At 44.3% G+C, this 240508-nt stretch overlaps 2 protein-coding genes, 1 long non-coding RNA gene and 1 pseudogene across 8 annotated transcripts; 2 read left to right on the forward strand and 2 right to left on the reverse strand.

Annotated features, from left to right (window-relative positions):
• Positions 1-15138: 15138 nt before the first annotated feature.
• Positions 15139-50752, forward strand: ZC3HC1 (zinc finger C3HC-type containing 1). Of its 4 annotated transcripts, none has more exons than XM_021936266.1 (10): positions 15139-15364; positions 17473-17584; positions 25884-26034; positions 27392-27475; positions 41070-41236; positions 43203-43357; positions 44616-44859; positions 45666-45878; positions 46865-47071; positions 50312-50752. In XM_021936266.1, exons 1-10 carry the CDS (start codon positions 15219-15221, stop codon positions 50378-50380), a joined length of 1548 nt encoding a protein of 515 aa, XP_021791958.1. In that variant the 5' UTR covers positions 15139-15218; the 3' UTR covers positions 50381-50752. The 4 variants fall into 4 exon arrangements, with proteins under 4 accessions (XP_021791958.1, XP_021791959.1, XP_003896638.1 ...); XM_021936267.1 differs by having other exon boundaries at positions 44745-44859; XM_003896589.4 differs by having other exon boundaries at positions 41109-41236.
• LOC108585165 lies at positions 32850-33268 on the reverse strand (annotated as a pseudogene).
• Positions 50753-115651: 64899 nt separating the features above from the next.
• LOC103883240 lies at positions 115652-121895 on the reverse strand. Its single transcript, XR_645406.2, has 3 exons — positions 121508-121895; positions 116168-116275; positions 115652-116064 (listed from the first exon to the last, which is right to left on the reverse strand). It is a non-coding gene; the product is annotated as an uncharacterized LOC103883240 (long non-coding RNA).
• Positions 121896-122045: 150 nt separating this feature from the next.
• Positions 122046-240079, forward strand: UBE2H (ubiquitin conjugating enzyme E2 H). 3 transcript variants are annotated; one of them, XM_003896588.4, is made up of 7 exons: positions 122046-122512; positions 188873-188949; positions 190130-190204; positions 210912-210951; positions 212285-212337; positions 231462-231590; positions 235759-240079. In XM_003896588.4, exons 1-7 carry the CDS (start codon positions 122460-122462, stop codon positions 235881-235883), a joined length of 552 nt encoding a protein of 183 aa, XP_003896637.1. In that variant the 5' UTR covers positions 122046-122459; the 3' UTR covers positions 235884-240079. The 3 variants fall into 3 exon arrangements, with proteins under 3 accessions (XP_003896637.1, XP_009202120.1, XP_009202121.1); XM_009203857.2 differs by lacking the exon at positions 188873-188949 and having other exon boundaries at positions 122101-122119; XM_009203856.3 differs by lacking the exons at positions 210912-210951; positions 212285-212337.
• The last annotated feature ends 429 nt before the right edge of the window (positions 240080-240508 follow it).

Below are 240508 nucleotides of genomic sequence, written 5' to 3' on the forward strand. Positions count from 1 at the left end.
GGAAGGAAGGAAGGAAGGAAGGAAGGAAGGAAGGAAGGAAGGAAGGAAGGAAGGAAGGAAGGAAGGGAGGAAACATATAAAGTTATAGTAGTCCCAAGGTTTGGCTCCATAGCTATATGGGTAACTGCTATGATTCTAATGTGTCCCCCACAGTTCATGTGTTGGAAACTTAATCCCCAATGCAACAATCTGGAGAACGAACCTTTGAGAGTGATTAGGACCTGAGGGTTCTGCCCTCATGAATGGATTAATGCTATAATGGCAGGAATGGGTTAGTTATCTCAGGAGTGTGTTCCCAATAAAAGGATAACTTTGGTGCCTCTCTCTCACTCTCCCTCTCTCTCTCCCTTTCTCTCTCTCTTCCTCCTTCCCTCTGCCTTTCCCTTTCACTCTCTCTCACCCAATGTGATGCTTTTTCTGCCATGTTAAGATGCAGCAAGACGGCCCTTTTCAGATGTGGCTCCAGGATCTTGAACTTCTAAGCCTCTAGAACCATGAGCCTAATAAATTTCTGTTCATTATAAATCATCCAGTCTGTCAGTATTCTCTTATAGAAGTACAAAATGGACTAAGACAGTAACTCTACTGTCTTTAAATTTAATCCTAATGTTCAAAATAATGGCCAGGCACGGTGGCTCACACCTGTAATCCCAGCACTTTGGGAGGCCAAGGAGAGCAGATCACCTGAGGTCAGGAGTTTCAGACCAGCCTGACCAACATGGAGAAACCCCCCTCTCTACTTAAAATACAAAATTAGCTGGCGTCATGGTGCATACCTGTAATCCTAGCTACTCAGGAGGCTGAGGCAGGAGAATTGCTTGAACCCAGGAAGCGGAAGTTGCAGTGAGCCAAGATCCCACCATTGCACTCCAGCCTGGGCAACAAGAGTGAGACTTGATATCAAAAAAAAAAAAAAAAAAGTACATCCTTATTTTATAATCTTAAATAAACAGAGGAATATAGAGAAAAAGTGAAACTTTCCATTTCACCCTTCCCCCAATCTTATTCTCCTCTTCAAAAGACTATTAGTAGTTTGATGGCTGGGCTCAGTGGCTCATGCCAGTAATCCTAGCACTTTGGGAGGCTGAGGCGGACAGATGGCTTGAGGTCAGGAGTTCCAGACCAGCCTGGGGAACATAGTGAAATCTAGCCTGTACAAAAATTAGCCAGGCATGGTGGCACATGCCTGTGGTCCCAGCTACTCAGGAGGCAGAGGTAGGAGGATTGCTTGAGCCCAGGAAGTAGAGGCTGCAGTGAGCCGAGATCACACCACTGCACTCCAGCCTGGGTGTCAGAATGAGACCCTGTCTCAAAAAAAAAAAAAAAAAAAAGACTATTAACAATTTGATATAGGCCAGTCGCAGTGGCTCACACCTGTAATCCCACACTTTGGAGGCTGAGGCGGGTGGATCACCTGAGGTCAGGAGTTTGAGACCAGCCTGGCCAACATGATGAAACCCCATCTTTACTAAAAGTACAAACATTAGCTGGGCATGGTGGCAGGCACCTGTAATCCCAGCTACTTGGGAGGCTAAGGCAGGAGAGTCGCTGGAACCCAGGAGGCGGAGGTTGCAGTGAGCTGAGATCGTGCCATTGCACTCCAGCCTGGACGACAAGAGTGAAACTCCATCTCAAAATAAAAAAGAAAAAAACACAGTTTGATATAGTTTTAGTTCTCTTTCTATGTAAACACATACACATTTGTAGACCTATGCAGGTACTCTGTTTTTGCTTATTACATAAATGGGATTGGGGATTGTACAGAATGTATTCAGCAGATAGGTTTTTGTTCTTTTATACAATATGTCTTAGAGAGCTCTATACATTGTTTTTTGTGGGTTTTGTTTTGGTTTGGTTTTTGTTTGTTTTTTGAGACAGGGTTTCATCTTTCACCCAGGCTGGAGTGCACTGATGCAATCTTGGCTCACTGCAGCCTTGACCTCCTGGACTCAAGCCATCCTTTCACCTCAACCTCCCAAGTAGTTGGTCATAGGCATGCATGATCATGCCCAGCCAATTTTGTTTATTTTTTATAGAGATGGAGTTTCACTGTGTTTCATTTTTATGTTTTTTTTTTGTTTTTTTTTGAGACGGAGTCTCACTGTATTGCCCAGGCTGGAGTGCAGTGGCACGATCTTGGCTCACTGCAACCTCCAACTCCCAGGTTCAAGTAATTCTTCTACCTCAGCTTCCTGAGTACCTGGGATTACAGGCGTGTACCACCACACCTGGCTAACTTTTTTTGTACTTTTAGTGGAGACAGGGTTTCACCATGTTGGCTAGGCTGGTCTCAAACTCCTGACCTCAAGTGGGCCGGGCTCGGTGGCTCACGCCTGTCATCCCAACACTTTGGGAGGTCAAGGCAGATGGATCACCTGAGGCCAGAGTTCAAGACCAGCCTGGCCAACATGTTGAAACCCTGTCTCTACTAAAAGTTAAAAAAAAAACCCGGGTATGGTGGTACACACCTGTAATCCCAGCTACTCAGAAGGCTGAGGCAGGAGAATCACTTGAATCTGGGAGGCAGAGGTTGCAGTGAGCCGAGATTGTGCCATTGTACTCCAGCCTGGGTGACAGAGCAAGTCTCTATATCAAATTAATTAATTAATTAATTAATTAATTAATTTTAAAAGTAAATAAATAAAATCTGCAACCATTCTTTTTTCACCATTGGTGAAAACAACTAGTAAAGAGTTCTCAAAAAAAAAAAAAAAAGAGGCCAGCCGCAGTGGATCACGCCTGTAATCCCAACACTTTGAGAGGCCAAGGTGGGTGGATCATGAGGTCAGGAGTTCAAGACTAGCCTGGCCAAGATGGCCAAACCCCTTCTCTACTAAAAATAGAAAAATTAGCTGAGTGCAGTGGCCGGTGCCTGTAATCCCAGCTACTTGGGAGGCTGAGGCAGGAGAATTGCTTGAACCTGGGAGGCAGAGGTTGCAGTGAGCCAAGATTGTGCCACTGCACTCCAGCCTGGGCAACAGAGTGAGACTCTGTCTCAAAAAAAAAAAAAAAAAAAAAAAAAAAAAACTCCTAAGCCCCAAATCAGCACATTGGAAGTTTAAAATGTAAGTTTAAGGCCAGGGGCAGTGGCTCATATCTATAATCTCAGTCCTTTGGGAGGCTGAGGTAGGAGGATCGCTTAAGCCCAGTTCAAGACCAGCCTGGGCAATATAGTGAGACCCCCATTTCTTTTTTATAGCCCGTGCCTGTAGTCCCAGCTACTTGGAAGGAGCAGGTAGGAGGATCCCTTGAGCCCTAGAGCTCCAGGCTGCAGTGAGCTATGATCTCATTGCTGCACTCCAGCCTGGGTGACAGAGCAAGCAAGACTCTGTCTCAAAAATCAATAAATTAAATTTTTTTAAACACAGAAAAAATTAAACAAAAGATGTTAAAATCATTCCAAGACTCCAAATAAATAAAAGCAAAGTTGAAGTTGTCCTCAGCATATTAACAATCTTTCCTTTCAAAAAAAAATTAAGGGTAGGCTTGGGATTTCTCTAAACAGGAAGGATAATTCATCAAGATCTGAGTGATTCTGAGGACATCCCTGTACAGTAGGTTCAAAAAGTTTGACCAGGTGGGGCAGCCCATGCCTGCAATTCCAGCACTTTAGGAGGCGTAGGTGGGCGGGTTGTTTGAAACCAGGAATTTGAGACCAGCCTACACAACAGGTGAAACCCCATCACTATAAAAATAATACAAAAATTAGCCCGGCGTGGTGGTGCCCGCCTGTGGTCCCAGATGCTGCTCTGGAGGCTGAGACAGGAGGATCACCTAAGCTGGGGCAGTTGAGGCTGTAGTGAGCTGTGTTCATGCCACTGCACTCCAGGCTTGGCGCCAGAGTGAGACCTTGTCTCAAAAAGAGGAAAAAGAAGGAGAAGGAGAAGGGGGTGGGGGGAAGAACCAGGCGCGGTGGCTCACGCCTGTAATCTCAGCACTTTGGGAGGCCGAGACGGGTGGATCACTTGAAGTCAGGAGTTCGAGACTAGCCTGGCCAATATGGTGAAACCCTGTCTCTGCTAAAAATAAAAAAATTAGCCAGGCACGGTGGCAGGTGCCTGTAATCCCAGCTACTCAGGAGACTGAGGCATGAGAATCGCTTGAACCTGGGAGGTGGAAGTTGCAGTGAGCTGAGATCGTGCCACTGTCAACAGGGCAAGACTCAGTCTCAAAAAAAAAAAAAAGAAAAAGTTCCACTGAGTTTCATCTCCCCTGAGAGAATTTGTTCATAGGACACTGTTCTGGTTTCTCCATGCAGTTATTGCTCCTTAAATCAGGAGTTCCTGGCTGGGTGAAGTGGTTCACACCTGTAATCCCAGTACTTTGGCAGGCTGAGGCACGAGGATTGCTTGAGGACAAGAGTTCAAGACCTGCCTTTAGCAAGACCCCCGTCTCTACTAAAAATTTTTAAATTATCAGAGTGTATTGGCGCCCCCTTGTGGTCCCAGTACTCAGGGGACTGAAGTGGGAGGATCACTTGAGCCCAGGTCTTTCAAGACTGAGAGACAGAGTAAACCATTGTCTCAAAAAAAAAAAAAAATCAGGGTTTTTTAACCTCTATCAACCTGGCAGAGCCTATGAACACTTTTTCAGAAAAAATGTTTTTAACGCATAAAATAAGACGTGTAGGATTACAAACAAAACCAATTATATTGATATATAGATATTATATATCAAAATAATTAAATTTGTAATATAGTAAATTTTTTTTTGAGACAGGGTCTCACTCTCGTCTAGGTTACAGTGCAGTGGAGCAATCACAGTTTACTGCGGCTGCAACCTCCTAGGCTCAGGTGTTCCTCCCGTCTCAGCCTCCCAAGTAGCTGAGACTACAGGCATGCACCACCACACCTGGCTAAGTTTTGTAATTTTTTTAGAGACAGGGTTTTGTCATGTTGCCCAGGCTGGTCTCAAACTCCTGGGCTCAAGCGATCTGCTCATCTCAGCCTCCCAAAGTGCTGGCATTACAGGAGGGAGCCACTGCACCCAGCTGTGATAATGTAATTAATGTGCCTCTAACACATTACATAACAAGTCAAGGCCAGGTGCAGTGCCTCATGCCTGTTATTACAGCACTTTGGGAGGCCAAGGAAGGTGGATCACCTGAGGTCAGGAGTTCAAGACCAGCCTGGCCAACATGGTGAAACCCTATCTCTACTAAAAATATAAAAATTATCCGGGCACAGGGGCACACTCCTGTAATCCCAGCTACTCAGGAGGCTGAGGCAGGAGAATTGCTTGAACCTGGGAGGCGGAGGTTGCAGTGAGCTGAAATCATGCCATTGCACTCCAGCCTGGGCAACAAGAGCGAAACTCCGTCTCAAAAAATAAATAAATAACAAGTTAAGTGGTAGTCTAATAACTATTATAGGGAATAAATAATATTTCTCTGGGTGCAGTAGCTCATGCCTATAATCTCAGCACTTTGGGAGGCCAAGGCAGGCAGATCACCTAAGGTCGGCAGTTCGAGACCAGGCTGACCAACATCAAGGAACCCTGTCTCTATTAAAAATACAAAATTAACCAGGTGTGGTGGCACATGCCTGTAAGCCCAGCTACTCAGGAGGCTGAGGCAGGAGAATCACCTGAACCCAGGAGGCAGAGATTACAATGAGCTGAGATTGCACCATTGCACTCCAGCGTAGGCAACAAGAGCAAAACTCCATCTAAAAAAAAAAAAAACACCCACAATGTTTCAAAAAAATTGCAATAACTATAATGGGATATGAAAATATCTGGATTTCTATTGGTGACAAACTCACAGTACAGTTAATACCACTGTGGCTTGTTGACTACATTTATCATAGATGGAAATTCCAAATTTCAGTTGGAAGATTATGAAAACAGTGGTACTTTTTTCCTATTTATATTAATCTCCCAGGTGTATTAGTTGGCTAAGGCTGCCATAACAAAATACCACAGTCTACTTAAACAATAGAAATTTATTTTCTTACAATTCCAGAGGCTAGAAGTCCAAAATCAAGACATCAGCCAGATGTCTTGATGTTTGATCTGATGCCTGTCTCCTTGACTTGCTGACAGCCACTGGGATTACAGGTGCGTGCCACCACGCCTGGCTAATTTTTGTATTTTTAGTAAAGCCGGGGTTTCACCATGTTGGTCAGGCTGGTCTGGAACTCCTGACCTCTTGATTCACCTCCGCCTTCCCAAAGTGCTAGGATTACAGGCGTGAGCCACTGCACCTGGACCTGTTTTCTTGTTTTTTTGTTTTTTTTTTTTAAGAGACCAGGTCTTGCTCTGTTACCCAGGCTGGAGTGCAGTGGCATGATCACAGCTCACTACAGCCTCAGCCTCCCGGGCTCAGGTGATCCTCTGACTTCAGCCTCCCAAATAGCTGGGGTTACAGGTGAGCGCCATACCCAGCTAATTTTTTGTAGAGTCACTATGTTGCCTGGACTGGTCTCAAAACTCTGGGGGCTCAAGCAATCCTCCCTCCTCGGTCTTCCAAAGTGCTGGGATTACAGATGTGAGCCACCGCACCCAGCGTGCTAGGTATTTTTTTAACCGCAATTTAAAAAAGAGATAAGGAATGAAAAAAAAAAGGAAAAGGATGCCAGAAGAAGACTGAACCCATTCAGTACTATATATACATCTTTTTTTTTTGAGACGGAGTCTTGCTCTTCACTCTGTCACCCAGGCTGGAGTGCAGTGGTGTGATCTTGGCTCACTGCAAGCTTCGCCTGCCAGATTCACCCTATTCTCCTGTCTCAGCCTCCCAAGTAGCTGGGACTACAGGTGCCCGCCACCACACCCAGCTAATTTTTTGTATTTTTAGTAGAGATGAGGTTTCACCTTGTTAGCCAGGATAGTCTTGATCTCCTGACCTAGTGATCCACCCACCTCGGCCTCCCAAAGTGCTGGGATTACAGGTGTGAGCCACTGCGCCCAGCCCCCATTCAGTAATATTCTATTCTACCAAAAATATTCTATTCAACTTGGCTTCCTTTGGACCCAAAATGTGAAAATGTGAACAGTATTTCAAAGGAATTTTTATGATAATTATCTTATTCTTATCGGTAATGTTCTTGTATTTACCAGATAATAAACTCAGAAGTGGCTGGATGGGGTGGCTCCTGCCTGTAATCCCAGCACTTTAGGAGGTCGAGGTGGGAGAATCACTTGAGGCCAGGAAGACCAGCCTAGGTAACAAAGTAAAACTCCGTATCTATAAAAAAATTTTAAATCAGCCAGGCATCATGGAGTATGCCTCTAGGTCTAACTACTTGAGAGGCTGAGGTGGGAGGATCCCTTGAGCTTAGGAATTTGAGGTTGCAGTGAGCCGAGATCCCTACTGCATTCCAGCCTGGGTGACAGAGTGAGACTCTGTCTCAATAAATAAATAAATAAATAAATAAATAAATTCCTAAAACTCTACAACAAAAAGACAACCCATTTAAAAAATGGCCAAAAAAGCACAAATAGCTATTTCTGCAAAGAAGATATACAAATGACCAATAAACACAGGAGAAGATGTTCAGCATCATTAGTCCTTAGGGAAATGCAAATTGAAACCACAGTGAGATACCACTTCACCCTCACTAGAATGGCTAAAATATAAAAGACAGACAATTATAAGTGTTGGCAAGGATGTGGAGGAAGGGAATCCCTCATACGTTGCTAGTGGGAATGTAAAACGGTGGAGCCATTTTGAAAAACATTTTGACAGTTTCTCTAAATGTTAAATATACAATTACCATATGATCCAGAAATTCTGCTCCTTAGTATATGCCCAACAGAATTGAAAACATATGCCCTTACGAAAACCTCTGTATGAATATTCATGGTAGCATTTTTCATAATAGCCAAAAGTGTAAACAACCCGAAGGTTCATCAATGGATGAATTGAGAAACAACATATGATATGCCTATACAGTGAAATATTGTTCAACCATACAAAGGAAGTATAGTACTAATACATGCTACAACATGGATGAACCGTGAAAACATGATGCTAAGTGAAAGAAGTAAGACACAAAAATCCACATATTGTATGACACCATTTATATTAAACGTCCAGAATAGGCAAATCCATAGTGACTAAAAGTAGATTAGTGGTTGCCAGGGAGGGAGAGGAGGGATGGCAGTAACTGCTAATGGTTACTGGGTTTCTCTTAGGGAGTGATAAAATGTTCTGGAATCAGTGGCAATAATTGCACATATCTGCGAATATACTAAAAACCACTGACTTGTACACTTCAAAGGGTAAATTTTATGTTACGTGAGATCTACATCAATAAAAAGCAGCTCAAAAGAAATGAAATGTTTTGACTCAGCGCAGTGGCTCATGCCTATATTTCCAGCACCTTGGGAGGGTGAGGTGGGCGGATCACTTAAGGTCAGGAGTTCAAGACCTGCCTGGCCAACACGATGAAACTTCGTGTCTGCTAAAAATACAAAAAAATTAGCCAGGCATGATGGCACACACCTGTAATCCCAGCTACTGGGGAGGCTGAGGCCTGAGAATTGCATGAACCCAGGAGGTGGAGGTTGTAGTGAGCTAAGATCATACCACTGCACTCAAGCCTGGGTGACAGCAAGACTCCATCTCAAAAAAGAAAAAAAGAAATGAAAATGTTTAATAAATGTATACTCACTTAAAAACCTGTGTCGCCGGCCAGGTGCGGTGGCTAAAGCCTGTAATCCCAGAACTTTGGGAGGCCGAGACGGGTGGATCACGAGGTCAGGAGATCGAGACCATCCTGGCTAACACGGTGAAACCCCGTCTCTACTAAAAAATAAAAAAAACTAGCCGGGTAAGTTGGGGGGCGCCTGTAATCCCAGCTACTCGGGAGGCTGAGGCAGGAGAATGCGTAAACCCAGGAGGCGGGGCTTGCAGTGAGCTGAGATCCAGCCACTGCACTCCAGCCCGGGGCGACAGAGCAAGACTACGTCTCAAAAAAAAAAAAAAAAAAAAAAAAACCTGTGTCGCCTTGTATATAAATTAAATTTTCACTAAAAATGAAAATTTTGCTTTTTTTTTTTTTTTTTTTTTGAGACAGGGTCTCACTCTGACATTGTCTAGAAATCAGTGAGGCAGTCATGGCTCACTGCAGCCTTGACCTCCAGGGCTCAAGCGATCCTTCTGTGTCAGCCTCCTGAGTAGCTGGGATTACAGGTGCATACCACCAAGTCTGGCTAATTTTTTAATTTTCTGTAGAGACAGCATTTCACCATGTTGCCCAGGCTGGTCTCAAACTCCAGGCCTCAAGCTATCCACCCACCTAGGATTCCAAAGTGCTGGGATTAAAGATGTGAGCACAGAGCCTAGCTAAATTTTGCTAGTTGACACATTTTTCTACTTCATGAAAGAATTATACTCACAAAAATAGTATGTTTGATTTATTCCTAAGAGGAGAGGTCCTATGAAGTCCTAAAAGCTTCTCAGTTTAAATGTTTGTGTGTTCTTTTTTTTTTTTTTTTTTTTTTTGAGACAGAGTCTTGCTCTGTCACCCAGGCTGGAGTGCAGTGGCGTGATCTCAGCTCACTGCAACCTCCGCCTCCCAGTTTCAAGCAATTCTCATGCCTCAGCCTCCCAAGTAGCTGGGATTACAGGTGCATGACACCACGCCCATCTAATTTTTGTATTTTTAGTAGCGGCAAGGTTTGACCATTTTGGCCAGGCTGGTCTCGAACTCCTGACCTCAAGTGATCTGCCCACTTCGGCCTCCCAAAGTGCTGGGATTACAGGCATGGGCCACCACACCTGGCCAAATGTTTGTGTGTTCTCACATTAAAAACCATACATACAGCTGGCCAGGCATGGTGGTTTATGTCTGTAATCCCAACACTTTGGGAGGCCGAGGCAGGCAGATCACGAGGTCAGAGGATCAAGACCATCCTAGCTAACACGGTGAAACCCCATCTCTACTAAAAAATATATATATAAAAAATTAGCCAGGCATGGTGGCAGCCGCCTGTAGTCCCAGCTACTCGGGAGGCCGAGGCAGGAGAATGGGGTGAATCCGGCAGGCAGAGCTTGCAGTGAGCCAAGATCATGCCACTGCACTCCAGCCTGGGCGACAGAGAGAGACTCCGTCTCAAAAACAAACAAACAAAAAAACTCACAAAAAACAAAGAAACATACATATGACTGGGTACAGTGGCTCATACCTATAATCCCAACACTTTGGGAGGCCAAGGCGGGCAGATCACAATGTCAGGGGACAGAGACCATCCTGGCCAACATGATGAAACCCCATCTCTACTAAAAATACAAAAATTAGCTAGGCATGTTGGCATGCACCTGTGGTCCTAGCTACTTGGGAGGCTGAGGCAGGAGAATTGCTTGAACCTGGGAGCAGAGATCGCGCCACTGCACTCTAGCCTGGTGACAGAGCGAGACTCTGTCTCAAAACAAAACAAAAAACCATACATACAGTAAAGACAGTCTGACAGCTGGAGCAATCAGCAGAACTGTCTACTTCCCCAGTATAAACAAAATGGATGAGCAGCTCCTGAGAGGGAGATTAGCATGCAGGAGGTTTTTGGGGAGGACTCTTGGGGTCAGCACCATGGAAAGGATGGGAAGGAAGCTGGTCTGGGCAGGGGGAGAAGCTGGGCTACGATGCAGTCTCAAGGGAGACCCTCCAGGAAACCCTGAGACTGGATGGCCCTTCAGCATTATCCTGAGTTAGGACACACGGCTGGGCCTTTTATAACTGTCTGGATTAGTTACTGGATGCCCTGAGGAAGGGAGTGGAGGTGACCTCAGGAGAAATGGCTTCCTTCAGTGAAGTAGATATTAAAGGAGATGACAGCCAAGGACAGCAGGGCTTCCTGCTGCTGCTATGCCTAGCGGCTGGGGAGATTAGTTCTTTATTCCCGAAAGGATGTGGAATAATGCATCACTAAAATGCTTAGGAAGAAAACTAGCACTTACCAAGAACCTACTACGCACCAAACATTTTCGTATACATTATTTCATTTAGTCTCAAATCCAGAAGTTATTTGACCCTAAGGCCACATGGCTAGTGATGGAAGCAGAATAAGAGACCATCTCTGTCTCCAAAACTCTTTTCTTCACATCACACTGGCCAAGTGACTATCTGAAACTTGGAAATTTTTTATTGATTCCTGTCTTAAAATTGACATCTTCTGGCTGGGCGTGGTGGCTCACACCTGTAATCCCAGCACTTTGGGAGGCCAAGGCGGGCAGATTATGAGATCAAATGATCAAGACCATCCTGATCAACATGGTGAAACCCCGTCTCTACCAAAAATACAAAAATTAGCTGGGCATGGTGGCACGTGCCTGTAGTCCCAGCTAATCGCTTGAACCTGGGAGGCAGAGGTTGCAGTGAGCTGAGATGGCACCACTGCACTCCGGCCTGGCAACAGAGCAAGACTCTGTCTCCAAAAAAAAAAAATTGACATCTTCTGAACATCTACTACATGCCAGATGCTGGAGAATTAAGGGGAAAAAAACTGAAATATCTCACACACACACACACACACACAATATATACATTATACATAATAGATATAAATAAATAAATAAATATGTATACATCAATATACATATAGTTGTCCCTGCATATCCTCAAGGGATTAGTTCAGGACTACTCTTCAATATCAACATCCACAGATGCTCAAGTCCCTTATATAAAATGGTGTAGTATTTGCATATAACCCATACACATCCTTCCATATGTGTATCTATTAAATCATCTCTAGATTACTTACAATACCTAATACAATGTAAATGTTATATAAATAGTTGTTATACTGTATTGTTAAAAAAATAACAAGGAAAAAAGTCTGTACGTGTTCAATACTGATGCAACCATCCATTAAAAAAATATTTTCTAGGCTGGGCATGGTGACTTATGCCTGTAATCTCATCACTTTGGGAGGCTGAGGCGGGCGGATTACAAGGTCAGGAGATCAAGACCATCCTGGCTAACGTGGTGAAACCCCGTCTCTACTAAAAAAACACAAAAAATTAGCCGTGCGTGGTGGTGGGTGCCTGTAGTCCCAGCTACTCTGGAGGCTGAGGCAGGAGAATGGAGTGAACCCGGGAGGTAGAGCTTGCAGTGAGCTGAGATGCACCACTGCACTCCAGCCTGGGTGACAGAGCGAGACTCCATCTAAAAAAAAAAAAAAAAAACGAAAAAAAAAAAAACCCACAGAGCCAAATTTCTTGCTTACTATAAACAGTAAGAGCCGTGCAGGTGAGGCACAGTCTTCAAGCAGACCAGACTACTAATCTTCTATCAGGCTTTGAGAAAGTGAGGAGTTCAGAGATGGGCAAACTTTCAAAGGTGTAAGTGTGTTGGCATCATTTGTAGAAGTGATAACTTGGGTGAAACTATTGTTGAGTGGCTGGTACTCAGAGGAGTGGTTATTGAAGTGAGTCTTTGTGATTGGTTGAATCAAGAAGTTGTCATTGATTGGATTTACAAAAGCACGTTCACTGTGATGAGTAATCATGGGTCAATTGAACTTAAAACTGGCTCTGATTGCTGGTTGTTATCATGGCTAACTGTATAGTCAATATTTTCGTAGGAGTGTGTCATTAGCAGAAAGGAAGTATGGATAAGTGGAAGTGTTGAAGGTGTTTGAGGAGAGAGTTACACAATAGCCATCTATGAAGGCGGGCGCAGTGGCTCACACCTGTAATCCTACCACTTTGGGAGGACGAGGTAGACAGATAACTTAAGGTCAGGAGTTTGAGACTAGCCTGGTGAATGTGGTGAAACCCTGCCTCTACTAAAATTATAAAAATTAGCCAGGCATGACATATATAAAAGTGGCCGGGCATGGCAGCTCATGCCTGTAATCCCAGCACTTTGGGAAGCCAAGATGGGTGGATCACCTGAAGTCAGGAGTTCAAGCCCAGCCTGGCCAACATGGTGAAACCCTGTCTCTACTAAAAATACGACAAATTAGCTGGGCATGGTAGCAGGTGCCTGTAATCCCACCTACTCGGGAGGCTGAGGAAGGAGAATCGCTTGAACCCAGGAGGCAGAGGTTGCAATGAGCCGAGATTGTGCCACTGCACTCCAGCCTGGGCAGCAGAGGGAGACTCTGTCTGAAAAAAAAAAAAAAAGTCATCTATGAAAAGTGGGAAGAGAAGTGGACTAGATAAAGGTAGTATAATTACTGGGAAGAATTAAGGTCCCACTTGAAGTCAAGAATATAAAAAGACAAGAAGTTAGTTTGTCATTTCTCTTTAGCCATATTTAGTTGTATGGGTACAGAAGCAGTAATACAGAACTTACTTCAACTACGATTGAGGTTTTGTCAAGTAAGTACCATTAAGCAAGAGAGGTTCAAGGAAATTCAAAGGGTATGCAAGAACATGTATTTTTTAGCTTATGTATTTTGCTTTTTATTATGATATTGTCAAATATACTTAATAGCAGAAAGAACAATATAATGAACCCCACAATTCTATCATCCAAGTCCAATAGTTTAAAATTTTGCAATCTTTTTTCATCTATTTCTCCACATGGTTTCTTTTCCTGGATAATTTCAAAGCAAATTCCAGACATCATATCAGTTCACCTATAAATACTTCCAGATGCATTTCTAATAAAGAAGGGCTTTTAAGAATCGTAACTACAATGCTATTATTACATATAGTGAAATCAACAATGATTCCTTCATATTAACTAATTCTCAATCCATGTTCCAGTTTTGCAAAGGAATGATGATAACAACCAGTAATGAATTTAAGCCAGCTAAGAAAAGAAGAAACAAGGCTGATGGTGGAGTTAGGAATAGCAGAAAAGTAATTGGATCAATAGGTTGCAGGTCCTGCTGCTGGGAGCATTGATAGAGTCAGGAACCCACAGGTAGGGTGCTCAAAGGATAGGAGGTGATCCCAATTTCCTCTTTGCCCATCGTTTAGTCACATCAGTCTTCCAACCTGGGGGGTTGGAAGATTCTATACGGATTTCTTCCCTTCAATCTCATCCATCTCAGCTCCAGCACCTGATTTTCTCAGGAGAATGTGCCAACTAAATTAGATCCTCCTATTACAACCTTGGTGCATCTTTGGAACACTTGTAATCATAATTTTAAAACTATAAGAAAATTTATTTGACATCTAACTCCACCAAGATCTACAGCTCCTTTGCTCACAACTGTCATTGCCAGTGCCTAGAGACTATCACTGAGAGAGATTTTTTGGTTACAAGGTGGTTATGCTGCGTCCTCAGTACTGGGGAGGTCATAGGTGGATTAGGTCAGAAAGCCCAGCCGGCCAACATGGTGGAAATCCCATCCCCAATAAAAATACAAAAAAAAAAACACATGCAGGGCGATGCTCAAGCCCAGCTACTCTGTGAGGCCGACATAGAGAATTGCTTGAACTCGGGAGGTAGAGGCTGCAGTGTCGGTGATTGAGCCACACTGTGTCTAAGTAACAAGAGTAAACCCTGCCTCAAAAAAAAAAAAAAAAAAGGATAAGCTTTTAACAACATTATTTGTTGAACGAAGGAAGGAGTATCAATAGTGTCAAATGCCACTGACTTCTAAATCCATCCATAACACAGTTTCCAACAAGGATTCTAAATTATTTGCTCTCAAGAGATAGGGACACCATTTCCTCGCTTGTAAAAGATCAAAAGAACTTAGTAGGGTCGTAAGAGTTTTTTTTTTTTTTTTTTAAACGGAGTTTAGCTCTTGTCGCCCAGGCTGGAGTGCAGTGATGATCTCTCGCTCACTGCAACCTCCTACCGGGTTCCAGTGATTCTCCTACCTCAGTCTCCCTAGTAGCTAGGATTACAGGCGCCTGCCAGCACGTCCAACTAATTTTTGCATTTTTGGTAGAGATGGGGTTTCACCATGTTGGCCAGGCTGGTCTCGAACTCCTGACCTCAGGTGATCCGCCCGCCTCGGCCTCCCAAACTGCTGGGATTAGGCATGAGCCACTGTGCCCGGCCGTATTAGTTAGTATTAGTTGAAAACTAAGTTAAGCCCCTCATCCCTGCTGAATTTGGACAGACCGCGTTCTAAAAATCTCTTATCAACCTAAATATGCTAGTTGATAAAGGAAATGATTAATCAAGATTGTCCTAAACACTACAGCCCTCCTTAAGCTCGCTCTAAGGTTCTAAAACGACCAAAAAAGGCGTGGACCATGCGGTTAAACTCTCCCGGTCAGGCTGCCTCAAGAGGCGGATATTAACCTCTCAGGACGGAAGTTCCGGAGCCTTCAAACGCTCGGGGAAGCGACTCGGCAGCGGACCAAGATGGCGGCGCCCAGTGAGGGACAAGCGTTTGCCGTAGGGGTTGAAAAGAATTGGGGTGCAGTTGTTCGCTCCCCAGAAGGGACCCCCCAGAAAATCCGGCAGCTGATAGATGAAGGGATTGCCCCGGAAGAGGGAGGCGTGGACGCGTGAGTTCACGAGTTAGCCCTGGGTCCGGCATTGGAAGATTGGAGAAGGCTTGGGGAGGGGGTGGCGTGTCGCGTGGGGGGGTTCCCCTCGGTCGGCGTCTCGGGCAGTGGGGATGGCTTCTTCTTAGGATCTGAAAGATACTCTGGTTACTATGTTTGATTGGCTTTGATCTTCCCGTCGGGATGTACCGGATTCCCAACCGCAGCCGAAGTTTTGTCATCGGACATTATTTTTGGAAGGAAAAAAAGAGGACCGTTAACTGAATGAGTTCACCTGACTTCTCTTAATTGGGAATTCTTAACCTTTTTTTTGTGCCGTGGACCCCTTTGGTTCTCTGGAGAAGCTTATTAACTCTCGTAATATTTTTAAATGCTTGAAGCAAATTACATAGGATTATAAAGGAAACCAGTTAGATTAGAATGTAGTTATCAAGATAATAAAAGGAAAAAGTTATGCAGTAACATTCTTTTTATTAAAGAGTTCATAATATCTAGTAGTATGTCTTGTCAACCGTAAAAGGTATTTGAAGACGTGCAACCACCGTAATGTGGGAACATTATTTCCATAGATGACAAATTAACGGGTACTAATACTACTATGGTGTTTTTACCTTCATTCATAATTGAAGAAAATGCTAAATCTTGTCATTTAAAGAGAAATAAATGTCATTTTTACCCATCCAAGTTTATGGATGCTGTGAATTTTTTTTCTTGGGGAAAAAAATTTTTTTCCCACACCGCCTTGAGGCTTTCTATGAATCTCTGAGAGTTTTAGAATAAGTTTATTTCTTTTGAGCTATAATCGTTGATGTAATCCTATTTTTATTAAAATATGTTTGTCGCCTGGCGCGGTGGCTCATGCCTGTAATCCCAGCACTTTGAGGAGGCTGAGGCGGGCAGATCACGAGGTCAGGAGATTAAGACCATCCTGGCTAACACGGTGAAACCCCGTCTCTACTAAAAATACAAAAAAATAGCTGGGCGTGGTGGCCCGCCCCCGTAGTCCCAGCTACTCGGGAGGCTGAGGCAGGAGAATTGCTTGAACCCAGGAGGCGGAGGTTGCAGTGAGCCGAGATCGCGCCACTGCACTCCAGCCTGGGCGACCGAGCGAGACTCCGTCTCTGAATGAATGAATGAATGCATGCATGCATGCTTGTCTTTCAGCAATTCCCCGAATTCCCCGAGCACTGTTGAAATGCCTTCCACTGAAAATGAGAGAATTGCTTTGCTGAGTTTTTTTCTCCCTGATTTTTTTTTTTTCATGAAATCTCCTGAAGATCTTTACTTTGATTCGAATTTTCTAATTGGTTCTTTTTTTTTTTTTTTTTTTTTTTTGAAGGAGGGGGTATCAAAGGTTTCTCCTTGTTTGAATTTTTAAATTGTTTTTTCCGCTGTTATGAGTCGAATTTCTGCCAGGCGCAGTGGCTCATGCCTGTAATCCCAGCACTTTGGGAGGCTGAGGCGGGCAGATCACGAAGTCAGGAGTTTGAGACCAGCCTGACCAATATGGTGAAACCCCGTCTGTACTAAAGATACAAAAAATTAGCCGGGCCCACGCCCAGTGGTGCGCAACTACTCGGGAGGCTGAGGCAGGAGAATTGCTTGAACCCAGGAGGCGGAGGTTGCGGTGAGCTGAGATCGTACGTACCATTGCATTCCAGCCTGGGCTACAGAGTGAGACTCCGTCTCACAAAAAAAAAAAAAAAGTCGAATTTCTGAAGAGATTCAAATTGTATAATGCATACCTGAAGTCTTTCTGTTTACTAAAGTTATGCAAAATACTTACGGAGAACAGTGAATGAGTGAGGAGAATAGTTTACTAGGATTAGTGGAGCCCTGTAGAGGTAGAAATTGATTGAAGTTTAGATATGGGTAAACTGTAAAGAGTTTTGAATGCCAGACTGAAGAATTTGGATTTTATTTAGTAAGTATTATAAAACCATTGAAAATAATAACCTGAGGAATGACATGAGTAAAATGATTTTTAGGAAGCTTAAAATCCAGCGTTGGTGTGATTTATGATACAATGTGTAGAAAAGCTAGATAGAAAACATTTAAGCAGAGGGTACTGTGAAAAGTTTACCAACAGTTTTGCCACTTTATATTAGGAAGAACACGTCTGCCACTTCCCAGTCAGTTAATGGATCACCCCAAGCGGAACAACCTTCATTGGAATCTACAAGCAAAGAAGCCTTCTTTAGCAGAGTGGAAACATTTTCTATATCCTTTTTTAGTTCATGTGAATTGCACTTTCTGCCTGCTTCTAGAATTCCTCCAACGTATTACACTACTTACTGTAATGTTTTAAACTTTAGAATCAAACCTTGGTAAGAAGTTATATAGGAAAGTCAGCATCCTAATGTGTTATCACTCAGAGGGACAGTTGAGGTTATCTAACCTTTTCTTTTTACAGAAGAAAAAACTAACAGCCTGAGAAAAGAAGAAATAACAACTAATACTTGTATATAGTATGTTTTTGCGTATATTATCACATTCAATCTTGACCTTAAAGCTACGAAAATAAGCATTATTATTATACTTGTTTTACAGAAGAGGAAACAGTTTGGGGCAGGTTATATGACTTGCCCAAGATGAACCTGTTAGCGAACGGCAGATCCAGGATTATAATCTAATGTTTTTTAGATTATTAGAGACTATACTGCTATAATGTCTCTTTCTAGATTTTCCTTGTATATTAGCTACCTATTGCTGCATAACAAATTGCCCTAAACTTAGTGACCTTAAAACAACAAACATTTTTTATTTCATAATTTCTGTGGATCAGGAATCCAGGCATGGCTTAGCTGAGTCCTCTGACTCAGGGTCTCTCACAGGCTGCAATTAAGGTTGGTCAGGGCACTGTCATTTCAAGGCTTAACTAGGAAAATTGTCTCAAAAGAAAAATAAAAACGCCGGGTGCGGTGGCTCACGCATGTAATCCCAGCACTTTGGGAGGCCAAGGTGGGCGGATCACGAGGTCAGGAGATCGAGACCACTGTGAAACCCCGTCTCTACTAAAAATACAAAAAATTAGCCAGGTGCGGTGGCGGGCACCTGTAGTCCCAGCTACTCAGGAGGCTGAGGCAGGAGAATGGCGTGAACCCAGGAGGCAGAGCTTGCAGTGAGCCGAGATTGCGCCACTGCACTCCAGCCTGGGCGACAGAGCGAGTCTCTGTCTCAACAAAAAAGAAAAGAAAAAAGAAAACAAAATTAGCCAGGTGTGGTGGTGCTCACCTGTAATCTCAGCTACTCGGGAGTCTGAGGCAGGAGAATAGCTTGAACCTAGGAGGCAGAGTTTGCAGTGAGCCGAAATCGTGCCACTGCACTCCAGCCTTGGCAGCAGAGCAAGACTCCATCTCAAAAAAAAAAAAAAAAATAGGAAAGGGTCACTTCCAAACTCAGTCATTGGCACACTGTTGGCAGGATTCATTTACTTGTGTCTGTTGGACGGAGGGCTTCAGTTCTATACTGGCCATTGGCCAGAGATGCCCCTCCCGACTTGGTTCCTTGCTATGTGGGCCTCTCTAAAAGAAAGTTCACAGCTTGGCAGCTGGCTTCCATCAGAGTGAGCAGGCCAAAGAACAAGATACAAGCCAGCCTCATTTTGTAATCTAATCTCAAAAGTGACATCTCATCATTTTTGTCATATTTTATGCATTAGAAGCAAGTCACTAGGCCAGCCCATACTCAAGAGGAGCAGATAACACAAGGGCATGAATACAAGAAGGCAGGGATCATTGGAGCCACCTTAAAAGCTGCTCACATCACCTTGCTTTGAGAGAAGTCTTTAGTAGCTCCACCTGCTTTTTTTCCTGCAAGTTTGCACCCCCACCCCAGTGTGTGTGTGTGTGTGTGTGTCTGTGTGTGTGTGTAGACGGTCTTCCTGTGTTGCCCAGGCTGGTCTCGAACTCCTGGTCTCAAGCAATTAAGCTGCCACAGCCTCCCAGAGGGTTGGGATTACAGGCCTGAACCGCCAAACCTGGCCCTGAATTTCTTTTTTTTTTTTTTTTTTTTTTTGAGAGGGAGTCTCGCTGTGCTCCCAGGCTGGAGTGCAGTGGCGTGATCTCGGCTCACTGCAAGCTCCGCCTCCCGGGTTCACGCCATTCTCCCGCCTCAGCCTCCCAAGTAGCTGAGACTACAGGCGCTCGCCACCACGCTCGGCTAGTTTTTTGTATTTTTAGTAGAGACGGGGTTTCACCATGTTAGCCAGGATAGTCTCGATCTCCTGACCTCGTGATCCACCCGCCTCGGCCTCCCAAAGTGCTGGGATTACAGGCTTGAGCCACCGCGCCCGGCCCTGGCCCTGAATTTCTATCTTATAAACTATTAACAAGGTCTTGACCTAGGAATCAAAAATTAACAAAATTTCAGAATTTAAGACCATGAAGTAAGCCAAATCACACACCTTTTTTTAATCCAGAAACTAATACTGGCTAGGCGTGGTGGCTTACGCCTGTAATCCTAGCACTTTGGGAGGCCAAAGTGGGCAGATCACCTGAGGTCAGGAGTTTGAGAGCAACCTGGCCAATATGGTGAAACCCCGCCTCTACTAAAAACACAAAATTAGGCCGGGCGTGGTGGCTCACGCCTGTAATCCGAGCCCTTTGGGAGGCTGAGGCAGGTGGATCATGAGGTCAAGAGTTTGAGACCAACCTGGCCAACATGGTGAAACCCCGTCTCTACTAAAAATACAAAAATTAGCTGGGCATTGCTTGTAGTCCCCGCTACTCAGGAGGCTGAGGCAGGAGAATTGCTTGAGCCTGGGAGGCGGAGGTTGCAGTGAGCCGAGATAACACCACTGCACTGCAGCCTGAGCAGCAGAGAACACTCTGTCTCAAAAAAAAGTTATACTGGAATATTACCCAAATGAAAAAGTAAGCACATACCAGCTATCACATTGCATGTTTCAGGAAGAGACCTTAAGTGTTATGTCATAAGTTTATTTACAAACATACCTCGTGTGCTATATGCCTGAGATCAAGAATTTGATCCATTGTTTTGTTTCTTTTCTTCCTTCAACTTTTTTTTTTTTGAGACAGAGTTTCATTCTGTCATCTAGGCTGGAGTACAGTGGTGCCATCTCGGCTCACTGCAACCTCCTCCTCCTGAGTTTAAGCAATTCTCCTGCCTTAGCTCCCGAGTAGCTGGGATTACAGGCGTCCACTACCATGCCTAGCTAATTTTTTGTATTTTAGTAGACACGGGGTTTCACTGTGTTGCCCAGGCTGATCTCGAACTTTTAAGCCCAGGCAATCTGCCTGCCTTGGCCTCCCAAAGTGCCAAGATTACAGACATGAGCCACCATGCCCGGCCTTTTTTTCTTCAACTTTTATTTTCAGTTCCGGGGTACATGTGTAGGATGTACAGGTTTGTTACATAGGTAAACGTGTGCCATGGTGGTTTACTCACAGATCAATCCATCACCTAGATATTAAGCCCAGCATCTGTTAGCTATTCTACCTGATGCTTTCCCTCCCCCGACTCCCACCTCCAACAGGCCCCAGTGTATGTCCTTCTCCCCACGTGTTCATGTGTTCTCATCAGTCAGCTCCCAGTTATAAGTGAGAACATGTGTTTGGTTTTCTGTTTCTGTGTCAGTTTGCTGAGGATAATGGCTTCCAGCTCCATCCACGTCCCTGCAAAGGACAAGATCTCATTCCTTTTATGGCTGCATAGTATCAAAGAGATTGTGAGCTCAAACATCCATCTTAAGCAGTTGATGTCTTTTTTTTTTTTTTTTTTTTGGGATGGAGTCTCACTCTGTCACTCAGGCTGGAGCGTACTAGTGCGATCTTGGCTCTCTGCAACCTCTGTGGTTCAAGTGATTCTCCTGCCCCAGCCTCCCAAGTAGCTGGGATATAGGCTCCCACCACCACGCCCAGCTAGTTTTTGTATTTTTAGTTTCACTGTGTTGGCCAGGCTGGTCTCAAACTCCTGAAGTCAGGTGATCCACCCGCCTCGGCTTCCCAAAGTGCTGGGATTACAGGCATGAGCCACTGCGCCTGGCCCAGTTGATGTCTTATAAAGAAAAGTGCAACAAATCAGATCCAAAGTACAAGTCATCATAATTAGTAATTGCCACTTGTTTTCCACTGAAAATGGCAAATTCTTCTCTGGGCTGTCATTTTGGCACCTATAGACCATAGACCTTGTGAAGCTGAGGATACTCTATCCCAACATGGCCAACATGGTACTGACAGGTAGCTCTGTGAAAGGAGCAGAGACTGAAGGCAGAAGAAATGTGGTACCACACCAAGTCCTCCACTTTTCACTACTTTATTCCCTGTGTGCAAGGACAGAAAGACTTGGTAGTTTTTTACATGATTCTTAAAAATTTTTAAATTACAGACTTACAGAAAGGTTGCAGAGGTTACAAAGAACCTTTTTTCCCTGAGCTATTTGAAAGTAAGCCACCAAAGTGATGTCTTACTACTCCCAAATATTTCCTACAAACAAGGACTTTGTCCTATATCACCAGAATGCAACCATCAAAATCAGAAAATTGACATTGATAGGTTACTACCCTCTAATCCTCAGACCCCAGCTTTTTGATCAGTTGTACTAATAACATTCTTTATAGTTGAAAGATCCAGTTGAGAATCACACAGTACATTTAGTTGTCATGTTGCTTTATTCTCCTTTAATCTGGAACGTTTCCTCCGTTTTTTCTTGAATTTCATGATCTTGATACTTTTGAAGATTACAGAACAGTTATGGTATAGAGTGTATGTCAGTGACATTTGTTTGATGTTTCTTTGTGATTAGATTCAGGTTATGCAGGAGTGTCGTGAAGCAGTGCTGCATTCTCATTGCATCCTGTCAGGTGACACATGATTTCTATTTATCGCTTTATGGTGATGATCACTTTGATCACTTGATTAAGGGAGTATCTGGCATTTCTGTTGTAAAATAACTCTTTCCTCCTTTGTAAATAAAAAGTACTTTGTGGGGAGTTTCTTTGAAACTATGTAAATATCCCATTCCTTGTCAAACTTTATGTAATTGATTTATTTGTAGCAATGTAGACTCATGATTTTCTTTGTTATTCAATGGGTTATAATTCATTACTATCATTATATATTTTGATACTCCAGTTGTTCCTTATTTAGTCAGTGACATCGCCCTCAGGTTGGCTTCTGTGGCCTTTTGACATGTCCCATAACCCATGACCTCTTTATTGCTTTCAGGAACAAGTTGTTCTTGGCTTATCTTGTATTTTTCTCGCCCCATCCCTGGAATCAGCCAATTCTACAAGAATCCTTGGCTGTTTTTCAGTGGAGAATGTTATTTAAAAGCTAAGATCTGAACTGGGTGGCACACCTGTAATCCCAGCACTTTGGGAGGCCCAGGCGGGAGAGTTGCTTGAGCCCAGGAGAGACCAGCTTGGACAACATAGCAAGATCCTGTCTCTATATAAATGAATGAATGAATGAATGCCAAGATCTGGGTGCAGGGAGAACTGATAGCTACTGGGATGCCACTGTTGTCAGGCCCTGTCAGAGGAAAAAGCTAGAGAATATATATGTTTATGGACACACACACACACACACACACAGAGACACACATTGACATGTATACACACATCTAAATTTACATCCATTTTTCTCTATATTTTAAAAAACAAGGAGTTCCTGCTGACATCTCCAATTGCAATTGTATATCACAGGATTCATTCTAGTTTTCTCCCTTTTCCCTATTTTTCCCTCCCATATTCAGCACTGTGAAACATAATTTCTGTTATCCTCAATATATTTACTACTTTGATCAATCCCCTATATGCGCTTCACTTAATCTCACATTTCTGCCATGCTGCCATCCTCTCTTGCATGAATCTCTCGTCACCCCATTTAGGCCCTAGCACTCCACACTTGGCTGCCCGCAAGTGAATGCCTGGTACATACCATTTTGGTTCTGACACCCTGGGCTGAGCCACCTCTTCGCAGCCTCCTGGGTCAGACATCTTCCTTGTTCACCATCTAATGGCTTTAAGACTAAATTGCTCAGGAAAGGGAAGGTATTTTAACCATCCTTCTACCATTATTTCTTGCATTAAATCTTGATTTGATACAATATTTAGATCCATTTCCTTTTTGTTCATTGGCTATAAATTGATCACCATTTTGGATATAATGATTATTTAACCATTACTTTTATTCTAGATAATCATGGCTCCTTTAATATTTGTATCTAAATTTTGTTTTCCAGTCTTCATTCTTCCTTTGCTGATGTGGGAATGTTTTTCAAATTCCTATATCCCTTTATAAAAATGTAGAACTTTGCTGCATCTTCTTTCATATTTTATCTTTTTCTTACTGTGCTTTGTAAAATAAGAGCTCTTCAGGTAAAATTTTTTTTTTGAAACAGAATCTTGCTATGTTGCCTAGGCTGGAGTGCAGTGGTGCCATCTCAGCTCACTGCAACCTCCGCCTCCCAAGTTCAAGTGAGTCTCCTGCCTCAGCCTCCCCAATAGCTGGGATTACAGGTACATACTACCACACCCAGCTGATTTTTGTATTTTTAGTAGAGGTGTTGGCCAGGTTGGTCTCAAACTCCTGACCTCAAGTGATCCGCCCATCGCAGCCTCCCAAAGTGCTGGGGCCACCACACCCGGCCCAGGTAGATTATTAAAAACTGAGGCTGGGCGAGGTGGCTCACACTTGTAATCCCAGCACTGTGGAAGGCCAAGGAGGACCAGCCTGGCCAACATGGCAAAACCCCTTCTCTATTAAAATTACAAAAATTAGCAGGGCATGGTGGCGCATGCCTGTAATCCCAGCTACTCAGGAGGCTGAGGCAGGAGAATCGGTTGAAACCAGGAGGCAGAGGTTGCAGTGAGCCGAGATCATGCCATTGCATTCCAGCCTGGGCGACAGAGCAAGACTCCATCTCAAAAAACAAAACAAAACAAACAAACAAAAAACTGAGCATTTAATATTAAGGAGTAATAAATGTTTTAGGATACCTTTCCAAATACATACTTAACAGATGCTTTTAGCTATGTAAAACACATTCTCACACATCCCCATTGATACTAGCAATCAAATTTTGGAGGGATAATTTTATTGCCTTTATTCTTTGGAAAGTAAAAATGGATGGGGTACAGTAGGAGAGCATAGGTGAGTGGCAGAAAATATTTCTGTGTATTTGACTTTGACCATCTCTTATTGTTTAGGCATATCCCAGTACTTTCACTAGTGTCTTTAAGTTCCTAGTATTTCAGATTCAGTGAAAATTAACGATGCTATATTCTACCAGAGAACCAATAATAAACTTTTTTTTTTTTTTTTTTTTTTTTTTTTGAGACAGGGTCTCATTGTGTTGCCCAGGCTAGAGGGCAGTGGTGTGATCGTATCTTACTGTGGCCTTGATCTCCTGGGCTCAAGCCATCCTCCTCCTTCAGCCTCTCAATTAGCTAAGACTACAGGTGTGGACCACCACATCCCACTAATTTTTTTATTTTCCATAGAGATGAGGTGTCGCTGTGTTGCCCAGGCTGATCTTCAACTCCTGAGCTCAAGCGATCCTTCCGTTTCAGCCTCCCAATGTGCTGAGATTATAGGCATGTGCCACTGTGCTTGGACAATAAACATTTTAAACACCTAAAATACATAGTACTTCTTCAAGAATAAGTTAATAACTTTTCCCTCCCACTTATTACTTAAATGACCTTCATCATTCTGTGAAGTATGGGCCTGTGCATTAAAAATAGTTTTTACCACTTTTCTCATTGCCTTTCTCCTTAATGTTTATTCCTATATACATTAAGAATGAGTTGGGCTGGGCGCAGTGGCTCACGCCTGTAATCCCAGTACTTTGGGAGGTCGAGGTGGGTGGATCACGAGGTCACAAGTTCAAGACCAACCTGGCCAAGATGATGAAACCCCGTCTCTACTAAAAATACAAAAATTAGCTGGGCGCAGTGGCAGATGCCTGTAATTCCAGCTACTCGGGAGGCTGAGGCAGGAGAATCGCTTGAACCCAGGAAGTGGAGGTTGCAGTGAGCTGAGACTGTGCCAATTCAATCCAGCCAGAGTGACAGAGCGAGACTCCATCTCAAAAAAAAAAAAAAGAATGAGTTAAGATTGTAATTTATGACTTATTCGTTTTAATATACTTGCAGTGTTCACCTGTGATTCCAGCACTTTGGGAGGCCAAGGTGGGCGGATCACCTGAGGTCAGGAGTTCAAAACCAGCCTGAGGAACATGGTGAAACCCCATCTCTACCAAAAAATACAAAAATTAATTGGGTGTGGTGGCGTGCACTGTGGTCCCAGCTACTTGGGAGGCTGAGGTGGGAGAATTGCTTGAACCTGAGAGGGTGAGGTTGTATTGAGCTGAGATTGTGCCACTGCACTCCAGCCTGGGTGACAGAGTGAGACCTCTTCTCAAAAAAAAAAAAAAGTACATATATATATACACACACACACATACACGTATATATATACGTATACATACACACACACACACACACACACATTTATATATATATTTGCGGTGTCGTTTTTCTTAACATGGATACTCTTTGAAATGGGCAGGTAAGCCCCCCGAGCTGTCTCCACTCGTCTGTGCAAAATATGGCTGGGTCACAGTTGAATGTGATATGCTCAAGTGCTCTAGCTGTCAAGCTTTTCTCTGTGCCAGTTTACAACCAGCTTTTGACTTTGACAGATGTAAGTATAAGGTACAAATTACATTTTTCTCCACACTCAAATATGTACTATTCTGGTTTTCTGGGGTGGGGAAAAGGTCATTTTAGTTTGATCAAAAAATGCATACTTCAATCTTTTTTTTTTAATCTTTTTTTTTTGAGATGGAGTCTTGCTTGTTGCCCAGGCTGAGCGAGATACAATAGTGCAATTACAACTCACTGCAGCCTCAACCTCCTGGGCTCAAGCGATCCTTCCACCTCAGCTCCCAAGTAGCTGGGACTATAGGCGCAGTACCACTACACCTGGCTAATTTCTGTGTTTTTTGTAGAGGTAGGGTTTTACCATGTTGCCCAGGCTAGTCTTGAACTCCTGAGCTCAAGTGATCCGCCCACCTTGGCCTCCTAAAGTGCAGGGATTATAGGGGTAAGCCATAGTGCCTGGCCAGTCTTTTTTTTTTTTTTTTTTTTTTTTTTGAGACGGAGTCCGGCTCTGTCGCCCAGCCAGGAGTGTAGTGGTGCGATCTCAGCTCACTGCAAGCTCCACCTCCTGGGTTCACACCATTCTCCTGCCTCAGCCTCCCGAGTAGCTGGGACTACAGGTGCCTGCTACCATGCCTGGATACTTTTTTGTATTTTTAGTAGAGACGGGGTTTCGCCATGTTAGCCAGGATGGTCTCTATCTCCTGACCTCGTGATCTGCCCACCATGAGCCACCACACCCAGCCTTTTTTTTTTTTAAAACTAAACTAGCTACTGCAGCATGGACTTAACTTAATGTAATCTAGGTAACAGCAGCATGTTTACTTTATTATTCCAAAATGTATACTTCTAGACAAAGAGTGACAAAGGACTTTTATGAAGGATCACACTTTGGAATGTTCTGCTTTGTAAGATACATGGGGGCTGGGCGCGGTGACTCACACCTGTAATCCCAGCACTTTGGGAGGCTGAAGTGGGCGGATCACATGAGGTTGGGAGTTTGAGACCAGCCTGGCCAACGTGGTGAAAACCCATTTCTGCTAAAAATACAAAACACTACTCAGGTGACTGAGGCAGGAGCATTGCTTGAGCCTGGGAGATGGAAGCTGCCATGAGCTGAGATTGCACCACTGCACTCAAGCCTGGGTGACAGAGCAAGACTGTCTCAAAAAAAATAAAAAATAAAAATAAGATACATGGTATCTCCTTTGTTGATCTTTAGGATCTCAATTTAGAACCTGTTTTGTGGAAAATATTAAGATTATGTAGTTGATAATATTTTCACATTTTAAAAATCTCTTATTTGTATTTTTAGTTAAATCTCTGCTCTTAGAGGCCATTCATTGGATTCTGAATCTATATAGTGTTTTCTAAGGTGTTGCTGTTTATGTGGATTTCAGATAAGCAACGATGTGCTGAGCTGAAGAAAGCCTTGTGTACTGCCCATGAGAAGTTCTGTTTCTGGCCAGACAGCCCATCCCCAGGTACTTATTTTTGAGAACTCCTGTTCACCATTTTCCTTCGTCATTGCATGTCTAATATTGTCTATTTGTTGGTGAAAACCTAGTCTTTGAAGTTTCTTTTTCTCCTTTTCTTTTTTTTTTTTTTTTTGAGATGGAGTTTCACTCTTGTTGCCCAAACTGGAGTGCAGTGGTGCGATCTTGGCTCACTGCAAACTCCGCCTCCTGCATTCAAGTGATTCTCCTGCCTCAGCCTCCAGAGTTGCTGGGATTACAGGCGTGCGCCACCATGCTCAGCTGATTTTGTATTTTTAGTAGAGATGGGGTTTCGCCATGTTGGTCACTCTGGTCTCGAACTCTTGACCTCAGATGATCCGTCCATCTTGGCCTCCCAAAGTGCTGGGATTATAGGGGTGATCCACTGCGCCGGCCTCTTTTTCTCCTTTTCTATTTGCATTTTTCCAGAAAAATTTATATTTACTTGTGTTACTACTTACCTTCATTAAGTGCATTTGACATGCTTAAGGCTTTAGACATATGTATGCATTATCCCATTTAATCCTTACCGGGGCCCTGGGAGGTAGATGATTATCAACTCGGTTCTTTTTTTTGTTTTTGTTTTTTGGTTTTTTTTTTTTTTTTTGAGACAGAGCCTCGCTCTTTTGCCCAGGCTGGAGTGAGGTGGCACGATCTCAGCTCACTGCAACCTCCACCTCCCAGGTTCAAGCAATTCTCCTGCCTCAGCCTCCCGAGTAGCTGGGATTACAGGTGTGTGCCACCACACCCTGCTAATTTTAAAATTTTTTTTTTTTTTTGAGACGGAGTCTGGCTGTGTCACCCAGGCTGGAGTGCAGTGGCGCGATCTCGGCTCACTGCAAGCTCCGCCTCCCAGGTTCACGCCATTCTCCTGCCTCAGCCTCCGAGTAGCTGGGACTACAGGCGCCCGCCACCACGCCCGGCTAGTTTTTTGTATTTTTAGTAGAGACGGGGTTTCACCATGTTAGCCAGGATGGTCTCGATCTCCTGACCTCGTGATCCACCCGCCTCGGCCTCCCAAAGTGCTGGGATTACAGGCTTGAGCCACCGCGCCCGGCCTTTAAAAATTTTTTGTAGAGGTGGGGTTTCACCATGTTGGCTAGGCTGGTCTCAAACTCCTGACCTCAAGTGATCTGCCCACCTCGGCCTCCCAAACTGCTGGGATTACAGGCATCAGCCACTGTGTCCGACCACAACCCAGTTCATTTAGGTGAGGAAACTAAGAATCAAAGGTCTTAAAACCAACTAGAAGAAGCTATAACTAAGTTTAATCTGATTTCAAACCCTCTGCTTTTCCCACCACACCAAGAAACGCCATATTCTACCTAGGCCTCCTGTAGAGGGAGTACTAATAGCAATCATGGTGGAAGTTCATTTGCTAAAGAAGACTCACGGGACCCCAAGTGAGAGTGATCACAAATCTGCAGTTTATTACAGTAAAACGGTACACTATCACAACAGCATTGAAGTAAGGGTGTCATCACAGCCACAGGCTGCCTGTCTGGGGAGGCCAGGTCCAACCTCCTATTTCCTGTCTACATAAGGGCCATAAGAGAACATACTCACCCTTGAATCAGAAACTACTGATGTGTGCACAGAACACTTTGGAATAAGCCCAAAATGTAATCTCAACTGGGTTTTTAAAAATATTTTGTTCATCGGCCAGGCACAGTGGCTCCCAACCATAATCCTAACACTGGGAGGCCAAGACAGGAGGATCACTTGAGTTCAGGAGTTTGAGACCAGCCTGAGCAATAAATGCAGTAAGACCTCATTTCTATTAAAAATAAAAATTAAAAAATATTTTGTTAATCATGTAGGCATATTCCTGCTAAGTAAACAGCTTCAAAGCAGAGCCCTCTGGTGGGGAATCTAAGCGCAAGTATAAAAAATTATTTAGACCCATAGTTAAAAAGCAACACTATTCATCTGTATATTTCATGCCTTGACCAGGAATCAGTGCCATATAGGTATATTTTTTATTTCAGTAGGATGGCAGGCTAATTCCAGGGTCACTGATAGCTGGGAATATTCCATGATTTATCACTAAAAGGAAAAAATAGATTGAAAATAACCAGAGATTCCCCTCTACCTTTGATCAGTGAAAGGGTGGTAGAAAAGGGATTATTAAATAAAATTGTTAAAGTGAAGATGATTGTATAATAAGGATTTCCTGCTGTTGAAATCGGTAGGATTTACTAGTTATTTAACTGTATTGTATAACAAAACTTGGTCCTATGAGGATTTGAATCCATCCTTGTCTAGTGTACTCAGTCCAAGTTTGTTTTTGTTTTTTGTTTTCTTTCTTGAGACGGAGTCTTGCTGTGTCACCCAGACTGGAGTGCTGCAATGACTCAGTCTAGGCTCACTCCACTTCCTGGGTTCAAGCAATTCTCCTGCCTCAGTCTCCCGAGTAGCTGGGACTACAGGCACTTGCCACCACACCCGGCTAATTTTTGTATTTTTAGTAGAGATGGGGTTTTACCATGTTGGCCAGGCTGGTCTCGAACTCCTGACCTGAAGCAATCCACTTGCCTTGGCCTCCAACAGTGCTGGGATTACAGGCGTGAGCCCCCATGCCCGGCATCTAAGTTTTTAAGGTCTGCCCGGGGCTCTATTGGTGGTTCCCAACTCTTGTCACTATACATTTTGCTTTCCTGATCTCATTCGTAATTCAGCTACCACCTCGGAGACCTCTAATTCCTATCCAGATCTCTCTTTTGAGCTTGACTCATATTTTCATCTACCTTCTAAACATTTCCACTTAATATTATAGGTACCTGGAACTCAGTGTGTATAAAACTGAACTCTTCCTCTTATACCTAAAACTTTCTCCATCTTGGCAAATAGCACTGACCTCCCATCCAGTTGTCCTAGCCAGAAACCTGAAAGTCACTTTAGATGCTCTTCTCTATCGTCACCCACTTTGACCTATCCATTCTACCTCCTAAATGGATCTTATATATGACCTTTCAATTATACGATCCCTTGGTTTGGTTCTTGAACATTCAAAGGACATTTGTGTAGATAGAAGAACACAATTATTTTCACTTTATGCTTAAATTTATTAAGCAAAACTACTAATTTTGAAGGTAATTTTTTTCTAACATTTACCCATAATTATAAACTAAATTAAATTTCTTTAAACAGTTTATTTTATTTTATTTTATTTTATTTTATTTTATTTTATTTTTTGTTATTTTGAGATGGAGTCTCGCTCTTGTTGCCCAGGTAGAGTGCAGTGGCACAATCTTGGCTCACTGCAACCATCGCTTCCTGGGTTCAAGCAGTTCTCCTGCCTCAGCCTTCCGAGTAGCTGGGATTACAGGTGCCCACCACCACACCTGGCTGATTTTTCCCTCCTGAGTTCAAGCGATTCTCCTGCCTCAACCTCCCAAAGTGTTATTTTTAGTAGTGATGAGGTTTCACCATGTTGGCCAGGTTGTCTTGAACTCCTGACCTCAGGTGATCCACCTGCCTCTGCCTCCCAAAGTGCTGGGGTTACAGGCATGAGCCACTGCACCCGGCCTTACCTTGACTTTTAAAGCCAACTTTGTTCTTTCTCCAGCTTTTCCCTCAGATTGCACATTCATACAGAGTCAACAAGTGCCCCAAAGAAAAACCCCTGAGTTGTGAAAAAAAACAGACATATTTCTCTCCAGAAAAATCAAAGCTAGAATGTTTAGCTGTGAAAATATCTCTCCCACCTAGGCTCAGATCAGATAGCTTCACTGTTGTGGCTCAGAAAGGGGCAGACTCCTTCCTTCCAAATCACCCCGTCACAGAACACCTGTTGCTAAGTAGCAAGCCAGAGGGTTAGACTGGATGCCCCGTAAGAGGAGACTTCGAAGTGTTGAGACCTTCAAGTATAGCCTGTGAAGGAAAATCTTAATCTGTGGGTGACAAAATAAGTGCTTCAGGACCACTTACTCCAAATCTACATTCTGCAATACAGTCCAAGAAAAAAGGCAAAGTGGTAAGGCACGATGGCTCACGCCTGTGATGTCAGCAGTCTGGAAGGCCAAGGCGGGAGGACCACAAGGTCAGGAGTTCAAGACCAGCCTGGCCAATATGGTGAAACCCCGTTTCTACTAAAAATACAAAAAAAAATTAGCCAAGCGTGGTGGCGCATGCCTGTAATCCCAGCTACTCGGGAGGCTGAGGCAGGAGAACTGCTTGAACCCGGGTGGCAGAGGTTGCAGTCAGCCGAGATCCCACCACTGTACTCCAGCCTGGGCAACAGAGTGAGGCTCCGTCTCAAAAAAAAAAAAAAAGAAAAGGAAAAAGGCAAAGTATCTGTCCATCTCAAAGCCCTGGGCCCCATGACACTTAGCACAGTTGTCCCCACCAGATGGAAATGCTTTCCATGGCATTACCTTCTCCCTGTCTCCTGGGTTAGGCACAATGCTCCCAAGGCTCTCTCAGGCATCAACACTCTCACCCTTTCTTTAAGAATTTCAGGCCGGGCGTGGTGGCTCAAGCCTGTAATCCCAGAACTTTGGGAGGCCGAGACGGGTGGATCACGAGGTCAGGAGATCGAGACCATCCTGGCTAACACCATGAAACCCCGTCTCTACTAAAAAATACAAAAAACTAGCTGGGTGATGTGGCGGATGCCTGTAGTCCCAGCTACTCGGGAGGCTGAGGCAGGAGAATGGCGTGAACCCGGGAGGCGGAGCTTGCAGTGAGCTGAGATCCGGCCACTGCACTCCAGCCTGGGCGACAGAGCGAGACTCCGTCTCAAAAAAAAAGAAAAAAAGAATTTCAAACAATGATACTGGTTTAATTGTTCTTTTGGCATCTAGGTAAGAATGTTCTTTCCCTATAATGTTTACTATGTTCTGGTCTAGTTTCAAAAAGCATGAACAGCCATGCATGGTGGCTCATGCCTATAATCCCAACACTCTGGGAGGCGGAGGTAGGAAGGGCCCTTGAGCCCAGGAGTTTGAGACCTGCCTGGGTAACATGGTAAAACCCAGTTGCTAAAACAAAACAAAACAAAAGTATAAACACACTGAAATTAAAACAGAAAATATTAAGAATAAAAGATGATGTAGAGCCAAAAACCCATGAGGCAGTCAACAACGTGACTTAAACACACCCCGCCACCTTATCCTTCCTGGAGATACCCTGAGGAAGCCACAGGTTGCCACTGCAAGGCTGTTCCAAGATTACATGTCATTTTGGCCTAACTGTTATTTGAAACAGCAACCTAATCCAACACCAAGCTGGACCGTTCTCTCTAAAAGAATCCTAACTATCTTCTGCAATGGGATTTCTGTGCAAGTCAGCCCCAAACTCTGGGAAAGTGGTGCTGTGCTGGGGCCGGGGTTCTCCCAAAGAGCCAAGTGTTGTTTGGAGATTAATACTGAAAGGTGCGCTTTCTAAATATCATCAAGAATCTGCTGTAGCTCCTCATCTTCAAACCACCCTTCTAGGCTTGGGATTAGGGCCTTGGACTCCTCAGCAATCTCTAGGCAAAAGTTGGCCAAGCAAGGCCAACCTAAACGTATGAAGCTTTTCCTGGAGCAGTAAGCTATGAACACTGGCAGTGGTCTCTCTGTTTTTGAAATGGGCTGTGTGTAGTTAAATGTTTGCATGGAGACCTTTGAGAGTTTCTGTTCATCCTCTTTACTCTTGTTATATTGCTTTTGATGCTCCAGAAGCATATGAACTTCTGAATTTAGAAGTGTCTCAGCTGTCTCAAACTCTGGGAAGGATGAGCTGTGAGGCGTCCTCCCCTAAACCACCAGCCTGCGGATCACTGTTGCCGGCTGTCATCACTGCCTCGCACACCACCACCTAGACCGCTAGAGGTGGAAGCATGGAGCCCGCAGCCTACATTTTCATACTGTTTAAGCCATTTAGTTACTTATTCTATTTCCTGTCTTCCTTCTCCATCCCTCCTCTTTTTCTCCTCCCTCCTTTTCTTTTTTCCTCTTCTTTCCCCATCCCTGCCAAAGCTTCCTGCATTCCAGCCTGGACAATAGAGTGAGACTCCGTCTCAAACAAACAAACAAAAAAAGCAAATTCAGCTTAGCCCAGGCTGGAGTACAGTGGCACGATCTCAGCTCACTGCAACCTCTACCTCCCAGGTTCAGGTGATCCCCTTGCCTCAGCCCCCCAGTAGCTGGGATTACAGGCATAGGCCACCATCCCCAGCTCATTTTTGTATTTTTAGTATGGACAGGTTTTGTCATGTTGGCTAGGCTGGTCTCAAACTCCTGATCTCAGGTGATCCACCTGCCTCGGCCTCCCAAAGTGCTGGGATTGGCTGGGCGCAGTGGCTCATGCCTGTAATCCTAGCACTAGGGGATGCTGAGGTAGGAGAATCGCTTGAACACTGCACTCCAGCCTAGACGACACAGTGAGACTCCATTTAAAAAAAAAAAAAAAAGTGCTGGTACATTTGGGGAATGCTGAATAGTTTCACAGGGCTCACTGCAACCTCTGCCTCCCAGGTTCAGGTGAGAAACTACGAGATTTTTTGAAGAAGGAAGCCACTTCACTCGGCTGTTTTTTGTTTTTTGTTTTTTGCTTTTTTTTGAGATAGGGTCTCACTCTGTTGCCCAGACTTGAGTGCAGTGGCTCGATCTCAGCTTACCACAACCTCTGCCTCCCCGGCTCAAGCCATTCTCCTGCCTCAGCAGCCCCGAGTACCTGGGATTACAGGTGCACGCCTCTACCGCCTGGCTAAGTTTTGCATTTTTAGTGGAGACAGGGTTTCACCATGTTAGCCAGGCTGGTCTTGAACTCCTGACCTCAAAATATCCACCCTCCTCAACCTCCCAAAGTGCTGGCAAAGTGCTGGGATTACAAGCGTGAGCCACCGCACCTGGCTTCTAGGCTGAATTTGAAAGACCAACAACAGTGGGTAAAAGCAAAAGGCTAAAGGATGGTACATTTGGAGAATGCTGAATAGTTTCACAGGGCTGGCTCACAGTGTCCCCATGGGGAGAATAGAGAAGACTAAAGTGTAGACAGTGGCCAAACCATGATTTTATTAAATGTACGTGATGAGAAGCTATGAGATTTTTTGAAGAAGGAAGAGATGGTATAGATAGCATGAACTAGGGTAGAGTACAAACTGTAAGGGGTAAGTCTCAAGGCAAAGAACTAAACTTAGAAGACATAAAAGGATTTAAAGTAATAACCCCAGCCAGGCATGGAGTCTCACGCCTGTAATCCCAGTGTTTTGCAGGGCTGACGTGGGAGGATCACTTGCGGCCTGGAGTTTGGGACCAGGCTGGGCACCCTGTCTCTACAAAGAAAACAATCTTTAAAATTAGCCAGGTGTGGTGGCATACCCTGTCATCCTAAGCTACTCGTGAGATTGAGGCAGGAGGATCCCTTTAACCCAGGAATTCGAAGTTACAGTGAGCTATAATCGTGTCACTCACTGCCCTCCAGCCTACATGACAGAGCAAGACCCTGTCTCTTAAAAAAAAAAAAAAAAAAGGGAAATGAAAGAAAAACAGGATAGAATAATAATATGCAGCATTAAATTGGGAAAATAAATATAAACTCAAGATGTTAGAAATCTAGCAGTGATAGCTGCATGGATGTGCACATCAAAACTTACCAAACTATATACCTAAATATGTACAATTTATGTCAATTAGACCTCAGTAAGGCTGTTTAAAAAAATATCTTTTACAGTTTTGTTATTAGATGGGGCCCAAATGCAGTAACAGCAGCACTTCTGCCCACACTTCTTTGCATTGTTAGCAACCAGATTTTGGTCCCTCATTTTAGTCTAGTATGATTAAAAGGATCAGGATCTTTGGAGAGTTGCTGATTCCATGTCTTGGGGCAAGGACAATAAATCAACTTGGATCAGAATATCCTGTTGTTGCTAGAAAGCAAGAATGCTTTCAAGAATGCTACAGACAGGCCAGGCGTGGTGGCTCATGCCTGTAATCCCAACACTTTGGGAGGCCGAGGCAGGCAGATCATGAGGTCAGGAGTTTGAGACCATCCTGGCTAACACAGTGAAACCCCATCTCTACTACAAATACAAAAAACTAGCCTGGTGTGGTGGGCACCTGTAGTCCAACCTACTCAGGAGGCTGAGGCAGGAGAATTGCTTGAACCCGGGAGGCAGAGGTTGCAGTGAGCCGAGATCGTGCCACTGCACTCCAGCCTGGGTGACAGAGCAAGACTCCGTCTCGGAAAAAAAAAACGAATGCTACAGACAATGCTAAAAGACTAGAATAGCCAGCCTAAAGGAGATCCACTACCCCACTTATGGATATCTGAAACTCAAATAAGAAAATAATCATTACAATTTAAAATGCAGCCAGGCGTGGTGGCTCATGCCTGTAGTCCCAGCACTTTCGGAGGCTGAAGTGGGCAGATTGCTTGAGTCCAGGAGTTCAAGACCAGCCTGGACAATATAGTAAAAAGAGAGACCCCAATATAATAATATGCTCTGTCATGCAGGCTGGAGGGCAGTGACACAATATAAAAAAAGAGACCCCATCTCTACAAAAAATACAAAAAATTAGCTGGGGATGGTTACGCATACCTGTGGTCCCAGCTACTCAGGAGGGTGAGGTGGCAAGATCGCGTAAGCCTGGGAGGTTAAGGCTGTGGTAAGCCATGATTGCACCACTGCATTGCAGCAAAGGAAAAAGATGGGGTCTCACTCTGTTGCCCAGACTGACCTTGAACTCTTGGGCTCAAGTGATACTTCTGCCTAAGTCTCCAGAGTAGTGGGGCTTACAAGTGCCACCTGGCTAATAATAATTAATTTTTAAAATTGATTTTAGTAAGCAGGAGAGCACTGACATATTTGTAAGTATTATTTCTTCTATCAGGTAGTCCATCCCTCCCTCTCTCCCTCCCTCCCTCCTTCCTCCTTCCCTTCCTTCCCTTCCTTCGCTTCCTTCCCTTCTTTCCCTTCTTTCCCTTCCTTCCCTTCCTTCCCTTCTTTCTTTCCCTTCCCTTCCTTCCATTCCCTCCCTCCCTTCCCTCCCTTGCGTCCCTTTCTCCCTTCCCCCCTTTTCCCCTTCCCCCTTCCCCTCCCTCCCTGCCTCCCTCCCTCCCTCCCTCCCTCCCTTCCTTCCTTCCTTCCTTCTGTTTCTTCTATCAAGTACACGTTTCTCTCTCCTCTCTCTCTCTCCCAGGCTACAGTGCAGTGGCATGATCATAGCTCACTGCAGCCTTAATTCCTGGGCTTAAGCAATCCTCCTGCCTCAGCCTCCTGAATAACTGTGACTACAGGCATATGCCACCACATCCAGCTAATTTTTTTTTTGGTAGAGATGGAGTCTCACTATATTGCCCAGGCTGATCTCAAACTCCTGGCCTCAAGTGATCCTTCTACCTCAGCCTCCCAAAATGTTAGGATTACAGTCATGAACAATTATGCCTGGCCTCAAATATGTGTTTGTCTCAATCCATGTAGGATATCTCCAGTGGGGATGGTGGAGGAAGGGCATCTGAAAATCCTCTATGAGAGCAAAAAGAACACTTGCAAAATTATCAAAATCAACTTTCTTTTTTTTTAGACAGAATTTTGCTCTGTTGCCCAGGCTGGAGTGCAATGGCGTGGTCTCGGCTCACTGCAACCTCCGCCTCCCAGGTTCAAGCACTTCTCCTGCCTCAGCCTCCTGAGTAGCCAGGATTACAGGCGCCTGCCACCATGCCTGGTAAATTTTTGTATTTTGAGTAGAGACAGGGTTTCACCATGTTGGCCAGCCTGGTCTTGAACTGCTGACCTCGTGATCTGCCCACCTCGGCCTCCCAAAGCGTTGGGATTACAGGCGTGAACCACTGTGCCCGGCCTCAAAATCAACTTTCACAGGACGATTGGACAGAGATTTCTTTAAATGCCTAGAACAAATAAGTCCCCCAGCCTTGCCAAGGAGCTCTGTGTGGTAGGGGGAGCACACCTTCAGTAGTCAAGCAGGCAGTCTGCAACTCTGTGTTAGCCTTCACACAAGCAGGACCTCAGCATCAGCCAGAGGTGAGAGCCTAGGGCCTTTTTCAGGTCTTTCCTGGGCATGTGTATAGCTCAGTACTTGCACATGCGCTTCTAGATTCCAAGGAATATGTCAGAGCCTTTCAAGCCTGCCTATGGACATTTCATTTCCCAGCTTTTAAGGTTTTTGGTCAGCTTATTATTTGCTCCAACTCATACTGCTGCCTCAAAGCAACTGTGATGTTAAACAGTTGCCAATGATCATTTTTGAAAACCTGTCTGGGGAAAAGGGTGTTCTCACTGGGACAGTATGATGTTCCAGGCAACTGCCACACAGATCAAATAATGATGGTTCTCTGGAAGGGGGCTTTGGAGGAGCTCCACCTCTTTTCTGTGCTCTCCGGTGACTGCTAAGCTACTGGTTTTCACCATGATTGTGGGGATGTTGGTTTTCTTTTTCTCTCTTTTTTTTTTTGAGATGGAGTTTCGCTCTTGTTGCCCAGGCTGGAGTGCAATGGCGCAGTCTCGGCTCACCAAACCTCTGCCTCTCAGGTTCAAACGATTCTGCCTCAGCCTCCCCAGTAGCTGGGATTACAGGCATGTGCCACCATGCTCGGTTAATTTTGTATTTTTAGTAGAGACAGGGTTTCTCCATGTTGGTCTTACTGGTCTCGAACTCCCAACCTCAGGTGATCCATCCGCCTTGTCCTCCGAAAATGCTGGGATTACAGGCGTGAGTCACTGCGCCCGGCCAGGATGTGCGTTTTCAAGGCTACCACAGACCTGAGCTGGGGAAGGGAAGATGGAAACGACAGTTAAAACATCACAAAATGGGCCGGGTGCAGTGGCTCACACCTGTAATCCCAGCACATTGGGAGGCTGAGGTGGGCGGATCATGAAGTCAAGAGATGGAGACCATTTTGGCCAACGTGGTGAAGCCCCATCTCTAATAAAAATACAAAAAATTAACTGGGCGTGGTGGCAGGCACCTGTAGTCCCAGCTCCTTGGGAGGCTGAGGCAGAAGAGTTGCTTGAACCCGGGAGGCGGAGGTTGCAGTGAGCCGAGATCGCGCCATTACACTCCAGCCTGAGCCACAAGAGTGAAACTCCGTCTCAAAAAAATAAATAAAATAAAAAATAAAAGCCGAGATAGCTTTATGTTTGCTCCTCGCTAAGACAAAAATTAAGAATTCTTATTTTTAAAAAAGTAAGAATTGCCGGGTGTGGTGGCTCACATCTGTAATCCCAGCACTTTGGGAGACGGAGGCAGGCAGATCACATGAAGCCAGGAGTTCGAGACTAGCCTGGCTAACACAGCAAAACGCCATCTCTACTAAAAATACACACACAAAAAATTAGCCGGGCATGGTGGCACATGCCTGTAGTCCCAGCTACTCGGGAGGGTGAGGCATAAGAATCATTTGAACCCAGGAGGTGGAGGTTGCAGTGAGCCAAGATCATGCCCCTGCACTACAGCCTGGGCAATGGAGCAAGACTGTCTCAAAAAATAAAATAATTTTTTAGGATTCCTGCAGGGTTGGTAAATTTATTGGCTCAGACATAGCACTAAGGACCCAGTCCTTGCAAGAAGCATGTCATCTTGTTCTAAAACTAGTTCCTCTCAAGGCAGCAGTTTGAAGAGTCATGTGCAAACACCATCTAGCCTTCACATAGTCACAGAATCCCTCCAGCCCGCTACCTTTCCTGTCTATTGACCACGACTGAATCAAATACCCCTTCCTAAATGGGTCACTGTTAAGGAAAACACTGCTGTTGAGATTGGTAGAGACAAGTCAGGAATTTACCCTATGGGAAAGACAAGACACCAAACAAAACCTTGCTTCTGCTAGCAAGGCAGGAGCAGGAGATAGCTGGGTGAACAGCTAACAGTATCTGCTGTATCCCTATTGTACACTCTTATAATGGTCTCTCTTTACTGTTGTGATAACACTTATCACACTGTAATCACATTGCATGTCTGGCTTCCATATTAGATTATGAGTAACTTAAGGATGTTGAATGTGTGTCTCATCTTTGTAGCCTATGGGGCTGCCTTATAGTGCTGTTGAGCAACTAAATGTTAATTTGAGGCTGAGAAAAGACCAGTGAGTTGAGTGGCTTCCTACTTTTTAGATGATCAGGTTAGGATGACATGTTCTTTCTTCACTTTTCCTATGAAATCTCTTCCAGTATGTGTTTTCATTCTTTATTAAAGCTGATTCAGGGCTGGGTATGGTGAATTATGCCTGTAATCTCAGCACTTTGGGAGGCCGAGGCGGGTGGATCACCTGAGGCCAAGAGTTCAAGATCAGCCTGGCCAACATGGTGAAACCCCGTCTCTATTAAAAATATAAAAATTAGCCACGCATGGTGGCAGGCGCCTGTAACCCATGCTACTCGGGAGACTGAGGCAGGAGAATTGCTTGAACCTGGGAGGCAGAAGTTGCAGTGAGCCAAGATCGCACCATTGCACTCCAGCCTGGGCAACAGCAAAAACGCTGTCTGGGGGCGGGGGGGGGAAAGCTGATTCAGTGTAGTTTCTACTTATCGTTCTAGGCCTACTAGACTGACCTCTTTAAGAAGTAGCTTAGCAAGGCCTTTCTGCACTCATCATTTGCCTTTGTACCAGTATACCAAATATGCAGTAGATGAATTGGGTAATGCCAGAGATAATTATACTATAGTATATAATCAGTTTCCACACTGCTTAGATTTCAGACAGATTCTTTTCCAACTTAGGTATTACCAGTAGAATTCTTAATTGTATACTTTATTTACTCTGGTACCCAGTTAATGCTTCACCTTATAATGTGAGCCTTTTTGTATCTCTTGTGTACACTTTAGGAACATGCCACTTTTTTCATTCTTAGCTCACAGTAAATTATAACTTGGTAGCTGTTATAAAATGATGGTTCTTTAAGCCCTTTCGCCTATTTAAGTCTCCATCTTTACTAACTCTGTTTTGTTTTCTCCTTCTTAAGGTAACAATTTCAAACATACACAGAAGCACACGGAATAGTATAAATAATAAAACCCCATCACTCAACTTCAACAATGATCAACTCATGGCCGATCTTGTTTCTTCTGTATTCCTAACACCTAACACCCTGCCCCTCTGCGTTGTTTTGAAGTTCAGTCCCACATATTATGCCATTTTATCTGTAAATATTTCAAGATATAAAAGATACGGATTCTACTTTTTAAACGTAGTCTCAGTAGTATCATCACAGCCCCATCAAAATGAAAATCAGTAATTTCCTGACACCATCAAATAGCTCATCAATTTTACTGCATTTCCTCAGTCATTTAATACATGTTTATTTATTTTATTTTATTTTATTATTTTTTTTTGAGACAGAGTCTTGCTCTGTTGCCCAGGCTGGAGTGCAGTGGCGCGATCTCAGCCTCATTGCAACCTCCGCCTCCTGGGTTCAAGTGATTCTCCTATCTCAGCCTCCCAAGTAGCTGGGATTACAGGCGTGCACTACCATGCCTGGCTAATTTTTTGTATTTTTAGTAGAGATGGGGGTTTCACCATCTTGGCCAGGGTGGTCTTGAACTCCTGACCTCAGGTGATCCACCTGCCTCAGCCTCCCAAAGTGCTGGGATTACAGGCATGAGCCACCGTGCCCAGCTGTGTTTTTTTTTTTTTTACAGTTTATACCAATACAATCTTCCAGTTTACTTTTTCCACAGACCGATTTGGGATGTTGCCCCTGGATGAGCCTGCTATTCTTGTTAGTGAATTCCTAGATCGTTTTCAAAGCCTTTGTCACTTGGACCTCCAGCTTCCTTCTCTAAGGCCGGAGGACTTGAAAACTATGGTGAGTTTTTCCTGACTAGGCTGCAATGGCTTCCAGTTGTTGCCAGTATTTATACCTGAAGCATTTCTTTTAATGACAAGAAGATGCAATTGCTGTGAAGAGAACTGCTTGTCTATCTCTCAGCTCACCGTTTCAGTCTCCACCAGGAAGGTGACTGTTGAGAGTTCCATTTGAATGTTTAGGTATGGTTTTTTAAATGGCATGGATTCAATTTAACATATACGTATATAAGCAGAGAGTTTATTTGGACCAAGTTTTAGGGCTATAACCTGGAAGCATAGATTCAAGTTTGCTCTGAATATATGCTGCCCATAAATTCTATTTTATCTTGATTTATTACTTAAATTATTATTATTTTGAGACCGAGTCTCTTTCTGTCATCCAGGCTGGAGTGCAATGGTGTAATCTTTGCTCACTGCACCCTCCGCCTCCCAGGTCCAAGCGATTCTCCTGTCTTAGCCTCCTGAGTAGCTGGGATTACAGGTGTCTGCCACCACACCCGGCTAATTTTTGTATTTTCAGTAGAGGTGGGGTTTCACCATGTTGGTCAGGCTGTTCTTGAACTCCTCACTTCAGATGATCCACCCACCTCAGCCTCCCAAAGTGCTGGGATTACAGGCATGAGCCAGCTCACCCAGCCTACTTAAACTATTTAACAGAAAATACTGAAATGTGACTGCATATGGTTTATTGCATATCATTTTTCAAAGAAAGTACAAACTCCTTTCTCCTTGTGAGTAGAAACGTTTAAATGCTGTAGTCAGCCTGGGCACGGTGGCTCATGCCTGTAATCCCAGCACTTTGGGAGGCTGAGGCAGGTGGATCATCTGAGGTCAGGAGTTCGAGCCCAGCCTGGCCAACATGGTGAAACCCAGTCTCTACTAAAAATACAAAAAATTAGCTGGGCATGGTGGTTTGTGCCTGTAGTCCCAGCTACTCAGGAGGCTAAGGCAGGAGAATTGCTTGAACCTGGGAGACAGAGGTTGCAGTGAGCCGAGATCACACTATTGCACTCCAGCCTGGGTAACAAGAGCAAAACTCCGTCTCAGAAATGAAATAAAGTAAACGCTCTAGTCAATCTGTACTTTGAAACTGAATATTTACTGTTCCATTTAATCACCCTATGGGTACTCCATGAAGACAAGCTTTACTGTAGGAAATAGTAGCCTCTTCAAATTAAGAGAGTGGTACGGGTTTTAGCATCAAACTGTTAACTTCCCAAACTCCCCTCCAAGTACTAACCAGGACTGACCCTGCTTAGCTGCTGAGATCAGACGAGATTGGGCACATTCAGGGTGGTATGGCCAGCGACTGAAACTGTTAACCTCTGATGCTTATTATGAATATAACCCTGTCCCAAGCCAAGGCAATTTTTTTTCACCTGGTCATAGTTCCTTATTTTTCTTAGAACAAAAATAAAGTCTAACAAGCTTTGTCGTTCCATCAAAAAGTAAATTTAGAGCCTGGGGCATGGTGATGCACGCCTGTAGTCCCAGCTACTCAGTAGGCTGAGGTGGGAAGATTGCTTGAGCTCAGGAGTTCAAGACCAGCATGGCCAACATAGTGAGACCCTATCTCTAAAATTTTTTTTTCTTTAATGTTTAAGTAAATTTAGCATCAGGCTAAGACATAAGGAGCAATTTGTTTTCACTATTTGGGTTTGAAGTTTGCAGGTTTCAGGGAAAATCTGCAGCTGATAAATTGAAAACAATTTAGTACAAACAAGAGTTTTGGCAGTTCCAGGGAGATTCCGTCTTTCTCAGTCAGCAGATTCAGGGCAATTCAGAAAGCTTCTGTGTGATACTATATCCCTGTCCTGGAAGTATTTGTTCTCTGTGAAGAGAACTGTCTTCATGTTTGTAATTTCCTTCCTGATTTTCCGCTTGTACTATCTAGGTATGTTATAATGTGTAATTTTTCTTTTTATGGTAGTTGAAACGAAGTTTTTTACTTGGCTCCCTTGTAGTGCTTGACAGAAGACAAGCTCAGTCTTCTCCTGCACCTGCTTGAAGATGAACTTGATCACCGAACTGATGAGAGAAAAACTACAATCAAATTAGGCTCAGACATCCAAGTGCACGTCACTGCCTGTATTCTCTCTGTGTGTGGCTGGGCATGTAGGTGAGTCAGCGAATTTTGCCCGGAGACATGAGCCATGACAACAGCATTACAGTTGTATATGTCAGTCACTTATCGCATTTAGGAATCACATGGTGTTTCCCGTGAGAAAAAGAGACAAAGAGAAACTGGGTGGGGGATGGCAGCGAGGAGAATGGATAATAAGAATTAGTAACAAAACCAGAATTGGAATTCAGGAATTCTTGGTGTTCACAACTGAACTTTGTTTATTGTACGGTTGCTTCTCAACTGGGAATTTGTGTTCTATAAACAGTGAACCTCCTTTCTAAAAATAGAAAGAAAATAAGCTCTTTTCTATTTTTAAGAAGGAAAAATAGAAAGGAAGTTCTTTTCTATTTTTAGAAAGGAAGAAAAATCCACTTAATTGATGAAAACTACCATAGGAAACACCAGCTGGAGTCTTCTAGGCCCCCATGTTGCTATTTCCATTCCAGCTGCTCAATTTGGCATAGACTCTCACTATCCTTAATCTACCAAAGAGAGCATATTTAAAGTCAGTTTGGTTCTGACAATAAATAAATCTTGATTTATTTTAAATATGCTCTCTTTGGTAGATTAAGGAATGTTTTTCGTCTAAAGGGAAAAGACTTTAAGAGGGACAAGAGAGGCGGGTACAGTGGCTCACCTGGCCAACATGGTGAAACCGCATCTCTACTAAAAATACAAAAATTAGCCGGGCGTGGTGGCAGGTGCCTGTAATCCCAGCTACTCAGGAGGCTGGGGCAGGAGAATCACTTGAACCCGGGGGGCAGAGGTTGCAGTGAGCCGAGATCGTACCATTGCACTCCAGCCTGGGCAACGAGTAAACTCTATCTCAAAAAAAAAAAAAAAGAAGGACAGGAGAAACCTTTTCGTTGTTGTTGGTGGTCAGGCTGGTCTCAAACTCCCGACCTCAGGACCTCAGGTGATCCACCCATCTTGGCCTCCCAAAGTGCTGGGATTGCAGGCATGAGCCACCGCACCTGGCCGAGAAACTTTTAAAACATGCCTGCAAAACAGTCTTACCATAAAGAGCACACTAAGAACCCTAGGTCTTTCTATGGAAAATACGTGAGAGATGATGAAGTATGAAGCTGGGGTCCTGAGATTGGAGCACAGAGGCTCTGACAGGCCATGGTTCCCTGTCCACTGGACTGTTCCAGAAATTGGATGAGATAAAGCATACTTGCGAGACATTACACTTAGTCATTTGGAAATGTTACACTTTGAGAAAATTCTCTTTTTTTTCATTCCTATCTAGTTCCTCTTTGGAACCCATGCAGCTTTCCCTGATAACATGTTCGCAGTGTATGAGGAAGGTGGGGCTCTGGGGCTTCCAGCAGATTGAATCATCCATGACTGACCTGGATGCATCCTTTGGCCTGACCAGCTCCCCGATCCCAGGCCTTGAGGGGCGACCAGAGCGCTTACCTCTGGTGCCTGAATCTCCTCGGAGGATGATGACGCGGAGCCAGGATGCCACTTTCTCCCCAGGCTCAGAGCAGGTATGCACTTAGCTTGTTTGGGGTGGACTTTTAAACAACATTCTTGGCAAAAGTGTTATTGGTAGGCCGGGCGCGGTGGCTCAAGCCTGTAATCCCAGCACTTTGGGAGGCCGAGACGGGCGGATCACGAGGTCAGGAGATTGAGACCATCCTGGCTAACACGGTGAAACCCCGTCTCTACTAAAAAAATACAAAAAACTAGGCGGGCGCCTGTAGTCCCAGCTACTCTGGAGGCTGAGGCAGCGTAAACCCGGGAGGCGGAGCTTGCAGTGAGCTGAGATCCGGCCACTGCCCTCCAGCCCAGGCGACAGAGCAAGTCTCCGTCTCAAAAAAAAAAAAGTGTTATTGGTAGAAAGTTGGAAAATAATTTAGGTGGATAGGCTTCACTTCCCACTACATTGGTCACAATACCACGTAGTGTTTCTGTTCACTAATGGAGAAGCTAAATTCAGCCACACCCGGTGGCTCACGCCTGTAATCCCAGCACTTTGGGAGACTGAGGCAGGTGGATCACTTGAGGTCAGGAGTTCGAGACCAGCCTGGCCAACATGGTGAAACCCCGTCTCTACCAAAAATACAAAAATTAGCCACGGGTGGTGGTGGGCACCTGTAATCCCAGCTACTTGGGAGGCTGAGGCAGGAGAATCACTTGAACTCAGGAGGCAGAGGTTGTAGTGAGCCAAGATCGCCTCACTGCACTCCAGCCTTGGAAACAAAGCAAGATTCTGTCTCAAAAGGAAGAAGATTAAAGAAAGAAGTATCATTAATATCATTCGTGTACTTCCATTATCTCCCCTTTCCTTCAGGCTGAAAAGAGCCCTGGTCCCATTGTCTCTCGAACTCGGAGCTGGGACTCTTCCAGTCCTGTTGACCGTCCTGAGCCAGAGGCTGCTAGCCCCACCACCAGAACTCGCCCAGTGACCCGAAGCATGGGAACAGGAGACACCCCTGGCATGGAGGTACCATCTAGCCCTCTGCGGAAAGCCAAACGAGCTCGCCTCTGCTCCTCCAGCAGTTCGGTGAGTCCACCGCGCATGTAGCAGTGGCTGAGCAGAAACAGCATGTTGGGCTCTCCCTGGGCAGCACGGAGAAGCAGGCATGAGCCCTTCCATGGTCCAGTGCAAAAAGTAGACCCTGTGAATAAGTTTAAAGTTGGGTGACCAAAGGGGAAAAATGTCAGTCATGTTTTTTGCTCCTTTTTGCTCCTTTGGGGTGGATTCTGGAGAAATAATAGATATTTCAGGCAAATGGAACAGCAGTGTGATACAGGGACAAACCTGATATGGCAGTGGTCCCCAACCTTTTTGGCACCAGGGACCGTTTTCGTGGAAGACCATTTTTCCACAGACCAGGGTTGGGAGGATGGTTTCGGGATGATGTAAGCACATTACATGTATTGTGTACTTTATTTCTATTATTATTATATTGTAATGTATAATGAAATAATTATACAACTCACCATAATATAGAATCACTGGGAACCCTGAGCTTGTTTTCCTGCAACTAGATGATCTCATCTGGGGGTGATGGGAAACAGTGACAGACATCAGGTGTCAGACTCTCATAAGGAGCCCGAAGTCTAGATCCCTCACATGTGCAGTTCACAGTAGGGTTCCTGTTCCTGTGAGAATCTAATGCCACTGCTGATCTGACAGGAGGCAGAGCCCAGGTGGTAATGCAAACAATGGGGAGCGGCTGTAAATTCAGATGAAGCTTTGCTTGCCTGCCTGCTGCTCACCTCCTGCTGTGCGACCTGGTACCTATCCATGGCCTGGGGGTTGGGTATCCCTTATCCCTTGTGATAAAGTGTAGCTTGTTTAACACAAAAGGAGTGAAAAAAAATAAAGAAAGTGCGAGGAAAATGTATAGGCAAAGTTTAAAGGAGAGCATAAACACTCGAAGTATAGGTAGTTGTGAGATTCTGGACTTGATGACTAGTAGCAGTGTCTCCCTGAACTTACCTAGCGTCTACCCATGAATGCTATTTCTTTTTCTCCTTCCTCAGGACACATCTTCCCGAAGCTTCTTTGATCCCACCTCTCAGCATAGAGACTGGTGCCCTTGGGTGAATATCACACTTGGCAAAGAAAGCAGGGAGAATGGTGGAACTGAACCAGATGCCAGCGCCCCAGCAGAGCCAGGCTGGAAAGCAGTGCTGACCATCCTCTTGGCCCACAAACAGTCTAGCCAGCCAGCTGAAACGGACTCCATGGTGAGATAAGCCATTGCCTGTGTGTGGGCAGCACTTGCTGTGTATAGGAGGAGGAGCAGAGGCTGGTCCTGTAATTAGCACCCTGCTTGCCTTCAGCTCCCATACATCAAGTTATTTGGGTTTGTTTGTTTGTTTGTTTTCTGAGATGGAGTTTCATTCTTGTTGCCCAGGCTAGAGTCCAATGGTGCAGTCTCAGCTCACTACAACCTCCGTCTCCTGGGTTCAAGCAATTCTCCTGCCTTAGCTTCCCAAGTAGCTGGGATTACAGGTGCCTGCCACCATGCCTGGCTAATTTTGTATTTTTTAATAGATGGGGTTTCACCATGTTGGCCAGGCTGGTCTCAAACTCCTGACCTCAGGTTATCCACCGGCCTCGGCCTCCCAAAGTGCTGGGATTACAGGCATGAGCCACCATGCCCAGCTTACACGTCAAGTTAGACTCATTCTGCTTTAGTCCTAGGGAATAGGCATAGAACCGGTTCGTCTTTCTGCAGTTTAGCATATGGCATTCCATCAAGTTCTGATAAATTCTTTTGTTCTCCTAAATAAAATGACTCCAAGTAGAAAAGGAGTACAGAAACAGAAATAGATGAATAGGCAGCTGCTCTGGCCTCATGTTGCAGACAGCTGCTTTTTCTTTCAGTTGCTATCACTTGCACTTGGAGCCTGGCCAGTTAACTTAGCTGTTTGGAGCACTGGGCTCTGACACCAAAATGATGGTTTCATTCCACACGCCGGGCACATTACTCTGTTCTACAGCCCAGACTGTGACTCTGCTAGCCATTGCAGCCATGACTGCTGTGGGTTACAAATGTGGGTGACAACTGAGAAGAAAAGTCAAGTGTTTGCTCTGTTTAAAGATTGGAAGTGATAGGCTGGGCAATACAGAATCATGAAAACTGGGTTCTCTCCTTGGCTGGCTCACTCCCAGATTTTCCTTGTAGCTTGTAACAATTTCTGACCTGTATAACTTTCAAGGACAAAGTAAAATAATACTTGTCAGCAGATATTTACCAGCAGCACTCCTAGATTCATGGTTTTCTAGGGTTACAGGATTCCACTGGAGGGAACTATTGTAATGCTAAAAGTCCAACAATGCATGGCGGCGTGGTGACTCATACCTGTAGTCCTAGCACTTTCGGAGGCCAAGGTGAATGGATCACCTGAGGTCAAGAGTTTGAGACCAGCCTGGCCAACATGGTGAAACCCCGTCTCTACTAAAAATATTAAAAAAAAAATGAGCCGGGTGTGGTGGCAGGCACCTGTAATCCCAGCTACTTGGGAGGCTGAAGCTGGAGAATCACTTGAACCCAGGAGGCGGAGGTTGCAGTGAGCCGAGATCGTGCCATTGCACTCCAGCCTGGGCTTCAGAGAGAGACTCTGTCTCAAAAAAAAAATAATAAAAATAAATGTATATTAGTACCCTCAGTAAATATGCAGGTGAAGGTTTTCCAAGTTTTCACAGAAAAAAAAAAATCTGCGTTTCTCTACCTAGATCTTCAGGAACTAGTACATTGGCAGTTTTCAATAAGACTCCTCTCTCTCACTGCCATATGAAAAAGAAAGCCCATGGGGTTTTGTTTTTGTTTTGTAGTGGGAAAAGTTGGCCTCATAATTGGCCCTGGATTCCAGGACTTTTAAAATCTTTTTTTTTCTTTTTTTTGGGTAGTGTCTTTTAACCTTCTGACAGCTGCTGCGACTGGATGCTAGAAAGCTTAATGAGACTGTGTGGTAAAGGATCCTGATGTTTGAAAAAAAAGTATATACCGAGGCCAGGTGCAGTGGCTCATGCCTGTGATCCCAGCACTTTGGGACTCTGAGGCAGGGGGTCACCTGAGGTCAGGAGTTCGAGACCAGCCTGGCCAACATGGCAAAACCCCGTCTCTACTGAAAATACAAAAATTAGGCAGGCCTGTTGGCATGCACCTGTAGTCCCAGCTACTCCAGAGGCTGAGGCAGGAGAATCGGGAGGTGGAGGCTGCAGTGAGCCGAGATCGTGCTACTACACTCCAGCCTGGGCAACAGAGTGAGACTCCCTTTCAAAAAAAACAAAAAGGTGTATACTATTTTTTCAACTCATGTTTCTTTCAACTTTGTCATTCTGTTAACTAAATTTCCCTCAGTCATTAGTAAGAGTTCAAACTTTTTCCTCCAGGAACTTATTGAAACATCCTCAAAGAGGATAGATTTTTTAAAAACTGAAAGTGAAAGTGGGCCGGGTGTGGTGGCTCACGCCTGTAATCCCAGCACTTTGGGAGGCCGAAGCAGGCAGATCACGAGGTCAGGAGATCGAGACTATTCTGGCCAACATGGTGAAATTCCATCTCTACTAAAAATACAAAAATTAGCAGGGCATGGTGGCACATGCCTGTAATCCCAGCTACTCAGGAGGCTGAGGCAGGAGAATCGCTTGAACCAGGGAGTCGGAGGTTGCAGTGAGCCGAGATCGCACCACAGCACTCCAGCCTGGGCGACATTGAACATGTCATATGAGAAACTGGAGGTAACTGTGGATCATCTTGCTAGACATTCTTTGCACTCTCACTGAAGCCCTTTCTGCATGGAACATTTGCTCTTTATTGTGACGCTCAAAGGCAGACAGAACCAAGTGTTCTGATTCACCAAGAGCTTTTGTCTCCTAAGGAATTACTTTGTCTCCCTTTACCACCATTTCTCAGAATCTCAGAGTACTTCATTGGCATAATCAGATGGCAGTGAGATTCTTCCTATTACTAGCACTGCTGGCTAAAACATAAAGCTGTGAAGACCAAGGCCAGAGCTTAAACTCACAGGGATCATTCAACTCTGTTTTTATTACTTGGCCTTGGTTTATACTGTTAACCTCAGCTAGGCATCACATAAGTATAAATGCTTATTCACAAGAAATAATGAACTAGGGCCAATTCAGCATCATGAATGAAAAACCAGTGCAAAACATGTCATGCAGTAACGGCAAGTCAGAAGTGTCATCCACAAGTACAAAGATGAGGACAGACACAGATGCCTGACGGGAGGATACGTGCCGTGTCTTAGAGGCTCAGAGTGTGTTAACAGGAGTCTGACAGTAGAACATCAGCCCCTCGATCTTTAGTCTGACTTTAGGTATACATTATATATAGCATACCACAAAGTGAATTTTTACTCAGTCCTAGACATATCCAGATCATTGGGGGACAAATGATTTATCCTTTGTCTCTATCAAAGAACCTAATCACTAATAATAAGCTTTTCTGCTTACAGAGTCTGTCTGAGAAATCAAGGAAAGTATTCCGAATATTTCGGCAGTGGGAATCTCTATGCTCATCCTGAAGATATTCTAGCCCCTTCCTGAAGAGAGCTGGAACGCGAGTGACTTTTGGAAAAATTAAGGCTGAGTTCCTTTTGGTCAGCTGACGCTAAGTTTTTCCTGTTCTGGGTTAATCATAAGGAGCCCCCTGCCATAGCAAAGGCAGGGAGTGTCAACTGTCTGCATCTGGCTGAGGGAGACCCGTTTCCTTTCAGGGATGTGGACAGGGTAAGGGCAGCAAGCCTGATTCTGTTGAAGGAGTGCGGGGTTAACAGACCAGGAGGAGGACTAAGGACCTGACCACCCATTTCAGCATCTTCAGTGTGGGGTGGTGTTCTGAGGACTCTTCTATCCCAGGAGTATGACAGCGTATATTAATAAAATATTTGCTAAGATTCTCATTGTTGGAGAACTGTTTTCCCCCTTGCCTTGTGGGCCGGAGACAATGTCAGTGGAACATTCAACTTTTGATTTTCAGATTGGCTGCGAAGCCTAAAATTTGTGATTCCAGTCAAGGAGGTATAATCTTTCCTAAACCAAAAAAGCAAGATGATTTTTATTATGCCACCAGGAAATTTCCTGGTATGTTATAGTGAATGGTAAGCTGATAATTTTCTCCTTGCTTTGATAATAACAGAATAAAACAGTGTAATGGGGAGGAAGACACTTCAGAAGAGACCCCTCTCCATGTGCCATTGAATGCATGACTCCCTCAGTTGGGCTTCCCCAAGAATCACTGCTTTTGGGGGATCATCAGTTTTTGTGGTAGAGAAGGTTGACCCTGAACTGCCCACTGATAGAGTAACCATGACCTAGCAAAGGCTAGAAAGTGATTATTCTCTGATATGCCATGTTTTTAGTCACTGAGATTGTTTTATTTTATACTTTTGTACTGAAGTATTTTAAAGAAAATAACAGACATAATATTTTACTCACAGTTTAATCTCTGAAAAATAGAACCTAGGCTAGGTGCGGTAGTTCACGTCTGTAATCTAGCACTTTGGGAGGCCAAGGCGGGTGGATCACTTGAGGTCAGCAGTTCAAGACCAGCCTAGCTAACATGGTGAAACCCCGTCTTACTAAAAATACAAAAATTAGCCGGGCGTGGTGACAGGTGCCTGGAGTCCCAGCTACTGGAGAGGCTGAGGCAGGAGAATCATTTGAACCCAGGAGGTAGAAGCTACAGTGAGCCAAGATCATTCAGTGTACTCCAGCCTGGGTGACAGAGCGAGACTCCGTCTCATTTTATATATATATATATATCTTTTCTCCTACATATTACACCCAACAAAAATTAATAATCCAACCGGGCGTGGTGGCTCACGCCTGTAATCCCAGCACTTTGGGAGGCCAAGGTGGGCAGATCACCTGAGGTCAAGAGTTCAAGATCAGCCTGGCCAACGTGATGAAACCCTGTCTCTACTAAAAATACAAAAATTAGCCAGATGTGGTGGTGCACACCTCTAATCCCAGCTACTTAGAAGGCTGAGGCAGGAGAATCGCTTGAACCCAGGAGGTGGAGGTTACAGTGAGCTATCACACCATTGCACTCCAGCCTGGCCAACAGAGAGAGACTCTGTCTCAAAAAAAATAAAGGGGGCAGATCACCTGGGGTAAGGAGTTCGAGACCAGCCTGACCAAAATGGAGAAACCCCATCTCTACTAAAAATACAAAATTAGCTGGGTGTGTTGGCGCATGCCTATAATCCCAGCTACTCGGTAGGCTAAGGCAGGAGAATCGCTTGAACCTGGGAGGCAGAGGTTGCGGTGAGCCGAGATCGTGTCATTGCACTCCAGCCTGGGCAAAGAGCGAAACTCTGCCTCGAAATAATAATAATAATAATCCCTGAATATCATCTAATACTACCTAGTCTATATTCAAAATTCCTGATTGTTCCAAATACATTGTTTACATCTGAGTTGCCCAAACCAGGACACGATCATGAATTGCGTAACTCGTTTTAATCTAAAGGGCAGTCTTTTCTTTCATGCATGTCAGATTTTAAATTGGTCATTTTTCAATCTTAGCTTTTAAAAGGTAAAATCTCTCCTACACCAATCTTTTATCAATGGACGAAGCTAGGTAGAGGCTGTCTAGGTGGCTTTTCTAGGTGTGTTCTCTTACCTTAGGCCATGGTAAGTGGTTCATTTATTGTTGGTCTCCAGGTCTCTCTTAGGAGACTAGAAAGGAGACCTCAAGTCTCTCCACTACCGTTTTTAATTTATACTCCCCCCAAAAGTATTTACACTTATTTAAAATAGACAAGACTCCACATTTTTTTTTAATCGATATGTATTTTGAAATCATAGGTTGGGAACGGTGGCTTACACTTGTAACCCAGCACTTTGGAAGGCCAAGGGGGGCAGATCATCTGAGATCAGGAGTTCAAGACCAGTCTGGCCAACATGGCAAAACCCCATCTCTACTAAAAATACAAAAATTAGCCGGGTATGGTGGCGTGCACCTGTAATCCCAGCTACTCTGGAGGCAGAGTCAGGAGAATCGCTTGAACCCCGGGGGCAGAGGCTGCAGTGAGCCCGAGATTGCCGCCATTGCACTCCAGCCTCAAAGTCAGAGCAACAGTCCAGGTCAAAAAATAAAAATAAAATAAAATCATAAATGGAAGCAGAGGCCAGGCATGATGCCTCATGCCTATAATCCCAACACTTTGGGAGGCTGAGGCAGGAGGATCACTCAAGTCTAGGAGTTCAAGACCAGCCTGGGCAACAAGGAGAAACCCTGTCTTACGAAAAATAGAAAAAAATTAGTGAGGTATGGTGGCTTTCACCTGTAGTCTCAGCTACTCAGGATGCTGAGCTGGAATGATCTCTCAAGCCTGGAAAGGCAGACTGCAGTGAGCTGAGATCACGCTGCTGCACTCACTCCAGCCTGGGCAACAGAGCGAGACCCTGTCTCAAAATAAAAATAAATTGAAGCAGATTGAGACTGTGTAATTCAAGAAACATTCTCTTTCATGTGTGAGGCACTGTGCTAGCCCTTACAGATGAATGACTACCTAGTTTCTGCCTCTAAGAAGTGTACAGGCCAGGCCAGAAGACACACTGGAATATCAATGTTGCACAGGACAAACTGCTAAATGCTCTAGTCTAGGAGAGGTATCAAAAAGGAAGAAGTTAATGGTCACATATCACTGGGAAGAGCTTTGAGGAAGGTGTAGATTTGAGCTGGTCCTTGGAGATGAGTGGGAGATGTAGGCTCCATGAGAACAGGGACTTTGTCCTGGTTTTAATCTCAGCACTCGAAACAGTGCCTGACACGTGATAGACCCTCAGTTAAAAATATGCACATCCGAGACTGAGGGAGCCGCATGTAGGATATGTTCCAGGAAGAGCAGGTATTCTGCTGTGGCTAGAACTCTGTGTTGAGTAGAAAAGAAAGGAAAAGAAAATGGAAGTTGGGCCAGATTAGAGACTTGTATGTTATACTCAGGAGTCTGGACTTGATTCTATAGGGAAAGAGAAACTCTTAAAGAATATTTGGGGCTGGGCGTGGTGGTTCATGCCTGTAATCCCAGCAAACTAGTCCCAGTTTGAAATATGCTTTCAAACATACTCATTCCAGTTTAATCACGTAATGGGGTGTTCTCAGATGGGACTGAGTGCATGAGCTTCCTTTCCCAAAGCACCTGTTCTCTTCCACACCCCAAGACATCCTTTTAACCCCAGGCCCTATTCATTCGTCTTATGGTTTGTTCCTGTAAAGGTTTTTAGTTTGGCCTTTCTAGGAACCTAGTCTTCCCGATTTGATTCTTTATTTGAATTTTTTTTTTTTTTTTTTTTTTGACACAGAGTCTTGCTCTGTTGCCCAGGCTGGAGTGCAGTGGTGTGATCTTGGCTCACTGCAACCTCTGCCTCCTGGGTTCAAGTGATTCTCCTGCCTCAGCCTCCTGAGTAGCAGGGATTACAGGCGCAAGCCACCATACCCTGCTCATTTTTGTATTTTTAGTAGAGACAGGGTTTCGCCATGTTGGCCAGGCTAGTCTCAAACTCCTGACCTCAAGTGATCTGCCTGTCTCAGCCTCCCAAAGTGCTGGGATTACAGGCGTGAGCCACCGCGCCTTGCCTGAATTTTTTTTTTCCTTTCATTAGAGCCCTTTAAAGAAGATGATTGCCTGAAATTTCATTTTTGCTACTTGACTGTCCACAAAGGTAGCATTATAAGTCGGCATTCTAAGGAATTTTTCCACCTGTGTTAGCCACATTAGGTAGCTTAGGAGGATCCTGTGTGATTTCTGTGTTGTTTCCTGCTGGTAAATAGAACTTCGGCACCTTCCTCCTAACCTCCCAGGCCAGCACCTTCTTTTACAGTGCTTGGTCAGTGATCAGGACAGGTGGCGGCATGTTGAAGAGCCCTTGCCATTCCAGATTATTCATACCCCATTATGACAGTCCCCCCAACCTTCAGATTCTCCTTTCACTAATTTTCTCCACTAAATCCTCTAGGATTCTGTGTTTTAACAAGGTTGCATTCCCCATTCAAGTGGATTTTGTTGTTACCGAGAAGACTGAAGCTCAAAGACATCTAATAACTAGCTGTCATATAGCTAGAATGAGGCAGAGCCACACTGAAATCCATCTTTCCCAGCCTTCTGTTCTTTCCATTACGATACAGCTGGGAACAGCTTCCAAGCACTGTGAGTCTATGATTTTCTTTCCCAAGCTCAAAGTTGAGATCTCCCTGTCACGGTAGAAAGGAATATCTTGCAGCCACTCACGGGATACTAGTGCCCAGAATAGTCTTTCCCCTGGCTCCTTTTTGATTTCAGCCAACTTTAATAGACTTAACAGGTGGAGCATTCTCTTTGGGGCTTTCCTCACTTACACTCTTCTGGTTGTGGGTGCCTGAGAGCCCCTTCTGAATCCCTTCCATCCTATTCCATCTTAGCAACAAAAACAGCTGCACACACAGCTTGACCATCGACAAAAGTACAAACTCAGTTTTCCTTTCTATGTTTAGTTTTATTTCTATTCTAGGTTTTCTTTGGCTTTATCCAGCTGCCATCTTGGTCAGTTGGCCCATGCCCTCAGAAGTGAATGCTGCATTTAAACCCTTTAATTAGAGACCATTCATTCCATCTGTATCCCATACTCTCTTTTTTCTCGTTGCTCCTTGGCTACAGCTGTGGTGGTTATTGTTTTTCTTGCCACAGTGCTTCTCTAGTTGAACTGACTGTTGTGTGGCTGAAGCCAATTAGGAAGAGAGGGAAACAGGAACATACAAAGGCCTCTGTGTAGGACAGGTAGGTCATGGAGATTTGGTCACGTATCCACAGATTATCCAACGAGTCAGATAATTATAATAACATACTCTTCAGCTTTCTGTACTCACTTCTTTCTATTAGCCACCTATTGATATCCCAGTAAGCAGATATGGAGGAAAATTGTTTCCTGTAATGGGTCAGTAACAGCCCTCAAAGGGATGGTAGTAGGAACAGAAAATGTGAAGCCTGGAAGGGAATCAAGATGCACCTCCAAGGCCTGCATAGTTCTCATGCGGAAGCCATGATCACAGAGACAAGAAAATCCTTTTTAGCCTCCGTGTCCATTTCTTGGCCAGTCTTGTCCAACCTAACTAGAACCAATGCAGAAGGAGGAAAGGCACAAAGAATAGCTGGACGGCACAGCGGGTTTTGAGCCAATCAGAAGTGATAGCAAAGCCAGGCACAGTGGCTCACGCCTGTAGTCTCAGCACTCTGGGAGGCCGAGGCAGGCGGATCACTTGCGGTCAGGAATTCAAGACCAGCCTGGCCAACGTGATGAAACCCCATTCCTACTAAAAATACAAAAATTAGCTGGGCATGGTGATGGGTGCCTGGAGTTCCAGCTACTCGGGAAGCTGAAGCAGGAGAATCACTTGAACCCAGGAGGCGGAGGTTCCGGTGAGCCAAGATCGCACCACTGCACTTCAGCCTGGGCGACAGAATGAGGCTGTGTCTCCAAAAAAAAGCGGGGGGGATAGCAAAACCAAGACTGCAGCTGGAGTCTACCTCCTACTGAGATGTGGGGAATCAGTCTTCAGAAGAACCTCTGAAACTTGATTTTACTACTACTGCAAATAGCTATCACTTGTAAGTACAGATTGTTTGCCAAGCACTGGTCTAAGCATTTTATCTTATTTAAGCCTCATAGCAGTCCTATGAGGTAGGTATAATTACTGTTCCATTTTTACAAATGAGGAAACAAAAGCATAAGTTGATTACTTTGTTCAGGATCACACAGCCCAGTAAGTGAGGGCCGGGATTCAAACTCAGTCCATCAGCCTCCAAGGCAGACCCCACGGCCTGCCTCTAACCAAGGACATACATGACGATGTTTAATACCATTGTTACTTGGATTTTTTTTGTTTGTTTTTGTTTTTGTTTTGAGACAGTCTTGCTCTGTTGCCCAGGCTAGAGTGCAATACTGCAATCTCGGCTCACTGCAACCTCTGCCTCCTGGGTTCAAGTGATTCTGCCTCAGCCTCCCTAGTAGCTGGAACTACAGGTACCCACCACCATGCCTGGCTAATTTTTTTTTTTTTTTTTTTGAGACGGAGTCTTGCTCTGTCGCCCAGGCTGGAGTGCAGTGGCACAGTCTTGGCTCACTGCAAGCTTCACCTCCCGGGTTCACGCCACTCTCCTGCCTCAGCCTCCCGTGTAGCTGGGACTACAGGCGCCCACCACCGCACTCGGCTAATTTTTTGTATTTTTAGTAGAGACGGGGTTTCACCTTGTTAGCCAGGATGGTCTCGATCTCTTGACCTCGTGATCCGCCCATCTCGGCCACCCAAAGTGCTGGGATTACAGGCGTGAGCCACCGCGCCCGGCCAATATTTTATTTTTATTTATTTATTATTTATTTGAGACAGGGTCTCACTTTGTCACCTAGGCTGGAGTGCAGTGGCAGGATCTCGGCTCACTGCAACCTCCACCTCCCAGGCTCAAGCGATTCTCCTCCCTCAGCCTTCTGAGTAGCTGGGATTACAGGCATGTGCCACTACCGCCTGGCTAATTTTTGTGTTTTTAGTAGAGATGGGGTTTCACCATGTTGGCCAGGCTGGTCTTGAACTCCTGACCTCAAGGATTCACCCGCCTCGACCTCCCAAAGTGCTGAGATTACAGGGGTGAGCCACCATGCCCAGCCTGAGGCCTTTCTTCTGTAGATCCAGAGAAACTAGATGTCAAGGGAAATGCAATTCATCAGATACTAAGTGATAAGAAAATCTCCCCTCCTAAGGATCATGTCATCTCCCAAGTCTCCAAGAGCTGGGGCAAGACACTGTAGCCGACTTGAGAATCAAGTTCAGGTATGAGGCCAGGTGTGGTGGCTTACGCCTGTAATCCCAGCACTTTGGGAGGCCAACAGAGGCAGATCATTTGAGCCCAGGAGTTCAAGACGAGAGTAGATAACATAGGGAAACCCCGTCTCTACCAAAAAAAAATTAGCCAGGTGTGGTGGTGTCCCAGCTACTCAGGAGGCTGAAGTGGGAGGATCACTTAAGCCTGGGAAGTCAAAGCTGCAGTGAGCTGTGATCACACCAGTGCCCTCCAGCCTGGGCGACAGAGCAAGACCCTGTCTCAGGAAAAAAAACAAGTTCAAGAATGTGACCTCAGTGCCAGGCAGGAATGCTAGCAGTACCCACCAGGACCACTAGATGGCCCCCGTGTTCCACATCTGGCTTACCTCGATGGCATTGCCAACACAAGACATCATCATTCTTACTTTGTCCTTATTTTGTTACAGGGTCTCTCCGCTAACCCCACTTAAGCTCTACCAAGTGCAGTGATGGAAACAGAAAGAGACTGAAAGCATTGAGACAGTCAGCAGAGAGAGAGAGAAATGAAAATGGGTATTTATTGAGGAGACAGAGAAGGAAAAAGTCCTCTAAATTTAAGGTCAGAGTTGGGGCCTTGCATCCAGGAATAGTGGCTCGAGTAGCAAGGATAAGAATCAGATTGAATGAGAAGTCAACCGAAAGGGAAATCCAGGGGACTGTGAGCCATTGGCAGCCACACTGGGACACACGCAGCCCTCCCCAGGTGTCATCCTTTGGCTGATCTCAGCACCCGCACTCAGGGCTGGGCCACCGCAGGACCAACCTGCACAGTTAGGCAAGCCACTAATGAAGCATGATGATACACTCACAGGGGCATGAGTGGTGTCTCATCACAGCCAGGGCGCCGCCCAGACCCACCAGATGACCCTTTTCTTGCGAGGATTCCCAAGTCTGTGACTAATGCTAATTAACCCTGACTCACTGTAGCACTGAGCACACAGAGGTCATTATCTCCACTGGAAGGAGTGGGGAAACTGAGGTGTGGAGTGGGGAAGCAACTTTGCTCCATCAGTGTCACCAGGTCAGGAGTTGATCCCTGCCCTTCTCAAAAGCCCGTGAGGCTGTCCTTGGTAATCAGGAGTAGACACTTCCGGCGGGGCTAAGGGTGGAGGGGATAGGGCCTTTCCCCACTGCTGTTTCCATGTGAGTCAGAGTCACAGAACTGGAAGCAGAGTTGCAGACTACTTGGTCTCATCCCTGAGGAATCTGAAAGCCAGAGTGGGGAGTGAAGGCTAAGATCACACAGCAGGTTGTGGCTGCGCCACGCCTAGAATCCTGAGGCTTCTTGCTGAGTCCCCTTGCACTACAGTCATGACGACAGAGCAGGAAAGAGGGAGTACCCTGTGAGAGTCAGGAGCACCAGCTCACTAGCCAGGAGTGGTGGCACGTGCCTATAGTCCCATTATACTAGGGAGGCTGAAGTGGGAGGATCGCTTGAGCCCAGGAGTTCCAGACTGCAGTGAGCTGTGATTGCACCACTGCACTCCAGTCTGGGTGACAGAGCAAGACACCTTGTTTATAAAAAAGAAAAATAAAGGGGGAAAAAAAAATGCACCAGCTCTAGGTCAGGTAGCTTGGCAGGTAGATCTAGCAGGCTGTAGGTTCGATAGCCTGAGTTCAGATCCTGGATTCACTGGTCACCAGCTGTGTGTTTCTGAGCCTGTGACAACCTCAGCTTCCTCATCTGTAAAATAGGGATAATACTAGCAGCTGTGTCACAGGAATGTTTCGAGAATTCATTGACATATGTGAAGTGCTTAGAGCGGGGCCTGGCACTTGAGAAGTGCTCGGGAAACATTAGCTGTTTGTTTAAGCTGGCTGTTTGTTAAGCCCAGTCACCTCTCTGGCCGCGTGTCTCCAGTTTACCTGGTCTTTTGGAACTCCTGAAGGAAGGGAGCACCAAAACTGTAGGTGTTGGGATCACGAGAAAGACACGTACCAGTATCTCCTCAGCAGATTGTCTGTGGTCTCAGTAGGGCCCTTTCAGCCCAGCGGCCTCCATGCCACCATCAGACAGCACAGATGCTGGTGGATCAGCTCCAAGCCCAGCTTTAGAGGCATCGGGAAGCACCTTGGCAACAAGACATAAACCAAGATAACCACATTCCTGCCAGTCTCCATGGGCCCTGACTCCGGTCCTGGCAAGGTCACCCTCAGGAAGTGGTGGCACAATGATGACAGGAAAGCTAATGACAGGCATCACCGTGCTGGGCTGAGAATGCTGGCTTGTTTGTCCAGCACAGCTTACCTGAGTCACCCATTGTGGAGCCTGCAGCCACCTGGGCCTGGAGTTGGCCAACGGGCTGCTTGGAGGCTGGAACACCTTCTGCAGGCTGGATCTGGCGACGGCCGGCACTTTCTGCCTGTCCCCTCCTCAGAAAGCAGGTCGAGGCAGGTTAGCTCCATAGATCTGGCCCCAAACAGTGAAGAGCCTGGCAGGGCCTGACAACAGTCCAGAGACACAGAGCCCCCTCTGTGGGGAACAGAATGTGAACTGAGGCCTTAGAGTGTTTGGAAAATCAGCTCCATGAATCAGAGATGGACCGGGCAGCAGCTTCCCCTTCTCCTCCATCCCACGCCACACCCGTAGCCACTCTCTGTACCCCACTGGTCCTCAGGGGGCCCTGGGCCCTCTTGCCAAGTCCCAGCACTGCCCAGACCCACGCAGCCGGTCAACAGTGACTGGGCTCAACTCCCACTAACTCAACTGGGGGTTTTCCAAAGTGAAATGAGGAACAAAATAGGTGCTATGTTTCACAGTACCAAGTTTTAAAATACTAATAAAATTAGAAAATACTTTTTCAGGCTGGGCGCAGTGGCTCACGCCTGTAATCCTAGCACTTTGGGAGGCCGGGGTGAGTGGATCACATGAGGCCAAGAGTTTGAGACCAGCCTGGCCAACATAGTGAAACCCCGTTTCTATTAAAAATACAAAAATTAGCCGGCTGTGGTGGTGGGCGCCTGTAATCCCAGGTACTTGGGAGGCTGAGGCAGGAGAATCGCTTGAACCCGGGAGGTGGAGGTTGTAGTGAGCCGAGATTGCGCCACTCTGGCCTGGGCGACAAGGCGAGACTCCGTCTCATAAAAAACACAAAAGAAAATACTTTTTCAAAAGGTATGAAAAACGAGAATGAAAGTCCCCTGCCCCTTCTGGCCCTTGAGGGGCTTTCTACTGGAGGGACCGTTTGTGGCACAGTTGACATGGACACCCAAGAAGGCCAGAAGGGGATGCCTGTGGGTAGGGACAGGAGGCACAGGAAACAGTGTTTTAAGGTAGTGATCCCACAGGCCTAAGAAGGTGGCTGTGTTCCTCCAAGAAGGAGTACTAAAGAGCCGTCATAAAACAGTACTGACCGGGTGCGGTGGCTCACACCTGTAATTCTGGGAGGCCGAGGCAGGTGGATCACTTGAGGTTAGGAGTTCAAGACCAGCCTGGCCAACACAGTGAAACCCCATCTCTACTAAAATTTTAAAAATTAGCTGGGCATGGTGGCATGCACCTGTAATCCCCGCTGCTTGGGAGGCTGAGGCAGGAGAATCGCCTGAACCTGGGAGGCGAAGGTTGCAGTGAGGTGAAATCGCACCGCTGCACTCCAGCCTAAGCAATAGAGCAAGATTCCGTCTCAAAAAAAAAAAAAAAGAAGAAGACTGTCCTAGGGACTTGAGATATGCAAGCTGTGTGTGCTCAGTGCACACCAATGTGGTGACCTGGCGTTGGGGAGCCCAAGCTGGAATAGGGAGCCTGGCTATCTGGGTGCCCCACCCTGGTAACTGACCTTGGGCAAGTCAGTTTCCATTTCAGTCCCTTTATCTTTATATTTGTTTTTTTTGTAGAGACAAGGTCTCACCATGTTGGCCAGGCTGGTCTCAAACTCCTGTGCTCAATGATCCGCCCACCTCACCCTCCCAAAGTGCTGGGATTACAGGCATGAGTCACTGCACCCAGCCTTCAGTCTCTTTATCTGTCCAGTGGGGTAGTAACAAGTATCTAACGTTCGGAACAACATTAAGACGTTCAGAACATGTCAAAGAACCTTTGGAAGACGTTTGAAACTCTCTCTCACACCCCCCACATGAGGTGTAACTTGGTTTGGGCATGGGGGGTGCTCCCCCAGGTGGGAACAGTGGCTGGCACCTGAGTTGAGAACAGGGTAAGAGCAGAAGACAGAGGTAGCATGGAGAGCCAAGGACCACAGAAGAGTGCTGTGAGAATCAGGCTGCCAGGCACCTAGGCTGTGAGTTGGAAGCAAGAGGGCCATCGGGTGGCGACAGGCAGAGGAAGTCCTTTCTCTCAGCTGCTGCCATCTTGCCTTCTGCAATCCTGTGGGCCCAGCTGGCCTGCCACCCGAGGAGCAGGAGGTTTAGGCTCTGGCTGTGCCCCATCGCTGAGCCAGAAGTGAGCAGCAGAGCCTGCAAACTGTGCAGGACGGGTCACCGCATCCTAGGCAAGGGAGACAAGGCTTTGAGAAAGAAGCCTGACGCTTGCCCCCTTGACTGCCGGAGAGGGAATTTAGTGCCACCCACGGTCCCCAGATCTTCACCTATGTCCAAAAGCCAGTCTGTCATGGACAGTCACCATGGTCACCTTATATCAGGTTCTCTGTCTCTGGCTTTGGCTCCTACTAGCTGACCTCGCCTACCTCAAAGTCACTTGAGAGAGCCAAAGCTGCTATGTATCTGGGTGCCCCAAGAAGCTGAGTTCCTTGTCTATGTAGGGATGATAACCCCCTCCCCAAATCAGTGCCCAACCTCATCTGTGCACCCCAAAGCTGCAGTGCACTGTCCAAGTCTCCAAACCAGTTGTGAATAGTCAGGTTAGCTTCCGACTCTCACCCCCAAACCCCAGGGACTGAATGGAGACCGAGGATCTACAGGGGAGGGGACATTTTCCTCATCAGCCATCCTTCCCTCTACCAAGGCTGTCCCTCTGCCCTTTCCCTTGGCTCCTTAAGGCAGTTTTAGCTCCTTGGAGCCAGGACATATCCAACATCCCCATTTCAGAAGAAGCTGTTCCTTTTTGTTTGCTCATCTGCAAGATCGATTTCATTGTGTTTTCCTGAAATGAAGGAACTGGGTGTCCTAAAGGTATACGGAAGCTTTACACAGGGACAGGATTCCGGTGAGAAGTTGGATTTGATGTTCCCGTTGGTCTCATCAAAAATCTTAGGACTCAGCCAGGCGTGGTGGCTCACGCTTGTAATCCCAGCACTTTGGGAGGCCGAGACGGGCAGATCACGAGGTCAAGAGATCGAGACCATCCTGGGTAACAAGGTGAAACCCCGTCTCTACTAAAAATACAAAAAATTAGCTGGGCGGGGTGGCGAGTGCCTGTAGTCCCAGCTACTCAGGAGGCTGAGGCAGGAGAATGGCGTGAACCCAGGAGGCAGAGCTTGCAGTGAGCAGAGATTGCGCCACTGCACTCCAGCCTGGGCGACAGAGTGAGACTCTGTCTCAAAAAAAAAAAAAAAAAAAAACTTAGGACTGAGTTTCTACATGTCACATTACGTAAGAGTAGGAGAAATAAGTAAGACACTCGGCCGGAAGTGGTGGCTAACACCTGTAATCCCAGCACTTTGGGAGGCCAAGGGGGACAGATCACAAGGTCAGGAGATTGAGACCATCCTGGCCAACATGGTGAAACCCCGTCTCTACTAAAAATACAAAAAAATTTAGCTGGGCATTGTGGTATGTGCCTGTAGTCCCAGCTACTCGGGAGGCTGAGGCAGGAGAATCACTTGAACCCAGGAGGTGGAGGTTGCAGTGAGCCAAGATCACACCACTGGACTCCAGCCTGGCAACAGAGTGAGACTCCATCTCAAAACCTATCGGAACTTCTCAACCACTCCTCTCCCTTCCACCATATGACTTTCCCATGATGGCAGCCCTGGCATTCAGCAGGTGCCTGGCACTCAGCAGGTGCCTGGCACAGAGAAGGTGCTCAGGAAATATTTGTTACCTAAATGAACAAATACATGTTTATCACCAATGTAGGAGTTTGTAGGCAGAGCTAACTTTGCCTTGCAACCTTGGCCTGGGGACGAGGGCTTCCATTCTGGTCCCTTGAAGAACCTACTTTGACAGGGGTCTGGAAGACATGACTGGCCTCCTCTTGATAACAAGAAGGCAGACCAGCATAGGCAGTGGAAGGGGAAAGCAGCTGGAGATTGAGAAGAGGAAATTTAGGGCTATGTTTAGGCTAAGAAACAAAGAGCAGGACTGTGTGCCCCAGCAAGCATGTGGCCTGATGATAGCATTAGGAAAATTTTGGGCCAGGTGTGGTGGCTCACACTGGTAATCCCAACACTTTGGGAGGCCAAGGCGGGAGGATCACTTGAATGTAGTTCAAGACCAACCTGAGTAACATAGTGAGGCCCCATCTCTATAAAAAATTTTAAAATTAGCCACTGCACTCCAGTCTGGGTGATAAGAGACCATGTTTCAAAACAAAAAACAAAAAAACCCACATTTTCATATAACATACCCTTCTATAGCTCCTCTCCATCTCATTTGATGTTCTCAACATGGGAGAGCAAAAAGAGAGAACTTACATGGAAACCCTTGGGCTTTTTTTATATCTTGTTTGAGACAGAGTTTCAAAAAAAGATAAAAGCCTTGTCCAAAGACTACAAACTTGTCGCCCAGGCTGGGGTGCAGTGGCGCGATCTTGGCTCACTGCACAACCTCCACCTTCCGAGTTCAAGTGATTCTCCTGCCTCAGCCTCCTGAGTAGCTGGGATTACAGGTGCATACCACCATAACTTGATAATTTTGTTTTTTTGTTTGTTTTTTGAGACAGAGTTTCACTTGTTGCCCAGGCTGGAGTGCAATGGCATGATCTCGGCTCACTGCAACCTCCACCTCCCAGGTTCAAGTGATTCTCTTGCCTCAGCCTCCCTAATAGCTGGGATTACAGGCATATGCCACCACATGTGGCTAATTTTTTGTATTTTTAGTAGAGATGGGGTTTCTCCACATTGGTCAGACTGGTCTCGAACTCCCAACCTCAAGTGATTTGCCTGCCTCAGTCTCCCAAAGTGGTGGGATTACAGGCGTGAGACACCACACCAAGCCTAATTTTGTATTTTTAGTAGAGATGGGATTTCACCATGTTGGTCAGGTCTCGAACTCCTGACCTCAGGTAATCTGCACGCCTCAGCCTCCCAGAGTGCTGGGATTACAGGTATGAGTCACCGCGCCCAGCCCCCTTGGGTTTTTTTAATTATTAAAATAAGGATACCTAACCTTGTTTGGAGCCTTATAATTCACAAAACCTATACACAAGCATTGTCTCATTTGATCCTATGATACCTCTACAGAATTAGGTCAACAGACATTATTCTCAACTTTCTTTTGCAGATGAGAAAATTTTGAACTGCAGAGTCAGTAAACCAAGTAAGGTCTCGAACCCAGGTCTATCCAACTTAGGGCTCTGTACTCTTTCTGCTATAGTTTACCTTTTATTGATTGCATTAACACTATTACAACTCTACAACCAGTGATTAAATAAAAAGGTAGAGGGTTTTGTTTTTCGGGAGACAGGGTCTTACTCTAGTGCTCAGGTTGGACTGCACTGGTGCAATCATAGCTCACTGCAGCCTCAAACTCCTGGGCTCAAGTGATCCTCCTGCTTCAGCCTCCCGGGTAGCTGGGACTTATAGGACCACAAGCACATACCACCACGCCTGGCAGAAAAAGATAGTTTGAAAAGTATCTTGTAAAACATAAGGCTTTGGTCAGGCGTGGAGGCTCACACCTGTAATCCCAGCACTTTGGGAGGCTGAGGCGGGCGATCACCTGAGGTCAGGAGTTTGAGACCAGCCTGGCCAACATGGTGAAACCCCCACCTCTACTAAAAATGCAAAAATTAGCTGGGCGTGGTGGCACGCACCTGTAACCCCAGCTACTCAGGAGGCTGAGGCAGGAGAATCACTTGAACCTGGGAGGCAGAGGTTGCAGTGAGCAGAGATCGTGCCATTGCACTCCAGCCAGGGCGACAGAGCAAGACTCCATCTCAAAAAATAAAGAAATATAAATAAATAAATAAATAAATAAATAAATAAATAAATAATACTAGCCAGGTGTGGTGACAGGTGTCTGTAGTCGCAGCTACTTGGGAGGCTGAGGCAGGAGGATCGCTTGACCCCTGAGATTGAGACTGCAGTGAGCTATGATTGTGCCACTGCACTCCAACCTGGGTGACAGAAAAAAAAATTGTTTACATTGAGATACAGCATACAGTCAAAGCTACTTCTGGTCCATATGGAATCTGTCTAGCAGAGCAGGGACTGTTTGTATGGTGAGCAACCTGCCCAACTGTATGCACGTGGTGAATTATTGGGGGTGAGGTGGGGAGGCAGCATGAGATTTGAAGTCACAGAATCTGAAGCTTAGTTCCAGTTCTGCCTCTATTATTAGCTTTGTTGCGTTAAGCAAGTCATTTTGCCTCCCGGCATCTGTTTCCATGTCTATGCATCTCAGACGTTAATTATACTGTTCCCTTCATCAGAGTATTTTGAGACTTAAGTGAGGTAAGATGCTGGATGAATGCTGTTGTTTTACAGATGAGGAAAGACTTGCCCAAAGTCACGCAGCCAGTGAATGGCAGAGCTAGGACTCATATCCAGCTCTCCTGGCTGGAGGTCAGCTCTCTTTCTACCACGTTTGCATTTCATACATCTAGTTGGTGGTCTACAAACTAACTTTTTGGGGAAGTGTATTATTCTTTTTTCTTTCTTTTTTGAGATGGAGTCTTGCTGTTGTCGCCCAGGCTGACATACAGTGGCATGATCTCGGCTCACTGCAACCTTCGCCGGGGAAGCTTATTATTATTATTATTATTATTTTTTGAGACAGAGTCTCGCTCTGTCACCCAGGCTGCAGTGCAATAGCACTATCTCAGCTCACTGCAATATCTGCCTCACAGGTTCAAGCGATTCTCCTGTCTCAGCCTCCTGAATAGCTGAGATTACAGGCAAGCGCCACTACACTTGGCTAATTTTTATATTTTTAGTAGAGATGGGGTTTTTACCATGCTGGCCAGGCTGGTCTCGAACTCTTGACCTAAGGAGTTCCGCCAGCCTCGGCCCCGCAAAGTGCTGGGATTACAGGCATGAGCCACCGCGCCCAGCCTATTATTCTTAATTGTTTTGTTTTGTTTTTGGTGGGGATGGCTATGAGTTGTGGGTAAGTACTTCAGAGAAGGAGTTACTGGTGATCAGGCATTTCCCTTAGATTTCTAGTATAGCTCATCATCCGTCCAACACCCGTGCTCCTTTCTTCCTTCCCAAAATGACTGGGATAGGCTTGTTTTTGTTGTTTTTGAGACAGAGTCTCGCTCTGTCACGCAGGCTGGAGTGCAATGGCATGATCTTGGCTCACTGCAACCTCTGCCTCGTGGGTTCAGGCGATTCTCCTGTCTCAGCCTCCCAAGTAGCTGGGATTACAGGCGCATGCCGCCACACCTGGCTACTTTTTTGTATTTTAGTAGAGACGGTGTTTCACCTTGTTGCCCAGGCTGGTCTCGAACTCCTGAGCTCAAGTAATCCACCTGTCTCAGCCTCCCAAAGTGCTAGGATTACAGGCATGAGCCACCGTGCCTGGCCAGGGGTTGGCTTGTTTACACACTCCCCTGCATTGACAGGTAAGGGACATTCAGCATCATATCTATTGATATGATACTCATATCTACTGTATTTACCCTATGGGCAGAGGTAAATGTGCAGCCCTCACCTGGCTTCAGGGCTGGAATTTTGCAGAGTGGATATCAAAGGACCTGCATGGTCCTCTTCATTCACCCTTGTTCACCAAAGGGTGACTGGGTGCCAGTTCACAGAGAGGAGGAAGATATGAGAAACAGCATACCTGAGGGAGAGTCAAGTGTTTCAAATGGGGCCGGGTGTGGTGGCTCAGGCCTGTAATCCGAGCATTTTGGGAGGCCAAGCTGGGTGGATCACTTGAGGTCAGGAGTTCGAGATCAGCCTGGCCAACATGGTGAAACCCCATCTCTACTAAAAATGCAAAAATTAGCCAGACATGGTGGCACATACCTGTAATCCCAGCTACTCAGGAGGCTGAGGCAGGATAATTGCTTGAACCCAGGAGGCAGAGGCTGCTCAGTGAACAGAGATCACACCACTGCACTCCAGCCTGGGCAACAGAACGAGACTCTGTCTCAAAAAAAAGTTTCAATTGGATCATAGTTAACTTTGAGATATTCATTAGAAATTCATGGCTGGGCGCGGTGGTTCATGCTTTAATGCTAGCACTTTGGGAGGCCAAGGCGGGTAGATCACCTGAGGATCAGAGTTTGAGACCAGCCTGGCCAACATGGTGAAACCTTGTCTCTACTAAAAATACAAAAATTAGCTGGGCGTGGTGAGGGTGCCTGTAATCCCAGCTACTCAGGAGGCTGAGGCAGGAGAATCACTTGAACCTGGGAGGCAGAAGTTGCAGTGAGCCAAGATCGTGCCACTGCACTTCAGCCTGACTTCGGCAAGACTCCGTCTCAAACAAACAAACAAAAAAAGAAATTCAAGGCAAGATATTAAGAAAGCACTCAATGCCATGGGGTTCATCATTCTGTTATCTTTACTTTTGCATATATTTAAATTTTTCCATAATACAAATTAAAATTTTAAAAAGAAAGCAGTTCAGCATATGAGTGTGCAGCTTCAGGAAGAAGATGCATTAGAGATGGAAACTTGGAGATCTCTGAGTACACTTGTTATTAAAGTCATGGCCTGAGGATGTCACCTACAAGAATTAAGGGGCCAAGCCCAGGGACTCCTGACATTACAGATTCAAAAGACAGACCAGGTAGCCGGGCGCGGTGGCTCACCCCTATAATCCCAGTGCTTTGGGAGGCCGAGGCAAGCGATCACTTGAGGTCAGAAGTTCAATACCAGCCAGGCCAAGATGGCAAAACCCCGTATTTAAAAAAAAAATAAAATAAGTACAAAAGTTAGCCGGGCGTGGTGGCGGGTGGTGCCTGTCATCCCAGCTATTCAGGAGGCTGAGGCAGAAGAATCGCTTGAACACAGGAAGCAGAGGTTGCAGTGAGACAAAATCGCTCCATTATGCTCTAGCCTGGGCAATAGAGTGAAATCCTGTTTTTTTTTTTTAAAAAAGAAGGAGCCCGTGGATAGTTTTTTGGGGTTTTTTTGGGTTTTTTTCTTTTTCAGACGGAGTCTCACTCTTATCCCCCAGGCTGGAATGCAGTGGCCTGATCTCAGTTCACTGCAACCTCTGCCTTCCGAGTTCAAGTGATTCTCCTACCTCAGCTTCCCGAGTAGCTGGGACTACAGGTGCACACCACCACGCCTGGCTAATTTTTTGTATTTTAGTAGAGACGGGGCTTCACCATGTTGGCCAGGCTGGTCTCAAACTCCCGACCTTGTGATCCATCCAGCTCGGCCTCCCAAAGTGCTGGGATTATAGGCGTGAGCCACTGCACCTGGTCAATAGTTTTGAGACTACAGAAATATCCCATCCCTCATCAAACCTCCCTCCCTGATTTAGCTTTCACTGACCATTCTTCCTTCAGTCATTTTTTAGTATGATGGGCTTTTTTTTCTTACTTGTAGCCCAAAGCATAACCAACATATCTGATTAAATGTTTAGAATAAGGCTGGCTGTGGTGGCTCACACCTGTAATCTCAGTACTTTGGATCATGTGAGGTCAGGAGTTCAAGACCAGACTGACCAACATGGTGAAACCCTGCCTCTACTAAAAATACAAAATTAGCCAGGGCCAAGTGCAGTGGCTCACACCTGTAATCTCAGCACTTTGGGAGGCCGAGGCAGGCAGATCACGAGGTCAGGAGTTTGAGACCAACCTGACCAACATGGAGAAACCCCATCTCTACCAAAAATACAAAATTAGCCGGGCATGGTGACGTGTGCCTATAATCCCAGCTACTTGGGAGGCTGAGGCAGGAGAATCGCTTGAACCTGGGAGGCAGAGGTAGTGGTGAGCCAATATTGCACCATTGCACTCCAGCCTGAGCAACAAGAGCGAAACTCCGTCTCACAAAAAAAAAAAAAAAAAGAGCCAGGTGTAGTGGTACATGCCTATAATCCCAGCAACTTGGGAGGCTGAGACAGGAGAACTGCTTAAACCCAAGAGGAGGAGGTTGCAGTGAGCTGAGATTGCGCCACTGTACTCCAGCCTGGGTGACAGAGTGAGACTGTCTCAAGAAAAAAAAAAAAAAAGTTAGCCAGGTATGGTGTTGAACACCCGTATAACCAGCTACTTGGAGGCCGAGGATAGAGGATTGCTTGAGCCCAGGAGAGCAAGGGATGCCATGATTTCTCAGCCACCACTTCAGCCTAGGTGACAGACTGAGATCCTGCTCAAAAAAAAGAGGCCAAGGTGGCTCAAGCCTGTAATCCCAGCACTTTGGGAGGCCGAGACGGGTGGATCACGAGGTCAGGAGATTGAGACCATCCTGGTAAACACGGTGACACCCCGCCTCTACTAAAAATACAAAAAAATTAGCCGGGTGAGGTGGCGGGCGCCTGTAGTCCCAGCTACTCAGGAGGCTGGGAGGCAGAGAATGGCGTGAACCCGGGATGGAGCTTGCAGTGAGCTGGAGATCCCGGGCCACTGCACTCCAGCCTGGGCAACAGAGCGAGACTCTGTCTCAAAAAAAAAAAAAAGAAAGAAAAGTACAGCCTGGTCCTTTCAAGCTAAAAGGAAATGCATTCTAAATGGGACTAGGGAGGAGTCAGCCTTCCATCAGGGTGGCAGAATAAGAGTGCCAATTTCTGTCTAGCTGAAGGCCTGGGACCTTCTGGCAGGTAAGGCCTGAGAGGTTTGGAGGTACAAGTGGGGACTCAGGGTGCCACCCTCTGACGAGCTCTTGTTTTCTTTATAAGAAGATTTCTTCTCACTTTTCTTTGTCATTTTTCTTTGTCTCTCATCTCCACACCTACGTTTCTAACCACCTCCTTGATGTTTCCATCTGGATGCCCTGTTGTCACCTCGAGCTCAGTATGACCAGAAGCTACCTCCTGTTCCTGTCAGTGTTGTTGTTGTTGTTGTTGTTTTGAGACGGAGTCACTCTGTCGCCCAGGCTGGATGGAGTACAGTGATGTGATCTCAGCTCACTGCAATCTCCACCTCCTGCTTTCAAGAATTCTCCTGCCTCAGCCTCGCAAGTAGCTGGGATTACAGGTGCCCACAACCACACCTGGCTAATTTTTGTATTTTTAGTAGAGACGGAGTCTCAGCATGTTGGCCAGGCCGGTTTCGAACTCCTGACCTCAAGTGATCCGCCCGCCTCAGCCTCCTAAAATGCTGGGATTACAGGCATGAACCACTGCCCCCATCTAGTGTGTGTTTTTTTTTTTTCTTTTTTTTTTTTTTGAGACAGAGTCTCACTCTGTTGTCCAGGCTAGAGTGCAGTGGAGCCATCACAGTTCACTGTAGCATCGGTTCACTGCCGCCTCCAAGTTCATGTGATCCTCCCACCTCAGCCTCCTGAGTAGCTGGGACCACAGGCGTGCACCACCACGCCCAGCTAATTTTTGTATTTTTTGTAGGGACAGGGTCTCACTATATTGCCCAGGCTTGTCTCAAACACCTGGGCTCAAGTGATCCTCCCACGTCAGCCTCCCAAAGTGCTGGAATTATAGGCGTGAACCACCGCTCCCAGCCAGGTGTTGTTATAATTATACCAATCACTCAGGCCGGAAATCTCGGAGTCATCTTTGATATTTGATGTCTCCCTCTCCCTCACCTCCAGCCATCAGTCTCCAAACCGGTCGCGTCATCCCTTCTGCATCCCTTCCATCCTCAAGCGTCTCCTTCCCATTTGTCTTGCTCTCCCCGAGACCAGGGCCTCACAGCATCGTGTCCAGACTGCCCTCTGGGACAGCTCTGCCTCCAGGCTTTACCCTGTCTAACCCATCCTGCACACAGTCCTGCCAGATGCATTGCTTCAAAACGCCACTTTTACCAAGCCAATGACAGTCGCAAAATCCTTCAATGACTCCTCATTCCTAGGGAATTGGTGCTTTTCCAGCCTGATTTCAACAACCTGTCCAGCGTGGTGGCTCATGCCCGAAATTCCCGCACTTTGGGAGGCCAAGGTGGGCAGATCACCTGAGGTCAGCAGTTTGGGACCAGCCTGGGCAACACAGCAAAACCCTGTCTCTAGTAAAAAAAAATTACAAAAATTAGCCGGGTCTGGTGGCACACGCCTGTAATCCCAGCTACTCAGGAGGCTGAGACACGAGAATCACTTGAACCCCGGAGGCAGAAGTTGCAGTGAGCTGAGATCGAGCCACTGCACTCCAGCCTGGGCAATAAAGTGAGACTCTGTCTCAAAAAATAAAATAAAAAATAAAAATAAAAACAATCGGCAGGGCACGGTGGCTTACGCCTGTAATCCCAGCACTTTGGGAGGCTGAGGTGTGCAGATTGTGAGGTTGGGAGATGGACACCATTCTGGCCAACATGGTGAAACCACGTCTACTAAAAATACAAAAATTAGCTGGTCGTGGAGGCACGTGCCTGTAATCCCAGCTACTCAGGAGGCTGAGGCAGGAGAATCACTTGAACCCGGGAGGCGGAGGTTGCAATGAGCAGAGATAGCACCACTGCACTCCAGCTTGGCGACAAAGCTTGACACTGTCTCAAAAAAATAAAAGTAAAAAATAAATAATAAAAAACAACCTTTGCCAACCAACTTTAATTCTATGAGAAGAGTCTTCCTCTAGCCAGCTGGTGTACGTATACACTTCCTGAACAAACTGCTTAGCATGCTCACCGTTCCCATGCGTTTCTCCCAGGCTTTGAATGCCCTTCCTTGTGTCTCTCTCCTTATCTCAATTGTATTTACCCTTCAAGACTCAGCGCTAACCCCATCTTCACAACAGCTCACAATTCATTGCTCAGAACTATAGAATTCACTGCCTGTAACATACACATTTATTTCGTGTGTGTGTGTGTGTATACACACATATATATACACATATATATATGTTTTAGGGGTTTTTTGTAGAGATGGGGTCTCGCTATGTTGCCCAGGTTGGTCTCAAACTCCTGGCCTTGCACAAGGCCTCCCGAGTATCCCCGTGTGATGGAATTACAGCCATGAACTGCTGCACCTGACCTTTTTTTTTCTTTCTTTCTTTCTTTCTTTTTGGAGGCAGGGTCTCACTCTGTCACCCAGGCTAAGTGCAGTGGCACAATCATGGCTCACTGCAGCCTCAACCTCCTGGGCTCAAGTGATCCTACCACCTAAGCCTCCTGAGTAGCTGGGACTACAGGCACACACCACCATGTCCTGCCAATTTTTTATCTTTTGTAAACATGGGGCCTCACTATGCTCACTATGTTGCCCAGGCTGGTCTTGATTTCCTGGACCCCAGCCTTGGCCTCCCAAAGAGCTGGGATTACAGGTGTGAGCCACAATACCTAGCCTGTTTCTTTTCTATTTTTCTTGCAAACACCAACTCAAACTAGTACACATATATTTCTTGCTCACGTATCATCTTGCAACATTTCTGTTTTGTTTTTTGTTTTTTTTTTAAGACGGAGTCTTGCTCTGTCCCCCAGGCTGGAGTGCAGTGGCACAATCTCAGCTTACTACAACTCCACCTCCAGGGTTCAAGCAATTCTCCTGCCTCAGCCTCCCGAGTAACCAGGATTACCGGCATGCACCACCAGGCCCAGCTAATTTTTGTATTTTTGTAGAGACAGGGTTTCACCATGTTGGCCAGGCTGGTCTTGAACTCCTGACCTCAGGTGATCCGCCTGCCTTGGCATCCCAAAGTGCTAGGATTAGAAGCGTGAGCCACCACGCCCAGCCATCTCTGCTTTACCATAGTGATAAGAATGCAGGCACTGGAGAATAAAAAGGGAAAAAAGAAGGTGGACTCTGGAATCAGATTCCCTGAGGTCAAATCCCGGCTTTGCCACTTATTCACTGTGTGACCTTGAATAAGTCACCTAATTTCTCTGTGCCTCATCCATAAGATGAGGATACTCATATTATTTACCTTATAGAGTTTAATGTGATGATTAAATGATTTAATACACAAAGTACTTATAAACATACAATTACCATGTGATCCAGCAATTCTGCTTCTATGTACGTACCCAAAAGAAATGAAAGCAGGCTGGGCGCGGTGGCTCATGCCTGTAATCCCAACTCTTTGGAAGGCAGAGGTGGGTGGATCACTTGAGGTCAGGAGTTCGAGAGCAGCCTGGCCAACATGGTGAGACTCCATCTCTACTAAAAATACAAAAAAAATTAGCTGGGCCTGGTGGCACACACCTGTAATCCCAGCTACTAGGAGACTAAGGCAGGAGAATCACTTGAACCTGGGAGGTGGAGGTTGCAGTGAGCCCAGATTGTGCCACTGCACTCCAGCCTGGTCGACAAAGAGAGACACCATCTCAAAAAAAAAAAGGAAAAAGGAAAAAAAATAACTGAAAGCAAAAATTCAAACAGATGTGAATATACCAATAATCACAGCAGCATTATTCACAAAAACCAAAGGTGGGAACAACCCAAATGTCTATCAGCTGATGAATGGATGAACAAAATGAGGTGTGTACCTACAGTGGAATACTATTTAGCCTTGAAAAGGAATGAAATTCTTTTTTTTTTTTTTTTTGAGACGGAGTCTCGCTGTGTCGCCCAGGCTGGAGTGCAGTGGCCGGATCTCAGCTCATTGCAAGCTCCGCCTCCCGGGTTTTTACGCCATTCTCCTGCCTCAGCCTCCCGAGTAGCTGGGACTACAGGCGCCGGCCACCTCGCCCGGCTAGTCTTTTTTGTATTTTTTAGTAGAGACGGGGTTTCACCGTGTTAGCCAGGATGGTCTCGAACTCCTGACCTCGTGATCCGCCCGTCTTGGCCTCCCAAAGGGCTGGGATTACAGGCTTGAGCCACCGCGCCCGGCCGAAAAGGAATGAAATTCTGATGCATGCTATCACACATAAGAAACTTGAACACAGGGCCGGGCGTGTTGGCTCACGCCTATGATCCCAGCACTTTGGGAGGCCAAGGCGGACAGATCACGAGGTCAGGAGATCGAGACCATCCTGGCTAACACGGTGAAACCCTGTCTCTGCTAAAAATACAAAAAATTAGCTGGGTGTGGTGGCGGGCGCGTGTAGTCCCAGCTACTCGGGAGGCTGAGACAGGAGAATGCTGTGAACCCGGGAGGGGGAGCTTGCAGTGAGCCGAGATCACGCCACTGCACTCCAGCCTGGGTGATGAGCAAGACTCCATCTCAAAAAAAAAAAAAAAAGAAACTTGAACACAGTATGCTACATGAGATAAGTCAGATGCAAAGTACAAGTATTGTTTGATTCCACTTATATAAATTCATAGAAACAGAAAGTAGGATAGAGGCAACCAGGGGGTGGGGGAAAGTGGAAATGAGGAATTACAGTTTTAATGGGTATAGAATTTCTGTCTGGAATGGTGAAAAAGTTCTGGATAGTGGTGGTGGTTATACAGCATTACAAATGTACTTAGTGCCACCGAATTATACACTTAAAATGGTTAACTGACATATTTTATGTTACATATATTTCACCAAAGTTTAATAACACCCCCAAAGGTGCTCAGAACAATACCTGGCATATGGTAGGTGTTGTTAGCTATTTTTTATCATCTCTCACATTACCGTTGTTGGCAAAGCTTAACAAATGTCAAAAGAAGGTACCAGTATTCTGGGAGTCGTGTTGATCTGAGGCCATGTCCACACAGATCCAGAAGCATGACATTGTCAGTGGATTTAGAGTTGATCAGCCTCAGGAGGCTCAACTCAAATCAAATTCCCTGGAAACTGATCAACTAGATCTCCAAATGCACGTGCTCTGTTGTCCAAAGCTTCCTTAGAGATGGTCAGAAAGGTGATTAAAGTTAAATATATATATACACACACACACACACACACACACACATATGTGTATATATATCCCTTAAAGAGTATCAGAGGCCAGGGTCAGGGAATTTTAACCCCTGGTAGCATAAGGGACTGATAGCTTAGGGTTTCCTTACCCTCTGCAGACATAGCTTTTGCTGCCAGGCATACACTCAGGGCTCCCTCTCCCTGTGGATCTGCCACTGGGAATACTGACTAGTTTTTGCTCTTCAGTTTCCTTTTTTCCACATTATAAGGAGATTCCCCCACTTCCACATCCTGACAGTACATTCTTTCTTTAGCTAAGTTTCAAAATCAGTAATTCACTATAAGTCCTCTTAGTTCTAGATCTGACTGCACACCTTTCAGTGTTCTTGAGCATTTCCCCAGTCCTTATCAGCAACACACTGACAAACCTATTTCAAGGGGGAATAGCTTTGCATCTGGCTGAATGTGTTCATTTTCATCTCCCTGGGAAGGTAACCATCCGAGTTCTGAGATATGCCACAGGTATCCTCTGTCTACAGTCTTTCTTTTGAGACAGAGTCTCTCTCTGTTGCCCAGGCTGGAATGCAATGGCACAATCTCGTCTCACTGCAACTTCCGCCTCCCGGGTTCAAGCAATTCTCCTGCCTCAGCCTCAATCCTGACTAGCTGGGATTACAGGCATGCGCCACCATGCCCAGCTAATTTTGTATTTTTAGTAGAGACAAGGTTTCCCCATGTTGTTCAGGTTGGTCTTGGTCTCGATCTCCTGACCTCAGGTGATCCACCTGCCTCACTCAGCCTCCCAAAGTGCTGGAATTACAGGCTTGAGCCACTGCACCTGGCTACAATCTTTTTTTTTTTTTTTTTTTTGGAGACGGTATGTTGGTCTGTCACCCAGGCTGGAGTGCAGTGGCGCAGTCTCAGCTCATTGCAACCTCTGCCTCCCAGGTGCAAGCAATTCTCCTGCCTCAGCCTCCGGACTACAGGCGCGCACTACCAAGCCCAGCTAATTTTTGTATTTTTAGTGGAGATGGGGTTTCACCATGTTGGTCAGGTTGGTCCCAAACTCCTGACCTCAGGTGATCCATCTGCCTCAGCCTCTCAAATTGCTGGGATTACAGATGTGAGCCACGGCATCCAGCCTATAGTCTTTCATTACTGGTTTTAGTATCTATTATTACTTAGTGTATCATATTATCCATTCATTCAACAAGTTTTTTGGGTTTTTGTTTTTTTCCTGAGACACGGTCTCTCTTTGTCACCCAGGCTGGAATGCAGTGACGCCATCATGGCTCACTGCAGCCTCAACCTCCTGGCTCAAGTGATCCTCCAATCTTAGCCTCCCAAGTAGCTGGGACTACAGGTGTATGCCACCATGCCCGCCTAATTTTTAAAATGTTTTTAAACATAAATAGGGTTTACTATGTTGCCCAGATAGGTCTCAAACTCCTGGGTTCAAGCAATCCTCCTCCCTCAGCTTCCCAAAATGTTGGGATTACAGGTATGAGCCACTGTGCCTGGCCCATTTCTTAAGTATCTACTCTGGGTCAGCTATTGTGATAGGTGCTGGGGATACAACAGTGGGCAAAATGGATACCAGCCTACCTGGTATACATAGAAAGCATACAACCTAGTGCACAGAAGATGACCATAGGCTGAGGACGGTGGGTCCTGCCTATAATCCCAGCTACTCAAGAGGCTGAGGCCAGAGGATCATCTGAACCCAGGAGTTTGAGGCTACACTGAGCTATGATCATGTCATTGTTCTCCAGCCTGGGTGACAGAGCAAAAAACCCTGTCTCTTAAAGAAGACCATAAGGCAGAGAATTTATTTTCTTGTTTTTTTTTTTTTGAGACGGAGTCTCGCTTTGTTTCAGGCTTGTAGTGCAGCAAACTTGTTCACTGTGTTTCTCCCAATTCTCCTGCCTCACGCCTTTATTCTCCTGCCTCAGCCTCCTGCTAAGCTGGGACTACAGGCACTCCACTCACTACCAAGCACTTTGTATTTTTAGTAGAGACGGAGTTTCACTGTTAGCTAGGGATGTCTCAATCTCCTGACTCCTTGATCCGCCTGCCTCTCGGGCTCTCCCCAGTGCTGGATTACAGGCGTGAGTCACTGGGCCGGCTTTTTCTAGATGGAGTCTTAGCCTGCTGCCCAGGCTGGAGTGCAGGCCCGTCGGGTTCACTGCAACCTCTGGCCTCCTGTCTCGTAAACAATTCCTGCCTCAGTCTTGCAGCTGGGATTACAGGCACCTACCCACCATGCCCAGCCAGTTTTATATTTCTTGTAGAGATGGGGTTTCACCATGCTGGCCAGGGCTGGTCTCAAACTCCTGACCTCAGGTGATCTACCTGCCTCGGCCTCCCAGGCGATTATAGGAGGAGCTATATGCTCTAGCTGAATTCATTCTTTTCTTTCTTTCTTTTTTTTGAGACAGAGTCTCACTCTGTCACCCAGGCTGGAGTGCAGTGGCCGGGATCTCAGCTCACTACAAGCTCTGTCTCCCAGGTTTACGCCATTCTCCCGCCTCTCTCAGCCTTCTGAGTAGCTGGGACTACAGGTGCCCGCCACCTCACCAAGGTTTTTTGTATTTTAGTAGAGACGGGTTTCACCTGTTAGCTGTGGCTGGTCTCGACCTCTGACTCCTCGTGATCCGCCTTCCGCCTCGGCCTCCCAAAGTGCTGGGATTACAGGCTTGAGCCACTGCGGCCCGGCTTTTTAGACGGAGTCTCCGCCTGTCGCCCCAGGCTGAGGCAGTGGCTGACCTCAAGCTCACTGCAAGCTCCACCTCCCTGGCTCACGCTTTCATTCTCCCCCGCTTCAGCCTCTGAGTAGTTGGGACTACAGGGCGTTTCTACTACTCTCGCTAGTTTTTTGTATTTTTAGTAGAGACGGGGTTTCACTCATGTTAGCCAGGATGGTCTCTGATCTCCTGACTCGGATCCACTCCCGCCTCGGCCTCCCAAAGTGCTGGGATTACAGGCTTGAGCCACTTCACAAGGCCTGCCTTTTTTTTTTTTAAGATAGAGTTTTGTTTTTTGCCCAGGCTGGGAGGCAATGGTACAATCTCAGCTCATTGCAATCCTCTGCCTCTCCTGGTTCAAGCACGATTAATATTTTAGATCTGACTGTTTGACCAGATATGGCTCTCTGCCCGTTTCTAGAAATTCATTTTTCAAATAAACAATGACTCTAAATCCGTCCAAAGAGATATCTCCCCCAAAGCTCGCACTTATATGTGACACCGCCGCACACACACCTCTCAAATGTACGGCCTCGCCTGCGCTTGCCTTGCCTTGCAGCTTTCCTCATGGCTGCTTTGAGAGCCTCTGGCACATTCTTTTAAATAACCTCAGTGATGGCAAGGCCTTAAGTCGTTTACAGCAGCTCTGACTCTCAGAAATAGCTAAAAGGCATTCAGAGTTAAGTCTGGCAAATAATTCTCCTGATAAAGCTAGGTAACAACACTGCAGGTAAATAAATATATAAATAAGACTCTCAGGAGACTGATTCTTGTCTTGCTCAAGAAGTGTCTCTGGAAGCAATTCCAAAACTGGAGAGCCAAGAACGCTGGAGGCACAGCAGCATCACAGTTGAGCTTCTGAGGGTGAAAAGGGCAGCAGTTATCTGCCTGTGAAGCTCCACAGCGTGGCAGAGTTGTTTCACTCAACAACCTTCGTGTCCCTTTTATTTACTTATTTTTAAATTTTTAAATTTTTTTTTTTTTTTTTTAGAAAAAGGCCCGCTCTGTCACCCAGGGTGGAGTACAGTGGCACGATCTTGGGTCACTGCAATCTCCACCTCCCGGTTTCAAGCGATTCTCCTGCCTCAGCCTCCCTAGTAGCTGGGACTCCAGGCACCCGCCACCACGCCTGGCTAATTTTTGTATTTTTATTAGAGACAGGGTTTCACCGTGTTAGTCAGGATGGTCTCGACCTCCTGACCTCGTGGTCTGCCCCCGCCTCAGCCTCCCAAAGTGGTGGGATTATAGGCGTAAACCACTTGTACCCAACGTTTCCAGCCCCTTTTGAACTTGAGAGCCTATGACTGTATTTGTGTATTAAAAAACAATCTCAGGCTGAGCACAGTGGCTGACCCCTATAATCCCAGCAGTTTGGGAAGCCGAGGCAGGCAGATCACTTGAGGTCAGGAGTTTCAGACCAGCCTGGCCAACACTGTGAAACTCCATCTCTACTAAGATACAAAAATTAGCCCGGTGTGGTGGCGGGCACCTGTAATCTCACTTACTTGGGAGGCTGAGGCAGGAGAATTGCTTGAACCAGGAAAGTGGAGATTTCAATGAGCCAACATTGCACCACTGCACTCCAGCCTCGTTGACAGAGCGAGATTCCCTCTTGAAAAAAAAAATTATTCCGGAATAAAGCTCACATCCTCCCACAGCCCCAGGAGCTCTGAATCCTGGTACTCACGTCTGCTTAGATTCTTGCCTTCCTTTTGGGAACTTTCACTGTGATCATGTCTCCCCTTGTGCTTTGGTGCCTCATAGTACAAGACTCAGAGGCAGTTCCCTTTCTGGCAGGCAGGCAGCAGCAGGATGTGAGAAGTCAGCTGAGTGAGAGGCAGGGTGGGCACAGGAAACACAGGGCCCTCCGTCTTAAGTTCTCACTTCAGCTGTTTCATGGGGACCATAATCTCATGATTTAAAATAGAGCCCTCCTGGTGGCCAGGGCAAGCTCACAAGGCACACCGCGGCCTGGCTGGCCCGATGTGGCAGTGGGACTGACTTTCACAGCCTGCCTGCCTGCCTGGCTGGCTGCTCTGAAGAGGAGTGGCTTTGTTTTGGGGTCCGGTGCTGGCTGCTGGACGCTGCAGGAGCTGCGAGGAGCAGTGCTGGAGAGAAGGCTGTGGTTCCCTGGAGCACCAACTCCTCAGAGGCCTCTCCATCACTGGGGAGACCTCAGGATCCCCAGCCAGCTGGCTTCTCGCTGACTTGGTTCTAGTTTTAGACACTCTGGTAGGTTGGATGATCTCCAGTCCTGAACATGCTCCCAAGGCACCAGCAGAATTTTCAGCAACTCAGGGATATGTTTGTCTCTTCCCCAGAACTGACCAAAGAGCAGAAAACCAAAAGGTTACAGTAAGGGGCAGAAGGTCAATGTTCAACTGCCTCTCACAAGGGCGGGTCTTGGCCAGAGGTGAATGCTGGCTTTTCATGGATGATCTGGTCCAAACCCAGCCTGCTGTGCCTAAAAAGAGATGTGATCACAGTCCTCCCAAGCCTTCTGCCCCTCCAGGGCCCAGTTCAAGGCCTCTCATAGTCTCACAGCCCTCGGATTATTATCATTATTATTATTTTTTATTTTTTATTTTTTTTAGACGGAGTCTCACTCTGTTGCCCAGGCTGGAATGCAGTGGTGTGATCTTGGCTCACTGCAACCTCCGCCTCCCAGGTTCAAGCAATTCTCCTGCCTCAGCCTCCTGAGTAGCTGGGATTACAGGCACGTGCCACCATGCCTGGCTAATTTTTTGTATTTTTAGTGGAGATGGGGTTTCACCACGCTAGCCAGGCTGGTCTTGAACTCCTGACCTCGTGATCCACCCGCCTCGGCCTCCCAAAATGCTGGGATTACAGGCATGAGCCACCGCACCTGGCCGGATTTTTTTCTTTTTTCTTTTTTTTAAGAGATGGAGGTGGGGGTAGGCCTGGCGCAGTGGCTTACGCCTGTAATCCCAGCACTTTGGGAGGCCAAGGCAGGTGGATTACGAGGTCAGGAGATCGAGACCATCCTGGCTAACACAGTGAAACCCCGTCTCTACTAAAAATACAAAAAATTAGCCAGGCGCGGTGGTGGGCACCTGTAGTCCCAGCTACTCAGGAGGCTGAGGCAGAAGAATGGTGTGAACCCGGGAGGTGGAGCTTGCAGTGAGCCGAGATCACACCACTGTACTCTGCAACCTGGGCAACAAAGCAAAACTCTGACTCAAAAAAAAAAAAAATAAAGAGATGGAGGTGGGGAGTGTAGGGGCACTTGTCTCAATCTCCTGGGCTCAAGTGATCCTCCAGCCTGTCTCCTAAGTAGCTAGGACTATAGATGTGCGCCAACATGCGCAGAGTCTTAGGATTGATCACAGCTGAATGTTTCCCTTTCCAGCCTTCCTCAGACTCCTGCAGCAGGCCCTCAACACGCAAGTGGGCATCAATGTCACCTGGGTGGCTTGTTACAAACAGATGCCTGGGCCCCACTGTAAACTCGTTAAATCAGAGTCCGTGGGGTGGAGCCAGGAGTCTGACTCCTTTAACAAGGCTTAGGGTGATTCTGATTCACACCAAGCTCTGAGAGTCAAAGCCCTAATCAGTCATGTTCTCTTTGATCTTGACTTCCTTGATTGAGACTAGAAACCCCCGAGGCTCAGATCAAAGCCAACATCATTTCTGCCTCTCTAAAAAATAGTTTCTGTTGAAATTATGCAGATACCAGATCTCCAAAATGAAGGAGTTTCTATTTGCCTGGGGATTGGCATTTCCCACACATCAGATTCTGCTTTTTAAATATAAAATGTGGGCCAGGCACTGTGGGTCACGCCTGTAACCTAGTACTTTGGCAGGCCGAGGCCGACGGATCACTTGAGGTCAAGAGTTCGAGACCAGCCTGGCCAACATGGTGAAACCCCGTCTCTACTAAAAATACAAAAAATTAGCTGGGTGTGGTGGCACGTGCCTGTAGCCCCAGCTACTAGGGAGGCTGAAGCATGAGAATCACTTGAACCCAGGAGGCTGAGGGCAGTGAACTGAGATCGCGCCACTACACTCCAGCCTGGGCGACACAGTGAGACTCCATCACAAAAAAAAAAATACATATATATATACACATATATTTATCTATATATATATGGAATGAAGGGTCACTGGCCAGGTGCAGTGGATCATGCCTGTAGTTCCAGCACTTTGGGAGGCTGAGGCAGGTAGATTGCTTGAGCTCAGGGATTCAAGACCAGCCTGGGCAACATGGCAAAACTCTATCTCTACAAAAAAATACATAAACCAGCTGGGTGTGGTGGTAGGTGCCTGTAGTCCTAGCTACTTGGGGGGCTGAGATGGGAGGATCACTTGAGCCTGGGAGTTTGAGGTTGCATCACTGCACTCCAGCCTAGACATCGGAGTGAGGCCCTGTCTCTAAAAAAAAAAAAAAGGCCATTGGCTAATGACTGTAATCCTAGCACTTTGGAAGGCCAAGGTGAGAGGATTGCTTAAGCACAGGAGTTCAAGACCAGCCTGGGCAATATAGCAAGACCCCATCTCTAATTTTTAAAAATTTATTATTATTATTTTTTGAGATGGAATCTCACTCTGTCGCCCAGGCTGGAGTGCAATGGCACAATCTCTGCTCACTGCAACCTCCACCTCAGGGGTTCAAGCGATTCTCCCACCTCAGCCTCCTGAGTAGCTGGGATTATAGGCACCCACCACCACGCCCGGCTAATTTTTGTATTTTTGTAGGGACAAGCTTTCACCATGTTGGCCAGGCTGGTCTCGAGCTCCCAACCTCAGGTGATCCGCCCACCTCAGCCTCCCAAAGTGCTGGGATTACAGGCATGAGCCATCACGCCTGGCCTTTTTTTAGTTTTATTTATTTATTTATTTATTTATTTTTTGAGACGGAGTCTTGCTCTGTCGCCCAGGCTGGAGTGCAGTGGCCAGATCTCAGCTCACTGCAAGCTCCGCCTCCCAGGTTTACGCCATTCTCCTGCCTCAGCCTCCCAAGTAGCTGGGACTACAGGCGCCTGCCACCTCGCCCGGCTAGTTTTTTGTATTTTTTAGTAGAGACGGGGTTTCACCGTGTTCGCCAGGATGGTCTCGATCTCCTGACCTCGTGATCTGCCCGTCTCGGCCTCCCAAAGTGCTGGGATTACAGGCTTGAGCCACCGTGCCCGGCCATTTTTTTTTAGTTTTAAAAGAAAATAAGAAAGAGTAGATTAAGACACAGGTGAAGAGGGAAGACCACGTGAAGACACACAGAGAAGATGCCATCTACAAGCCAAGAAGAGAGGCCTCAGAAGAAGCCAACACGTTGGTCTCAGACTTCTAGCCTCCAGAATCGTGAAAAAATAAATACATGTTGTTTAAGCCATCCAGTCTGTGGTACTCTGTCACGGTAGCAAAACCCATATACCCACCAACAAGAACCCCTGAAGCAGACAGCTCTGGCTTGATTAATTTGGGGACTCAATGGCTTCATTACAGACCCTACCCTTTCACTCTTCTGCTCTGTTGTCTGCCGGCACCCCACGTGGTTGCAGCTGGCTCTTAAATGCACCACACTCAGACAGGATGACACTCCCTGGAAACCAAGAGGGTCTGATTCATGCCATGCATCCCCTTTTCTTTTTTTTTTTTTTATTTTGAGACGGAGTCTTGCTCTGTCGCCCAGGCTGGAGTGCAGTGGTGCAATCTGGGCTCACTGCAAGCTCCACCTCCCGGGTTCACGCCATTCTCCTGCCTCAGCCTCCCCGAGTAGCTGGGACTACAGGCGCCCGAAACCACACCCGGCTAATTTTTTAAAAAATGTTTTATTTTTAGTAGAGACGGGGTTTCACCGTGTTGGCCAGGATGGTCTTGATCTCCTGACCTCGTGATCTGCCCGCCTCGGCCTCCCAAAGTGCTGGGATTACAGGCATGAGCCACCGCGCCTGGCCTATGCATCCCCTTTTCACAAATTACAAAAAAGTATTTCCAGAAGCCCCCAGTAGAGTCAAAATATTGGCCCTAATGTCGTCCCACGCTCAATCCCAAACCAAGCACTGGCAAAGCGGTTGGGAGCACCATAATTGGCTGAGGCTAATTAGGATTTAGTCCCGAGGTGAGTGGGGCTAGGAAGAGTCACCCGAACAAAATCAGAGTTCTCTCCGCGAGGAGGAAGGCCAACGGCTGCTGGGAAGGCCGCCAACAGCATCTGCTCTGAGGTGCTGCAGGAGTAAGACAGGCTGATGTGAGAAAGAGGTTGAAGGACACTGAGCGGGGGTGGGGGAAGGCCTCTCTGAGAATGTGACGTTTCAGCTGATGCCCAATTCAAGGGAAGAAGCCAGCAAGCAAAAATTGAGGATCAAAGCATTCCAGGCAGTAGAACTGCAAAGGTTGGAGCGAGCTGGTGGCATGCCAGCATCAGACAGAAGTGGAGCTGGCAGGGCATGGTGGCTCACGCCATGGTAATCCCACCACTTTGGGAGGCTGAGCTGGATGGATCACCTGAGGTCAGGAGTTCAAGACCAGCCTGTTCAACATGGGGAAACTGCATCTCTACTAAAAATACAAAAATTAGTTGGGTGTGGTGGCAGGTGCCTGTAATCCAAGGTACTCAGAGGCTGAGGCAGAATTGCTTGAACCCTGGAGGCAGAGATTGCAGTGAGCAGAGGTCGTGCCACTGCACTCCAGCCTGGGCGACAGAGAGAGATTATGTCTCAAAAAATGAACGAACGAGAGAGAGAGAGAGACAGAGAGAGAGAGAGGATCTGCTCTATCCCTCCCCTGACAAGACCTTCCCTTCCCCATCCTTGCTCGCCTCTCTCTGCTCTCTGCGCAGTCCCAACCGGAAAAATGGGACTTAATGAAGACTGTTGGTTCCTTCCACGTGCTTGAGCCATCACTAGGGGTGCATAGCAGTCTGGCTGCTGCCCTAAGGATGTCAACAAGAGCAGGAAGCCCTGGACCAACCAGTCAGGCATTCTCTTCCCAGAACGATGGGAAAGCACCAAATGGAAGCCCATGACAGCCTCCACCTGGCAATCCTCATTCAACCCCAAACTCAGGCCCTTAATCCCCCTGTGCAGCCTGTTCCCCAGGTTGTCATGCGGAGGGCGCTAGGTGAAAATCCTATATAAACTGCATGCTTTTTATTTATTTTTTTTTCGACGGAGTTTCGCTCTTGTTGCCCAGACTGGAATATAGTGATGCAATCTCGGCTCACTGCAACCTCTGCCTCCTGGGTTCAGGTGATTCTCCTGCCTCAGCCTCCCGAGCTGGGACTACAGGCATGCACCACCGCACCCAGCTAATTTTGTATTTTCAGTAGAGACAGAATTTCACCATGTTGGTCAGGCTGGTCTCAAACTCCTGACCTGAAGTGATCCACCTACCTTGGCTTCCCAAAGTGCTGGGATTATAGGTGTGAGCCACTGCGCCCGGCTGTAAACTGCACGCTTTTTGCAAGCGGTTCTTCTGTCCAGCCCTTTGACCCTGAACTCTCTTCCATGTATGTAGCCCCCAGTAAAACCCCATGTCTCCTTTGCCGGCTCTGGGTCTCTTCTTTGGCCTCTTGAACCTGGTGCCTTTCCCATGGGAGTCAATAGGGGTTTGACACAACCCCATCACCTCAAACATTTACCATTTCTTCGTTTTGGGTATATTCAAAATCTACTCTTCTAGTTGTTTAAAAATATACAATAGGTATGGGGGGCGCGGTGGCTCACGTCTGTAATCCCAGCACTTTGGGAGGCCAAGGCAGGTGAATCACAAGGTCAGGAGATCGAGACCATCCCAGCTAACATGGTGAAACCGTGTCTCTACTAAAAATACAAAAAAAAAAATTAGCTGGGCAAATTTGTGGTGGTGGTGGTGCCTGTAGTCCCAGCTACTTGGGAGGCTGAGGCAAGAGAATGGAGTGAACCCGGGAGGCGGAGCTTGCAGTGAGCCAAGATGGCACCACTGCCCTCCAACTTGGGCGAGAGTGTGAGACTCCATCTCAAACAAACAAAAAAAAAAAGAAAGCAAAAGAAAATATACAATAGGTCAGGCACGATGGTTCTTGCCTGTACTACCAGAACATTAGTAGGCCAAAGGGAAGATCACTTGAGCCCAGGAGATTAAGGCTGCAGTGAGCCATGATGGCGTTACTACACTGCAGCCTGGGCAACAGAGCAAGACCCTGTCTCAGAAAAAAAAAAAATAAGAAAACATACAATAAATTGGTGTTAGGCCAGGCGCAGTGACTCACACCTGTAATCTCAGCACTTTGGGTGGCCGAGGCGGGTGGATCACCTGAAGTCAGGAGCTCGAGACCAGCCTGGCCAACATGGTGAAACCCCAGCTCTACTAAGAATACAAAAATTAGCTGGGCATTGTGGTAGGCACCTGTCATCCCAACTACTTGGGAGGCTGAGGCAGGAGAATTGTTTGAACCTGGGAGGTGAAGAGTGCAGTGGGCCAATATTGCACCATTGCACTCCAGCCTGGGCAACAAGAGCAAAACTCCGTCTCAAAAAATAAAAAAAAATTGGTGTTAAATACAGTCACCCAACAGTGCTATAGAACACTAGAAGCTATTCCTCCTAACTAGCTGTGCTTTTGTATCTGTTAACAAACCTTGGGCTAACCCTCCTCCCAAACTATTCTACTCTGTACTTCTAGAGAGAATCGACTTTTTCAGTTCCCACAAGTGAGAACATGCAAGATTTATCTTTTTGTGCCTGACTTATTTCACTTAACATCATGTCCTCCAAGCTCATTCATGTTGCCACAAATGGCAGAATTGTCTTTTTTTTTTTTTTTTTTTGAGACGGAGTGTCGCTCTCTCGCCCAGACTGGAGTGCAGTGGTGCAATCTCGGCTCACTGAAAGCTCTGCCTCCCGGTTCATGCTATTCTCCTGCCTCAGCCTCCCGATTAGCTGGGACTACAGGCGCCCGCCAGCACACCTGGCTAATTTTTTGTATTTTTAGTAGAGATGGGGTTTCACCGTGTTAGCCAGGATGGTCTTGATCTCCTAACCTCGTGATCCACCCATCTCGGCCTCCCAAAGTGCTGGGATTATAGGCGTGAGCTACCGCGCACAGCCGAATTGTTTTCTTTTTAATTGCTAAATAGCATTCCATCATGTATATACATAGGCCATATTTTCTTTATCCACTGATGGACACTAAGGTCGATTTTATATCTTGGCTATTGTGAACCATACCACAGTAAACGTGGGGATGCAGATATCTCTTTGACATGCTGATTTCCTTTAGTTTGGATATATAACTGGTAGTGGGATTGCTAGATCATACGGTAGTTCTATTTTGAGAAATCTCCATACTGTTTTCTAGTATGGCTGTACTGATTTACATTCCTACCAATAACATATAAGAGTTCCCCTTTCTCTGCATCCTCACCAGCATTTGTTATTTTTTTTGCCTTTTTGATAATAGCCATTCTAACTAGGACAAAATGGTATCTCAGCCAGGCGCAGTGGCTCTCGCCTGTAATCCCAACACTTCAGGAGGCTGAAGCAGGTGGATCACCTGAGGTCAGGAGTTTGAGACCAGCCTGGCCAACATGGCGAAAATCCATCTCTACTAAAAATACAAAAATTAGCCAGGCGTAGTGGCAGGAGCCTGTAATCCCAGCTACTCCAGAGGCTGAAGCAGAATTTCTTGAACCCGGGAGGTGGAGGTTGCAGTGAGCTTAGATCGTGCCACTGCACTCCAGCCTGGGCGACATAGCAAGACTTCATCTCAAAAAAATAAAAAATAAAAAATAAAAGATATCTCATCGTGGTTTTGATTTGCATTTCCTTAAATATTAGTGATCATGATTTTTTCAAATACCTGTAGGCCATTTGTGTGTCCTCTTTTGAGAGATGTCTATTTAGCTAATTTTCCATTTTCTTTTCTTTTTTAAAAATAGAGACAGGAAGGCTGGGCGCAGTGGCTCACGCATGTAATCCCAACACTTTGGGAGGCCTAGGCAGGTGGATCACCTGAGGTTAGGAGTTCAAAACCAGCCTGACCAACATGGTGAAACCCCATCTCTACTGAATATACAAAATTAGCCAGGTGTGGTGGCACATGCCTGTAATCCCAACTACTCAGGAGGCTGAGGCAGGAAAATCTCTTGAACCCAGGAGGCAGAGGTTGCAGTGAGCCGAGATCGCGCCACTGCACTCCAGCCTGAGCGACAAGAGCAAAACTCTGTCTCAAAACAAACAAACAAAAAATAGAGACGACAGGATCTTGCCACATTGCCCAGGCTAGTCTCAAACTCCTGGGCTCATGTGATCCTCCTGCCTTGGTCTCCTAATGTGCTGAGATTACAGGTGTGAATCACCATGCTCAGCCCTATTCTGGATATTAATCCACTGTTGGATGAGTAGTTTGCAAATATTTTCTCTCATTCTGCAGGTTGTCTCTTTACTCTGTTATTTCCTTTGCTATACAGAAGTTTTTTGTTTTGATATAATCTAATATTTCTATTAAATATATGCATTTATATTTTCATTTTGAAAGTAGTAAAAAAAAATAGAGCAAAAAAGGTAAATTTCACTGATAAACAGGTACAATCACTTCTAAAAAATAACTTTACCTAGTCAACTTGAACATGTTTATATCCTGCAATCCAGCAATTCCAGGCCTAGGTATACATCCAGAGAAACTAATATACACTCGTACCAGATGATGTATATAGGAACAGTCATGATCACATTGTTCCTAGGAGCAAAAAATTGGCAATGATCCAAATTCCATCCAAAACAATACTGGCCAGGCATGGTGACTCATACCTGTAATCCCAGCACTTTGGGAGGCCGAGGCAGACGGATCACCTGAGGTCAGGAGTTCGAAATCAGTCTGACCAACATGGTGAAACCCCATCTCTACTAAAAATAAAAAAATTAGCTGGGCATGTTGGTGCATGCCTGTAGTCCCAGCTACTCGGGAGGCTGAGGTGGGAGAATCGCTTAAACCCAGGAGGCGGAGGTTGCAGTGATCCGAGATTGTGCCACTGCACTCCAGCCTGGGAGACAAAAGCAAAACTCCGTCTCAAAAAAAAAAAAAAAAAAAAGAAAGAAAAAGAAAAATCTCCAAACACAATATGCTCAGCACCTCATCCCACATTTTCCTCTCAAGGCTACTCCTTCTCTACTGTGTCCCCTGTTCGTGTTCACAGCATCCCACCCTCCCACTCACCCAGGCTGGAAGCCTCTTCCCTCTGCCTCACCCCAATCAGTTATCAAGTACCACGGATTCCACCTGGAGAATGTCTTACAAGACTCTTGCCAGCGTGATTCAGATTGTCTTTACCTCTTGCCTGAATCTCATCTGTGATAGCAGCTAACTGACACTTTTTCCTCCAAGCTCCCCTCTGATCTAACCTTTACCCTACTACCAAGCTTGTGATCTTTCTAGATACGGGGTTTGGAGATTTCTAACAGACAGTTTCAAATGTGGACCTAGAGCTCAGGAGAGAAGTCTTTTCCTTCATCCTCTGCTCTACTTTAGTCTCTCAAACATGTTCTGTAAAGACGCTATAACTTTTACTGTTTTCTTAGACAGGATCTCACTCTGTCACCCAGGCTGGAGTGCAGTGGCACCGTCTCAGCTGACAGCAACCTCTACCTCCTAAGCTCAAGTAATCCTCCCACTCAGCCTCCCAAGTAGCTGGGACTATAGGTGCATGCCACCACACCAAGCTAATTTTTGTACGTTTTTTAGAGACAGGGTTTCGCCATGTTGGCCACACTGGTCTCAAACCCCTGGATCAAGTGCTCCACCTGCCTTAGCCTCCCAAAGTGTTGGGATTACAGACGTGAGCCACCGTGCCCCGCCAAGATGCTGTAACCCAATTACCCTCTCAGTGTAACCAGGACTGGCTGCCTTGGTGCCTTCCGGGGTTGTACCCCACTTTAGGCTGATATCTGGACCTAGAACTGTGGTCTCTGCCCAGATGGAATCGTGATCCAGTATCCTTTTTTTTTTTTTTCCTCCAAAATCTACCCCAATATGGCCGGGCACAGTGGCTCATGCCTATTATCCCAGCACATTGGGATGCCCCGAGGCAAGTGGATCACCTGAGGTCAGGAGTTCAAGACCAGCCTGACCAACCTGGTGAAATCCCGTCTCTACTAAGAATACAAAAATTAGCTGGGGATAGTGGCACACGCCTGTGATCCCAGCTACTTGGGAGGCTGACGCAGGAGAATCACTTGAACCAGGGAGGCGGAGGTTGCAGTGAACAGCAACTTAGTCTCAAAAAAAAAAAAATTAGCAGGTGTGGTAACTTACCTGTAGTTCTACCTACTTGGAGGCTGAGGCAAGAGGATCACTTGAGCCCAGGAGTTTGAAGCTGCAGTGAGCCACTGCACTGCAGCCTAGGCAATGAGCAATACCCTGAATCAAAAAATAATAAAAATAAAAATAAATGGCTGGGCACAGTGGCTCAAGCCTATAATCCTAGCACTTTGGGAGGCCGAGGCGGGTGGATCACAAGGTCAGGAGTTCGAGACCAGCCTGACCAACATGGTGAAACTCCGTCTCTACTAAAAATACAAAAATTATCTGGGCGTGGTGGCACATGCCTGTGATCCCAACTACTCGGGAGGCTGAGGCAGAAGAATTGCTGGAACCTGGGAGGCAGAGGTTGCAGTGAGCCGAGATGGCACCATTGCACTTCGGCCTGGGTAACAAGAGTGAAACTCCATCTCAAAAAAAAAAAAACCAGGTGTGATGATGTGCACCTGTAGTTCCAGCTGCTCGGGAGACTGAGGCAGGAGAATAGCTTGAACCCGGGAGGCGGAGGTTACAGTGAACCGAGATGGTGCCATTGCACTCCAGCCTGGGCAACAAGAGCAAGACTCCATTTCAAAAAAAAAAATCTATCCCCATCTTTGAGTCTTTTCTGCTCAATCAATTTGCGGTACTTACTCATATCATCCCAAATTACCTGAGTGACTCTTCTTTCTGTGACCATTTCATTTCCTTCAGTAAGATTCCTGAAACCGAAGTAAGGAGCTCTTCCTTTGCCCAGTAAATCTCTCTCAGCCCTCCAGAGAAAGGAAAATAAAGGAGCAGGTGTAGAAGATAGATGTGGGGGTGGTTGGGACTCTAATTTACACTTCCCCCAGCTGCTCTTGAAACGTGCAGGTGGCTCCTTCTTGCCTCTCAGAAATCCACCACGAAGATGTCTCTCCTTGGGCAGAAGTTCCACCGTGACAGACTTTATTCTCCCACCTCCTCCGCCCCCATGGAATCCTCTCTGTCTCACACACGCACCTGGACCTGAAAGGAGGCTCTAGCAGCTTTTAAATCAGGTTCTCCAGACAAGCTGGGAGACAGAAAGGAGCATTGCTCCACCCTCATGCCAGGCCAGCTGTTTAGTCCTAGGGCATCCGCTGCTCCCGCCTTCGTGCCTCCCTGTGGAAGAGGTATCCTCCTGACCTCCCTCTCCTTCCCTCTCATGCCTTCTCTGAGCTCCTTCCAGGCCAGGCGTGGTGGCTTACACCTGTAATCCCAAAACTTTGGGAGGCCGAGGTGGTAGGATCACTTGGGGCCAGGAGTTCAAGACCAGCCTGGGCAACATAGCAGGACCTTGTCTCTACAAAAAAAAAATTAAAAATTAGCCAGGTGTGGTCCAGGCATGGTGACTCATACCTGTAATCCCAGCACTTTGGGAGGCCAAGGTGGGAGGATCACCTGAGCTCAGGAGTTCAAGAGCAGCCTGGCCAACATGGTGAAACCTCATCTCTACTAAAAATACAAAAATTATCTGGGTGTGGTGGCACATGCCTGTGATCCCAACTACTCGGGAGGCTGAGGCAGGAGAATTGCGTGAACCTTGGAGGCAGAGGTTGCAGTGAGCCAAGATCACACCATTGCACTTCAGCCTGGGTGACAAGAGTAAAACTCCGTCTCAAAAAAAAAAAAAAAAAAAAATTAGCCGGGTGTGATGATGTGTACCTGTAGTCTCAGCTGCTCAGGAGGCTAAGCTGGAAAGATTGCTTAAAGCTGGCTGCAGTGAGCCATGATCACACCACCGTACTTCAGCCTGGGCAATAGAGGGAGACCCTGTCTCAAAACTTAAAATCAAATAAAGAAATAAAGTTCCTTCCATCCTTACAGTTCCATCTTTCTTTCTTTTTTTTTTTTCTTTTTTTCAAGACAGAGTCTTGCTCTGTCACCCAGGCTGGAGTATAGTGGCACGATCTTGGCTCACTGCAACCTTTGCCTCCCAGGTTCAAGTGATTTTCCTACCTCAGCCTCCGGAGTAGCTGGGATTACAGGTGCATGCCCACCACCCTCAGCTAATTTTTGTATTTTCAGTAGAGACAGGGTTTTACCACGTTGGCCAGGCTGGTCTCAAAGTCCTGACCTCAAGTGATGAGCCTACCTCGGCCTCCCAGAGTGCTGGGATTACAGGCGTGAGCCACCACACCCAGCCACAGCTCCATCTCACACAACTGATTCTGAGACTCAAGCTCTTAGATTGAGCATGGGAGGAGAACAAGGTTGCAAGTATTTCCACTTTAACATTTTTGATCCTGTCGCACTCCATTTCAGAGTTTTATGTTATATCTGTATATGTTTCTAAAACCATATATTGACCTGCTTTTGTTTTTCCATTACTTGACTGAAAACTCCTTGAGCACAGGTAATGTTTCTAAATTAAATTAAATTTAAAAATACATTTCTTTTTTTTTCCTTTTTTTTTTTTGAGACGGTGTCTTGCACTGTCGCCCAGGCTGGAGTGCAGCGGCACTATCTCGGCTCGCTGCAAGCTCTGCCTCCCAGGTTCACGCCATTCTCCTGCCTCAGCCTCCCGAGTAGCTGGGACTACAGGCACCTGCCACCACGCCCGGCTATTTTTTGTGTTGTTAGTAGAGACGGGGTTTCACCGTGTTAGCCAGGATGGTCTCGATCTCCTGACCTCGTGATCTGCCCGCCTTGGCCTCCCAAAGTGCTGGGATTACAGGCGTGAGCCACCACACCTGGCCAAAAAATACATTTCAAGAGCTGAGTACATAGTTATCTTAACGGGAATCTTGGCATCAATCGAATGGAGGCCTGGATCATGACCTTGTTCACCCTTGCTGTGTTAGGAGTGGCTTGATGGGGGCAGCCTGAAGTGAAAAGATGTAGGCTCAGTCCCTAATTGACTGTGTCAGTCACAGTATGTGGTGGGCAATTCACTTTCTGTCTCATCTAAAATATTAGGATTGATAACACCTGTTCTGCCTTTTCCACAGGATTCCTATGAAAATTAAATATGGAAACCTTTGTAAAAGTCCCTTGCAGGCCAGGCACGGTGGCTCACGCCTATAATCCCAGCTACTCGGGAGGCTGAGGCAGGAGAATCACTTGAACCCAGGAGGCAGAGGTTGCGGCGAGCTGAGATTGCGCCACTGCTCACCAGCCTAGGTGACAAGAGCGAAACTCTGTCTCAAAAAACAAAACAAAAAGGCCGGGCGCGGTGGCTCAAGCCTGTAATCCCAGCACTTTGGGAGGCCGAGACGGGTGGATCACGAGGTCAGGAGATCGAGACCATCCTGGCTAACCCGGTGAAACCCCGTCTCTACTAAAAAATACAAAAAAACTAGCCGGGCGAGGTGGCGGGCACCTGTAGTCCCAGCTACTCGGGAGGCTGAGGCGGGAGAATGGCGTAAACCCGGGAGGCGGAGCTTGCAGTGAGCTGAGATCCGGCCACTGCACTCCAGCCTGGGCGACAGAGCCAGACTCCGTCTCAAAAAAAAAAAAACAAAAACAAACAAACAAACAAACAAAAACAAAACAAAAAAAACCCTTTGCAAAGTGTGTAAAATCCTGTACAAAGGTGAAATACTATGCTCGTCATCTAGGGCGCCAGCACTGGGAGATGGGGCTTCTACTGTTTCGTATTTGTGTAGGATACCATGGCCCTATGTGACTTAGCTGCCTGACTAGGACCAGAGAGTGTCTCCTTGCCACCACACCCAGCTAATTTTTGTGTTTTTAGTAGAGACGGGGGTGTCACTATGTTTTGTTCTTGTTGCCCAGGCTTGTTGGCCAGACTGGTCTCGAACTCCTGACCTCAAGTGATCTGCCTGCCTAGGCCACACGCAGCCATCGTTGCCTATTTTCTCAGCTTGCTAATGACCCAAAGTAGTACCAGCTTGGCTGGTGTTTGACGAGAGAGAGAGAGAGAGAGAATGAATAGAGAGAAATAATGCGCAGACTTTGGTTTTAGGATTGGGATTTTGCAGGGTGGGTGTCAGAGGACTTGTATGACTGTCAGGGGTTTGGTCTGAGCTCATGGAGAGAGGAGAGAAGGAAGATGAGAGAGGAACATATTTGAGGAGGTGTCTACAGTTTTAATTTGACCACAGTTAAGTTTGAAATATTCATTACAGCCGGGTGCGGTGGCTGACACCTGTAATCCCAGCACTTTGGGAGGCCGAGGCGGGTGGATCACAAGGTCAGGAGATTGAGACCATCCTGGCTAACATGGTGAAACCCTGTCTCTACTAAAAATACAAAAAATTGGCTGGGTGTGGTGGTGGACTCCTGTAGTCCCAGCTACTCGGGAGGCTAAGACAGGAGAGTGGCGTGAACCGAGGAGATGGAGCTTGCAGTGAGCCGAGATGGCGCCACTGCACTCCAGCCTGGGCGAGAGAGCGAAACTCTGTCTCAAAAAAAAAAAAAAAAAACTCATTAGAAATGCATGGGAAAACATCAAAGAAAAGCATCTAGGCTCTCAGGGTTGTTCTGTTCTCTCTACTTTTGCATATATTTGAATTTTTCATAATAAAAGTAGGAAGGAAGGATGAATGGAAGAGAAGGATGTAAGTAAATTAGTAGTTCAGTATATGAGTTGGAAGCTCCAAGGAAGAGGCTGGGTTAGAGATGTCAATTTGGAGATCATCTGAGTACAATTAATTGCTACTAAAGTCACGGGCCTGACAGAAGTCACCAAGGAGAGTCAAGGGACCAAACCCTAGGGAACCTTGATATTAGAAAGTCAGGGCCGGGTGCAGTGGCTCACTCCTGTAATCCCAGCATTTTGGGAGGTTGAGGTGGGTGGATCACTTGAGGTCAGAAGTTTGAGACCAGCCTGACCAACATGGAGAAACCCCATCTCTACTAAAAATACAAAAAATTAGCCGGGCGTGGTGGCACGTGCCTGTGATCCCAGCTACTCGGGAGGCTGAGGCAGGAGAATTTCCTGAACCCGGGAGGCAGAGGTTGCAGTAAGCCGAGATCATACTATTGCACTCCAGCCTGGGCAACGAGAGCAAAACTCTGTCTCAAAAAACAAACAAAAAAAAGTTTAAAAAAAAGAAAGTCAGGAAGAGTTGGGCACGGTGGCTCACACCTGTAATCCTAGCACTCTGGGAGGCCAAGGCGGATGGATCACTTGAGGTCAGGAGTTGGAGACCAGCCTGGCCAACATGGTGAAACCCCATCTCTACTAAAAATACAAAAATCAGTAGGGTACGGTGGTGGGCACCTGTAATCCTAGCTCTTCAGGAGGCTAAGGCAGGAGAATCGCTTGAACCCAGGAGGTGAAGGTTGCAGTGAGCCAAGATCAGGCCACTGCAGTCCAGCCTGGGCAACAGAGCAAGACTCCGTCTCAAAAAAAAAAAAAAAAGTCCCCTGTGTACCACCTATGTATCTCTCCCTTTCCCCTAACCCTAGACAGTCACTGATCTTAAAAATTAAAATTAAAAAAAGAAAAAAGAATATGGAGTGGAAGGTCTCAGAGGTCATGAACTTCCTTACTCTGGGGGAGAGACAGAAGGACTCTCGGCCATCCTCACTGTTGGGTGAGCTGAGGGAAACTCCTCCCTCAGCTGGTTTCTTTCCCAAGTGGCCCCTATGGGGGTTGACCTAGTTCTAGAGTCACATGCAGACTCAAAAACATTTCGAAGATCAAGAGGCACTATTTCTTACAATGTGTCTATTTTCTTGTGTTTTTTGTTTGTTTGCTTGTTTTGTTTTGAGACATAGTCTCGCTCTGTTGCCCAGGCTAGAGTGCAGTGGTGTGAGTGCAGCGCTCACTGCAGCCTCCACCTCCTGGGCTCAAGCAATTCTCTGGCCTCAGCCTCCCCAGTAGCAGGGACTACAGGTGTGCACCACCACGCCCAGCTAATTTTTATTTCTATTTATTTATTTGTTTTTATTCTTTTGAGATGGAGTCTTGCTGTGTTGCCTAGGCTGGAGTGCCGTGGCACAATCTCAGCTCACTGCAACCTCCTCCTCCCTGGTTCAAGTGATTCTCGTGCCTCAGCCTCTTGAATAGCTGGGATTACAGGTATATGCCACCATGCCCAGCTACCTTTTGTATTTTAGTAGAGACAGCATTTCACCATGTTGGCCAGGCTAGTCTTGAACTCCCGACCTCAAGTGATCCGCCTGCCTCAGCCTCTGAAAGTGCTGGGATTACAGGCTTGAGCCACTGCATCTGGCCCTAGCTAATTTTTATATTTTTAACAGAGATAGGGTCTCGCCATGTTGGCCAAGCTGGTCTCAAACTCCTCGGCTCAGGCAATCTGCCCAAAGTGCTGGGAATACTGATGTGAGCCAGTATTTCCTTGCCAGTGTCTGTTTTTAAGAGTAGAGAAATCGGCCGGGCGCGGTGGCTCACGCATGTAATCCCAACACTTTGGGAGGCCGAGGCGGGTGGATCACGAGGTCAGGAGATGGAGACCATCCTGGCTAACACGGTGAAACCCTGTCTCTACTGAAAATTCAAAAATTAGCAGGGTGTGGCGGCATGCGCCTGTAGTCCCAGCTGCTGGGGAGGCTGAGGCAGGAGAATAGCATGAACCCGGGAGGCAGAGCTTGCAGTGAGCCGAGATGGCGCCACTGCACTCCAGCCTGGGCAATAGAGCGAGACTCCATCTCAGAATAATAATAATAATAATAATAACAATAACGTTCTTGGCTTTAATTAGAACCACCTCAAGCCTACTCACCTGGATTGGAGGGAGGCCCAATATCAACTATTCCAAGGATAGGTTCCACTCCCTTGGATCATCACTAACCCTGGGCGCCTAGACAGGATCCCATGGACTCCCAGTCTTTCAGCACTTAGAGGCCCTGGTTGGCTCTCCTGTGGCTGCTCTGCCAGCCAGAGCTGCTGCTTCAAATGCTGGTCGCCCCCATCTCTCTGGCCATGGATGTTCCAGAGGATCCTACAGCCTCCTAGCCCAGCTCCCTGCTCAGAGCATAAGGATTTCTTCCACTTCAGCATCTCTACCCCTCCCCTAGGCCCCAAGGCCTCTACCAACCTAGTTCTTCTTCCCCATCCTTGAGATGCTCCTAGGGTCCGGCTGCTCTCTCATTTCCAACCCCTGAACATCCTACAGCTATCTGAGACGATAAAAGCTAATCTTGCTGGTAGATTACACAAATGACTCCTCACCTCCTATGATCACCTTCTAGAGGAAAAGGTTTCCCAGAAATCAGAATAAAGCCCTGTGTACCACACTGGGAGGGGAAAAATACCTTTCATTCCTCCTAAGGTATCCACAGCAGCAAAAACAAACACGAGCTGATTCTCAGTAGATTATTCTGCTACATATATCAGGTATGCATTTACATCTCATCCTAACAAACAAAAAAGAAATGAAAGAGAGGTTTCACCTGTGCTGTAATTATGCACATTTCAGTCTTCCTGATAGCCTTAGAAATCATTTAAGGGGCCAGGTGCGGTGGCTCATGCCTGTAATCCCAGCACTTTGGGAGGTCGAGGCAGGCAGATCACCTGAAGTCAGGAGTTCAAGACCAGCCTGACTAACACGGTGAAACCCTGTCTCTACTGAAAAACAAAAATTAGCTGGGCATGGTGGGGGGCGCCTATAATTCCAGCTACTCAGGAGGCTGAAGGAGGCAAATTGCTTGAACCCGGGAGGCAGAGGTTGCAGTGAGCCGAGATCACACCACTGCACTCCAACCTGGACGACAGAGTGAGACTCCCTCTAAAAAAAAAAAAAGAAATAATTTAAGGACAGATACTCCATATTACCAATCTCTGTATTCTCAAGGTGGGTGCTTAATAAATATTGGATGAATGAATGAATTGCCTGTCTAATTTGGAACCCTCAGTACAATATTGTATTTACTGGCCACTTTAGGAGGCTTAACTGCCAATGACTCTGGTGTTCTATTACCAACAGAGAGTTGCTGATTGTCAGAGCATGATAGCAGCTCATCCTCCTAGCCATGGGGCAAGTTTGCATCAGGTGAAATGTTTGTACTGGAATTTTCTATCGTATGTGTCCAAATCTCTGCTACTTGTAAAGATCAGTTCCATGATTAGTCAATAGACTTGACGTTCCTGATTCCAGAAAGTTAATAGCCAAAGTGTCAATTATTTAGCAAATGCAGACTTAGCTGAGATTTTTTTTTTTTTTTAAACAGGGTCTTACTCTGTTGCCCAGGTTGGAGCACAGTGGCATGATCACAGCTCACTGCAGCCTCAACCTCCCAGGCTCAAGCAATCCTCCCACCTCAGCCTCCTGAGTAGCACCACCATGTCCAGCTAATTTTTGTATTTTTGGTAAAGATAGGGTTTCACCATGTTTCCCAGGTTGGTCTCAAACCCCTGGGCTCAAGCAGTCCTTCTGCTTCGGCCTCTCAAACTGCTGGAATTACAGCATGAACAACTGTGCCCAACCTGAGAAATTTTACACCCAAGAAGAGCGCTGGAAGAGCATTCATATGATTGGGTAGGTTGGTTGGTTGGTTGGTTTGTTTTGAGATGGAGTCTCACTTTGTCACCCAGGCTGGAGTGCAGTGCTCATCTCGGCTCGCTGCAACGTCTGCCTCTTGGGTTCAAGCAATTCTTCTGCCTCAGCCTCCTGAGTAGCTGAGATTACAGGTGCCCGCCACAATGCTCGGCTAATTTTTGTATTTTTAGTACAGACGGGGTTTCACCATGTTGGCCAGGCTGGTCTCGAACTCCTGACCTCAGGCGATCCACCCACCTCGGCCTCCCACAGTTCTAGGATTCCAGGCATGAGCCACCGCACTAGGGAGGGTAGGTTTTTTGTTTGTTCATTTACTCGTTTGTGTGTGTTGGGGTAGAGGGGTTGTTTTTGTTTTGCTTTGTTTTGTGACTTGCTCCATCAAAACCCTGGCTTCAGGATGTTAAAACTGACCAAATAATAAGCAGCTGAATCAACACTGATCTTGAGACAGAGGTGCCATGAGATGAAATGTTTCCACCTGTGCTGAAAATAAACATTGTTAGCACAACTGAGCACACTGCAACTGGGGTTATTCCATTCCAGGGCACAGGGCCAAGGAGGTCTCCTTAGCACAATCTTCTTTGCCCTTGTGACTCAAGATCTCCTCTTTATCCAGAAAGAGAAGTAGCTTGGAAACACGCTCAGTTATCTCAGTAACAAACAAATTGCTATCCCTCAGTGAGCAAATTTAATTCCAGTGATTTGTGTGTGAGCTCAAGAGACACCAATCAAAACCCCGCAGGGTTTAAGAGAAAGATCTAACAACCAACACTCATTTCTAGAAAACAAGGTGTACCACACAAATTTATAGATTTTTTTTCTCTATTTAATTACTGATCTTGTAAGTAGCTGGAATGCAGTGGGAAGCAAACCCTTGGACTATAATAAAAAATATTCCGGCCAGGCATGGTGGCTCATGCTGTAATCCCAGCACTTTGGAAGGCCGAAGCAGGTGGATCACGAGGTCAGGAGATGGAGACCATCCTGGCTAACACTGTGAAACCCTGTCTCTACTAAAAATACAAAAAATTAGCTGGACATGGTGGCAGGCGCCTGTAGTCCCAGCTACTTGGGAGACTCAGGCAGGAGAATCGCTTGAACCTGGGAGGTGGAGGTTGTAGTGAGCCAAGATTGCACCGCTGCACTCCAGCCTGGGGTACAGAGTGTGACTCTGTCTCAAAAGCAAAAATGAAACAATAGAAAAGCAGGTGAGGCACCCTATCTAAGCACTGATTACATCTTTACTGAGCACTTGACTGTACACTCCAGTGACTCTGCTGGACCTTAGGAATACATCGTAAGAGAGATCTGGTTTTCACACTTGTGGAGCTCCCAGTACCATCAGAGACATTAATCAACCAATTATACAAAGATAACAGTGAACTTTAACATTTGTTTTTTGTTTTTGTTTTTTTTTTCAAGAGACAGGGTCTCAGCTGGGCATGGTGGCAGTGAGCCCGAGATAGTGCTGCTGCACTCCAGCCTGGCAACAGAGCGAGACTCCGTCTCAAAAAAAAAAAAGAGACAGGGTCTCACTCTGTCACCCACGCTGGGTTGCAGTGGTGTGACCATAGCTCACTGCAGCCTCAAACTCCTAAGCTCAAGCCATCCTCCGACCTCAGCCTCCCAAGTATCTGAGACTACAGGTGTGCACCACCACGCCCTGCTAAATTTTTCTTTTTTTTATAGAGACGGGGTTTCGCTATGTTGCCCACGCTGGTCTTGAACTCCTGGGCTCAAGCCATCCTCCCACCTTGGTCTACCAAAGTGCTGGGATTACAGGCATGAGCCACCATGCCCAGCCTAACATTCCACAAATATTCTAGTCTCCTGGCTCTGGCCAGCGCTTTGCCTTGGCCACACATTGATTTTGTGCTCTAGCTGCAGCCAAAGATAGATTTCGCCCTAACACAACATTATGGACACATCAGGGGATTTTTCCTTTCCTCTCTTAATAGCCCAGAAAGACAATCTTTTGCTAATGAACAAAATTAAGCTAATTTTTTTTTAGGTGTGGGTGGGTCAATTATTTATTTCAAAATGTCTTCGGAGGCAGGGCGCGGTGGCTCATGCCTATAATCCCAGCACTTGCAAGGCCGAGGCAAGCAGATCACCTGAGGTCAGGAGTTCGAGACCAGCCTGGCCAACATGGTGAAACTCCATCTCTACTAAAAATACAAAAATTAGACAGGCATGGTGGCATGCACCTGTAGCCCCAGCTTCTTGGGAGACTGAGGCAGGAGGATTGCTTGAACCCGGGAGGTGAAGGTTGCAATGAGCTGAGATCACACCACTGCACTCCAGCCTGGGTGACAGAGTAAGACTCCATCTCAAAAAAAAAAAAAAAAAAAGAAAGAAAGAAAGAAAAGAAAAGAGATGCAAAAAGTTTCCATCAATTGACCAACAGTTAAATACATCATGGTACCTCCATATGATGGAATACTTTGCAACAGCTAAAACAATGATAGGGGTAGGGGCAGGTGCTAATGATATAGTAAGTGAAAAAAGGTGATACAAACATATATATACAACATAATTCAACTATGCTAAAATATGTGAACATAAAAATAAACATATGCCAAATATTAGGGAAGTTTTCTCTGGGAGGTAGGATTATGATTTTTTTTTCTTTTATTTTTCTTTCTTTTTTCCTTTTTTTTTTTTGAGACAGAGTTGTCTCTGTTACCTAGGCTGGAGTGCAGTGGTGCAGTCTTGGCTCACTGCAACCTCCACCATGCAGATTCAAGTGATCCTCATGCCTCGGCCTCCTGGGTACCTGGGATTACAGGCGTGTGCCACCACACCTGGCTAATTTTTGTATTTTTAGTGGAGGCAGGGTTTTGTCATGTTGGCCAAGCTGGTCTCGAACTCCTGACCTCGTGATCTGCCCACCTCGGCCTCCCAAAGTGCTGGGATTACAGGTGTGAGCCACCATGCCCAGCCTTTTTTTCTTTCATTTTTAAGAAACAGGATCTTGCTCTCCTACGCTGGAGTGTCATGAGGTACAATCATAGGTCACTGCAGCCTCGACGTCCTGGACTCAAGTCATTCTTCTGCCTCAGCCTCCTAGTAGCTGGGACCACAGACTTGCACCACCACACCCAGTTAATTGGGAGATGGGATTACAGATAGCTGTTATTTTCTTTTCCTTTTTTTTTTTTTTCTCTTAACTTGTCACTGATGAAGCTCCAAGACTGTTCTTTTCTTTTTCTTTTTGAGATGGAGTCTCGCTCTGTCGCCCAGGCTGGAGTGAAGTGGCGTGATCTAGGCTCACTGCAATCTCCGCCTCCTGGGTTCAGGCCATTCTCCTGCCTCAGCCTCCTCAGCAGCTGGGACTACAGGCACATGCTGCCACACCCGGCTAATTTTTGAATTTTCAGTAGAGACGGGGTTTCACCGTGTTAGCCAGGATGGTCTCCATCTCCTGACCTCGTGATCCACCCGCCTCAGCCTCCCAAAGTGTCGGGATTATAGGCGTGAGCCACCCGTGCCCGGCCTCAAGACGGTTATTTTCTTTACATGTTCCAAGTTTTCCCCACTAGGAACATACTACTTTTTTGTTTTTGAGACGGAGTCTTGTTCTGTTGCCTAGGCTGGAGCACAGTGGCATGATCTCGGGTCACTGCAACCTCCGCCTCCCGGGTTCAAGCAATTCTCCTGCCTCAGCCTCCCAAGTAACTGGAATGACAGGAGTGCACCACCATGCCCAGCTAATTTTTGTAGTTTTAGTAGAGACGGGGTTTCACCACGTGGCCCAGGCTGGTCTCGAACACCTGACCTCAAGTGATCCGTCCACCTTGGCCTCCCAAATTGCTGGGAGCCAGGAACATATTAGTTTTCAAATCAGAAAGGAGGCTGGGCGCAGGAGCTCACGCCTGTAATCCCAGCACTTTGGGTGGATCACCTGAGGTCAGCAGTTCAGGACCAGCCTGACCAACATGGTGAAACCCCGTCTCTACCAAAAATACAAAAATTAACTGGTTGTGGTGGCGGGCACCTGTAATCCCAGCTGCTCAGGAGGCTGAGGTAGGAGAATCGCTTGAACTCAGGAGGCAGAGGTTGCAGTGAGCCGAGATAGCGCCACTGTACTCTAGCGTGGGCAACAGAGTGACACTTCGTTTCAAAAAAAAAAAAAATTTTTTTTAAATTAAATCAGGAAGGATACTAAAAGTGAAAAATAATTTCAGGTCTACAAGCCGCTGTGGTTATTCTATTTGATTCTAAATGTTCCCTCAGTTTTCCTGCCCGTCTTACTCTTTGTTTCCTTTTGAGGAACTAATGGCTTGTAAGGTAGGGGTGAGCAGTTGGATTTGTAAGTGTGGAGAAGCATCCAGGCACCTCTCTGAGAGTTTCCTCCCAAACCTCCCTAGCCTTGGCTGCCCTCCGAGGGAGTGGCCCGCATGCAGGTGAACTTCATACTCTGCAGTGTCCGGGCAGAGGGCCTTCCATTCCATTGGCTTCTGGAGGAAGCCAGCAGCTCTGAGCCCAGTTGCCAGTTGGGGAGGGAAACCGAGACAGGGAACTCACTGCAGAGAGGACTCCAGGGACTCTCTTACACCTTCCCTGCCCTAAAGACAAGCATTTCCCAAAGCTACTGGACCCCTTCTTCTCCCCTTCAGGGTTGGGGAGAGAGATTTGAGAATTGAGGGTAACCCTGGCCAGGCATGGTGGCTCACGCCTGTAATCCCAGCACTTTGGGAGGTCGAGGTGGGAGGATCACGAGGTCAGGAGATAGAGACCATCCTGGCTAATACGGTGAAACTCCATCTCTACTAAAAATACAAAAATTAGCTTTTTTGTGTGTGTGTGAGGAAAAGACAGGAAGCCCATTTTGATGAAGACACCAAACAAATTTTTTTTTTTTTGAGACGGAGTTTCGCTCTTGTCACACAGGCTGGAGTGCAGTGGTGCGATCTCAGCTCACTGCAACCTCTGCCTCCCAGGTTCAAGTCATTCTCCTGCCTCAGCCTCCCGAGTAGGTGGGATTACAGGCACCCGCCACCATGCCCAGCATGGCGTGAATCCGGGAGGTGGAGCTTGCAGTGAGCCAAGATCATGCTACTGCACTCCAGCCTGGATGGCAGAGTGAAACTCCATTTCAAAAAAAAAAAAAAAAAAAAAAAAAAGAATTGAGGATAACCCAGAAGTCAGGAGTTTAACAAGAGAAAATACCAGGCATGACAGACAAGTCCTGGCTAGGTCTTGGCTGGATGGAAGCAGGGAAGCTAACTGGTCATTGCTGGTGGCCGGGACCAGCCTTGTGAGTAACCAAGAGGCCAGGCCAGTGGTTCTGATACCCTGAGTGTTTCGGAAGCTCTCAGATAAAGAATGTGGGCGGTTTACCCCTTCTTTGTGCACTGGTTAAAAATCCCAGGCAAGGAGGTAGCTTAGATAATGTAGCATACACTGAAATTCTTCTGTGCTGAGACACTTATTTCCTGTCTTTATTCAATGCCAGTGAATACCAGAAAGTTTCCTTTTCAGGAGTTCAAACTTCAGGCATCAGAGAGGTGAACAGAGCCGCAAACAAAGGCACACGCACGCGTGTGAATCACACAAGCACTAAAGGCCACCATGGAGGGGAGGAGGGGAAGGTGAGGCCTGGGTGGGGCCTTCTGCAAGAAAACAAGGAATATCTGTTTAGGGGTGGGGGTGGGGAGAGAAGGAAAATAGCCTCAGGGGACCAGAAAGTCAAACACTGACTTTAGGAAAGGCAGTGTCTGCACAGACGTTCCTGAGGCAAGAAGATACAGGTAATGGCCGAGCTCGGTGGCTCACATCTGTAATCCCAGCACTTTGAGAGGCCGAGGCGGGCAGATCACCTAAGGTCAGGAGTTCGAGACCAGCCTGACCAACATGGAGAAACCCCGTCTCTACTAAAAATACAAAAATTAGCCGGGCGTGGTGGTGGGTGCCTGTAATCGCAGCTATCGGGAGGCTGAGGCAGGAGAATGACTTGAACCCGGGAGGCAGAGGTTGCAGTGAGCCGAGATCGCATCGCTGCACTCCAGCCTGTGTGACAAGAGTGAAACTCTGTCTCAAAAAAAAAAAAAAATTTGGTTTGTGTCCACATCAGAATGGGCTTCCTATCTTTTCCTCACAGAATTCAACTTACTCTCCCCCAACCCCAGTCTTAGACAACACTACTGGCTACATGCAGGACAGTCACCCCCTTTCTTCCTGCCAAGGGCTGGTGCTCACCCCTGGGAGTACTGGAGGTTGGAAGAAGGGATAGAGTTATTTTTCTAGTACCATTCCCTCCCAGAGAGGAGAGAAGTTTCTACTCAAGGGTGCAAGGTAGAAAAGCAGGAGGGTTTGTAAAGCTCCTGCCCTCAAGTAAATGCATAGTTTGCCTGTCCTGACGTGGCTTCCTAGAAAACAGAGTTGGAGGCAAAGCCCGAAGGTTAATGTTTCACTGGGGAGGGCTGCAAGCCCAGGGCAGCAAGAGTGAGGAAGAGAGGAAGCTAGGCAGCGGAGGAAGGAAGGAACGTGTTCTCATTATAGATGACAGGTCGTTGTGTTTTCATTCATTTGGGGGCCTCCAAGTGTTAGAAGAATCACATGCGGACAAAGCAGCAGCAGAATGAGCACCTGCGGGCTCCTTGCAGCGTCCTCTCTCTTTTCGGTCAAAGTCCACCCCATGGTGTTAACTCCCCTTCATATGCGGGTTGTGTTACTGGGCCCCTCTCAGCAACTACTGGGGAGCCAGAAGGTCCTGGACTCCAGTTCGGTGCTGGAGCTGCTGCACCTTGGCCCTCACTCCTAGGGGAGGTTGAGGCAGTGGCTGTGTGAGGAAAGAAGCCATGGCAGTGACAGCTGTGCCTGGAGGGCCACAGAAGGATGCAGCCGGCACTGCTCCCGCTACACCGGAAGCACAGCAAGACTGAGAGACCCAGGCAGGACCAAGGCCTGGGAAGGAGTGGGGCTTAGCAAATCTAAGGAGGTATATAAACTGGGTCCAGAACATTGACTTAGGGAAAAACTGTTTGGATTCTAAATTTGATGTTCTGAGCAGCCAGATGTATTGTGACTGCAACTTCTGTAAGCACTGGTATTCATTTAAAAAGCATGTGAATTGAAAGATTTCTTGTGCTCTCTCCTCATGACAAAATGATGCAACTATCTTGTCCTGGTGTGGTGGCTCACACCTGTAATCCCAGCACTTTGGGAGGACGAGGCGGACGGATCACTTGAGGTTGGGAGTTTGCGACCAGCCTGGCCAACATGGTAAAACCCATCTCTACTAAAAACACAAAAATTAGCTGGGTGTGGTGGTGCATGCCTGTAGTCCCAGCTACTTGGGAGGCTGAGGCAGGAGAATGACTTGAACCCAGGAGGCAGAGGTTGCAGTGAGCCAAGATCGCACCATTACACTCCAGCCTGGGCGACAGAGCGAGACCTCGTCTTAAAAGAAAAAAAAGAAAAACAACAACAACAACAAAAAAAACGAAGCAAGTGTCTGCAAGGCCTAGAGACCTTCCAAGTTTGTGCTGGGCTTGAAACTATGCAGAAGGCCTAGATCACTGGCCCAACCACTGTCCAGGTAACCAAAAATATGGTATTGGAACAGCTTCATTTATTATTATTATTTTTTTTTGAGACAGAGTTTCACTCTTATTGCCCAGGCTGGAGTGCAATGGTGCAATCTCGGCTCACTGCAACCTCTGCCTCCCAGGTTCAAGCGATTCTCCTGCCTCAGCCTCCTGATAGCTGGGATTACAGGCACGCACCACCACACCCAGCTAATTGCTAATTTTGTATTTTTCATAGAGACGGGGTTTCTCCATGTTGGTCAGGCTGGTCTCAAACTCCTGACCTCAGGTGATCCACCTGCCTCGGCCTCCCAAAGTGCTGGGATTACAGGCATGAGCCAATGTGCCCGGCCTGGAACAGTATCTTTTTTTTTTTCTCACCCTGTTGCCACGCTGGAGTGCAATGGCGTGATCTCGGTTCACTGCAACCTCTGCCTCCCGAGTTCAAGCGATTCTCCTGCCTCAGCCTCCCAAGTAGCTGGGACTACAGGCACACACCACCACACCCAGCTAATTTTTGCATTTTTAGTAGAGACAGGGTTTCACCATGTTGGTCAGGCTGGTCTCGAACTCCTGACCTCATGATCCACTCGCCTTGGCCTCACAAAGTGCTGGGATTATACGCATGAGCCACCGTGCCTGGCCTAGAACAGCTTCATTTTTAGCCAAACAGAATGTGATAGGAATCAAGCCAAACATCTTACAGTTTGGTAAAAATTATCCTTCACCCCTTCCCCTGCTTGACGATACAGAGCTGTCAGCTGAAGGCACGATGGATCTTTTGCCGTGTGACCTCTGGAGGAAGGCCAAAGGCATTTACAAGCCAAGCAACCAGAGCACCCTGGAGAAACCAAAGAGGCTTTAGAAACAGCAGGAGAAAGTAAGAATGAGAGAAACTGAGGGAGGGAAAGAAATCAGAGTCCTGCTTTCCCACTTTAGCTTTCTTTTCCTTTAGTCAACTAAGCAAATTTATACATCTCACTTTCCCCTAATGCAACCTCCCTTCTCCTCCAGCAAAATTAGCAGAGGAGTCCTGACTTGCATTGTTGGGAATAAGAAAACTTTGGAGGCAGGGTGCGGTGGCTCACTCCTGTAATCCCAGCACTCTGGGAGGCCGAGGTGGGCAGATCACCAGAGGCCAGGAGTTCAAGACCAGCCTGGCCAACATGGTGAAACCCCGTCTCTACCAAAAACACAAAAATTAGGCAGGTGTGGCGGCACACGCCTGTAATCCCAGCTACTAAGGAGGCTGAGGCAGGAGAAACGCTTGAATCCAGGAAGCAGAAGTTGAAGTGAGCTGCGATCACACGAAACAAAACAAAACAAAACAAATTTGGTTAAGTTTTGCCAGACTTAACTTTTTCTTTTTTTTTGAGACAGGGTCTCACTCTGTCACCCAGGCTAGAATATAGTGGCGTGAACATAGCTCACTGAAGCCTCAACCCGCCATGCTCAAGCGATCCTCCCACCTCAGCCTCCTGAGTAGCTGGCACCACAGGCACATGCTACCATGTTCAGCTAATTTAAAGATTCTTTTTGTAGAAATGGGGTCTCCTTGTTGCCCAGGCTGCTCTTGAACTCCTGGGCTCAAGTCATGCTTTTACCTCGGCTTCCCAAAGTCCTGGGACTACAGGCATGAGCTACCATGTCAGGCCATACTTAACCTTTTCTTTTTTTTTTTTTTTGGAGACAGAGTCTCGCTCTGTCACCCATGCCTTAGTGCAGTGCCATGATCTCAGCTCACTGTAATGTTTGCCTCCCAGGTTTAAGCGACTCTCCTGCCTCAGACTCCTGAGTAGCTAGGATCACAGGCGCCACCACCATGCCCGGCTAATTTTTGTATTTTTAGCAGAGACAGGGTTTCACCTTGTTGGCCAGGCTGGTCTCGAACTCCTGACCTCAAGTGATCCACCTGCCTCAGCCTCCCAAAGTGCTGGGATTATAGGCGCCCACCACCATGCCTGGCTAATATTTGTATTTTTGGTAGAGACAGAGTTTAAACATCTCTGTCTCATAACAAAAAATGATGAACATGTGAGGTGATGAGTATGTTAAGTAGCTAGATTTAACCGTTTCATCATGTATACACATATCCAAATATTATGTTATAATATTATACCATACAATACACAATTTTGGCCTGGCGCGGTGGCTCACACCTGTAATCTCAACACTTTGGGAGGCTGAGGCGGGAGGCTGACAGAGCAAGACCCCGTCTCAAAAAAAAAAAACAACACACACACAATTTTTACTTGTCAATTATACCTTAATAAAAAGAAATAGCCAATAGCAGAACCATATATATTATTACCATGTGTGTACATACATGTATACACATATACATACACATAGATACATATAAATACTGAAATTTACTTGTGTTTTAAATAAATATATATTCAAACTTAAAACATCTTAGGCCAGGCGCGGTGGCTCATGTTTGTAATTTCAGCACTTTGGGAGGCTGAGGCCAGCAGATCACCTGAGGTCTGGAGTTCGAGACCAGCCTGACCAACATGGAGAAACCCTGTCTCTACTAAAAACACAAAATTAGCCGGGCATGGTGGCACACGCCTGTAATCCCAGCTACTCCGGAGGCCGAGGCAGGAGAATCGCTTGAACCCAGGGCACAGAGGTTGCAGTGAGCCAAGATTGCGCCATTGCACTCCAGCCTGGCAGCCAGGGCAACAAGAGCAAAACTCTGTCTCAAAAATAAATAGATAAATAGATAGATAGATAGAGATAGATAGATAAAGAGGCTGGGTGTGGTGGCTCACGCCTATAATCCCAGCACTTCGGGAGGCCAAGGCAGGTGGATTACCTGAGGTCAGGAGCTCAAGACCAACCTGGCCAACATGGTGAAACCCTGTCTCTACCAAAAAAATAAAAATTAGATGGGCATGGTACCAGGCATCTGTAATCCCAGCTGTCGGGAGGCTGAGGCAGGAGAATTGCTTGAACCTGGGAGGCAGAGGTTTCAGTGAGCTGAGATTGCACCACTGCACTCCAGCCTGGACGACAACAGTGAAACTCTGTCTCAAAGAAAAAAAAAAAAAAAAGAAAAGAAAAGAAAAAGAAACGTCCCGGTGGCTGCTGGGTGAGGAACAGACTGTAGGGTGAGGGGAGAAGTCACTATGGGCAAACAGCGGGAGCAGAGAGGCCAGTTAGAATGGATCGCACAGAGGATGGTGTCTCACTTTAGGTATGGGACACAGGGAGAAGGGCTCAGGTTTGGCAAATATGTTTGGGGTGGGGGGGTCTTGTGGAATTTGCTGATAGACTGGGTATGGGGATGATAAAGAATAAAACAGTAGGCCGGGTGCGGTGGCTCACACCTGTAATCCCAGCACTTTGGGAAGCCGAGGCAGGTGAATCATGAGGTCAGGAATTCAAGACCAGCCTGGCTAACATGGTGAAACCCTGTCTCTACTAAAAATACAAAAATTAGCCAGGCACAGTGGCAGGCGCCTGTAATCCCAGCTACTCGGGAGGCTGAGGCAGGAGAATTGCTTGAGCCCGGGGTGGGGGGCAGAGGTTGCAGTGAGCCAAGATCACGCCACTGCACTCCAGCCTGGGTGACAGAGCAAGACTCTTTAAAAAAAACAAAACAAAACAAAAAAAACAGTCAAGGGAGACTCCAAGGGCTTAGTCTGGGCAGCTGATTGAATGATGGTGTCATTTGCTGAGAGGGGGAACTCTGGAGAACAGACCATTTCTTTTCAGAGGAACATTAATGTGGTTTAGAATGGCCTAGATCCTGGGCAATGAAATTATCTGTATACTACACCCCCTGTGACATGCAGTTTGCCTATATAACAAACCTGCACCTGTATCTCTGCAACTAAAATGAAAGTTAAAAAAAAAAAAAAAGGAGTGGCCTAGTCGACTTCTGGTCACGAAGGAGGTAAAATTAAGTTTCCCAACACCTACAAATTTCACTGACTGAATTAACAAGGTGGCACGGCAGATTGCAAGTGGCATGTGCTTTGACATTGGGGACTTGGATTTGAATCCTGATGCTTCCATTACTGACTCTGTGACCTTGGGCAGCTTACATGACTTCTTTGAACCGAAGGTTCTTCAGCTGTGCAACAAGCAGAATAACACCTGTCCTGCCAGGTTGTTTGGTTGTAAGTAATGCACCTTGCTACAGTTCCTGGTTCAGAGTAGGTGCTCAGGATGTGAGGTTTCCTGCCACTCTATACAGACCGTTAGGAAGAATTAACTTTGTGAGCTTCCAAGGAGCTGCTTTCAGCTGTTAATTTTGTGTTACCTTTTCAGCTGGTCTTCCTTCTTCATTTCATTCATTCACTATTTGAACACTTACTATGTACCACATACTACTCTAGACATTGGATATATAACAGTGAATTAGACAAAGGTCCCTCTCTTCATGCAGCTTACATCCTGAATTAAATACATTATTTGAGTAAAATACAGTATATGAGATGGTAGTAAGGAAAAACAAAAGAAAAAGGAAGAGGATGTACCGGGATAGAGTTGGTACTGCAATTTAAACTGGGCGCAGTGGTTTGTGCCTATTATTCCAGATACTCAGGAGGGTGAGATGGGAGGATTGCTTGAGCTCAGAAATCTGAGGCCAGCCTGGGCAAAATAGTGAGAACCTGTCTCTAAAAAATAAATAAATGGCCGGGCGCGGTGGCTCACGCCTGTAATCCTAGCACTTTGGGAGGCTAAGGTGGGCGGATCGCCTGAGGTCAGGAGTTCAATACCAGCCTGGCCAACATGGTGAAACCCCGCCTCTACTAAAAACTACAAAAATTAGCCGGGTGTGGTGGCATGAGCCTGTAGTCCCAGCTACTCCGGAGGCTAAGGCAGAAGAATCACTTGAACCCAGGAGGCAGGGGTTGCAGTGAGCGGCAGTCACGTCACTACACTCCAGCCTGGGCGACAGAGCGAGACTCCGTCTCAAAAAAAAAAAAAAAAATTAATAAGTAAATAGGCTGGTCGCAGTGGCTCACGCCTGTAATCCCAGCACTTTGGGAGACCGAGGCGAATGGATCACCTGAGGTCAGGAGTTCATAGACCAGCCTGGCCAACATGGTAAAACCCCGTCTCTACTGAAAATACAAACATTAGCCAGCCATGGTGGCAGGTGCCTGTAATCCCAGCTATTCAGAAGGGTGAGACATGAGAATCACTTGAACCTGGGAGACTGAGGTTGCAGTGAGTCAAGACTGTGCCACTGCACTCCATCCTAGTTGACAATGTGAGACTCTGTCTCAAAAATAAGTAAATAAATAAGTTGGGTGCAGCGGCTCATGTCTCTAATTCCAGCACTTTGGGAGTCTGAGGTAGGAGGATCACCTGAGCCAAGGAGTTCAAGACCAGCCTGGACAATATAGCGAGACCCTATGTCTACCAAAAAATTTTTTAAAAAGTCAGCCAGGTATGGTGGCACACACCTGTAGTCCCAGCTACTTGGGGGCCTGAGGTGGGAGGATCACTTGAGCCTGGGAGGTTGAGACTGGCTGAGGCATAATCACACCACAGCACTCCAGCCTGGACGACAGAGCAAGGCTCTATCTCTAAATAATTAAAAACTAAGGTGCTCAGGGAAGGCTCTACTGAGAAGGTGACATTTCAGCAAAGACCCAAAGGACATTAGGGAGTAGGCCATATGCTTATCTGGGGGAAGAATATTTTTTTTTTTTTTTTGAGACGGAGTCTCGCTCTGTTGCCCAGGCTGGAGTGCAGTGGCGCAATCTCGGCTCACTGCAAGCTCCGCCTCCCGGGTTCACGCCATTCTCCTGCCTCAGCCTCCCGAGTAGCTGGGACTACAGGCGCCCACAACCGCGCCCGGCTAATTTTTTGTATTTTTAGTAGAGACGGGGTTTCACCGTGGTCTCGATCTCCTGACCTTGTGATCCGCCCGCCTCGGCCTCCCAAAGTGCTGGGATTACAGGCGTGAGCCACCGCGCCCGGCCGGGAAGAATATTTTAGGCTGAGAAAGTAGCAAAGTGCAAAGGCTCTGAGGCCGGGGCATGCTTGATGTATCTGAGGAACAGCAAGAAACCCAGTGCAGTGTTTACCACTATTGATTACAGATTTCTCTGTTGCTTCTCCACCCCCACTGCTTCACCTGACTAGTCTTAAAATACATATACATGTGAAGGCCGGGCACGGTGGCTCACGCCTGTAATCCCGGCACTTTGGGAGGCCAAGGTGGGTGGATCACGAGGTCAGGAGATCAAGACTATCCTGGCTAACACAGTGAAACCCCGTCTCCACTAAAAAATACAAAAAAACTAGCCAGGCGTGGTGGTGGGCGCCTGTAGTCCCAGCTACTTAGGAGGCTGAGGCAGGAGAATGGCATGAACCCAGGAGGCGGAACTCGCAGTGAGCCGAGACTGCACCACTGCACTCCAGTCTGGGCGACAGAGCGAGACTCCATCTCAAAAATAATAATAATAATAATAATAAAATAAATAAATATATATACATGTGAAAAAAGAGAAAGAGAAAAAGAAAAAGACCAGTGTGGGTAGAAAGGAGTGAGTGAGAGAATCGGAGAGTGACAGAACTGTACAGAATTGGACAGGACCCTCCTGTAGGGCCTTGAATCCTGTGATGGCTTTGGCTTTTACATGATGTGAACTGGGAAGCGCTTGGAGGGTTTTGAACAGTAGGGAGACAAGATTTGCTTTATAGTCAGGCTCACTGGCTTCTGAGTTGAATACAGGGGTTGATGAAGTGAGGCCAACTGGGAAGTGATTATAGCAATCCATGTAAGAGATGATGGCTTGATAGAGAAGGCGAGGAAAAGATTCTGGATATATTTTGATGGTAGGGCCAACAGGATTTCCTGATAATTGGATGAAGGGGCTAGAGAATGAAAAGGGTCGGGGACTATAATTCAAGGTCCTTGGCCTGAGCAGCTAGAAGAATGTATTAGGTTGAACCAAATGAAATTACCAATATTTGATAGTTCTTAACCTTAAAAGGTAATTTCATATATTTCAACTTGATAGTTGTCATTGACTGAGATGGGGAAAAGTATGTGAGGAAGAGGTGAGGAGGTGGTATCAGAAATTTATTTTTGGACATGAGATGTCGCACAGGCAGCTATGTATATGCCTCTGAGTTCAGGGGTGTCTTAGTCTTTTTTCTGTTGCTATAACAGAAGAACACAGAGCACTCACAACCTAATCACCTCTTAAAAAAGAAAAGAGAGCTGGGTGCAGTGGCTCACATCTGTAATCCCAGCACTCTGGGAGGCTGAGGCAGGTGGATCACCTCAGGTGGGGAGTTTGAGACCAGTCTGACCAACATGGAGAAACCCTGCCTCTACTAAAAATACAAAATTAGCTGGGCGTGGTGGCACATGCCTGTAATCTCAGCTATTCGTGAGGCTGAGGCAGGAGAACTGCTTGAACCCAGGAGGCAGAGGTTTCTGTGAGCTGAGATTGAGATCGTGTCACTGCATTCCAGCCTGGGCAATAAAAGCAAAACTCCGTCTCAAAAAATAAATAAATAGTCACCGGGTGTGGTGGCTCACGCCTGTAATCCCAGCAGTTTGGGAGGCTGGGGCAGGTGGATCCCCTGAGGTCGGGAGTTCAAGATCAGCCTGACCAACATGGGAAAAACCCATCTCTACTAAAAATACAAAATTAGCCGGGTGTGGTGGCACATTGCTGTAATACCAGCTACTTGGGAGGCTGAGGCAGGAGAATCGCTTGAACCCGGGAAGCAGAGGTTGCGGTGAGCCGAGATCGCGCCATTGCACTCCAGCCTGGGCAACAAAAGTGAAATTCTGTCTCAAAAATAAATAAATAAATAAACAAATAATGAAAGAGAAGCCAGGCACGGTGGTTCACGCCTGCAATCCCAGCACTTTGGGAGGCCGAGGTGGGTGCATCACCTGAGGTCAGGAGTTTCAGACCAGCCTGGCCAACATGGTGAAACCTCGTCTCTACTAAAAATACACACAAAAAATTAGCCAAATGTGGTGGCGAATGTCTGTAATCCTAGCTACTCGGGAGGCTGAGGCAGGTGAATCACTTTAACCTGGGAGTTGGAGGTTGCAGTGAGCCGAGATGGTGCCATTGCACTCCAGCTTGGGCAACAAGAGCTAAACTCCCTCTCAAAAAAAAAAAAAAAGAACAAAAGAGGTGAAACCTTTAAGATTCTGGGTGTCTGTCACCCAGGCTAGAGTGCAGTGACTCGCTCGATCATAGCTCGCTGCAGCCTCCAATTCCTGGGCTCAAGTGATCCTCCCACCTCAGCCTACCGAATAGCTGAGACTACTGGCATGCACCACCATGCCTGGCAAATTTTTAAAACATTTTTATAGAGACAAGAGTCTCACTATGTTGCCCAGTCTGGACTCAAACGATCCTTCTGCTTGGCCTCTCAAAGCACTGGGATTACACGCATGAGCCACTGCACCCAGCCAATGTTCCACCTCTAAATATCATCATGTTGGCAAATTTCAACATGAGTTTTAGAGGCGACATTCAAACAATAACATGGGGCAAGGGCCCATGTCAGGAATATACATTAGGGAGTCAAAGTATAGATGGCATTTAAAGCTTTGAGGTTGGGTAAAGTCACTTAGAGTATTACCTGTAGATAAAGAAGAGTAGATAGAGACCTGAGAACTGAGTCTGGGGCTTCCAGCATTTCCAGATCAGTGAGACGAGAAAGCAGTGAAGGAAAGACAGGAGGCTGCAACTGACAACATGCAGGCTCTGAACAGAGGAGCTGGCCCAAATGAGAGCTTTCAATGTAGGTGTGAATAATTTTCAGCCTTGCTTCCTCCTTGAAGCTTGGCATTGGGGAGTGTGTGTGTGTGTGTGTACAGGGGACCGGATAATACTTTATAGATGACTAGCTCATCAGAGGTTGCATCATCTCCTATTTGATCCTATTTGACCTAGGCAAAGGAAGTACAGTTGCTATCATCCTGTTTTATAGATGAGGAAACTGAGGCATAAAGGTTCAGTTACTTGCCCAAGTTATATATCAATCACAGGTAAATCCTAGGCTGGAAGGAGTCTTCTGTCTCTAAGTTCCGTGGGCTAACTGAATCACGCTGCATGCTCCTGAACTCTGACTGCTTCTCTGGGGACAAACTGTTACAAAGTTACATGCAGATAACTTGAAATGGGTTTTAAGCTTTTACTTCCACAGCAGCAAAGAAACTACTGACACGATTACCTTCTAGAAGGGCCTGGACCTGTGATCCCAAACGCCGAGAATGCCGTAGCTCAAAATGAACGACTTTCCCACTGAGAAGCAGCGAAATGGAACTGGGGGGCTTTCTACAGGGATTTTCACACTTGGTGGGGACAGGGATCAATTCACTTTGGTTCCAGAGCTGTTGGAGTTAACAGGTAACTTCAGAGACAGAGCAGCTTCTGGCCTGGGCTCTGCTACTCATTCCACCCAATAACCGGTTTCATCTTACTCCGTCTGAGTGTCTTGCTGAAAGCATTAGATTCTCTCCAAACTTGTTTTCTTGCCCTGGAGAAGCTGCTCCTGAGATCGGAGGCTTCGTGGCTCAAGCTTGGCCCTGCCCTGGGCAGAGATAAACAGGCCCTGAATACATTTCCCAGATTGCAACACTGGTGAGTCAGCCAGGGTCGGACAGCTGTTCCTCACAGGCACCCCCTGGCTGTACCTGATAAGGAAGACCGTCGCTCATTCCAGCGCAGGGTGGCTGTGTGTGCACCACATATAAACAGACACTCCCAGCCGCAGTGTTGTCTTAGAGGAAACGACAGACATTCTGAAAGGCAGAAAACATTGGTGAGCTTAGCAAACTCACCTCTGCTCAAGGAGGGCTCCAGTTTCACAAGCCAAAATAAGTGAAACCAGGGCTGTCATTTGGCTCTGCTTTGGGACTGCTTTTTGAACCTACCTGGTCAAGGGTGGCCTCAGCTCTGGAAAGGAAAAGGAAGGATTAAAGTGGAGGGATGAGGAGGTCAGAAGAGGAGAGGTGGGTTTATGAAGGAACAAATGGCAAAACGCCCAGAGAGAAAAGGTGTCTCATAAAAATGTGAACATACCTTCACTGCAAAGAGAGGGAATCAATGCCACGGCATCTTCAAAAACAGGAAAAAAGGCCAGCACAGTGGCTCATGCCAATAATCCCAACATTTTGGGAGGCAGAGGTGGGAGGATCACTTGCTTAAGCCCAGGAATTTAAGAGCAGTCTGGGCAACACAGTGAGACTCTGTCTCTACAAAAAATTAAAAATAAAATAGCAGCCAGGTGTGGTGGCATAGCACGTGTAGTACCAGCTATGTGTAGAGGCTGGAACAGGAGGATCACTTGAGTCTGGGAGGTTGAGGCTGCAGCGAGCTATGATTGCACTACTGCATTCCAGCCCGGGCAACAGAGCGAGACCTTGTCTCAAAAGAAAAAAAAAAAGAAGAGAGAGGCCGGGTGCGGTGGCTCACGCCTGTAATCCCAGCACTTTGGGAGACTGAGGCAGGCAGATCACCTGATGTCAGGAGTTTGAGAGCAGCCTGGCCAACATGGTGAAACCCTGTCTCTACTAAAAATACAAAAATTAGCCAGGCGTGGTGGTGGCGCACCTCTAATCCCAGCTACTTGGGAGGCTGAGGCTGGAGAATCGCTTGAATCCAGGAGGCGGAGATTGCAGTGAGTGGAGATCATGCCATTGCACTCCAGCCTGGGCGACAACAGCGAACCTTCATCTCAAAAAAAGAAAAAAGAAAAAAAAATCCCCCCCCCAAAATGAACAGACAGATCTTGAGACCAAAAAAATCCAAGAGTGGCTACTCCTTAAATGATTTACATGAGTAAAAAATGGGGCAAATGGAGGATTGATATTAATAATTATATGGTAATACCACCATCACATTATACCTTGTAATCAACACTTCACATTACCTTTATGAAAGCCATTTATAGTTTACAAGGGGTTTTTACATTCATCTTTTCCATTTACTGCATCAACACATTTGAGTGGGTAAGACATTGTGAGCTACATTTTACAGATGAGAAAACTGAGGCTCAAGGAGGATACGTGAAATTAACTGAGATTTAAAAGCTGGGAAGGGGCTGGTTTGTCTTAAGTAACCCGTAGACCTAGATACTTACTAAAGACACAATAACTTGGCTGGGCATAGTGGCTTATGCCTGTAATCCCAGCACTTTGAGAGGCTGAGGCAGGAGGATTATTTGGGGTGAGGAGATCGAGATCAGCCAGGTCAACATGGTGAAACCCCATTTCTACTAAAAATACAAAAATTAGCCAGGCGTGGTGGCGTGTGCCTGTAGTCCCAGCTACTAGGGAGGCTGAGGCAGGAGAATCACTTGAACCCAGGAGGTGAAGGTTGCAGTGAGCCGAGATCGTGCCACTGCACTCCAGCCTGAGTGACAGAGTGAGACTCTGTCTCAAAAATAAATAAATAAAACAAAGACACATTTTTTTTTTTTTTGAGACAGAGTCTTGCTGTGTCATCCAGGGTGGAGTGCTGATCTGCAACCTGCACCTCCCAGGTTCAAGCGATTCTCCCCCCTCAGCCTCCAGAGTAGCTGGATTACAGGAGTGCATCACCATGTCCAGCTAATTTTTGTATTTTTAGTAGAGACAGGGTTTCACCATGTCGGCCAGGCTGGTCTCGAACTCCTGACCTCAGCTGATTTACCCACCTCGGCCTCCCAAAGTGCTGAGATTACAGGCATGAGCCACCATGTCCAGCCAAAAATAACCCTTCTTTTTTTTTTTTTTTTTTTTTTGAGACAGAGTCTTGCTCTGTCGCCCAGGCTAGAGTGCAGTGGGGCGATCTCAGCTCACTGCAAGCTCCACCTCCGGGGTTCACGCCATTCTCCTGCCTCAGCCTCCCGAGTAGCTGGGACTACAGGCGCTTACCACCATGCCCAGCTAATTTTTGTTTTGTATTTTTAGTAGAGATGGGGTTTCACCGTGTTAGGCAGGATGGTCTCTATCTCCTGACCTCATGATCCGCCTGCCTTGGCCTTCCAAAGTACTGGGATTACAGGTGTGAACCACTGCACCAGGCCTAAAAAAAAAAAACCCATCTTTAGGATGATTCCTTTATTAAAAAAATTTTTTTTTGGTAGAGGTAGGGATCTTACTATGTTGCCTAGGCTGGTCTCGAACTCTTGGCTTACAAGAAATCCTCCCATCTTGGCCTCCCAAAGTGCTGGGATTACAGGCATGAGCACAATGCCCAGCCAGATTCTTTTTCAGTGACTGCTCAGAGGGCTAAATCTCCATTGCATTTTTAAGTAGAGCAGCCCACCTTCTTCAGTATCATCTGCAACTAATTTCTCTAAACACCTCTTAGATTATTTTTTGCCTAGTAAGCATTGTTGAAGAGTAAAGCACCAGGGAAAATTTCTAGGCTCTACTCCATGTCCTTGTTTCCGAAGTGTCCCTTCCTTAACCTGTTCTGTCATAACCTAACCTGTTTCTGGACTCCACACTCTGGGTTCCAGAAACAACATCTTTGGGTCCTCTAAGCTTACCACTGTTGCTCTCAGGTTGGGGGAAACTTTGGGGGGCACTCAGACCTTCCCTTATTTGCATAGCACATTATGGGAGCAGTTAACTCACCTGGAATAGTCAGACATGTATTTTCAAAGTGGTGATGCCTGCCGGAATCTTAAAGGCAGTGGTTCTCAAACTTTGGCCTGATCAGAATCATCTGGGGAGCTTGTTAATGACTTGGATGTCCAAGCCCCACCCCAGACCTTCTGAGTCAGAATTCCCAGGGGTGGGGCCTGGACAGTTGTGAGCTTAACAAGCTCCGCAGGTGACTCTGATGAACACCAAAGCTTGAGAACCAGTTTTAGCATTGTCTTAATCAGATGAAAGACAGTGGGGAGTCATTTTAGGAGAGAAGGTAGCAGCAACAGAAGTGCCCAACAGAGAGCCCAAGAGGAGACACAGTCAGGAAGACAAATCTCTGCTCTGTCTTTATCTCCCTTGAACAAAGTGGTCAAATAAAGGAGGTTATAGGAAATCTCTTCGTTCAGGCCGGGTGTGGTGGCTCACGCCTGTAATCTTAGCACTTTGGGATGCCAACGAGGGTGGCTCACCCGAGGTCAGGAGATCGAGACCAGCCTGGCCAACATGGTGAAACCCCGTCTCTACTTAAAATACAAAAATTGGCTGGGTGTAGTGGCGGACGCCTGTAATCCCAGCTACTTGGGAGGCTGAGACAGGAGAATTGCTTGAACCTGGGAGGTAGAGGTTACAGAGAGTTGAGACCACGCCATTGCACTCCAGCCTAGGGGACAAGAGCGAGACTTCGTCTGAAAAAAGAAAAAGAAATCTCTTCGTTCAGACGTGTCCTCCTTCTCTGTGTGGTTTTCTATGTGCAATGAATTTATTTATTTATTTTGAGATGGAGTCTCTGTCACCCAGGCTGGAGTGCAATGGTGTGGTCTTGGCTCACTGCAGCCTCCACCCCCCGAGTTCAAGTGATTCTCCCGCCTCAGCCTCCTAAGTAGCTGAGACTGCAGGCGCATGCCACCACAGCTGGCTAATTTTTGTATTTTTAGTAGAGATGGTGTTTCACTATGCTGGCCAGGCTGGTCTCAAACTCCCGACCTCGTGATCCACCCTGCCTCGGCCTCCCAAAGGGCTGGGATTACAGGCGTGAGCCACCGCAACCGGCCGTGCAATTTATTTTTATTTTTTTTAAGGCTAGTCAAGTGAAGCAGTGGGCGTGTAGAAGGAACAAAGAAATCTGTAACTGGTTGTGATCAATTAGTTTTAAACACCACTGCACCCGGACCAGCAGCAATGTACAATTTGAAAGAACAATGCACTCCTTTCAGAAACAACTAAAATAGCCCACCTTTTTCAGAACATAAAGAGGTTATCAAGGGCTGGGGGGAAGGAGTTATTGCTTAATGTTTGGCATGGTGAACATGTTCTGGAAATGGGTAGTATGATGGTTGCATGACATTGTGAATGTATTTAATCCTATTGAATTATACCTTTAAATATGGTTAAAATGTTAAATTTTATGTTATGTATGTTTTACAATTTAAAAAAGCCTAGGTTTTTTGAGGCATGAAATGATAGCTGCAAAAGATGTTCAATCTTAGCTCATTGCTGCTGCCCCAGGTGTGTGTGCATAGGAGGTTATGTAAGGGAGGCTCAACTCACAACACATGATCTGACAAAGTACAAGTGTATATTCATGGGAACGAGGGAAAAGATAAAACTTTTGAAATGATAGTGAAAATCTGACATAAATATAGGCGATGCCTGGAACACTCTTCACTGGCCCTTTTGCCTGGTTGGCTCCTGGGTTCCATAACACTTCTTTTGGAGGACCTTATAGGGCAGCATCTTTCAAACTTCACTGTGCATAAGAATCACCTGGGGACCTTGTTAAAACTGCAAATTCTCATTCAGTAGATCTGAAGTGAAGCTCTAGCGGCATTTCTAACAAGTTCCCAGGTGATGCTGACACTATAGACCCACAGACTATACTGGGGGGCTGTGTAAATTTAGTCTTCCTATTCCTTTTTTTTTTTTTGGAGACAGAGTCTCACTCTGTCGCCCAGGCTGGACTGCAGTGGCACGATCTCGGCTCACTGTAACCTCTGCCTCCTGGGTTCAAGCGATTCTCCTGCCTCAGCCTTGCGAGTAGTTGGGACTACAGGCGCCCGCCACCACGCCCGGCTAATTTTTGTATTTTTAGTAGAAATGGGGTTTCACCACGTTGGCCAGGCTGGTCTTGAACTCCCGCTCTCAGGTGATCCTCCTGCCTCGGCATCCCAAAGTGCTGGGATTACAGGCGTGAGCCACTGCTCCCGGCTGAATTTAGTCTTTCTTAGTTCACCATTATATCCTCATGTCCAGCAAGGTGATTAGCACATAGGAGGTGCTTAATAAATATTTATTGAATGAATGAAGTATTTAAGATTGGTGTAGGAGGTTCACACACTTTGCGAAGTTGCCTCATGCTCTGTAGAATAAGGATAGTAGTACTAAATTATTTCTGACCTTACCACCTTGCTGTGTAAACTCTAATCTTTGAAATAGTGCCCGTAGACACGTGGATTGTGATGAACCCTGGTATTCAAGCCTGAAGAAGCCTTGCTGTGGTCTACAATCCTTGGAAACAAATTCTCTCCAGCCAAGGAGGGAGCGGAGTGCAAGGAACCTGCTGGTGTGGGAATTTCCAGATTTTGGTGCCAATTTGAGTAATTGCTACCTTGGCCTCCTCCAAATCAAAGAAATTAACAGCTTGTTAAACAGAGTGTGTATGGAGGTTCGTTAACCTAAAATCCACGCATTTAATAATATTGCCATTATTTACTATTATCGTTTAGGATGATGATAACGACACTGGCAGTTGAGCGATGAGGTAGGTGGGGAAGTTGGGGGAGGGGACAGAGGGTGTGAGACAGCCGGAGAAAGAGGAACTACAACTCCCAGAATGCACCGGGAAAGCCCACGCCGCAGCGGCGCCCCACCCATCTCGGCGTCCAGGCCCGCCCCTCCGATGACGTCACCACTGTGACGTCACGGCGCCCAGAGCGAGGCTGGGGTAGGGAGGCCGACTGAGCAGGAGTCGTCCGCTTGTAGTGGAGGCTGCTAGGAGCCGGTCAGAGGGTGAGTGGGAAACAGGCGAGCGAGCCAGAGCAGGCAGGAGGGAGCGTCGCGCGGCGCAGAGGAGCGCCGGGGCCGGGCCGCGGCGGAACCACAGCCAGAGAGGGGCTGCCCGAGCCGGGCGCCGCGGGGTCCCCACCCCCACCCGGCCGGACAGTGCCCGGTGTTCCCCCGTGCGGGGGGCGGCGGCGGCGGCTGACGGGACCGCCGGGACCGCGGGGGTGTTGCCACCTCCACCGAGGAGCCGGCGCGGCCGCGGGCTCCTCAGAGCCGGGGCCCGGGGCCCGTGACAGACGGGCCGAGGAAGGGAGAGAGGCGGCGGCGGGGAGGCGGCGGCGACACCATGTCATCTCCCAGTCCGGGCAAGAGGCGGATGGACACAGACGTGGTCAAGCTGTATCCTTCGTGGAGGGGAATTCGGGATGTGTGTGGGGGGCGGTGTGGGGATGCCCAGGGCACCCCCGAAACCACTGCAAAGGCCCTGGGGCACTCCAGGCCACTGTCCGAGACTCCCCTCCTCCCCCAGTGCCTACGGCGGCTCCTTGGCACCTCCCAGGGGCCGAGAGCCTTTTCAGCTCGCCTTTTTCCCGCAGCACCCCGAAATACGCGTTGCTGCTCGCTCTTCCTGTATCCCCACAGTCCGTGACTTTCCTTCGCGACGTTTGGACTCCCAGACGGCCTTATTTCTTTTTGCAGGACCAGTCGCCTCACTCTCTACCACCGAGCCCATCTTCAGGGTTTCTCTCTCCTGTGTGCTCGCTCTGGATTGAGGGACTCAAGGCAGAAATTCCCGAGAGGGAAGCCTTTCTCCCTTCCTTGAGATGCCCCCATTTCCTCCAACCACAATGCTGCTTGAACTGGGGTCATTCAAGCGACCTCTTTTATCGCTAATTCCTTTCTATATTAGGAAGAGAGTCGCCTGCTCAGGGCCCCCTCTTCTAAGAAAGAGCTCTGTGTGTTTTCAGTCAGTCCCTCCTGTTAAGCTTTCTGGTCCCCGGGAGAACCCTACTGTTTTCCTTTCCACTGACAAAGCCTGTCCCACCCATAGTTGTATGTGATGAAGACCCTTGGGCCCTCCAGCAAGCCACCCTCCATGTTGTGGGTATGACAGCCGGGGAAAGAGGAGCTCCTGGACAAAATAGTCCCTGGACTGGCCACTTGGGCAAAACTTCCTCTGTGAGGGTCAGCTTCTTGGGGGAATACTTGCCCTGATGTCGCCAAGTGACACCCTTTATTTTCTGCCCCCTCCCCCCAACTTTCTGCACTCTGGAGGCTGCAGTGGGAAAGCCATAACTGATAAGAGCCCTTCAGGCAGTGGTTTTGGTTGAAGTCCAGACTGATTATTTAAGGACCAGCTAGAGAAATTCGCGAAGGTTCCTGTGACAAATGGAGAATTTGTTTTTTGAAGGGTAATTTAGAGGGTGGGGGGAGCCCAGAGTTCTGAACAGCTAGTCCTTGGGGAGGGGGGAAAGTGGGGGCTTAGGGAGTGGTAGTGTGGAACACGGTTTAAAAGTCCTGTCTCCTGTTTCTCTCCCTTCTCCCCATCCCCCCACCGTTTCCCCCTGTTGCAGGGTTTTGTTTATGTAACTCAAGTTGTTTGGCTAAATTCTTCAGGTGAATTCCTTTTTTCTTCCTTTTACTTGTTGCTGTTTTTGATTGTTTTACTTCTTTGTAGAGGTCAGTGATTATTGTCAAAAAATTCAGTTAGGGAATTTGCTGAAGTTTTAAAAAAGTAGTTTTTGCATATGGTTTGGCAATGGGGGATGGGAGGGAAGTTGTCTGGGCAAGATATTTTTTAAAAAATAATCTTTTCAGAAATAAGGTGTTTTTCTCCTTGCTCAGGGAAAACTTGGCTAGAAATTAGGAGCAGTAGATAGACTTCTAAGTTTGTGGTTTGGAGTTTAGAATTTTTTGGGGGTGGGAGATTAGAGCGGAGCAACTAATAAAGTATAGCGTACCTAATATATGTTCAGGCACAAGTGAAATCAACTCTTTATGAGCTGTTTGTGGCTGTGATTGTTTTGTAAATGTGTGAATGATACCAGTAATGTTGGCTTTTCATAAGGCTGCAGGAAAACTTGTAACTGACTGTGTGTACATTTTAGACAAAGCAGTTTCAGGTTTTATTTTTGTTTAGAAACTAGGAAATGACATGGTGGCAGAATCTGATTTATTTTTATCTTGAATTGAGAGTTACTGTCACACCTAATGCGAATTTCTACCTAATGTTTAATTGGGATGGAGTGGGGAGATAGAATTCCAGCTGTTTGTGATCATTGTCAGAGTCTCAAATTATGTACATAGACATATTTTTAAAAGATTGAGGATAAAGAGGGGGGCCTAACTTGACCTGATGCCTTTTCCATACAGTGCCTTTTGTTCATTTAGTAGTTGTGGCATCTAGAATGATTACCGCATTTAGGAGTCGGGGTGTGGGGGGTGGAGAGGGAGAGGAAAACAGACAAAGAACAGCAGGGTGTCTTTTTTTTTCTCCCCCTAAGTGGCTTATTTCATAGCTTATTTTTAGTAGAAGATGAAGAAAGGCAAAGATGCATTGGCCTTCTGTTCTTTCCCCACCTTCCTTCCTTTCTGACAAAAGAAAGCAGAGGCGCTTTAAAATTGTAGATCTGAGATAGGAGGATAACAGTTTTAAGATTTAAAAGCCAGAGGTTATCTTTGTTTCGTGTTTATTTTCTGGTATAACGGAGTTTGGAAGTTAAAATGTTTCGGATTTCCTTTTGTGTGTGTTGTGTAGGTGAGAGATTTTGTGTCCTCCTTTCTCTGTTGAATTCACAGATCAGTAGGCCCAAATGGAGCCAACAATTTTTGAGTAAGGTATATTTAGCAGAAAATTTAAGGAAAAATTCCCCAACCCTGTCTACTAAAATGAGTACAATTGTGTGAAAAGGCTGGGGGTTGAGAAAGATGGTGGAGAGGAAGTAGGAAGAAAAGGTCTGAAGGAATGCACTTCTTGCCCCCCAGTGTCCCTTGATGATTTCTTTGGTGTGGGGAGTGATAGCTGGTTTCCTTGCAGTCTCCTGTTTCAGCCCATTTTTGGATGTCTCCTAGCGTAATTATACCACCACAATTTACAGCCTAGCAGGGAACCTATATAGTAGGAAAGTAGCAGTGTGGGGGTAGGGAGAGAAGAGGATGTGTAACTAATTGGCCGCTGCCTTCCACCACCTCGCTTGGTTCTTTTGGAGACACTGTCTCTGGTTGTTGTTTGGAGTCAGTGATATTTCTTTTGTGACGGGTTGGTAGGAGGAGAGCTGACTCCCAAGTTATGCAGGGAGTGAGTGTTTTGCACCAATGCACTTAATAATCTGCTGGGTGATTATGTTCTGAAACTCTGACTCATTCATTGTTTCTCTTCTGATCCTTTGCTCAGGGTTGTGCAAACCTCCCCAGGAGCCTAGAAACTGATTTACATGACTTTTGGATCCTTTAGGAATGTGTCCCAATAAAAAAAACCTTGCAGTTAGCCCAGATCCTATGGAATGGTCTCGAATAGTGCAGCCATTTGTTTGCAAAGTCAGGTAGATTGGTGATCTGTGCTGCCCAGAGCCTGGCAACCTTTGAGGTTTCCACCTCCAACCAGCTGATTATTTAGATTGTCTGAGAGCTGGGGCTCTGGTGACCTTAAAGCGTGATTTGCCCTAAAGGAATATCGGTTTAAGTTCTCCCTGGTGGAGGAACAAACAGCTCAGATTACACGGGTTTCCTTGTTGGTGGGGGTTACTCGTCTCACCCTGTTGCACAGCCCTGGTGATCCTTTCATCTGTGAACCAGTGGCCCCTGCTGAAGGCTAAAGCTGCTTGTTTTGGAAAAGCGTATGCAGGCAAAAGGCCGCAGGCACCGCTCCTCAGCGCTCATTGGCCGCCCTGTTACTACCCGGAAAAGGAGGAGGGGAGGAGCTACCAAACAGCTGATGGAGTGTGTGACAAGAGAGTGTGTTTATATACAAAAGAGGTGGGGGCTGGGGAGGCCCTCTGAGTGGTGTTACAGGAACAAGTGTGTTTTCGAGGGGTAAAAAGAGGAGAGGAAAACCTGACCTGTTAAAGTACAAGAAACGTTTAGAAAAATTAAGGCTAAATCAGAAAAGTAGATCAGATAATAATGGGGACTGGCATATACCATATGTACAATTTTGTAACTTATAATACCAAGAGTTTTCAATGATTCTTCTTTTCAGAGGGAGTACAGTAATAAAGTAGGAAACACCCCTTTATTTATTTTTAATTTTGTAGAGACCGAGGTCTGACTAGGTTGCCAGGCTGGCCTCCCAACTTCTGGCCTCAAATCTTCCTCCTGCCTTGGCCTCCCAGAGTGCTGGAATTACAGGTGTGAGGCCAGTGCACCTGGCCCAGGGCATGCCACTTTAAATGCACTTAACTGACTCATTTACAGGGATTCCAAAGTATGGCAGAAATGTCAGCTTCCCTTAAAGCATCAAGAGTGATAGAAAGGGACAGCGTCTTACACTAAATCCATTAGCAGCCTGAGTTAATTTTACAGAATTGCTGGTGTCTGCTTTAGGGTTTCAGAGGCTTTCTGTAACAAATTCAAAACCTCAGATGTTGCTGAGTGTGATGGCTCACACCTGTAATCCCAGCATTTTGGGAGGCTGAGGCAGGAGGATCATCTAAGTGTAGGAGTTTGAGGGTCCAGTGAGCTAAGATCATGACACTGCACTCATGCCTGGGCAACAGAGCAAGACTCTCTCAATTAAAAAAAAAAGCTGGCACGGTGGCTCATGCCTGCAATCCCAGCACTTTGGGAGGCCAAGGCAGGTAGATCACCTAAGGTCAGGAGTTCAAGACAAGCCTGGCCAACACGGCGAAAAGCTGTATGTACTTGTACCAAAAATATAAAAAATCAGCTAGGCGTGATGGTGCGGACTTGTAGTCCCAGCTCCTTGGGAGGCTGAGTCACGAGAATCGCTTGAACCCGGGAGGCAGAGGTTGTGGTGAGCCGAAATTGCACCACTGCACTCCAACCTGGACAATAGAACAAGACTCTTATCTCAAAAAAAAAAAAAAAGAAAAGAAAAATCCTCATATGTTTGGGTACCTGCTTTGGGTACCTGCTTTGTGCCAGCATGGTGCTGGGAGTTTAGTAGTGAAAAATTCAGCATGGGTGGTCATGGTGCTTATGCAATTAGTTAAAACTTTTTTTAGAGAGGACAGGCTGTGGTTAGGTCATTGGTGTGTGTAGTGCCTTTTTGAGTATCTTGCATTTACTCTTAGAGTGGACTTTTCAAGGAATAGAAAGATGAAAAAGTGAATTTTGTGTGTTAGGATGTATATGGGGATCTGTACACCTGTTTAAAAAATTACAAAACTAAAATATTAAAATATGTAGCCATTTGTCGTTGACTTAACTTTGGTATTTTGCTGTTAATCAGTAGTTATTCTATCCCTAAGTTAGTAGTCTTTGTTACTCTTTAATTTGTGTTCAGAGTGTAGACAATTCCGTAATCTTTTAACTAGTTCCAGTGTCAATTGGGAACCTGTGGTTTGCCTCTTTATTTCCTGTGGCCTCTGTTTTAGCGAGATGATGAGATGTAAGTTGGCACAGCTTTATGGTCTTCAAGCTAAAAGTTAAAGATTTGGCAACTCGCAGTGTTCTGAATTTGTCTTCCCTGCCTAGATTTTGGTGACAAATATAACATACTGATACTTATTTTGGTTAGGCAGGAACCTACATGAGTAAGCATTCACAGCTTCAGAACCTGATTCCTGCAGTGCAGTTCTAGTAAATTACACACAAGCATAAAAATTCAGCTTTTTGGGAAAAAAAGTATTTTGCAGATGTGACCCATAAAAGTCCCTCCTGTATTTGTGTACGTGTGTTAGAACAACCTAGATTTGTTGGTTTTTTTAGTGGTGCAATTTTCTTAGCCCGTTGACCTGCATTTTATAGATATATTTAAAATTTGGTGTTCTTTTCAGCCTTAACAGATTTGATGGTTCCAAGAATCATTGGATTTTTAGGCATGTAATCCAGACCTTACATTACATTATAATGTTTGCAATGTAACAACTTTTTACCTGTAGACCTACAGAGTGTACCTGTTAGTAAAATACTTAGAAGAACTTAGTTGGATTTCAAAAGTAAAAAGATAATTGAGGAAAACATAGGTTACAAGAAGGAAATCTAGTCACCTGTAATCCTACCCTTTAAACAGTAGTTCTCAAACTTTAATAATCACCTGGAGAGTTTGTTAAAACAGGTTACTGCATCCCACTCCTGGAGTTTTCTAATTCATTGGGTCTAGGGTGGGGTCTAAGAAGTTCCCAGATGATGCTCCTGGTCCAGGACCACTGTTTAAGAACTATTGGCCTTAAATGTTAACCTTATGGCTTTTTTCCTATGTCTTTTATTCTCCCCGGGATATATTGTTTTCAACCTGTTGATCGTACTGTATGCGTCTGCCCTGTTTTTGCTTAATATTTTTGCAATTGTTTTTCCCAGTTAAAAATAATGACTAGGGGCCGGGTGCGGTGGCTTATGCCTGTAATCCCAGCACTTTGGGAGGCTGAGGCAGGCAGATCACAAGGTCAGGAGATGGAGACCATCCTGGCTAACATAGTGAAACCCCATCTCTATTAAAAATACAAAAAAAAAAAAAAAAATTAGCCCGGCATGGTATGGTAGGCACCTGTAGTCCCAGCTACTCGGGAGGCTGAGGCAGGAGAATGGAGTGAACGTGGGAGGTAGAGCTTGCAGTGAGCCTACATCACGCCACTGCACTCCAGCCTGGGCCACAGAGCGAGACTCGGTCTCAAAAAAAAAAAAATAATGACTAGGCTGGGCGCAGTAGCTCATGCCTGTACTTCCAGCACTTTGGGAGGCTGAGGCGGGCAGATCACCTGAGGTCGGGAATTTGAGACTAGCCTAACATGGAGAAACCCCGTGTTTACTAAAAAATACAAAATTAGTCGGGCGTGGTGGCACATGCCTCTAATCCCAGCTACTGGGGAGGTTGAGGCAGGAGAATCAATTCGTTTGAACCTGGAAGGCAGAGGCTGCGGTGAGATGAGATCGTGCCATTGCACTCCAGCCTGGGCAACAAGAGCAAAACTCCATCTCAAAAAAAAAAAAAAAGAATGGCTCATGTAATATGCCATCCCATGACTGTGCCATCTATATAATTCTTTGCCATTTTTCTCTGATGAATAAGATTGAAATTAACATCTTTGTGCATAGGCTTTTCTTTGGGTTATTTCTGTTTTCACGAAATGGAATTCTAGATCAAAGAAGGTAAACATTTGAATTAAAATATTTAATTAAAAATCTCAGAGCCCTACACTCAGCAGGCTCTTGTTTTGTTGTGTTGTGTTTTAGTTGGTATCGTTTTGGCACTGAAATAGCCTGGCATAGTGATTAAAGATGAATTCTAATTTCCTCTTTGTTTAAACTTTGATGTTTTTTCTGCTAATGGTGATCCTCAATTTAGGCATACTTTTGTATTCTCAGAGTGCATACTGCAAGTCGGTAGGTTAAATGTATTTATGAGTAGATACATCTGACTAACAGGAGCTGTAGAATTAGTTTTGGCATCTTGGATTCTTTTTCCTTTTGTTTATTGAGGTATAATTGACATACAGTTAACTGTACATATTTAAAGTGATATGTTTAAGTTTTAATGTTATGTATCACCCATGAAGCTTATCCTTATCAAGATAGTAGACATAGTCATCTTCCCCCAAAGTTTCTTGTGCCCTTTGTAATCTTTCCCTCCTTCCCCTCCAACCACTGATCTCATTTCTGTCATTGTAGATTATTTTACATTTTCTAGAATTGTATATATAAGTGGAATCATTTAGTACGTACTCTTTTTGTGTGGGTTCTTTCACTCATTCTGAGATTCACCCATGTTAGTTCATTTTTTTTTTTTAATTGCTGAGTAGTATTCTATTATATGGATATACCACAATTTGTTTATGCATTCACCTCTTATGCTTGGTGGCATTTGGGTTATTTCCAGTTTTGGGCTATTGCAAGTAAAGTTGCTATGAACATTGTGTGGACATACGCTTTTTTTTCTCTTGGCTAAGCTAGATAGATCATGTGGTAGGGTTTGCGTGTGTGTGTGTGTGTGCGCGTGTGCGTGTGTGTTTTGAGATAGGATTTCACTCTATTGCCCAGGATTTCATGGTGTGATCTCAGCTCACTGCAGCGTTGGCCACTTGCCTGGCTAGTTTATTTTTCTTGTAGAGAGGAGGTCTTACTGTTGGCCAGGCTGGTCTCAAATTCCTGGGCTTAAGTGATCCTCTGGCCTCAGCCTCCCAAAGTGCTGGGATTACAGATGTAAGCTGCTGTGCCTAGCCATGTTTAACAGGTAGTTTGAGTTGAATGTTTACTGATGATGATCCATATTTCAACCCCAATAAAATTGTGACAACTGTTGTTTCACTTGAGTGTTTTTTGTTTTTTTTTTTTTGTGTGACGGAGTCTTGTTCTGTCACCCAGGCTGGAGTGCAGTGGCGCGATCTCGGCCCACTGCAAGCTCCGCCTCCTGGGTTCACGCCATTCTCTTGCCTCAGCCTCACGAGTAGCTGGGACTACAGGCACCTGCCACCAAGCCCGGCTAATTTTTTGTATTTTTTTTAGTAGTGACGGAGTTTCACCATGTTAGCCAGGATGGTCTCCATCTTCTGACCTCATGATCCACCTGCCTCAGCCTCCCAAACTTCTGGGATTACAGGCGTGAGCCACAGTGCCTGGCCTCACTTGTGTATTTTTAAGGAATCATGGTAAATTACATGCTCTTAAAGCACTGATTTTTTAAAAATTATTAACCTTATTTTATAGTATATGAATTTTGTTAATTTTTTAATCAGTAAAACGGATTTTATCTTACCACAATGATTGTGATACCTTTCACTTGAATAATGATTTAAACACTTTATCTTCCTTTTTTTATTTTTAAAAACAGAGTCAGTCTCGCTCTATTGCCCAGACTAGAGTGCAGTGACACGATCTCGGCTCTCTGCAACCTCTGCCTCCTGAGTTCCAGCAATTCTCCTGCCTCAGCCTCCTGAGTAGCTGGGATTACAGGGGCCTGCTACCACACCCGGCTAATTTTTATATTTTTCATTAGAGACAGGGTTTTGCCATGTTGCCCAGGTTGGTCTTGAACTCTTGACCTCAGATAATCCACCTGCCTCTGCCTCCCAAAGTGCTGGGATTACAGGTGTGAACCACGACACCTGGCCAATCTGGGTTCTTTTTTTTTTTTTATGGAGTCTGGCTCTGTTGCCCAGGCTAGACTAGAGTGCAGTGGTGCGATTTCAACTCACTGCAACTTCTGCCTCCCGGCGCCTAGCCTAAAGCATTGATTTCCAGCTGAATTTGGTCACAGCTTATTTGGTAGCTGCTCTTCTCTCACCACCCCCATTTGAAATTAGTGAATTAAATTTTTATTGTGAAATATTTTTGTTAGCCTGAGCAACATGGCAAAAGCCTATTTCTACCAAAAAAGATAAAAAATTAACCAGGTGGCCGGGCGCGGTGGCTCAAGCCTGTAATCTCAGCACTTTGGGAGGCCGAGACGGGCGGATCACGAGGTCAGGAGATCGAGACCATCCTGGCTAACACGGTGAAACCCCGTCTCTATTAAGAAATACAAAAAACTAGCCGGGCGAGGTGGCGGGCGCCTGTAGTCCCAGCTACTCGGGAGGCTGAGGCCGGAGAATGGCGTGAACCCGGGAGGCGGAGCTTGCAGTGGGCGGAGACCGGGCCCCGGCACCCCAGCCGGGGCGACAGAGCAAGACTCCGTCCCGTGTTGAAAAAAAAAAAAAAAAATTAACCAGGTATGGTGATATGCACCTGTAATCCCAGCTACTCTGGGGGCTGAGGCAGAAGGATCGCTTGAGCCCAGGAGGCAGAGGTTGTGGTGAGTTGAGATCATGCCACTACACTGTAGCCTGGGTGACAGGACAAGGCTGTCTCAAAAAAAAATGTTTTGTGGCCCTTTGTAATTACACTTTAGGAATCTGACCCAGTGTGGTGGCTCAGGCCTGTAATCCTTGCACCTTGGGAGGCTGAGGTGGGCAGATCACCTGTCAAGAGTTCAAGACCAACCTGGCCAACATGGCGAAACCCCATTTCTAGTAAAAATACAAAAACTAGCTGGGTGTGGTGGTACATGCCTGTAATCCCAGATACTCGGGAGGCTGAGGCAGGACAATTGCTTGAACCTGGGAGGCGGAGGTTGCAGTGACCCGAGATTGTGCAACTGCACTCCAGCCCGGGAGACAGAGCAAGACTCCATCTCAAAAAAACAAAAACCATATTACACTTCAGGATCATAGTCACAAACAACTATTTTATTTTTATATTTGCTTGTAGGACTCTAGCACACTTTTCGTTGATGGTATTCTTCTCTTTGTAAAGTATTGATAAGATTTTTTTTTTAAACATTTCTTTAGCATTTCTAGTGAAGTTTACAGCAGTTGATAAATATTTCTGGAGCACTCTGTTAAAGTCTGAATAATATCTTCAATTTTCACATGGAATAAACTTACATGAAATGAACTAATAGCAGCAACTCAGTGACAGAAGGGGAAACAGACTGTAAGAGTTAGGGTATCCTTTGATATGCTTTCCTGGAATGTGTGTGTGTGTGTGTGAGACGGAGTTTCACTCTTGTTACCCAGGCTGGAGTGCAATGGCATAATCTCGACTCACTGCAACCTCTGCCTCCCAGGTTCAAGTGATTCTCCTGCCTCAGCCTCCTGAGTAGCTGGGATTACATGCATGTGCCACCACGCCTGGCTAATTTTTTATTTTTAATAGAGAGGTGATCCCCCGGCCTCGGCCTCCCAAAGTGTTGAGATTACAGGCGTGAGCCACCGCGCCCAACCTGGAGTTTTTTGAAGATTTATTTATTTTTTTTTTGAGACAGGGTCTCACACTGTCACCTATGCTGGACTGCAGTGGTGTGATCACAGCTCACTGCAGCCTCGAACTTTCGGATTCTGAACTCAATCCTCCTGCTTCAACCTCCCGAGTAGCTGGGACTATAGGCGTGTGTCACCACACCTGGCTTTTTATATTTTTCGTAGAGATGGGGTCGTGCCATGTTGGCCAGGCTGGTCTCCAACTCCTGGGCTCAGGCAATCTGGCTGCCTTGGGCCTCCCAAAGTGCAAGGATTACAGTTGTGAGCCACTGCGCCTGGCCTTAAGTTAATTTTTAATGAAATGGTGCTTAAAATTTTTTTTGGCATCTTAAGAGTTATTTGATAGGTTATTGGACACTGCCATAATAAAATTAGACATTGATTTGTAATAGTTGTTATTACATTCTTTCTGATAAATTATAAACAATTTATCTTATGGATGTTTACATGTGTGTTGCTAAAAAAAAAAAAATTAAATCTGGATTCAGTGGCCCATGCCTGTAATCTTACCACTTTGGGAGGAGTGCTTGAGCTCAGGAGATTGAGGGTGCAGTGGGCCGTGATTATGCCACTGCACTCCAGCCTGGACAACAGAGTGAGACCCTGTCTCAAAAAAATTAATATTACTAACAGCTGGAACTTTTAGTTTGGCTAACAAAGATATGATCTGGCTTGTACCTGTTTTTAGTTTGGAGCAATGATAGTATGTTTGGTGAGTAGACTGTTTTGGTATTCAGACACAGGGATGGTGCCCTGAGCATATAAATTCCAGTGTGTTGGCCAGGCGCAGTGGCTCATGCCTGTAATCCTAGCACTTTGGGAGGCTGAGGCGGGCTGATTGCTTGAGCTCAGGAGTTCGAGACCAGCCTGGGCAACGTGAAACCCTGTCTCTACTAAAATACAAAAAATTAGCTGGGCGTGGTGGTGGGCGCTGTGATCCCAGCTGCTCAGGAGACTGAGGCAGGAGAATTGCTTGAACCTGGGAGGCAGAGGTTGCAGTGAGCTGAGATTGTGCTGTTGTACTTCAGCCTGGGCAACAGAGTGTGACTCCGTCTCAAAAAGGAAAAAAAAAAAGAGATTCCAGTTTGTTATTTTCTAATTGCCGAAGTGTAATTCAAGTGCATTGTAGGAACTTTTGAAAACACAGTAGTCTGTTGAGAGGCTGTTGTTGTATTAGTGGTTCTCAACTGGGTATCACATTTGAGAAGAATTAAGTTTTTGGGGGCCCAGGTACTATGGTTATTGTAATTTCTTCTGTGTACCTCACCAGATGCTTGGGGAAGGTGTCTGGTTGTTTATAGGCTGGTGCTCGTGGGGGTATCTGCCCATGCCCAGTAGAACCCAAATCCTCAAGGGCCCAGGGAAGCCCCACATGGCAGCCATATGCTTATGTGGGAAGAAGGATCCTTTTTGCCTCTCCCTGCTTTGTAGGTATCTAGGATGTTAGGTAGGCAGTGTGAATAGTTGCTGCTGATCTTCTGACCTGTTCCTGCAGAGAAGTCAGGGAGGACTAGGTAGCCCTTGTGGAGGGAGAGGTTTGGCTGGACTTTGCCATTCTCTGGAAGACTTTGTCATTCTCTGGAAGACAGGCATGGTTGGTGGGTCTGTCAGTGGTAGCACTTGGAGGGTCCATGTTTAGGATATCAATTAATTGGGAATGGAATCTTTGTCTTTGATTCAATCTCCTGGTTTCTAACTTTTAAACCATTTTTAGGGAAGCATTGTGTGTGAAGGTAGGAGATACTCCCTAATACAAAATCATGTTGTTAATGTTGTGAATTATGCATTTTCTTTTTAATATTAGGCAAATTTTTTATCATATGTCAAGTTTTTATCATGTACACTTTTCAAGGTTTTTTGGATTATAAAATCTTAGTTGAGATAATATAAATAGCAAACTAGATACGGAGTACATGCCTGGTTTGTGTTACCTCAGAAGCAGTCGTGCTGCCACTTAGCCTAGCAAAAAGTAAATTTAGTTGTTTTGTCCAAAGGGTGCCAGTATAACTTTGGTGATCTGGATTTTGCTTTTCTTTCTTTCTTTCTTTCTTTCTTTTTTTTTTTTTTTTTTCTGTTTTTTTTTGAGGCGGAGTCTTACATTGTCACCCAGGCTAGAAAGCAGTGGCTTGATTTCAGCTCACTGCAGTCTCCGCCTCCCGGGTTCAAGCGATTCTCCTGCCTCAGCCTCCCAAGTAGCTGGGATTGCAGGCACACACCACCACGCCTGGCTAATTTTTTGTATCTTTAGTAGAGACGAGGTTTCACCATGTCGGCCAGACTGGTCTCAAACTCCTGACCTCGTGATCCACCCGCCTTGGCCTCCCAAAGGGCTGAGATTACAGGCCTGAGCCACCGTGCCTGGCCTGGATTTTGCTTTTTAATTTGATGATTATATTGTATAGACAGTTTCTGGAAAGTTGATTAATTTAAAAATTCAAAATTTGGTTGGGCGTTTCCATCGCAGCATTTGTATGTAGAAGGTTGATTGGTTAGAGTCATATCAGTAAGAGATCACCCAAGTGTAATATAGTTGGATATAATGTTTTCATGGTCTTACTGCTGGATGTTTACTACCCTTTTGCTGTTCTTTGAATCTAAACCTGTAAATAAATTAGTGATTCTCCTTGGCAGCAAAGCTTGGAACTGCATAACTCTTTTAATTTTATTCCAAAAGAAACTGGGTAACAAATGCTCAGTTTCGCTGGTTGCAGTGGCTCACTCCTGTAGTCCCAGCTACTGGGATGGCTGAAGCAGGAGGATTGCTTGAGTCCAAGGCTGTAGTGTACAATGATTGCGTCTCCGAATAGCCACTGCATTCTCCCACCTGAGCGCTATAGTGAGACCCTGTCTCTAAAAATAAAAAAACAAAAACAGTCACTTTTATATGGCCTTTGGTTCTTACAGCTATGAATTGTACTTGATCAGATCATTAATTCAAACTAGAGGCAGGGCGTGGTGGCTCTCGCCTGTAATTGCAGCTCTTTGGGAGGCCAAGGCAGATGGATCATCTGAGGTCAGGAGTTCAAGACCAGCCTGGCCAACGTGGTGACGCCCCATCTCTACTGAAAATACAAAAATTAGTTGGGTGTGGTGGCAGATGCCCGTAATCAAAGCTATTTGGGAGGCCGAGGCAGGAGAATTGCTTGAACCCAGGAGGTGGAGGTTGCAGGGTGCCAAGATCGCATCACTGTGCTTCAACCTGGTAATGGACTGAGACTCTATCTCAAAAAAAAAAAAAAAAAAATTCAAACTAGGAGAGCCTACAAGTACATAATCCTGTGAGGGGAATCTCGGACAGTTTGAGTTGGCTTTTTTTTTTTTTGAGATGGCGTTTCGCTCTTGTTGCCCAGGCTGGAGTGCAATGGCATAATCTCGGCTCACCACAACCTCCGCCTCCTGGGTTCAAGCAATTCTCCTGCCTCAGCCTCCCGAGTAGCTGGGATTACAGGCATGCGCCACCATGCCCTGGTAATTTTGTATTTTTAATAGAAACGGAGTTTCTCCATATTGGTCAGGCTGGTCTCAAACTCCCAACCTCAGGTGATCCGCCCACCTCGGCCTCCCAAAGTGCTGTGATTACAGGCTGAGCCACCGTGCCCGGTCGACTTTTTTTTTTTTTTTGAGACAAAGTTTCACTTTTGTTGCCCAGGCTGGAGAGCAATGGTATAATCTCGGCTCACCACAACCTCTGCCTCCCGGGTTCAAGCGGTTCTCCTGCCTCAGCCTCTCCGGTAGCTGGGATTACAGGCATGTGCCACCATGCCCAGCTAATTTTGTATTTTTAGTAGAGACTGGTTTCTCCATGTTGGTCAGGGTGGTCTTGAACTCCTGGCCTCAGGTAATCCACCCGCCTCGGCCTTTCAAAGTGCTGGGATTGCAGGTGTGAGCCACCGCACCCAGCCTTTTTTTTTTTTTTTTTTTTTTTTTTTTTTGATGAGACAGTCTCTCTTTTGCCCACACTGGAGCGTAGTGGTACGATCATGGTTCACTGAAGCCTTGACCTCCTGGGTGCAAAGCAGTCCTCTTGCCTCATCCCCCTGAGTAGCTGGAACTATAGTCACATGCCACTATGCCCAGCTAATTTTTCTATATTTTTGTAGAGACAGGATTTTGCCGTGTTGCCCAGGCTGATCTTGAACTCCTGAGTTCAAGTGATCCTCTTGCCTTGGCCTTCCAAAGTGCTGGGATTACAGGTGTGAACCATTGTGCCTGGCCATGGATTTTTATTACAAATTATATTCAAATAGATGAAAACAGGAGGGAAAAGAATTTTCAGTATGTGGAGTAGTTTTGACAGGAGTTTTAGCCCTTTATCTTGGTGACTGATATTAATGTTGCTCTTAAGTGTACTTAAGCACACTAAAACATTGAACACAACATGCGTTTGATAACACAATTATCAAGGGAACTGAGGATAAAAGCACTCATCTTTGTATCGCAATATGACATTATTAGCATCTGTTAACTTTACAAACCTGACTCATTTAATTGTCCACAGCCACCATCGTGATAATGAATAAAGAGAAAACAAATCGTGTATTTTGTCACTCTATTCATTTTTATCTATAAAGATTTAAAATACCTTTCTTTTGAGTTAGGTTGGTTTTATGGTTGGAAGAAGGAAAGGAGGTAGACCTTTGAATGTCTTGATTGCTGCTCATTTCTCTAGGCAGTGAAGAAAGGTAGCTAAAGTGCTGTCTCTGATTATCAAATGCCATATATGTGAATATACCTGTGTTGTCTGTCGTGCTGTTGTGAACACTCACTTGCTTTCATCTTTTTTATCCATGAGCTCTTGCATTAGAGTAGTTAGTAACCAGTTCTTTCTCTTGGAGTAATTAATGTGACTTTTCCCTTGTTTGAGATTTAGCTAAGAGTTTTATATGTAACATATAAACCATGATACATCGGAAAGACTGTATTTGTGGTTCATAAAGACTGTAATTTCATTTCATTTTCATAAATTGTATGTTTTCAAGTCTATATGTTTGGGTTTTTTTGTTGTTTGTTTGTTTTTTTGATATGGAGCCTCGCACTTGTAGCCCAGGCTGGAGTGCAGTGGCAGAATCTTGGCTCACTGCAACCTCTGCCTCCCCAGTTCAAGCAACTCTCCTGCCTCAGCCTCCCCAGTAGCTGGGATTACAGGCACCTGCCAACGCGCCTGGCTAACTTTTTTTTTTTTTGTATTTTTCAGTAGAGATGGGGTTTCACCATGTTGGCCAGGCTCCAGGTTGGTCTCGAACTCCTGACATCAGGTGACCCACCCGCCTCGGCCTCCCAGAGTGCTGGGATTACAGGCGCCAGCCACCTCGCCTGGCCTGAACTGGATTATTTTAATGGACATATGTATCTTTTTATTTGCTTAATAAGAATTTGGAATTCTATTTTTAATAGAATCAGAAATTAGTTTGTGACTTGTGTGCTTTTAAATTAGGCATATTACTCACTTGAATGAATTGGATAAAACATGATGGTTTTAGTCTGCCATTTCTGGCAGTTTTATTTCTTTTTTTTTTTTTTTTTTTTGGATAGGAAAAAGGGTCCCACTCAGTCCCCCAGGCTGGGGTGCAGTGGCCGGATCTCAGCTCACTGCAAGCTCCGCCTCCCGGGTTTAGACCATTCTCCTGCCTCAGCCTCCTGAGTAGCTGGGACTACAGGCGCCCGCCACCTCGCCCGGCTAGTTTTTTGTATTTTTTAGTAGAGACGGGGTTTCACTGTGTTAGCCAGGATGGTCTCGATCTCCTGACCTCGTGATCCGCCCGTCTCGGCCTCCCAAAGTGCTGGGATTACAGGCTTGAGCCACCGCGCCCGGCCCTCTGGCAGTTTTATTTCTTAAATGTCGTTCTTAAAGTGTTTTGTCAGCTCTGATGAAGTTCTGATGGCATCTTATTATTTAAAGTTAAATTTTAATAGGTATTAGAGTCATAGATTTTAGCATGTTTTTATACTTGGAGAAAACCTGGACTGCAAATACTGGTATTAAAAAGCAATGGTGGCTTTCTGAATATAAGGGCTCTTAGTGTGGAAATTGATAATCATATTCTCTCTAGGCAATAGCATTTGTGGCCTTAAGTAGTAGCTTAAGAAGTATTAATGCTTAACTGTAACGCTTCAGATTAGGAGAGTAAACTCTGGTAACTTTGTTATTATTGATAGAAAAAAGTAGAGGTGAAGGTTGAGAGGATACTACTTTTCAACTGTGATTAACACCAGTTTTACTAGTAGTCATATTTGTTGTGTGAAAAATAGAATTAAAACAACAGCCTAGTAATGTCTGTTAATCCTGCTTATGAATATAAGATTCGTAAAGAAAAATAAAAATGACCTAGTAGGTTTTTAATCAGTGTTCTGGTACCTCTCTGCAACAAAAGATGGCCCTGCATCTTTTCTTAAGGTGTCAGAATTGTATTTACCCTGTTAATTTAAAGAACAACACAAGTCCTGTAAAAGTGCCTGATTTGTGGAAGCTTTTGTCAGGATAGAATGGCAGCATGCTGTTTCCTTTCAAAGTTTTATGTATTTAATTACCTGAATTATATTTTCTTTCTTTTTTCTTTTCTGTTTTTTTTTTTTTTTTTTTGACGGAGTAACTTGCTCTGTCACCCAGGCTGGAGTGCAGTGGCGCGATGTTGGCTGACTATAACTTTCACCTCTTGGATTCAAGTGATTCTCCTACCTCAGCCTCCTGAGTAGCTGGGATTCAGGCACGCACTACCACACCCAGCAAATTTTTGTATTTTTAGTAGATACAGGGTTTCACCATGTTGGTCTGGAACTCCTGACCTCGTGGTCTCTCCACCTCAACCTCCCAAAATGCTGGCATTACAGACGTGAACCACCATGCCCAGCCTTAAATTTATTTTTAAAAGTTATATATGCATTTATATATGTTTATGCTTCTATGTATACCTCTATATGTATGTTTATTTTTACCTTTCATCTCTATTCTGTGGTGCATATATATATACACACACACACATGCGTGCGCGCGCACACGCACACACACACACACACGTATATTTTTTGTAGAAATGGGGTCTTGTCCTGTCCTTGAACTCCTGGCCTCAAGTGATCTGATCTGGCTACGTTGGCCTCCCAAAGTGCTGGGATTACAGGGTGAGCCACCCTGCCTGTTTTTTTAAATTTTTATTTTATGTTTTTTTTTTAAATATATATTTTTGACTTCAGAATTTTCTAAGCAGTTGAAATTACTCCTTTAAATTATTTTTGGTGTATTTTTTTTTGAGACGGAGTCTCACTGTGTCGCCCAGGCTGGAGTGCAGTGGTGCGATCTCGGCTTACTGCAAGCTCCGCCTCCTGGGTTCATGCCATTCTCCTGCCTCAGCTTCCCTGAGTGGCTGGGACCACAGGCGCCCACCACCACACCTGGCTAATTTTTTGTATTTTTAGTAGAGATGGGGTTTCACTGTGTTAGCCAGAATGGTCTCAATCTCCTGACCTCGTGATCCGCCCACCTCGGCCTCCCAAAGTGCTGGGATTACAGGTGTGAGCCACCGCGCCCAGCTGGTGTATGTATTTTTATTTCAGCTCTTTTTTCTTTTTTTTTTTTGAGACAAAGTCTTACTGTTGCCCAGGCTGGAGTGCAGTGGCATGATCTTGGCTCATTGCAGCCTCCGCCTCCCGGGTTCAAGCGATTCTCCTGCCTCAGCCTCCTGAGTAACTTGGATTACAGGTGCCCACCACCATGCCCAACTAATTTTTGCAGTTTTAGTAGAGATGGGGTTTCACCATATTGACTAGGCTGGTCTTGAACTCCTGACCTCAGGTGATCCACCTGCCTTGGCCTCCCAAAGTGCTGGGATTATAGTTGTGAGCCACCACTCCCGGCCTCAGCTCATGTTTTTGTTGTTCTTTTTTGTTTTTAAAGCAAAGTCTGTCTCTGTTGCCTAGGCTGGAGTGCAGTGGTGCTTTCTCGGCTCACTGCAACCTCCACCTCCCAGGCTCAAGCAATCCTCCTGCCTCAGCCTCCTGAGTAGCTAGGACTACAGTCATGTACTACATTTTAATGCCCAGCTAATTTTTGTAATTTTAGTAGAGATGGAATTTCGCCATGTTGCCCAGGGTGGTCTCAAACTCCCGAGCTCAAGTGATCTGCCCACCTTGGCCTCACAAAGTGCTGGGATTACAGGCATGAGTGACTGTGCTCAGCCTGTCATTGCTCAATAATGTACTTTTCATTCTAATACATTTCACGTTTATCAAAACTTGCAGCGTTTTTGCTTTGAGATGTTATGGCCCACTTTTTGTGGATTAAAAATCTGGACCACACAGGTCAGTTGAAGGTTGAAGGTGCTGAGATCAGAGTAAGTCCTTATCACAGTGGATCTGGGGCTGACTATGGTTTCGTAAGCTTTTGTCCCTTATAGCTTTACCTGTGTAGTAGATGCTCAGCAAACCCCTGTTAAATGGATTAGAATGAATTATATACTACTGGGTTTTCACCAAGTCCTTAGGTCATTTTTAGGCTAAACTTTGGCACCTGCAATTGAAGCGCTATGGAAATCTTGCAGGAAAGTGTTGAATCTTCTTCCAGTGATGGGGACTTCAGTTCTTTTCTGTGCAGATGTCATTTGCCTTTTTATGTAGTGTTCATTTTCCCGCATGTAACGTGCATTTGTTTTCTGAAATGGTCCTAAATGCTAATACCTTATGGGTTATTCAATGCCATTTTCATATGATTAAGATTGTTTGATTCCTGGTGTTTAAGATAAAAAATTAAGGTTGTGCACTGAGGAAAGAAACAGCTGAAACTTGCTTTACTTCATTTGTAAAATAGAATACCTTAAACCCATCCAAATTGTGGAGCTTTTTAGTACTCTGTTTTATACGTTGCAAAGTGTGTCAAGTTCCTCCTTACAAATTTAGAAGTTCTAAAAGGGGCTTTCCTTAATATTTGATACTGTCACTTCTTAGTTTGCTCAGGACTTCATTAAGGACCTTTATTTTGTGTTTACCTTTCATCTGTATTCTGTGACAGAAGAGGACTTAAGAACTACTTCAGCAGCTCACACCTTCCATGAAAATAATGTGGCCTTTTCTTAGTTATTCAGAATAATAGGAAAAATACTTAAACCAGACTTTTAAAAATCTCATTTTACAGATGCAAAACCTGAAGTTTAGTGTTATATTTAAATGTGTATACATGTAAGTATAGCTTTTGTTTTTCTTTGTGTGTGGGCATGTGCTTGGTGAAAGAGAAACAGAATTTTACTCTTTAGGTTTTTGGTAAATAACAGAGGTTCCGGCACAGGTGATGTCTGGAGCCCCCTAGGGATCCCCAAGATACTTTCAAGGGGACTGTGAGGTCAGAACTTGTTTCATAGTAATATTCATTCATTATGTGCCTTTTTTGCCTGGCCAACAGTCTTCTGATATAGACATTTCTGACAGGATTTTTGATGTATGATGAAATGATGTCAACATTTGGAAGATCTGTGGAAGTCAGTGAAAACTATTTTCCAAATGGCCAGTACATGACAGAAAAATTATGCCTGGTTAAAAGATCTATTAAAAATGCAAAGTAGGCCAGGTATGGTGCCTCACGCCTGTAATCCCAGCACTTTGGGAGGCCAAGGCGGGCGGATCACGAGGTCAGGAGATTGAGACCATCCTGGCTAACACAGTGAAACCCCGTCTCTACTAAAAATACAAAAAATTAGCTAGGTGTGGTGGCGGGCGCCTGTAGTCCCAGCTACTCAGGAGACTGAGGCAGGGGAATGGTGTGAACCCGGGAGGCAGAGCTTGCAGTGAGCCGAGATCATGCCACTGCACTCCAGCATGGGCGGAGACTCCATCTCCAAAAAAAAAAAAAAAATGCAAAGTGGGCGGGGTGCAGTGGCTCACACTTGTAATCCCAGCACTTTGGGAGGCCGAGGCAGGCAGATCACGTGGTCAGGAGTTCACAGTGAAACCCCGTCTCTACTAAAAGTACAAAAATTAGCTGGGCGTGGTGTTTGGCGCCTGTAATCCCTGTTACTGTGGAAGCTGAGGCAGTCGAATCGCTTAAACCTGGGAGGCGGAGGTTGCAGTGAGCTGAGATTGTGCCACCGCACTCCAGCCTGGGTGACAGAGCTAGACTCCATCTCAAAAAAGTAAAGTAGAACAGTGGATTTTAATATAAGAATATGAAAAGTTCATTGGTACAAATTAAGATTCCACGTTGCAGTTAGCTTTTAGGAGACAACCGCTTGTCTGTCAATTTTGGCATAATATCAACAAAAAATGTCCAGAATTACCTGAAAAGTCTATTAAAGGACTCTTCTCTAATTACATTCAGAATATACTAGATTCAATACAGAAGCACATATGAAAATCCAGCTTTCTTTTCTTAAGCTGCACATTAAAGAGAGTTGCAAAATCATTAAAAGCCGTTATTATATTATTCTTTGTTTTGGAAATTTTTTCATAAAAATGATGTATACATGCATAAGATTTACTTTTAAAGGAATTAATATTTTGTGTCTCTAAAATGGTACATAACACACATAGAAAAGCTCTTTGAGGTCTTCAGTTTTTTTTTTTTCTTTCGCCAAGACAGAGTCTTACTCTGTTGCCCAGGCTGGAGTGCCATGGCGTGATCTCTGCTCACTGCAACCTTCGCCTCCCGGGTTCAGGCAATTCTCCTGCCTCAGCCTCCCCAGTAGCTGGGATTACAGGCGCACACCACCACGCCTGGCTAATTTTTTTTTTTTTTTTGAGACAGGGTTTTGCTCTTGTTGCCTAGGCTGGAGTGCAGTGGCACAATCTCGGCTCACTGCAACCTCTGCCTCCTGGGTTCAGGCGATTCTCCTGCCTCAGCCTCCCAAGTAGCTGGGACTACAGGCATGCACCACCACCCCCAGCTAATTTTTTGTATTTAGTAGAGATTGGGTTTCACCATGTTGGTCAGGCTGGTCTTGAACTCCTGACCTCAGGTGATCCACCTGCCTCAGCCTCCCAAAGTGCTGGGATTACAGGTGTGAGCCACCGTGCCCTGCGTTTTTTAAAAATTTAATTTTTTTTTTTGAGATGGAGTCTCACGCTCTCACCCAGGCTGGAGTGCAGTGGGGCAATCTCGGCTCACTGCAACCCCTGCCTCCTGGCTTTAAGCAATTTTCCTGCCTCAGCCTCCCGAGTAGCTGGGACTACAGGCGCGTGCCACCATGCCTGGCTAAGTTTTTGTATTTTTAGTAGAGATGAGGTTTCACCATGTTGGCCAAGCTGGTCTCGAACTCCTGACCTCGTGATCCGCCCGCCTTGGCCTCCCAACGTACTGGGATTACAGGTGTGAGTCACCACGTCCAGCCGTGGTCTTTAATTTTTAAGAGTATAGGCCGGGTGCGGTGGCTTACGCCTGTAATGCTAACATTTTGGGAGGCCAAGGTGGGCAGGTCACCTGAGGTCATCGGGACTTTGAAACAACTTGAGCAACATGGAGAACCTCGTCTCTACTGAAAATACAAAATTAGCTGGTCATGGTGGCGCATGCCTGTAATCCCAGCTACTCCGGAGGATGAGGCAGGAGAATTACTTGAACCCGGGAGGCAGAGGAGGCAGAGGAGACAGAGGCTGCGGTGAGCCGAGATCACGCCATTACACTGCAGCATGGTCAACAAGAGTAAAACCCCATCTCAAAAAAAAAAAAAAATACGAAGAGTGTAAAGCATGCTGAGACCACAGTGTTTGAGAGCCACTACTCTAGCAAATGTATGTCGGAAGAGAAGTCATATTATGATAAAGTCTAGGATGTGCTTTAATTGTAACCTAGCACAGTTTCTGGTATATCAGGTTTTTTTTTTTTTTTGAGACAGAATCTCTGTTGCCCAGCCTGTAGTACAGCGGTGCAGTCTCGGCTTCCTGTAACCTCCACCTCCTGGGTTCAAGTGATTCTTCTGCCTCAGCCTCTCAAGTAGCTGGGATTACAAGGGGCCAGCCACCACACCTGGCTAATTTTGTTGTTTTAGTAGAGACAGAGTTTCCCCATGTTGGCCAGGCTGGTCTCGAACGCCTGACCTCAAGTGATCTGCCCACCTTGGCCTCCCAAAATGCTGGGATTACAGGTGTCAGCCACTGTGCCTGGCAATGTGTTAATATGATATTTGAACCAGACTGGATTGAATTATTAAGTAAACCGTGTCAATACACGTGTAGCCAAGAAGGAAAATTGGTGGTGTGTGAAGATGTGTATTTTATAGATTCTAAGACCTTTTTTTCCACATCTTAACATCTTTGAAATTGAGATGTCTTAAAATGGTGATAAGTCCATAGTCTAATGGGCAACTTTTTTCTTTCTTGGTGTGTCATAAAATAATGGTGTGTCATAGATGTGATGAAATGTGCTAGTGTCTCTTTGTGTGTGGAGAGGAGAAGGAAACATACTGGATAGCACTTCAATTCTTGAGCTGCAGGATATGGTGTATTAAATGTTACTCTTCTTTTTTTTTTTTTTTGAGACGGAGTTTTGCTCTTGTTGCCCAGGTTGGAGTGCAATGGCGCAATCTTGGCTCACTGCAACCTCTGCCTCCTGGGTTCAAGTGATTCTCCTGCCTCGGCCCCCCAAGTAGCTGGGTTTACCGGCATGTGCCACCACGCCAGCTAATTTTTGTCTTTTTAATAGAGACGGGGTTTCTCCATGTTGGTCAGGCTGGTCTCAAACTCCCGACCTCAGGTGATCCACCTGCCGTTGGCCTCCCAAAGTGCTGGGATTACAGGCGTAAGCCACCACGCCCGGCCCCTGAATGTTACTCTTATCAGGCATTTAATTGACTCTGGGCTCATAGTTGCAATATTCTATTCATAAAGCAATTATCTTTATTTCAAGCCAGAAAACTAGATTTCAATGCTAGAATTCAAGTCTTTAAAATAAAATGTAAAACTCATATTTGTGTATCTTTTTTAATATGCAGAGCCTTTTTTCTGTGTAACCATATTGTTGATTTTCTTATCTTTATATATATATTTTTTTGTTCGTTTTTAATTGACGTATTTATGGCATACAGTGATACTTCTATAGATGTATACAATGTGTAATGATCAAATTGGGCATATCTGTCACCTTATCACTGCTTTGTGTTGGGAACATCCAAAATCCACTCTTCTAGTTATTTGAAAAGACAAAATAGTTTTTATTTATTTATTTTTGAGACAGAGTCTCGCTTTGTTGCCCAGGCTGAAGTGCATTGGTGCGATCTCAGCTTACTGCAACCTCCACCTCCCGAGTTCAAGCAATTCTCCTGCCTCATGCTCCTGAGTAGCTGGGATTACAGGCATGTACCACCACGCCCAGCTAATTTTTGTATTTTTAGTAGAGACAGGGTTTCACCATGTTGGCCAGGCTGGTCTTGAACTCCTGACCTCAAATGATCCACTTGCCCTGGCCTCCCAAAGTGCTGGGATTACAGGCATGAGCCACGGCGCCTGGCCATAAATCATGTTTTTTTTTTTTTTTTTTGAGACAGAGTCTCGCTCTGTTGCCAGGCTGGAGTTTAAGCAATTCTGCCTCAACCTGCCGAGTGGACTACAGGTGTGTGCCACCATGCCCGACTCTTTTTTGTATTTTTAGTAGAGACGGGGTTTTACCGTGTTGGCCAGGATGGTCTTGAACCCCAGACCTCATGATCCGCCTGTCTCAGCCTCCCAAAGTACTGGGATTAAAGGCGTGAGCCACTGTGCCCGGCCAAATTTTATTTATTTTTTAAATTTTGAGATGGTATCTCGCCATGTTGCCCAGGCTGGTTTTAAACTCCTGGGCTCAACTGATCCACCTGCCTTTGGACTCCCAGAGTGCTGGGATTACAGGTGTGAGCCACTGCGCTCAGCTACAATAAATTGTTAATTACAGTCACCTTCCAGTGCACACTAAGACTTATTTCTTTTATCTACCTGTAATTCTGTATTTGTTAACCAATCTCTGGCTACCTCCCCACCAGACTCTAGTAACCACTATTCTGCTCCATTTCTATGGAATTAACTTTTTTAGCTCCCACATGTGAGTGAGAATATGCGGTACATGTCTTTGCGTGCCTGCTTTATTTTATTTAACATAATGTCCCCTAAACTCATTCATGATGCTGCGAGTAAGATGGGGTTTTTTATTTTTTTTATGGCTGAGTAGTACTCATATATAGTGTATTACATACCACATTTTCTTTATCCATTTATTTGTTGTCCACTTTTTTTTTTTTTTTTTTTTTTTGAGACAAGAGTCTCGCTCTGTCACCCAGGCTGGAGTGCAGTGATGCAATCTTGGCTCACTGCAACCTCTGCCTCCTGGGTTCAAGCAATTCTCTGCTTCAGCCTCCCGCGTAGCTGGGATTACAGGCATGTGCCACCACGCCAGGCTAAGTTTTGTATTTTTAGTAGAGACCGGGTTTCATGATCTTGGCCAGGCTGGTCTCGAACTCCAGACCTGAGGTGATCCACCTGCCTCGGCCTCCCAAAGTGCTGGGATTACAGGCGTGAGCCACTGTGCCGGGCCGAGGCCAAGAGTTTCATTACAGCCTAGGCAACAGAGCGAGACCCGTTATCTTAAAAAGAAAAAATCATAGACTTTTTCAGATGTATGACATTTGAAGACGTAAAATACAGTGGAATAACTATAGGCTTCAGTTACAGATTGGATTTGTATCTCTTTGCCTTGGTTTCCTCAACCGAAAAAGGAAGGAAATACTTGTAACTTGTTTTGAGGTTATTTTATATGAAATGTATGTGAATGTATTTAGCATGTGATTGCTTACTGGACAGATCAGTTAGGAATTGTAGTTGGCTGCTAGTAACAGTTCTGGAATAATGTAGTTGTGACAGTAAGTTAGGTAGGCAGGTAAGGGCGGGCTTCATGTCATCAGGGAATCCAGATTGCTGCAGTGTGTATTCACAGCCCTCTTCAGTGCATTACTTATTCTTAAAGGAATCGCTTCTGCAGTCACCTCAGTTTCATGCAGTGGGAGGAAGAAAGGGGTGAGTTGGCAGAAGGCTAAGAGCTAGCTAAAACTATTCCCCTTCTCCAACAACCAGAGGAACTTTTCTGAGTATGCCTCCCTACACATTGCCCTGATCATCTTGGGCGAGAAGTGTCTTGTTGCAAGAAAGGCTGGGAAACAAGGCTGTTTGACTGCCCTTAATAAAATCGGGGTTTTGATAGTAAGAAGGAGATAATAGGTATTGGGTTGGATAATGTACAGTCTTTCACAGCGAATGTTGTTTCACTTTTTTCTTTCATTTACGTATTTGGGAGTATTATTGTATAGGCCTAGCTCCCATGAACTGTCCCACACTGTGGATTTTATTTTTTTCTTGTTTTTTTCCACCTGGAGAGCACCGTGAATTTTTGTTTATGAATATCTTTTTTTCTTTCTTTCTTTTTTTTTTGAGCCTTAATCTCACTCTGTCTCCCAGGCTGGAGTGCAGTGGCGTGATCTTGGATCAGTGCAACCTCTGCTTCGGCCTCCGAGTAGCTGGGATTACAGGTGCCCGCCACCACGCCTGGCTAATTTTTGTATTTTTAGTAGAGCCGGGGTTTCACCATCTTGGCCAGGCTGGTCTTGGAACTCCTGACCTCGTGATCCACCCTCCTCGGCTTCCCAAAGTGCTGGGATTATAGGCGTAAACCACTGTGCCCAGCCGTTTATGATTATTTATGTCTTTTGGGTTCTGCTTTGGTGGGGGACTGGGCTTATGTGATAAAATTACTTACTTGAGCGTTAAAGGAAAACAAAAAGTTTAACTTTTTTTTTTTTTTTTTTTCCATTCATAGTTTAGCTTACCCTCAACCTTTAACTCAGAGGACCTGATTTGGTAGTTTGGCGGTGGTTGAAGGTTGGTAGAGGAGAGGCAGAGTGTTGCTAGGAAAGGAGACTGCCTGGAGGACCGTTCAGGGCTTTCGTCCTTGGCTCTGTGCTACTCGGAGGCCTTGGGGCTTTTGGTTCCTTCTTGGGTTATCTGTGTCCTTATCTATCAAATAAGGAGTTGGTTATAAGTCTTTCCAACTTGAATGTTCTGATTTTATATGTAGACATACATGCAACTCTTATTGTGTGTGTGTGTGTGTGAATGTAAAAGGCCTTCGCAGCCATATGTATACCTGGTATTGCCTTCTAGGGAATACAGAAGTGAAGATAGAGTTATGACATGAAGTTAAAATCTCATTTTGAATCTTAGTCTCTTTGCAGATAAATATGCACAGTAAAACTAGGTAAATTCTGCAATTTATTACCTTCTTGGTATGAATTTTTACTAGGGCTTTTTTAGAAATTCAAAGTAGAAAACCTTTAACATCTTCATTTCGGATTTTAAAATATGGCAGTGAAATATTTCACATTTAGAAACCTGTGTTAATGTTGACTAGGAAAAGTCTCAGTCTTATGCCATTAGTAATGATGTGTTTGTTATCCTTTCGTTTCTAGAAATGGATCCCTGGAATTAGATGGAGTATTGTGAAAGTATAATATTTAAAAAAATGTTTTTGTAGAGACAGGGTCTCACTGTATTGCCCAGGCTGGTCTTGAACTCCCAGGCTCAAGTGAACCTATCACTTTGACCTCCTGAAGTGCTAGGATTACAAGTGTGAACCACCATGCCCATCCTGAAGGTATAATTATTAAAATGCTATCCGATGTTCATAATCTGCTTACCCAAGAATTCAAATACTTTGTTTGCCCTACTTAGGTCAGACTTTGGCCTACTCTGTGAGTGAATCAGTTTTTGCTTTTGTTACAGATGGTAGAATTGAGTCAAAATGTTAATGGCCCTTGTCCAATATGGGGAGCTAGTTAATGTCTTCTGATTCTATCCTGTGGAGTGAGAGTATCTATTTGTTCACTTGATGGAAACTTACAGTTCCCTTGTGTCTTGTTTCAGTTTTGTTTTTCATGTGGAATACATCTAGAGAGACAGTATGGTTTAGTGGATGGGACAGGCCCTTGTGAGAATTATTTCAAATAATTTTGTAATTTCAACCCAGTAAATTTCTCCATCAGCGTTCCTGATCCCTGGCATTATGAACAGTAGGTTTCAGAAAGCTTCCATGTTTTAGAACCTCTCCTACCTAACAGTAATCACCTCAGATGTTTGTAATTTGTAATTGGAATATTTAATTATTAGGTAAGAGCAAGTATTACAGATTCTTTGGAGTGCAATGGCTCGATCTCAGCTCACTGCAGTCTCCACCTCCCAGGTTCAAGCGATTCTCCTGCCTCAGCCTCCCGAGTAGCTGGGATTACAGGCACCCGCCACCACACCCAGCTAATTTTTGTATTTTTAGTAGAGACTGGGTTTCACCATATTAGCCAGGATGTTCTCGATCTCTTGACCTTGTGATTCGCCCGCCTTGGCCTCCCAAAGTGCTGAGATTACAGGTGTGAGCCACCACATCCAGCCAAGGTGTTATAGATTCTTTAACCTAAATTTGGCTTGTTACTTGGAAATGTTACTGAGGAAATTGGTAATCAGTTTTATGATTTTCTAAATTACTATGTAACTTCTAGTCACATAAAAAGTGTCTAAGTCCAGTAGTAAGAGAGGGCTGCTTCAAATTGTGATGAATGATATTGCAGAACAAATTCTGGGTTGGTAGTAACATTTATTGGTTAAAATATAGTAGTAGGCCTTTAACATGGATATGACTGTATGTCTTTATTTTCAGTTGCCACATACTTATGAATAAAACCAAACTTAGAAAAAGCAGGTAAAACTTTATTTTATTTTGGAAGTTAGTTGACAAGGGTAATTCAGATTGAATTGCATAATAATGGCAATATTAAGTTTCTTGTTTAATAGATATAGACTGGAAAGTTTTCTTTCAGCACTTTGGGAGGCTGAGGCGGGTGGATCACAAGGTCAGGAGATTGAGACCTTCCTGGCTAACACGGTGGAACGATGTCTCTACTAAAAACACAAAAAATTAGCCAGGCATGGTGGCAGGCACCTGTAATCCCAGCTACTTGGGAGGCTGAAGCAGGAGAATGGCGTGAACCCGGCAGGCGGAGCTTGCAGTGAGCCAAGATCGCGCCACTGTACTCCAGCCTGGGCGACAGAGCAAGACTTCTTCTCAAAAAAAAGAAAAATCTCAGATACAAGCCAGGCACTGTGTGTGCACTTGTAGTCCCAGCTACTTGGGAGGCTGAGGCTGGAGGATCATGTAAGCCCAAGAATTCAAGTCAGTCTGGGCAATATAGCAAGATCCCCATCTCTAAAACAGAACAACTCAGATACATATAATTAGAATAGTATAAATAAATACCTGTATGCCATCCTACTATATGGACTCAATATTTTGCTATATTTGTTATCATATTTTTGGTTGAGCCATTTATAATTTGCAAATACCATGAGACTTCAGCATACTTTAACAAGCATCTTCAAAGAATAAGGACTTTTCTTCTGGGCACAGTAGCTCATGCCTATAACCTCAGGACTTTGAGAAGCCGAGGTGGGTGGATCACTTGAGGTCAGGAGTTTGAGACCAGCGTGGCCAACATGTTGAAATCCCGTCTCTACAAAAATTAGCCAGGCGTGATGACGTGTGCCTGTAATCCCAGCTACTCAGAAGGTTGAGGCTGGAGAATCACTTGAGCCTGGGAGGCAGAGGTTGCAGTGAGCCAAGATCATGCCATTGCATTCCAGCCTGGGTGCCAGAGCGAGACTTCGTCTCAAAATAAAAATTAAAAGGACAAGCACAGTGGCTCACGCCTGTAATCCTAGCACTCTGGGAGGCTGAGGTGGGTGGATCACCTGAGGTCAGGAGTTCAAGACCAGCTTGGCCAATATGGCGAAAACCCGTCTCTACTAAAAATACAAAAATTAGTTGGGCTTGGTGGCTGGCGCACACCTGTAATCTCAGCTACTTAGGAGGCAGGAGAATTGCTCCAACCCAGGAGGCAGAGGTTGCAGTGAGCCAAGATCGCGCCACTGCACTCCAGCCTGGGTGACAGAATGAGACTCTGTCTCAAAAAAAAATTTAAGAAGAATAAGGATTTTTCTTACATAAACACAATACCATTATCACACCAGAGGATATTAATAGTAACTTCAATTATATCATGTAATATCCATACAGGAAATACTGAAATGGTGAGATGTTTCATCTAGCCACTTTCAAAGAAAGAAAGCCTGTATTTTTACGTTTTAAACATTAATCAGACAAAATTAGCGCCAAAAAGATTGCTCTGAAACCCATGCAATGTTACTGGGCAAAATGTTCTCATGCATTCTAATAATTTATGAAGTCAGCTTTTAAATTCGTGTTTAAATTTGCTTTTGTAGCTGCGTATTTTAAAAAGTTTGCTTGAGCCCAGCAGGTTGATGTTGCAGTGAGCTATGATTGCGCCAATGCACTCCAGCCTAGGCGACAGAGTGAGACCCTCTCTCTTGAAAAAACAAAATCTTTCTAAAATAGAAGAGTCAGTTTTTCTGCCCTTAGAAAACATAGAATGGTGAATACAATTGGACCCTCAAGAGTAAAGACCAGAGACAGTGACACAGTCTAGTAGAAAATAATAGTACCTGCTGCAAAGGGTCATTGTTACCAAGTATGTGAAATTGTGTAGTAGTGGTTAGCACAGTATCTAACACATAAGTACTTCAGTGTTAGCTTTAAAAAAAAAATCACATGTGGAATATGTGTTGATTTGGAACTATAAACACCAGGACTTTTTTTTTTTTTTTTTTAAGAGGCAGAGAGTCTTGATAGATTGTCCAGGCTATTCTCAAACTCCTGGCCTCAAGTAATCCTCCCACCTTGACCTCCTAAACAGTGAACCACTGCGCCTGACCAACACCAGGACATTTTAAAGGTTGCTTTTTTTTTTGACATCTTCTAGTCATTTGTTCACTACATTTTTTTTCAATGACAAAATATTTTAAGCACCACAACAAATATGTGGAATAAAATAATGAACAGCATCCATTTCCCAGTTGTCGGATTTTAACATTGTCTTCAGAATTTTTTTTTAAGGAAATAACACCTGAAGTCACACTAAAGACTCCTGTGATGTCTTTTCTGATTCTGCTTCCCTCCCTGTCTTCATGAATTATCATCTTTCCATTCATGTTTTTTTATTTTCTCATATATATATGTATGTAGTATTTTGCATGTTTATATAAATATACTCATATATTTTGATTCAATATTACTTTTAAGATTTATTGATATTATTAGAAGTATTCTAGTAGCTCTAGAATTTGTTTCCAGTTCATTTATATTGAGTTATATGTGTGTACCACATTTTTTCCATTTTGTTAATGTACATTTAGGTTATTTCCAGTTTTTTACCATTATATACAGTGTCATAATTAACATTTATGAGTGTCTTTTTGAGCACATATGTGTTTTTCTGGGATAGTGTTTTTCAAGCCTTTTTGTTCACTAGAAACAGTAAGAAATGTACTTTACATTGAGACCCAACATATGTATGTATGTGTATATTTGTATAATGCTCCTATATATGCATAAATATTTATGTGTAATGGAAATTTATAGTTTCATAAAATACTTACCCTGAAAAAATATTTACCCTTATAATGTGAGAGATGCATTCTTGAGATATAAATAAATATCCCTTCATTATAAATATGCTGATCAGAACAATATTTTACAAATAATAGTCTAATGTATGTAACCTGAAGCAGAATTGCTGATCTTGATGGTGCTCATTTTCAGCTTGGCGAGAGATGAAAAAAATCCCTCTTCAAAGTGGTTTTACCAAACTCACATTCCCATCAGGAACATGTGAGAGTTCCTGTTTATTCATATCCATACCAACATTTGTCCAGCTTTCTAATATTTTGCCTATCTGATGGATGTGAAATGGTATCCCAATGTTTTCTCAGTCTGTTTTCTAGTCACACATTTTTAGTGCCTTCTTTCTGATTTTTTTTAAAAGCTAACACTGAAGTACTTATGTGTTAGATACTGTGCTAACCGCTACTACACAGTTTCACTTACTTGGTAACAATGACCCTTTGCAGCAGGTACTATTATTTTCTACTAGACTGTGTCACTGTCTCTGGTCTTTGCAAAGCAGTAAAGATGCTAACGAGAGGTGAGACATGGCTTTCCTATTCTAGGGAGCTTGCATTCTAGGGGAGAGATGAACTTTGTCTCCCAGTGAGTGACAAAGGGACACACAACGGGGTGCAATGTGCAGCCTGCCTGGGGAAATGGGGCTGTTCCAAGAGAAGAAGTTTGACCTTGGTCTTGAAAGATGAGTGGACGTTTTCAGAGAGCTGTGGAGTTGAGGGGCATTCCAGGTGGAGGGGAGGCAAAGGCATAGAGCCGTAAGACCACATTATTCAAGGAACTTAATGAGTGTTCATGATTGTGCAGAGTCCCAGGATTGGTGAGGCCAAGGGATAAGCAGAGGAGCGCCTGAGGACATGGAGGCAGGTGGAGTTGTATGCTGCCTGCACCCAGACTCATTGAAGGTTTTAAGTAGGGTGTTAACAGGAGTTTTGTTTGGTTTTGTTTTTACAAGTCTAGGAATGGATTCTGGTATTAAAACAAACTTGATGGTCAATCAAGTTTTTGTCTTAATTTCAGTTTCAAACTCATTAGCTTGGCTGTTTACTACTGTCTTTTTGAAACAGGTAGATAATAGAAATTATTATATTTTGAACTAGAGTTAGTCATTTTCTGTTCTTTCCTAGCATATGACACATTTCCTTTCATCCATGTGCCTTGCTTTTGGTGGGGGTTTTTTTTTTCTTTGTTTGTTTTTGTTTTTGAGATAAGATCTTGCTCAGTCACCCAGGCTTGAGTGCAGTGACACAATCATAGCTCACTGCAGCTTCGACCTCTCAGGCTCAAGTGGTCCTTCTACCCCAGCCTCCCTGGTAGCTGGGACTATAGGCGTGTATCTCCACACCTGGCTAAATTTTGTATTTTTTTGTAGAGATGGGGTTTCACCATGTTGCCCAGGTTGTTTTTGAACTCCAAAGTGCTGGGATTACAGGCAAGAACCACAGTGCACAGCCCTCTTTCTTTTCTTTCTTACACGTTAAACATATACGTAGAGAAAAGGTCTACATTGCCCAGGCTGGTTGTGAGCTCCTGGCCTCAAGCGTCCAGGCCATGCTCCTTAGTTTTAAGTGGGACAGCAAATGGCCTTCACAAGTGTTTTTTATTCTCAAATATGAATAGGTATGGCTTTGTACAGGTTGGTAATTTTAAGAATTTGGAATTTGGGACTGGGCGCTTGAGCCTGACCAACATGGCAAAACCCTGTCCCTATATTAATAAAAATACAAAAATTAGCTGGGTGTGGTGGCACATGCCTGTAATCCCAGCTACTTGGGAGGCTGAGCACGAGAATCACTTGAACCCAGGAGGCAGAGGTTGCAGTGAGTTTTGATTGTGCTACTGCACTCCATCCTGGGTGACAGAGGAAGATTGTCTCAAATAAAAAAAAAAGAGAATTTGGATTTTTTGGGCAATGTCTTTCCTGAGGATACTTTCAGTCTTTATCTCTTACTCTTACTACATTGTATGTAGCAAGTATGGATATAGTTAAAAGAATTTCCTTTAGAAAGCTGGAGTGCCTCCTGCTAATCAACTGTATGTGCGTGTATGTATATATAAAGGTGATGATATGAGAGATTGCTTTGGGCTTCTTGCAGCTTTTGGCATTCCTGGGCTGCCAGTCCTTTTTTAATAGGAGCATTTGTCTTGCTTTAAGACATGAAAGTTTGAGGCCTGCCAGTGTCTAATTTAATAGAAGCAGTTTTCGGAGAGCAAATTATAGAGTCGTGTTTTGAAATTCTCAGTGCCTTAAAAGAATAAATGTGAACCATAGCATGGAATAGTAAGCACTTACTCTCGTGTGCATACTTGATACTAGCTTTTGGTGAGAAGTCTCACACTTGTGCTAGTATTAAGGAGCGTATTCAAAGGTGTGTTGGTATGTTCATTGAGATGTAGGGGCAACACTGAGCGTTGCATAGATCCTATTTTTGATTTAGGAGAATCCTATGCAGGTAAGTTAACTTTTTTAAACTTTACAGTTCAAAGTTGTTGGTTTTTTTTACCCCTCCTTTTCACCTCCCAGTTCAAAGTTTTCTTTTTTTTTTTTTTTTTTTTTTGAGACAGAGTCTTGCTGTGTCGCCCAGGCTGGAGTGCAGTGGCCAGATCTCAGCTCACTGCAAGCTCCGCCTCCCGGGTTCATGCCATTCTCCTGCCTCAGCCTCCCGAGTAGCTGGGACTACAGGTGCCCACCACCTCGCCCGGCTAGTTTTTTTGTATTTTTTAGTAGAGACGGGGTTTCACCGTGTTAGCCAAGATGGACTCGATCTCCTGACCTCGTGATCCACCCATCTCGGCCTCCCAAAGTGCTGGGATTACAGGCTTGAGCCACCGCACCCGGCCCCCCAGTTCAAAGTTTTAATTGTGTTTCCTAGGTACTTGATATTTAACAATTACATACTTCCCTGCTATCTCTAAAATAAAGTCTTTTTGTTAGTTCAGAATTCAGTCCAGGGAGAGCTTTTACTGTGTGAACCATGCTTGAGATGAAAAGAACTAGATAGAAGCTTGTGTTACCCAGTGTCCCTGCCTGTGCCCTTTCTTCTCAGAAAACCCTGGCTAGTTGATTGTCTCAGCCTCATGGAATCCTGTTACCACTAACCTCCCTGCACCCCAGACTCCAGCAGGCACACACACGTGGGCACACACACATGTGCACACACACACAGTTTAGCTGGCGGTATGTCCTCAGGGTAGGGGCTGGGACTATTTCATTTTCTTTCTGTCTTCAGCAAATGTAATGCATGTTAACACCTTGGCAGTAAAAGTAGGCTGGGTCAATTGGATACAAGGTGACTGTTCTAAAATAAACAGAATGAAACAGCATAATCTAGAATTTGTAGGCAACATGTGAGACCCAGCAAATGGAACTTTTTGTTTTGTTTGTTTGTGACGGAGTCTCGCTCTGTCGCCGGGCCGGAGTGCAGTGGCAGGATCTCGGCTCACTGCAACCTCCACCTCCCGGGTTCAAGCAATTCTTGGACTACAGGCACCCACCACCATGCCCAGCTAATTTTTTTTTTTTTTCAGACGGAGTCTTGCTCTGTCGCCCAGGCTGGAGTGCAGTGGCACGATTTTGGCTCACTGCAAGCTCTGCCTCCCAGGTTCATGCCATTCTGCCGCCTCAGTCTCCAGAGTAGCAGGAACTACAGGTGTCCGCCACCACGCCTGGCTAATTTTTTGTATTTTTAGTAGAGACAGGGTTTCACCGTGTTAGCCAGGATGGTCTCGATCTCTTGACCTCGTGATCCCCCTTCTCAGCCTCCCAGAGTACTGGGGTTACAGGTGTGAGCCACCGCTTCCAGCCGCAAATGGAACTTTTGCAGGTGGTTTGGCCATTAGCCGTGTGCATGCTCAGAGTGTGTTTAGGCTTGGACAGGATGCTCTGTGTGTACGTGTAACCTTGAGGCTTTGCATCTATTTCCATTTCCCTAGAAATGAAATCTAAAACAGATAGGCTGCTTTCCTTCCTCCTAGCTTTCCAAACAAAAGTAAGGCTTGTAGATGTGAACTAGACTGTTGCAAAGTGCTGGAGAGGATGGCTGTGGTTTGAGATTTGATTTTTTTTTGGTAAGGCTTTTTTTTTTTTTGAGTTGTTAGAACTTGAGTGTGATAAATGGCTTTTTTTTTTTTTTTTTAAAGTGGGAAGAAAATACAAGATCATTAACCACTTGTGCATATTCTATTTCAAATGGCTTAGAAATTTAAAGCATATTTGTTAAAGTTTGTAGAAGCTGAGTGTGTTAATTTCTGTGGTGGATAAAAGCCAATGCTGTATCTGGAAACTGTTTTCCTATTTTTCTTAGATACCCCTTGAATCATATCTGTTTAATGGAAGAGGATTTCTCTATTAAGCTGGTTATAATGCCCGTCAAACTTTGTGTTTAAGATATTAGAGTCCTGGAATGAATATAATTACCTGCCTATATAAAAAGAGCTGAAGTCATTTGACAAAAAATTAACAAGTGCAGGCATATGAGCCATTTGAAAATTTAAAATGCATCTGAGAGAGCTTTCTGAGATTCAGAGGGTTTTATGGATTTTTTCTGTCTTTTGAATAATTGAACTTGATATGAAATGTACATTTTAGCTGGATGGACTTACAAGGCTGATAGAGGTAAAGAATTTTTAAATTATAGATTATCTTTGCATTACCTTTGGTCTGTTTCTGTATTCTGAACTGATGATTGAAAGAACGACCTGTGGAACTCAACATTTTTATGAATTTTGAGATACAGAGGGAGCTCAAAGGTAACTGCATGCCGGGGATGGTAGGAGTTCTCTTGAAAGACAGGCAAGGTCTGGACCACTTAGCCTGTTTGCTTTTCTTTGGTCACAGGTACAGGCATGCTGTTTTACAAAGAGTTAAAGTTCTGCTTCTAAACAGATGCCTTTCTGTTTCACTGTTTCTTCCTGGTGCTCTGAAAACCATATGTGGGGAAAGTAGTCTGTTCTGTTTAGAGGTTAAGGGTGTTGCCTGCCTGAAAGCACCAGTAGTAGCATTTAGTATAAAGTGTGAAGAAGCAGATGAAGAAACCTTCGTACCATTTAACAAAAGGGAGCCAAGCCCGCGGTTTTTGTCTCAGGAAATGTGCTTCTACCACTCTTTTAAAGCTATGAAAGTTAATTTCACAGCCTCGGGGAAAGACATCGTTTCCCCTAAAGATCAGTTCTTGAAGTTGGAAGTTGTCATTTGGTCTATAACTTAACGCTAATGAAAAGCCTCTTGGAGCGCTTACTGTGTGCCAGACACATTAATCACAGTAGTAACAGCTGACATTTGAGCGCATCCTGGGCCGGGCACTGTGCTTTTTAGCACTTTAAATAACTTGTTTTTTTTTTTTTTTTTTTTTTTGAGACAGAGTCTCGCTCTGTCGCCCAGACTAGAGTGCAGTGGTGCAATCTCAGTTCACTGCAACCTCCACCTCCTGGGTTCAAGCAATTTTCTGCCTCAGCCTCCCGAGTAGCTGGGATTACAGGCACCCGCCACAATGCCCAATTAATTTTTGTATTTTTAGTAGGGACAGGATTTCACCATCTTGGCCAGGCTGTTCTTGAACTCCTGACCTCATGATCCACCTGCCTCGGCCTCCCAAAGTGCCAGGATTACAGGCGTGAGCCACTGCGCCCAGCCAGTGCTTTAAATATCTTCCTCAGTCCTCAGAATAACTCCAAGAGGTGGGTACTATTTTTTTTTTTTTTTTCCTGGTTTGGAGATGAAACCGTAGGCCCCAATCTCTTGCCAAGTAAGTTGCAGAGCTGAGAGATAAACTCAGTCTGTCTAACTCTGGAGCTTTGACTCTGAATCACTAAATTCTCTATTACGGTACTGATAATCCCCTGGACTATCTGGCAGAAAGAGTGGTCTTATTTAATCAAGGGAGTGGGCTCAAAGAAGTAATTTACTGTCATAAGCCTTGTGTTGAAACCAGAACTCAAACCTGGGTCAGTTTGAAGTGAAAGCTTATGTTCTTGCCACTGAGTATATCATATGACCTCTTAGAGTACATTACTGTAATATCTGATTTACAAAGATCTTTTTATTTCTTGTGTCGGCTGCCCTCTGTTTCTGGAGGGAAGCTGTTTAAAAAGTTTATTTTTGGTCGGGCATGGTGGCTCATGCCTGTAATCCCAGCACTTTGGGAGGCCAAGGTGGGTGGATCACTTGAGGTCAGGAGTTCGAGACCACCCTGGCCAACATGGCAAAACCCCATCTTTACTAAAAATACAAAAGTTAGCCGGCATGGTGAGGCGTTCCTGTAGTCCCAGCTACTGGGGAGGCTAAGGCAGGAGAATCGCTTGAACCTGGGAGGCGGAGGTTGCAGTGAGCCGAAATTGCACCTCTGCACTCCAGCCTGGGCAACAGAGTAAGACTCTGTCCCCCCCCCAAAAAAATTGATTTTTGAGGTGGCTGTTGGGAACTTGATACGTTGTCTGCTGGCAGCTATGTTGCACCTGGTTGTGGTTCTGAGACTGTCTGGCCAGAGCCCATTGGTACATCAATACGTGTTACCTCCTTAAGCTGCTGACACCAACCTGGCTTCCAAGATTTGCATTGAGTTTCAAGTGGGGAAGACAAGCAGATATGTGTTTCCTAGTGTCCAGATTCCATTTGTTCCTTTATGAGTGTTATCTCCCTCCATGTCGGTAACAAACTACAAAGTATGGGGTCGTGGTTAAGTACAGAGCTTCTGAGGTCAGACTTGGTTCTCTCACCCGCTCCCTACTCGGTGACTTGAGGCAAGGCCCTTAACCATTTTTTCCGCTTGAGAGACAGGGTCTGGCTCTTGCTCAGGCTGGAGTGCAGTGGCGTAATCATAGCTCACTGCAGCCTCCAATTCCAAGGCTCAAATAATCCTTGTGCCTCAGCCTCTGGAGTAACTGGGACTGCAGATGCATGCCACTGCACCCGGTTAAAGGATCTTAACCTTTCTGAGGCTCAGTTTCCTCATCTGTAAAATGGATGTTCTCATGGGTTATCGAGGGGCTCGAATGAAACAAACAGGCCTTAGATGCTTGGAATGGCATCTAGACAGAGTGGGTGCTCACGAAATGATGGCAGTGGTGGTGGAGATAGCAACAACTTCTCTGCTGTGTGGCCCTTCTCTTCTGTTACAAAAGACCAGGACCTTTTGTAACAGGTCAAGGTGAATGCTTTCTGGAGTAGACTGTTGTGTTAACGCTCTGAATTGGATATAAAGTAAAATTTGGGATTCCCTTTATTTTGTAGGCACATGTAAGTCAATAAATTGCCTTGTAGTTTAAATATTATATTGTCAAATTCTATGCTGTACTTTTCTTTTTTTTTTGAGACAGAGTTTCGCTCTTGTTGCCCAGGTTGGCATGCAGTGGCACGATCTCGGCTCACTGCAGCCTCTGCCTCCTAGGTTCAAGCCATTCTCCTGCCTTAGCCTCCTGAGTAGCTGGGATTACAGGTGCCCGCCACCACGCCCAGCCAATTTTTTGTATTTTTAGTAGAGGCGAGGTTTCACTATGTTGGCCAGGCTGGTCTCGAACTCCTGACCTCAGGCGACCCACTTGCCTTGGCCTCTGAAGTGCTGGGATTACAGGCGTGAGCCACCATGCCCGGCCCAATGTTGCACATTTTTATATTGTTTAAAACCTTGACTTTTATTGGAAATGCACTTGGTTGTGTTGAACAAAATATTTGAGGAAAATTTTTAATGATTAACTTTGATAGTTAAAAATGAGCCTTTTAAGTTCTTGTTGAACTTGAACATAATGTACGTTTCATTTCTCAAATGGAGAAACTGAGGTAGTAAGTAGGGATAAGCTTCGCCTAAAGGCTATTGAGTAAAGCATGAGTGAGCAGGCTTTGTAAGGGCCAAAAACAGGTTGTGCATCCCTCATCTGAAAATCCAAAATCTAAAATGCTCCAAAATTCAAAACTTTCTGAGCAACTACCTAATACAAGTGGAAAATTCCACACATAAGTACTTAACACAGACTTTGTTTCATGTACAGAATTATTTAAAATACTGTGTAAAATTACCTTCAGAATTTGTGTATATGTATATGAAACATAAATAAGCCCAGTGCAGTGGCTCATGATGTAATCCCAGCACTTTGGGAGGCTGAGGTGGGAGGATTGCCAAGCCCAGGAGTTCAAGACCAGCCGGGGCAACATTATGAGATCCCATCTCTTTAAAAAAGAAAGAAATATAAATGAATTTCATGTTTAAACTTGAGTCTCATCCCCAAGATATCTCATTATGTATATGCAAATATTCCCAAACCAAAATCCAAGCATTTCTGGTCCCAGGCATTTCAGATTAAGACTGCTCAACCTATAGTAAATATTTCAGGCTTTGTGGGCTGTATGGTCTTTTTTGCAACTATTGAACTCTGCTGTTGCAGCACAGAAGCAGCCATTGATCCTACATAAATGGATGGGCATGGCGTGTTCCAGTAAAACTTTATTTACAAAAACAGGTGGTGGGCCCTAGTTTGCGGACCCCTAAACTGAGGGAACATTTTAAATTCTATCTCATAATAAAGGCCTACCTTGGTCCTACATCTCTCTGTGTACATGGATGAAAGGTTGTTTTTCCCATAGGCTTCATTCTCAGTCTTTTCACGTAACACATCCTTTACTATAAAATGATTCATAGTCCAGGTATGATGGCTGGTGACTGTAATCCCAGCACTTTGGGAAGCCGAGGCAGAAGAACTGATTGAGGCCAGGAGTTTGAGACTAGCCTGGGCAACATAGACGTCATCCCTACAAAGAAAAATTTAAGAATTAGCCAGGCATGGTGGCACACACATATAGTCCCACAGCTACTCTGGAGGCTGAGGCAGGAGGATCGCTTGAACCCAGGAGTTCAAGGTTACAGTGAGCTATGATGATGCCACTGCCTTCCAGCATGGGCAACAGAGTGAGATCCTGTCTCTGAAAAATAATAATTTTAAAAAACCATATATGTGCATTTTTAGTTGAGTTGTTGTTTCCTAAACTCTAGATTAGTGTAGGTTCCTGCCTTCCAAATATCTCTCCAAGACGATCTCAGCAGGCCCCTAAAACTTTGCATGTCCAATACTGATTTCAGTACTATTTCCTCCAAACTCTCACTGTAGTCTTTTTGTTTACTGATCTATTGCCCAAGTAACAACCTCCCTCATCCTGTTTGTTCTTTTTTTTTTTTTTTTTTTTTTTTGAGATGGAGTCTCGCTCTGTCACCCATGCTGGAGTGGTGCAGTGGTGTGATCTCAGCTCACTGGAACCTCCACAACCCGGGTTCGAGCAGTTCTCCTGCCTCAGCCTTCTGAGTAGCTGGGACTACAAGTGCCTGCCAGCATGCCCCACTAATTTTTTTTTTTTTTTGTATTTTTAGTAGAGATAGGGTGTCACCGTATTAGCCAGGATGGTTTCGGTCTCCTGACCTCGTGATCCGCCTGCCTTGGCCTCCCAAAGTGCTGGGATTACAGGCATGAGTCACCACGCCTGGCCTGTTCTGTCCTCTTTATTCTCTCCCCCCACCCTGCCCTCCATCACAACCACCACTATTGGATTCAGGGCCTCAGGACTTCACCTGGACTGTTGGAGATAATCTCACAACTTCAGGGCTCCCTGCCTCTAGTCTATCTCCTTCCAGTCTGCCTTTCACCTTGGCTGCCAGAGTGATCCTGTTTTCTTTGTTTGTTTTTGTTTTTTTGAGACAGAATCTTACTCTGTCACCCAGGCTGGAGGACGGTGGCGCGATCTCTGCTCAATGCAACCTCCGCCTCCCGGGTTCAAATGATTCTCCTGCCTCAGCCTTCCGAGTAGCTGGGATTACAGGTGCCCACCACCACACCTGGCTGATTTTTGTGTTTTTAGTAGAGACAGGGTTTCACCATGTCATCCAGACTGGTCTTGAACTCCAGACCTCAGGCAATCAGCCCTCCTCGGCCTCCCAAAATGCTGGGATTATAGGCGTGAGCCACCATGCCCAGCAACTTTTGTTTATTCAATATTCACTTCAAGCCTTGCATCTTCCTCAAAGCCTTCCTTGAACCACCCCCGCCCCCCCGATTTGTCTTAGACCCTTTTCCTGTCTTCTGTATGCTTTAATTGAACCCTTTGTTTTCCCCTCAGATAAACAGTTAACCACTTTATATAATCAGCTGTTTGCTTGTGGCTCCAACTCCCACCTCTTTCAAGCTGCTCCTTAAAGGATAGATTCTGTGTCTTATCTCTTTGTGCCTAGATCCTAGAACTGTTTGTATTGCATCTGGGCTTAAGCATTGTGAAGAATGGGTGGAAAATGGTAAATATTTATTACTAAAGATGTGGGACCACATGTACATTTATATATTTTTTAATACAGACAGGGTCTCACTATGTTGCCCAGGCAGGTCTTGAACTCCTAGGGTCAGGTGATCCTCCCACCTCAGCCTCCCAAAGTGCTGAGATTACAGGCATGAGCCACCACTCCTGGCCCATTTTTCTCTTTTTGAAGGATTTTTATTTCTACTTTTCCAGGGCAATTAGAATCAAAAGGAAAAGACCCTTGGACTGGAGTCTGGTAGAAAGAATGCTCAGTGAGCAGACCTGGGCCTCTGAACTGTCCCCTTGTATGTTTTCCACGGCCTTGCAGCTGACTCCTTGGAGCAGTGGTTCTTTGAGGTGTAGGTCAGAAATTCATGGGGTGCTTAATCAAAGTGTACATGTCTGATGAATACCTACCCCCTGCTGTCCCTCTCTAGGTATCAGTGGGGCGGGGAATGTCCCTCTCCTGGTGATTCTTGTACATGTTTCTTCTTCCCATTTCCAGTCATTTTTCCCACCTGACATTTTCTCCCTGCTTCTCATATTACATAGTTCTTTATGGTCTTTCTCCTGTGTTTTGTATTCCTTCTCTGAGAGAGGGGGCTCCAGTTGCAGTGAGGTTCAAATGATGGTTTTAGTGTCTCAATTAAAGCTCTGAATGCACTTTTTTAGTAAAAGCATTGGTATAGATGATGGCTACTATTCCAGAGTTAAATAGTGTACTTCAGATACAAGTGAGTTAAATTGGCTTTTATATCTGGGAAGTTACATTCCGAGTTCTAAGGAATGGACTTAAGAACTTTTGAAACAAAACTTAAAGCTGTTAAGGACTCATGGAGTCAGATCTGCAGTAGAGAACATCATTCTATACCTCCTGCCTTATCCCCCTCTCCCCCATTTCTTCCCTTTACTGGTAAGAAACCCAGGAGCAGGCAGTCTTTCTTGGGGATAACTGTAGATTGGCCCCTGGAAAGGGGGTTGGAAAATTTGAAGGTGGTGCTCATTTGTGTTTAAACAATTATTTGCTATCATATTTAGTAGTATGCTTTGCTGGTTTTTAGGTTGAGCCTATGCAGATAGTTAGCTGGAGCTGTAAAGAACCTTTTTATTCTTGAGTGACTGACTGCTTAGTAATCTACATAACAAATGAACCATTTTGCTTCAGAGATGTGAAATAGGCATCTATAAATGAATAGTTTTTGAAACTAAAGTTGTTAAGACAAAGTTCATCTTTTCACAGTAGGGTTTCTCAGAAAACCCTCTTTACTCTATTGAAATGCAGCTAGTTGAACTAGGAAAGCATATTCCAGTAATAGGCCCATGCAATTAGCCTTTAGTATAATGGAATGAATGCTAGAATTTTTTGTGCATTGTCATCATCAATTGATGTTAGTCCCAAGCCACATAATAGCTAGAAACCTTGATTGAGAGACACAAACAAGGGTTTCTTATTCATGGGCATGCTTTAATTCTTGAAACTAGTAAAATGTTAGACTTTTAAATTTTATACTTGTTTGATAACCATCTACTGGTAAGATTAAGACATGGTGCGTCGGAATTATGTCATTACTTTGAGTTAGAAGAAATGCCGAGGAACTCTTCATTTAGCATCATACCCAGGCCAAACCTTGTATAGAAATGACACGGTGTGCTGGGGAATATTAAACCACCACCCTGGGGAGGGGGACAAAGCCCTGATTTGTAATGTTTGCTGATATCTGAGGTATAAATACTCTTATCATGGCTGGTTTCAGGCTACTAGTGTGAAGTTGCTGAAGTTGGGAAAAAATGCGTATAATCAGCTGGCTTGAATTAATCTCAGCTATCAAATGTTCAGGATTTTACAGCCTGATTTTTTTTCCAGCTGGTATTTTAATAATCAGCTTATTCTTGTCTTTACCTTTGTCCTTTGTTTTTAAAAAATTAGTCTTACTGAGGTATAATTTATACGCAGTAAGATTCAACAGTTTTAAGTGTATACATTTGATGAGTTTTTATGCATGTATACCTCACCACAATCATGATATTCCATTACCCTTTGTATACACAGTTGCCAGATTAATTTTCCTAAAATTGTGCTTTGCATCCGTCATCTACCTAGGCATAAAACCTTCCCTGGCTATGCAGTGTTCATAGGATAAAGTACAAAATTCTGTGGTCTGGCGCTCTTATCATCTTGCTTTTTGTCTACTTATCTGCCTTTATCTACCACAGCCTGGCTACATGGACCTCTTATTCCAATAAAACTGATCAACTGGTTCTAGGCACAGTTCCTTTGTGCCTTTGCTCTCAGCTGTACCCTGCCTACGATATTCCTTGGACCTTATATTCCTTCTTGACTGCTTGGCCTTAAAGTCTGGCTCAAGCCCCATTTTCTTATACGATCCAGGCTTTCCTGATTACTCCTGCATTCCAACTGCTATTATACCGTTTGTTTTGGCACTTAACTATTGCAACTTGTGTTGAAATTCCAGAGATGTTTTTTGGAGTCATTTGATCTTACCCAACGAAGTTGTAAACTATGATGGGGTAGGAAACGTACAATGGAGTGTACGTTTCCTCTAAGAACCCCAATTCTTTCCTCTAAGAACCCCAGTTCTTAGCACTTTGCTCAAGAAAAAAAAAAAAAAAAACCCTAATAAATGGCTTTTGATGATGATAAACCTGTAAGCAGCTCTTCCAACTCAGTGAGTCACAAATTCAGTAACACTGCTGGGGAGAATAGTGCTCTGCTATACCATTGACGTAGAGACTGAAGGTTTGGTCTGTCTCAGAGCATAAATGTGTAGTAATGTCTCTCAAAACTAGTATTAGTCATTAAAATGCACATTGGAGATTTTCTCTTCCTTGAAAATTCATCCAAAGGTAGTTAGCATCATGGACTTTGGACTTTTGGCAAGGATTAAGTGTTTAAAGTAGGTCTCAAAAGAAACTTCTTTGTTTCTCTCAACCAGCTTTATTGCACTTTCTAAAGTACTGGTAAGAGGTCAGGAGGGTGTATCTCATTGGTTTCTTTACTGTCCCAGGAAGCCATATTATGGTATTCTGAAAGAACTTTTGTCTTTTTCAGTAACTTTACTATAAGCAAATTGTTTTTTCCTTTCTTTTTAAAACTTGTGTTTTTTCTGTAAGACATTGCATACTTATTGAAAGCAGACATTAAATGATAACGTAACAAATACTTGTAGGTTCCTTTTATTCTCTTAAATATTGGTTTTACTCAGGACTGGGCGCATGGCTCACACCTGTAATCCCAGCACTTTGGGAGGCTGATGCGGGTGGATCACATGAGGCCAGGAGTTCGAGACCAGCCTGGCCAACATGGTGAAACCCTGTCTCTACTAAAAATACAAAAATTAGCCGCATGTGGTGGTGCACACCTGTAATCCCAGCTACTCAGGAGGCTGAGGCACAAGAATCACTTGAACCGGGAGGCGGAGGTTGCAGTGAGCCGAGATGGTACCATTGCACTCTAGCCTGGGTGACAGAGCAAGACTCCGTCTTAAAAAAAAAATTGGCTTTACTCCGGGTTTCACAGTTCATCCTTATCTCTTGGTAGGTAGTACCCTATTCTTGAGTGATTTCGTCTATTATTGCCTGAATGTGTTTTTAGAATAAAAATTCCATATCTCTTGAGCTTTGGTCTCGGATGGCCAAATGCCTACTGGACATCTTCTCTTTGCTACTTTTCAGAGACTCCAGATTCAGCATGTCCTAAATGGAACATCTCTATAAGTCTTTTTTTTTTTTTTTTTTTTGGAGATAGTGTCTTGCTCAGTGGCCCCAGCTGGAATACAGTGGCACTATCATAACTCATTGTAACCTCTAACATCTGGGCTCAAACCATCCTCCTGCTTTGGCTTTCTGAGTAGCTGGGACTACAGGCGTGAGCCACTGTGCCTGGCCTCTCTGTAAGTCTTAGGCCCCCTCTTATTCCTCGATTGCTGATGGTAATATCATTCAGCAATCCAAGATAACTCAAGATAACTCAATTTGAGATAACTCAAGCCAGAAACCTTGGAATCATCCTTGGCTTGTCCCTCTTCCTTCTCTTTCTGTATCTGTCAGGTCCACCTCAAACATTTCTTTAAAAAATCCTTTTCCTCCTCTGTTTTGAGTTCTGGCCAACCTTATCCTTTGTTGGGAAGGGGACTGCCCTGCCTTCAAAGCATCTTAATTTGTGAACTACGAGCAGATCTACTTCCATGGCATCAGATAAACCAAGCTCATAAGTCTGAAAGGTACAACTGGAAAACCAGCATACAATTTTCATTGTGTACCAGTGTCTCTGCTCCCTGTAGGAAAACATAGTTGGAATCCCATACTATCACTGGAAAGAAGGTTATTTGAGAAGGAATTAGAACAAAAACAATGAGATAAATCAAATGTATAATGGTCTGACACAATCTGATGATGCCACCATCTCATCGTAGATCTTTTGTGACCAGAAAACTCATGTCTATGAACAAAGACTACTTTTTCTCCCCTATTCAGTTGTCTCAGTGGCCCCTGCCAGTCTCTCTTTTTCTTTTTCTTTTTCTTTTTTTTTTGAGACGGAGTCTCGCTCTGTTGCCCAGGCTGGAGTGCAGTGGCACAATCTTGGCTCACTGCAAGCTCCGCCTCCCAGGTTCACGCCATTTTCCTGTCTCAGCCTCCCAAGTAGCTGGGACTACAGGTGCCCACCACCACGCCCGGCTAATTTTTTGTATTTTTAGTAGAGATGGGGTTTCACCGTGTTAGCCAGGATGGTCTCGATCTCCTGACCTCGTGATCCGCCTGCCTTGGCCTCCCAAAGTGCTGGGATTACAGGCTTGAGCCACTGCGCCCGGCCATCTTTCTCTTTTTCATTCTTCTGTGCTTGCAGGGGTGACCCTTTTATGAGATACCTGGATTGTTTGCATGTCTGAATACATTGATTCTGGCTGTACTTGAATCTTGCTATGTGGGAAACCAGATTTTCTCTTTCAAATGGCTTGTACTCCCCTCAGTCATTGTGTGTTGATCTCGAGTTGAACTCTGAGGGGCCATCTTACTTCATGTCCTTGGAAAACACTTCACTGTAGCTGCCATGTAAGAGCAAAATGCTAATCTTCCATTGCATTTAGCCAGCATCACCACTCTTGAAAACACCTTTGGCTTCCCCACCTCCTGGATTAGGACAGGAGCACCTTCAGTGTGCCTCCTCAGCACTGCTGGGTAACCCTCATATCACTCTCATCTTCCTCTTTGGTAATTTATTGATTGTTCATTTCGCCACTGAACTTGGAGCTTTCAGAGGGCAGATGCTCTCTTATTTCCAGATCCTACTGTCTAGCGTAGTGCCTGGCACCTACTCACACTATTCATTTAACCAGTTTCCGTTGAGCATCCACTGACACTTAGCTGAGGCTAGGCACTCAGCTAAATGTCAGGAATAAAGGCAAATAAGGTTCTTGCCCTCTTGGAACTCGAATTTCGTTTGAGGTGAGGGAGGATGTAAGAAGACAAAATAGTACTCATGATAAAACCTACAAGGAAATAGACAGTAGAATGAGGTAGAGAATAATTGGGATGGTCCGTTGGGCATGTACTTCAGGTGATGGGAAGGTCTCTAAGAAAGTGCCATTTAGACACACCATAAAGGCCTGGTGCAGTGGCTTACACTGTTAATTCTAGCACTTTGGAAGGCCAAGGCAGGAGGATCCCTTAAGGTCAGGAGTTTGAGACTAGCCTGGCCAACATAGTGAGATCCCCATCTCTCTTAAAAAAAAAAAAAAAAAAAGACACACCACAAAGGATAAGAATCAGCAAGCTATCTGTCAAAACAGGGAAATAAGGGCTGGGCAGAAGAAACAGCCATTGCAAAGGCCCTGGGGAGGAAGAAAGCTTATTGTGTTTGAGGAAATGAAAGAAGACCAGTGTGTCTAGAAAGGTAGAGAGGAAGAATGTGGCAGACTGAGACCGTTTCAGGCATATTGTGGGCTTGGATGAGTGAAATTAGACAGCTGTCGATACAGTGAGTGATTCACATACTTTAGATTCATTTGGAAGTAGCACTATTATAACTTGGGATTCTAAATGTTAATTTTCCACATTCTTTTCTGGACTGTTAATACTCAAAAATAATTATTGAAAGATCACTTATAATTTATTATTTTTTAAGAGACAGAGTGTCACTCTGTTGCCGAGGCTGGAGTAGAGATGCCAGCATAGCTACCTGTAGCCTTGAACTCCTGGGCTCAAGGGATCCTCCCATTTCAGCCTCCTCAGTAGCTTGGATAACAGGTGTGTAACACTGTGCTCAGCTAGTTTTGTTTTGTTTTTTAAATAATAGAGATGGGATCTTGCTTAGTTGTCTAGGCTAGTCTCGAATTCCTGGGCTCAAGCAATCCTCCTGCCTTGGCCTCCCAAAGTGCTGGGATTACAGACGTGAGCCACCACATGCAGCCATAGTTTTAAACTTTTTGTAGGTATGGCGTCTTGCTGTGTTGCCCAGGCTGGTCTCAAACTCCTGGCCTCAAGTGGTCCCCGGACCTGGGTCTCCTAAAGTGTTGGGATTACAGGCAGAAGCCACTATGCCTGGCTGAGAATTTCAGTCTTTATGTGAAATATATCCTACAGTTACAGACACTCTTAAGATGTTCCTTTTCTTGTCTGAATTTCTATCCTTCAGGAGCCTGGAATAAAGCTATATTGAGAGTTTTCTGTGTCATATTGAGAATTTTCACGTGGTCTTATTAACAGTTGTTGCATTCTGCTGGTTGATCTATTTTAGCACAGCTGTTGAAATAAATACTATTCATTTAATGCCACATCCTTATCTGAAAATCAGTTCAAGGATAAGCACAGCTGAGTCATTTAAGCTTGTATGAGTACAGTTTTTGAACTTCGTGGATAGTGCTTTAAACTAGTGTTTAGATTCTCTGTAGGTGCGAGGCTTCTTTCCTCCCCTGCTCTCACACATTCTGTCCCCTTGGCTGCACTGGGTTGCATATGCATTATTGAGGTTAATGGGAAGCCAAGTGCAGAGCAGGGAGCCACAGTGAGTAGCAGCTCTATAGCAAGGTCAGACTCAATAGCAGTCTGACCTTGGACAGGGTTGCAGCCCAACAATGTATTCATTTTTTATAATGGAAATAATACTTGCATGATAGGATTGTTGAGAGGATTAAATGATGTCACATATGTAAGACACTAACACCTCTTGATAGAGGCTTGGTAAATATTTGGCACCTGTTAATCCTCAGTTTCCCCATAGGGTGAATATGTTTATCCCCACTTTTGTAAATGGTAGCGGGAGGCAAGGCTTAGAGAACATTTCACTTGCCTTCACTTGCCTTAGGCTGGTGCTTCTCAGTCACTGGGGATGCTTGTTAAAATGCAGATTTTGATTCAGTTAGTCTGAAACTGGGGTGCAGTGTATTCATTTCTAACAAGCTCCTCCACCTTAAGTAGATAGGCCCTAGGCTACTTAACCTAGGAAATGGGGGAGATGGGCTTCAAAGCCAGGTTTGCTCTACTCCAAAGCCTTCCCCCGTTCCATGGAGCCTCCCTTATTCTCACTCGTGCAATGGACTTTTTGTTTGAGATGGAGTCTCGCTCTGTTGCCCAGGCTGGAGTGCAATGGCACGATCTCGGCTCACTGAAACCTCTGCCTCCCAGGTCCAAGCGATTCTCCTGCCTCAGCCTCCCAAGTAGCTAGGATTGCAGGTACCTGCCACCATTGCCCAGCTAATTTTTTGTATTTTTAGTAGAGACGGGGTTTTGCCATGTTGGCCAGGCTGGTCTTGAAGTCGTGACCTCAGGTGATCTGCCTGCCTCGGCCTCCCAAAATGCTGAGATTACAGCTGTGAGCCACTGTGTAATGGGTTTTGTTAAGAGGCTTGTATTTAATCACTCCTTAGACTACTAAGATCTGAAGTTACATTTTTTTATTCATTTGCTCAGCCTTTACTTAGAACTCTTTGTATGCTGAGTTCCCTTTTTAAAGATCTACTTTGAAAGAAGTAGGACTAGGTGAAAACGGGTTAATACTACTTAATGTTGTCTGTTGGACAATTACTTGTTGTCTCATCGTGTTAAATATGCCGCATTGTTCTTCTCTGCCCCACACCCCACCCACCACCACCAAACTTGCTCCTGCTACTCCTGCCTGCCTTTTATTTTTGTTAGAACAATGTCATTGGTCGGGTGCGGTGACTCACACCTGTAATGCCAGCTCTCTGGGAGGCTGAGGTGGGTGGATTACTTGAGGTCAAGAGTTTGAGACCAGCCTGGCCAACATGGTGAAACCTCATCTCTACTAAAAATACAAAAAATTAGCCAGACATGGTGACGGGCACCTGTAATCCCAGCTATTCAGGAGGCCGAGGCAGGAGAATCGCTTGAACTAGGGAGGTGGAGGTTGCAGTGAGCTGAGATCGCACATTGCACTCCAGCCTGGGCAACAAGAGCGAAACTCCATCTCAAAAAAAAAAAAAAAAAAAAAAAGAATGTCATCATCTACTAGATTGGAAATATCAGATGATATTGAGTCTTTCTTCTCCCTCATATACAATTAGTCATCCAGTTCTTTTAGTTCTTCAAAATCTAGTTGAAATGTGGCTTCCCCTCCAGCCAGTCTGCTGCCTGTCAGAGCTTACCTGTCTGTGCATTAGCCCCCACCGACATCTCTCCTACCAGCGTCTCCCTGTGGCGCTGTGCAGTCTCGCTGTTGGTCACCTTCCTAATCAGAACAAGCCTGAGTGTGCCACACTCCTCTCCAGAAACCCTGTGGTCTTGATAGAGAGAGGCAAATAGGGTGGCTCAAAGAACAGACTTGAACTAAACTGCCTGGGCTCCTGTCGTCCCTCCACAACTCACCAGCCGCAAATAGTGAGAAAGGTACATTTGCTAGGGAAAACATTTAAATACAAATACTCATCTTGATGTGTTTAAACATGTTGAGACAGTTCTGTCTGAGTTGAGGAACAAATTAAGGATAGATACATTGGTTTCTTATTAATTTCGTGTTTAAGACAGTGCTTATTGCCTTGAGGAAAAATACTGTAAAGAAAAAGAAAACGCCGGCTCATGCGTGTAATCTCAACACTTTGGGAGGCCAAGGTGGGCAGATCGCGAGGTCAGGAGATCGAGACCATCCTGGTTAACATGGTGAAACCCCGTCTCTACTAAAAACACAAAAAATTAGCCGGGCGTGGTGGCGAGCACCTGTAGTCCCAGCTACTCAAGAGACTGAGGCAGGAGAATGGCGTGAGACCAGGAGGCAGAGCTTGCAGTGAGTGGAGATCGTGCCACTGCTCTCCAGCCTGGGTGACAGAGCGAGACTCTGTCTCAAAAAAAAAAAAAAAAAAAAAAGGAAAAGAAAAGAAAAAGAAAACTTAATCATATAATACTATGTGGCTCAGAAGTGAATATTTACATGGTCATTATATAATCTCTAAATAGTGATTTGACCAACAATGGTGATGTGATTGTATTCCATGGAGAGGGAGAAGAAACATGGGGTTGAGTTGAAAATCCTGGTACTCCAATGTGAGAAAGTTTGAAACTATAATTTGATAATATTTGAAACTATAAAATCAAATAGTATATACGAATGTTATATAGATATAGAGAATTATCTTCCATGTGTTCGAATTATCTTCTGTGGGATCTCACATTTAAGTAGTCAAGGGTAAACTATGGCTTTTAGCAAATTGGAGAGTAACATATGTGTTACATTAATGTTGGATGTTGAGGTAATTAAATCCATGTCATTATTTTGTGAGAACACATAATTTTGTGTGCTGTAATAGCACAGTAGTTTGGAATAAGGAGCTATTTGACATATCAGGTCCACCTAAGAAATTAAAAATATAACTTCATATCCTATTTTGGGCATAGATTTATTTTATTATTTTAATTTTTAAAATTTAAATTTAAATTAAAAGTGACTTAAATTTAAAATCACTTTGTCGCCCAGCCTGGAGTGCAGTGATGTGATCTTGGGTCACTGCAGTATCCACTTCCCATTTTCAAGCGATTCTCCTGCCTCAGCCTCCCAAGTAGCTGGGTTTACAGTTGTGTGCCACCACACCTGGCTAGTTTCTATATTTTTAGTAGAGATGGGGTTTTGCCATGTTGGCTAGGCTGGTCTCGTACTCCTCACCTCAAGTGATCTACCTACCTTGGCCTCCCAAAGTGCTGGAATTACAGGCGTGAGCCGTGGCATCCAGCCCTATTGGGGCATAGATTTAGAAGTACAAATACTTTTTAAGTGTTTGAGGTGTAGGTAAAATACTACTCCTTATTATTTGATCAAGTGATGCTGTATCAGAGTAAACTCTGTCCTTATTTTTAGTATTTTTCTGATCAGGTTCTGGAGTTAACCTGTTTCACAGGTTAAGTGAGATTTAATTGATTAGCCTTCTCTTTGAGATAGTTGATGAAAGGTGCTTCATATCTTAGTAAGTTTTTGTTTATGAATCCTGAGCACATGCACGTGTTGTGTTAGAGAGGCAAGAAGGAAGGTCAGTAGAGCGAATCCTTGTGAAAAGCATGCTTTTCCCTGTGGGTCACCTAGCCAGGGCTCTGTTGGATTGGTGAACAGCATGAGAGAAAAAAAGCACTGGGCAGTTTGAGCTGCATTTGGCAATTGAGGTGGTGTTTAAAGGTGAACTTCATTTTACTATAAAAGCTTTAATACCAGTATTGGTGAGAGCATGAGGGAAACAGGTCTGCTCATGTGATGGTAGTTAGAAAGTAACTGGGTGCAACCTTTTTGAAGGATATTTAGGCATTATATATCAAAATTAGGGATACAGCCCTTTGAATAGAAGTTTCACTTCTAGAAATTGCAAACAGATACTTGAAAAAATATACCAACAGACATGTACTGGGATGTTTATTGTAACTAATAGCAAAAAACAACAACAACAAAAAAACAGACAACAGCCTTCCTATTCACTAATGGATATGAAATTATGGATAGGTAAATATGGTATATGGACATTATGCAAGCACTAAAAAAAGGAGTTTAAATCTGTATGTCCTCAAACATATCCTCCATATGACTGTTAGTAGTATGATGCTGAAAATAACTCTGCCACTCTTGTTGTATCACATTGCACACCTAGATACAGTCTACTTTCACCTCCCTTGACTTTCCAGGGTTTTCTTGCTTATTTACTCATATTGATGTGATTTTCTTATGGTAGGGTGTTTCTTTAAAGCAGTTTTTTTCCGTAAAATAATTCATTTCTTTTGCTTTTCACTGTGGACTTTTTAAAAAAGCAGCATTCCGGTTTCTGTTGAAAGTTTTTAATCCCATTTCTTCCATCCTAAATGTTAATAAAGATAATAAATGCAGACAGCTTATAATAGCTATTTGAACATATTATCAAATAAGGCATTTTTCTATTAACTACACTTCTGTATAGTTTTTAAGCAGAATTTCAATCAAGAAGACACTGCTATTTTTCCATATCTCTTTAGATTACTTTTTGATTTTTTAAAACACTGTTTGTACAAGTTTTTATCAAACTTCCAACAGATAATGGATACTGCCTCTCATAAATCTTTCAAAGGGACAGTGGAAGTTGGGCCCAGTTGAATAAAGGCATATTCATTTGTTTTGGAACGCAGAGTTCTCTGCGTGTAGATTGCATTTAGCATTCTGTCTAGTGTATCCATATGTAGTTTTGCTTTTTTCAGAATAAAACCTTGACAGTAATTTTGAACCTGTTACTTTCTTTTTGCATGTATTGCTTTAAAAAGTCCAAACTCTAATGTTCTCTTCCCCTTTTTAAGTTTTATGAAATCAAGGTTAAATTGATATTAGTGCCACTTAATATTTGACACTTGTTACGCCTAATGAACTTGAAGTAGTAAAGGGAGCAGCAGGGGTCAGCCACTCATGTTATGCAAGATAACTAGAGATTGAGCAGGCTATGATTAGAGCTTTAGACTAGGGGGTTCTAACCTGTTTATAAGAGCAAACTCATTGTTTATATGTGCATATGTGTTACCTTTTCCTTTTTCCTATGGATTCATAGGTGTTTATATTTGAATTTTAAGAATTTTCTTGAGATTATATTGTAGAAGTCATTAAGATGGGGAATCAATGTCTAGAGACATTAACTGGTAATTAGCCAGTGTAGGGAAGGAAAGGAAGATGAGGCATGGCCTGGTTTGTAGACTGGGTCTTCGAGTAAGTGCTCCATAACTTTGGGGTGTGCTGAATGTAATGTAAGAGGAAGAGGGTGATGGCATATCTAGCATCTCTTCCTGCTTATTTTTTATGATCCATTACTCACACTTTGATCATCTTTATCTGCTGAATGGGTACCACAGCTCGGTATTTATTAATTATCACCCACCACTCTACAGGGTAACTATTTGTCACTATGAAGAATGCCAAAGAAAATATTTCCTCGTAAAATTTAACTGCTTACTGTGAATGATTCATTTATGCCTGAATAAAATGTCTGTGAGTAGAGATTTTTATGCACTGACTTAGCTAAATACTATCTTCATTGAGTAGCATTGCAGTCTATATGTCAAGTTAGAGTAAAAACTATATTTAAAATGGAAAAAAAAAAGGGCCAGCCAAGGTGACTCACACCTGTAATCCCAGCACTTTGGGAGCCTGAGGTAGAAGGATCACTTGAGACCAGTAGTTTGAGACTAGTCTGGGCAACATAAGGAGACCTCATCTATACAAAAAATTAAAAATGAGCCGGATGCGCTGATGTGTGCCTGTAATCCCAGCTACTGGGGTGGCTGAGGTGGGAGGATCATTTGAACCTGGGAGGGTTGACGCTGCAGTGAGCTGAGTCAAGATCTTGCCACTGGACTCTAGCCTGGGCAACAGAGTGAGACACTGTTTCAGTCAATCAGTAAATAAATAAATACAATGAAAATAAAATGAAAAATGGAAGCAGTGTTCTTAAAGATTTTTTTTTTTTTTTTTTTTGAGACAGAGTCTCACTCTGTCACCCAGCCTGGAGTGCAGTAGTGTGATCTCGGCTCTCTGCAACGTCTGCCTCTTAGATTCGAGCGATTCTCCTGCCCTCAGCTTCCGGAGTAGCCAGGATTACAGGTGCCCCGCCACCACGCCCAGCTTAATTTTTTTTTTTTTTTTTTTTTTTTTTTTGAGACGGAGTCTCGCTGTGGCCTTAGGCTGGCGCAGTGGCCGGATCTCAGCGCTCACTGCAAGCCCGGGCCTCCCGGGTTTACGCCATTCTCCTGCCTCAGCTCTCCCGGTAGCTGGGACTACAGGTGCCCCACCTCGGCCTGTTTTTGTATTTTTAGTAGAGACGGGTTTCACCGTTAGCCAGGGATGGTCTCGACTCCTGACCTCGGATCCGCCTGCCTCGCCTCCCAAAGTGCTGGGATTACAGGCTTGAGCCATCAGCACCGGGCTATTTTTGAGACGGAGTCTCGCTATTGTGTCACCCAGGCTGGAGTGCAGTATGCCGATCTCGCTCACCGTAAGCCCGCCTCCCAGGTTTATTCTTCCTGCCTCAGCCCGAAAAGGACCATGCATACCAGCCACCACTCGCTAGTTTTGTATTTTAGTAGAGACGGGTTTCACCATGTTAGCTTTCAGGGTGGTCTCGATTCCTGACCTTCAGATCCACCGCCTCCCAAAGTGCTGGGATTACAGGCTTGAGCCACCGCGCCTGGCCATTTTTTGTATTTTTTAGTAGAGAGAGGGTTTTGCCACGTTGGAGGCTGGTCTTGAACTCCTAACCTCAGGTGATCCACCTGCCTCGACTCCCAGAGTGCTGGAATTACAGGCGTGAGCCACAACACCCGGCCAAAATTTTTCAAGGAACACTGGAAACTTGAATACCAAAGGCACTACATAGATACTCCATAAAGTCATATTAAATTTAGCTTTTTATTGAGAAGTTGCTTTGTGTTGAGCACTCTGGGTGGTGTAGCAAAGACACGTACAGCCCAAAAGGGGAAGTAGGATTTTTTTGTTGTTGTTTTTGAGACAGAGTCTCGCTTTGTCGCCCAGGCTGGAGTGCAGTGGCGCGATCTCGCCTCACTGCAAGCTCCACCTCCCGGGTTCTCGCCATTCTCCTGCCTCAGCCTCCCAAGTAGCTGGGACCACAGGCGCCCGGCTACTTTTTTTGTATTTTTAGTAGAGATGGGGTTTCACCGTGTTAGCCACCTGCCTCGGCCTCCCAAAGTGCTGGGATTACAGGCATGAGCCACTGTGCCTGGCCTAGTAGGATGTTTTTAAATAGATATTTTGGGGAGGGGGAGTTGGGGGGAATAAATAAATAGATGTTTTCATTAGGATTTTGCAGAGGGCCGCCTGATTATTTGTATGTCTTTGTATCATTTATGGGGAAATTATATGTTGCCTATGACTTGGAAGTTTTCAAGGTGAGTTGCTCTTGTCATTTTTAAGGTTGTGATTTGTTTTCCTTGTCTTGCCAGCCTCCTGTGATTAGGTAGGTTCTGCCTTTGGAATGACAAGGTTCTTCCTGTATGTTTTTCTCATGAGCACAATGGTTTTGTTTCCCCTCCACCCTTGGAATTTGCAGGTCTAGGTCTTCCACCTGTGCTTCCCTTCATGTCATAGCCCCCATGTGACAGGTGCTAGAGACTGTGTGATAGCCATAACTAAATGCCACTTGGGACTTCTGCACAGCATGTCAGACGCACAGCTCATTGTTTGCCTCCAGGCCCACAGTTAACCAGGAAAGATTTTTGTTGTCTAATTATTTTATAATTTCCTGAGAGCAGAAAAAGTGGATTTTGATTAAGTACCAGATGTCTTTTAAGGTCCTACCTTCTAAAAGTTTTCCAAAAAGTCTTCAAAACAATTTTTCTAGATTTGGAATTTCATTGTGGACCTGTTAACGTCTCTGAAGTGTCTCATGTCTTGAGAACCTTGTAGGACTTTATTCTCTGCAGTTCAATCCAAGTTTGCAGATTTTAAACTGAATGCTTGACTAGCTGATAGTTATTTGACAGTGAGTGTCAATCTTTCCATAGAAGTAGGATGTGCTTTGAGAAACGAAGTTAAAAAAATGATGGGGATGGGCCAGGCGCGGTGGCTCAGGCCTGTAATCCCAGCACTTCGGGAGGCTGAGGCCAGTGGATCACCTGAGCTCAGGAGTTCGAGACCAGCCTATCCAACATGGTGAAACCCCATCTCTACTAAAAATACAAAAAATTAGCTGGGCATGGTGGTGCGTGCCTGTAATCCCAGCTACTCGGGAGGCTGAGGTAAGAGAATCACTTGAACCCGGGAGGCGGAGGTTGTGTAATTGCAGTATTTTGGGAGGTCAAGGCGGGTGGATCACCTGAGGTCAGGAGTTCAAGACCAGCCTGGCCAACATGATGAAATACAAAAATCTAAAAATACAAAAATTAGCCGTGCGTGGTGGCAGGCACCTGTAATCCCCGCTACTTGGGAGGCTGAGGCAGGAGAATCGCTTGAACCTGGGAGACGGAGGTTGCAGTGAGCCGAGACCACACCATTGCACTCTAGCCTAGGCGACAAGAGCGAAACTCCGTCTTTAAAAAATATATATATGTGTATGTATATAAAAAATCACTTCATCTGTCTGAGAGGCTAAAATTGTATTAAGGTCTCAGACTGACAACTTCATTCATGTGTTCATCTTATTTTTAACTTTATTTAAATTTATTTATTTTTAAGCGACAGAGTCTATCTTTGTCACCCAGGCTGGAGTTCAGTAATGTCATCATAGCCCGCTACAGCCTCAAACTCTTGGGCTCCAGCAGTCCTCCTGCCTCAGCCTCCAGAGTAGCTGGGACTACAGGCTTGTACCACCCTGCCCAGCTAATTTTTTGGTATTTTTTGTAGAGATGGGGGTCTCACTATGTTGCCCATGCTGGTCTCTAACTTGACTCCTGGGCTCATGTGGTCCTCCCCTGTCAGCCTCCCGACTAGCTAGGGCTATAAGCACGTACCACCGTGCCTGGCTAATGTTTAAAAATTTTATTTTTGTAGAGACTGGGTTTTGTTATGTTGCCCAGGCTGGTCTCAGACTCCTGGCCTCAAGCGATCTTTCTTCCCTTGCTTCCCAAAGTGCTGGGATTATAGGTGTGAGCCACTACACCTGGTCTCATGTTCATTTATAGTCTACTATTTGCTGGGTACTCTTCTGTGAACAAAATAAGCAATTCCTGCTCTTATGGAGCTTGCACTGCAGTAGGAGATATAAGTAAAATATATAGTATATTGCATGGTGGGAATGTTAGGAGTATGTGGTTGTAAATAGGATATCCCAGAAGGCCTCACTGAGAGGGAGACATTGGAGCACATATGCTTTGTTTACACTTAGACATTTAGAGCTTGATTTAGAAATTAGAAGATTGATTTGGAGATCCAAGTTTTTGATTTCTCATGAAAATTAGACACTGTAGCAACATTAGAGCTTTCTACTGGCTCTGCCAGGTCTATTCAGCTGTGAAGGCCTGTGAGGGCTCTGTTTAATGTCCCATAATTCCTGTGGCTGTTACCTTAGTTGAGGCTTTGAATATTTCTTTTCTACTCTTTTGCTTTAACTTTGTTTATTCCCACCTTCAGCCACTCCTACACACCACAGTTGGGTTATCTTTGTAAAGCATAGGTAGATGCACTGTGCATGGAATACTATTACCCTGTTTGCCAGATAAAATCCACACTTCAGAGCCCTCCGTAATCTGGTCTTGGCCTACTTTCTAGTATTCCCTGGGGTCCGGTCATCAAAATAAAAATGTATTGTTCTCATTTTCCTGAATCAGTGCTGTACTAAATCTTTGCATTAAATTCCTTCTCCCACCTCGACGTGTCCAAATCACACTCTGTTTAGGACATTTTGTAAATCCTTGCCTTCCAAAGCAGACCATCCCTATCCCTCCCTCCGGGCTAGAAGAAATCTCTCCTACTCTAAGCTATAGTAGTACTTTATGCAAACTCTTTCTGTACTTGTTAATGAACAGATCTCATGTTCGCTTGCTAGACTTCAAACTTCCGGAAGGCAGTCTCTGTGTAAGAGTAGTTTTTGTGGCTGGGCATGGTGGCTCAAGTCTATAATCCTAGCACTTTGGGAGGCTGATGTGAGCGGATCACTTGAGGTCAGGAGTTCAAGACCAGCCTGGCCAATTTGGTGAAACTCCATCTCTACTAAAAATACAAAAATTAGCCAAGCATGGTGGTGCAATCCTGGAATCCCAGCTACTCGGGAGGCTGAGGCAGGAGAATGGCTTGAACCTGGGAGGCAGAGGTTGCAATTAGCCAAGATCTGGCCACTGCACTCGAGCCTGGGCGACAGAGCCAGACTCCGTCTTAAAAAAAAAAAAAAGACAGGATCTTGCTATGTTGCCCCGGCTGGTCTCTAACTCCTGGGCTCAAACAATCCTCCCACAAACAATCCCTCCTAAAGTGCGAGGATGGCAGGCGTGAGCCACTGCAATGGTCCCTAATTCTTTATACATATGGATTTCATCATGGATAGAAGCCACTTCCCATTGTCTTTTCTCTATGCTACTTTTTTTTTCTCTTTACTTAGCAAACCTTTCCCAAGATATGCTCATTTTCTGAATAGCTTTTATTTCTGCCATTCAATTTCTCTTTTAAATAAAAGGCTTCCCCCTCTTCATTTGAAGAACATTAAAAACCCTTAAAATTTTTTCAACTTCTTATTTCAATCAGGAGCCTTTCTATTGGACATGACCATTTTTCCTTGTAGTTTAAGAGCATATCTTTGGTTAGGATGTTGCCCAGAGGCTGGTTGTCATGGATATACAGACACATGCTTGTCTTTCTTCCATGTGATTGAATTTTTCATAGACATCCTTACGAAGCCACTTGAACTTACTTCCTTCAGAATGTTAGCTGTTGATTTACTGTCTTGGCAGAGTATGCTTCTTTTTCAATGTAAAGTCTTTGTTTTTTTTGGTTTTTGGTTTTGTTTGTTTTTTGAGACGGAGTTTCACTCTTGTTGCCCAGGCTGGAATGCAATGGCGTGGTCTCGACTCACCGTAACCTCCGCCTCCCGAGTAGCTGGGATTACAGGCATGTGTCACAATGCCTGGCTAATTTTGTATTTTTAGTAGAGACGGGGTTTCTTCGTGCTAGTCAGGCTGGTCTCAAACTCCCGACCTCAGGTGATCCACCTGCTTCGGCCTCCCAGAGTGCTGGGATTACAGGTGTGAGCCACCATGCCCAGCCAGTCTTTGCTTTCTTAAATACTGGATCACTTGCTATTTTTTGTCTTCTTCAAACTGTTATATTTCAGGAAAACTTAGATTGTTTCATAAATGTTCAAGAGAGGCCGGGCACAGGCCTCATTAATAGTATCACCTTTGACTGGGCGTGGTGGCTCACGCCTGTAATCCCAACACTTTGGGAGGCCGAGGCAGGTGGATCACGAGGTCAGGAGTTCAAGACCAGCCTGACAGGGTTTCACCATGTTGGTCTCTACTAAAAATACAAAAATTAGCCGGGCGTGGTGGTGCACATCTGTAATCCCAGCTACTCGGGAGACTGAAGCAGGAGAATCGCTTGAACCTACAAGGCAGAGATTATGGTGAGCTGAGATTGCGCCACTACACTCCAGCCTGGGTGACAGATCAAGACTCCGTCTCAAAAAAAAAAAAAAAAAAAATTCAAGAGAGCTCTAGTAGGTAAATTCTAATTCTAGTTCTTGTTCTTAGCTCTAGTAGCTAAGCTTTATGTCTCCACAAGGCTAAACTTTTGATGATAACTATGTTATTAGGTTTTTAAAGAACTTTTACTGTATTATGGAAAACTTAAAAATAGCGAGAACAGTGTAACAGATTACCATGTGCCACTGGGACTCGATCATTAACGTGGGATTCAATCGTTAACATTGCCGGCCCACTACTGTTTTTCTATACCTCTCCTACTCACACTAGCAAATCCTAGATACATTTTTCTTAGTAAATATTTCCATTTATGTCTCTAAAAGAGAAGGATTCCTTATAAACATATCCCCCCAAAGCACTATTTTTGTGATACTTACATATTAATGGATTAACAGACATATCTTTTTTTTTTTTTTTTTTTTTTTTACCAAAAAAAAGAAAAAAAACCAAACCAGGTAGTGAAAGTTGCCAAGTTTCTTCAGCTTTCCTAGTGTGATTCTTCTCCAGGAGAGTGGAAAACAGGTGGGTCTGAACACAGAAATCCACATGGCTTGCTTCTGCCCTCTGCACAGAAGCACGTTCTTTATACCAGGGCCTCGTTCCCTTCCACACAGCTCAGGGAGGGCACCCTTTTATTTTATGAACACGTTATCAGTAAGTTTAGGTCTCTGAATGGTCCCTGAATCCTTGGGCCTTGACCTGCTATTGTCAATCCTAAGGCCCAGACTTCGCCTTTGGCTTCCTTTCTGGAAAATTTCAGAACTGTATAAAAATCACTTGTAAAACTCTGATAGACATATTTTGCCAAGAATGTCATTTATCTCTTGACAGTTTGGCATTTGCCTTTAAATATTAGATTGTGTAATCATAATGGCATTCAGGGAAAATAATGTGAGTGGTGGCACTTCAAAAAGTGAAATGGACTTGGGTTCTTGGGAATGTTAATCATTATTCTACACAAAATGGTGATACCCCTTAGTAGTTAAATGCTAAGTGGATATAAAGCAGTATTTGTGAATAAGATCAAAAAAGGTGAGTATAAAATGTGATTTATGGGTTTATTTAATGAGTTTTTACCAGAACAGTGTATGAAGGATATTTTATATTTTAAAGCTGTGAAACAAGAAAGTAATGAGGAATCTTCTAGTGAGTCCCACCAGTCTCCCAGCCTGACCAGCACGTCCAGAAATAGATCATTATTTTTGTCATTTTATCCTGCCTTCTTACTGCCTTCTTTGCCCTTGACTTTGCAGCAGAGAGGAGAAAGAAACTCGTGGTCTCTCCCATAAATACACATGGTAACAGCAGAGAAGTAATTATTATATTTTTTGTGGCAAGTCATTCATTCAGTGGTGATGGAATGGCTTATTTTTAATGCAGTGTTTTTCTTTAGACTAAACCTAAATTCTTTTTTCTATCTCATTTAGTGTCTGTACCATTCCAAGGCAGCATAAAGTTAGCATAGCTTCTCATTTTACCAGTTTGGTAAAAGTTTTAAAGGTTTAGTTCAGTTTGCTTTTGGGTTTTCATATGAGGTAGACTATGAGAACTCTTTATGATGTGATATATAAAAACAATCCCATTGTATCTGGCATGTGGGCTGTACTGGGAATCATGGGAAAGAGAAGGCTTGGAGAATCTTCTTTATAAAATAGATATAAGTTTGCACTAAATTCCAAACAAACCGCAAAATGGAAGGAACCTCGTTTTATCACATCCAGGTAAAGGATAGAAAAGGTGTCTTCAGTTTTCCCAGAAGTGACATGCACGAGGACAACTCGTAATTTTAAATGATTAAAAGTAATTGCTATAGATCAGTGTCATTCATAGCAAATTAGTTCTTATCGATGGAGAATGCTGCATCTGTGGATTTTTATGTTATAAAATTAGTTTAAGACTTCTTTTGTTAAAGTCGTTTAATCTTCTGCACTACTCCGTTCTTTCATTATCCTTGTCAGTTTTAAGGTCTGGAATATCTTTGTACAACTAAATTCAGTTGACTTCGCTTTTTTTTTTTTTTTTTTTTTTTTTTTTTTTTTAAAGAGAAGTTCTCACTCTGTCTCTCAGGCTGGAGTGGAGTGGTACAATCATAATTTATTGCAACCTCAAACTCCTAGGCTCAAACAATCCTCCTGCCTTAGGCCTTCCAAAGTGCTGGGATTATAGGTATGAGCCAGTGCAGCCAGCCACCTATTGTGTAAATGGCTTATAAGTCATTTCACCTGGCTAGGCATGGTGGCTCACGCCTATAATCCCAACACTCTGGGAAGCCAAGGTGGGAGGATCACTTGAGCCCAGGAGTTCAAGACCAGCGTGGGCAAAGAGAGAGACCCTGTCTCTACAAAAACTAAAAAAAATTAGCTTGGTGTGATGGTGCCCACTGTAGTCCCAGCTAGGGGGAAGTAGAGGTGGGAGGATCACTGGGAGGTAGAGACTGCAGTGAGCCATGATCATGTTACTGCACTCCAGCCTGAATGAGAGTGAGACTCTTATCTCAAAAAAAAAAAAAAAAGTAACAGTAATTCATTGAACCAGTTTCTTATTGATAAATGTTTAGACTGTTTCCATTTTTAAACTTCAAATATTCCAGTAAACATATATGCAGATTTATCAGAAACATGTATTTATGTAAACTTTTTTTTTTTTTTTTTTTTTGAGATGGAGTTTCACTCTTTGTTGCCCAGGCTGGAGTACAGTGGTGCGATCTCGGCTCACTGCAGCCTCCACCTCCTGGGTTCAAGTGATTCTCCTGTCTCAGGCACCCGCTACCATACCTGGCTAATTTTTGTATTTTTAGTAGAGATGGGGTTTCACCATGTTGGCCAGGCTGGTCTTCAACTCCTGACCTCAGGTGATCCACCCGCCTCGGCCTCCCAAAGTGCTAGGATTACAAGCGTGAGCCACCACGCCCGACCTTCTGTAAACTTTTTATTAAAGAATAACATATATACAAAAAGTACAGAAATTTTTATTCTTTTCTTTCTTTATTTTTTTGAGACAGAGTCACACTCTGTCACCCAGGCTGGACTGCAGTGGTGCAATTTCGGCTCACTGCAACCTCTGCCTCCTGGGTTCTAGCGATTCTCCTGCTTCAGCCTCCTGAGTTGCTGGGATTATAGGTGCACACCACCACACCTGGCTAATTTTTGTAGAGAAATTCTTTCTGTAATTCATTGATGAAATCTGTAAAACCCATACATTTATGTGTATCATTCTTTTTTCTTTTTTTTTTTTTTTTTTAAGTTACATTTTGTTTGAGATGGAGTCTCACTCTGTTGCCCAGGCTGGAGTACAGTGGTGCAATCTCAGCTCATTGCAACTTCTGCCTTCCGGATTCAAGTGATTCTCCTGTTTCAGCCTCCTGAATAGCTGGGACTACGGGCACCCGTCACCACGCCCAGCTAATTTTTATATTTTTAGTAGAGACAGAGTTTCACCAATGTTGGCCAGGCTGGGCTCAAACTCCTGCTCTCAAGTGATCCACCTGCCTTGGCCCCGCAAACTGCTGGGAGTACAGGTGTGAGCCACTGTGCCCAGTCTATTTTTCTTTTTTAATGCTTTGTAATTTTCTTTTGGGTGACTATACTACAGCTTATTCTTTTTGCCATTGATGAACATTTGGATTGTCTCCCATTTTTGGATGTTACAAATAGTCCTGTGAACATTCTTAAACATGGGTTTCGGTGAATATAACTATCCATATGTATTGGGCGTATCTCCGGGAGTAGCACTGACACGCATAGGGTATGCATATGTGCAGGTTTAGGTACTGCCAACAGTTTTTCAAAGTGGGTGAAACCATGTCACACTCCCACCAGCAGTGTCTGACTATTTTTAAAAAATAACTTCATATAAGTGAAATTTGAATAGAAGAGTAAATTCATTTTAAGTTTTGGAATATAGTGCTGGATTTGTCCTCAGAAGTACTAATTCATAGTCCACTGAACACTGGATTTTATCCAGCTCTTCTGTTGTTTTCATTGTTTATAATGAAAAAGTATCTTTTTAAACTTCTTTAATGAGTTGGACTTTTTTATACTTCAGTTTTACCCGTTTCAGTTTTCTTGACTTGGATGTTCTGGCCTTTTCTTTCTTGGGGTATTTGTATTTTTTTCTTACTGCTTTGTAGTAACTTATTTTAAAAATCCACGTTTTTGTCTTCCTAGTTTGTCTTTTGTGTTTTACAGTATAGAAGTGTTTTCCATGTCTGTTTTCTTTTTTTTTTTTTTTTTTTTTTTGAGACGGAGTCTCGCTCTGTCGCCCGGGCTGGAGTGCAGTGGCCGGATCTCAGCTCACTGCAAGCTCCGCCTCCCGGGTTCACGCCATTCTCCTGCCTCAGCCTCCCGAGTAGCTGGGACTACAGGCGCCCGCCACCTCGCCCGGCTAGTTTTTTTTTGTATTTTTTAGTAGAGACGGGGTTTCACCATGTTAGCCAGGATGGTCTCGATCTCTTGACCTCGTGATCCGCCCGTCTCGGCCTCCCAAAGTGCTGGGATTACAGGCTTGAGCCACCGCGCCCGGCTCCATGTCTGTTTTCTTTAAGGGCTGTATTATTGAGATTTAATTTTATTTTAACTGGATTTGCTTTTTTTTTTTTTTTTTTTTTTAACCTGACACAAGGGTGCTTTTTTAAAAAACTTTAAAAATTTTAAACATGTTATACTTTTACTTATTACATTAACTTTAACTTTGGAGTATTTTGCAGGATGTCAGAGGGTGACTGGTCAGAGTAGGCATGCATGTGTCATTTGACCAAGCAAGAAATAAAGCCAATTTTCCTATGTGGACAGTATTGAATCCTTTCAGTGTGCATGTTTCAAAGGTAGTTAGTTATCATTTAGAAAAGAATTAGATCAAATTAGCCTAGACTGAACTATATTTAAATACCTCTTGTGGATACTATTCAGGGCTCTTGAGCAAGGACTTTACCAGAATTACACCTGGTGTCTTGCAGTCAGTTCTGTGTCCCGTTGGACACAGTCTTGGAGTGCCAAATATTTAATTTCAGATCTTTAAAAATATTTATTCTCTATGAGATTATTAAAACTTTTTAAATGTTTCTATTTTGTGTAACAGTATATAATTTGCACTGCTAATGGAGAAATATGAGACCAGTCTATCATGTTTTCCTTTTTAATGTTACAGTGGGATTTGAGAACTTCCCAAAGCCTCTGTCACCTAAAATTCCTACTGAGAGAATCATTTTTGGATTTTACCACAAAGCAGATATATAGAACAGATTTTAAACCAGTAGTCCTCTCTTCTAATATGGATTAATTTGGTTTCTAGAATTGAATCTTAGCACCTTAAAGGGGCAAGGATCTCAGGGGTAGGTAAGTTTTAGAGGAAGGGAGCACAGCCATGTTACCCCTCTGTGATTAGAGTCCTGGAGCATACCAAACCTTGAGGCGAGTCTGAAGAAGGTGGAGTTTGGGGGGCGGTGAAAACAAATGCTCTGAATGAGATCTGAAAAACATTTTTTTTGTTTTGTTGGTCTTTTGCATTTGGCAGTACTGCTTGTGGCAAGGTTGTATCATTAACTGTGTTGATTATTCCATAAGCCAAGGAGACAATTGTAGGACCTCTCTTTAGTAAATCCCTCATTTTAGGAGCATAGCATTTCCAGTGTAGGGGAATTTGTATTTTGGTGAACATTTGAATTTGACTAAAGGGAATACTGGGTTTATATGACAGGCTCATTAGGGATAGATTGAGGAGGAGAGGGTAGAAAGGGAGAGAAGAGCTAAAATTAAGCACGTGTTTTTCTTGTATATTTTTTATTTTTTTTTTTTGAGACTGAGTCTCACCCTATCACCCAGGCTGGAGTGCAGTGGTGCGATCTTGGCTCACTGCAACCTCTGCCTCCCAAGTTCAAGCAGTCCTCTTGCCGTAGCATCCCGAGTAGCTGGGACTACAGGCATGCACCACCACCCCTGGGTAATTTTTGTATTTTTTAGTAGAGATGGGGTTTTGCCATATTAGCCAGGCTGGTCTCGAACTCCTGATCTCAGGTGATCCACCCACCTCTGCCTCTTAAAGTGTTGGGATTATAGGCATGAGCTGCTGCGTCTGGCCAGTTTTTTATGTATGTAGGCAAAATGCAGTCTTACACATTTTACATGTTTAACCTGTCTAATCCTCACAGGAATCTTATGAAATGCTGTTTTCCCAATTTGCAAAGAGAAAACGAAGACTCAGGGAATAAATTGGCATTATTTTGGCTAGGCTCAAAAACTCAGTAAATGGCAGTCCTGGGATTTGAACAGCAGTCTCTGAATCCAAAGCTCATGTGTATTCTTCTCACAAGAGTATATAGCCTCCTAAACTACCAGAATTATGTATATTTTATCAATGTCCTGCCAAATTTTGGTAACACTTTAAGTGGCATATCCCGGGGGTGTTATTGGTAATTCTGCCAGGTACTGTAAAGCCTGTGTAATTTCCTTTACCATCCACCTTAGCATTGAGAGTAAACATGAGGTTACGATCCTGGGAGGACTCAATGAATTTGTAGTGAAGTTTTATGGACCACAAGGAAGTAAGTACATGTGTTGGTATGTGTTCTTCTATTACAGTCTTTTACTGTATTTCTTAATGAATATCAGAGACAGATGGTAGCATGCATAGTTTCTGAAAAGCAAGTTTAGTTGGACTCTGGAACCAGTGAGGAAATATTTCTCTTATCACAATTACTTGATATACAGTCGTCCCTTGATATCTGCAGGGGATTGGTTCCAGGACCACCTCATGCCAAAATTCACAGATGCTCAAGTCCCTATATAAGATGACATAGAATTTGCATGTAACCTGCACATATCCTCCCATGTTCTTTAAATCATCTCTAGATTACTTGTAATACCTAACACAATACAAATGTTATGTAAATAGTTGTTATACTATATTTTATTTATTTTTTAAGTGAAGGAGTCACACTCTGTCACCCAGACTGGAGTGCAGTGGCACGATCGTGGCTCACTGCAACCTCCACTTCCTGGGTTCAAGCAATTCTCCTGTCTCAGCCTCCCGAGTAGCTGGTACTACAGGTGCCCAGCTCATTTTTGTATTTTAGTACAGACAGGGTTTCACCATGTTGGCCAGGCTGGTCTCGAACTCCTAACCTCAGGTGAGCCACCACACTTGACCTTTTTTGTATTTTTTTGTGTTATTTTTAATTGTATTGTTTTTTATTATTGTTTGGATTTTTTTCTTGAATATTTTTTATCTGTGATTGGTTGAATCCAGGAGTGTGGAACCTGCAGATATAGAAGGCCGACTGTAGTTTTCTCTTTATATGACAGTACTAGACATGAGTTGTAAATTCTGGATTTTGTTATGGATGGCCACATAGATGGTTTCCAGGAAATGTTTTTTGTTGTTTTCTTTTTGTCCTTGGAGGGGGCATGAATATGGGGTTTATTGAGATATGAGGGAAAGTAACATGGCTATTACTTACCAAATAATTGAATAGTGTTTGGTACTTTTGAAGAATCAAGTAAATTGCAGGAGAGAATGAATCTGTTTATTTTTTAACTCTGGATCTTCCCAAGAAAAGTGTCTTAATCTGAACATGATGCACCTACTGATTGTAATAGATTCCTGACTCTTGAAGGAATTAATTTGGAAGGTTTTCAGATTAGGGGATAATGTTTAATTTACACTCAGATTTATTTTCTAATTTGGAGACGCAGTTCTGATGAACATTTTTACTTTTATTTCAGCACCATATGAAGGCGGAGTATGGAAAGTTAGAGTGGACCTACCTGATAAATACCCTTTCAAATCTCCATCTATAGGTATGTGACTACTTGGTTTTTCTCCTTAGAGAGTTTTGAAATCTAAGGGGAAAAAAATCCTGCATTTCAGGGGAGATAATTCCAGAAATGGCTACCTAATTGAATTTTTCCTTTTTTGGCTTTGGTTAATTAATCAGTGACTTTTGGGGGGAACTTCTATAGTGTGTTAGAAGACATTTAAATATACCCTTTGCATAATTATAATGACCATTACTTTAGATTTTTGTCTTTCAATGTCAGATTAAACCAACTTTCAGGCCCCACTGTCCTTTAAGCTGTTAGCAGGAAAACAATAAACGTATCTTAAGTCTAATTTTGAATGCCAGATTGCAAGAATGAATGTTATATAGTACGTATTTTAATCCTATCATTTTCAGAAATCCTCCCTAGATCCTACTTTGCTTTTTTGTTCACTCCAACTCTGGGTACCTTACAATTAAATGACCCTTTGCAGTCTTCCCACCTCCAGTCTTTTCAGCCCCCTAAACAGCAGAAGAAAGAGTAGAAACCTCAGTGGAGTTGTACAAAGAGGTACTTTCTCCTCACCTTCATCTCCCTTTACCTTAATGGATGATGTTATTTACCTGTCACCCCCATTAAGGCACTCAGTGACAGATCTATCCGATTGAAGGTTGACACCTTTAAATATTTGGAGACTGCAGAATGGTAGTAATTTCGTTAATTTAAACCAACTTTTCTTTTTTTGCTTCACTTTATACATGTCTTTAAAGTATTTTAAAATATTGACCAATTTTAAGTAAGAACAATAAAATTGTAATATATTGAGCATTCTCTGACAGACTAAGCCTCATGTTCAGAATTGCCAGAGTTCAAACATTTTGCTACTGCTTTGGGCTGTCAGCTGTCTTTTTTTTCTTTTTTTTCTTTTTTTTTTTTTTTGAGACAGAGTCTTGCTCTGTCGCCCGGGCTGGAGTGAGTGGCACGACCTCAGCTCACTGCAAGCTCTGCCTCCCGGGTTCACACCATTCTCCTGCTTCAGCCTCCCGAGTAGCTGGGACTACAGGTACCCCCCACCACACCCGGCTAATTTTTTGTATTTTTAGTAGAGACGGGGTTTCACCGTGTTAGCCAGCATGGTCTTGATCTCCTGACCTCGTGATTCGCCCACCTCAGCCTCCCAAAGTGCTGGGATTACAGGCGTGAGCCACTGCGCCCAGCTGCTGTGGGCTGTCTTAAGAAGTAATGCCCGATCTCCTGGAGTCTAGACCACCCCTCACTACACTCCTACTCCTAACCAATTGAATCAGAAATTTATTTCTTGCTACAGGGGCCTCTAAGTTTCAGCATTGTGAATGGTAAAGTGGGACTGGAGCTGTGAGGTGTTGAGCCTTTGAGACAACCCCCGAGCACATCTGACTTAGCACCTGTATAGGTGTAGAAACGTATATGCCTGTACACCCTCTCCTTTTGAGAGGGCTTTTCTGTTGTGTTGGTGGTTCCCTGTCCCCAGTTTATTCATCTTCTAACTTTAGGGTGTTTCTGTCTATTCAGCGATTTAAAACTCTTATGCTGTTTAGTGATATGAATTTAAAGCCTTTATAGAAGTCCAAATCATGCAAGTTCATTCAGATACATTTCATAAATACCTGCTTACCTAAAGGCTAAAAACTGGCATGCTAAGTCTGGTTTTGTTAACCCCACATTCCTAGTCAGGAAGAAAACAATAGAGCTTGTTGAAACTAACAGTGAACTTACAGAAATGCAATTTCACATCCTGTAGAAATGTAGTTATTTCTCAGACCTTATATTAATGTATTTTTCTAGGTAATATGATTATCTCATCATAACTTTCTAGTTAATAATGTCTAAACTTTAGATGTTGCTTATTTATTAACTAATGACACAAAAAGCCTGCATGCTTTCTTAAATTAATGATGCAATATGAAATTTGGTTTGGACAAATGACTCAGCTAATTTAACTTCTTCATAATTTTTTCTTTTGCCTTTCTCTGTGCTTTCAAGACTTGATAATGCCTACAAATGTGTATCATCTTCTCTTAGGGAAGTAGATTTAGCTGAAATATTTGTACAAGCTGTTCTTGTTTCCTCCAGAGGAAGGTTGCATAAGAGAGTTTCAGTCAGTTGTGAGGGTGACCCATTTTCAGGTCATCAACAATGTAATTACTGTTGAGATGTGCTTTCAGCATTCGGAAAGGTTGTGGCTCACTTAGAAAAGGCAAAGATTCCTTTTTGAGTTGCATAGATAGGTGTAAAATTATACAGAAGGGCGAGGAGGTAAGATAAACCCAATCTCAACATTCTTTTTAAATCTTGCACCTGTTGTATCTGGGTAGGTGTACTGTTCTTCCTGAGCCAAATTTTCAGCTTTTAAACAATCAACTGTGCAAATTTAGACCAAACATCTTTAATGCTTGGATCTTGGAATTTTGCAGTGTCTGTGTACTTTGTTCTATTTTGTGTGTTTGTGTATGGATGTATATTTTAATTGTGTAAATGACCCATATCCATTAGAATAATGTAAGAAAATCTGTAAGCCAAAGTAAAGAAAAATCAAAATGTCTCATAATCTTATCCCTTAAAGGGTATCATTATTTACATTCTGGCATATGCTCTTTTAAGACATTTCTCTCTGAATATTTAAATATATATTCAGTATAATGTGATATGCTCATCTTTGGGACACTCTCCAAATATAGTTTTAGAAAGCTCTCAGTAGTTCCATGATTGCATGAGATGTCCCTTTAAAACAATTTGCATCTGCAAATGAATGGGTATTCTAAATAGTGGCATAGCTACTTTTTGGAAAGAAAAGGAATATAAATAGACACCTTAGGAGATTATGAACTTACTCTTACAATGCCATTATTGTTTCAAACACTTTGAGCTCTTTTTTTTGGAATTTTACTTCTGTTTGAATATCATAAATGATGGCAAATATTGATGCTTTGAAGCTGGATATGAATTTTTGAAATGACTAACAGTCATTTAAGCCCAAAGAATAAGGTGAATGGAAAAACGAGTAATATCAATTGGGGTATAAAACTGGCCCTCTAGGCACATTGAAAGAGTAATTATAAAACTCCTTTAATCAACTATAACATCGCTGAATATTTGCATAGTTTTCCAGAGAGACTGCTTTGAAATGAATCATATTTTAATCTTTTTCTGATTTACTTGAAAATTCAGACTTTTATGTTTTTCATTCAGAAACATTAGTTCCTGGAGTGCTTAGCAATGCTGCTGGGTGTTACTGTATAGGAGTTAGGAGAGTGTGATTGGTCAGTGGACTGGTTATCAGGACAGAAGTTCTGGCCCTGGTTCTCCTTGACCATGAGAGAGATACTCAGCTGAACCATTGTTTTCTCTTCTAGAAAATGAGATACTAGAATTAAATGGATTCTGCATGTTTGATATGACGAGTATATTAAAACTCGGAGTACCTGGCATCCTGCTGGACACGAGGAAGGTTGTAGAAGATCTTTACTGGTTAGGAGAGAAGAGGAACATAAATAAAATACTACGTGTACTTTAATGGCATGGTTCCATTGTTTTTTAGGAGAGGTGTGAGTCAGCACCTCAATTTAGAAGATAGAGTGTAAGGAAGAAATAAGTTTCTACAAGAAAGATTGTCTTCACAAAAGCTTCAGAGTTGTTGAGGTGTGCATGAGGACTTTAGAGATACTCATTCAGAACCCCAAGTAATCCCCAGTTCATGAAGATTTTGTTTTATGCAAAGAAGTTGCTGCAGAGACTGCCATAGCTCACACTTCTCCGGGTTCACAGTTTTTAGCCTTTGATACTTGCACTGAGCTATTAAGTGAAAGCTTTCACTAAACAGACTTGCAGTTACAGTGTGGGTGAAATAAAGATGAATGATCTCATAGAAGAGGGTAATATAGTATAATTTTTAATAAAAAAAAATAAGCAGAGGATACAAAATGGTTTTATGTCTAATCCAAAAGAATGCAGATTAAAACGATAGTACAGTATATGATTTGTCAAACTGGCAGATAAAACAGTATTGGCAAAGGTATTATGATATAGCCAGTCTACCACTATGTATTGCTTGGTAAATATTTTATATCCTTCAAATATTTTTATTTAAAAAATTTAAAATTATCTAAAAAAAATTTAGCAATCTGCACTGTCAAAAGAATACGTGAATTTTAGTGTTATAATACCTAAAAGTCAGAAGCAACCTAAATGACCCAGTCTGTGATAAGGTAGCTAAGTGATAGTACATCTTAGTGAATAAAATGTTTTACGACCATTACTCATGTTTTAACACCCTCTTCGAAGGGCTGCACAGGAAAATCTTTTTTTATATATTACAACTCTAATGTTTTCCCATGCATTTCACATTTGAATGCCAAACTATTGATGTTATCCATAGCTGTTCAGTTAAAGGAAACTAAAAGCATACTATTCTGTAATTTCCAAATAGTCTACAATGTTTGCTTTTATTACAAAAGTAAGTATTTTTAAACATATTGCAAATGTCTTTTGACTGTCCTGTCTGCATTATTGTCTGAGTCTACACTTTGCTGTCTTTTGCTTTAGAAAGCCATCAGGCTCGGCCAGAATTCCCCCCAGTAGCTTGCTTAGGACCTGCCTGACCCACGTGTTTCCCGGCAGCCTCCCTTCTTTTTTCCTTTAAATTTTAATTATGTGTGTGTGTAAGTGCACACACAGTTTTCCTTCCTTTGTTTTCTACTCAGAGTTTAGCCCATCTCAGATACTGTCTTTACACACAACTTTCTTCACTTCTTTCTTCCCCCTTTTTCTCTTCTCTTGGTTGGTTACCTCAAGTACTTCTCACCTTTTTCTTTCCTGCCTGACTCTTCCACTTCCCCCTTCCCTTATTCCATTTATCTCTTCATATAAACCGAAAAAGGCCCCTCTTTAGAGCTTATAATCATAATGGGAATACTTTTGATAAGCCTAAGCCAAGGAGAAAAAATATAAAAGTCTTCTAATAAAAGATACAGGGCCGGGCGTGGTGGCTCACGCCTGTAATCCCAACACTTTGGGAGGCCAAGGCAGGTGGATCATGACGTCAGGAGATTGAGACCATCCTAGCTAACACAGTGAAACCCCATCTCTACTAAAAATACAAAAAATTAGCCAGGCGTGGTGGCAGTTTGCCTGTAGTCCCAGCTGCTCAGGAGGCTGAGGCAGGAGAATGGCGTGAACCCGGGAGGCGAAGCCTGCAGTGAACCAAGATCGCGCTACTGCACTCCAGCCTAGGCAACAGAGCGAGACTCTGTCTCAAAAAAATATATATGTGTGTGTGTGTGTGTGTGTGTGTGTGTATACATACATATATACACACACATACATATACACACATATACACTATGTGTATATATATGTGTGTATGTATAAATTGTGTGTGTGTGTATATATATATAATTAAATTCAGGGCTTCTAGCTGTTAAACATCTTGCAACATCCAGAAGTTCTCTTCTGGATCTATTATATTCTCCTTCATATCATACCTACTTTACTTAAACACTAGCATTCCAGATAAAATTAAGACGTTGTCATTTTATCTTACATTTAAATGATTATTGGCTACTATTAACAGAATTGTATCCTAATTTCAGATAGAACTATAGAATATTTTAGAATCTTTTGTAAATAACTTTAAGAGTAAAAAACTTTAAGGAACCCTGTCATCATTTATACTTCTTAAAATATAGAAAACTGTGTTATAAGATTCAAGTAACAAGTTTAGAAACCAATTTGTGAAATGCTACCAATCTGTATCTACGTATTTTCAGTGAGGAGGACCCTCTATTAGGAGCAGGCTGTATGCATTGCATCTGGGTTGCAATTTGATGATACCAAAGCTGGGAAGGTAAGAGAAATGAGTTGAGAACAGGATTCTGGAGGAACTGCTGAATGGTTTGCTGAGCGTTGGTAGAATGGTCAGGTACAAAAGCAGCAAGCTCGGGCTGCCGTAGAACTTGATGTGAGGCCAGGCACAGTGGTTCATGCTGTAATCCCAGCACTTTGGGGAGGCTGAAGCGGGCACATCATTGGAGCCAAGGGGCTCGAGACCAGCCTGAGCAATATGGAGAAACCCCATCTCTAAAAAAAAAGATACAAAAATTAGCTGGGCATGGTAGTGTATACCTTTAGTTCCAGCTACTTGGGAGGCTGAGGTGGGAGAATCACTTGAACCCAGGACACAGAGGTTGCAGTGAGTTGAGATAGCGTCACTGCACTCCAGCCTGGACGACAGTGAAACTGGTCTCAAGAAATAAAAAAAAATTAAAAAAAAAAAAGAATTTGATGTCAGTGGCATGAAGCAAGAACTTGCTAGACCCATTTGAGTAAATGGAGACAAAATGGAAAAAGTCACGGCAATACAATAGTTAAAATACTCTGAGCTGGCTGGGCACAGTGGCTCACGCCTGTAATCTCAGCACTTTGGGAGGCCGAGGCGGGCGGATCATGAGGTCAGGAGATCAAGACCATCCTGACTAATACGGTGAAACCCTGTCTCTACTAAAAAATACGAAATATTAGCCGGGCATGGTGGCGGGCGCTTGTAGTCCCAGCTACTCGGGAGGCTGAGGCAGGAATGGTGTGAACCCAGGAGGCAGAGCTTGCAGTAAGCCAAGATCGCGCCACTGCACTCCAGCCTGGGCGACAGAGCGAGACTCTGTCTCAAAAAAAAAAAAAAGAAAATACTCCAGGCTATACTAGTGGCCTTTAAAATTGGGTCAAACTATCAGGATGGTTCAGGTTGCCCTGTTCCACTAGACTAGACAGCCTGTCAGAGTTCCTCTTGAATTTCCCAGTCTGCCATAGGTTCTTAGTTGAAAGATACTCTGATAATCAGTGTGCCATAATTTTTTTTTTTTGAGATGGAGTCTTGCTCTGTCACCCAGGCCAGAGTGCAGTGGCACCATTGCAGCTAACTGCAACCTCCGCCTCCCAGGTTCAAGTAGTTCTCCTGCCTCAGCCTCCTGAGTAGCTGGGATTACAGACATATGCCACCACGCCCTGCTAATTTTTGTGTTTTTTAGTAGATACGGGGTTTCACCATGTTGGCCAGGCTGGTCTTAAATGCCTGGTCTTAGGTGATCCACCCACCTTGGCCTCCCACAATGCTGAGATTACAGGCGTGAGCCACCGTCCCCAGCTGATAATTTTTTTTTTTTTTTTTAGCTCATGCAAGTGATAAAGGGAACTGTGTTAATCTTTTTCATTGTCAGAATAGTAGACTGTTCTGGCATTATACATTTTTTATTTCACTCTGGCCAGAAATGACCTCACACTATTTTTGGAGTGGAGGTTTATAATATGGCTTGACTAAACTAACTATAGAACTTAGACTACCATTTTATTTTATAACTTCCTAGATGGAATCATTCTATAATTACTCCCTCAAGAACTAGCATGAGTAACTTCACTGAGCAGTATTTAAGCAGGGGTGGGCCAGTATTTGGAGTAGAGAGGAGTGTGTCATTCACAAGAGGTTTCAGATTAGTCATTTAACAAAGGCCTATTTGTACCACCGTCTTTTCGCAAATAAAATGAATTCTGGGACTGGGCACGGTGACTAACGCCTGTAATACTAGCACATTGGGAGGCCGAGGCAGGAGGATCACTTGAGGCCAGGAGTTCGAGATGAGCCTCACCAACATAGTGAAACCCCGTCTCTACTAAAAAATACATATATATATAAGTAAGCTGGGCATGGTGGCACGTGCCTGTAATCCCAGCTACTTGAGAGACTGAGGCAGGAGAATTGCTTGACCCTGGGAGGCAGAGGTTGCAGTGAGCTGAGATGGCGCCGCTACACTCCAGCCTGGGTGACAAGAGTGAGACTTCGTCTCAAATAAAATGAATTTTGGGGCTGGGGAGGCAAAATTCCATTAAGATCACCTATGTACTTCTCTAATAACCATGGTTATGAATTTAGACCTGTCCCAAACAGTTATTTTTTTTTTTTTATTTTTTTTTTTTTGAGACGGAGTCTGGCTCTGTAGCCCAGGCTAGAGTGCAGTGGCCGGATCTCAGCTCACTGCAAGCTCCGCCTCCTGGGTTCACGCCATTCTCCGCCTCAACCTCCTGGAGTAGCTGGGACTTACAGGCTTCCGGCCACCCTCAGCCTAGTTTTTGTATTACTTTCAGAGACGAGGCTTTCACCGTGTTATGGTCTCGACCTCCTGACCTCGGATCCAATCTCGCCTCGGCCTCCCAAAGTGTTGGGATTACAGGCTTGAGCCATCACACCGCCCAAATAGTTTATATAATTGGCAATTCCTGTAGTGATCTATATCTTTTTTTTTTTTTTTTTTTTTTTTTTTTTTTTCCTGATATGGAGTCTTGCTCTGTCGCCCAGGCTGGAGTGCAGTGGCACAATCTCAGCTTACCATAACCTCTGCCCCCCGGGTTCAAGTGATTCTCCTGCCACAGTCTTCCGAGTAGCTGGGATTACAGGCATGGGCCACCAAGCCCAGCTAATTTTTGTATGTAGGAGAGATGGGGTTTTATAGTGTTGCCCAGGCTGATGTGGAACTCCTGACCTCAGGTGATCTGCCTGCCTGCCTGCCTTGGCCTCCCGAAGTGCTGGGATTATAGGCGTGAGCCAATGTACCCAGCCAATGATAAGTATCTTTTGAATTCCAGTAGAGAAGAGAAACAAGTTTCCAGTAAAGAAGGTTTTTTAAAAAAATAAATAGAGATAATGCTATGAGAATATAAGCCACTGTTAAAAGTTCTTTTACTGGTGTTCTGAAAATGACATTTTTCAGGATAGATTTTTAAAAAAGTTATGTCTGGCAGCTGAGACTTTGGCTATGGCCTACATCATTTCTTCTAATCAGTTTCACAAATTTAGTGGATACCTACTGCGAGCTGGGTGTTATTCTGGGTGCTGTGGATGCAGAAGTGAACAAATTGCTCTCTTAATACTCTATGTTCTTTTGGAATGAGAAGATAAAGCAAAATTTAAAACTTCTGATAGCAGCCGGGCGCAGTGGCTCACGCCTGTAATCCCAGCACTTTGGGAGGCCAAGGCGGGCGGATCATGAGGTCAGGAGATCGAGACCATCCTGGCTAACACGGTGAAACCCTGTCTCTACTAAAAATACAAAAAACTAGCTGGGTGAGGTGGCGGGCGCCTGTAGTCCCAGCTTCTCAGGAGGCTGAGGCAGGAGAATGGCGTGAACCTGGGAGGCGGAGCTTGCAGTGAGCTGAGATCCGGCCACTGCACTCCAGCCTGGGCGACAGAGCGAGACTCCATCTCAAAAAAACAAAACAAAACAAAACAAAACTTCTGGTAGCTTTATGCAGAGAATTAATGGATAGAATAGGTACCTTGGATCAGATATTCAGGAAGGGTCTGACAAAGTAAATTTAAGCTGAGACTTAAAAAGATTAAAAAAAAAAAAAATTAAGCCAGCCGTGATCCTCCAAAATCAGGGGTAAGAGCTTTCCAGGCAGAAGAAATTTTGAATACAAAGGCCCCAGCCTGGAAAACTGTGTAAAATGTGAGGTGTATGACACAGGGGCTAAAATGTGAGGTGTATGACACAGGGGCCAAGCGGCAGGCAGGGTCGAGTTCACAGACCGCTTTGTAGGCCAGGTTAAAGGCTCAATTTTCATTTTAAATGTAGTAGAAAGATTACATAGTCTTCAGCAGGGGAGTGAAAGGTCTCATTTTGTGTTTTAATGATCATTCTACTGCTGTGGGGCAAGAAACAGTGACGGGATAGAAGCACAGTTATAAAAGCTTTTGTAGCCAGAGATGCTGGTGGCTTGGACAAGGCTGCCAAAGTCAAGAAACTTTGTTCTAGACATACGCTGCTCTGAAGAAATGTGGCTCCGTTAAGGAAATCATCCAAATGGGGGTGGAAGATAAAGGGATGGTCTATTGTTTGTTTTTTAAGACAGGGTCTCATTCTTTTGTCCAGGCTGACCTCCAGTGGCGTAATCTGGGCTCGCTGCAGCCTGGACCTCTGGACTCCAGGCATAGGCCACCACGCCTGGCTAATTTTTTTGCATTTTTTGTAGACATGGGTTTCACCATGTTGCTCAGCCTGGTCTTGAACTGCTAGACTCAAGCAATTTGCCCGCCTTGGCCTCCCAATGTGCTGGGACAGCAGGTGTGAGCCACCGTGCCTGGCCTGTTTCTAATTTTTAAATGGAAGATTCTGAAGGATTTTAAAGTGCTTATTGTAGAGAGATGTTTAGAAAAGGGAGAGCTTGGTGATGCTGGAGTTGGGAAGAGAATTGCAGGAGCACCACCATTGAGAAGGAAGGAGAGAGCAGGATCGGAACCCAGAGGCCTGGTGTTTCAGAGGAGGGGAACATTTGTGCAAGCTGTTGAGGCAGGGAGAAAGAGTGTGTGTGCAGGGAGGAGTTTAGAAATTTTTATGGAAAATGAGGGATCCTGCCAACTGACTTTCATCTTCTCAAAGAAAAGGGACATGGCTATTTAGTGAAAGAACTGGAGGAGAGGGTTAGGGGAACAAAGGGAGAGAAAGAAAGTAGATTTGCAGGATCATGGTAAAATGTAACAGTCATGGGAGACTGGGGGAGCAAGCCACTAGAGAAAGGAGAAAGGAAGATTGTAGGTGATGCTGAGTCCATGAAAGGCTGTTGAGCATGTTTAGATAAATTGGTATATATTTGTTTACTTATGTCTCTCCTCCCTGCCAGCTCAGTAGATGTGAACTCCATGAAGGCAGTCCCTGGGTCTGTTTTACTACCACCACCTCTGTCCTCCCAAATACTCACTACTCAGGGCCTGATACATTGCCCGTTCTGCAGAAGAATATTTGTGTGAGTGAATGAATGCCTACCTAGTGGTACCCTCAAGTCCAAGTTGAACAAATGTGAATGATGCTTCCGGTGGTAGATTTGCTAGATGGGCATTTTGGAAGGGAGAGGACAGGAGATTTGCAGAGGGTTGCTTGAGAGTGAGGATGGTGATGGCTCTTAAATCTTAAGCTGAGTAAGAAGCCAGTGAAGATAAGAGGGCTGGTAGGTGGGAAGAAAATGGGAGGATCTGTGGATTACATTTAACAGGTGAAAAAAATTAGTGATTCCTGGGGTGGGAAGCTTTTGGCAAGGATAGGAGATTGATTGGTAGGATAGGAGATGTCTGAATTTGTGATTGGGAATGTTTTGTAGCCAGAGATGCTGGCTACAGAATAACAAAGGTCAGGGTATGTCCTTGGGAGCATGAAGTGGAATGGAATAGAAGAAAGGTCATTGAGGAGAACCTTAAGAAACAGGCCAGGCACAGTGGATCACGTCTGTAATCCCAGCACTTTGGGAGGCCGAGGCAGACGGGATCACCTGAGGTTGGGAGTTCAAGACCAGCCTGACCAACATGGAGAAACCCCGTCTGTACTAAAAATACAAAATTAGCTGGGCACGGTGGCACATGCCTGTAATCCCAGCTACTCGGGAGACTGATGCAGGAGAATCGCTTGAACCCGGGAGGCGGAGGTTGCAGTGAGCCGAGATCGCGCCATTGCACTCCAGCCTGGGCAACAAGAGCAAAACTCTGTCTCCCCCCCCCCCCCCCCCCCAAAAAAAGAGAGACCCGGGTGTCAGGAGTATGGTCTGTATTGTCACCAAAAATGACAGGAGTTGGGGCAGAGAGCAACTTGGGGGCCAAGCCAGGTGCTGAAGTTCTCAGTGAGAGAAGCCAGTGGTCAAATGGTCCCTTTTAATGTGAAACCTGCCGTGAGCAGGCTGTAATGTCTAAATTCATTTACCTGCATCTTGCTATTAGCCAGAGTAAAAATAGTACAGTAGCTTTCCCACTCCCTTCCCCAGGCTGCCACCTCTAAGGATAACCCTGCTTTTGCATGTGCTTGTTACTATCAGAGGACTTGTCCATTTCTTTCTTGAAGTTGACTGACGCCGGTTTTAATTCTGCCTTTGATGGCTCATTATTATGTAATCTTTTCATTTGCTATTTAAACTTCCATCAAACTTGCTGCCTAGGTTAGTTCCTACTCTGTATTGGATGACCTCTAGCTTTTGAGCTGGTTATTCTGACATCTTTTTGGCATTAAATCTATTTTTTTCCCTTTAGGATTTGGTGTCATAATGAAAACAAGTATTTTTGGCTTCCTTTTTCTTTAAACTGAAATTCTTTTGGAAACAACAAAAGCAGTGTCTTAGTTCTTTCTAAAAACCTGTTCACAGTTTGAGATTTGCTTATATTCCTGGTGTTGGTGAAAACTGTGTTGTTAAGTGGAAGTTTAGAGATTATGACATCCAATTTGCCTGATTTTAAGGATGGAAAAAAATGAGGCTGAGATGTATGACTACTAACTAGTTGCAGAGTCCGTCTTCTGGCTTCCAGGTTAGTGTGTGTGTGCTCGTCTTTTAACTATACCAAATGCAGTCAGGATTTTTTTTTTTTATCTAATTTTTGCTTGCACATCAAGAAAGGATGGTCTTTTTAATAATAAATATGAGGCACATGTTCTCAGGACCTCCTGGGGCTGTGTCACAGAAATAATAAATATTAAAAATAAAAATTATAATTGTATTTTCCATTTCCAGGGTGACAGAGTTACGGGAAACATATCTCTAAATCATAATATCCTCTCATGTTCTTGACACTTGTAAGAGCATTAAGAGATGGACACATAGGGTAAATATTAATCAGTTTTAGGATGAGGACAGCAAGATGAAATTACTTGTTCGTTAAACTTATTAAGCTAATTCTAACATTACTGCATGGTTACTGTATGCCAGTTACTGTTCAGATGCTTTACCTATATTAACTCATTTAATCTTCACAATTAATGATGTGTAGATGCCATTATTTAACCTAGTTTTAGGAATAAGGGAACAGAAAGGCGAAGAGATGAAGTAGATTGCTCCAGAGGCTCACACAGCGGCATTTAGGCATTCTGACTGGAGCCTAGTCCTTTTAAAAAATGTATTGTTACATCAGTTACACACATTTTTGGGGTACATGTGCTATTTTGGAACATGTATGCAATACGTAATGATCAAATCAGGGTAATTGGGATATCTGTCACCTCAAACATTTATCTTCAGCTCTAAAAGAGTGGTAGAGAGTTGTAGTTGGGTCTTGTGAGTTCAAGTCCAATGTGTTCTGTACTGTATTGTCTCTGACCATGAAAATAAATACTGCCTGATCCCAACAGTGTGGTTATATGAACGACCAAGTGATCAAAAGATAAACTATGGAAACAAGGCAGAAGTTAGTCTCCCAAAAATGAAACCATAGGAAAATAGGCCAAAGGTTTTTGTAATCCACTAGGTTGGTAGAAGGGTTATGCTATTGAAGGATAATAACACTTCACCTTTTCTTAGTTATAAATGAACTTTTCTTATCCATCTAGCCCATTCCTCAGACTCCATATTATCAGAGAGAAAGGAAGAAACAGAAAAGAGGACCCCTTTTTGAGTTTAGCTCTCCTGAACACACACAGGATGAGTTCAGAAGTTCATATGACACAGGGCATTGAGAGTGAGCTCCTTGCCTGGTTCCTCACCCAAGAAGAGACCGGCCCAGGTCCATCTCTCCTGAGTAGGAAAGGCTCAGCTTTCTGAAGAGATTTCTACCTGGGCACAGGCTGCCTTGGGCAGGGCCTGGCTGTCTGAGGTAAGATGAAAATCTATCAGATTGTGCAGTACTGCGCACGGCTGGCCAGTGGCTGTCACTAGTGGAGCTGGCAGCCCCCCCCGCCCACTTACTCAATTGGAACACCCCAACTCTGGTCACCCTGGTGCTAGGAACAGAGATCCAAGTTATTACCCTTAAATAATTTGTAGTCTGAGATACTGCAAGGGAAGATGAGATTTAGTCTTTAATAATAATATTTTAAACAATTATACTGACTCAAAAAATAGAATTAATCAGTTTGGTTGTGAATATTCTACTTTATGTGGGCAGTTGTTGTGAAGATAGACAATCAGAATAACTTAATGTATTTACTTAACTGTTTTCTCACAGGAATTCATAAGCTTATAATTAAATTGCATCAGCCACAGCTGCCTGAGCCACCTTAGTCTAGGCTCATTTTATCCCTGGGACGTAGCTGCTGTTTTGGCCTTTGGTGCTCTTCACCTGTTTATCATAGGGTGGATTTACTTTGATTCACAAGTCATTTGTCTAACCTCTCATTTTGTCAAGATAATTCCAGGTGAAATTTCTGGTGATTGGCCCAAAGTATTTCATCTACCCACAAATTTGATCATTATCCTCTCAAATAAAGGGAACAAAGATGGAAAATAGGTGAAGCTTGGCCTCATTTATTTACATATTGACCCCAATGTCCGAAGTTACTCAGAAGTGTGTACAACTCTATATAGACCCCTTCCTGGAACTGGACACAGAGGCTGAAATAAAAACCAGTTTTCAGCATGACTTAGCACAATGTTATTTATGTTCGCTGCCTATTAGCCTATGGGTCATGAGATTTGTTATTCTAGAGCAGTTGAGTATTGGAGTGAAACAAGCAAAAGCAAGGCATGTTTTTCTATTGTAATCTGTGCTTTTTATTTTTTAAGGTATATGATAATAGTTTTACATCAACTAAGTGTGATCTGGATTCCTTCTCCAGAATTATAAATTACCTAATTCCCTTCTGCTAAAAGATGCAGGACAGAGAGGGTAAGCTTTTTAGCTGGATATTTATTCCTGTTGTACGATCCTCCTTACCCCCTTTAACGAGTGCTAGAACTACGCCAGAGTATAACTGTCCAAAAAACTTAAAGGAGTTCTGATTTTTATCTGGTCAAATCACTGAAATATGTCATTAGAAAATGCCTGGTAGTGGCTGGGCATGGTGGCTCACGCCTGTAATCCCAGCACTTTGGGAGGCTGAGGTGGGTGGATCACGAGGTCAGGAGATCGAGACAATCCTAGCTAACACAGTGAAACCCCATCTCTACTAAAAATACAAAAAAATTAGCTGGGTGTGGTGGCCGGTGCCTGTAGTCCCAGCTACTTGGGAGGCTGAGGCAGGAGAATCACTTGAACCCATAAGGTGAAGGCTGCAGTGAGCTGAGATCGCACCACTGCACTCCAGCCTGAGTGACAGAGTGAGATTCTGTCTCAAAAAAAAAAAGAGAAAAGAAAATGCCTGGTAGTGAATAAAATCTTAAATCATGTAGATTAAAAATAACCTGCTACTTCTACTTATGTTGCCATAAAAGCAGTTTTCAAAATATGTTCTCTTAAAATATCTTGAAAATAGTTCCTGGTCTAATGGAAACAAGTGTTGAGAAAATTCTCTTGTTGCAGACATATTCATTAGTGTGATGATAGCATTGCCAAAAGGAAGGAGAACATGCCAGGGCCAACACACACAGTCCTGAGAACATTCCTTCTCTGAATTTCTGGCCCGTTCTTTCTCTGTCTCCCTTCTCCTTGTCCAGGAGCTCCATTGTTGGCATCATTATCCAGAATGTAAATGGCTTTGCCAGAAACACTGCCCACAGCTTGTCTAAGAACAAATGTCAAGGAGATATGCTCTTTTCCATGTATTTGCTTTGGATATTTTTCTAACAATTAAAAAAGCCTGAGGGCCGGGTGCAGTGGCTCATGCTTGTAATTCCCCACACTTTTGGAGGCTGAGGTGGGTGGATCACTTGAGGTCAGGAGTTCAAGACCAGCCTGGCCAACATGGTGAAAACCCCATCTCTACCAAGAAATACAAAAATTAGCTGGTTGTGGTAATCCCAGCTACTTGGGAGGCTGAGGCAGGAGAATCTCTTGAACCTAGTAGGCAGAGGTTGCAGTGAGCTGATAGTGCACCACTGCACTCCTGCCTGGGTGACAAAGTGACCTTATCTCAAAAAACAAAAAAAACACAAAAAAAACAAAAACACCTGGTATTGGAAGAGATCATTTTAGTTTAGAAAGTAGGAAGTTTCTTGATAGAGTTGGTCTGGTTGTGTTCATTCCTCAAAGGCAAGATTATAAACTGTTTCTGCCTACTTTGGAAGAGTCAGAGGGTTTGTTTTGTGGCTCTTTATGGTATTTTATCATGTTGGTGGTTTTGTATTCTCTAGAAAATTCCTGTACTTAAAAATACTGCCTTACAGAATTAATTTCCTTTAAGGACTTAACTCTTGGATATTTCCCCTTAATTCCTCTGTTCTCAGAGTGCTTGCCATTGTTATTAAATGCCAGATTTTTAGAGCTGATAGGGCCTTTAGAAACAGAGTAAGAGAGGAGAGTTTGGAGATCATGTAGTTCAACTATTTGTCTTCATAGGTAAGGAAACAGACCCCACGAGGTGCAGTGCCCAGGGCCTGCAGTTGATGAGTTAGGGCTAGAACCCACGTCCCTGTTGAGTACTTTGCTCTTCGTGGTGTGATTCTGCCCTCTGTCCTAGTGCTCAGATGATGTTCTATACTTAGCAGGGGCGCTGGAGACTGAGCTCCAAACCATTTATTACTAAAGTATATGTTTACCAAGTCCTTTTTGGTTCTGTTATTTATTCCTGTACTCAACTAAGCCAAATCTAGATTTAATTGAAAACTGTATAGACACTGTTAATTCCAAGTGTGCTCTTCAGGCCATGTCCAATGAGGGAGGCACCTTAGTCTTTCAGAGACCATTTTGATAAACATTTAAAGCTTACCATAGTTATTTTTTTGACTTAATACCTTTAAATGCCCCGTGGCATCCGATTGTTGAAGCATAATGCCCTGTAGGATTCCCATTTCGTTTAGGTTGAGATCTGCCATTCCCCAGCACTCAGGTGAGCTGATTGAGCTGTTCTCCAACTAACCTATTTTAGGATACAAGCTATTTGTTAAACAAGCCAAGTATGTGAATATGTCACTGTTCAGGCACTAGTCTCAGTGGCCCCCCATCTCCCTCAGAATAAAAGCCAACGTCCCTAAAAGGGCCCCGAATGCTGATCACCTCTGTGACATCACTTCTCATTTTCTGCACTTTCTCAAATCCCTTCAGTTTCAGGAAAAAACTTCAGAACATCAGGCAAGCTCCTAATGTACTTTGCACTTGGCTGTTCCCGCTATAGAGACCTTCTCCTCTCCTCTTGGTACCAGGTGGCTCCTCTTTCACCTCCTTCAAAGCAACTCACCTTCTCAGCAAGTCCCTTACTGACCATCTCATTTAAAACTGCCACCCCGCCCCAACCTTTCCATTTCTGTTCCCCTCCTCTGCTGTGTTTTTCTCTATAATGCTGGTGACCTTCTAATGTAGGACTTATTTTTTCTAAAGACCTCTCCTTACAGGTATTTCCCCTTAAGTCCTGTGTTCTCAGAGTTCTTTGAGTATTGGTTTTAGTTTATTTAAATGAAAACTTCCCAGTGCTTCTCATCTGTAGCCAGCATTGGGAACTTTTGCCATAGACGTGCTTCATTAAGTGTTAGTTTTGAGAGTTCTCACGGAGGCAGAATTTAAGTATCAAGAACATATTTTTATTTCTTAATAGTAGCTTCAAGCAATGTTTTTCATATAGTAGGACCATTCTCTTGCATTAAACCACATAGTGGCTCAGCATTGTTCCCTACTCATCAGAAAGCTTCCCTGCAGTAGTGATAGCAGCATGTTCCTATATATAACTGATCTTGAGGACCATGCACCTTATAACCTGAGGTTCCTCTGATTTTAGGGGGAGGATAATGAATTTGTATTATTTGAACAAGAGTGTTAAGATACGAGTTTTCAAATAAAATGGTTAGTTTTACTGACTTTTTCTTAAAATAGTGCAGCACTAGTTAATGTTTGTATAATTAAGTCTGTTTTAGAATATTTGATTCTATGTATAACTTTTTTTTTGGAAATGGAGTCTAGCTCTGGCTTCCAGGCTGGAGTGCAGTGACATGATCTGCAGAGGCTCACTGCAGCCTCCACCTGCCAGGTTCAAGCAATTCTCCTGCCTCAGCCTCCTGAGTAGCTGGGACTATAGGTGTGCCACCACATGCCCGGCTAATTTTTGTATTTTCCATACAGATGGGGTTTCACCATGTTGGCCAGGCTAGTGTCAAACTCCTGACGTCAAGTAATCCGCCTGTTTTAGGATTCCAAAGTGTTGGGATTTCAGGCGAGAGCCACTGTGCCCAGCTGATACTATGTATAACTTTTTATTTGAAAGTTTTTTTACTCTCAACTATTAAAATTATACATTGTAGAAATGTCAGAGAGCCAAAAGTGCAAGTAGAAATAATGGGAGAATCTCTCAAAGATGACAGCCATTGACACCTGTTTTCTAGCCTTTTCCTATTGCTATGGTCCTAGTTCTGTTCAGGTGTGATGAGATTTGAACAGTGCAGTGGAGAAAATCCTACCACCACTAAGAATTCTGCACTGTTAACATTTGTACTTACTTTCAGTTTCTTATTTATGTGCATATGTTTTAAACAGAGCAAATAATATACAAGCACATTGTCCCTTTTTAAAATGAATATATTAATAGTGTTACATAAAGTCTTTTTTTTGTTTTTTTTGAGACAGCTTCGCTCTGTCGCCCAGGCTGGAATGCAGTGGCGCTCACTGAAACCTCCGCCTCCTGGGTTCAAGTGATTCTCCTGCCTCGGCCTCCTGAGTAGCTGGGACTACAGGCACATGCCACCACCCCCGGCTAATTTTTGTTTTCTTTTTACTAGAGACGGGGTTTCACCATGTTGGCTAAGCCGATTTTGAACTCCTGACCTCAGGTGATCCACCCACCTTGGCTTCCCAAAGTGCTGGGATTACACGCGTGAGCCACCATGCCCGGCCAGATAAAGTCATTTTTAACCACTGTTTCCCGTTCTGTTCTCTATTCCCATCATGACCCCAGCCCTGGTGCCCTAACTGAAACCATTACTTTTGCAAATTTGGTACATGTTGGTTCAGTACAGTTTTCCTATACTTGTTACCATGGAGAATAGGTAGTATTGCTTTGTTTTAGTTTATTAAATAACCTCAGGCTGTAAATATAACATCCTGCAACTTAAAAACACAAACCTTAGCTTTAGATGTATACAAGTTGATACACATTGATCTACTTCATTACCCTTGGCTATGTAGGACTCAAGTAGATGGATGTACTCCCCTTTATCCAACCCTATCCATTGACAGGGTTGAATTTGGCTCTTGGCTTTTATAAATAATATTGCAACAAATACTCTCATGGGTCATCTGGGACATGTGTATTAGTATTTTTCTAAAGTTTTATAGAATTTTTTTACCCTAATTTTTCTCCTCTCAATACCAAGACATGAACATTTCCCATTATTAAAATGTCTTCATAAACCACATGCTTCTTAAATCTAGACTAATTTCCTTAATGAAAAATTAATATTGGACACAAAGCTTTTTTTTCATCAGAGTAACTTAAATATCACATGGGCCCTCTTGATTGTGGTAGATAGAACATTATGCTGTTTCAACACAGAGCATTTAAAAACAAAAGCTAAAAGTGTGAGTGACTAGAGTGGTCTAAGACTGGACTACTTGGACTTGGTATTCTTATCTCCTGTTTTCTAACTCAGGGGAAGTTTCTCAGGTTTTTGGAGACAATCTCTGTAGCACCTCACTTGAGGCTCCTCCAGTGCCATTTCTCTGCATCTTTCCTGACTTCCTGTTTTATTCCCCCTACTGTGTCAATACTTTATTCAGATTGCAGTTATTTATTGGTGTCTCTTGTCCCACTGCCACAGTGACCTCCTCAAGAATAGTGAACTGTCTTATTTTTGTACCCTGTCCAAGCACAATGCCTGCAGTGTAGGCATTGTGAATGCCAAGCTGAATGAATGAGAGAGAGACTATGGGGATGGGGGTGAGGGAGGGTGGGGGTCGGAGATAGTGGTGGTGATACTCACCTTAATAAGGAACTTCAGATACTGAAAGTGTGGAACAGAATGAGAGTCCTAAAAGGAAATGAAGTGATAGGGATGACAAAATGACACCTTTGATAATGGATCTCTGCTTTAGAATATTGCCATTTGCATATATACTGACTGATTGAATCTCTGGTTTTATTAATTTCTCCTTGAAGTTTAAATGGCCATATAACTATTAAAGTGTGTACTTGGTTTGCTAGGAAAAGTTTTAAAAACTTAAACCTCCAACAGATATAGCCAACTTAGAGGTTGTTTTGTTTTGTTTTGTTTTTAAATAAACTCCTTGCTTCATTTCTTGGTTGCCCCAATTTTAATCAAAACTGGGTTTGCCTGAATGAGTGGACTAATGTTAAAGGAAATATTTTGGTCACTGTTCTTATGAAATCCTTTGTGGTTTGAAGTGGTATTCCTTTAGCATTTCAACAGTTTCATTCATGTTCCGCGCACAGTGTAGCCAAGTGATACCAGTAAGTGAGCTTCAGAAGGAGAAGTTCAAATGCAGAACCTCCAGATTTAGAGCTTGAACAATAAAACTTCTGGGAGGGAGAGTCAGACTTTTATCATGACACTAGTTATGAACCATTTAGTAGTATAATTTATCTTTGGGCAGTATCTTCATAGCTCAGAAAACAGTTGCTTTAATGATTATTTTGTATAAGAAGCTGCATTTCTCCCAGCTTGCTTTTTTTGTTAATAGAACGCTGGTGTATTCTAAGTAATTGGAGCTATCAGGAGAATATAATGTTTATCAGTAACCAAAGATCTATGGTTGAAAGTAGTGATTTATAAGTATTATCACCTTTTCCCAATACTGAAATTGTTTCCAGTACTGAAATACTTTTAAAAACTAATTGTTCTTTGGATACTTTTTGCTGCTAATTAACATCTCTTTTTACAGGATTCATGAATAAAATTTTCCATCCCAACATTGATGAAGCGTAAGTAACTATTTTAAAATGTTTAAATTTTAGCAGCAACTGCTCTTGATTAGCATTTCTCTCTCTGTTATAAAAAGCCTCAGTTATTGTTTTGGACCTTATCAGGAGTTAGGACTGTATGAATGGTCATGTAAATGATAGAATCCAAAGGATATGAGGTCCTCAATACCTTAGTTCACATTCTGCTATTGTACCACTTAGTCTTTTCCATTGTTGTGACTGGGTCCTTCATTTTTCTTGTTATCCAGCAAACAGTAGTAATATTCCGCATCTCAATTCTCTTTGTGTAGACACAATTCAGAGATGTGTTTTCAGTCTATGGATTGACTGTTTTCAGACCTTATAGTATTTTCTCGATTCTTGAGAGTAAGGCAAAATGACTATAGATTCAGTTAATGAATCTTATTTATCCCTTTCTTTCCTTCTAATATTTTATTAATGATACTTTAAAATATTCCAGCATATCCTGTTTTATACTTCTAGTGCTGTTTAGAATATATTATTATTTGGGACGCAGTTTTAATTTGTCATGGCACTAAGTTTTGCTGTCTCTCACAAGCATATCTAACAGGTTTTTCTGAACCCTGTGTGAGTAGGTTGTATATATACATACATCATGCCCCTTAGTCCTTTAATATTATTACTTTGTTGTATCAATTATCCTAACAAGGATATTCTCTTATCTGTCCACAGTATATAGTTGTCAGATTCAGGAATTTAACATTAATGCAATACTTTTTATTTAATCTACTGCCATATTCCAGTAACTTACTTTTTAGCACTTTTTTCTTTCAGTAAAGGATCCAGTCTAGAATCACACATTACATTTAGTTGTCAGGTTTCTTTAAACTACTTTAATCAGGATTAGTTCCTCAGCCTGCCTTTTTCTTTTATAAAATTCACATTTTAAAATAATATAAACCCATTATTTTATAGATTGTTCCTCAATTTGGGTTTTTCTGATGTTTCCTGTTCATTAGATTCAGAGCATGAACACGCTTAAGGCCAGAAAACTACAAAGTAAGATTGTATCTTTCTTGGGGTATCACATTCAGAGACATACAAGGTCTGTCTGCCCCTTGTGTTCTCAGCACCTGGTTCAGGTGTTGTCTGGTTTCTCCATTGTACAGTTACTATTTTCCCCTTTCAGTCTGTAAGGTGACACTTTAAGACTGTGTACTATTCTGTTTCTCATCATAGTTTTCCCCAATTGGGATTCTTTTTTTCACAGATCTATTAAAAGTATTTCTCTTGATAAGTAAAATTAGTTGCCAGATACATGCAACTAACTTTCTAATTTTTAAAAACATGCCATTCTTTCCATCTGTTTCAGGTCAGGAACTGTGTGTCTAGATGTAATTAATCAAACTTGGACAGCTCTCTATGGTGAGTTTGGCCATGGAATATTTTTTGGAGATGTTGAGACATTGCCTTAAAAAATGTTATTTGGCTTTTCTTTTCTGGTTTAAGATGTTTTGTTGGTAATGGGAAGGGATTTTTGAGGGACCGACTGGGAAAGTTTGATCAGTGGAAAAAATATTTTCTCTTAAGTACAAATATATCAGTTTAGCTGTGGAAATTTAAAATGATTTTGTGAGATTCCAAACTTAAGGTATAGTGATACAGGTGCGCACACACGAATACGTGTGCAAACATATGGATGTATTAGAAGCACATAATATATGTATTTTAGTTTTAGAAAAAACTAAAACTACTTAGGAATGTCCCTCTGAAATGAGAGAGAAATGATATAGTAAGAGGTTTTAGGGGATCATCTTTTCAAAGGCCAAAACTTCCTTATGAAGGAAGAGTAATTTAGCCTTACCTTCAGTGCTGAAATTGACACCCCATCTCCTACAGGGAATCAACAAATGAATTGCCCAGCTCTGCAAAGTACTATGCTGAATATCACAGAGAGTTATAAAGAGCATCAGGCCTTTCCTCCTTATCACCTGGTTGGGGAGCTGAAAATATTTTAAAATATAGTCGTCCCTTGGTATCTGCAGGGGATCAGTTCCCAGACCACCAGCAGATACCAAAATTCGTGCTTACTCAAGTCCCACACTCATCCCTGCAAAACCTGCTGACATGGAGGGCTAGCTGTATTTATTGAAAACCACATGTGAGTGGACCCATGCAGTTCAAACTGTGCATGGACCCATGTTGTTCAAGGGTCAGTTGTATATTTGAAGTTAATTAGGGATACAACAAATAAATTTATTTTTCCCTCCACTTGTCCAAATCTCAGGCTTCGTAGAGTCTCCCTACTCCAGTGCTCCTACCCCATATACTTCTGCTGCTTCTCCAGCTGGAAGTAATCTCTGGATACTGTTACATTTTATAGCTCCTTTTTTTATGGCCCACTTTCACTTTCTACTGTGTATTTGTTGTTTATGCCTATTTTTTTGTGCTACTAGATTATTTCCTATCTTGAGGGCTATCAGGTGTATGTCTGATTCATCTGGAAGGCCCAGGATTCTTATCACAGTGCCCTTCACCAATATGGGTTGAAAGAATGAATGGTACAGGTAACAGTTGCTGAGAGGCACAAGAAAAGGGAAAGCTCAGTTGAGGCTGAGCTTAACCGGGGATGGCTGCTTCTTGTTGAAGACTTGTGTGACCTTTTAATGGTCTGAGGTAGATAAGACTTCTTAGTCCAGCCACAATTTGCAAGTTACCTTTGCCAGATATCCTTGAACTACGTTGGTAAATGAGAATCACAGAGAAAGGTTGGTCAGCAGCAGAACACAGTTAATCCCTGCCTCCACCTGATTGTGCCATTCAAAAATTATTTTCTCTACCTGGAATGTTCTCCCCTGATCTTTGTGTGGTTGGCACCTTCTTCACTCATCTCACATATCACTTCCTCAGGGCAGTTTCCTTTCCCAGCCATTCCATCTGAAATGACACCCCTCCATAGCACAGCACCCTGTTATATGTATTTTTTTAATTTTAAAATTGTTTTTTAATGCATAGAAACAGAGTTGCACTCTGTTGCCCAGGCTGGAATGCAGTGGTGTGATAATAGCTCACTGCAGCCTTGGAACTCCTGGGCTCATGATCCTCCCACCTCAGCCTCCCCAGTAGCTGGGACTATAGGAGCATACTACCAGGCCTGGCTAGTGCCCCATTTTCAGTAAGCTTCTGAAACTGGTATTTGTTTATTGTTTATCTTATCCCCTTGGATTGTAAGCACGACAAGTAGGGACTTCGTCTTGTTCTTGTCTTTCTCTCTCTCCACGCACATGCGACTATAACAGTGCCTGGTGCACAATAAGGGTTCGACTGTTTGTTGTCTTAATGGGTGAATTAATCATGTCCAGTACTGTTTAACAAGAGAGTTTTAGGGGAGATGGTGGCATCTAGTTGAGGCAACAAGAAAGAACATACACTCTGAGCTTGATTAAATGGATTCCTTTTAAGATTTTTTTTGGTAAAAATGTCTCATGGCAGGCTGCCTGGAATATCTGATGTAATGATGTGTTTTCTTAAACTACATTCACATTTTAGAAGTATACATATCAAAATACTGCAAGCTGGTTCCAATTACAATGAAGTAAATTGATGTTTAGTTTTGCTAAAGCTTTTACCATTGACCAGAAAAGCTTTGTGGAAGATGTTTGCTGACTGTCAAGTGCCTCATGTCTCAGAACAGATTTTTTTTAAAAAAAATAACAGTTTCACTGAATTCGCAGACATGCAACTCACCCATTTAAAGTATGTAATTCAGTAGTTTTTAATATATTCAGTTATATGCAGCCATCACCACAGTCAATTTTAGAACATTTTCATCACCTCAAAAATAAATGTGTACCCTTTAACTATTCCCTACCTACCCCCCAGCCCTAGGCGACCACAAATCTGCTTTTTGTTTCTGTGGATTTGCCTGTTCTGGACACTTCTTAGAAATGTAATTATATAATATGTGGTCTTTTGTGACTGGTTTTTTCCACTTTGCATAATGTTTTCAAGGATGATCCGTGTTGCATGTATCAGAATTTCTTAAGGCTGAATAATATTTCATTGTATAGATAAACCACATTATTTGTCAGATGATAGACATTTGGGTTGTTTCTGTCTTTTGGCTGTTATGAGTATTATAAATATTTGTGGACAAGTTTTTATGTAGACGTGTTTGCATTTCTCTTGGGTATATAGGAGTGAAATTGCTGGATAATATGTGTAACTATTTGAGGACTGATAGACTACTTTCTAAAGTGGCCAACATGAGTAAGTTTTCATCACATTTATAAAATGTTAGCGTATGTTCTTATATTAACTTGCAAAGCATTTAATAAGCAGCAAGAGTTAAACCACGTTGGTCCAAGTGAACTGAAAGCAGACTTCTGTGTTACATGTGTATGAGTTATTGAACATGTTCCATAATACAGGTGTGTGGGCACACTAACAGGTAAGTGCAGGAAAACAAGAAGAAATATTTTCAGAGTATACTCAAAAGTATACTGAGCATGGGAGAATTGTTTTGACATTTTGCTCAAAACTATTTCTCAAGAAAATTCAACATTTATTTCATGGAAAGTTTTAGGAACAGGTAAATACAATTATATAAAGTACCAGTAGAATATGTTCGTTCGGATGACCTTGAAGTATTTTTTCAGACTTATCTGATCTTGAGATCTGAACTGAATTTTTATTACAAACTGTTAAAGCCTCTGGCATTGAAGGTTAGTTCATAATTGGTGAGTTCTGAATCACTTCATTTCCTGCAGTGGTTCCTGAGAGAATCTGAGTTCAAAGGACCGCCCCCACCAACCCCTGCCCCGCCAAAAAAAAAAAAAAACTAACACTACATAACTAATAGGAGAAAGTTGGCATGTCAACATAAATATTCAACTGAAAAACAAAAGGCTAAACCTGGCACCTAAAACTTGTTTCAACACTTTCCTCTGCTGTAGATTTGATGAGGGAGCAGGGAGTGGATTGTGAAATTTCCTGCCCTTTACCTTGCCCCAGGGCATTACTGTGCTGTGGGTTATACATATTTGTAGCATAACAACAATTCACAGTTGAAATTTCAGGTTTATGTTAATCATAGCCTAATATTAAACTGCATTCATGTTAGCAGTAAATTTGGTCCTCTGTCCCCTCACACCCCTCCCCGTCGTTGATTTCTGGTAAGCCAGTTGACTCATTGCTTCTGTTCTTACCCTGTTTTCTCTTTGCCAAGTGTATGTGCAATTTGTTTATTCAGAGTTCAAAATTGGTATAATTGTGGTTTACTCACCCAGTAATTTTTAATTTTATATTATTTAACCTTACAAGAGAGCTAATTATAGTGAGGAATTGGATTAATTTTGTAAAGATGCTTGTCATCAGTATGAAGTTATCAAGTCTGAAGTTATCTATTGTTATTCTTATGACATTAAACAGAAAGTAGCAGATGACCAAATTGATTGATTTTGGCTTCCTGCGTGATAGCATCTTTTTTTTTGCATCCCTTCCTGCTCTTCCAGACAGCAGTGACAGAAGCTCTGAGAAACATAAAATGTAGCCAAGGGGATCTGGATTTCCATTTCAAAACAAATTAATTTTAAGAACTGATAGGAGAGTTCATTAAGCCACAGGTAGCTTTTTAAGCACTCTTCTATTTTCCAGTTTTCCTTTTTTTCTCCAAAATATATTTTATCCGTAGTTGGCTTATCACCCTGCACTCCTGGAGGCTCAGGTGCCTTCACTGCAATACAGCTTTAATCTCTCTCTCATCCCACCCTTCTGGACAAGGCATGCTTGATCCCTGCAAATGTGTTTCTCTCTCCAGCTTTCGTTTTATTCATTCTTTTACTTGGTAAATTATGTATATGATGGATTAAGTTGTAGGCTGGGCACAGTGGCTCACACCTGTAATCCCAGCACTTTGGGTGGCTGAGGCGGGCGGATCACCTTAGGTCGGGAGTTAGAGACCAGCCATGACCAACATGGAGAAACCCCGTGTATTTCTACTAAAAATACAAAATTAGCTGGGCATGGTGGTGCATGCCTGTAGTCTCAGCTACTCGGGAGGCTGAGGCAGGAGAATCGTTTGAATCGCTTGAAACCCGCGAGGCGGAGGTTGCTATGAGCCCAGATTGCACCATTTCACTCCAGCCTGGGCAATAAGAGCGAAACTCCATCTCAAAAATACAAAAAAAAAAAAGTTGTGGAGAAGTGAGGTGGAAGACAATTTTCTTATGAAATTGGGCAGTTTACATTTTCACCCTTAGGGTTGCTAGCCAGTGGACTGGATACTTGTACTCTTATTTTGTCGGGCAGAAAAATCAACATTTGGGAGAAGTCTTCCCCTAGAGTTATCTGGGGAGTTAGTAACAGGCAAATTAAATTGACTACAACAGAAGGGAATACTTCAAGGACTTTGAGATTAAGCAAGAGATATAAAATTTCTTTCTTTTTTTTTCTTTCTTTTTTTTAAGATGGAGTCACGCTCTGTTGTCCAGGCTGGAGTGTAATGGCGCGATCTCGGCTCACTGTGAGATCCGCCTCCCGGTTTCATGCCGTTCTCTTGCCTCAGCCTCCCGAATAGCTGGGACTACAGGCGCCTAAAATTTCTTTTACCGGGCATTTAGAAATTTAAAATACAAATTTAACACGTATCCCATCCCCTTTTCAGTCAGATAGTCTGTGAATCTTCCCAAATAATTCAGATTTTGGCAGAAGGTGTATCTTAAAATAATGCTTTATGCTGGATTAGTGCATGCTGTTTCTAAACATTTTAGTGTAATTACACAGATAAGAAATACATGTATGTGTCTGCATGGATGATTGGCCAATTACTATTTGAACAGCTTGAGAACTTCGGTATTGGTCTGTCCATGTTGAATCACGAACATCATCCTGCCTTTGAAACAGCTGGATATCATTATTTCTAGATAGAGGCCAAGTAGAGCAATTCTGTCCAGTACTATTGGGATAATGTCACCTGTTATACATAATAAAGAAATATGCTCAGTTGTGGATTTGCGCTTCAACAGTACTTAGCTAGCTCTGTGACCAACCTTCTTTATCTGTCTGCTTGGAAATCTTCAGATGTGGTGTATGTGGCTCAGGAGTCTAACTAGTTATATACATAAAAACGGAGTCTTGCTTGCTTTGAACAACTTAGCGGAAATTCATTAAAAATATCACACTCGGCCGGGCGCGGTGACTCACGCCTGTAATCCCAGCACTTTGAGAGGCCGAGACGGGCAGATCACGAGGTCAGGAGATCGAGACCATCCTGGCTAACACAGTGAAACCCCGTCTCTACTAAAAAATACAAAAAACTAGCCGGGTGGGGTGGTGGGCGCCTGTAGTCCCAGCTACTCGGGAGGCTGAGGCAGGAGAATGGTGTAAACCCGGGAGGCGGAGCTTGCAGTGAGCTGAGATCCAGCCACTGCACTCCAGCCTGGGCGACAGAGCGAGACTCTGCCTCAAAAAAAAAAAAAAAAAAAAAAATCACACTCACTGGTGGTCAGCTTTAAAACCATGGAGTGGTCCGGGCTTTTTGGATCGTGGGACGTGAGCCAGCCAGGGTATGGCTCTGAAAAACAGCCACAGCTGTATTCTACTTTCGTAGGGGCTCTGATTTCAGGGCTTGTTTCATTCTTGATTATATGTAAATGCAACCTTGATTTGTTTTATCTTCATTCACTTGTGATTACTGAGTTAATAAAGTCTTCCCAGTGTATGGACACTTGGCTTGTAATTGCAGGAAGTTATCTCTCATTATTCTTTTCTGATATTAACAACAACTAAATTATCGTCTAGTAATTACAAGCTTGAATAGCGAGTTTTAGTATGACAGCAAGACTAGCCAGCTAGCTAATTACACATTAACTGCCCTCATTTCTGGAAGGCTAATAACAAATCCTATTACCATGTTTTAGCTTACAAGCTCTTAAGGTAAGCAGGGTCATAACAGATTTGAACTAGGATGAATGACCTCTAAAAAACACCCAAGTAAGATGAGAATTGTTTTGAGATTGACAATGCAACAAGAGCAGTGTTTTTGATGAACAAGAGCTTGTTTTCTTCATTGTGATCTATGCAGTAGCATTTATTTTCTTCTGCAGCTCTCTGAAGTTTAAATATGTTGGGGGGAAAGGGGCTACAATTAGGCAATGAATGGGAAATTACCTTTTAAGCAGGTTTGGAATGCTTTAACACCAGTCCATGTCCTGTAACTACACACCTCAGATTGGTGACCTGGTAGCCTGGCCCTGAGCAGAATGTGGCTGGTTTTCCCGGCTTTAGCACCCTGTATTCATCTATCCATCTATCTTTTCTTTTCTTTTTTCTTTTCTTTTGTTTTCTTTTTTCTTTTCTTCTCTTCTCTTCTCTTTTCTTTCTTTCTCTCTCTTTCTATTTATCTTTCTCTCTCTCTCTCTCTCTGTCTCTCTCTCTCCCCCCACCCCACCTCTTTCTCTCCTTCTTTCTTTCTTTATTGAGACAGAGTCTCACTTTGTCGCCCAGGCTGGAGTGCAGTGGTGCAATCTCGGCTCAATGCTACCTCTGCCACCAGGTTCAAGCAATTCTCCTGCCTCAGCCTCCCAAGTAGCTGGGATTATAGGCACCTGCCACTGCACCTGGCTAATTTTTACAGTTTTAGTAGAGATGGCATTTCACCATCTTGGCCAGGCTGGTCTTGAACTCCTGACCTCATGATCTACCTGCCTCGGCCTCCCAAAGTACTGGGATTACAGGTGTGTGCTACCATGCCAGGCCAGCGCCCTGCATCTTTCATATTTCCCTTTCCCACACAGCACAGGAACACCTGTTTCTAGCTTAGAATACTTAAAAACAAAATGTTACTAAGTGAGATTTAAATGGTTTTTTTTTGAGACGGAGTCTTGCTGTGTCGCCCAGGCTGGAGTGCAGTGGCTAGATCTCAGCTCACTGCAAGCTCTGCCTCCCGGGTTTACACCATTCTCCTGCCTCAGCCTCCCGAGTAGCTGGAACTACAGGCGTCCACCACCTCGCCCGGCTAGTTTTTATTTTATTTTATTTTTTAGTAGAGACGGGGTTTCACTGTGTTAGCCAGGATGGTCTCGATCTCCTGACCTCGTGATCTGCCCGTCTCAGCCTCCCAAAGTGCTGGGATTACAGGCTTGAGCCACCGCGCCCGGCCGAGATTTAAATGTTTTTATCATGTATGTTGCAAACATTCTTTGATTGTTTGAATTCCTACTAATTGTTCGTTCTTTCTTTTCTTTTCTTTTCTTTTCTTTTCTTTTCTTTCTTTTCTTTCTTTTCTTTCTTTTTTTTTTTTTTTTTTTTTTTGAGACAAGGTCTTGCCCTGTCCCCCAGGCTGGAGTGCAGTGTGGCTCACTGCAGCCTCAACCTCCTGGGCTCAAGTGATCCTCCTGTCTCAGCCTCTCAAATAGCAGAGACTACAGGCATGCACCACCACACCAAGCTAATTTTTCATTTATACTATAGATGGGGGTGTCACTATGTTGTCCAGGCTGGTCTTGAACCCCTGGGCTCAAGTGATCTGCCCACCTTGGCCTCCCAGAGTGCTAGGATTACAGTCATGGGCCACTGCACCCAGCCACCATTTTTGAGAGGTAGGAGGGAGGTGTTTGGTGTGTTTTTTAAAGCATCCCACTTCTTTTCGGGTAAGGGAGGTGTTTTCGTCTGTTTTTTATTTTGTTTTATTTTGTTTTGTTGCCTGCATGGCCCTCTTCATTAAGACTTTATCTTTAAAAGATCCCCATGGACTAATACGAGAAGATATGTGAATCTGCTGAGCTTAGACTTTTTATATATTTTATCCACACATGAGACCCTCTCAGTTAAGTAATTGTATGAATTCTTTAATATACCTTTGAGTATTTGGCAGCGGGTTGTATTATCTTATTTGCAGCTAGTTAGCCTTCAGTAAACTAAGTGCAGCATGGTGAGCCCTGTGGCCAGCTGGGCCTGAGCCACAGCACTGCAGGAAGTCTGGTGGGTTGCTTCAGCTCGCCAGCTGTGTGCCCTCAAAGCAGCTGGAGAAATGGGCTTTTTGTCACTGAGGTTGAGTTCAAATTAATTATTTTATTATTTCATTATATTTTATTTTGTTTTATTTGAGATGGAGTCTTCCTCTGTCGCTCAGGCTGGAGTACAGTGATGCAGTCTCAGCTCACTGCAACCTCTGCCTCCTGGGTTCAAGCAATTTTCCTGCCTCAGCCTCCCAAGTATCTGGGATTATACAGGCGCCCACCACCAAGCCCGACTAATTTTTGTATGTTTAGTAGAGACAGGATTTCACCATGTTGACCAGGTTGGTCTTGAGCTCCTGACTTCAAGTGATCCACCCGCTTCAGCCTTCCAGAGTGCTGGGATTACAGGTGTGAGCCGCTGCGCCCGGCTCAAATTAGTTATTTTAGAGAATATTACTTTTAATCTCAAAACTGTTTCTTTGAAGTCTGCCTGCCTATCTGATTGGTGTTATTGAAGTTTTCCTTGAGAATAACTGCTTGGTTGTGTGCAGCGTAGGACTCTTTACAGGTTTTTGACTACTCTTCCTTTCTTGTAGAATTTCACTGTCTTTTAATGTTTACAGACTGTAAGCAGGATAAAATTTTAAAATTCAACCATTATTAACATTGCTGCTTTGTAGGAGCTGGTAAAGGAGTGGAAGGTAAAGATCTATTAGTTATGGTGTCTAATACACCGTTGAGGAAAATCTGTTAACCCCAAATTATTAAGTACCTAAAGAAATCTGGAGATCTTAATTTATTTGCCCTATTTCAGGCCTTAACAGCAACAACAAAAAAACTACCTACTTTTTGTACATATAGTAGATACCCACCACCACCACCAAAAATAATTGTTGAATGAACAAGGTGAAATTTTATGGTTGGCTTTATTTTGAGCACATATTGTAAAATTCATGACTTACGTGGCAGTTCATGACGAATTCAATACAGTTCCTAAAGTCAACCGATGGGATTTTGAAAGGTCAACAGCTGCTTTTCTCTAGTAGTCAAGGATGCGAATAACATGGTCGAAATTCCCAGGAGTTTCAACTGTAATGACCAAAAGTGCAGGGAAGGAGATCTGTGTAAGTCACAGAGAGAGAATCATCAGTTCTGGACAACAATCAACTTATGATTTTTGTCCATCTTTTCCTCTAGGTGTGAAGAGGATTTTTCTTCCTTTTCCTTTCATCCCTGTTCCTTAAAGAATTACAGAACAGATAAATACCTTAGACAGTAGTGACTATCCCTGTGATTTTCAGCTTGGAAAGCCAGGAGTCCTCCCCCAGATGGGAGAGGGATGGTGAAGGAAGTTTGGATAGCATGCTTCTGGAGGGTGCAGAATTTTGATTGACAGATAATCATTGTACATATTCATGGGGTGTATAGTGATATGTTTTTTGGTTTTTTTTTTGTTGTTTGTGTTTTATTTTTGTTTTTGTTTGAGACAGAGTCTCGCTCTGTCACCCAGGCTGGGGTGTAGCAGCGTGATCTCGGCTCACCGCAGCCTCCACCTCCCGGGTTCAAGCAGCTCTCCAGGATGCAGAATTTTGATTGAGGGCAAGAGGAACTTATTGTTTGTGGGAAATTACCTACATGATTGTTTTAAGGAAACTTTCTCTGATTACAAAGGCGAGAGTACAGAGCCTTGAAGGCCATTTAGTAGATGACTGCCCTGATCCAGGGCTGGAATGATATATTGGGCTTGACATAGTTACATGCCAGGGGAAATAGAAGAAAAACTAGAGACATTTCTGGGAAACTGAATACATGGAAGAAATGAAGAACATCTAGCCAGATTCCTTCCAGAGGCTTGGAGCCTGAGAGCAAGGGCGTTAGAGTCAACCTACTCCCTTCATTAGGTGAAGGGAATGGGTTTTCAGGAAAATAATCTTAGACATGTAAAGTTTGATAAGACTATGCGACTTATGAAGGACCAGTTTTATGGATTTGGTAGTTACCAACATAGACTTCTTATTTTTCTTTCTGTCTTTATTTAAAGAGACTGGGCCTCAACTGGGCATAGTAGCTCATGCCTGTAATCCCAGCACTGGGAGGCCAAGGCTAAGAGGATCACTTGAGCCTCAGAGTCTGGGACTAGCTTGGGCAACATAGAACTTGTCTCTGCGAAAAAAAAAAAAAGAGAGAGAGAGAGACTGGGTCTTACTGTGTCATCCAGGCTGGAGTGCAGTGGTTGTGATCATAGCTCACTATAACTTCAAACTCCTGGGCTCTAGTGATCCTCCCTCCTTAGCCTCCTGAGTAACTGGGATTACAGCTGCAAGCCACCACACCCAGTAGACTTACTTCTTTAAAATTGTAGGATTGCCTGGCACAGTGACTCACGACTTTGGGAGTCTGAGGCGGACGGATCACCCTGAGATCAGGAGTTCAAGACCAGCCTAGCCAACATGGCAAAACCCTGTCTTTACTAAAAATACAAAAAGTTAGCCGGGCGTGGTGGCATGCACCTGTAATCCCAGCTACTCGGGAGGCTGAGGCAGGAAAATTGCTTGAACCCAAAAGGCAGAGGTTCCAGTGAACTTAGATTGAGCCACTACACTCCAGCCTGGGGCAATAGAGCAAGACTCCGTCTCAAAAAAAAAAAAAAAATTATAGGATGATGGGCTTCCCGGGGTAAGAGTGTACAAGGCTAATTCTTAAAATGCAAATGCCACAGAATTTGAGCTGCTGTGCAGGATGCTGATGTCTTTCCAGATAAGTTTTTTATTATGTGTTTTTAACAAACAGGATGTTGGGCTTCTGGGGGACAGATGGTAGAAGTAGAAAGGGGATGGGGTAGGTCGGTTTGAGAACAGAAAAATGGCTTTGATGGTTCTTGGCACTTGGCACCACTTGGTGGTTTTTGAGTTACAGCATTTATTTTTCAGTATTAAGTCCGAAAAACAAATGAAGAATATTTAGGTAAAAGTCTCCAAAATGACTGCCTGTGTGCTAATTGTGGTTCCCAGTGAGGCAGAACCTGTCAAGGTTTGGGTGTCCACAGGATTTTAACCTGAAGAAAGCAGTGTATGTTACAATTTTTTGGGGGGATTGGGCGTAGAGAGAGGGTCTTGCTTTGTTACCCAGGCTGGTATGCAGTGGCATCACAACATACTGCAGCCTCGGCCCACCCACCCGCCCCTGACTTGAGCAATCCTCTCCCCTCAGCAACTACTGAGCACCTCCTCTCCTGAGTAGTTGGAACCACAGGCACATGCCACCATGCCCAATTATTGTTATTATTTATTTTATTTTATTTTTTGTAGAAACCGGATCTCCCTATGTTGCCCAGGCTATTCTTGAACTCCTGGGCTCAGGCAGTCTTCCTGCCTTGGCCTCCCAAAGTGCTAGGATTACAGACATGAACCACCATGCCCAGCTTGAAATTTTCCATTTATTTCAAAGGAAATAGAGGAAAAAGAAATAACTTGTGGTCACTGGTTCATAAATAGCCAAGAATAAAACATGAGATGTGTGATTCATCCCCTCTTGTGTTTTCTCCTTCAAGCCCTGCACCATCTCATTGTGAGTCACCTGGAGTAGGGCGATTTTACTTTTAAGAGTTGGTACGTTTTTTTCAGTGTAACTCTTTTTAATTAATACATATCCTTTAAGGGATACAGGTAGCTGAAATGTCTACCCTTTGAGGATGTCATATTTGTATTAATAGTTCACTTCTCTGGTGCAATTTGAAGTATATCTTGTAGTCACTTTTAGTAATGTGTGTTACTTCCCTGTAAGGAATAGCAGTGTTATACTTCTCCTTTTGCAGTGAAGAAGTTGAGATGTAGAAAGGAAGAGACCTGCCCAAAGTCTAAGAGCAAGTCAGTGGAAAGCCTGAAATTAGACTTGTGGTCTTTTAGATTTTTCATCTGTTGTTCACCACTGAGGAGCCAGCTTTCTGTTTGCTGAAGACAGTTCAGCCTAATGGAATTTGCTCTGCCGGATGTCCACAGCATGTTAGGTGGTGATTCTAACTATCCCCTAACACCAATTCTCCTCCAAAGTGGCCCTTTAGTCCCCCTCCAGAACAGATCTGCTTTTGACTGCCTGTGGTTTGGCACACCTCTGCCTAGAGATAACAGTGGTAACAGCAGTGTGCAGAAAAGAGGGAAGGGTTAGGGAAGGTCACTAAACCAGAGTCGAGCTGTTAGATGCGAACATTTTCTTGCACAAAAGAACCTACAAGCAAATGGCCCTTTCGTTCCCATCTATTTGGGGATAGGGGATCATGGGCCAGGTAGTGTTTCCTGACTGCATTTGCACACAGGTGTCTGTATCACACACGTACAGATCCCATCCAATCCTAAACCAGAAGCCCTGGGGTAGGTGTGAAGCTACAACCTTAGGATGCTAAGCAAATTTTTCAAAAAACTCCACAGGTAATTGTGATAGACAAGCAGGACCTAGACTTAGCCCAGAACCACTGCTCTAGACTAAGTGATGCTGCTTTTGACGATAAGTTGTTATGATTTGGGAGTCTCATTCCATTGCCCAGGCTGGAGTGCAGTGATGTATTCTCAGCTCACTACAACCTCTGCCTCCCAGGTTCAAGTGATTCTCCTGCCTCAGCCTCCCAGTAGCTGGGATTACAGGTGCCCACCACCACATTTGGCTAATTTTTTGTGTTTTTAGTAGAGACAGGGTTTCGCCATGTTGGCCAGGCTGGTCTCAAACTCCTGACCTCAGGCAGTCCACCTGCCTCAGCCTCCCAAAGTGCTAGGATTACAGGCTTGAGCCACTGTGCCAAACCTGTTTTTAAATATTAAATATGAATATAAACTATATGCCTAAACTGAGATTTGAGTGTTATAATTTTAACATTAATATAAGATCAGACTGAAGAGTCAGTGCTAATGAACCACATTTTGGTTCTAATTGAGTTTAAGGCAAAAGTAAGGGCTGTTTGCTCATCATAAACCGTTTACTCAGGGATCTTGGGACTTGCTTTAAAAGTTAAGATAGCCGAAAATGGCGTCAGCTGACTGTACTCTACAGCTTTAGGTCAACTGTATCGGGCTCTCTTCCTTTTTAAAGGAAGTTGAAGGTTAATGTTTTTAGATAAAGATCTTTGAACTGACACATTTTTATTATCACTATTATCAACACATTTTTATCGTTTTAGCATTAACAAAAATCTAGAGAAAAAATGTTCTTTATTTTTCTACAGATGAGTATCTTTATTTTATTATTATTATTATTATTTTTTTTTTTTTTTTTTTTTTGAGACTGAGTCTCGCTCTGTTGCCCAGGCTGGAGTGCAGTGGCGCGATCTCGGCTCACTGCAAGCTCCACCTTCCGACTTCACGCCATTCTCCCGCCTCAGCCTCCGAGTAGCTGGGACTACAGGGGCCCGCCACCATGCCCGGCTAGTTTTTTGTATTTTCAGTAGAGACGGGGTTTCACCATGTTAGCCAGGATGGTCTCGATCTCCTGACCTCGTGATCCACCCGCCTCGGCCTCCCAAAGTGCTGGGATTACAGGCTTGAGCCACCGCGCCTGGCCTTTATTTTATTATTGATTTATAGTTTTAGTCTTCTCTGCCAGTGTATTTATCTTGAAAGAAGACTATCTGCACATTTGAGAGATGCTCCTTTCAGAAACACCCTCAGGAGTAATCACTGTGTTAGCCACTAGCAGGAAAGCCTCATTGCTTTAAAATGGCCAGAGCCATCACATCCTGGCCTCCTGAAGTTGTCATCTTCACCCAAAACTAGGCCTCACGTGTTTCCTTTTCTGCTCTTCTGTTTTACAGGTGTGACTCAGCACATCTGTAAAATGGATCAAAAGTGTTTTAACGCAGGAAGACAGTAGATACAAGAAGGAAGAACCAATAATTAAGGGTTCTTTTATTTGTTTGGAACAAATTCATAGGCAAAGCCTTTTATTGGTAGCTTGAGGAAACTTAAAAGTAGTAGGAAAGGGTATAAAATCTCTTTCTGGGACACGTGAAGCTCCTACTTTTATAACATGTTATCTGTAATATTTCTCTAGCCCTGAAGCACTTCTGAACATTACTTCAGAACATAAAACCTATGCTTTGTTTTTAAAGGTTTTTGTTGTTACGTAATAGCATCCAGCTGCTAATCCTTTTGAGCAGCACCTGTAATAATAATATGGCAGGAGGAGCCTTCCGTTCACGGTGTGCGGGTGTCTGCGGGTTGCCTCCTGCGGTGGAGTGGTGTGGAAACAAGCACATGGCCTCTGTGAATAGCCACAGAAACACCTGAACGTCCTTTGCTTAGCATCCTTCTTTGCACTTGTGAGAGATTCTTTGGGGAGGATGTGATCATCTCTGATCCATGGGTTTAGCTTCCCTGCCAACGATGGTGTGCGATTTTTGACCTAGAGACACGGGGAGCTTGTGCCTTCATGAAAGTTGGGGCAGTGTGTGTTTTATCCATTAGCAGAGGCGGCATAATGGATGAGCTCAGGTTTGAGTTCCAGATCCATACGTAAGCTCTGCGTGCCTCAGTTTCTCCATCTGTAAAATGGTACCTACCTCATTGGAAGAGTGCCTTGCTTGTAGTAAGCACTATGTAAGCATTAACCTGCCATTACTGTTAATGGGCCAGGCGCAGTGGCTCACACCTGTAATTCCAGCACTTTGAGAGGCCGAGGTGGGCAGATCACAAGGTCAGGAGATCGAGACCATCCTGGCTAACACGGTGAAACCCCATGTCTACTAAAAATACAAAAAAATTAGCTGGATGTGGCAGCGTGCGCCTGTAGTCCTAGCTGCTGGGGAGATTGAGGCAGGAGAATGGCGTGAACCCGGGAGGCGGAGCTTCCAATGAGTGGAGATCTCACCACTGTACTCCAGCCTGGGTGACAGCAAGACTCCGTCTCAAAAAAAAAAAAAAAAAAATTACTGTTAATGTAACTATTGTTTGACTCTTCCCTGTTCTGGGATCACATTAAATTGTAAAACTGCTATTTTTTGTTTTTGTTTTTGTTTTTTTGAGATGGAGTTTTGCTCTTGTTGCCCAGGCTAGAGTGCAATGGCGCGTATCTCGGCTCACTGGGTTCAAGAAATTCTCCTGCCTCAGCCTCCCAAGTAGCTGGGATTACAGGCACCCGCCACCACACCCAGCTAATTTTTGTATTTTTAGTAGAAACGAGATTTCACCATGTTGACCAGGCTGGTCTCAAACTCCTGACCTCAGGTGATCCAACCCATCTCAGCCTCCCAAAGTGTTGGGGTTACAGTTGTGAGCCACTGTGTCTGGCCTATAAAACTTAATTTGCTTACCTTTTGGCATTTTCTACCACTGCTTTAATAACTCACCCACCCAAATAAAGATAAGAAAATAAAAACATTTTCAGACTTTTCATGTTTTATTGGATATTTCAAACATACACCAAAATAGAAAGGACATATTTACAGGAAAATGTTATTTTTATTTTATTTATTTATTTGAGACAGGGTTTCACTCATTCACCCAGGCTGGAGTACTGTGGTGCAATCTCGGCTCACTGCAACCTCCACCTCCCCAGGTTCAAGCAGTTCTTCTGCCTCAGCCTCCCAAGTAGCTGGGACTACAGGTGCGCGCCATCATGCCCAGCTAATTTTTGTGTTTTTTAGTAGGTACGGGGTTTCACCATGTTGGCCAGCCTGGTCTCGAACTCCTGGCCTTATGTGATCTACCCACCTTGGCCTCCCAAAGTTCTGGGATTGCAGACGTGAGCCAAAAATGATTTTTAAAGGCAAAAGAAATGTCATTTGAAATGTGAAAAGTAGAAGTTACACACCTATTGCCTTGACGTAGCTTTTTAAAATGTTCGTCTTATGCATACACACTGTACATAGTTGTAGTTCTAGAAAACATACCATTTTATGGCCTTTCTCTACCCAGCATTCAAGTATAAGCATTTTTTTCCATTGAAAACTACTTGTTTTCAATGTAGTTGAAACAAGTACATTGTTTCAACAAGTAGTTTTCAATGGTTTTGTACCATAATAATTGTTTCCCTTTTTAAAAAATATATAAATGAAACATCGGTGAAAATCTTATTGCAGATAGTTTGGGGGTTATCTAGGAAGGTGATTTTTGTTTTGCTTTTTTGATTAAGAGTGTCAGCATTTCTTTCGTGGTACATGAGAACCTTACTATAAAGTGGCTCTTTAGGACTGTTCTGAAGTCAGCCTTATGAAGGTGAAATAAACCCTGATGAAATCACCCCAAGTCTGTGGCTTTTGTTATAAGGCAGAGCTGCTCTATGTCAATACCTGGTGTGTGAGAACAGGACGTGGTAGCTGTCATGGGGCCCTCTAGCCCATCATTCTCTAGACCTGCACTGTCCAATACAGGATCTACTAGCCATTTGTGGTTATTTAAATTTAATTAGAATTAAATAAACTGAAAATTAATTTCCTTATTCACACTGGCCATATTTTGAGTGCTCAGTAGCCACTTGTGGCTAGTGGCTATTGATTTAGATGGGGCACATATAAAACGTTTTTATCACTGCAGAAAGTTTGGTTGAGTAATACAGCTCTAGATTATTCTCTAACTGCTCAGCTTCTTAACCTTACAGTGGTAAGAGCCACCTCTTAGGTAAGATTTTCTAGAGCAAAGTTGGGCAGACCTTGGGTACTTGTTTTTGTATGTGTAGTTTTATAGGAATACAGCCACATTGATTTGTTGACCTATACTGTGGCTGCTTTTGTGTTAACAGTGGCAGAGCTGAGTTTTGAATAGATACGACAGAGACCATATGTGGCCTGCAAAGGCTAAAAGTATTTGACCCTTTACAAAAAGGTTTGCCTACCCCTTTTATCTAGATCAGGGTTTCTCAACCTCAGAACTGATGACATTTTGGTCTAGATAATCGTTTTTTGTGGGACTGTTTTGTGCGTTGTAGGTGTTTAGCAGCTTCCCTGGCCTTCACCCACCAGATGCCAGTAGCACCCCTTAGATATGACAACCAAAAATGTCTCTAGACATTGCCAAATTCCATGGGGAGCAAAATCACCCCTGCCTGAGAACCACAGATCTCAAGCAGTGTGGCTTGGCGAAGCATTCGTCTGTAATACTGCAGAGGAGCGCCCACTGTTAAAAGAAAAATGTGTTGAAAGAGTTGACTAAATTAACGAGTAGTTTTGTATGCTACTTAGTATACTTCAGCATTGTCTGCAGAAACAGGAATGTTTGATATAAAACATGACAAAGTCGCTGGAGTGGGGCAGAGTCATGGAAGCGTTCTCATGTCCTTCTATTTCTCAGGGGTGCCACAGTTCACTGAGGAGCAGAGAGTGGAAGTTACAGCATCTCTGAGCTGTGGGGCATGTGGGTTGTGTTATATCCAGGTTCTCCGGGCCTGCTTTTCTAAAACGCTGGGTAACTGCAGGTGTTTGTTGTTTGCTAACTGTGTGTAGATATCATCTGTGTATGCCTGGCAAGAAAGGAGTTAATAAATGTCACGTCTGTAATCCCAGCACTTGGGGAGGCTAAGATGGAAGGATCACTTGAGTCCAGGAGTTCAAGAGCAACCTGGGCAGCATAGGGAGACCCTGTCTCTATTAAGAAAAAAAAAAAAAAATGTAGCTGGGCATAGTGGCACATGCCTGTAGTCCAATTTCCTTGGAAGACTGAGGCTGGGAGGTTGGCTTGAGCCCAGGGATTTGAAGTTGCAGTGAGGTATGATCACACCTGTGCATTCCAACTTGGGCAACAGAGTGAGATCCTCTCTCAAAAAACTCTTTTTTAAATAAATAAATGTAGTAGATTGGTGCTTATCTGTCTTATGAATATTTGTGGTTTTATGTGGTCCATATAATTCCTATCCTCATTACCCAGAATAGTTGAAAAATTGGTTGTATTTACCTCCATTAGAAGTTGCAAGAATTGAATTAAATGTCAAGTCCTATAAAATTGTGTTCAAGGCTGAGCACAGTGGCTCACACCTGTAATCCCAGCACTTTGGAAGGCCGAGGCTGGCAGGTCACTTGAAGTCAGGAGTTCGAGACCATCCTGGCCAACATGGTGAAACCCCATCTCTACTAAAAATACAAAAATTAGCCAGGCGTGGTGGCAGGTGCCTGTAGTGCCAGCTACTTGGAAGGCTGAGGCAGGAGAATCGCTTGAACCTGGAGGCAGAGGTTGTAGTGAGCCGGGATTGCACCACTGCACTCTAGCCTGGGCAACAGAGCGAAAAAACAAAACCAAACCAAACAAAAAAAACTATCTTCAATTCTTTTAAGACCCAGCATTTGAATACCTTTCACAGTGGGGTGTTTTGTAAGCTGTAGAAAATGGCTATGTGAAATAGCCATAGAAATAGAGTGAAATAGAATTGGGAAAATTGTCTTTCAAAGTGAGTATCAGGTATATCTTTATCTCGTTCTTCAAATTAAAATTAAAAATTTTAACTGGTATTGAAATGAATGTGTAATACAGGTCACATGTACTAGAGCACACTTGTATGGAGAATCATCCCCATGTAGTTAAATATCTAAGAAGGTAAGCAGCTTGACTACTGAATGCAGGTGAATTTTAGGTGAACTTGTATTTCCTGTGCATGACATGTTTCTGTTTGGTTTTTCAGATCTTACCAATATATTTGAGTCCTTCCTGCCCCAGTTGTTGGCCTATCCTAACCCCATAGATCCTCTCAATGGTGACGCTGCAGCCATGTACCTCCACCGACCAGAAGAATACAAGCAGAAAATTAAAGGTAAGAGGGTGCGTAGTTTACCTAGAGACAAAAGAACTTAAATCTGTTGGGCTTCAGTCGTTAAAAGTCCTTCTTAAATTACTTAGTTCCTAATACTTTTTCTCGGGCCTAAAAAGAGACAGCTGTGGGCTGAAGTAGTACTCACCAACCTCGGGTGGTAGTAGCACCAGTTTGCTCATCCTTTAGGATTTAGAATCCTATTTTCCCATTCTTGAAACAGTTTACATGCTGATGGGATGTGAGTTTGATTTAAATGAAGATAAGTTTGCGAAAGAACATATAGCTGGCCATGGTGGCTCACGCCTGTAATCCCAGCACTTTGGGAGGCTGAGGCGGGCGGATCACGAGGTCAGGAGGCCGAGACTAGCCTGGCCAACGTGGTGAAACCCCATCTCTACTAAAAGTACGAAAATTAGCTGGGTGTGGCGGCACGCGCCTGTAGTCCCAGCTACCCGGCAGGCTGAGGCAGGAGAATTGCTTGAACCAGAAAGCAGAGATTGCAGTGAGCCTAGACTGTACCATTGTACTCCAGCCTGGGTGACCGCAAGATTCTGTCTTTAAAAAAGAAAAAAAAAAAATCTAAAACTCCACCTGAATTCATTGGATTGTCCATTTTACCTCTGTTACTTTTCATAGTGAAAAGTCTAGATACATGAAGCTCCACCAAGAAGCAAAGGAATTCAAAGTGTGTAATATACCTGCTGTTTTTAACCAATGGCAGGTATTAGTATCTAGCCCATTTTTCACATGATGGGCCCGTCTGCATAGCAGTCCGGAATGTTGGCTTCCTCAAAATGTGTGGCCTATCTGAGGTACATTTGCAAGAGGTGGCAGTAGAAGTAATTTACCAGAGCTTGAATGTGCAGGTCTTCACTCTGAAATGTGCAGGTATGAGGCAAACAGGGACTATTCATGAAACAATAGCTTTTCTTCTGTTTGTTTTCTAATTCTTCTTCCAAGGTCTCTATAGGGTATTGTTTGGAGCTTTTGTTGAGATAAAGCAGAAATAAATTTACTATAATTAAGTAGATCTCAAGTGCTTTGCAAATTAATATCCAATTTATGTAGCAAAATATATAGCTGAGCAAACATGTATTTGAAGAAAAAGGCAGTTTCAGCCAGATAAAGTGCTATTATGAGACTATATTAAAGTTTTGAAATAGGAATCACTTAGCAATGTCTGCAAACCACAGATATCTTGGAGCAGAGTATATTTCTCTAGTTCACATATGCATTCCGTCTCAACAATTTAGCAGTAGCCCTGTTTCAGTACATATCTGCTATAGTCCCATTTACAAAAAGAACCGAGCCTGCATTTATCTTAGAATGGCTCACTCCAGGGTACGGACCCCCGGCCTTAGGAAATGTTCATGTTGGCTATCGTTTTGTCTTTCTTAGAAATCTGAGAAAATCATGGCCATCAGACCTGAGCTCACCCCCAGTTCCTACTGTACCTTGATGTCTTCTCCCCTCCCCCCTACATCTTTTCTTTGTTCCTGTGGGAAATAAGAGACACCCTTCCTCATTTCTCAAACTCACTCCCACCACCAACCTGTGATCTTGTTTCCCCAACCCCCCGCCCCTCCCAACGCAGTCTTCCTCCTGCACCTGCCAGAGGTCTCCCTGTTTCAGAAGCGGTGATCTGCTCCTGTGGGCTCCCTTAGGAGTCATGCTGTTTATTCCCTTTCATTTTCAAACTTGCATCCTCACCGTAAACTCCTCTAATTTTTTTCCCCTCCTCTGCTTAATCTCTGCCCTCATTTCTTCCCAATCCTTTGGACTCTTCTCAGGTTCCATTTTGCTGGACCTCTCTGCAAGTGTTATATTTTACCCTAACCTTTCTGGAAAATTCTCATTCCGTTTCCTAAATGTGGTCATTCACTTAGGACTTGGTCCCTGGGCTCCATCTCTTCCTCTCACCCCTGGGGACCTGCTTCACCTCTCACAGCTTCAGTCAGTCCCCTCCAGGGAGATGATTTCTCAATGTGTGTGTCTAGGCCTGGCCTCTCTCCCAAGCTGCTGCTGGACATTTCCATTTGTGTGGCAGTCACCACCAACTCAACACACCTAACACAGTCAGCGTTCATATTTAGTTGGCAGTGTCTTATAGTGCATGTCTGAAAACGTGTTTAAATATTGGATAGCCCATAGCACTGGGCACCATTGGAGCTGTCTAAAGCTGTCACTTCCCTGCTCAGAACCCTTTGCTGGGTGACATCTTTGCCTGCCATTCAGGGCTCTCTGATACTGAGTGGAATCTACCTCTTTGCCTTTACTCCTTTTTTTTTTTTTTTTTTTTGAGAAAAGGTCTCAAATATAGCTTTCCCTCGCTCTTTTTTTTTTTTTCAAGATGGAGTCTTGCCCTGTTGCCTAGGCTGGAGTGCAATGGTGCGATCTCAGCCCACTGTAGCCTCTGCATCCCGAGTTCAAGTGATTCTCCTTCTTCAGCCTCCCGAGTAGCTGGGATTACAGGCGTGTGCCACCACGTCCGGCTAGTTTTTTGTATTTTTGTAGAGATGGGGCTTCACCATGTTGGCCAGGCTGGTCTCGAACTCCTAACCTCAGGTGATATACCCACCCTCCCAAAGTGCTGGGTTTACAGGCTTGAGCCGCTGCACCTGGCCATAGTTCTCTCTTAAGGTTGTGTTTAAGCATCCCAGCCACTTACTTTCAGCAAAGCAAAGCCTTTCCCTGGAGTGACCTCTGCTATGTCGTAGCTGCCAGGACTTGGAGGTCAGTGTGGCTGGGACTGCCTCAGCCGTTTTTCTTCTGTAACTGCTTCCCTCTGGTGACACTTAGCAGCTCCTTCCTTTTATCTTCCTCTGTTTCCTCCTCCTCATTGGTGACCTCGCTTTTCCTTTCCCTATCCCAAAGGCCTTGTCCTAAGTACTTAATACACATTTGTTTCCTTGAATACATTAAAGAGGGCTGATAGTATCAAATTCTAGTGTCAAAAAAACAGTGTCAATATGTAGCTTCTACAAAGGAAGACGCAAAATAGCCAACCCATTAGAGGTTAAAAATAAAATTGTTAAAGTTTGAATAAACATTTATTTCACTCAAAAATGTAAATTAAGGTAAATTCCTACCTAATCATGGGCTACTTTAATCTCATCAAAATCATTAGCATAAAGTTTTGTTATAATGAATTTGAAGGGCTCTAAGTCTCAAGTCTGCAAACCTTTTCTGTAAAGGACCACATTGGCCAGATGTGGCCTTTATCACACGTTCTGTTTATTTTTTTAAGACAATCTTTAAAATATAAAAACATTCTTAGCTAGGCCCTGTGCTAGTTATTCAAATCTGGTAGGCCCATTTGGCCATTCCACTTATCTTCCTATTGCAGTGAGTCCCTGCAACTCTATAGGAGGAAAAACAAAGCCACAAGGGTGTGTTTTTGTGTGGCTTGCATTTTGAATAGGTTTCTGTCTTGTCTTTTCCTATTATGTGTAGGCTATTCACTTGAAAACAGAGTTTTTAGGAACAAGTTTGTTTATTCAGCAGTTCTTAAAAGCAGTTTCAGCAGTCTTATTCAGCCTAGGATTCCACCAAGGCTGTAGCAGTGGAAATCTACCTTCAGGTAAATTATACATGGAAAAGCCACCCAGAGCCAAGTGGTGTCTCCATATAGCAGCTTAGTCCTGAGCAGATTGAGCGATGGTTTTGCCAGCTGTTTCAAAAACCTGACAGGCAGGATCTGTTTAGACTAAAATCGATTCCTAAAATAATAGACCTGGGCTGACTGTAATGATGTAACTGCAGATCTAAAAATGATGGGGGATTTCCTTATAAAATTACTATGGAATCATGACTAGTCCTGTCTGTACTATCTGGGAGGTGAAAGTAAAAAGAAAGCATGGGGCTCCCATTTCCCCCGTCCCTGAAGAGTCATTGGGGTGCTGCAGCGCACGTATTGCCCTGCAAGCTGAGCCTGCTGTGTTGCTCTTCCCAATATCCCTTCCCTCAGGGGGCAAAATGCAGAAACCCTGTCCCAAAGAAGTCTCCTTGTGGGATTCCCCTTAGCTGTAGTGACCATGATTACTGTCATCTTTGTCCCCCCAGTGTTCAAGGTAAGTTTGAACCTCCCCAGCCTTGCCAGCTTTTTGGGGTCGCCAAGCACATGCCTACCCACTCACTGCCCTTGTTGTCTTTCTCCCACCCGGTGCAGAGTACATCCAGAAATATGCCACGGAGGAGGCACTGAAAGAACAGGAAGAGGGCACCGGGGACAGCTCATCGGAGAGCTCTATGTCTGACTTTTCCGAAGATGAGGCCCAGGATATGGAGTTGTAGTAGAAAAAGCACCTGCTTTTCAGAAAGACTATTATTTCCTAACCATGAGAAGCAGACTATAATATTCATATTTAAACAAAGCAATTTTTTTTATTACTAAACAAGGTTTTTATGAATAATAGCATTGATATATATATATTATATATCACCCTTTAGATCTTGATTTCTTGGTCATTTCTCAACCTGAGGTGCATAGCATATTCCCACATTCCATTTGGTAGCAATATGCGGTCCGAATGCATGCATTCATGAGTCCATGTGGCCAAGTCAGCCTGTGTGCTACTGAACTGTCAAAGGAAATAGCCGCTCTGATAGGTAGACATGAGTAAAAAGAACAGGAAAAAATCGCTTCTTGTATTGATGGTTCCAAAGAAACAAACCAAACCAACCAGCTCTTGGATGTGAAGATAAAATAGTGCTTTTTCAAAATGGAAAGGAAAAACTTGGGGAGGAAGAGGCCTGCTGTGGGGCCATTAGAGCCAGCCACATAAGAATCAGAGCCGCTCCTTCCTGTGAATCCTAGGTGGCCCTATGTCTTCTGTGGAGTTACAGTATATAAAACAGGGAGCTAATTAGAGTATTAAAACGTAAAACCATTTTTTTGACTCTGATTTTAAGTACATTTTTATATGTCAGTTCCTGCCCTTCACACTACCAGGCCCTGCAGCCACAGTGTTCTGTTGGAGAAACTTGGAGAAGTATTTTCTGAACCGGTTCTTTTTCTTGGGGTAGAACTTGTAATCCAGACCTGTTTTTGAAAGGACAGCACAGGAGGAGAAAAGTGACTGGGACGATGCTTCCTCTCATCCAAAACACATGCAGAGTCACATCCTCGTCCTAGTGTTTGGCAGTTTGAGACCGCTACCCTGAACTTACGAGCTTTAAATAAGAGGGTTGTGTTTTCGGGGGGTTATTTTTTTTTTTGGTGTGTGTGTGTGTGTTGTGCTTAGAAAGGTTGCAGATTTCATCTTCACCTACCAAGAGGCGGCTGCCTCCTTGGACAAGCCGCTCATGGACCATTAGACTTGAGAAGAAGACCCATGTGGTAATGCAAAGCCCTGGGTACTTGGGTGTTTTGGTTTGGTTTTCCCTTTTTCTGCTGCTCTTGGCAGCAGCCTGGTCATCATCTGCTTGTGGGAGTGGGAAATGGGTATTTTAGACCCAACACAGGTTCTAAATTTAAAACGAATAATAATTGGAACAAATAAAGGTTTTTGTACCCAGAGTGATTCTACATGGGAAAAACAAACCAACTTTTTTCAGAGAGTGACCGAATAGGAAGAACTGATTCAGAAATACGATGTTGTAGAACATGCCTTGCAGGAAGAAAATGTTTTCTCTCCTGTGTATGTTAAGAGGAAATCAGTTTAAAATGCCTGCTAATCAAATGTCGACTCAGCTAACCATATGTCCAGGTTGCTGCAGAGTTTCTTTCAAATCTCTGTTGCCTGCTGAACTTGGAGGGGAGTTTGGAGAAATTTTAGACAGCAGCTCTGTATTTTTTTGCCGCAGCCAATAAGATAATAGCAGAATTAGCCAATCCTAAAACCTTCTAAAGACGATTTTTGAGCATCCCACTGGGATTATTTAATTTTTCTTTTTGTCGTGTGTTTTTAGTTTAGAAGTGCTGTATTCCACAAGGTTTAAGTCAGTGAGGTTGGAAGATACCCTCTCTTTTTTTATTCAAAAAGCACAATCAATCTTTTCTTTGAAAATCTATATAAAGTACAACTTGCTTTTAGCATGATTATTTTCCTAAATAAAAAGACAAAGAATTTACTTTACATTTATGTTAATTACGGGCATGAAGCAAAAGGTTTTCTTTAAAAAAAAAAAAAAAAGTGCAGTGATGTAGGGCTGTGGTTAGTTAACCGTACTGAGTTATCCATCTAGCATCTGTGGCTTGCTGGAAGGGTAGTATTAACTATTTAACATGTAATGGTGTACTTCACTCTTACCTAGCACGCTGTCTTCTCATTGCTTTGGGGGAGGGAGGGTCTCTGCTGGCACTGTCTAACTTGCTTACCTGCTGACTTTGCAGTTTGCTTGTGCTATGACATTTATTGTAGGTGCTATTTAGGGTAGGCTTAAAGTGCTGGGTGGTGATTTGAGTTCAAACAATAAAAAATTGTATTTTTTCAATATTGTATAAACAATAGTGTTCTAATTACCTTAAAAAAAATAATGACCAGTTAAGAATTGCTTTTGATCTTGTCAAAAAACCGAGTAGACCCCAGTTTCGGGAAGGTGTGTGAGCAGTGTCATGGCTCTGCCCCTTACCTAATCCCACATTTCTCTAATGATAAGACATTGGCTCGCCTCTGACCAGAGCCCCAGCACCAGAGAGCGGAAGGTGCAGAATTGTCAAATGACCTACTGGGGGAGGTTGTAGGAGTTAAGCAGATTTGAGTGTGGCTGCAGAGTGTGTGTGTGTATGTGTGCACACGTGCGAAGAGAGTGTGAGCGAGAGAGTGTCCATCTAAGTCTGTATGATGAAGGTGGGATAAGGCTCCTCTCTTAGCGCTGGAAGCTCCTGTAATTGCCGCATAGATCCCACTATGCCCTCTTGCTCTGTGCAAGTCTGTCCTGTCCGGGCACTAACCTTGGTCCCATGCATGTTTACATTCTGGGTGGGGCTTTGCCTCTCCGCTGGGAAACTGACTTTTGCTGGGTTGAACAGAGTCTCTTCTTATGCTTTTTGTCCCTTCCCTGCGCCTGGGAGAGGTGTGAGTAGGAACCCAAAACATACAGGTACAGAAAGATCTGGAAGAAGGCCTGGCAGTGAATCTGAGGACTCTGGGCCCCCTACAATAGATGGTAGCGTAAGTCTGGAGCAGGGGTGTTTCACCACCAGATGCCTTTCCAGGCTGCCCTTCCAACACTCAGAAGAGCATCCAGATCCCTGGGCAGAGGCTGTACATTCTTGGCTTTAGAGGTGGTGGCAGCGGCAGCAGGTCAGAGCCACTTCTGGCGGTTTCCCTCCCCTTTTTAGTGCTTTAGTGCCCATAGTTTTTGGATCCTCATGTTTTACCAGCACAAGCCATTCTTCGCCCCTGTTCGCATAACTGAGCTCAAGCTCTTGCCAAACACCAACAAGCAAGATGGTTGCAACCTGGCAACATTGAATCCACCGCTCTTAGGCTCCCTCTGGAAGCCCCAGCACTGGGGGCTTATGGGCACAGGGTCAGTGGTGGCCATCCTGGACACTGGCATTTGGCTTTGTCTTCAATCTCATCACCCTCCTTGAGGTTACTGTGCAGTTTCAACCAGCATTTTATACTAGTGAGGTCATTATCAGGAGTTGCCATATCATCTCTCCAGTACCTAACATTTCTCATCCTCTTCAAAAGCTGTTCTGACTGCCAGCTGGCTGATCTAAGCTCCTGAGGAATGTCTCCTCTCAAAGGCATTTTTCCCTCCAAAGGCCCCCAGAAGTCCTAGTTGGCATTGGCCTGGCACATGCTTTATATTAGGCCTCCCGTTGGGATGGCTGAGAATCATGAAAGACAGATCCTCCGCTAGCCTCAATGGGTCGTTTCTAGACACCAAGTCTCTGGGAACTAGTGTTTGATTTTAAATGGCATATGGCCCTTCCTTGTTTCAGTGACTTAGAAAAGTAAAAGCCACTTACAAAAGTTAGCAAGATTTTTTATCGACTTCCCACCTGGGCTCCTAGCCTTGTTGAATGAAATCAAATATCTCTGATTGGGCGCAACGAACTGCATTTCTTTGGACTTCCGAATCCATGTTTGTGCTTTCTCTGGCCCCTTAACACCTCGGCGATTCTGTTAGGGATGGGATGAGTGGGAGGAAGCCCTTTGAGAAGGGGGAATCGGCCCTCTGGTGCGCAGGTTTTCCACTCATCTGAGGAAGGGCCAGGGCTCTGAACTTAGCCAAACACTCATCTTGGCTGTGGGCTTGGGAAGAAATGGCCATTATTTATGGATTGTATTTGGTACATATTGTGTGATACTTGAAAAGATAAAAGGGACTGCCAGCCCGTAACTGAAATCTGAAGCTTTTTATCGCTTATTTTTCCTTGCCCTGTCTCCTGCCTTCCACCTTTCTTCTTGCATTGTGATGATCTAGTAGGCATGTCTGTCAACAGGACACATGCCTCCTCTGACTATAACCTCTTAATAGTTGTGTATAATGAAAACTGTAAACTTTTTTAAATAAACGTGTATATACCTTGGCAAATGGCTGGACCTTGATCAATAAGATAATAGCCCTCATGATTACTGTCAGCTGGTTTTCTAAAATACCCTCTCTGTTCTGGCTCCTTTGAGCAGCAGACGCTGGCTTCTTCTGGCTGAGCAGCTCTTGGAATGCAGGTGACTAAATTAGTTTGGGAAGGGAGTGGCACCCTTAGGCAGTGATAACCTAGAGGCTCTGCCCAGAGGCCTGTCCTTGAACCTGGAACTCAGATGCAAGACTGCTGGCTATGAACGGGGCTGTGAGGCTCCTCCACTAGAGCCTTGTAAAGCCCGAAGGTCCCTATCTACCCCTATGCCTAAACCTTCTAAGCCCTGTCAACTCACACCCAGTGAGGATACTCCAAGGCCTGGAGTTCACGGACAGTGCAGCTTCCTGCCGGGGCTGATCTGCCTAAACAGGTGGTCCTC

Source organism: Papio anubis, chromosome 4, assembly GCF_008728515.1.
Source record: "Papio anubis isolate 15944 chromosome 4, Panubis1.0, whole genome shotgun sequence".
Classification (NCBI taxonomy): domain Eukaryota; kingdom Metazoa; phylum Chordata; class Mammalia; order Primates; family Cercopithecidae; genus Papio; species Papio anubis.

What these genes read in the sequence shown, in the direction of transcription:
- ZC3HC1 (XM_021936266.1), top strand. Translation starts at nt 15,219, where the DNA reads ATGGCGGCGCCCAGTGAGGGACAAGCGTTTGCCGTAGGGGTTGAAAAG. An exon ending in CGGAGGACTTGAAAACTATG is followed by an intron (nt 41,237 to 43,202) that starts GTGAGTTTTTCC and finishes GCTCCCTTGTAG; the next exon opens with TGCTTGACAGAAGACAAGCT. An exon ending in TCTGCTCCTCCAGCAGTTCG is followed by an intron (nt 45,879 to 46,864) that starts GTGAGTCCACCG and finishes CTCCTTCCTCAG; the next exon opens with GACACATCTTCCCGAAGCTT.
- UBE2H (XM_003896588.4), top strand. Translation starts at nt 122,460, where the DNA reads ATGTCATCTCCCAGTCCGGGCAAGAGGCGGATGGACACAGACGTGGTC. An exon ending in TTTCAAATCTCCATCTATAG is followed by an intron (nt 190,205 to 210,911) that starts GTATGTGACTAC and finishes CTCTTTTTACAG; the next exon opens with GATTCATGAATAAAATTTTC. An exon ending in AACTTGGACAGCTCTCTATG is followed by an intron (nt 212,338 to 231,461) that starts GTGAGTTTGGCC and finishes TTGGTTTTTCAG; the next exon opens with ATCTTACCAATATATTTGAG.